The sequence below is a fragment of the Delphinus delphis genome, chromosome 3 (assembly GCF_949987515.2).
Source record: "Delphinus delphis chromosome 3, mDelDel1.2, whole genome shotgun sequence".
In the NCBI taxonomy this organism is placed as follows: Eukaryota; Metazoa; Chordata; class Mammalia; order Artiodactyla; family Delphinidae; genus Delphinus; species Delphinus delphis.
Window position 1 is genome coordinate 10996999 of NC_082685.1, and position 274520 is coordinate 11271518.

The 274520-nt window shown below is 55.2% G+C and overlaps 17 protein-coding genes and 1 long non-coding RNA gene across 39 annotated transcripts; 9 read left to right on the forward strand and 9 right to left on the reverse strand.

The window, feature by feature from the left end:
• Positions 1–9886: 9886 nt before the first annotated feature.
• On the reverse strand, positions 9887–13300 carry IER2 (immediate early response 2). The gene has a single exon (XM_060007884.1). It carries the CDS (start codon positions 11462–11464, stop codon positions 10793–10795), a length of 672 nt encoding a protein of 223 aa, XP_059863867.1. The 5' UTR covers positions 11465–13300; the 3' UTR covers positions 9887–10792.
• Positions 13301–14532: 1232 nt separating this feature from the next.
• Positions 14533–17360, forward strand: STX10 (syntaxin 10). 3 transcript variants are annotated; one of them, XM_060007881.1, is made up of 8 exons: positions 14533–14630; positions 14871–15040; positions 15216–15310; positions 15387–15449; positions 16389–16496; positions 16591–16697; positions 16795–16889; positions 16993–17360. In XM_060007881.1, exons 1-8 carry the CDS (start codon positions 14596–14598, stop codon positions 17067–17069), a joined length of 750 nt encoding a protein of 249 aa, XP_059863864.1. In that variant the 5' UTR covers positions 14533–14595; the 3' UTR covers positions 17070–17360. The 3 variants fall into 3 exon arrangements, with proteins under 3 accessions (XP_059863864.1, XP_059863866.1, XP_059863865.1); XM_060007883.1 differs by having other exon boundaries at positions 16591–16693; XM_060007882.1 differs by lacking the exon at positions 15387–15449.
• Positions 17361–19407: 2047 nt separating this feature from the next.
• NACC1 (nucleus accumbens associated 1) lies at positions 19408–39401 on the reverse strand. Of its 5 annotated transcripts, none has more exons than XM_060007890.1 (7): positions 30125–30166; positions 29654–29731; positions 24235–25191; positions 23975–24148; positions 23275–23380; positions 23070–23167; positions 19408–22460 (listed from the first exon to the last, which is right to left on the reverse strand). In XM_060007890.1, the coding sequence occupies exons 3-7, from the start codon at positions 25178–25180 to the stop codon at positions 22198–22200; spliced, it is 1587 nt and encodes a 528-aa protein (XP_059863873.1). In that variant the 5' UTR covers positions 25181–25191; positions 29654–29731; positions 30125–30166; the 3' UTR covers positions 19408–22197. The 5 variants fall into 5 exon arrangements, with proteins under 5 accessions (XP_059863873.1, XP_059863871.1, XP_059863872.1 ...); XM_060007888.1 differs by having other exon boundaries at positions 29654–29814; positions 30125–30164; XM_060007889.1 differs by lacking the exons at positions 29654–29731; positions 30125–30166 and adding an exon at positions 39290–39401.
• Positions 39402–39467: 66 nt separating this feature from the next.
• Positions 39468–48439, forward strand: TRMT1 (tRNA methyltransferase 1). Its single transcript, XM_060006632.1, has 17 exons — positions 39468–39544; positions 39767–40051; positions 40137–40192; positions 40444–40586; positions 40754–40941; positions 42948–43063; positions 43174–43286; positions 45269–45417; positions 45589–45675; positions 45760–45829; positions 45926–46060; positions 46153–46238; positions 46575–46683; positions 46770–46846; positions 47630–47749; positions 47840–47969; positions 48168–48439. The coding sequence occupies exons 2-17, from the start codon at positions 39792–39794 to the stop codon at positions 48315–48317; spliced, it is 1989 nt and encodes a 662-aa protein (XP_059862615.1). The 5' UTR covers positions 39468–39544; positions 39767–39791; the 3' UTR covers positions 48318–48439.
• A 1732-nt stretch (positions 48440–50171) lies between these two features.
• LYL1 (LYL1 basic helix-loop-helix family member) lies at positions 50172–54303 on the forward strand. Its single transcript, XM_060007905.1, has 4 exons — positions 50172–50530; positions 51445–51797; positions 51881–51972; positions 52820–54303. Exons 2-4 carry the CDS (start codon positions 51466–51468, stop codon positions 53233–53235), a joined length of 840 nt encoding a protein of 279 aa, XP_059863888.1. The 5' UTR covers positions 50172–50530; positions 51445–51465; the 3' UTR covers positions 53236–54303.
• A 1735-nt stretch (positions 54304–56038) lies between these two features.
• Positions 56039–152281, reverse strand: NFIX (nuclear factor I X). 5 transcript variants are annotated; one of them, XM_060007892.2, is made up of 11 exons: positions 151863–152281; positions 123513–124044; positions 78139–78201; positions 77712–77786; positions 77217–77337; positions 75917–76053; positions 72816–72938; positions 70679–70854; positions 64871–65018; positions 62652–62743; positions 56039–57996 (listed from the first exon to the last, which is right to left on the reverse strand). In XM_060007892.2, the coding sequence occupies exons 1-11, from the start codon at positions 151887–151889 to the stop codon at positions 57982–57984; spliced, it is 1509 nt and encodes a 502-aa protein (XP_059863875.1). In that variant the 5' UTR covers positions 151890–152281; the 3' UTR covers positions 56039–57981. The 5 variants fall into 5 exon arrangements, with proteins under 5 accessions (XP_059863875.1, XP_059863876.1, XP_059863878.1 ...); XM_060007893.1 differs by lacking the exon at positions 151863–152281 and adding an exon at positions 125048–125642; XM_060007895.2 differs by lacking the exon at positions 64871–65018 and having other exon boundaries at positions 151863–152260.
• An 11428-nt stretch (positions 152282–163709) lies between these two features.
• On the reverse strand, positions 163710–168453 carry DAND5 (DAN domain BMP antagonist family member 5). Its single transcript, XM_060007920.1, is given in 5 exon segments — positions 163710–163757; positions 163759–163861; positions 163863–163939; positions 168129–168198; positions 168200–168453. Coding segments are annotated over 5 exon segments (552 nt in total).
• Positions 168454–179734: 11281 nt separating this feature from the next.
• GADD45GIP1 (GADD45G interacting protein 1) lies at positions 179735–181824 on the forward strand. The gene is made up of 2 exons (XM_060007914.1): positions 179735–180101; positions 181464–181824. Exons 1-2 carry the CDS (start codon positions 179752–179754, stop codon positions 181780–181782), a joined length of 669 nt encoding a protein of 222 aa, XP_059863897.1. The 5' UTR covers positions 179735–179751; the 3' UTR covers positions 181783–181824.
• Positions 181825–182866: 1042 nt separating this feature from the next.
• RAD23A (RAD23 homolog A, nucleotide excision repair protein) lies at positions 182867–188163 on the reverse strand. 2 transcript variants are annotated; one of them, XM_060007904.1, is made up of 9 exons: positions 187939–188163; positions 186444–186605; positions 186094–186275; positions 185899–185954; positions 185638–185765; positions 185295–185373; positions 185041–185171; positions 183208–183372; positions 182867–183125 (listed from the first exon to the last, which is right to left on the reverse strand). In XM_060007904.1, exons 1-9 carry the CDS (start codon positions 188008–188010, stop codon positions 183012–183014), a joined length of 1089 nt encoding a protein of 362 aa, XP_059863887.1. In that variant the 5' UTR covers positions 188011–188163; the 3' UTR covers positions 182867–183011. The 2 variants fall into 2 exon arrangements, with proteins under 2 accessions (XP_059863887.1, XP_059863886.1); XM_060007903.1 differs by having other exon boundaries at positions 185041–185174.
• A 1660-nt stretch (positions 188164–189823) lies between these two features.
• CALR (calreticulin) lies at positions 189824–193951 on the reverse strand. The gene is made up of 9 exons (XM_060007899.1): positions 193784–193951; positions 193316–193417; positions 192927–193130; positions 192388–192482; positions 192089–192298; positions 191893–192006; positions 191666–191809; positions 190717–190809; positions 189824–190631 (listed from the first exon to the last, which is right to left on the reverse strand). Exons 1-9 carry the CDS (start codon positions 193872–193874, stop codon positions 190431–190433), a joined length of 1254 nt encoding a protein of 417 aa, XP_059863882.1. The 5' UTR covers positions 193875–193951; the 3' UTR covers positions 189824–190430.
• A 3403-nt stretch (positions 193952–197354) lies between these two features.
• FARSA (phenylalanyl-tRNA synthetase subunit alpha) lies at positions 197355–207788 on the forward strand. Its single transcript, XM_060007891.1, has 13 exons — positions 197355–197543; positions 199376–199513; positions 199600–199698; positions 199787–199905; positions 200963–201055; positions 201141–201269; positions 201346–201461; positions 204133–204217; positions 204329–204428; positions 204534–204702; positions 204833–204910; positions 205073–205187; positions 205860–207788. Exons 1-13 carry the CDS (start codon positions 197397–197399, stop codon positions 205996–205998), a joined length of 1527 nt encoding a protein of 508 aa, XP_059863874.1. The 5' UTR covers positions 197355–197396; the 3' UTR covers positions 205999–207788.
• Positions 207789–209897: 2109 nt separating this feature from the next.
• Positions 209898–224015, forward strand: SYCE2 (synaptonemal complex central element protein 2). Of its 4 annotated transcripts, XM_060007919.1 has the most exons (5): positions 209901–209934; positions 210537–210670; positions 220539–220749; positions 222071–222259; positions 223375–224015. In XM_060007919.1, exons 1-5 carry the CDS (start codon positions 209920–209922, stop codon positions 223420–223422), a joined length of 597 nt encoding a protein of 198 aa, XP_059863902.1. In that variant the 5' UTR covers positions 209901–209919; the 3' UTR covers positions 223423–224015. The 4 variants fall into 4 exon arrangements, with proteins under 4 accessions (XP_059863901.1, XP_059863902.1, XP_059863899.1 ...); XM_060007918.1 differs by lacking the exon at positions 223375–224015 and having other exon boundaries at positions 209898–209934; positions 210555–210670; positions 222071–222649; XM_060007916.1 differs by lacking the exon at positions 223375–224015 and having other exon boundaries at positions 222071–222649.
• Positions 222741–229020, reverse strand: GCDH (glutaryl-CoA dehydrogenase). 2 transcript variants are annotated; one of them, XM_060007898.1, is made up of 12 exons: positions 228944–229020; positions 228738–228867; positions 228613–228648; positions 228187–228330; positions 227956–228018; positions 227505–227675; positions 226659–226788; positions 226361–226577; positions 225716–225819; positions 225324–225449; positions 224874–225034; positions 222741–223290 (listed from the first exon to the last, which is right to left on the reverse strand). In XM_060007898.1, the coding sequence occupies exons 2-12, from the start codon at positions 228826–228828 to the stop codon at positions 223217–223219; spliced, it is 1317 nt and encodes a 438-aa protein (XP_059863881.1). In that variant the 5' UTR covers positions 228829–228867; positions 228944–229020; the 3' UTR covers positions 222741–223216. The 2 variants fall into 2 exon arrangements, with proteins under 2 accessions (XP_059863881.1, XP_059863880.1); XM_060007897.1 differs by lacking the exon at positions 222741–223290 and having other exon boundaries at positions 224679–225034.
• A 718-nt stretch (positions 229021–229738) lies between these two features.
• Positions 229739–238250, reverse strand: LOC132422845 (uncharacterized). The gene is made up of 3 exons (XR_009518892.1): positions 238199–238250; positions 233396–233518; positions 229739–230018 (listed from the first exon to the last, which is right to left on the reverse strand). It is a non-coding gene; the product is annotated as an uncharacterized lncRNA (long non-coding RNA).
• Positions 233974–237273, forward strand: KLF1 (KLF transcription factor 1). Its single transcript, XM_060007902.1, has 3 exons — positions 233974–234060; positions 234714–235554; positions 236742–237273. Exons 1-3 carry the CDS (start codon positions 233974–233976, stop codon positions 236915–236917), a joined length of 1104 nt encoding a protein of 367 aa, XP_059863885.1. The 3' UTR covers positions 236918–237273.
• Positions 238242–241004, forward strand: DNASE2 (deoxyribonuclease 2, lysosomal). The gene is made up of 6 exons (XM_060007901.2): positions 238242–238792; positions 238910–239090; positions 239182–239260; positions 239576–239740; positions 239832–240029; positions 240446–241004. The coding sequence occupies exons 1-6, from the start codon at positions 238698–238700 to the stop codon at positions 240784–240786; spliced, it is 1059 nt and encodes a 352-aa protein (XP_059863884.2). The 5' UTR covers positions 238242–238697; the 3' UTR covers positions 240787–241004.
• Positions 241005–241234: 230 nt separating this feature from the next.
• MAST1 (microtubule associated serine/threonine kinase 1) lies at positions 241235–263160 on the reverse strand. The gene is made up of 26 exons (XM_060007921.1): positions 263078–263160; positions 261326–261414; positions 260775–260850; positions 258723–258801; positions 256669–256829; positions 256474–256549; positions 256092–256301; positions 254294–254395; positions 254058–254190; positions 253911–253978; positions 251186–251265; positions 250888–251096; positions 248301–248439; positions 248053–248185; positions 247751–247916; positions 247545–247646; positions 247265–247387; positions 246631–246740; positions 245726–245904; positions 245386–245633; positions 244845–245051; positions 244421–244650; positions 243981–244103; positions 243719–243855; positions 242672–242859; positions 241235–242571 (listed from the first exon to the last, which is right to left on the reverse strand). The coding sequence occupies exons 1-26, from the start codon at positions 263158–263160 to the stop codon at positions 241334–241336; spliced, it is 4689 nt and encodes a 1562-aa protein (XP_059863904.1). The 3' UTR covers positions 241235–241333.
• A 3413-nt stretch (positions 263161–266573) lies between these two features.
• On the forward strand, positions 266574–273549 carry RTBDN (retbindin). 7 transcript variants are annotated; one of them, XM_060007910.1, is made up of 8 exons: positions 266574–266647; positions 268462–268620; positions 270284–270346; positions 270965–271155; positions 271691–271757; positions 271872–271982; positions 272519–272615; positions 273101–273549. In XM_060007910.1, exons 4-8 carry the CDS (start codon positions 270987–270989, stop codon positions 273326–273328), a joined length of 672 nt encoding a protein of 223 aa, XP_059863893.1. In that variant the 5' UTR covers positions 266574–266647; positions 268462–268620; positions 270284–270346; positions 270965–270986; the 3' UTR covers positions 273329–273549. The 7 variants fall into 7 exon arrangements, with proteins under 7 accessions (XP_059863893.1, XP_059863891.1, XP_059863896.1 ...); XM_060007908.1 differs by having other exon boundaries at positions 270981–271155; XM_060007913.1 differs by lacking the exon at positions 268462–268620.
• The last annotated feature ends 971 nt before the right edge of the window (positions 273550–274520 follow it).

A 274520-nucleotide genomic window follows, 5' to 3' on the forward strand; every position in this document is an offset into this window, starting at 1 on the left:
GGCCTCAGTTTCAACAATGTGAAATGAGGATAAGGTAATAAATCTTTGCAGTGAGGACTCCATAGGTAAAGTGCCTCACTAGGAAGCAACAGCTGCTATGATGATTGTCATTCTTAAGACCTTAGGCTCCAAGGCTCCCACAGACCCCAGTTCAAATCCGAAATTCAGACAAGTGCTATCACGGCCTGTCTCAGAGTCATGGGGGGAGACTACTGGGGCACACAGCCTCGGTGTGGTGGGGGGGATCTAGGGGTACAGAGTAAACTCTCACAGAGCTCAGAAGTGCCTGAGCCTGGAAGGGGCATTAGGGAACATAAGACCATCTGGCTTCTGGGTACCACAGATGCCATGGCAACGGGACAGGACGGGCTCTGTTGCGGTATGAATTGGAGAAGGTTTGGGGGAGGAATCATGCTGGCCTTGAGCACAGAGCAGGGAGCATGCCTGAGACCTGGCCCATCTGGTGGGTGGCTGGCAGGACGATGGTTCTGAGGATCCTTCCCTAGCTTTCTAGAACATATAGGGTAGCTGCAAGGAGGGAGATTCACCAAGAGCAGGGACAGGTACACTAGGGTAATCCAGGACAATCAGAGGGAACCTGGGCCATTCAGAGGGTGGGCAGAGAATTTCCCAGAGCCGAGAAGACCCAGACTGCCTGCCCACTCGCCCAGTCTGACCAGAAACCCAGGTCCAAGCTTGGGACATGTGGCCCTGGGGGTGCACCCTGGTTCCAGCCTCCAGGGACAGAGCTGGCTTTAGTCACAGTGGAATCACTGGGAGATTGGGCAACAAGTATGCACCGCCCACAGATGTCCAGAAAGTCGTGAGAAAAAGGGACAAGCCTGGGGATAAGGGAGGGGGGTCACGGGAGACAGAACGACGCCCAGGCTGCAGAGACAGACACATTAGTGCCCGCTGCCTGCAGTCCCCAGAGGCCCTCTCTTGCACATTCCCTCCTCCGTAGCCTCATCTCCGCAGCAGCAGCCAGAGACGCAAAGCCAGGAGAGGGGAAGCCCCCCTTCCTAAAAGGAAGGTTCTGGAGATCCTGGAGTAAGCCCCTTCTCACAGCCTCAGTTTCTCCCTCAGAGGGAATTCCCTGGCAGGCCAGTGGTTAGGACTCCGTGCTTCCACTGCAGGGGGCACGGGTTCGATCCCTGGTCGGGGAACTAGGATCCAGTAAGCCCCAGGGCATGGAAAAAAAAAAAGGAACTGGTTTCATACCCACCCCTCTCGGAAGGTAATGCCTTGTCCCAAACAACAGGAGAGTACTTTGAAAATCCGAGTATCTGTTTACAAGACAATATCCCTGGGTAGCCAGAAGCCAGCAGGGGACTACCTGGGGGTAGAAGCTGCAGACTTGAACCACCACTCCAGGCACACGGCCCGACGGGGAGGAGCTCCACCCCCGCCCCATGCTGAGCCTCCGAGCCACAGCCGGCAGGGCCCCGGCAGTAATTGCAGGCTTGCTTTGGCCTTCCTGGTGGCTCCAAGCCAGGACAAGTTTCATTCCGGAAGGGCGGGCCACAGCAGGGGAGCGGAGTGGCGGTGGAGGCGGGGTGGGGGGGGCGGTACTCAGGTGGAGGCTGGTTGGCAGTGGGCTGGCCTGGGGCCCATGGGCTGAGGCCCAGACTCCTGCGGCCTCTAACACACCCCTAACATGGCAGGTGGCCTCTGATGGCCCTCCCGGCCTTCCCTCGCCCCACCCCCGGGTCTAAAGGGTGAAGCAGTGAGCCATTTCTTGTTCCAGACACCTGCAAGGGGGCCCAGCAGCAGCCTTTCTAGTCTAGCAGTGTGGGCGGTTTGGATTTGCTCAGTTAATAATGATCACCCAAAACAAAAAGCAACAAAAACTAAAACCCAAACCCAACTTTGTCCTCATCAAGCCCCTGGGCTGAGCACGCACAGATTGGCCTCTGGGGATGTTTTCACCAGAGGAAACAGGAGAAAAGACAGTACAGAATCACCCAGCAAGTGGGTCTGCAAACGCTGAAGGAGGAAGCTGGTGGGCGAAGCTAGTGGGTGGCTAGCCCAGGATGCACGAGAGAAAAGGACGCCCGGTGGTGGCCAGAGGACCTGGACCATGGATCTCACCACCCTGAGCTCTCTTTCCTTATCTATGATAAGGTGCTGGGTATACACAAGCAAAAGTCCACTGGTCTGGAGAAAGATCGCTACCCACCCACCCCATCCTCTGCCCCCAAATCCAGGAGAGAAAGAAAAACAATGGACTTTGTTTTAGTAGACACGTCTTCTCTGTGCCTCAACTCCCTCATCCGTAAAATGGTGCTAGTGAAAGCGCCTACTTTAATTCTGACCCAGGCTTGGGGCGGGGTTAACTAAGTGAATATGTGGAACGAGCCCAGCAAAGCACCTGGCTGGCAGTAAGTATAAATACACTGTCTCTTCTAAGAACAGGGCATGTGATCTGGTCTCTAACCGGCAGCCCCTGGGGTTGAATGCTGAGTCTTCAGGGGCCCTTCAGAGTCTCACAGAATCTTCTGAGGGTGCTTCTCAGGTTAGCTCTGTAAACACACAGGACTTTGCACGAAGCCTCAATTAACACAGCGGCTAATTCCCCAACATGTCTTTCCAGGGCTCCAAGGAAGAGCAGAGCATTTCCAAGACTCCCCGCTCAGCTCACCCTGGCCCCCTAGGACCACCCTGTGCTCTGGTCAATCCCTTGGGAGAACTTCCCAAACTGAGGGAAACTGAGGCCCAGACTACCAAGGGAATGGCTCAGGGGGAGCGCAACCTCCAGCTCGCCCGGCAGGACAGTTAGATCAACCGTGCTTGGCAAACATAGCTGTACTTTGGACTCACCTGGGACACCTGAGTCCCCTGCCCGGCCCAGCCCAGCCCAGCCCCAGAGATCCCGGGATTTCTAGCCATGCCCCGTCCCCTGATGGTACAACCCTCAGCAACAGAGGGGAAAAGAAACAGGCCCTGTGACTCCATTGAGGAGGACAAGGTCTGCATTCATCTCACCATTTCCAGGTACTTTCACAAACAAGTCGTGGAACAAGAGAAAAAGCTGTGCATTTGCTGGTTTTGTCATTCCCCTTGCCTTGCTCCCCCCTCTGCAGCTGGGCCCCGAGTGAAGAGTTAACAGGAAGTGCCTGGCGTCCTGCAGCCACAGAAGCCCATTGTTCTCCAGCTGGCCCCCTCCCCCTCGTCCAGGAAGACCCTCCAGGGAGCTCCTTCAAAAGGGCCGGGCCGGTGTCGCCATACTGCAGGCCAGCCAGTCAGGAGAGCCAGCACAGGAAAAGGAAACCCGCCGGGCGCGGGCTGGGGCACAGCTGTCACCGCAGAGTCTCGGGGGGTTTCCGAGGAAGGGGGGCTCAGCCTCATCCGCCCCTGGCGGGGGGATGGTGCAGTCCTCCCCCACAGTCCCCATCTGGAAGCCGGAAGGCTTTGATCTCAATTCTTTAAGTACAACTTAAGCTTCTGCCTCCCTCCACCCATTTGCCCCCCACCCCTCCCACCCCCAGCATCTCTGGGTTAGAAAGCTAAGCTGACTTAACTAGGTAAATAGGGAAGAGAAAAGACTCTTAGCAGATAATAGCATATACAAAGGCCCTGTGGCTGGAAAGATTGTGGAAATATAAGGAACAAAAAGCAGATCAGTGTGGCCAGAGAATGATGCAAGATTAGCCAGAGATGGGCTGGGCACAGATCAAGCAGAGTCTAAACATAGAAGTTTCACACCGCACCCCTCCTCCTTCTGATTTCAGATCTCTCTTGCAGGCACTAACCGCCGGCTTTTTCTGATTAGTAGACTCGGATTGCGGGGGGCTGGGGAGTGGGCGCTGTGCTTTGGCGGGGTGGCCTGGATTTGGGGGGCCAAAGGAGGCAGAGAGCTGCGAGCAATTCCCTGGGAGACCCTGGGGGGCAAGCAGGGTGAGGGTGAGCAGCTGGCAACCAGATGTGAGTGGACAGGTTGAGGGAGAAATTAATTGGTGCCAGTGGGGGTGGGCGGAGAAGGCAGGACCCCAGGGGGCCCCCGGGTAGCTACCTAGGTACAGGAGGGAGGGTGGCGAGACTGAACGCTGAGATAACTTCTTAAGTGAGAGTCAACAATGTGCTGGGGAGGGGGCGCTGATCTGAAGCCGATTGGGCCAGGAGGCTGGAAGGCAGCGAGAACTAAAAGGGCAGGGAGGGGCGGCGAGGTAGGGACCCAGGGGAATTTCTGCTGAGAGGGGCTGCAAGAAAGGGGCAGGCAGGGAGCTGGCCTTGGAGAGGGTTCGGGCCTGGACATAAGGTGGAGGGCCTTAGGCCCTAGGCTCAGCTCTCCTGGACACAAATTTGGGGTGACCTTAGCTCCCCGGACACAGGTGGGCAAAACACCCCTCTAGGCTGAGCCTCAGAAAACAGATATGAAATACCCTAGTGAGAGCAGTCCCGGACACAGGTGGGGAAGGTCTGGGCTCCCCTGAACACAGGTGTGTGGATCTGAGCTCCACTACACACTGCTGTGGAGGTTCTGGGCTCCCCTAGACACCGGTGTGGGGTTCTGGGCTCCCCTAAACATACATGGGGGAGGGTTTCAGTAGCCCCCACGCCAAGGGCGGGTAGCGTGAGCCTCAAACTCTGGCAACCCCCATTTCCCTTCAGCTTTTCTATGCCATTTACCTGATTCCGAGCCGACGCCCAGCCCCAGGAACCCCCTGCTCGACCTCTGCCTTCCTGCTCGGCGCCTAAACCCCGCCCCGTACCTAAACCCCGCCCCTACAACCGCAGGGCGCGCTGGGGCGGGAGGGGGAGGCAAGCGCCGAAGGTCCGGGCGGAATCCGTAAGGGACCAGTTTGGGGGCGAGGGGGCGGAGCCGGGGTCACAGACCAACACCTGGAGCTCTAGGAAGTACTTAGCTCGGTGCAGTGCGCGGGGGCGGGGCCCGGAAAGGAGTGCAAAGCGGGTAAATTTGCATACCCCGCCCCCGTCTGTGATTGACACCCAGATAACCCCGCCCCGCGCCCTGGCTAAGTTACCCACCCAGAGGGCCCAGCCTCGGACTTAAATTTCCCAGCCTAGATCAAGTCCCCGCCCCGCGCCACTAGCAATCTGGACGAGGCCTGCGTTTTACCGCCGCGGGCGGGTGGACGTCTCTCAGGTTCCTGAAACCGGGTAAGCCGGTCTGGGAGCCGCTTCTGGGCTGGTCTCGACCTGTGGACCGGCCCTTTCCCAGCTCAGCGGAGTCCGAACTGGGGCATCTGTTCCTTGGGTCCCACACAGTGGAGGAGGCGGGGGTGGGGGTGGGCGTGGTGAGCGAATATCTTGATGGTGGGGGGGGGACACCACTAGACCTGTCCCGTATTTGCTCTCCTGCAGGACAATCTTCTCTGGACCTCGGTTTCCCAGTCTGTGAAAAGTGGACATTAAAAGGACCGACCTCAAAGGAAAGTAGCAAATACATCATTCACTCACAAAAAACACTTAGTAAGCATCTACTAGATTCATCTCTGCCCTGATGGAGGCCACAAGCTAGAAAAGGAGACAGACCCAGAAAGAAATGTAACATTGCAGTTGTGATAAATACTACTGCTACCACCACTACCACTACCACTACTATTACTACTACTACTACTACTACTACAAAGTAGTTCCTGATCAGAATAGCAATAAATATAGGGGTCTTAGGCTAAAACGGAGGGCAGAAAGGTAAGTTCCCTGATGATTTGCCCTTGAGCTAAGCTGACTTAACTAGGTAAATAGGGAAGAGAAAAGACTCTTAGCAGATAATAGCATATACAAAGGCCCTGTGGCTGGAAAGATTGTGGAAATATAAGGAACAAAAAGCAGATCAGTGTGGCCGGAGAATGATGCAAGATTAGCCAGAGATGGGCTGGGCACAGATCAAGCAGAGTCTTTCAGACAGTCGTAGGGGTTTTGTCCCTCTTCCAGAAGCAGAATTTTCCTAACTCTGGGACAGTGGGCAAAGTGATTCAATGTTATTTAAATAATGTAACGAATCCCTCAGAGTCTCTCCCTTTTCAGCTAGTCTAAGGATCGTCTTTGGCAATAATGTGTCTTTAACCTTTCTAATCTTCCTTTGTAACAAAGGAAGCTGTCTGGAACCTAACATTGGTTACTGTTTCAGCAGGGTCTTATGACAGTGTTTCATTTTCATTGTAACTTTTATACACTGTTACCTTCTAAGTATGGTGAGTGATTGACAAGTGGGTTAAGTTTAAAATATCTATTACTTAAATAATAGTACTGTTGTTAAGCAGATATGACAAAAATCCTGACCCTCAACTGCCTGAAGTTTGGGAAATTCAATTCTAAGAGCCATGGGAAGCCACTGATTAATGAGATAATAAATATTAAGCGTTTAGCACCTGCTTACCCCAGCCAACCTCATTCACTTACTCAGGACTGGGCTGGGCATTCATGGAATTGACATTTATATGGGGCCATGGATGCTAAATAGAACTTAAATACATCCTTTCAGGAGGTGAGCAGTGCTCTAAAGAAGGCTGAACAGGGTAAAGGAGTAGGTAGCAGAGTGGGGTGCTATTTTAGATCAGGTAGCCAAAGAAGGCCTCCCCAGGGAGGTGACATTTCAGCAGAAAGTGAGGATGGACTTGTGGATGTCTGGGAGAAGAGCATTGCAGGCAGAAGGAACAGCAGGCGCAAAGGTCCTGGGGTTGGAACACACCTGTCCTGTTCTCCAAGCAAAAAGGAGGCCAGTGTAGATGAAGCAGAGGAAAGCTGGGATAGTGAAATGATCCCGTTTGCATTTTTATAAGATCAGTGCAGCTGCTGCATAGAATAGACTGTGGGCATCAAGGGCAGGGAGGAAGCCACTGCCCTCACCCAGGTGAGAGGTGAAGGCAGCTCACAGCAAGGTGGGAGCCATGAGGATGGGGAAAAGCTTGGAGTGGGATGGATAGTCAAGTTGACAGCACCTGCGACTGGACGGGGTATGAAGGAAGGAGAAAAGGGAAGTCAAGGAAGATTCCTCCTCCGGTGAAAGGCTGGCAGGAAGCAGCAAGAATCCTCTTTAGGTCCTGCTAGGTTTGGAATACCTGAGAGCCTCAAGGGGAGACAGAGAGAGAGGACTTGCCAGACAAGTCTGGAGGTTAGGGGGAGGTCCAGGATGGAGAGCAAAATTTGGGAGTCAGCATAGAGGTAGCAGTTAGGGCCTTAAGACTGAATAAGCCTACCTAAGGGTGAGTATAGACAGAGATGGACCCAGGGCCTGAGGCAGGAATCACAGGTGAGGTGGGAGTGTGAGTGTGGGGGCCTGAAAGCAGGAAGAATCAACCCTGTCAAATCATTAGCATTAGACCAGACTCAAGCTGGGAGGGGAGCTCTCGTTCACATTGAGCTACTGGGTGAGGAACCATTCTTCCAGCTCTCTGGGCTTAGCACAGTGTCTGTACACACTTTCCCATACATATACATGTACTTGTATTGCTGTATGTGCTTTTATTATTTTTTTCAAAACAAACAACTTTTTTTTAAATTGAAGTATAGTTGATTTACCATGTTGTGTTTGTTTCAGGTGTACAGCAAAGTGATTCAGAGATATATATAGACATAGATGGACCTTTTTTTTTAAGTCTTTATTGAATTTGTTACAATATTTCTTCTGTTTTATGGGGTTTTTTTTGGCCCTGAGGCATGTGGGATCTTAGCTCCCCAACCAGGGATCGAACCCACATCCCCTGAATTGGAAGGCGAAGTCTTAACCACTGGACCTCCAGGGAAGTCCCTAGATATATATTCTTTTTCAAATTCTTTTCCATTATAGGTTATTACAAGATATGAATATAGTTTCCTGTGCCATACAGTAGGTCCTTGCTGTTTATTTTATATATAGTAGTGAATATCTGCTGTATGTGCTTTTTTATAAATTTATTTATTTATTTTTGGCTGTGTTGGTTCTTCATTGCTGCGAGCGGGCTTTCTCTAGTTGCAGTCAGCAGCCTTCTCATTGTGGTGCCTTCTCTTGTGGCAGAGCACGGGCTCTAGGCACGCAGGCTTCAGTAGTTGTGGCTCGCGGGCTCAGTAGTTGTGGCTCACAGGCTCTAGAGTGCAGGCTCAGTAGTTGTAGCACATGGGCTTAGTGGCTCCGCAGCATGTGGGATCTTTCTGGACCAGGGCTCGAACTCATGTCCCCTGCATTGGCAGGAGGATTCTTAACCACTGCGCCACCAAGGAAGTCCCCAATTTGTGCCAATTTTGGACAATGCTGTAGTGAATACCCTTCTGGAACCTCTTTTTCCAGGCCTGAGGTTCCGTGGGGATCCACGGGCTATGAGATCTGTGACAGTTTTAGTTTTCACAGCTATTGTCCAATCGATTATTCCCCAGAGGGCTTGTCCCAATAATCCAATGCCATGTAATGGCGTGGAAAGTCCATGGCTCATCAGTGTCGACTGTTGTGACAAATTTTCAATTTTGTCTCTTCTGATGGGTGAAATGGGGTCTTGGGGAAGGGTATACGTTAAGCGGATGTATGTGAGGGGCACTTGGCCTGTCTCCCACAGCATCACCTCCAGCCCTCAGCCCCCAGTGACCGAGTACCGGAAACCCCCAGGCGGCCCGGGCGGGGGCGGGGGTCGGCCAAGCAGCTTCCCGTGGAAGGAAGCGCCCGGCGGTTCCTGCGACAGGATGCGCAGTGATGCCCCTCCCCAGCCGCCGGGGACTTCCCGGGGCCGGGCCAGGTTCTCGAGGGAGTTGCCCCCACGCGGACGAATTGAGCTACCGCGAGGGGTGTGGGGCTCCAGTCCCCCAGCATCCCACTGCGGAGCTGTGGGTCGGTCCCCCGAGTGGGCGGCACTAAAGTCTTTCACATTTCCCGGGAGGGAAACGGGCTGCGGTGGAGGCGAGATTCCCCTGAGGGGCCCTGAGGGAGGCAGGGAGGAGGGAGTGCGATGAGTGAACGACGCAGGAGGGGAGCCAGGGGCGGGCATTCGGGGGCGGGGCCTCCCCTCCCCCGCGCCCTCCTCCCTCAACCCTCGGGGTCAGGTCCCCCGGGTCTCGGGAGGCCAGCCGTGGCGGAGCCTGCCGTCTGGAGGCGGGGCGGGAGCTTTCCCGGCGCCTCCCGCCGCCTTCACCGCCCGCACCTGCGGCTCCTTTGTCCTCCCAACAGCCCCCACCCCCCACCCCCCAGTCCCAGTGCAACATCTACAAACGCTCTCCTAAACCAGCACTGGGGAAATTGTGAGGGGTTCCTCCTCTCTGGGGGGCTAACCTGGGGATGGGGTGGGGCCAAAGCAAACAAGCGCTCCCACGGGAATTTCTAAACCCACAGCCTCGCAGGGAAGCTGTTGAGGCCCACTTTGCAGATGAGGAAACTGAGGCTCGGAGCACACCTCCTAGCCTGAACCACAGTTATACCGCCAGGGACTGGAACTGGGCATAAAGTGTGCTCCAAAGCTCACCTCAGTTCCACCCCAGTTGTGGGATCCCTGCTGATTCAGTTAATCAAGCGGGGGGGGGGGGGGAGGGAGGACTGTTGGGAGACATCCTTCAAGTCTCCAAAGGAGGTGTGGTCCCCCGACTCTGCTGCGGGCACAGTACCCAAAGTATCCCCCAAACGTCTGAACTCGGAAAGCACTCTGACCCAGCCAGAAATACAGGAGAATGTCCAAGGAACCCCCAAACGTGAGAGGGTTAAGGAAAGGTCAGAGCACCAGGCAATCAGCACTCAGTGCTCTGGCAAAGAAAAGGCGCCCGGCCCCTTCCCGCCCACTCTGCCCACGTGGTAGCCGGTCAGACCGGTTTCTGGGGCCCCAGCAAGCCGCCAGCCAGCTCCTGACCCCTTAACCCTGCCCCTCCCCCACCAGGGAAGAAAACCAGACGGGCTCCACAGACTTTTTCTTCAAATGGTCTTTATTTTCCTATCTGGCATTTCTAGCAAAAAGGCCAGACAGATGGAGTTAACAGAATCCACCACAGTAAAGGTAAACAGAACCCCCCTCCCCCAAAACTGGCCCAGTCTCACCAGCAACTGATCCCAGCTCAGCTTTACAGCGCTCTGAACAACCCCCTCCCCCCATTTCCGTGATTCATACCAGGAACGTCTGGGTTGATTGTGTCTGTAGGTCTGAGGGAGGCTCAAGCTTGAGACTGTCAACATATTCCCACCTCTCACACACCAGATGAGAAAAATTTTAACCTGAAATTTGATCTGCCCTCTGCCCCCGAAGGCGTAGGGGCTCGGGGCAATAACCCACACCACGCGGAGGCGAAGTGACTCAGGCCGCCCTCCTCCCATTCCCCTGGGCGTCCACACCCCAGATCCTCCTCCCAGGCCTCACACCCACGCAAGACAACAGGAAGCTCCCCACGTCTGCCCATGACGCAACGATGACCGCTTGCACAAGTATGTCACTGGAGGGGGAAGGGAAGTGCCTGGAATTCTCTGAGGTTGGAAACGCAAACACCAACTATTGAAAAACCTTGAAAGGGCAGCACAGCCCCCAGTAAAAAATAAAGTACGACCCTGAGGAGTTTAAAGAACCAAAGCTCCCTTCTCCAAGTCCCAGAAGGAGAGCGTAAGGTCCATATCCCAGTCCGTTAAGACAGCACCTGTGGGCGCGGCAGGTCTGGGGGAAGACGCCCGCGCCCCCGGCTCAGGTTTCTTGGTGTCGCCGCTGCACACAGGTGGCGACGGCACCCCGTGGGTAGAGTCCCTCTCAGGGCATCTCGGCAGCCAGGGCGGCTGCCCCTCTCCACGGTTTCCACGGGCGCTCCCCCGGGGGTGGGCCTCGCCTTGGGTCTGCTCACTCTGGCCGACGGTTCGGCCCGCGTTCTGGGCTCTGGTAGCGCCGCTCACGGACCCTCAGAAGGCCACCACGGCCCGCACCAGCACGTTCAGCATATTGTCCGCCGGGCGGCAAGCCGGCTTCGCCTCGCACGCCGGCGGCGCCGTCGGGGGCGCGGCGGGGCTGCAGTTCAGGAGGCCGGAGAAGCGCCTCTGCAGGACACGCGCCAGGTTGGGGAATGCGCCCTCCGCTTGCGCCGGAGGGGGCTGCAGGCGATCAAGGACGTCCGAAGAGGCCCTTTCCTCCTCCTCCTCTTCTTCTAGGCGGGCTTTCTTACTCGGGACCAGTGCAGCGTCCCCACCGTCGCTCAGGCTGCAGCTCCGCCGCTTGCGGCTGACTTTGGCGGGGCGCTGGGCACTGCGGGCAGGGGTCTCCTCCGCTCTCGGTGTCTCCTGCGTGTCCATGGGTTCCGGAGAGGGCTGCTCACCGTCGCAGGGCGCTACCTCTGCTGCGGCTTCCGCTTCCCGCGGCGGGTGCAGGCAAGGGTCAGGGGAGCGGGCGGGCGGCAAGGGCACCTCGGGCTCCTGGGCTTCCACCTTGGCCGAGAGGTAGAGCTCCCGGGCGCTGCGCATGACCAGCGACAGCTGCAGACTCCGGTGCAGCCGCAGGCCACCGCGCTGCATGCGCGAATGGTACATCTTCCACACCGACAGGGTCATGATGCGTTGCGCCTCCTTCTGCACTTCCATAGCTGCTTGACTGAGGGGCGAAGGCGGCGGGGACACGCGGCTGGGCAGGGCAGGTGGCAGGTGCACACTGGACAAGGCGCTCGTTCACGCCTCTCTGTACAAGCCAACCCACGCCGAGACGCTGCCAGGACGCTCTACCCCGGCGCCCGCCACCCGGGCCCTTTTGTACCTCAAGTGAAGTCACTGAGACGCCCCGCCCAATCAGAAAGTCGCATCCGGGCTTTCCACAGCTCTGAGGCGAAAGACTCCTTAAAGCGACAGGGTGGAATTTACCGAGCAAAGAAAAGGGACTCGAACTCGTGTGAGGAGGAGCGTTCCCCAGCCCAAGCTGAGCTCTCGGGGTGGTCTGCTTCTTCAGGGCCCCCCACTGCACCCGCGCGCGGGCCCAGGGGACAGGCGCCGTGGGTGGGGCTCAGGGTCCACCCACGGGTTGCATCTGGAGACCCCTGCGGGTCGTAGGCAGCACGTTTCCCTTCGCACCCGGGAAGACTTGGGTTCTAACTGATACATCCCCCGTGGGAACTGTGCCTAGCATCTACCAGGCGCCTAATTAATGTCTTGTTTGATCCCCCGTGGGAACTGTGCCTAGCATCTACCAGGCGCCTAATTAATGTCTTGTTTTTGTTTTTTTTAATCAATAACGATGCTTACACTTACTAAGCTCTTACTACGTGCCAGGCGCTAAAGGCTTTCCTTTCACAAACATCTCATTGATCTCTCACCTCCACTCCGCGGAGGGTAGTTATATCTTATTTCTTCAGGTGAGGAAACCGAGGCAGAATGACTCGTCCAATATTTGCTAAACGAATAAATGAGCCACGGCGGTGAAAGGGGACCACTGGAACCTGAAGCTCTCCTGTCTCTCCAGCGTCCGCCAGCCCCCGTCACTCCCCTCGTTTGGAAGCAGTTAAGAAAGCGGGACACGCTGGCTGGCTCTAGGGCAAAGTTGCCCACTACACGGGCGGCGGACGTCTGCAGACACAAGCGCAGCCCAGGCTGCCATCTCTGCGCTCCTCTTTGAGCATCCCCCCTCCGCCACCCCAGTTTCCGTTGGCACGAAATCCACGATGGGCGTGGAGCTCGTAAGGCGGAGGACCCGGCCGCAACACAGCCCGAGTGAACATGTGGCTGCGGTCCCCCAAACGACGCAGACGTTCTCCGCCTCTGCTTCCCGGGAGGCGGAGTTGGGATAGGACCTAGAAACTGAGCCACGCACTGATAGAGCAGATAGATAGAAAACATCGGCCCCACCTTCCGCTACGCACTACAGTTCCAAGAAAACCTAATTCCAGTTCCTCAGAAAATGCAGAATTGTTCGAACAGCTCCATTCACTCGTGGTGCGGGCCCTTTAAGGGGAGGCTTCCCCCGCCACACACACACACACACCCCCGCACTGGTGCGCGAACCTTCCCGCCACTAGATCTGCCAGGCTTCCACAACTATATTTGGAAGTAATGACGTAGGGCATGCGCGCTAGCCGCTTCCGGCTGCCCATATAAGGACTGGGGCCAGGATCTCTATACAAGACTTCAGCCGGCTTTTTCCGGGCCAGCGGGCGGGCGTGGGTGGTGCCTTACCCTACTGGCAGGCCCCCTCCGCTCTCCCTCTCCCAGCCGCTAGAGCTGGTTGGAGCCCCCGCTTTCAGGAGCGGCGTCCAGGGGGGGGCCCGCGGAGAGCGAGAAGAAACTTTCGCTTCCTTCCCTCCGGAGTCCAGGAAGGTGTGACGCCCCTCCGGAAAGCCCCCTGCCGGCAGGTAGGGGCCACCTCAGGGCTCACACTGACGCCATCTCCCAGAGACCTACACAAAGACCTTGCCTACACAAGCAGCTACTCCCTGAGGACCACTACATTCCTGTCCCCGTCCCTCCCCCCCATGGACACCCTGCCAGGCCCCCTCTCATGTATTCCTGCCCCTCCGCCAAAAAATTGCTCTTCTCGTTCACATTTGGAGCATGCTCATGTCCCCCACTCCCAATCCCGGCACATGAAAACAACAATTATTCTCTCTTCTAAAAGACTTCTCCCAAAACTGTCCCCATTCAACGATCCTGCCACATATTACGGCAACCTGCTGAGGACACCCCCATCCTCCCCCCCCACGAAACTCCACAATGACATCCCCAGCCCAGACGCTATCTCTGACACACAACGGGGGCGACCCTCCGAGGACTTCTTCAGACATCCCGCTCCAGAGATCAGGACCCCACTCAGCCGACAGCTGCCTCCCGCCCCCATAAAAAAAGTGCTTTCCCGGAGACCCTACACAGAAGGGCTCTGTCACACAGGTGGCGACCCTATGAGTCCCTCTCCAGACATTCCTGACCCCTCCTCACAAGCAGAGGATTTCCCTGCAGACCATCCTCAGAGCCACCACCACACCCACTCCCGCACCCCCAGGCTCGCACCCAGAAAGACCTCACCCCCCAGAAGCATCTCCGGGCCCCCACTCGCGGCCAACCCGCCCTAGGGCGATCTCGAGGCGTCCCTCCTCCGCAGGAAAAAAGAGGAGGAGAGAGTCCAGCAGAACTCCCCACACTTCACCCTGCCCCCGCGGGAAGGTGGGGATACCACCTCTCCCAATACTCCTTACCAAACCTGCCACTCCCGACCCTGGGCTGGGACCATCTCTCATCTCCCATCTCCTAGGACAGGATCTAGGTGCAGGCTCAGGGAGCCCATGAAGATGATCTACAAATTGAATGAGCCCCTTCCCCAGCCATAATCTCTCCTGATTTAAAGGAGACTATTATTATTTACATTGCCCGGAAGGGAAACAGGTTGCGCAGCAACAATCCGAGAGGTTGGGTCTCGAACCGAGGGATTTGGAGCTCTGAGTCGAACCCAGCCAGACGGAACTAGGACACCTCCGGGGACCAGGACGCGAAGGGGCGGTACGTGCAGACAGGAAGCCGTCTCTGCCCACAACCAAGATGGCGAAAGAGAGAGCGGATGTTTCCGCACTGCGGGCTGCCAAGGCCTCTCTTTCTCTCCTGGCGGCCCAGCTCTCAATGATGGCAGTGGTCACGTGACGGGGGCGGGGGTGACGGCTCGTTTTGCACCTCTTGGAGGGAACCAGCTTCCCAGGCCGAGAGGGGAGGGGGCTTGCCTTCGGGCGGGTGAGGGGCGTGACATGTCGCTCGAAGATCCGTTTTTTGTAGTCCGAGGGTGAGTGACAGCGATGGGGGAGGACAGAGGGTGTGCTGTCCCCCTGCCAGCCAGTGCCCGCGTGCCATACGGAGCATGTCAGGCATTCTGGGCACCGCCGTCGGGATCGCCCCGTGGCCGTGTGGGAGGGGTACGCAGTGGGATATGAGGGTCTCCTGAGTCCCCATCTCGTTTGGGGGCGCAGTGGTGGGAGGGAGGACCGCCTGCCCCCAGCCGCGCCCGCTGTGCCCCTGCCCGCAGCGAGGTGCAGAAGGCGGTGAACACGGCCCGCGGGCTTTACCAGCGGTGGTGCGAGCTTCTGCATGAGGGCGCGGCGGTCGGACGCGAGGAGCTGGACTGGACGACCAATGAGCTGAGGAATGGCCTGCGCAGCATCGAGTGGGACCTCGAGGACCTGGAGGAGACCATCGATATCCTGGGGGTGGGGGGGGGTTGGAGGGCGGCATGGGAGAACCCATTGAAGTGGCAGTGGGCCGTGGGAGCCAGCCCTCGGGGAGGCTGGACACCTAGGAGGTGTTTGAGGGCTTTGAGGCAGAGGAGGGCGTTCTGTCGGGCTCTGGCCTTGACTCTTGACTCGCGGCTTACGCATAGTGGAAGCCAACCCAGGCAAGTTCAAGCTCCCAGCTGGAGACCTGCAGGAGAGAAAGGTGTTTGTGGAGAGGATGCGGGAAGCAGTCCAGGTGAAGAGAGTTTCCAGTGGGGTGAGGGTGGGGAGGTTGGGGTATCATTACTCTCTGATGCTGTCCTTACCCCTAGGAAATGAAGGACCATATGGTCAGCCCCGCAGCCATAGCCTTCATGGAGAGGAATAATAGAGAGGTAAAGGCATCCCGACCCAGTATCCTCACCCCCTGTCTCTCGGGGTGACCCTCCCCTTGGAGTGCAAGCCACCCTCTGTGTCAGTGCTCATCTTCTCTGTGCACAGTTGTCTCCATGCTGTCTACCCGCTTGCTCTTTCTGGATGTGAGCTCCTTCTGTGTGTATAATCTCTTCTGCCTTCTCCTGTGGGTCTATACTGGTTTCCTGTCGGGGGGCGGGGGGTGGTGGCCTATCTCCTTTCTTTTTTTTTTTTTTAGCTCTCTGTGTTACTGTTTTCAGGATTTGATGCTTACCTTTTTAATCTGTGTATGCACTTGACCTCTCTGAACTTGACCTCTGAGTGGATCCCCACCTGCCTTGTGCATGCACACCATTTTCCTCTGTGGGTGTGCGTGCCCCACGTGTGTACCCACTCATGCCTTTTGTGCGCAGTCTCTCTGCTGCCTCTGTCTGTACACCTTTTTCCTCTGTGTTGTGTGTTCGTTCTTGCATGTTGTAAACAGCAGCCTCACCCATTAAACCCACATGGGGTCTGGGAGGGTGGAGGGCTGAGGTCTGCAGCAGCTTGGAGTCCTATAGCAGGGTCCACATGCCTTCCATGTGTGCTGCTTTGGGTATTAAAGTTCAATTCTTAAATACATGTGTTTATAGGATAATAAGTGTTCTCCCTGGATTAATTCATTAAATCCTTATTCCATTCTCAGGAAACAGGAATTATAGCTCTCCCCATTTTACAGATGAGGAAACTGAGGCACAGGGAAGTCAAGTGATATGGCCTCGGGGTCACCTTGCTAGTAAGTGGTGGCTCTGAGGAACCCAGGCCGTCCCACTCCAGAGACTGCCTTCCTGACAAACCACCATCTAAATTTGCCACAAACCTTGTCTGTCTCTGCCGTGAGTGGGCGACCCTCCCTGAGCCTGTGGTCTTGGCCTCCACAGATGCTGACAGGCAAGCCAGCCACCCTGAAGTCAACCAGCGACTTGCTGGACGCCAGTGTGGTCTCAACCACCTCTCGCTACATTGAAGAGCAGCAGGCCACACAGCAGGTGTGTGTGGGTGGCTGGAGGCCCCGGGCTGGAGGAGCCTTCAGGCAGCTCAGGGCTCCCTGCCGACCGCAGTTCCCACCCCTCCAACCTGCAGCTGATCATGGACCAGCAGGACCAACAACTGGAAATGGTGTCTGGGAGTATCCAGGTTCTGAAACACATGTCCGGCCGCATCGGGGAGGAGCTAAATGAGCAGGGCATGTGAGGCCAGGACCCCAGGGGTGGGCCAGGAACCCTTGGCTGGCTGCACTGGTGTGCACAGACCCCCCAGGGGCTGATTACCTCCTGATCTCGGCAGTATGCTGGACACCTTTGCTCATGAGATGGACCACACCCAGTCCCGGATGGATGGGGTCCTCAGGAAGATGGCCAAAGTATCCCACATGACCAGTGGTGAGTCCCGTGGAGGTGGGGGGAGGGGGAATTCGGCAGTGGGGGGAGGGGGTTGTGGGTGGTGCTGCCTCCCCTCTGTGAACTCTGACCCTCTTGCTCCCAGACCGCCGACAGTGGTGTGCCATTGTGGTGCTGCTGGGGGTGCTTCTCCTGGCCCTCATCCTGTTCTTCTCTCTCTGATCCTGGTCCTCCCCAGGAAGCTGGTCCCTCCAGCTGGGGGGCTCAGCAGAGCCTTGCCCCCTGGGAGGAGGGGGATCATGCCTGGGGAGCTGTCCCAAGGCTTCATCCAGAGCCAGTAGGACCCTCATGGCCCTGGGTGGGAGCCCCCACCACTGGTTCTGTCTCAAGTGCGCTTAGGGGGTGGTGGAGGTAGGGGGACCTCAGACACGCCCCTCCCCATCTCTCCTTCCCGTGCCCCAAAGCCATCGCTTTGCCCGTGTGCCTTCTACATGTGTCAACTTGGAAATAAAATCCCAGCCTTTGTTATATACATTTGTATCGTATGATGTGTCGATCTGAACTTGTGGCTGTCCCTGAATGGGAGCTCCTGTTCTAAGCCCCCTGCTTGCACACGCTGGGGCGAAGTGTGCATGTGTGTGTTAAGGATTTCAATGGTTGATATTTGGTGCAGAAAAGACTGTTCTGGTTTATTTCTTGGATTTCATGATGGATAATTTTATTACCATCGAAATTCCAAACACTGATTCTTCTTGAGCTTTTGAAGTTCAGCCTAAACGTCTTTTGCTTGTTCTTTGTCTAAGGTAGGTAGGTGAGTCCCTTAGCTGTGGAACTGAGCTGTCACTTCCGAGGGGCCTCTGAGTACCACTAGGCTCCCTCATACACCTGGTCACTCTAACAAGAAAGCATTTGTAAATTTAAGGGCTTTGCCATAGAGCCTTCCTGAGTAGGAGAAATGATTCCTATAAGCCAGGTAAACTTGTAAGTGCTGTGAATCTTAACTTACTGTCTTACATGTTTCCGTCTTGAGCATTATGTAATCAGGCATCAGGCCCACCCTTCTCAGTCACTCATTTATACATTGTAAAGTGCTCTGACAAGGATGTCTGTCATTCCATTAGGCTGATTTGTCAAAGAGAACCAAATATGTTCAGATTATTTTTTTTTGGTCGCACCATGTGGCTTTTGGGATCTTAATTCCCCGATCAGGGATCGAACCCAGGCCGCCTGCAGTGGAAGCGTAGAGCCCTAACCACTGGACCGCCAGGGAATTCTGCTCTCCCCCCCCCACACACACTTATTTTTTAAATGCAAAACCACTACCACTAATGCTGTGGTTCAGGTTGTCTTGATCCATTCTACACTTGGTTCTAAGTCTTCCTGGGGTTAAAAAGATGTGCTTCTGGGAGTCTGACAGTGTTTCCACCTACCTGGGCTTGCCTACATGTTAAGACAGGCAGACTTCCTGTTACTTGAAGTGACTCTGGACCAGAGTCACCTGAGGATTTTTGTTGATGCTGCTGTTGGCTCCCCCAAACCCCTGCTTTCTGTTGGTTGAAGCTGGGCTTCAGGACTCCAGAGGGGGCTGGTCTTACTGAAGCATGCCCAAGTCACCCTGTGAATTGAGTCACCCTCAATCATCTGCCCCAAGGAAGTCTGGAGCTCCCTCCAATCATCATGGGGTGGTGAGACCTGGACTGGGCGGAGATGAAACCCCTTGTCCACCTCCCCAGCAAAGATCTTTTGATTTGATGGAATCCCTAAGGTCTGTCAGTTGTCTTCCCACACTGCTTGAGATACCTCTGAATCAATGGGACCCTAGGGCACGTTGCATCTTTTCTGTTTCGGTTGTTAGAACATTTTCCCACTCATATCCTCAGGGCCCTACAGCTCTTCCAGTTTTTTTTGTTTTTTGGCCACCCTGCACAGCATGTGGGATCTTAGTTCCCTGACCAACCCGTGCCACCTGCAGTGGAAGTGCAGAGTCTTAACCACTGGACCACCAGGGAAGTCCCTCTTCCAGGTATTTTAAACAACCACCGGCTGATTTTAGGCTTGCCATCCCGACTTTAGTGTTCCTTCTGACTTTAGTGCTCCTTCCAGACGCAGTGGCTCGGGACGGGGCGAAGGGTGTGGGCTTACGTTCAGGACACGTTTCTGGGGCTGGGAGTGTCAAATACCATGGAAGGGCAGCAAGTGGATCTGTAATACAGATAATTCCATGGAGCAGCTGGCCTTCTAGCTTTGGAGGGGCTCCCGTGGGACGCCCATGCAGGATTTAGGGCCCACACGTGTGAAGGAAGAGCCTAGGGAGGGTGTTGTTTGTACATATTGGGGCAACCTGGAAGCTGCTGGAAGCTGTTTTCCCACCTAAAGAGGGCCCTCCCCTCAGGCCGACATTCTGAGGCATGACGTTTGGCATGGCCGTTCTGAGCACACCCCAAGCCGGGCCCCCACTGCATTTGTCAGTGTGAAGCCCTGGGGAATGGGGATGTCGCTCTGCGGAAGGAGGGGGGCCCACCACCCCGCGCCCCCAGTGAGCAGCTTGCAGCAGGGCTGTTACAAAGGCGTTTAGTTTATTCTCCTCATCAGTATCACTGATATTCTCATGGTTCACATTTCCCAGTGCGGCTCCTCTTCTTACAGTAGTTAATGTGCAATCTCACTTATGGGCCCGGGGAGGAGGGGCTCGGCCCAGGGCAGGGAGGGTGTTGGCACTCCACGCGGACAGGGCGGGTGGTCTGTCCTGCGTGAAAGAGACGTGGGTGAATGGGCGGCCGGGGGAGGTGGAGGGGGGCCCCCATAGTCTTTTTTGCGTTGGTCGGTGATCCTCCATTCATGTTCCTTCCTGGCTGCCCCGGGGGGTGGGGGGGTTGTGGGGTCCATGCAGCTCAGGGCAGGGCAGGGCCAGGGGAAGGGAAAGCAGGAAAAGCAGCAGGCCGCCCAAGAACGGGGAGGGCAGGGCGGGAGGGCGCAGGGGTGGCTCCTGGGGTAAGGCACAACCCTGTCTTTGGCTCTCCTGGTGAGGAGTTTCCTCCCCTGCGCCCCTGCCCAGCCCCTCTCCCCCGCCCCCTCCCCAGACCTATACACACAGTCCAGGGAGCCAGGGGCACCTCCTGGAGTCCCTGAAACAAGAGGGCTCTGCCACCCAACCCAGTGCTGCAGGGGCTCGGAGGAGGGACGGGGCAAGCCCCACCCGAGGACAAGGCGAGGAGGGGCTTGACAGGGGCCTGCCCAGGACAAGGGGGTGGGGAGGGAGAAGACCCCAGTCCCAGAGAGCTGGCCCCCGCTGAGGCCTGGAAGGAGGGGAGCGCCCGGGGACTCCTGCTTCCTTTGGGGTCTGGCTGGAGCCCCAGCCCACCCTCGGCCTTGGTCGGCCCGGCAGCTTGCCGAGTGACCAGGATGTTGTGCTTTGGGATCTACGCTGGGGTGGGGTGTCGAGGCCAGGATGAGGGGGCAGGGGAGGTGCGACTAAGGTGCTTGTGCTTTAGCTGGGGCTGTCGACTCCCCCCCCACGCACTCGGACCGGCTGAGGGCTAAGGTACTGGGGCTGGGCCAGGAAAGCAGAGCGCCAGGGCCCCGCTGGTCTGACCCCATCCCCACTCCCACCCCCACCCCCCGGCCCCTGGCAGCAAGCAGATGTCAGGAAGGACCCGCTCCCCGCAGGCTGGCAGGGGTGCCTGGGGGGGCGGGCAGGCCTCCAGGTCAGATCCCAGTGGTCCAGCTGGCCACCACCCCACCTCCTGTAATCCCCTTGCCTTTGGAAAGAGAGAGGCTGCTGGGAGCAACGGGCTAGTCAGACTGCGGGGGAGACAGAGGTGGTGAGAACCAGGGCTAGAGACAAAAATGTGAAATTGCAAAGAAACGGACACCCAGCCTGTGTGGGGAGGGGTGCGCGGGGGGGGGGAGAGTTAAAAAAACAAAAAGAACCCTCCGAGTTTACATGTAGAACTCAAAAAAAAAACACAAAACCACTCGTGGAGCTAGGCCAAGGATAGAAAGAGAGGAATGGTAAAAGAAGATTCTGCAAACAATCTTTAACCATGAAGCGGACCCGGCCCTGCCAGGAGCTGGACTCAGCCAACCGGACAAACCAGGGACACCCTTGCAATGTAGCCCTTGGGGGGGAGGCCCTGGGGTTAAGTGTGAGCCGGCCAGACCCACGGGAGCCCAGGCAGAGCGGGGCCTGGGGGGCCCCCCCCTCGGCAACGCGCGCCCCCACTCCACACACACGCGCACATTCAGCCTGCCCCTGGCTCCCCACTCCGTCCTGCCTTCCACAGCCCCGAGGACCGAAGGGGACATCAGACACGGTCCCGTTGGTTTGAAAAATAAAAGGAATCTTATACTTCAATATTTCATTAGCTAAAAAAATGTTTTAAAAAGTATGTACAGGGGGTGGGGGCTGGGAGCCCTGCCGTCGGGGGTGGGGGTGGGGGAAGGGAGGGAAAGGCAGCAGCACCCCCCAGCCTGCTCCCCTGGGTTCCACCCCTGGTCCTACTGCCTCTCACGTCTTCATCTGTTTAAAAGCAAAACTTCTACACACGCACGCGCACACACACACACGCACACCCATACGCTTCTGCGAGCCCCGGAAACCTCTCCTATTCTCAGAGACCCTCGGTCTGCCCCCAAGGGCCCCCTCTCAGGACTTGCCCCTCTCAGGCCCCAGGGGGCTGGTGGCGGCAAGAGAGGCTGAGCACAGGTGGGGGAAGAGAAGGGCGCTGGGCCTGCCACCGCCCGCCACCTTAGGTCGGTCATGGAGTTTCTCTGAGCCTCAGTTTCCTCAGCTGTAAAACGGGCAGTCCTCACGGCCTCGCCTACCCCAGCCCCCAGGCACAGGGACAGACAAGGGAGACAGGAAGGCGCTTTTGGAAACGTGGAAGCACTGGGAGGTGGTGGCGGGAGGGGTCCTGAGAACCCGGGGCCCCTGTGAGTCCCCAAGGGGCTGCAGTGGGGGGCGGAGGCTGAGGAATGCTCCGGCTAGGTGGCCCAGCGCCTGGGAAGGGGGTCTTCCCAAGCCCCCCAGGCCAGCCCCTCCCTGTGCCTGGCCTGGTGAGTGGGGAGACAGTTGCTAGGGGTTAGGAGAGGGGGAGCAAGAGCCCCCCGACTGTGCACGAGTGTGTGCTAGAGAAGGCAACGCAGACCTCGCACCACCTGCCGTCCTCTCCCAGCCCGGATCCCTGATCGGATTGGGGTCAGGGGGTGGGATGTGGAGGCAGAGGGGCCAGGAGCATGCAGTGCCCCCCGCGGGTCCTGGGGAAGGACAGACAGTAGCTCGTGACCAAGACGGTGGGCGGGTGTGACAGGAGGGGGAGTGTGACAGCCCCGCGGGAGGGTCCGGTGGGGGTTACTGGAGGGCCTCCTCGGCCGAGGGGCCGGCCTCGCCGTCATGGCTGGCCGTCTCGAAGCCGTGCTCCACACCCATCATGTCCGGCTCTATCTTGCCCGTGTAGCTGATGAAGGTGGTGTACGCGTCACCCTCGGCCATAAGCGGCTTGACCTTGGGGATCCAGCTCTTCCTCACAACGCGGCGGGCATTGGTGCACATGTCGGCTGCGATGGCGTTCATCTCGCTCTCCTTGAAGTTGGGAGCAAAGTTCTGGCAGTAGTCTGTGCGGGCAGAATGGGTAGCTCATGCTGAGCGTGGCCTGGGCCTCCCACCCTCCCAACAGGCACTCAGCCCCCACGCTGCTCCTGAACCCCCCCCCCCGGAACCATGGCACCCCTGAACGCCCCCCTTGGAGCTTGCGGACAGCACGCTACACCACATCAGTGGGCCCAGGACTGACAGAGCTTGGCCATGCGTATGGGATGTGTGGATTTGATGCGGGATGGCCCAGTGCTCTTGAAAAATGTGGGTCATTCGCCAGAATTCAGAAACTGGGAGATTCCACTTGAAAACCTAGACTTCCCTCCTGACAACTGGCTGAGGCCTGGCCACTTCATCACTCTGATGACCAGGATAAGTTTGAGACCCCCCCCTCCCATAGGCTTCTGGCTTTCCTTCAGTGTCCTACCCACCCCCTCAAGAAATCTCTAACCAAGAACTCTCTAACCAATCACAGCCCTCTTCCCAACAAGCCCAGACTGAACCTCAGAATCCTTCTTAATACCAAACCCTACCTACCCATCCATCAGGGCCAACACCAGAGAAAAGGACCACCTGCCCGCCCCAGACCTCCATCCCCCAATCCCGACTCCAGAAAGGTGGACACTTACACTTGACAGCGTGCAGGACGCGGCTATCCAGCGGTTTGCGGCTGGGGTTGTTACTGGAAGAGCGGATGCCGGTGCCACAGCTATTGGCCAGCGTGTTCCTGGGCGAGGGATATGGGGGAGGGGAGTCAGGCCCCCTGTGGTGGTGGTGGTGGGGGCATGGGGCACCCCGTCCTCCCCCACATCGGGGCTCTGGCATGGGCCTCACCGGTCAAAGAAGGAGGCCAGGAGGCGCCGCAGCAGGACCTTGTGCCGCGTGCCTGCGCTGACGTGGCAGTTCATGAGCTGCGCCCTGGTGATATACACGTTGGTGCCTGGGCGGGGGGGAGGCGAAGCCAGAGGATGATGGGTGTGGGGGGCAAACCGCCATGTTCCCCACTCGGCCAAGCCCCGTCCTGGGCCCAACCAAGACCCCCCCCCCGCCCCCCGCCCCAACCACTCAACTTAGAGCGTCCTCCTCAACACTCAGGAAAGGACCGAGACTGTGGCGCCACCGTCCACGGGGCTCCCAACGTGCCGGGGCCCTTGCCCACAAAACCACCAGCATCAGAAAGAACAGGCAGCAGATGCTCGCACCCTGACACCCTGAGTCCGAGGGCCAAATTCTTAACCACCGTGTTGATCAACCCTCAAACCACGCTATGAAGCCACTGATCTACTCCCATGTGGCCAACAATGCTGGCCCACACTTACACCAGCCTCCGGGGTGGAAAGCTACAAGCCAGTCTTTGATTTGTATCAATGCAAAGAGGTGTCAGCTGCCCCAGGACACAGCCAGTGGGCGGCAGGGCTGGGGTTGGACCTTGAGCCTGGCTCCTAAGCACTGTGCTGCAGGCTGCTGGCCCAGAGGGCATCGAGGCCCAAGGTGGGGGAGGGGGGAATTCAGGGAGCAAGTGAGGCCAGCCCACCTGTTACCAGCTCCAGCTTCTCAGAGGGGTCACCCTCATCGTAGAGCTTGGGGTGGCAGCGGTTGCCGATCTGGTTGATGAGCTCAGCAGGGAGAGACGCCAGGTCTTGCCGCACTCGGATGCGGTTCCGGGACTCGGGGGCCACCTGCTCAGGGAGGGCCTCCACCTTCTCGGCTGTCGGGGGCGAAATTGGTGTGTTGGGGGCGGGGCCGGGGGCGGGGGCGAGGGGCCAGGCTTGGGGTTGTGGTGGGGCACCTCACCGGTCTGGCCGACGTTCATCATGCTGTACATGGTGTACATATTGCAGATCTGCCGGTACTGCTCGTCTGTGCCCTCCTCGCCCGCGTCCTCCTCCTCATCTTCCTCGTGGTAAGAGCCGGGGCTGTCGCTGGTGTAAGCGCTTGAGGTGCCCGGGCTGGTCCGCTCCGACGTGCTGGGCCCACTCACCACTCCGCCTGCCGCTGCTGCCACGCCCCCCGCCGGCTGCCCGGCCCCGGGCCCCCCCGCCACTCCGGTGGGCTGTGCTGCCGCCACCACCGGGGCCTGCTGGGGCGGCCGGTTGGCGGCCAGGTCCGGCGTGGAGAACTTGGCCATCTTGCGGCTGCCGTTGCCACTGCTGCCACCGCCGGCCTCCTTCTGGCTGCTGTCCCACAGCCTCTTGGCCACGGGCGTGCACTGCACAGAGTCCGACTCCTGCTGCTCTGTCTTGACGCGAGACACGAGGGGCAGTGGGGTGCCGCAGGCCGGCCAGCTCGACGTCTGCGCCACAGGGCTCTGGGGCTCGGACGAGGGGGCCTCCTCGGCGTGCAGGCCCTGGGAGTCACAGCTGGGGGAGCTCACCTTGAGGAAGAACTCTGTGCCCTTCTCCATGATCTCCTGGATCTGCAGGAAGCCCGCTGTGTACATGAGCAGGAACTGGTCGCCCATGTTCATGCTCAGCCGGCCCGTGTAGCAGAAGCTGAGGATCTGCTGGAAGGACTGGGGCTGCACAGCCGCCGGCAGCTCCACCACCGCACTCCGGCTGCTGTTGAACAGGTCCCGGAAGTAGGAGCTGCTGGCGGCCAGCACGGCCCGGTGGGCCTTGAAGGCATGGCCCTTGACCACCACCGAAACATCACAGTACAGGCCCTGCAGCCGCTGCTCGTTGAGGCACTCCAGAATGCTGTTGCCGAAGTTCGGGATCTCCATCTGCAGGGTCTGGGCCATGGCGGCGGCGGCTGCACAGGGGACAGGGAGAGACGGAGGGACAGGGTCAGATGGCAGACTCAGCCCGCTGCAGGGAGACACACGGGAGCGTGGACATCCACGTGGTGGAATTTGCCACGACTGTAAGAATCACAGGTGCCGCCCACTCCTGTCCCAGCATGGCCTTTCCTCTGTGACAGACTGTCAAATCAGCTAAGTCAGCTATAGGCCGGGGTGGCCTATGCCGTCCCTTTGCAGAAAGGAAGGCAAAAGCATACTTACACGTCTGTGCTTGAATATTAAATGAGATAACACAGTGAGCCCCCCGTGAGCATTAACCACCACTAGCACTACACACATAGGGTAACAGGCATAGAGACACCAAGAAGGCAGAGTCATCCGATTTTTCACACTGTGTTTGCAGTGCTGAGCACGTGACCCTCAATCACCATTTGCTGAATGACTGAATGACCACTCGAGAAACCCTGAAACTGCATGAGAACATCACTAGTCATCAGGGTAATGCAAATCCAAACCACAATGAGACACCATTCCACACCCACTAGGCTGGCTAGAATAAGAAAGATAAGTATTGGTGAGGATGAGAAATGAACCGGAACCCTCCTACACTGCTGGTGGGAATGTGAAATGGTGCAGCTGCTATGGAAAACCGTTCCTCAAATGGTTAAACATGAAGTTGCCATATGACCCAGCAATTCCACTTCTAGGAATTATTCCTGAGAAATGAAAACATATATCCACACATACACCTGTACGTGAATGTTTACAGCAGCACTGTTCACAATAGGCAAAAGGTGGAAACAACCCAAATGTCCATCAACTGATGAATGGATAAACAAAATATGGTCAATCCACAATGGAATACTACTCAGTCATAAAGAGGAATGCACTACTGCTACATGCTACAACTTGGATAAACCCTGAAAACATTATGCTAAATGCAAGAAGCCAGACGAAAAGACCACATATTATACAATCCCATTTATATGAAACGTCCAGAACAGGCAAATCGATAAGAGACAGAAAGCAGATGAGTGGTTGCCTGGGCTGGGGGTGCTTGGAGGATTAGGGGAGTGTGAGCAACAGGTGCAGGGTTTCTTCTTGCCCTCGTGAAAAATGTTCAGAAATCGTGGTGATGGATGCACAACTCTGAATATACTAAAAACTCCTGAACCTGTACACTTTAAACGGGTGAACTGCTTGGTATATGCATCTCAGTAAAGCTGTAAAAGGAAGAAAGAAACCATAAGACTAATGTCCTCTGTGTAGAACTGGGGATGAGACTTACCATGTACATTCTTAGGGTCTTTTTTTTTTTGGCCACACTACACGGCTTGTGGGATCTTAGTTCCCTGACCAGGGATTGAACCCAGGCCCTTGGCAGTGAAAGCTCAGAGTCCTAACCGCTGGACTGCCAGGGAATTCCATCTTAGGGTCTTTTAAATTTTAAACCTGGTGAATGTATTGCCTATTTACAAAAGTAAATAATATTTAAAATAAAGTGTGTGGGACTTCCCTGGTAGCGCAGTGATTAAGAACCTGCCTGCCAGTGCAGGAGACACGGGCTCAAGCCCTGGTCCGTGAAGATCCCACATGCCACGGAGCAACTAAGCCCGTGCACCACAACTACTGAGGCCTGCGCGCCTAGAGCCCAGGCTCTGCAACAAGAGAAGCCACCGCTCGCCTCAACTAGAGAAAGCCTGTGCACAGCAACAAAGACCCAACGCAGCCAAAAATAGAATAAATAAATTTTAAAAAATAAAATAAAATAAAAAAATAAAGTGTGTGAAATCACACCACAAACAATTCACCCCAAAGTGCTTGAGGGGTGGGTGGAGAAAGAAATGTGAATTTAAGGAACTGCATGAGATCCTGCTCAGGGAGCCCACCCCCATCCTGACCTGTGAAGTACCACCTGGGGGGCCCTGGCACCTCTCAAATGTGTGACCTTCTGCATCAGAGCCTATTCCATCAGTGCATGTTCCAACCCAGGAGGAAGAACTGGTCGGGTGAGGACAGCATGTCTGATGCTCTGGGGGCAATCATAAAAGGGCTCTGAGGGAAGACATGGCTTTACAAGTGCCCCCATTGGTAAAACTGAGTCCCCTGCCATTCTGGAGTTGTGGAGGGCAGTCATCCCGAATGGGCAGGTATGGGTGAGAAGAGAGGCCTGAGCAGAGTGTCAGGCTGGTGAGAAGAAAGAGGAAAAAGGTGAAGAGTGTGTGCAAAGGCCCTGAGGCAGGAACTAACTAGAGCCCCCAGCTGTTCATCTCTCACTCCCACGTTAGCTCTCATGCATCTTTCAGTTTTTTTTCTTTAACCAGTCTATTCTAAGCTGCCTCGATGGGCTGAGGATTGGGGATGCAGTGAAGACTTGGGCCCTACCCAGGTTCATTCAGAAAGGGCTACCTGGAGGAACACAAGGGGCCATGCGCCCATGGGCTCAGAGGTGCACTTCAGGGCAAGGGTGAGTCCTGGCTCCCCCAGATCTGTCTGGGCACTGAAATCCATGATTCCCCTCTGCTGTACCCTCCTCTTCCTCATCAAAATCATTGTCGCCACCGCGAAAAACAAAAAGGCAATCAGGAGGGGGAGGCAGAGACAGGGAAATCCTAATTAGACGGCAGCATGCACATCCCAGGAGGTCAAACTAAGGGCCGGACAGGCTAGGAGCTGGTGCTTCAGTTTCCCCTACCGCCTCATTCAGAGCTGGGCCTCTGAATGAGGCGGTAGGGGAAACTGAGGCACCAAGAGGAGGCAAAGGATAGAGCCCAGAGAGCCTCCTCCAGGGCCCTGGTAGCCCTGACCCGCCTCCCCAGGCTGCCAAACAGAAGACCCCCCGGGTACTAGGGCCCAAGTGACCAGGGCCGAGGCAGCCAAGGAAGAGGCTGCCTGGCCTCTAGTCCCTGGAGGGGTGCTCTAGACCCCTGGCTTGGAAGGCTTACACCCCAAGGGGGAGGACCAAGGCAGGACATGCATGCGGTGGAGCTAGAGTCCCTCAGACCTGGGTTCTGCTGCTAGCCCCACTCTGAAGCTGCATGACCTCAGGCCAGCCGCTCACCTCTCTGTGCTTCAGTTTGTTTATGTGTAAAATGGGGAGGTATACATCCAACCCACCCGATGGACTGCAAGGTGCTGGGGACATAGCCCTGAAGAGGACTGGTTGTGCCCACATGTAGCTCACTGTCTAGTGAGGAGCCACAGGGCGTGATTTTAGTTGGGGTGAGTGTGTCACTGAGTGAGCGAGGTAAAGATGGGGAGATGGAGAGAGCAACCAACAGTCCTGGGCAGGAAGGAGCCAGTGTGGCTGGAAAGCGGCACAGGGTGTGGGACAGGTGGGCCCTGGCCTGGTGAGGATGAATGTCTGAGAGTGAGCAATGGGAAGCCCGGAGCAAGGGAGACTGGGCCCAGACCAGCTTTGGGAGAATTCCCAGCATCAGTGGCGGGGACAGAGAGAAGCGGGTGAGTGACTCAGGAATGAGCCTCTACAGGAGACGGTATTGTTTTAAAAGTTGTAGACAGGAGACTTCCCTAGCAGTCAAGTGGTTAAGACTCCATGCTTCTACTGCAGGGGGCACGGGTTCGATCCCTGGTTGGAGAACTAAGATCCTGCATGCTGCATAGCGCAGTCAAAAAAAAGTTGTGTAGATAGGTACTCCGCAAGGAGACTGTCAGCTCCAGAGGGGCAGGCATGCTGGCAGATTTGCTCATGATTAGCTCATCAGAACAGAGAGAGGCGGTCAATAAATATTTGTAAACGTGTCAGATAGTGTACCAAGGCAGGAATAGACTGCTCCTGTCTGGGAAATGGCAGCTGCGGGGTGGGGGTGGGGAAGCATGGGGGAACAGGGGGAGGGGGCTGAGGCAGTACACATACGGGTGTGGATGCTTCTGGGGCTACGGAGGGCGTTGCAAAGTGTCCTCCTAACTGTGCTCGGTGTGACGGACACTGTTGCACGCATTTCCGGAAGGCTACCAAAGTGCTCACAGCACTCCACAGTGAAGGCTAGCAGGGCCCCACTTTGTGGGTGGTGATCACAGCACCGCCCTGCCCCGTCCCAAGCAGTTGGACTTCAGGGTCTGACCCCTCACCGGGAATTGGTGCAGGATGGCTTTGTGGTGAGCGCTCAGCATGGGGGCGATAAGGTCCTCAACAGGAGGGAAAAGAGATGCAAGGAGGAGGGCTCCCGAGGGCGAGAGCCAACCTGACATTCAGTCTGGGGTCCCCAGGCCTCGTGAACCCCATGGGGCCTCAGAGCCCAGCACCCAGGGCTTTGAAGCCTTCAACTAGCAATGGCGGCGGGGGGCGGGGGCACAACTTGTGCAAAAGGCTGATGCAATCCGTGCACAGGCACGCACCCTCTGCAGTGACAGCGAGTGGGGTGCTAGGTCTGCCTCGCTGCCCCTGTAAGTAGGACAGGGTATGGGGTGGGGGGAGGTGGAGGAGGCCACTGGAGACCACTAGAGACCCACCTCTGGATCGTGGCACCAATCCAGGCTGCCAGACTCAGAAGAACAATGGCCGGTGGTCCTGCCCCTCACCTACACCAGCTGTGAGGGAGGAGCCATGGAGCCAGATCAGGCTTCCAGAGGAAACAGGTTGAAAGCAGCTGGCGCTCGGCCTGGGTCACCTGCTGGTTGGGAAGTGGTAGGATGGAGAGCCGGGGTGGGGGTGGGGGTGGGGGTGGGGGGCGGTGCGGTTCTCTAAACCAGCCAACAGTTCTGTCCTCACCAGCCCGAGCCCCTCGCCTGTACTGCACGGTTCCCCTCAGCCAGACCTTTACCCAAGCTGTGCACCCTGCCCGGAGCGCCCTTCTCCTCCCACTACCCGCATCTTCCTCATTCACCCTCAGCTGCCCCGTGCTCTGAGAACTCACCAGACTGGAGAAGATGCCCTCTTCGGCACTCCCCGCAACCCCCAAGCCACAGGGCCCTTATGCTTACCTCTGAGAACATTAAATCCCACTTGACTATAATCTCCCCAGGGGCAGAAAACCGTATTTGAATTCTCTCTCCTCACAACTTGGCACATGAGCCGGCACATCTTCTGGGGTGCCCAGATCCCCCTGGAGGGAAGGGGCGGCCCCCAGACCCACACAAGGCCAAGGGGACCCTTCCATCGCTACTCCTGGCCCCGGAAGAGAGTGGGTTTCCTGACGAGACGCAAGGGCACGACACAGGGTTTCCATGACCTCTCAACAGTCACTCAACAAATATTTGCCAAGCGCCTTGCCTGGGGCAGGAAGTGCCCAGAGCCTGAGGCAGGCCACCACTAAGACAAGGCCCTGCCTCCGGAGCTCATGGTCCAGGAAGAGACATGACCATTCATCCAGGGTCACACGGATCAACGAGCTGCAGGTCTGCGCCTCTGACCTCACCCGGAGGAGGGGACACTGGAGCTGAGATCTGGGGGGCACAAGGGGGTGGAGGTGGGGGGTGATCTAATGGGGCAGTGGTGGGCTGGGAGCGTGGCCCTCAAGGAACAAGGAAGGTGTGCAGAGCCCCAAGGGAGAAGCAGGCACGGCCCTTCCAGAAACTGGAGGAAGGCAAAGCTGGCTCTGGGCTCAGTCTTTAGTCTGCTTCTCTCCTTGGGGGATCACACCCAGTCTCAGGGCTCTGATGTGGACTAAATTGTGTCGCCCACCCCAATTTCTAAGTTGAAGTCCTAATCCCCCGTGTGGCTGTATTTGGAGACAGGGTCTTATTTGAAGGTAATTAAGGTTAAATGAGGTCATAAAGGTCGGGCCCTAATGCAACAGAACTCTTTGTCCTTATAAGAAGAGGAAGAGAGAGTTCTCTTTCTCTCTCCAAGCGCAGACACTAAGGGCCACATGAGCACACTAGAATCCAACCAGAACCTGACTGCGCTGGCATCTTAGACTTCCAGCCCCCAGAACTGTGAGAAAATGTCTGTTGTTTAAGCTGCCCAGTCTATGGTATTTTGTTATGGCGACCCAAGCGGACTAAGACAGGCTCAAAACACCATCTACTTGGACTTCCCTGGAGATCCAGGGAAGTTAAGACTTCATGCTCCCAATGCAGGGGGCACAGGTTTGATCCCTGGTCAGGGAAGATCCTGCATGCCGTGGCCAAAACCAAACAAACACCATCTACTCACCCCACAACTCCCTCATGGAGCCCCTGGCCTGGACCTCCCCTTGGACGGCAGACTTGCACATACCCCAGATGCCCACACAATGCGTCCTCAGCCGAGCCCTTCTCCCCTCAAGCCTGCTCTGGCTGCAGTGCACACAGGCTCTATCTAGCCCTCCTTGCTTGGGTGAAGAGCCTAGGATTCACACCTCCGATTTCTTCAAAACCAGTTCTCACCACCTGGGCCCCTACGATGTGTATGGGGGTCCTGCACAGTAAGGACTGCCTGCTCTCAGACCTCTTACAAGGCAGGCCCCAAGATGGTCACAGCCCTTCATCACCTATCAGGTCACACCCCTGATCACCTATCTCAGATTTCCAAAGACAGCCTTTGCCAACCCCAATTCCTCCGGCCACTTCTGCTTCATTTTCCCTCCTTGGCACTGCCCACCATCTACCAACTAGATGTGTCCTTGGCTTTGTGTCAGCTCCACCAGGGCAGGGCGACTGCCTGTCTGGTTCACACTACTATATCCCCTGCCCCCAACTAGACAGGCACACAGTGGACGCACAATCGTTGTTAGCGGAATGAATGAATGATTTGTTACTTCCAACTACACTCCCCTTTTAGTCGCACTGTGACTAGAACAGAGTGGGACTTGGAAGAGGTCTCTGAGGCTGGGCAGGGGTGCCACCCGCACCGCAGTGGGGGCCGCCGGGGCCAACGCAGAGGGTGCTGCTCAGACAGACATCCTCCTCTGGCAGCCACAGCAGGTGGGTAGCCTGCAGTCAGGGTCCCACTTGGGGCTCAATGTAACTGAACTTGGGATTCCCACTGACTGCTGTCCTACTGCCGGATCCCGCTAGGGTGCGGCAGGCTTGAAACGGAGGTGCTTGTGTTGCAGTGCAATTCCTAGGGGTGGAAACTGCCAGCTCTTTGAAGGAGCTCCGAGTACCCCAGCCAGCAGTGGCTGGGGGGCAGATCTATGTCTGCCTCACCAAGGACTGTCTTTTCTGGCTGACTTTCCAGGGAAGTGGTGAGCTGCCCATTGACATGTAAGCTGGTTAAGGGAACCCACTAACTCCAAGCGTAAGAAGGACAGAGGCCCCTGGAAAGTCCCACAATCCTTCACCCAGCTCAGCATGAGGTCAGAGTGACAACTGGGGGCAGGAAAGTGGCACACCCCCCAGGCTGCTCGGAGTGCATTCCTGGCCCAAAGCCATTCGGACCCTCTGCAGGAGCCGAACTGGAAGGTAGTTTAGGCAAACATTAGCTAGTGAAGAACAAGGCGATACCCGATTGTACAGATCTTTTTAAGGTACATGCACATTTAATTCATTTTCTTTTTCCCTGAAAAGCTCCTGTTAACTCCACAGTGGGTGACAGGATTAGCAATCGTTGGTGGCATGGAAGTTGCCCCTACTGTGCACCAGCACCCGACGAGGGCTCAGCTATTCCTCTCACCAGTTTCTGAGGAAGAAATGAGTCTTCCTGCCATTTTACAGATGAGGAGAGCAAGGCCCAGGATGGCATCCAGGCCACGTGGCTCCTGTCCAAGAATCAGGAGATAATGGCAGTTGGGGCTCCCTGACCATGGCTGGCCCAGGCTGCACTCATCCTCCGCATGGCCCTGCTGCTCCCTGTGGCAGGCGGCCACCACAGCTAGACCCATTTCATGACTGGGAAAACTGAGAAACCAGAGCTGAGAAGGGAAGCCGAGACCCGAGTTGGGGTCTGCTGCCCACCTGAGGCCCCAGCCCAAGGGTTCTAGGTGCTGCTATTCCCGCTCCCCCTGAAGCCGCCTTCTTTCCCCCAGCCTCCCCCAGCTACTCTCTACTCTTCCTCCCCTCACTGCCACCTCCGGGAAAGAGCAATCCAGCCTGCTGCCTCTCCTCCCTCCCCCCTCCCACTCTCTCCTCGAAGTCCTCAGCAATCTGGCTTCTGCCTGCAGCAGCTCCTAAGAGAACCCAGCCAGGCCCCACCCCCTTCCCACTCTGACCTCAAGCCCACCTTTGTGAGTTACCTCATACTCCCGGTGTGCCTCCAGACCCAAGGACAAGGGGGCAGGGCAGCAGCTGCACAAAGGGTGGAGGGAAGTGCAAAGGCCCTGAGGTGACCTTGGGGAGGCTAACACAAAGGAGGCTGGGCGTTACTGGGGATGGGTCGTGGAGATGTGCTTGGAGACCCTGCAGGGCCTTGGCAGGACAAAAGAATCAGAATCCTGTTTTACTAGGCTCAAATATCCCTTACAAAGCTTCCCCGCTTAGAATTACGCTTTCCTTCCTCTACGCTCCCAGAAAACATTTATCTGTACTAGTGCTTACCACCCCCCACGTCAGTCTTTCCCAACTATAAAACAAGCAGCCGCCTCACAAGGCTGTTTTGAGGATTAAACCACCTTAAGGTAACACAGGTAGGTAGGCTGGTGCTGACTTTGCAGTCAGTGCTCAGCTGCTATTATTAGTTATGTTCCCCCTTCTGTCTGTCCCCCTAGCCCCTCACAGGACTGCAAACTCCCTGACAGCAGCAGAGGCATCTTATACCGCTCACCATCTCCCAGAACCTTAGGCCATTTCATGAGCTACCAGGCCATACTTACTGAGGGCTCCCTGCACTGCCTTCCCAGCACCAGCTGATCACACCCCAGACACCAACGTCTCACATGACCCTCCCAATAACCACGCAGCAGGGAGCCCCAACTGAGGCCCTGTTGCCACTGGGGCCAGATCATCCGCTGTCGTGGAGGCTGCCCTGTACATTATGAGATACTGAGGGGCATTCCTGGCCTCTACTGTGACAGCTGTGACAACCAAAAATGTCTCCAGACATTTCCCAAGCATCCCTTGAGGGGGGCAGAATCACCCCTGGTTGAGAACCACTGCAGTGCAGGTATGCCTGCTTGTCCCCACTTATCAGATACTTAAACTGAGGCGCCAAGGCCACAGCGTTTGCCCAGGGTCTCCTGGCTGAGCAAGGTGGCACTAACAGTGGAATCTGACTCTCCACTACACCATGTTTGCTCACCTTTACCCACCCTCTGCTTAATTCAGTCACGGTCCTCACAGAGGGCCCTCGGATCTCTAAGGATGCTGAGACCTTCACATCCTGTCTATCCTGAGGAGACAGGGGCAATGATCACAACCAGATACTGGACACAACGAGACAGCCACCTGTTCAGTCCCACCTCACAGCCTCTGTGGCTCAGAAGGCTCTTCAGGAGGAGACAGAGGGATGACACTCTTGCCCAAGGGGACCCAGGAGCAGAGGCAGGGAGGCGGGCCTGCGTGCTCATGCTAGGCATAGGCTTAAGTGATTTACAAATGGGTGAAAGTGCTCAGAGCAGCGTGACACCCAGGAAAGGGATGGGAGTGATGAGAGGCAGGGAGGACCCAAGAGAAGGAGCAGAGGCTGGTGCAAACACCACCTCCGTGTCTTCAAGGCTGGCTCACCTTTGCCTCAAATGCTGCAAGCCCCACCTGAACCTGGCAGGCCCTCCTCCACCACAGTCTCTGGCAGTGACACTGATGAGCCGGGTCAGACTTTCCTGGACCAACCCGCAACCCTCTCCAAACCCCATGCCTCCAGGCTGACCTCCATGACGGGTCCTGCCAAACTGACCGAAACTCATTTCCTTGCAGCCCTGTGCAAGAACCTGCTGGGGCTCCCCACTGCTTGGCCGGGGCAACAGATTTTAGAAGGCCTTGGATGTAGGCCAAGGGGTCTGGACTTGCATCTGGGGGTGATGGGGGGATCCAGGACACCCTGAGATCAGACGCTTCTTTTCTGGGAACGGCACTAAGGGTCTCTTATCTCCACGCTAGGGTCACCCTTCAGTCCTTCCCTCATGAAGACAAAATGTTTAGAGCACTTAGCAGGAGCCTGGCACATGCTAAATAAAGGCTTTCAATGTGTTGTCCTGTCTGCCTAGAACATTCGCCCCTCCCTGCCGCAGCTCCCCCACCAGCAGGCTGATCTCTTATTATTCAGAGCTCAGCTCGCCTGGAAGCCTTCCCTGACCACCCAAATCTAATGCTTTCCACCCACCCCAGCACCATCACTTCACTTGGTTTTACTATATTCATGAACGCGGGGATATCAGAAATGAGCTTGATCATTTGTTTGTCTGAGGTCAGTCACCTTCAGACAAACCTTTGTCTAACCTTCACTAGAAGTTGCTGAGAGCAGTTCTAGGAGCTGCTTTTCAGGGCTGCTCCCCGGGCCCCAGCAGGGAGTTGGCACCCATGTGAAATCAAACTGTCCCAAGGGTCCCTTAACTTGTTGCTCTTGCCTGCCAGGCTATTTTGGCCTCCTCTGGCGCCCCAGGTCTGGGCACCCTAAATCCTCACAGAAAAGCAATTATTAAGAGTGCTTTCTCCAGCTCCAGGCACAGGCTCGGACTCACTGCCCCCTTCTCTGCCATCACACACAGCGGCCAACTCCTACCAGTCTCTGCCCCCGTTCCAGCTCTATGACTGGAGGCAGCTGTGCCCAATCCTAAGTACCCAGCCCGGAGCCCCGGCCGAGGCCCCAGGCTGCGCCACGGCAGCCAGCCTCAGCCCAACCAGGCAGGGGGAAGGCTTCTTTACATGGGGCTGCTGGCCCAGTTTCTACCCCTCCCAAAACCAGGAGGCCAGCCAAAGAGGGGAGGAGGGCCGAGCCCAGGTGGGGGCAGTTCCAGGAACTACAAGGAGATTGGGGGAAGGGAGGGAATGAGGTGACAAGCCATCATTAAACCCAGATCTAGCTGATACCACTCGACCCAGCAGTTTGTGGTTCCTGCCTCAGGTACTGAGGCTCCCAAGTCAATGTTCCCAGGACACATTGGTAACAGCTTTGCAGTTAGCCCAGAGAGAAGGAACAAAAGCAGGGGTGGTCTGACTGGGGACCAAACAGAGAAAAAGATAAACCAGGAAAAAAAGCAAAAATCCAGCTCCAGAGCCAGGTTCCATCCTCATAACCACCTCCCTCTGCCAGCCCACAGCTCTGTGACCCCTGACCTCTTGGCTCCCATTATAACAGGGATGACCTTGCCTCTGGGAAAAAAGCTTCCACTGATCTGGCTCCCTGGGACACCAGCAAAACTGTCCGCAAGGGATGGGCAAGAGAAAAGTCCTGGACAGAGAATTCCCACCAGGGAATCCAGAACAGTGGGCTCTTCCAGTCACGCCCCTAAAAGGCCAGCTCCAGGGGACTGCGGGCTGGGGCAGAGGATCAGTCAATCCCAGTCGGCCACTGTCTAGCTGTGGGACCTGGGACAAGTCATGGGGTCGCGGCTTCCTCCCCAGTACCATGAAGAAGGCCTAAGTTGACCTGGTGGTGGTGAGCAATCAATGAGCTCATCTAACCAGCAAGCTCAGCACAGGGCCTGCCCCAGGAAGAGCACCGCAGAGGCAGAGCCCTGGGACCCGGAGCACCAAAGGCCTGGGCCAGGGTGTAGGTGCCTGGTTTGATCCCTTTCTTGGTGACCTGCCTTCCCCCCATCAGGAGCCTTCAAGACACAATGAACAGAGCTTTATATGCTCACCTCCCAGTAACTCACCTGCGGAGAGCTGGTGCCTGGAAGGTAGTGAGGTCCCAACCCCTAGGCTTGAGCCTCAAGGCTCTGGTCACAAAAAGTGGAGAAAGAATCTTAGGACCCTAAGATACTCAGATAACAGGGGCTGGGCTGCCTCCCTACAGATATATGGGGTGGGGGTGGACAAAAGGGTGGTAAACAAGATGCCCGAGCTAGGTGTTCCAGACGATTTCCCAAGCTGCCCACACAAACGCCCAGGTGGGCGGGCTAGCACCTTGAAGCAGCCAGCAGAGGCTTGCCCAAAGGGTATGTCGGGACCCAGAGCCTGAGACAGGCAGGGATGAGGTGTGAGAAAGAAGAAACCCCTCAGATTTGGCCCCAAGCTAACGCCTGGACGGGGAAGGGGGGAGGGGGTGCACCTTGGCACTTGCCTTTTGATCACACTAGTTTCTCCGGACCTGCTCCCACATCCCCACTAGCCTACTTAGCGCAAAGGCTCTGCCTCCCCCGGACTCCCAAAGCTCCTACAGTAGTTCCTCAACCTACCTGATCGCCTCCGTATCAGGTCCTCGCCACCCCCTCCCCACTCTCCGAACTGAAACCTCATGTGACCCCTGCAAACATTTCAGGGATCTCCTAACCGCCCCCACTAGAACTAACTCCGCCCACACCCACCCTGCCCCACTTCCTGGGCTTCTCCTCAACCGCCCCCAGGCCTGTAACCTGACCCACCTCCTCCAGCGCCCCGACTGTACCTGCCAGCCCGGCCCCTCCCCGCCCCCCCCTCGGGGCCGTTTCCCTCCGGCCAAGCCACTCTCCCCTCCTCCCCCATTCGGCCGGCCCAAAGCCCGACTCCTCCTCCCCCTCCCCCTCCGGTCTCCCCGGCGCCTCCTCACTTTTCCTCCACCGGCCCTCCCTCCAACTTCCCGGCCCCCAGCCACCCCTGCACCTGCCCGGGCCTGGTCTCGCTCCCCTCTCGCGGGGGATGACAGGAGGAGGTCTGGGCCTGATCCCGACGCCCCCAAGCTCCGCGGCCCGGCCCGGGGCTGGACGCTCAAGGCCGCTCGCGGGGACCGGGACTCTCCGCACTCGGGCCGGGGCACAGTGCAAGCTGCTAACCAGGTTCCTCCCCGGTCGGAGGAGGCCCCCATGTCCTCCCCCCTCAACCCTTAGCCGGACCTCGGATGCCCTCCGGCCGTCCCGGCGAAAGGAGGCCGGAACCGGGCCTGGGGCGGGCCGCCTCACCTGCGCCGTGGCCGCGCTCCGGGGGCTCCCGGCGAGCTCCGCAGCGGCGGCTGGGGCCGGGCCTGGGCCCGGGGCGCGCCCCCCTGCGCCGGGGCCTCGGCGTCCGCCTCCGCGGCCTCCGCGGCCTCCGCTTCAGCAGCAGCGGCAGCCGCGGCGGCCATTCATTGTGGGCCAGGCCGCCCCAGCCGAGCGCCGAGCGAGCGCAAGGCGCGCCGCCGCCGCCGCCGCCGGGCCGGGGAGGAGCGGCCGTGGCCCCGCCCACGCACCGCCCCCGGTGCCCGCCCCCGAGGCTAGGCCAGCCGAGCGCCGAACGCGCCCCTTCTCTCAGTCTCTTCCCTCGGCCCCTCGGAATCCCCGTCTGGACCTTGGCTCTGCGGCAGAGTTCGAGTCCCGACCTCGCCACCATCTAGTCCCGCGACCTTAAACAAGTCGCTCTGCCTTTCGGAACTTTAGTTTCCTGTAAAAACGCAAACAATAATATCTGCTGTTTATTATGCCAGGAACTGTTTTAGGTTCTTTACGGGATTATCTCGTTTAAACTTCACAGTAGTATCTTTAGGTAGGAATTATTTTATAAACACACACACACACACACACACTTTATAGAAAATAAGAAAGGGAGGCACAGAGAGATGAAGAAACCTGCTCCAGGTCACACAGCAAGGAAGTGGTGGCGGGTGCCAGGATTCAAAACCGGGCCCAAGAAGAAACAATAAAAGTTAACACTTGTCCGATGCTTATGCGACGCCAGATTCCATTCTAAGCATTCTACCTGCACTAACTCGTTTAATTCTCATCACAACTCAATAACGAACGTTAAAAATTTCTGCCCATTTTGCAAATGGGGAAATATAAGCAGAGAGCATTAAGAACAAGTAGGAAGGCAAGCTGGGGCTGGAACCAGTCAGTACCGACACTACGGTCTCCTTTCCTACACCGGTTAGAACCTTCTGAGGGTTTGCTATGTGAGAGCGCCTACTTTGCACATTTTCCAGGCATTCTGTCGTTTAATCTCTGCTCTATCTTGGAAGCTAGGGCTCTTATTTAACAGGTAAGGAAAGTGAAGCCCAGAGAGTTTAAGTAACTTGTCAAGAGCATGTGGTAGGACTGGGATTCAAACGCAGGAAATCTGATTTCAGAGTCTGAGTTATTCCCGCAGGGTGCCCTGACATACTGTGTTTACAAAACCCAGCACACGGGAGGCGATCAAAAGGTGTTGGATTTCTCCGCTTACCGCCCCTTTTCTGAGTCTCACCTTCCTCATCCGTGAAATGGGGCTAGTGTGGTATCCCCTCCCAGGGGAGCCGCAGTGATTAAGGCCGTCACACAACACTTTCAGCGCTTTCCGCCGTGCATTTTGATCCCAGCTGCCCACTATAGGTAGCATCAATGATTGACTAAACTCTGTCACATGATCTGCCCTCCCACTGTGCCAACATGGCGGCGCCCAGGTCCTAATCTGGGGAAACGTGCACCGAGACCGATTTGGTTTTCGGTGCCGCAGGAGAAGGTGAGGGGGGCCTGGGCGACGCGGGGAGGGATCCGGAGCATGGGTGGGCCCGCTCGAGGGCTTCCGGCTTCTCAGGGACAGTCCTCCAAAGACGGGGGGTGGTGTCAATTTACTGAGGTCACAGGGTTTCCTTAGTCCCTACTTTACACTTGTGTAGGCCATCCGGCCAGGAAAGCAGCTCTCTGATGCTTTGGCTATTCTCTCCCCCGCCCTCCGAACTAGGCTTGGCGGGCAGAGGCGCCCGCGGATGTCCCGTGCGAGGATCGTTCTGTGGCTAAGCCTGAGTCTCCGCTCCGCCCGCAGCTTCTCTAGAGCCCGCTTTATGGAGGGGCAGCCCCAAGGGCCGCCAAATCCAGCGGCAATGGAGAATGGCACCGAGCCCTGCGGAGAAGAGCGCCCACCTGAGGTTCAGGAGACGACGGTCACTGAGGGGGCCGCCAAGATCGTCTTCCCCAGCGCAAACGAAGTTTTCTACAACCCAGTGCAGGAGTTCAACCGGGACCTGACGTGAGCAGAGTCCGGGGTCAGCTTGGCAGAGGGCAGTGGGTCTATGAGGATGAAGGGGTGTGAGCTGACTCTCCGTTTCCCGCAGATGTGCTGTGATTACCGAGTTTGCTCGCATTCAGCTTGGGGCCAAAGGAATCCAGAGTGAGTAGAGGTCCAGGCTCCTGGTGGGCAGGGGTGTCACGCAGAGCTCTCTCGTTGCCCCGCCCCTTCTCTCCCTTACCTTCCAGAAAGACTCCAGCCGTGTAGCAGGCCCTGGGCTCTGCTCCTCTGCCTTCCTCCAGGGACTTTGGGGAAGATTTTCTTCCCTGAATCTTCTGTATTCTGAAGAGTTGGGGGAGGTTTCTCAGATGGCGCTTTGATATCCCCTAACTCGTGCGTCTGGATGGCTGCAGTCAAGGTGCCAGGTGAGAAGGATTTGCAAAAGGTGGTCGTGGACTTGTCGGAGCAAGAGGAGGACAAGGCTGAAGTGAAAGAGGGTGCAAACCTGGCCCCGGGAGACCAACCTCGAACAGCTGCCGTGCGGGATATCTGCGAGGTGGGGCCTGAACGTGGGAGGTAGCAGCCCTGGAGTCCGGTGGGTGGTAAAAGAAGGAAGGCTCCTGGAGGGGGAGAGCGATAGGAGCTGGGAGGGGGGGGGCTCCTTGGCGCCCAGCAGAGGATGGAGGCATGGATGTGAGTGGGGCTCCCTGCTTACTCCAACAGGAAGGCCTGCGAGTGCTGGAAGGCCTGGCAGCCTCCGGCCTCCGTTCCATTCGCTTTGCGCTAGAGGTGCCTGGGCTCCGATCCGTGGTTGCCAATGATGCCTCTGCCCGAGCCGTGGATCTCATGCACCGTAATGTGCAGCTCAACGATGTGGCCCACCTTGTACAGCCCAGCCAGGCGGATGCCCGGTAGGTGCTGGGCAGTAGAGGCTAGCTGCTGGAAGGTGCTTTCTGGAACAGAGGTCCCTGGGGTCAAATCCTGGCTGTGTCATAATCTTGCTCTGTGACCTTGGGGGAGTGGCCTTAGCCTCTTAGAGCCTGAGTTTCCTTGTCTATAAAACAAGGACAGTAGTTTTATAGGGGTTGCTATATGTTATAGGGGTTACTGATTATACCTGTGTGGCTTGTGGTCCGAGGTGGAAATAAGTACCGTTATGGTCTCCATTTTAGACTCAACTTCTTGTACTTTTATTCAGTCAAGTGAACCAGTGTATATCCAGTGCCAGGCACCATTCTTTTTTTTAAAAAATAAATTTATTTATTTATTTTTGGCTGCGTTGGGTCTTTGTTGCTGCGCGTGGACTTTCTCTAGTTGCGGTGAGCGGGGGCTACTCTTGGTCATGGCGCACAGGCTTCTCATTGCGGTGGCTTCTTTTGTTGTGGAGCACGAGTTCTAGGCACGCAGGCTTCAGTAGTTGTGTCACGTGGGCCCAGGAGTTGTGGCTCGAGGGCTCTAGAGCACAGGCTTAGTAGTTGTGGCGCACGGGCTTGGTGGCTCCGCAGCATGTGGGATATTCCTGGACCAGGGCTCGAACCCATGTCCCCTGCATTGGCAGGTGGGTTCTTAACCACCGCACCACTAGGGAAGTCCCCAGGAGCCATTCTGCCTGTCAGGACTGCATCGGTAAACAATACAGACAAAATCCCTGACCTTGTGGAGTTCATAATGCAGGGGTCAGCAAACTGCAGCCTGCGAGGCCCACGCCTGTTTTTTTATGGCCTGCCATCTAAGAATGTTTTTCACATTTTTAAAGGTTTAGAAAAAGAAGAATATGTGATAGGGACCACATGTCTCGCAAAAAGCCTAAAATACTTACTACCTGACCCTTTACAGAAAATAAATGAATTAAAAATGTTTGCTTTCTTGACCATAGTAGAATCTAATAGGGGGACTTCCCTGGTGGTCCAGTGGCAAAGAATCCACCTTACAACGCAGGGGACGCGGGTTCGATCCCTGGTCAGGGAACTAAGATCCCGCATGCCGCGGGGCAACTAAGGCCACGCACCCCAACTACTGAGCTCTCGCGCCTCAACTAGAGCCCGCGTGCCACAAACTACAGAGCCCACACACTCTGCGACCCGCGTGCCACAAGTAGAGGAGAGAAAACACTCACACCACAACTAGAGAGAAGCCCGCGCGCCAACGAAGAGCCCGCGTGCCACAACAGAGACCCAACGCAGCCAAAAATAAATATAAATAAATAAATAAATAGTAAATAAATCTTTTTTTTTTTTAAAAAAAGAATCTAATAGGAAACACAGATGATAACCAATAATCATGACAAATAAACAAACTGTGTAGTAAACTAGAGGTGAGAAGTGCTGGAGGCAGGGGTGAAATAACAGGGTACAAGGGATGGACGAAGGAAGGGTTGCAGTTATAAATTACACGGTCAGGATCATTTGCATTTTCTCCCCTGCAAAGAACAACAATAGTTTCAAATCTGTGGAAGACTGTGTGATTAGATGAGTTAATACATTTATAAACGGCTTGAAACAGTGTCAGGTAAATATGTGCTGCATCAGTATTGGCTATTATCATTGCCATCTTGTTTTTCTGTTTTTTTGTTTTTGGGTTTTTTTTTTTTTTTTTTTTTTTTGGCCGCGCTGCGTGGCTTATGGGATCTTAGTTCCCCGACCAGGGAATGAACACAGGCCCTCGGCAGTGAAAACACGGAGTCCTAACCACTGGACCGCCAGGGAATTCCCTATTATTATTGCCGCTGTTAGATAGGTAGACAGACCCAAGGAGGAAAAGTTAATATAGCTAGCAGATGGATAAGCCAGGATCTGAAGCCGCGCAGCTGGCCCCCAAGTCCATGCCAAAACCATCACATTGTACGAGTGAACGTGTGTAGGGGACAGCACGGGTCCCTGGTGCAGGGGGCTGAGGACCTGGCCCTCTCGCCTCCTAGGATGCTGATGTACCAGCATCAGAAGGCGTCGGAGCGGTTTGATGTCATTGACCTGGACCCCTATGGCAGCCCCGCCCCCTTCCTGGATGCAGCTGTGCAGGCTGTGAGTGAAGGAGGTGAGGCCAGCCTGATGCAAGGGCGGGGTGGGGATGGGTTGGGGGGGGGTTATGTACTGAGCAGGGCTTGGGGTGTTGGAGGGTCCTCACTGCCGGGTCCCTCCCCACAGGGCTGCTGTGTGTGACCTGCACAGACATGGCAGTGCTGGCGGGGAACAGTGGGGAGACATGCTACAGCAAGTACGGGGCCATGGCCCTCAAGAGCCGGGCCTGCCACGAGATGGTGAGGGGCCTCCCAACTCTCCTCCCACCCCCAGACCTGCTTGGCCAGATCCATCCCAGGATTTCGATGACAAGCACGTTCTTTGTTTTTTTAAAAATATTTATCTATTTATTTATTTTTTTGGTTGTGCTGGGTCTTAGTTGCAGCAGGCGGGCTCCTTGGTTGTGGCATGCGAACTCTGAGTTGCGGCACGCATGTGGGATCTAGTTCCCTGACCAGGGATCGACCCCGGGCTTCCTGCATTGGGAGCACGGAGTCTCAGCCACTGTGCCACCAGAGAGGTCCCAACAAGCATGTTCTTTAACCCGCATAGTTCCTGAGAGCATGGCTGCCAAACATGGTCCTTTGGGGGTGGGGTGGGGCAGTAGTTTTGCCCAGGATGAGAGTGGGTGATTACATTATTCTTTCTAGTATTCTCTACTTCAACAACTTTGCAATTTTCTTTTCTTTGTTTTTCTTTTTGTTTGTTTGGGTTTTTTTTGCTGCACTGCATGACCTACAGGATCTCAGTTGCCCGACCTGGGATTAAACCCAGGCCATAGCAGTGAAAGCCTGGAATCCTAACCACTAGACCACCAGGGAACTCCCACAAAATTATTATTATTATTATTATCTCTAATTTTATGCTTCTTATTTATTTATTTATTGGCTGCTTTGGGTCTTCATTGCTGTGCGGGGGCTTTCCCTAGTTGCGGCGACCCGGGGCTACTCTTTGTTGTGGTGTGCGGCTTCTCATCATGGTGGCTTCTCTTGTTGTCAAGCACGGGCTCTAGGCGCATGGGCTTCAGTAGTTGCAGCACATGGGCTCAGTAGTTGTGGCACGCGGTCTCTAGAGTGCAGGCTCAGTAGTTGTGGTGCACGGGTTTAGTTGCTCCGCAGCATGTGGGATCCTCCTGGACCAGGGATCAAACCCTTGCCTCCTGCATTGGCAGGCAGATTCTTAACCATTGTGCCATCAGGGTTGTCCACAAAATTTTTTTTTTTTTTTTGCGGTACGCGGGCCTCTCACTGTTGTGGCCTCTCCCGTTGTGGAGCACAGGCTCCGGACGCGCAGGCTCAGCGGCCATGGCTCACGGGCCCAGCTGCTCCGCGGCATGTGGGATCTTCCCGGACCGGGGCACGAACCCGTGTGCCCTGCGTCGGCAGGCAGACGGACTCTCAACCATTGCGCCACCAGGGAAGCCCACAAAATTATTTTTTAAGGCAGTTTTTCCAGGTTTGCATTTGGCTCTGGGTTCAGGTCCTAGTTTTGCTGGCGGCTTTGGGCAAGTGACTTCACCTTTTCTGGGCCTCTGTTTTTGCATCTGTGAAATGGGTATGATGATGACCCAGACCCCACCAGGTTGCTATGGGGATTCAAGAAGGTCGGGTTGGCTATGTTGAGGGGCTGGGAAAGGAGGGCTCTTGTCCTTGTTCCTTAAGGACCTTGTTGTCAGGTCAGTCTGGAAAATGCTGCCTCCTTTCCCGTGTCAGAGTCTTACTGCAGCCTCTGGCAAGGAGAAGGCCCCAGTAGTTCGCAGCACCCAGTATCCTGCCCAGAGGAATGCAGGTCCTTGTGCCGCATCACACAGCATGGGGCATGCTGAGAATGCTAGTTGGAAGAGGTTTGGTTTACTGGGCCTGTGCTTTCCTTAATTATTTTGGGGGGGGGGGGCGGCGTGCTGCACGGCACGTGGGATCTTGGTTCCCCGACCAGGGATGGAACCCATGCCCACCGCACTGGGAGCGCGGAGTCTTAACCACTGGACCGCCAGGGAAGTCCCTTCCTTAATCATTTAGTGCCAGGGCCTTAAAGAGACAGACGGGTGTGATTTCATAGATGAGGGAACTGAGGCTCTCACTTGCCAAGGGTCACTCAGGGCTGGCCTGAGAACCCGGGGAGCCGGCCCTGACCCTGTACTTGCGAGCACCTTGTGTGGCTCCCTGTAGGGGAGGTGGCGGCGGGGGCAGGACTGATGGCTGGCACCCGCCCCCCACGCCAGGCCCTGAGGATTGTCCTGCACAGCCTGGACCTCCACGCCAACTGCTACCAGCGCTTCGTGGTGCCCCTGCTCAGCATCAGCGCCGACTTCTACGTGCGCATTTTCGTTCGCGTCTTCACCGGCCAGGCCAAGGTCAAGGCCTCGGCCAGGTTAGCCTGGGGCAGGGAAGGGTGATGGATGAGGGAGGTCACGGGGCCTTTCCCGGGGCGGGGGGAGGGAAGGCTGCCCTGGGGAGCCCAAAGGGGACCCAGTCAGCCTGAGGGAAGAGTTGGGGTGCGGTGGCAATTCCAGGAACTGGTGGCCACCCTGGTCTCCCACAGCAAGCAGGCGCTGGTGTTCCAGTGTGTGGGCTGCGGGGCGTTCCACCTCCAGCGCCTTGGGAAGGCATCGGGAGCCTCCGGTGGCCGGTGAGCAAGGGAGAGCTGGGGAGGAAGGCGAAGGGGGCATCCCAGCCAGGGTCACCACCCCCGACCTCACCCCTCTCTGTGCAGGGTCAAGTTCTCTGCAGCCTGCGGCCCCCCCGTGGCCCCAGAGTGTGAGCACTGTGGGCAGCGACACCAGGTGGGGCTGGGCGAGGGTGCGGGGGGGAAAGGCCAGGGGGAGGCGGGGGTCCTGGCTGTCCTGATCCCTGCTTATCTGGTCCCTGTGTGTCCATAGCTTGGTGGCCCCATGTGGGCGGAGCCCCTCCACGACCTAGACTTCGTGGGCCGTGTCCTAGAGGCTGTGAGCGCCAACCCTGGCCGCTTCCACACCGCCGAGCGGATCCGCGGGGTCCTGAGCGTCGTCGCCGAGGTGGGGACCGCGCCGTGACCGGGAGGAGGCCCCGCGGGTGCCCAGCCATCCTTCCTCGGTCTGCCCCACACCCATCCCGTCCTCTCTGGCAGGAGCTCCTGGATGTACCTCTCTACTACACGCTGGACCAGCTGAGCAGCACCATCCGCTGCAGCACGCCCAGGCTCCTGCAGCTGAGGTGAGGCTGGGCCCGGGGTGGAGCCTCGGCCTGACCCCTGGGTGCCCTTGGGCACGTCGGCTCCCTCTTGGACTGGAGTCCCCTATAAAATGGAGGTCAAACATAACCCCGGTCTAGGGCTTCTCATGCACAAGAGCTTAGAACAGCTCTTGGAAGCCATGAGCCCTGGCCACAGGGATAGTCTTACTGTGAAGGTGGTTGGCATTATGCAGGCAATGTAGTCACCAGGAGACGTGCAGCCATGCCAGTCTGTGAAACAAGGGTCACACTCACAGGTCAGCACCGACCTTGGGGTCCAGCCTTCCCCTCCCCCTCACAATCCCTCCCGGTCCCCAGGTCTGCCCTCCTCCATGCTGGCTTCCGGGTCTCCCTCTCCCATGCCTGTAAGAATGCCGTGAAGACGGACGCCCCCTCCTCGGTCCTCTGGGACATCATGCGCTGCTGGGTGAGGCCAGGCCTGACCAGATGGAATTGGGAAGGCAGGGGACGGTCAGTGCCAGCATCCTCTGACCTCTGACCTTTGCCTCCCAGGAGAAGGAGTGTCCGGTGAAACGGGAGCGCCTGTCGGAGACCAGTCCGGCATTCCGCATTCTCAGTGTGGAGCCCAGGTAGGGGCATGGCACGGATACGGCTGCCCGCAGGCACGGGAAGTAGACGACACAGACCCTCTCCTCACAGACACACGCTCATTCTTCAAGTGAGATCCAGAATCCATCCACTTCTCTCCCTCCCCTTCTGCCGTCACCCTATTCTGGCCCCAGTACTGCTCAGCTGGACCAGTGCAGTGGCCTTCACCCTGGTCCCCCAGCTCTCCTCCCCCCACATTCTGTTCCCCCCCGCAGTGGCCAGAGGGCACCTGTGAGCACAAGTCAGATCCCGTCCCTCCTCTGCTCAGAACCCTCCGTGGCTCCCACCTGACTCACTAGAAACAATTCTATCTGCAGGCCCTGCACCATCTCCCCCTCACCTCCCTGCCCTCATTCGTCCACCACCCACCCCCCCAACTCCACACTGGCCTCCTCACCCAAACTCACCAGGCACAGCCCCTCCTCAGGGCCTCTGCATGGCTCCCAGACTCCCCATTCCCTCTACCGTGCTCTTTTCCCCAAAACTCTTAATCTCATGCCCTCACATGTTATAATTTGCTGATTTCTGATTTGCCCCATTGCTTGCCTCTCTTGTGCATTAGAATGTCAGCTTTACTGGCAGCAGACTTTAGGCACACCGTAGGCACTTGATAAATGTTTATTAAATGAATGATAGAAACCTGACGTCTGCAGACACAGTTTTCCCAAAGTACGTTGAGCTGCACTGAGGTGGGCAGGTGGCCTGGGCGGTGTGTGCCCGCTTGCCTGGTAGATGCCCTTCAGCCCCCACCCTCATTTCCCTAGGCTGCAGGCCAACTTCACCATCCGGGACGATGCCAACCCCAGCTCCCGCCAGCGAGGACTCAAGCGCTTCCAGGCCAACCCCGAGGCCAACTGGGGTCCCCGGCCCCGCGCCCGGCCACGGTGAGTGAGAGTGGGATGGGGGCGGGGCTGGGCTGGGGGGAGTGGGCACAGAGGCCAGACGGAGCCTCCGCTACTCGTCTCCCTACGCAGAGGCAAGGCGGCAGGCGAAGCTGTGGAAGAGAGACGCAAGCTGCTCCAGAATAAGCGAAAGGAGCCGGAGGAGGACCTGGCCCAGCGGGCTGCCCAGCTCAAGACATTTCCCTGCAAGAGGTTCAAGGAGGTGAGGGGCCCCCCAGCCCCCACTGAAACACACATGGGTTGGCCTCCTGGCAACAGGGCTGGGCCAATGGGCAGGCAGGGCTGGGAGAACTGGGGCCAGGCAAGTGTGTGGGAGTGAGCTCCCCATCCAGGGAGGGAACCCAGCAGGGCTGCTGAGCTCCGGGCCAGGGTTCATTCACACCCATCATACTCCCACCAGGGCACCTGCCAGCGTGGGGAGCAGTGCTGCTACTCGCATAGCCCCCTGACACCCAAGGCCACTGCTGAAGCCACCCCCACTGACTGTCCAGAGGCCCCCGATCAGAACCCCCTTGGGCCTGGGGCTGCTGCTGGTCCAGGCGAAGACTGAGCCAATAAAGACTTTTCACCTTCCCCTGACTGTCATTTGTCTGAATGGGGAGGCTGCCTGTGGTGTGTCTGTCCATCTGCTGGAGGGGCTCTGTCCATCTCTTCAGCTGCTTGTCTGGGGTCTGTTCCTCTGTCCATCTGTTTTGACTCCCTTGGGGAGCTCTGTGCATCTGGGCTGTGTTTGTCCCTGCCCGAATGAAGTGTTGTCATTGTTTCTGACGGGAGTGTTCTGTCTGTATTGGAGAGGTGGGGAGCTGATCGTCTTCCTGCAAGGTGCTTAGCCACCCATTTGCTGGCGCCTGCCATTCCCGAGGTGGCCACGGGGCGGCAGCCGTGCGCTCACGCCCGCAGGGACCTTTACCCCCTTCCCCTTCCTCCCACCCTCCCAGCGTGGGCGCGCTCCCTGGACGCAGGCACGCGCGCAGGCTGGTGTTCTAGACCCCGCGCCCGCTTATGGACTCGCGCCCCCGCCGCCGCCACCTCGCCGCCTGGTTTCTCTGGCCCAGTTCCCGCCAGGGCCCCGGTGGCGGAAGCCGGACCGGAACCAGGCGCCTCATGCATCCGCTCCAGACCAGGTGCTTCCTGCCCTGCGGCCCCTCGGGCTCGCACACTGAGGCACCCGGCAGCCTGCTGCAACCCCTCCCCCCAGGGCAGGGGCGGGTGGCAGCGTTAACGAAGAGGCCTGGGGCAGAATCCCCACCCTGCCACGTGGTAGCTGTGGGACCCTGCAAGCACCCTTTACCTTGCTTCATCCCCCTCTGTAAAATGAACCTAATTCCAGAACCCACCTTGTAGGGATACCAGAGTTAACTCGTATGTTTAGAACTGTACTCTTGCTTCCCTGGGACAGTAGGAAGGTTGCTTGTGGGGTCCTGGGCTTCAACTGATTCCTGAGTGGGGGGGCGATAGTTCGGTGCTGGGGGGCAGCTGAGGGCCTGCCTGGGGCTCCTGCAGTCGCCCAGATATGCACTGGGCAAAGTACGACTGACCTGCTGGGAGGTTGCTGGGGATAAGGGACAGTGTTATGCTGACAGTGTCACTGCTTACGTTGTGGTACCCAGCACCCCTCCCTTTGTGAGGCCCAGCAGGAACTTGAGCTTTACCACCATTCCAAGATATTTACCCAATGCCTCTTTATCACTGTCCACCCTGAAGTGGACCCCACTGTGGGATGAGGGCCAAGGACCTCTGAGTTGGGGCTATGTGATCCTGTGACGTGGAGGCCCAGGATTGTGGGGACCTGCTGGGGAGGCACCTATTAGAAGGTTCTGCCACCTCTGGCATGGGAGGAAATCTCCCCCAGCTGCGGCACTTCCCCTCACCCTCCTGGGCCTGGAAAGGTGGTGTGGATAGTGCACGGGGAGGGGGGGGCGCCCAAGACACCTGCCTAGGCTGGACACCCAAGGCCAAACTGTCAGAACTGCCCTCCAGTCAGTGCCCCACTCCAGGGTGGGGTTGGCAGAAAGGCGGGGAAGCACTCTGTAGAAAGAGGAACCAGGCAGGGTGAGGAGAGAAGGGGGCCCCTGGGTCACGAGGCCCCAGCAGGGCCGGAAAGAGCTCTCCTCCACCCCCATCAGCACGGACACAGCAAGGGGTATTCAAAGCTGGAGGACAGACCCAAGTGACATAGGGACCACTGCATCCATCCCTGCCTCAGTGTCCCTTCTGCATGCAACTGGGCACCTCACTCCTAGGGGTGTGCACCCTGGCTGGGATCCTTCAGTGCCTGGGGGGATGGAAGGTGAGGCCTTGAGGGGTGACAGTCAGTCCTGCATGTGCCGGCTGGGGGCGGGGACTTGAGGCCCGCGCTAGGAGATCCCCGCCCGCTGGTTTCCTCCGGGGTCAGCCCGGCTCCTTATCAGGCGCGGCCAGGCAGCCAGGCCCTTATCTGCACTGGCCCAGCATCCTCCGGCCGCTGCGCCAGGGGTGAGAGGGAGGAAACCCGGCCGCCAGGGGCGGGGAGAGGGCAGGCGGCCCGGAGCTGCTCACTTTCCCTGGAGGGACCTACCCTGTTGCCACCGCCGCCGCGGTGGCCCTTGGGAGCCAAGGAAGCGGGGCGGCCTGATGCTGCGGCCCAAACAGGGCCTCCGGCCGCCAGCAGCACGCAGCGCAGAGGCCCGAGCGCGCGGCGGTGCCTTGCCTGAAGTCGGAACCACATCCTGGACCTGAAGGACAGAGTCACGGCCATCAGCAGGCATCCGGAGCAGTGCTGGGGTAAGAGTGGCGTGGGCCTGAAATTGGGGGATCCCGGACCCGCCTACATTCATTCATTCGTTCCTTCCCTCATTCATCTAGGGGGCCCACTAAGTGAGAGACTAGGCCTAGCTAGGGAAGACAGGGCAGAGGGGCCAGGAATCCCAGACATTGCTGGGACACGCCAGGCCATGAGGCCAAGAGTGAACAGGGATATGGAAGCAGGGTGCAAAGGGGTGGATACTGATGGGGGGTGGGGAGGACACAAGAGCCAGAGGGAGGATTGGGGCATGACTGTGCTGGGCAGTAGGGTTAGCATCTGGAGTCAATGTCAGCAGTGGGGTCACAGGGGACATTTTCAGCGGGTGGGGGCGTGGTCACTGGAGTGATTATGGAGGACTTTCAGAGTCTGACATGGAGACAATGGGAAGAGCCTCAGGGTTATAGCTGAGGGCCACATGGTCAGCCAGGGGGCAGTGATCAGTGAAGGGTCAGTCAATCGTGGAGGGATTCCAAGGTCCATGGTGTCCATGAAGGGTCTTGGGATCAGATCTGAGGGTTTAAGGGGCACCCTGTGGTCAAAGGGTCCATCATGGGCTCCCTGCCTTGCCCTTCCCTCCAGGCTCCAGGCGAGAGGGGATTCTGGAAGAAGGGAAATTTGCTCAGGGGCTCTACAACTAAGGCCTCATGGGTCACAGACAGCTCAGAAGCAGCATTGCTGAGCTCAGTGCTGCCCAGCACCTCAGTGGGCACCTCCTGTCCTTGTGTTGGACCCCCTCCCATGTCCTGGTAGTTTCTGGGCCCACCCTGCATCTGCCTTTGCCCACTGAACTGCCACCCCCTCCAGTCTTCCTCCCATTTGAGGGCTCTGTTGGGCTAAGGGTGGGGGGTGGCTTCTGATTCCCCCCTCCCCGCTGGCTTCCTTCCTCCCACAGGTGAGCACCCCCTCGGGGTCCATGTGCCCGCCCGAGGCCCAGGCAGAGGTGGGCCCCACCATGACCGAGAAGGCCAAGATGGTGTGTGCCCCCAGCCCAGTGCCTGCCCCGCCCCCAAAGCCTGCCTCGCCTGGGCCCCCAAAGGCGGAGGAGGTGGGCCACAGAGGCTCCTCGCCACCCAGGCTGCCCCCTGGCGTGCCAGTGATCAGCCTGGGCCACACCAGGCCCCCAGGGGCAGCCATGGCCACCACGGAACTAAGCACCCTCCGTCCCCCGCTGCTGCAACTCTCCACCCTGGGAACCGCCCCAGCGCCCCTGGCCCTGCATTACCACCCTCACCCCTTCCTCAACAGGTCAGTGGGAGCCTGGGGCCTGGGGGGAATCCGGGGTCAGGGTCCTTACCCACAAGGCATTAGTGACCCACGACCCCTTACAGCCTCTACATTGGGCCGGCAGGACCTTTCAGCATCTTCCCTAGCAGCCGGCTGAAGCGGAGACCAAGCCATTGTGAGCTGGAGCTGGCTGAGGGTGAGTATGGGTTTGTGTTCGCCCAGCCACCTCTGCTGGGGCCCACGTCTGTCACATAGCCTTCCGCAGGGAAAGGTTATGTGACATCGCACACAGACATACACAGGACAGCCCACACAGGGGCTCAGTACTCAGGCAGGTTACGCCCACGTGCAAAACCCCAGAAAAATGGCCAGTTCCACACAAGCACAGCCACCCAACGAGCCACAAAGGGTCGCGGCAAGACACAGCATGGCATGGGGGCTTCAAAATGACAGCCACGCACATGCGCAGGCACACAGGAAACAGCCACGGGACAGCAACCATCCAAGAGACAGCCACACAAGAGAGAGAGTCACAGGACCGCAACCACAGCCACTGAGGTCCATGGCCACACAGGAATTACCCACACAACCACACGGCAATGATCACACACCACAGCCATTTAGATATACCAGGAGTTCACAGGGCCACCTGAGACATGAACGGCACCACAATCACTGGGAGAGAAACTCTCAGAATGAGAATGAGGACCATAGGGACAGCTGCCCGGACCGGCAGCCACACTCCCTAGAGAATTTCAGCCCTTAACATCAAGGTGTAGACAGAGGTACAGAAGGCTTCAGTTGTCTGCAGCTTGGGCCTGTGACAGTCCTTGTCTAGGCAGCTTAGAGGTGGGGCTGCGGGGGCTGCTAACTGGCAGGAGGGCTACACGTGGATCCTACGTGTGTATCCCTTGGGTGGAGAAAGGCCCAGCTCCCCGCCGGGGATGAAGTCCCATGAGGGTGCTGGGAGTCTGGAGTAAGGGCAGGTAGGGGTGCCTGCCTCCCCCGGGCCATGGCGCCAACCCTGCCACTCCTGTCCTCAGGGCACCAGCCCCAGAAGGTGGCCCGGCGCGTGTTCACCAACAGTCGGGAGCGCTGGCGGCAGCAGAACGTGAACGGCGCCTTCGCCGAGCTCAGGAAACTGCTGCCAACGCACCCGCCCGACCGGAAGCTGAGCAAGAACGAGGTGCTCCGCCTGGCCATGAAATACATTGGCTTCCTGGTGCGGCTGCTGCGCGACCAGGCAGCGGCTCTGGCCGCAGGCTCCGCCCCTCCAGGGCCCCGCAAACGGCCGGCGCACCGAGCCCTGGACGACGGCGCCCGCCGCGGGCCTTGTCGCAAGGCCGAGGTGGTGGCGCGCCCGCAGCCCGCGCCCCCAGGCGGCCCCGATGGCAGCCCCGGTGGGGCGGGCCGACCCATCAAGACAGAAAAAGCGGCTGTGAGCCCGGAGGTGCGATGACCTCCACGGTGTCGCCTCTGAGCCGAAGGGCACTGGGAACTCAGCCCAGGGCCGTCCAGGAAGGGGCGGACGACGCTCAGCGCCTGCTGTGGAGATAACTCCCCCGAAGAAGGACCAGTGAAGAGTCCCCTACAGGGGAAAGGGCCCGGGGGTCTGGAAGGGCGACCGTCGCCCCCAGGGGCCCTGCAGACCCTTTTATCGCCCACCGCCCGCTGGAAGTGGCCTTGTCCGCGTACCCCTCCCGGGGGAGAGGCCCGGGAACCAACACATCATCGGAGCGGTCATCGGACCCAAGTGGTGCCGCATTTTTACGTGCTGGGGTCACCGAGGGAGGTGGGGAGGGACCGGAGAGCCTACTCCTTTCTCACCGGCGCCCCCTCCCGGAGACCAAGAGATACGCGCTCCTCGACGGTAGCGGCCGCCGGCCTGGCGGGAGGAGAGAGGCGCAGAATCCGTGCGGCGGCCCCCGCCCCCCCACCGATCCCGAAACTGTCCCGCACGATCGCGTTAGCGAAGGCTCAGACGCTCTTGCTTTTGTTTTTGTTTATTTCTTTATTTCACATACACATTAGCCATTCAATGGAGAAGCCGGAGAGAGTCAGGCAAAGATGGTATAACAGAAGCGCAGTGACGGGGGCGGGTTGGGGTGGGGCGGGGCGGAGAGGGAACGTACGGGCTGGCTGCCTACTTGCATTCCGCTAGGACACTGAAAACCCAGAAAACAAAACAGACAGTAAACTACCCTTGTTTCTTATGTATCTCAGTGCAGAGACGGGGGTGGAGGGCAGAGAGGGGGAGACCAGGCTGAAGGAAGAGGAGCGGAGGGACGGGGACGCTAAGGGGGAAGCACACCAAATCCATTAGTACTATATATAGAGATACTCGTATATACTGCGTTTCTTAGCCTAAGAAGAAACTTGTTTGACGGGACGGGCGGCCTTTGCGGTCCGCGATGCTGGTGCTGGTCGGGCGCACGGATCTCCCGGGGCCGAAGCGGGGCTGGCCCAGGCTGGCTTGCGGGGGGAGGGGGGCGCCCCAAGGGTGGGTGGGGGGGAGCAGAGGCGGGGCTGGGGTGCCCCTCGGGCTCTCGATTGGGGGACGAAAGTTCTCGTGACTTTATTGCTCCTTTATTTTCTCTCGTGTGTGTGTGTGTGTCGGGGGGGAGTGTCCGTTCAGCACGGTCGGGGTGGGGAAGTGGTGGGTCGTCTGAGCCACCCGGCCCCTCTGGGACCCAGAGCGCGGCGTCCGCTCCGCCAGCACGGGGGTGAGAACAAGGCACTAGGTCGGCCGGCCAGCGCGGGGGCGGGTGTGTAAGGCAGTCGACGGGGTTGGTTGCAGGGTAAGGATGGGGCTGTGTGCGGGGCCGTGTGCGTGCGTGCGTGCGTGCGCGGGCCTGGGCGAATCGACCTGTCAGCTTGGCTGGTCCTGTCCTGGAGCGTCGAGCCTTCCCCGTACTCCCCGGAGGGTGACCGGGGTGGGGGTGGGAGGGTGATGTTGAGTCGCGGGCGCCGGGGAAGCGGTGGGGGGCGGGGGAGGGGAGAAACTACCAACTTGCTGAGCGCGCTCCTGATAATGCTGGTGAGGGTCAAGTTGGCGTCTGGCTCAAAGAAGGACGCTCGGGTTGGAGAGGGAGGGAGGGGACGTTTGTTCGTTGGCATTGACCTCTGCGGGGGAGGGGCTGGGGACCCGCCGCCGCGCCCCCGGGCCCGGACGGGGATGGGGCGAGGAGGGGGCGCTGGGCCCCGGGGAGGGGGCGCCCGGGGAGACCCGCGGCCAGAGCAGCCCGCCGCCGGGCGCACGCCGCTGTCCCGTTCCGTTAAACTCAACAAAGAAGGGATATGCGTGTTCCTAACAAGTGCAGGATATTTAATTGATTCATAAACTTATGTATAATAGTTTGTGGGTTTTTTAAAACGTACTTTATAATGTAAGAAGCACCAGGGTTTTTATGTTGAATTATCTTTAAAATAATTTTCTCTCGTCCTTTTCCTTTTTGATCTTGTGTTGGTTTTTTAATGTCGAGGTGTTGTTTTTTTTATTTTTCAATTCTAAAATGTGAACGTTTCCTTCAGCCCTCCCACCGAAACCGAGAACGAACGACGAAACAAATAAAAACCCCAGATCATCCTCGTCAACGCAGGAAAACGACTTAAAAAAAAAAAAAAAAGAACAAAAAAAAAAAAAAAGGAAAAAACACTCAGCTTTCGTTACCCCCGCACAAGGCGGGGCAGGCCCGGTTCTTTTAGCGTCCCCAGAGCCGCGAGGACATTACAACAAAAATAGAATTTTTTTTCTTAATCTCTTAACATACAAAGATAGGAAAACTCTCTGATGCATTGCACTTGGTTCAATGAAAAAAAAAAAAAGTTCATTTCCCCCATATATATTTTTTGTGGGTTTTTTCTCTTCTAACACGTCCCCACATCTCCTGTCGCCCTCGTCGCCCCTCGCCTGCCCCTCACAACAACACTTAGGAAAGGAGCGGCCCCCAACCCCCGTGCCCACCCCGGCAGCCCTGCAGGGCGCGCTCCCGCCCCGGCCCAGCTGGCCTGCAGCTTCCGACCTCGCCTGGGCGGGCGCCCCGCAGACCCCCGCCCCCGAGGACCCACCGCGCCCGCGGCCCCGATTGTCTTCGAGGGAAGGGGCGTGTGCGGCCGGGCAGGGGGGCAGGGGTCCCTTCTGCTCCCCTCTCAGCTCTGACCCTGTTTAGCCAACCAAACTGAAAAATCATTGCACTTTGACCGCGCGTCACGCCCGGCCCACCCGGCCCCCCACCCCCCGCCCTACTCCCCACGACCCCCAGGCTCCCGCGGATTCCCCTATCCCCTGCTTCTCAGACCCGGTCCTCCTCGAGGGCTGCACGCGGATGGGGGAGGGGCTTCGCTCAACTTCCAACAAAAGCCACCCCTGGGGCCAGCCACCTTGTGGCTTCCAGCTGGGGAGGAGGCACCACTCAAGCAGGCCCCTTTTGCCCCAGGTAAGAGCTCTCCTCTCCTCTCCAGCCACCTCCCTCCCCTCCTTCCCTCCCTTTGCTTGGGGCCACAGCCTCACAAACTAGATTCACAATAAATAAAGCCCATAACCCACCCCTATGTGGTGCAACGTTGGGTTGATTGACTTTCAGAGGATCCTGACCTGTGCTTTGTGTTTTCATACAGTTAAGAAGGAGAGAGAAAGAGAGAGAGAGAGGCACAAGGACTCCAGAAGGGGGCCAAGATGCAGGGAGGAGGGAGTAAGGCACAGAAAGACAAGCCAGAGGGGCCAAGTCACACCCTGGAGGCGGGCTGGGCGTGCTCTTGCTCCCCTCCCTCCCAGGGGGGCTTCTGAAGACCCTCTGGACAGGCCCCCAACCATCCCTTGGGGGAGGAGGGGGCTGTGGTGGTGGTGGTGGGGGAGAGCTACTTCTTGTGGTGTGTTACCAAATTGTTCCCAAGTTGCTCAAATGGAGGAGTTCCCAATTGCAACAGCAAAAGACCGAAACAATGAATGCCCCACCCCTAAATAAAGAGTAAAGACATTACAGCTGAAATCCAGAGAGAAGTGGCCATGGGGGTGGCGTGGGGGAAAGGGGAGGCAGAGAAAGCTCCAAAACACTTTTGAAAAAGGACGACACCCAACACCCTCCAAAGGAACTGAAAGTCGGCAAGCAGGACGCCTACCTAGCGCGGGTGGCGGTTTAGCCAACGGCAGCGGCGGCTGCCTCGTCCTCCTCGCTCGACTCCCGGGTCCCCTTTCTGCTCCACTCTCCGGCCCGGCCACAGCAGGGCTGTCTGCGTAGGGGCAGGGGCAGGGACCGATGGGGCGGAGCGAGGGCACCTGCATGCGGGGCTGGGGTGTGGGGGCAACCTGGGGCCCACCTCCCCTCACGTGTAGCATGTCAGGACGGTGACCTTCCTGGCCTGCCTTGGGAGTGAGGGAAGAGGGGACCTGTCCCAGGCTGGGATGGGCTGTCTAGAGCATTCCGACCTTTTCCTATGGACTGTACAGAGGGGTTTGGGGCCCGGGGAACTGCCCCTGCAGCTCAGGGTCGGGTGGTAGAACACCCTCCATTCTGGGAGCACAAAACTAGCTCCGGGAGATGCCCCCTGCCCAGCCGGGGTTGGGGGGCTTCTAGCCCGAGGGTGGGGCAGAGGGACATCGCGAGGCTACCCTGCCTCACCCGGTCCAGAGCAGCTGGGGGAAGAAGCCAGAGGCAAAGGCAGTGAGGGAGGGAGGGGGTGGAGTCTGGAGGGGAGAGCCCTCTGGATCTGCACCCCATCATCTTTACAAGCTGGTCCTCTGAGCTCCCTAGTGAAGCTCCGGCCCTAGTCGAGGGTGGGGTTCCCCTAGGAAGGGTGAGGGTGGGGGACAGGCCCCTTCAGAATTGTGCTGGTTGCTTTGTTTGGGGATTTTGCTCCTTCCCCAGAAGGCCGGGACGGGATGTGGGGGGAGGAAGGCAGTTCTGCATCCTTTCTTTCTGTCCTCTACTTGACAGAGTCCGTTTTGCATGTTTCTTTCTGCTTGGCTGCTGGTGCACAGCTCCACCGAGACCTCTTCTGAGGCTCTCCGAGAACTGAGCTGCTTCTGGGGGCCTGCAGGGGTCCCCGGGCTGGAGGAGAGAAGGGCTGAGTGGCTGACGACGTCTAATTTTTGCTTTTCGGTGGGGCTGGGCTGGGCTGGGGGATTTTTTTCCACGTCTCAAAATTTCTTCTCCCCCCTTTTGAGGAACCTCTTCTTTTCATTTTGCCATTTCTTTTGTCGATCTTATCAGAGGAACCAGGACTGAAATGGGACGAAAAAAGAGGCGATATTGAGAATAGCAGGGGCAGGTCCCTTCTTGCTCCCACCTGGTCCTGTGACTCCAGGCCGGTTCCTGAGGCCCCTGGAGGGTCCAGCTCCAGCAGAGCCAAGGACACCAACACCTCGTGCAGAGGTACATCCCCACTCTGTCGGTCCCTTCTATGGGGATCCTGACCCCCCAGGAGACCCTGCCTCCGGTGCTAGAGTCCAGCTGGCCTTCTCGTGGGTACCGTGCCCAGCGGGTGAACCCCGTGGCTGGCACTGGCACAAGCACAGACCTGGGATCTGGCCATGTTTCCAATTGTTTAGGTTTTTGTGTGGGTCCTGGAGGGTGGGGGAGGATGCCAGGCTACAGCTTTTGTCCCCAGAGGGGTTTGGGGAGTGGCGTGGGGGGTAGCCCAGCTTCTTGCTGAGTTTTCTTTCTGTCTCTTTGGATTAAAAGCAGAAATTCCCATCTGCATAGCTCAGCTAAGGTCCCACAGCCTGAAAGTCTGGGGAGGGGTGGGTACCACATGGCTTCAGTCCCTAGCAGTACCAGGCCTGGGGGAAGGGATCAGTAGCCCAGTGGGCTTGATCTTCTACCCTCCTGGGCGCCACGCCCTGTGGAAGACCTGAGGCTCCCTCGGGTGGGCATCGCTTCCCTCAGGGTGCCAGCAGGGGGCGCCGCCTTCCCACAAACAGGATCTGGCAGCCACTCAGTACAAAACACACCTAGGGTGGACCCCTGGGAACTGGGCTGCCTGGCAGAACCCTCCACAAAAGGCTCTGGCCCCACCTCATGGCCAAGGGGCGGGGCAGGGGGGGTTCTACTCTATGGTCTACAGTGCCTGGGTATGTCTGGTTGTACCCTCGGGGCAAAATGGTGGTGGGTGGTCCCTGAAGATGCATCTTGGGGCCTCTCTCCGGCTCAGGGTCACAGACTCAGATCTGCAGAGGCCAAGCAGAGCTAACTACAGAGCATGCACCTGGTGCGGACTCATTCTATCCTCACTCCAACCCTGCACAGAAGCCAGGTGAAGAGAGGGTGGCTGAACTGCCCAAGGCCACACAGCCCACAGGGCCAAGCTGGGACTCAAATGCAGGGGGCAGCTCAAACTCAATGCTCCTAACTGCTATGTGTGGCGTGTTCACAGGGAGGCAGGGTCTGTGGTGACCAGGACACCAGCACCTTTCCAAGGCTGTGGCCAAGGCTGCCACATCAGGGTGAGGGCCTAGGGTGGCTAGATCAGCCAAATTTTCAAAAGAAGCTTGAGGGGCTTCCCTGGCCGTCCAGTGGTTAAGACTCTGAGCTTCCAATGCAGGGGGTGCGGGTTCGATCCCTGGTCGGGGAACTAAGATCCCACATGCCATGTGGTACGGCCAAAAATAAATTAATTTATTAATTTGAAAAAAAAAAAAGCAGCAGCAGCTTGAAAGTCCAGACAATTTCATGTGAAATTTTTCCAATATTTGAAACACTTGTCTTGGTCACACAGATTATGCCTACAGCCCTCAGGCTCTGGTTTGGAACCGCAGGCCACGGTCCACCATGAGATGGAGACATCCAGTTTTAGAGTTAGAAAGGGCCTTGGTTATATGAGATCATAGATGCTTACTAACCCTATCGTGGCAGTCATTTCGTGATGTATGTAAGTCAAGTCATGATGTTGTACACTTGAAACTTATACAATGCTATATGTCAATTATCTCTCAATGAAACTGGAAAAAAGAAGAAAGACAGGGCCTCGGAGATCATCTAGAACTTTCTGGGACAATGGAAATATTCTCTATTTGTGCTGTCCAGTGCAGTAGCCACTAACAATGCATGGCTTCTAGGCTCTTGAAATATGACTAGTGTGACCAAGGGACTAAATTTTTCTCTAGTTATTTACTTTAAACAGCCACATGTGGCCAGTGGCTACCACACTGGATATGGAGGAGGGCAGATGGAGGGCATTTGGAAACACGGGGGTTTGGGGTTGCCACAATGACTGGGGGCACTGCTAGCATTTACTGGGTGGGCAGAGATACTACACTTCCTGCCATGTACTGGACAACATGCAGAGAGGAGACCTGCCCTCCTTTGATGGAGCTCCTGGAGCACCTGCCCGAAGTTCAACCCCATCGACTGATTTTAGGCCAAATGGAGGCTCATGGGGGCCTAGCAAGGTGTGGGGGAAACCCGGGCCTGAGGCATTCTCAGAGTGGCTGGGGGAGGGCTGGTTCAGCCGCCAGCTCCCAGGCTTCGGTCCTGGCCGGAGGAACAGGGAAGCTGCCCGGGTGAGCCCCCTGTCCCTGCAGGCTCGGGTGTTAGTGTTCTCTGGGACACCCCCACACACACACACCTTCCCGAGGGGAGACTACACCAGAACCCTTACACCATCACCCTGGCTGCGAGCCTGCCCCTCCCCCTTCCTGTGAGGGAAAAGAGGCCGGGGACAACCAGCGTAGGGAGGACCTGCTTGGCCTCGATGCCCTTGGCAGGCCAAGCCAAGGCCCCAGACTGGCCCCGTTGGGGTCTCCTGAGCTGCACAGTGGCGGGGGGCGGGGGGACGTGCTCAGATTGAGGGGCCCTCCCCTCAGAGGAGGAAGACTCTGGTTTCAGGCCTGGAGTCAGGGACAAAGACAACTCCGACGGGACTCCCCGGTGCCTCCCCACGGGTCCCAGAGATGGGGGATCTGCTGGCAAGCACGGAGCGGCTTTTTCTGCTCACCCCTCCCTGTTTCCTGAGCCAGGTCCAAAATTGATTAAAACTAAGTAAAAAACGCTGCCCAGGGAATGACAAAATTGGTAAAATTCTCTTTTCTTCCCTCGTTCTATTGTTCTCTCTCCATCTGGTGCTCCAGAGATCAGCTAAAGTCACTGGTTACTGTGGAAACCGCCCCCCACTGGACCCCCTGCGCCCGCCGCAGCCGCCTGCCTGCCCCCAGGCCCGAGGGCTCCCCGCTCGCTCGGCTTGTCCGACTCCGGCCCCCCAACCCCCATCCCCAGACACACCTGCCTGCTCAGGGCCCCGGCCCAAGGCTCCTTGTAGGAACAAGGGGAAGAAAAACTGTTTCCCAAACTTGCCTCAGATTCTGAGTTGGCCCCAACATCCAAGCAAAGTGAGCAGAGAAAGTGAAGAAGGGAAAGCATGTGGAAGCGGAAATGGGGTGAATGGGGAGGGCTCATGGCAGTGGTCCCCGAGAGTGAGCAAGCGCATATACAGTCAGAGCTGCGGGGCGGACAGCGGGAGGGAGGGTGGGCAGGCAGGGGCACCAGAGCCCTGCCGCCTGGTGCCAGCCCAGAGCCAGGAGGGGAGGCCCTCCTGCTGTCCCTTCCTCTGGCACCCCCTCCTGCCCTCTACCAGCAGGGCTCTCTTGGCCTCCCTGGCACAGAGCGGAGGGGGCTGGCTCCAGCCCCTGCTCGGAGCCATTGTTTTTCTTCTCAACACCCCCAAGTTCAAGTTCATCTGGGTGTTACATCATGTCTGGTTGCTCCTGGAAACCAGACGGGTCAGACGTGACTCTGGGGAAAGGGGGTGGGAAGCTGGAGGGGGTTGAAGTTCTCCTCCCCTCCCCTCCTTGCCACTAGGGAGCTCTGAAGTTTGAAGTTTGACAAAGTTTTTTGGCTTTTTTTTTTTTTTTTTTTTTTTTTAGGGAGGGAAAGGAAAAGGGAAAAAAACAAAACCTTAAACCACACACACAAGACTTCCATCCACCAACTTTCTTTGGACTTGGGCCTCAGAGCAAAGAGGGAGCAGAAGCTGAAAGAGGTGTTCCCAGGGCTGAGGAAGCCTCCAAGGCCCTGGGCTCACAGGGTGTGTTTTTGTAAAATGTGCAAAAGAAAAAGATATTTGCATGCTCCCCTCCCCTCCATTCCCCAGAAGCCTCATACTGTAAAAGCTGCCTCTGCCCTGCTCCGGAGGCTGGTCCCTGTGCCCTGAGAGCCCTGGGCTCTACAGGCTATTCCCAGCCTCTTGGGGACAGGCACAGGGAGGAGAGGGCCTGCGTGCATGTGTGTGCAAAGATGCCTGTGCAAAACCAGGTCCAGGGGCCTCCAGCAGGAGGGCTGGAGGGGTGGCATTTCCTTGTGGGAACTGGGGGCAGATGGCAGCAGGACTGGGGGCTCCAGCAGCCTGGCCTCCCCTCTAACAGGATTCACAGGACGTGGGGGAGCCGCCCCTCCAGGGCGGCTTTGAGCCCTGCCTTACCCTCAGTGCCAGAGTCTCTGGGCACATGGCCCACCAGGCCGCTTCTGTCCCTCCTCCACCCCCAACCCAGCCCACCCAAAACCAAGGAAGAGGGGAGGGCCAGGGGCTAGGGCATCCAGCCGGAGCAAAAGGAGAGCAACAAGGCAGACCCTGTCCTCCTCCGGATGGAGCCTCCTGCTTCCATCTTTGCTTCCACCAGGCCTGGCCCAGAGCGCCTCTAGCCTTGGGTCCTTGGCTGCCTTCCCCAGGGCCAGGGCTGTCAGAGCTAATTATCCAATTAGCTGATTAGCCAGGGGGCCTGGGGGCTGCCTGGGGAGGCAGGCTCAGCTGGGCATGCAAAAGCCTGAGCCTTCCAGCCCTGCCCCAGCCTCTTCTCCCGGACTGCCCCAAGGATCCCTGCCTCCTCCCGGACACCAAGATGCCCCCACCCCTGCCTGCATCCACCTGGTGGGCAGGGCCTCCTACCTGAGACTGCTGTGGGATGTTCAGAAAGTTGCCGTCCCGGGGTCCGATGCTGACAAACCGGTTGGCAGAGGAGGCGCCTGTCGTTGCGAATGCTGTGGGGAGCAGGGGAGAGAGGGAGAGACCCCGTGAGGACTTGGAGCCTGCCCGGGCACTGCCCTTTGGGACTGCTGAGAGAGGGAGAGACTAGGTTAGACCACGTTGCCTGGGCTTAAGCTGGCAGTGGGAAGGACAGGCCCGAGGGGCCCCCTCCTCCTCTCACTGGACCAGGAGCACACAGTCCCCCACCCCTGGCACTCCGTTGCAGCCAGGCATCCTCTTTCACGGCCCTGGAGGCTATAGCTGAGGCCCCATGGGCCCACTTCTGTCCCCTAAACAGGCACTAGGCAGGGCCAGGGATACCCCTCATCCCAGAGCACCCGAAGCAAATACCCTCGCTTTCCTACCGGCCCTCTTGGGTCTGGAGAAGAGGGAGCCGGGGAGGGCGGGAGTTCTGGCAGACCGGCCCCATCCTGCTTGGAGAAGGCCATCTCAGCCAGGCCACCCCTCCAACTGGGGTGCCTAGTTGGGTGCTACACCACTTACCACTCTGGACCCAAGGACGGGGCCGGTGGTTTGGGAAACCTGAAGGGTCCCAACAGAGGGCTGAGCTGGGTGGGTCAGGGTCAGAGAGGGGTCTGGGTGCTGGCTGCTGGCTCAGGCACAGGGGTGGCAAGGCTCAGGCCCGGCACACATCCTCCTCCTTCGATGGATGAGCCAGGTCCTATGGTCCTGCTGTTCCCTGGGACCCGAGGTACAAGACGAGGAGGAGGCCAGAGGGCCTGGCAAAGGCCCAGGGCTTGGGCACCGGGGCAACGGTTCTAGGGTCTGGGGGGCAAATGGGCCAAATACCCAGGAGCTCTTCTTGGGTTGTCTGGCTGGAGCCCTATGGGAGGGGACTGGCGCTGCACCCCCAGGAGGAAGGATGCCCCCAGAGAGGACGAGGAGTGTCACAGCTAACTGGGAGCCCCCACCCCACCACCCCCTGCACCAGATACACCCCAGGGACCCCGTGCTCACCAGATTCTGTCCGTAAGTGGCCCCCAGCCACCCCGCAGCCTGGCTCCCCCTCTCCCACCCTGCCCACCTCCAATGACCATGACCATGACTTCGTGTCTTGTGGCGAATGCAGATGAGAAGATGGCATGAAGAGGATGGACAGGGGAAAAGAACTCAAACCAAGAAAAAAGAAGGTGAGACAGAGAGCGCGAGACGAAGAAAAGTGGTGAGATGGGCCACCCCTTCCGCCGCTGTCCCGAAGTCCTGGCCCACGGCCTGCCAGCCCCCAGAGCGCCCGAAGCGCTGCCCACCCCCCACCCACAGTCCCACAGACGGCACGCCGCCCACCCTCCGCCTCTCCTGTCCTTCAAGCGTCGTCGGGTCTAGCTTGGGCCTCTCAACTCAGATTTTTCTCTTCCCTTTGACAAAATTTGTCATCGGTTTAAAAAAAAAAAAAAAAAAAGAAAGAGAGAGAGAGAAAGAGATGAAGTAAGCCAAGGCCCAGAGCCCTTCCTTGTCCTTGGAACATCCAACCTGGGGAAGAAATTGAGGGAAGGGAGAGGGATGGGAAGGGGGGGAAAAAAAAAGAGGAACAACGAGAAACCAAATGTGAGACTGAAGGCTGAAGGGAGGGGGTCGGGGGCTGGCCTGCTGCACCTTTAGAGGCCTGAGGGACCCAGAATGGAGGTGAGGGGGGCAAAGGCAAAAAGGGGATGGTGGTGGCGTCGCCTTGTGGTCACATTTAATTTTCTTGGTGTGGGGGGGGCACAACGAAACAACAAAAAAATCAAAAAACGAAAAAACAAAAAATGAAAAAACAGCAATTAGGCATGAAGATGGCATGGCTGTGCCTCCCCTCCCCCCTCCCCCCCTGGCCAGCACCCCTGGCCTGTGTGCCCCACTGTGCTCCCTCTCCCGCCCCCCGGAAGGGGCCTGGGCCAGGGGCCCCAGCTGGGAGCAGCGGGCGGGCAGGGGGGCTAGTGGGGTGCTGGCTGGTGCAACTAAGGCCCAGGAGGCCGTGGTTGGGGGGCTCAGCTCTGCTCTTGTCTGGGTGGGAGGCTCCGTGGCACTCTGGGTTGGGGGGCTTTGGCAGTGAGGGAGGGGGCTTTTCTTTTTGCAGTGGAGACTGTTTGGATGGGCTGGGGACGCTGGGCGTTGTGGTTTCGGTTTCATCGTCCACTTACAAGGTGATGGAGGAGTCAAGGCGGCGCCGTCTGGGGCAGTGCTGGTGGATTTGGAATCAGGCATAGGAAGGGGCACAGGTCTGGCCACTGGAGGCGGCGGTGGTAGCAAAAATGACCCCGGGACTTTGCCCTGGCCGCTACCGTTGGGCTGCGAACAACATAAATAGAGTGACGCATGAAGGCACATCACACACAGACACACGCTCCCCTGCGCGGCCACGCCAGCTCGCTCCTGAGAGCGGGCGCTCCCGGCGGAAGATGATGCAGGACGGGATTCTCTCCTCCAGGGCACAGGGTTGGTGAGGGCGTAAGGCCTCTATTTGGTCTCTCAGGTGTTTCTCTCTTTTTTTTTTTTTTTTTTTAAGTTCTCTTTTGAAGTTGTGGGAGGGAGGAAGGGGGATGTCCGACGGGTGGTTTGTTATTTCTTAGGGAACAGGTTTTAGGTACCGAAACATGCCACCTAGCCGTACAAGCAGCTGCACTCAGAACTCTCACGCTCTTGAAGACCTTCTCCTATGGCAGGAAAGATGTACCAGCTTACCTCCTGTGCCCCCCTAAAACACACACATGCCTCCCCTCCGTGGGCCCCTGGGGTAGGACCAGCAGACCCCACCAAGGACCACAGGCCCACCAGCATCTGCCCCATGTCATGGCCTCGGGGGGATGCCAGGGAGCATGCCCTGGGCTCTGGTAGCCTGAGGACAGTGGGGTGCTGGCTTATCTGCTACAGAACAGCCCAAGAGGAAAATCCATTGCTGGCAGCTCTGGTTCCCACAAGGTTCTTTGAGTGGCTTTCCCTCAGAAGCTGGGGATGTCTGGTCACCAGATCCACTAATTGTCCTTTATTCCCTCTTGTGCCCTACACTTGAGTTTCCTCCTCCAGGCCCCATGTGTGGCCTTGTGTTCAATCAGCCTTTGGGCTTCAGGGGGTGTAGGAACCACAAGGGAGGGCAGAGGTCCCCAGCCTCTGGCAGACACAGCTCCCCTGGGCTCCACACCTCCTGCTGCTCTGGGCAGTGCCCTCGATGACCACCTGCAGCCTGGGCTCAAGGGGGCCAGGCCACAGCTTTTCATCCTAAACTGGTCCCTCTCCTGTGGGTCAAACCTCTGCCCTCCCAGCTACCCAGGTTTAGGACCTTGGGAGGTTCCTATGCTCCTCCTTCTGTTGGTGGGCAGACCCTGTGGGGCACACCCCTAGACGTGTCCAGCTGGGTCGTCCTTCTCTCCTAACTGGTTTCACCTGGACTGTGACAGTGAGACTCCCAAGGGGCCTCCCCTCTGCCGACAGTGTGCTCAGCAGCTCAGCACCCTTGGCACCTGGCTCTGTACTAGGCCCTTCACTCAGGTTGTGTCCGATCCTCCAACCACCCTGTAAGGCAGTGGTTCTTGCTTCGGGGCAGTTCTGGGTATTGACAGTGTCTGGAGACATTCCGCTTAGCACAGCTTGGGGATGGAGGCTGGGGATGCTGTTCAACACCCTACAACGCACGGGGCAGCCCCCAGGACAGAGGCTCATTGGCCCAAAGATTAACAGTGCTGTGGCTGAGAAACCTTGCTGCGAGGGAAGCTCTACTCTCGGCCTTTCACAACAGGGGATACTGAGGCTCTTCATGATTAAGTGGTCTAGCCAAAGTCACCCGGCTGTCATTGGAAAGGCCTGAGATTCAGAGTCATGTCTGTCTAACTCCTAGGATCCTACAGATTCTTTCCAACAGACTCATTAACCCTCTTCCCAAACCCAAAGGAGTTCAGACTTCTCCGATGCCCTAAAACCTTCCACAGCTACGACTACATCTGACATAAAACATAATCTCCCCGGCCAGGCACGCAAGGCCGCCGTGATAGAGCCCAGATGGGGTCTTCCACCACTCATGCCCCTACACTCCCTCCCCGCCGAGTACTTCCCATTGTAAACCTACTGGGGTTTCCAGAACACAGCCTAAGCAGTCGGGGCTGCACACTTGCCAACTGCAGAACCCACTGTTCTAGAATGCCCTTTCTCACACCCTTCAAAGCCTGCTCAGAAAACACCATCCCCAGCATGGGGACCAGCCAGGTGTCCTGAATCACCATCCATCTCTCTCTCTCTTGTTCTTCCAGGACACTGTTGACCTCCACTGGAGCCTCTGAAGCAGACTGCCTCCAAGGCTCCCCAACAAGCAGGTGGAATGTCACCTCTGTGTGGCCCAAGCATGTAGCACTCAAGTCCCACTGACTGAGTTGAATCAACTAGTCCATCCTGCTGCACTTTAAAACCACAGAGCCCCATGGCTGAACCGCGCAGGCCATGCCCTTCTGCGTTTCTGCTGTCCCACCCTCCATCCTTCACCTCTAGTGACCAGTCACCTAGGTCTGACGCTGTCCCTCCAAACGGTTCCCTCGACTTGATCTTTCCTGCCCACTTAGAGGCCCGTGACAAAAGCGAGCAGTGGCTGCTTCTAGTGCTTATTGGTGTCCTGGGCTGAAGACCCTTTGTGCTGGGTGTCATTTTGGAAATGGACCTTTCAGTTCCAAACAACAGCACCGGCCAGAGAGCAAGGGTTTCCGGCTCTCCAGGGTGGTTCTGACATCCACGTGGAAACTGCCTTCCCTCATTTTCACAGGCTATCTTGTTCCTATCTCATTCTTCCATCAGGGCAGGAAATGGAATGATCCCAACAGATTCACAGCCTCACTTCTTCTCTCCGGGCTGTCCTGAGCTTGGGCTCCAGGGGGGCTGGGACACGGGAGCTTTCCAGGCAGCCCTTGCTCCCATAGGGCAGCCTCTGGCTCCTCAGAGCCTGTCTCTGCCTAGGAGGATCTAAATCACTAATCCCATCCAATAAAGCAAATCCTAGCCCAATATGGCCAGACATCGAAACCTGCTGATTTACAACATTCAATTTCCGGAAGCAAGTCCCAGCCAGGCTAGGATGTCTCAGCTCTGGTTGGGGTACAAGTTGAGGTTTTAAAAATCTCAAGGTCTTGTGACTTTGCAGTGCCTTAAGACCTTGTGAGTTAAGATCTTAGAAGGAACCTAGGGGCTGGGATAGCTCCTCACATTCATCTGACAGATGAAGATGTGGGCCTGGCCATTCTGGCACTGGTGGTCAAGGCTGAGCTAGTAACCAGGCTTTCTGCCTCCCAGAGTCATACTCTCCCATCAGGCCCTGCAACTTCTTCATCGTGCTCACCTGGTGGCCTCTTCTCTATGACAGAAATACAGCTAACCAGGTATCCTCTTTCTGCCCTTTGCATGTCCTCTAAGTGGTGTCTCCATTTGACCTTGGCCTTTACCAATGTGGTTTTCTCAATCAGGGCCTTATGCTGAGGTCTAAGAGGTGCCTGGGAACCATTCTGCAAGTTGTCTGTAAAATTTTGTATGCGTATATTTTTCTGCAAAGATGATCCATAACTTCAGATTCTCAAGGAGATTAGGAATTTACTCCTCTAGTCTCTAGATCAGTGGTTCTAAAAGTGGGTCCGCGGACCAGAAGCAGCATCACCTGGGAACTTGGGGGCGAATGCAGATTCTCGGCCCCACACCAGAACTGCTGAATCAGAATTAGGTGAGGCCCAGCTACCTGTGTGTTAGTGAAGCCTCCAAGTGACTCTCATACATGCGAAGACTGAGAACTACTACCCTGGAGGTGGCTATGGAGCAAGCACAGCCCTGTACCGCCACCGTCTGCCACCAGGTCAGCTGCAGAGCCCAGGGCCTCTCTCTGGCTCGCCCCTCCTCCATAGCGTGATGCCATCTCTAGCCTCCTCTCAGAAACTGGGCCCAATGGAGCAGACTCACTGCAGAATTCAAGCCCCACCCCCCCAACTCTTGGGCACAACAGGCCACGAGAGGAAACCTGCAGAGACTGCTCTCCAGCCGAACTAGACTCTCTGTTTAACCAGAGGGGCTGTTTGCTCCCCTATCGGTAGTGTTTTGTCTGCGGTATACTCCAAGCAGGCACCTGCCTTGAGAAGAGAACCGTCTAGGCCAAGTGAGCCCTTGATCTTTTTTTAATTTATTTTTTGGCCACGCCACACAGCTTGTGGGATCTTAGTTCCCCGACCAGGCACTGAACCGGGGCCCTCGGCCGTGAAAGCACAGGGTCCTAACCACTGGACCTCCAGGGAATTCCTGAGCCCTTGATCAGGAACAGGCGCAAGACCTGGCCATCAGGATGCCCAGGGATGGACTGACCCCCACTCTTGAGGGTCCTGTGGGTCAGCTTAGGCTCTTTGGGCTAAGTCGGTCCCCCAGGTGGCTGTCATTTTGATCCCAAACCCCAGCTGCGGCCTTAGGAGAGAAGCAGGCACGGAAGGGTTCCTGGTCTCTCTGATCCATATTCCAGACCCCAGGCCCCTTGGGGGCTGGGACACATGCTGGCAGCTCCCGTAGACTCTGCCAGTATCTCTGAAGGAAGCACGGAAGCTGTTGGAGTCATGTCCACTTTTCCCTCCATGCCCCTAAGAGTGGACAGAGCTTGTCCAGAGAGGTGGCCGAAGCTCTGAGTGTGCTAACGAGCTGCAGAGCCAGCAAAAGAAACCCTTGCAGGGCAAAGGGGAGAGAAAGATGAGAAAAGTGGAAGAGGAAGAAGAGCGGGAGGTAGGGAAGGAGACTGGCTTCTGTCCTAGACAGCGAGAGCAAGGAGGCTGAGCCACGGCCCTGCCCCAGATCAATACACCAGCACCGTGCAGGGCGCCCCGAGGCCGCACCAGGCTGAGCGGAGGGCCGCTGCTCTCGCTGGGCTGCCTCTGGCGTGGGCTTCCCAATGTCTTTCCCTACCAAGGCACTTTGAGTGTCCTCCCCATCTGACCTCTCACAGTGGGGTTCCAGGCTGGACCAACTGTGGGGAAAGGAGCTGGGCCTTCTCATAGCACAGCATGCTGCTGGAGTTCCAGAACATTCCCAGAGGTCTAGAGACCACCATGCCCCAACCTGGAATGGTCTCCCAGGGACTAAACAAGGACCACTGTCCCACGGAAGGGTCACCTTTGGCCCACTGCCGTCTGGGATAATTCCTTTGCTGAGTGGCTCTGTGTTTCTGCTCATCAGTGACCAGGCCCCGGGGGCTTGCTGACGGAGAAGGACAGTGGGGCCACAGAGCTCCATGGGGAGCCAGTCTCTCTCCCAGGCTGAGGAGCAGAAGACTTCACTCCAGAACCATGACTGACCCGAGAACCCCCTTGTTAAGAGTCCTGCCAACAGGAGTCTCATGAAAGACCCTGTGGAACTAGGCCTGCCCTCTACTAAGGGCTTCTCACTGGGGGATGATGATGCCCCCAGGGCACACCGAAATCTGGAGACATTCATGATCAACACAGCTGGGGAGGGGGCGGTGTTGCTGGCATAGAGTGGGTGGGGGCCAGGGATGCCGCTCAGTACCCCACAGTGCACAGGACATCCCCACACAACAGAGAATGAAGAACCCCAAGTGTCAATAGTGGGAAACCTTGGTCTAGAACCTACCAAATCCCTGCAGCCCTGAGGTTTAAGAGGGGTGTTAGGAGCTAAGGGGCCTGGGCCCAGGTTGGACAGATCATGGGTACACTCCTGCTAGAGGAAAAGACCACAAGGAGGGCAAAAAGCCCAAGCAAGGTGGGCCCAGCCACTGCCCCCTCATCTCTGGACCGTGACAGACAGGCCCCGGCCTGATACGTGGACCCCTACTCCCAGACCCAGAAGATCGAGGTGTTCGGCACTACCGGCTCTCTGCTGCTGCAGCCCCAGGTGGGCTTCCAGCTTTTGGGCCCTCTCCCTGTGAGCCCTGAGACAGACAGACAGACGCAAAGATGAGCTGTAGAGGGGCTCGTGGGGTCCTCTGGACTCACCTGTCCGGTGGCCTGGCCCGAGCCATCCGAGCACACAAACTGCACAAACTCCTTCAGCGAGTCCTGCCCGTGGTGGTGGTGGTAGCGGATGGTCGGGTGCGTGAAGTATGGGCTCGACTGCTGGATGATGGATGTGGAGGGGAAGTGCAGCGCTGATGCTGTGGCCCGTGGGCTCCCTGCATGCACGTGGCAGGAAGAAAAGGGCATCGTCAGGGCCTAGGAGGCAGTGGGGTGGGGAGCACTGAAGACAAGGAGAACTGCTGGTCAGAGCACTTTAGATCCAGAGAACGGGCAGGAGCAGGGCAGGGACCAGAGTGAGGAGAGCGAGGCACTGGCCGCTAGTGTGAAAGTTAAGATGGTGCCAAATAACTCAGCAAATCAAGATAAATAACATTTTAATGCAATATTTTAAAAAGTCAGATTGGCAAACCGGGACCCACAGACCAGCTGCTTATCTTTGTAAATAAAGTTTGATTGGAACCAGGGCCAGAGTTAGGGTGAGGGAAGTGAGGGTCATGCAAGCGCAAGGTCGGTCCGATCTTTTATTTAAAATCTTGACATTTGCTCATCGTGTATCTCTGCAATCGGTTTAATTTTTAGAAATATTGCATTAAAATAAAATGTATCTTGATGACTGAGATTTCAGGGGCTCCCTGACATTTTGCGCCGAGGTGAGTGCCTCACTCGCCTCACCCCGGTCCGGGGCCCGGGTGGGGAGCCTCGATGAGGAGACAGACAGTTCTGTGGGGCTGCAGATAAACACACAGCCCTGCGCCAGTGCAAGAGGGGCCCCTGCAGTGCACACACACATCTCCTGCGTGCGGTGGGTGTGCACCTGGCTGCTGCCGCCCAGGCCACATTCTTCTGTGCTCAGCCCCATCGCTCGTACGCACGTCCCCGAACGCACAACTCCCACCCTGGAGCAGGCCCCAGCTCTTCCCTGGCCAAGTCCTCCCCCTCCTGTCTGTTTCCAATCAGCTCCCTCTTGCTCTCAGTTTCATTAGGGGCCTGAAGAAACTTGGCTTCTCTCTGGAGTTCATAAAAGCTGAGTCGAGCAGGGCCTGCTGCCCTCCCGCTGCCTGTGCAGAGGGCCTGGGCTCCCCGCCCCCACCTTGCGGCCACCACGCCCTGCCCCGCTGCTGGCTGCCTCTGGGCTCCCAGCCAGGAGGCCCTGAGGAAGAAGCCAGGAGGGTAAACCTCAGTGTTCTCCGTGGAAGGCCCAGGAGACAGAGGGTGGACACAGGACACAGGGCAGTGTTCAGAAAAAAATCCAGGCCTCTTTCTGCCAGACAGGTGCCAAGAGAGGGCAGAGGCAAGTGGCTGAGGACTCAGCTTCCACAGCTTCCTGCCTGATTCCATCCCCTCCAGAACATGGAGGAATCCTCCCCTCGAGCACTCTCTCCGTGAGACTGAAGCAAGAGAGCTCCCAAGGCAGCAGGGCCAGCTCCTTTCCCTGAAGAGCAGCCCAGGTACCACCTTCCCCCTTGGCCTAGCCCTTCACTTCTGGAAAACAGCAGGGAGGCCCCGAGAAGGGAGCCTGGGCTCCTAGGAGTACTGTTCTCAACCTGTGCTCACACCAACCTGGGCTGGTGCTGGGAAAACAGGCCCCGGGCTCTGTGAGGAGTTGAGAGACAAGAGCTGAAAGGAGGGCAGAGGGAGAAGCCTGGGCTATCCCACCCACAGCTGGAGGGAGGACAGGAGAACTGCGTAGGAATGGGCCTGAGGCTTCTGCAGTCAGGGGTAAGTGGGAGGAAGCCTCAGGACAGGCCTGTGCCACACACACGAGCACACACGCATCCGATGCACGTACACAGCACCTGCACACGCACACAAGCAAACACACACACTCATGTGCACGCACAGCGCACAAGCATGCATCATGCACAAGGGGTGTGAGAAGCAAGTGGGAGAGTGCTGAGGAACAAGGTGAGGAGGCCCAAGGGCTGGCCTGGGTCTGGAGGAGGCGCTGCTGCGGAGGGAGGGCCCGTTCCCATGCCCACCCACTGCCATACCATAGCCCATTCAGAGAGCTTGGGGCTGTCACTCAGGGTCGGCCCTGGCCCCTTTGCCTGGCCAGTTGCCCATGTGGGCTCCTCTGCCACCCCCACTGCCCCCCTCCGGGCCCTCCATTTCTCACCTGGTCTGACTCCAGCAAGCACAGGCAGCGGGTGGTGAGTGAAAGCCATGCGCGGGGAGCTGCCCTGAGAGGAGAGGGCACTGCAGAAGTCCAGCTTTCCTGACTTCTTTAGAGAAGCCGGGCCTGGGGGGAGGAATCAGCAACACAGGGCAGGTTTAGCTGGGCTGGGGAGGGAGCAGGGGAAGGTGGGAAGCCAGCAGCTCACTCCTTCTCTCCTCGGCCCCCTCCCGGCTGCCCCTTCCCCCACCAGGCTCCCTCCTGCCTCCTTTGCCTGACTGTGGCTCTGTTTCTCAGGCCGTGTGCAGACCATCCTGCCGTGGGTGCTGCCGACAGGAGAGGAAAATAAGGCCCTTCGGTGCACTGGGCAGGGAGTGAGCAAGGGGGCCCATCTTGCCCCCTGACAAGCAGATAAGGAGCTCAAGGGGCACAGAGTAAAAGGGGGGATGCAGGGCCAGAGGGCAGGGAAGGTGTGCAGGAGGAGCCCGGGAGAGCAGCTTCAGAGCGAGCCGGCCCAGGGACTTCCCTGGCGGTACAGGGGTTTAGGACTCCGGCGCTTCCATGCGGGGTGGGGTGGGGGTGAGGGCGCGGTTTTGGTCGCTGGTCAGGGAACTAAGCTCCCACGCAGCGCGGGCCCTGGGCTCTGGGAGGTTCCGATGGGAAGAAACCAGAGCTCCTTACGGGAAGGGAAAGCACAGCCATTGGCCCTTGGGAAGGACCACAGTGGAGAAACAGCATCTGACTGGAGAGCAGGGAGGAGGCTGGAGGGCTTGGGCGGATGCTGGGGTTACGGCTAGACAGGAAAGGACTTCCTCAGTCAGGGGACCCAAAGGCCGGACTGTCAGAGCATGGGTAATTGCAGGGCTTTGCTCGGCTCCCAGTACCAGAGATGGGGTGACGTTCAGCAGGAGACAGGCACACAGAGGATACCCCATTTGAGCTCTCCCTCTAAGAGCCTGATGTTGCCAATCAAGGTCATCTCTGTGCCCAGTGGGCATGACATCCAAGATGCTATACAAAGCAGGGCCCCCAGGCCAGGTCCCCCAGGGGAGCTTGTCTCCTGTCCTCAGCTGGGCCTTGAGGCTATGCCCAGGCTGGGAGGGATAAGGGGAAGTCAGGGCAGATATCCAGAGCTGCCATCATTGGGACACAAACTGAATCGGTTTGGGTGGGGTGTGTGTGTGCTGGGTGGCGGGGGGTTCGGGGGGAGGCTTCAGAACACAGAAATAAGAGCTGTCTTAACCACGGAGGGAAGAGGCGGGGAAAGGGTGAACTCGCAGCCGCCAGCAGAGGTGTTATCTGGCAGCAGCTGTGTGCCACCTGATAGCTGGCACGATGGGGGCAGCGCCTCCACCAGCTGTGCACAGCTGTCCCCATGGCCGCACAGTGCCTCCCCAGCTGTTCCCAGTCCTGCAGCTGGGCTGCTTAATTGGTGATTTGTCCCAGAACAGGAAAACAGCACAGGGTCGGTGGGAGGAGGGGAATGAGTACACAGGAAAAGGGGGGAAGGCGAGGGAGCTGGGGGTGCTGCAGGAGGATGCTGGGGCCGTGCGTGGCAGGACTGCTGGAAGGAGCAGAAGTGGCAAGCTCGACAGCAGGCAGCCAAGAAAAGGAGAGAGAGGGAACTGCGGAGGGGAGGGTTCCTCGGGAACCAGGTCTGCGCAGAGGGACCTGGGGGCCCATGCCTCAGGAGCCAGCAGTAGACATGGCCCTCAAGGCACACCAGTCCTTGAGGAAACACTTCACTGAGGCCCTAGCTGGGGAGTCTCCAGGGCCTTCTCAAGCCCTTCTTTCTGCACCTCCAGAGGTTCCCCCAGGGAAGCATCTGTGCTGTGCTGGCCACGACACCCTGGGAGGGGCACCCAGAGTCGTGCCGGAGCGCTGTCCGGCAGAGGTGAGCCTTGCTGCTGGTCTAACCCTCTCCCTCAGCCCAAGGCCCGGAGGTGAGTCCTCTCTTCCTCCCAGGTTGCTGAGAGCAGAAGCCAGAGGTTGCATCTGGGGCAGCAGGAAAGCAGAAGCACGCCCTTGCCCTTTAGTCTTGCTTCCCCCCCAGCCCTGGCCCCTGCCCATCCACTTGGCCCTTCCCGGTAGGGGAACATCTACAAAATACCAAGCAAAACACCATCAGGTAGACCCTCGTCTTCCTGCGTCAGAGAACAAGGCCCCTGTCCCCAGGCCTGAGCAACGCAGACACACCTCATGCGCATCCCGTACACAGAGGTCTGCACTACCTGGTCCCAAGACACCCATACTTTGAGGACACACACAGGCTGCACCAACAATGTGTCCGGCAGAAGCACCCTGCAGGCAGCCTCCTTATGCACACCACCTGTGCAATACACACACACACACAGCCCCCCTCTGTCCCGCCTGGGCTCTCCAGGTGTGCCCGTACCTCCTGTCAAGACTGGAGGTGAAGGTGGGTGTATTCACCAGCAAGGGTGCGGTTAGAGAGGATCGGGAGGCCTGAAAACAATGCTGCTCGCTCTTTACTAGGCTCTGCTCCTCTCTGTGAGGGTGGGCCCTTTAGACCAGTGGTCCTCAACTTAGGAAGGTCCTGTCCCCACCCAGGGGACATTCAGCAATGTCCGGAGACCTTTTCGGTCATCACACCTGGTGAGGAGGTTTGCTCCTGGCATCTAGTGGGTGGAGGTCAGGGCTCTGCTCAGCACCCTACAGGGCCAAATGGCCCCGCTCCAGAGAATACCGTGGCCCCAAACGTCAAGAGTGCCCAGTTTAAGAAATGGCTTTAAACCACGAAGACCGTAGAACCGGGGCAGCCTCTCTAAAGAAATACCAAGAGAAGGAGGATGAGGAGGCTCTGAGCGGGAGGCCACGGCCCCCACTGCAGGGCCCCGGAGGCTCAGGGTCGGGGCCTCTGCTTTCCTTCTGCCACATCTGTGGGCTCTACTGCCCACTCAGGGACAACCCAGCTGCCCGCCTCTGCTCTCCTGGTCTGCCCTCCTCTGGAAGCTCAGGGGGTGAAAAGACAGGCAGTGCCACCAACAGGAGGAGGAACGGTGGGAGGTTTGCCGGGTAAACTGAGGGGGAAGAGGAGGCTCCATGCTGCCCTTGCTCCAGGTCGGGCCTTGTGGCGCCCATACCTGCATCCACATCGTTGGGCCACCCGCTGGACTGGCTGCTGCCAGCTGCTGGGGAGCGGCCTGTGCCAGGATAGAAGACGTCATCGACAGGGCTCTCCATCTCGCTGTCATCAATGGACTTGGGGCGCTTGGTGGTGCTGGGGAAGGAGGAAAGGGGTCAGGTGGGCCAAGGATGAGCTGAGGTGCTGGTACGCAGGCCGAGGAAGCCTGCACTGACAGTCTTCCATGTGGGGAGTGGGTGCCCGCTGTCAGCAGCACTTCAGGGCACTCACTGTGTGCCCACCCCCCAAGGCCAGACCTACAGCCCCTTGGGCCCAGCCCACCCACTCCTCCTTGAGCCCCTTCTCAGTCACAATACCATCCATCATCTATGGAGCTGCCCAAGTCAAAGAAGTGGGCAAAACCCTCAACTGCTTCCTCAGCCCCACCTTCTATTTCCCATCAGCTCCCACGGCTAGGGTGAGGCGTGTGAGGCACTGGCCAGGGACAAAAATGCCAGGGGGTGACACAAAACTCAGTCATCGTGATATTATGTTATTTTATATTAAAGTATGATTAAATATGAAAACATCATAACATTTTAATGCAATATTCTAACATATCAAAATGAATGCCTAAACCTCACAATGAACCAAAATGTCCAAGGTTTTTTTAAAAAAGGACAGGATCCCACCTTGCCCTGCGTGACCAGGGCCTGACCAGGGCCTACTATATCTACCTCCCAAATATCTCTCAACTCCATCCCTCCCTCTCAGGCCAATCCCCCATCTGACTCAGGCCCTCCTCCCCTCCAACCTGCTGGGATAGCCTCTAACTTCTTCTAGAAGTACTTTCTAGAACATATATCCCCAGCATCTTCTACTTAAAAGCCGTCAGTGGATTTTAAGCCCTAAATACCCTCCTCTGGCCTCTGAAGTCCTCCGTGGGACAGTCCCGCCAGCCCGCCCAGCCTTGGCCAGGTTGAAGGCTGCTTCTCTCTACCTCGAGCATCCACCCCATGCCTGTACCAGACCCCTGGGCTCAAATGTCACATCCCCAAGAGAGAGGCCTTCTCCAATGCCCACAGGGAGCACCTTCTAGGCAAAGCCATGCCTTGTTTGAGTTTGTGTCCCCAAGGCCGAGTGCCTGTGTCAGCACAAAGCAGGAATCTCAGGGGTTGGGGAGCATAGTGAGCCCCAGCTCTGGAGCCAGTGCCCTCAACAAAGGATGACGTTCTGAAGCACCCAGGCCACAGTGGTATAGCTGCCCAAAGCGCCTGAGATGCCTGGGGGCTGGGGGAAGGCCGGGGTGCGGGGCTCACCTGGTGGAAGGAGGGGAGGTGATGGACCGCCGCCCCAGGGTCACCTGGTTTATATTGTAGTAGCTGGGACTCTCCAGGTCTGCCAGCGAGAAGTTGGGCCCTGATGCTGTCGCAACAGGAGCTGGGAAGAAGGGAGAGTGTGATGAGGTTTGGAAACTGTGGGTGCCTGTTTTGTTGCCATGAGCAGCTCCCCAGAAGCCCTGGGGTGAGTTCACTGTGAAGGCCGCTGAGGAAACCTCCTCCTGGCTGGAGGTTGTTGGGAAGAGTCCTTGGTTACGATTTTTTTCCTCCAAAGCAATGGAGGTTAGAGGTGGGGCTCTCTGGATGCCTCCATTCCACCCAGCCTCATGCCAGTGAGGCCGAGAGTGTCCCAGGAAACCTGTCTGCGCCCGCCCCAACCAAGACCCCATCAGTGGGGGGCTACTTGGGGTCCAAGTCCCACCGCTTCACCCCCATCCCTGCTGACTCAGCCCTGGCCCAGAAGGAAGGACTCACTCTGTGATACTCTCACCAGCTCCGTCACATTCCAGACCCCGGAAGTCACAAAACAGTCCTGGAAACTTAAGTGCCCTGAGGAGGGAAAAGGGCAAGTGAGTGAGTGGAGACAAGGCCAGGAGGGGATGTCTGCCTGTTTCCCCAAAGCTCTCCCCACCCTCCACTTGCTCCATCCCATGCCCCATGTCCCAGCCCCAGGCTGGCCCTCAGGGGTCTCAGATCTCCCTGGGAGTTAGGGTGTGCTACCGATGAGCGCCCTCCCCCTCTGCATAGCAGCCCAAGTTCAGTCGAGGGACAGCTGAGTGAAGGGGAATGGCAGGGGCAGGCCTGCCCTGGCCGGGGAGAGCAGAGAAGGGTGTGGGGAGGACGTGGTGGGCACAGCAGGCCAGGGAGGCTGGGTACAGGCAGGAGGGCAGGGGGCACTGACCGTTGGGCAGTGGTTTGATGTCCGCATCTCCTTGCTGGTTTGAACTATCTGATTGTCCGGATTCTGCAGGAGACACAAAGGGTGGGGATGGGTCAAAACCAAAGCGCTCCACAAACACCAGGCAAGCAGCTGCCCCTCGAGTCTTCTCAACACCTCCACTCTCCTTCCCTCCCTGAGCAGCCCGAGGAGACCAGGGAGAGAAGGAACCGCTGCCGCCGTGGTGGGGCTATCCTGGGCTCTGCAGGGTGTTTGGCAGCATCTCTAGCCTCCACCCCCCCACTAGATGCCAGTAGCACCCCAGTTGTGACAACCAAAAAACCGGTCTCCAAGCACTGCCTGATGTGCCCTGGGGGCAAGCTGCCCACGAGTGAACGCACTGGCTGAGAGTCAGGGCAAGGAGGCGCCCAGGAGAGAAGCCAGCGACTGTCTCTTTGCACAGCTGGGATGGACCCAAGGGCCCCCCATTCTCTACCCAGCTCAAGCTCCAGAGGAGCAGCCCCTTCCCTCCCTTCATTAATTAGAGCCGTTCCTGTCTGCCCACGCCACCCCCACCTCACCTTTATGCTTACGGGCAGTGCCTGGCAACACGGGGCTGGGGGGGGGGAGGTTTGCCTTGACGCTGTCGCCTGCTCTGTGCCAGCCTGTCTGGGCTGTCTCATGCCCCAGTGCCACAGCTGCTCGGAGGGAGCCCCGAGACAAGGGCCCATTGTGCGGTGGGAGCTCACAGAGGGCTGGGGGCAGGGTGGAGTGTGTGTGTGAATATTTTGCTGAGCTTGGGAAAGCCCCCCGCCCCTGCCCCCCAGGTCCTCAAAGCTTTGTGTACCAGGGGCACAACGGGGACCTCCAGAATGCTTGCCTGGGCACGACAGCTGGTGAGAGGGTGGCAGAGGGGGGCCAGGGCAGGTTGTGGGGCAGGGGAAAGGCGGGCATTGGGTAAAGAATCATCTTCTCACACGGGGATCGCATGGGGTGGCCTCAGAAAACCGGGCCCCGGTACTGGCCAGGGCTTTGCCCGACTCTTTGGAGTAACCCTGCCTCCACCACCCTCGCCCACCACCTCACAATCAGCCGGCTCACCAGGGTGTCCATCCTACACTGGCCTCACAGTCGAGCTGCTCACGTTGGGGAGTGACCAGCAAGGAGGTTCCCGAAGAGTGACATGGGCCCAAGAGATAGAAGTGGGGGGACCCTGCAGCCACTTGGGAAGGAAGGAAGAGCCCTGGGTGCTGGGGCTGGTGGGCAAAATAGTAGGCTTTTCAGAGCCCAGGACCTACTGCGGCTCGACCAAGTTCCTAGCTTCCTGCCTCACTGGGGCAGGTGGAAAAAAAACAGGCTGCCCCCAGGATGGTTACACTTTTTTTTTTTTTTTTTTTTTTTTTTTTGCGGTACGCGGGCCTCTCACTGTTGTGGCCTCTCCCGTTGCGAAGCACAGGCTCCGGACGCGCAGGCTCAGCGGCCATGGCTCACGGGCCCAGCCGCTCCGCGGCACGTGGGATCTTCCCGGACCGGGGCACGAACCTGTGTCCCCTGCATCGGCAGGCAGACTCTCAACCACTGCGCCACCAGGGAAGCCCACTTTTTTTTTTTTTAATTCTAAAAAAAAAAAAAAGTAATAAATCTAGTCACAAATCAAGAAAACGGAGCTTTATAAGTGCTAACAGGGCCCCTTACCCCCTTGTGTTTGGGGTGTGTCCTTCCACACCTCCCTGTGCACTCACCCCTGTGGTGTGTTTAGGGATGGCGAATCCCACCCCAGGCCACTTCTCTGCTAGTGGCACTCTGCTCTGGAGAGAGCCCACAAGACCTCCTTCCACGCTCCTGGGAGGGCAACCTCTCTGTGGATGTGAGTTTTCTTGTTGTTCTCTCACCTCAGCTCATTCCTGACTCTCTGGGTCTGATTCAAGCCCCAGCCGGTCCAGGAGAGAGCAGGCAAGGGGCTGAGGCAGTAGGCAGCCCACCTTAGGGCCTCCTTGGACCAGGGCCCTGAGCCTGATGTCTCTCAGGGCCGTCCTTTCCCAGATTCATACCTCAGGAAGAGCACAGCTGCAGCACCTGCATGTGGTGCCCAGCGAGGGGCACACAGTCAAGGCTTTGCTGCCGAGGGGGTCCCTGCTACCGACCCCACCTGTCCCAGGACCAACTCAGTCCCCACGGAGCCCTCCAGGCCAGAGACAGTGGAGTAGGAGGAAATGGAGGAGGCTACTCAATGAGACTGGTCCCAGCTCTTCCAAAATGGCCAGGTGGAGACAGAAAGCCGCACGCATGCGCACACCCAGCCCAGGGACAGAAAGACGAGAGAACCCGACAAAGAGATGGAGGTGGGCCAGCGACAGAGGCAGAGACAAATGGGGCTCCAGGAGAGCGCGACAGACAGGAAATCCTTCTAAACCAGGACACTGCCCTGAAACATTACTGCTGCTATTACTATTATCTCCACGTAAGGGAGAAAGCAGGAGTGAGGATCCAGCGCAGGCAAGGCCCGCTGCCACGCGCCTCCAGGCGCTGCTCCGGGCGCTGCTGGCAGCCATTTTAGCCCTTGGCAGCCATCTTACGGCTGGCGGCCCCAGCCAGCATCCCCGCAATGCCACCACCGCCGGCCCCGGCACGCTCAGCTCAGCTCCAGGACAAAAGGCAGAGACACTAGAAATCTGGACCCGGGCTCAGAGGCAGAAGAGCCAGCCCTGCGGCAGGGGCAGCTGTGGCCAGGGCCCCACCATCCTGCTCAGGCGGCACCCCCTTCACCCTCCTGGCCAATGCCAAGTGGAATGGGCAGGGAGGGCCGAGGCTAGGGCCCACTCAACGTGGCTGAGGCCCCCACGGGCCATCCCCAGGCCCAGGGCCCTCAAACAGTTTACAAGTAAACCCCTGCCCCGACGAGGTGACGGGGTGCTCAGGGAGTCAGGGGGCATGATGGGGGCAGGCCCTTGTCCACCCAGTTAGCTTGGGGGCACACCTTGGGCAGACAGGAGAAGGGGGCTGGCAGGGGCCCAGTCAGTGGCTGCAGGGCCCAGAGAGGCCACTAGGACTGTGGTGGGCAGGCTCCTGGGGAGGGCAAGGAGATGCCCTCCCCACCCAGAGGCGGGAGCCAGCCTGGCCAGCTTTCTTAAATGATGTGCCCTTTGGGGAGCTGTGCCCTCGGGTCAGGGCCTGCTCTGGACAGCCCCTGGGGATCCGGAGCTGCACCCCAGGCCGGCACATCAGGGAGCATGACACCCCAGCGCCTGACTCCTTTGCCTGTCTGGGCTCCCTAGGGAAGGGAGGGGATAACCCCAGGCCTTGGGACAGAAACAGGCAGGCCCCTTTATGACACCCCTCCCCAGGCCCCGCCTCATGGCTGCTTGGCTTTTATCTAGCAGAATGGGGCTTATCAGAGCCACCAGCTGAACAAACACACAAATCCACGGTTAGTGAGAGAAAACCCTCTGCCTGAACTCTTTATCTCCTGTTCGCAGGCCCCACGCACTGCCCCCTGCCAACGGCACAGGAGGAGCCCTGACTGCTGTGCAGTGAGGGATCCTCTCTCTGCCACCCCCCTTCTCGCCTTGCCCGACCCAGCACGGGTGGCTCTCCCCTGGCAGTCCCTACCAGGCGGCCTTGCATGAGTGAGCTCCTGCCACATGGGAGCCCCCCTCCAGTGTCTGATTTCTCACTGGGGACAATGGGCCAGCTGGTGGCCTGTGGGCCAGTGGAGGGGCAGGGAAAGTGTTGGCTGGCACAAGGCGGGCAGGTGCCCGACTCCATTTTTATCCTCTCCCGCCCAGCCCACGCCTCTGAGGCTGTCGCTCTGATTCCCCAGCCTTCTAGGGCCATGTCCCCTGGCAACTTTTCCAGCCTTGGCTTTCTCTCCAGCCTAGTTACCAGAGCAGTAGGGACCCTGACCACACACCCCCAGTTCAGGGCCACCCTGACTAAACCCCAACCCCCATGCCTGCACCCCTCTCCAGGGACCAAGGCTGCCTTCCCCTTCTGGAGAGACTGGAGATGGCACAGAGGGACCAAAGACACTGCTACCTCCCTCCAGTCCTGAGATAACATCTTCCTGCATCCTGGGGCTCAGAACCAGAGAGTGCCTTCCGTGCTCTAAGCTTCCTTCCACTCAGCCCATCAAATGCAGCCTCCTCAAAACCAAGTCCAGCCACTTTGTCTGATGATGGATGCCTGGGCGTGCAGGCATCAGGCCCTTGCCTGGTCCAGGTTTGGGGATGAAGAGAATTTTGGAAGCCACAACTCGTCCTTGATGCTGCCAGGGTGGAAGGGGTGTGTTCAGGCTGGCTCGTGTCATACATGAGAGCACGCTCTGCCGTTTTCCTCTCAGGACTGGGGCTACTCGTGCAATCCACACCTCTGAGGCAGAGGCCTCGCCTGCCAGTGGTGCCTCAGGGCTCAGACCACTGCAGAGGCTTCCAGAAGGGAGGACCGTGCAGGGGCAGGTGACGAATCTGGACTTGTTCTAGGTGTGGGCCCAAGCAGGCTCCGCAGAGCAAGGCTCTGAAATGGGATTTGGCTCACGGGTCCACGGCTGCTCTCCATTCATCCCCACACGTCATCAGTCACCCCCCGACCCCGGGTCAACGCTTGTGGACCGGAGGCCTTGTGCAGCACCCAGACCTGGGCCAGGCTCAGCCAGAGGATGGCAGCGTGGGGCCCTCTCTTCCTCGGGGTTCCTCCATCTCTCCTGGAACAGCCAAAAAGCCCCTGAAATACTGTTTTTCTCACCCCTCCACCGGCTCTACTCATTCTCTACCTCTTCTCAGTTCTCGAAGCCCCCCTACTTCATCCAGCTCTTCGCCTTTCCCTCTGGAATCCTATTTCTGGTCTCATTTCGCTCTGTCTTGGCTCCATGCCCCTCTCTCTGTCCTTCCTTCTCCTTCACTTTCCCTCTCTTGGGCCCCCTTTCCTCTCCCAATCCTGCCTGTTTGCACAAGTGTGTGTGTGTATGTGTGTGTGTGTGTGCGCGCGCGCGCGCACGCACACGTGTGTGCACACGTGCGTGTGTTTCCGAGAGGGCTCTGCCTCTTCATCAGAGCTCTAGAGGGGAAGCTCCAGCAGCCAGAAGGAGCCCAGAATCGCACATAAACCCCAACTGACAGCATGTTTTTAATATATATATATTTCCAGCCATAGACAGGGAGATATTTATGGCTCCTACTAGGTGAGGGAGGAATTCCTGCTCACTGCAGCAAATGCTCTCCCTCGTCTCCTACCCGAAAGAAATTCTCTCTGAGAAAGGGGCCACATGTAATTCACCGGCTGGCTGCCCCCACGCACATCAAAGATTGAGTGCGTTTTTCGGGGGCTGAGAGGGGCGCGCAGGCCCAGCTCAACCACACCCACACGTGCGTACCCAGGCACGTGTGTGCACTAGGGCGAACACTTGCTATGCATCCAGACACGCACATACACACACTTAGAGATGCCACCAGCCACTTCATGCTGTCCAGCAGGGATGGAGTGAGATGGTGTGTCCAGAGCTGTGGTTAGCATGCTCAACGCTAAGAGGAACCCCCTTCGGCTCTGTTCAGACCATTGGCCTTTGAGGGCTGGGGAGACCAGCCCTTGGGGTGTGCCTGCCTTTCCCCTCCCCTGGCCCTCCCCAAGTCTGAAGTTCGAGAAGCAGGTGAGGGTGTGCTCTGTTCTGGGGGTCCCATACTCTGAACGGCCAATTCGGGAGCTGATCCCTGGCCCTACTCAGTGTGGTATGCCCCCCCCACCCCCCACACACCTTCTCTGCAATTCAGGAGCATCCAGGGCATGAGAAACCCAATCTCAAGGGGAGCCAAAGGCCTGGCCTGCAGCAATCAGAGCTGGAGAATGTAACTATTGTGCCTCTTGAAACCCAAGTCCGAGAATCTGAGACACCCTGAGGAGGGGAGCGGCAGACGGATGGGGGGCTAGGGGAACGGGTCACAGAGGGGTTCTCCCTGTCTCTGCAAACAGGAGACTCAAGACCGAGGAAGTTCTTGAGAATGCAGGGCAGCCAGAGGACAGAAGGGGGCTGGGCTTGGCCTGGACCAGGCCCAGGGGGCTTCTAGATCTTCCCCTCCTTCTCTCCACTCTCTACACCACCTCCATGAGCCAGCATGTATGCGCACAGGACATGGGGCCATCCTGAGGTTTTTCCCTCCTCTGTCATCCCTAGACCCCCACATGGCTGGAGACAGAAGCCTGACCAGGAAGCACAGCTCTGAAGCTGTGGGTGGGGTGTGGGCAGGGGCAAGGTGGGGAGACATGTCACTCCCCCCCCATCACCCTCCTCTCTTCTCTCATTTCCCCTCCCCTCATGGATGCAAAGGGGCTCAAGCCCTTGACTTGAGTCACCTGCTGGGGGGAAGAGGAGATGAGTGACAGGGAAGAGAAAGAGACCAAGTTACAACCTCAACACACATGTGGTCTAGATCTGCTCTGGCTGTCCCTGGGGCCTAGGTTCAAGGAAGGCCATTGGGGGTGGGGTGGGGGATGGGGACAGCAGATCAGGCCACGGGGATCTGCAGCCGCCTCAAGATGGGACATTCCACTCTTGGTCCCTGACTCCGACCGTACTGCCTTTTCCACCTCAACACACCTTGCCTCCATGGTGGCTATTTGGGGTCTCCTGGGAAGCAAGGGCCAAGTCTGGCTACAGCAGGGCTCATGGCCTGGCAGTGAAGCTGTGGGATGGGAAGAGAAGGCAAGTCCACGGGCTTATCTGGTGCCCAGAGGACGAGCAGAACGGGATCTGAAGGCTGGGCTCGGGCAAACAGCTCCAAGCCCCCCAGCCCGCTCCCTGGTGTGAGCTGCTCAGTGTTCTCTGCCCTGCACCTGCCAGAAGAACCTTTGTTAGCACTGCCCCCAGGCCAGGGAGAACTAGAGATGGGGCCTGGGCACTGAAGCCTGGGGGAACTTGGTGCCCAGGTGCTCATCCCCAAGGCATGACAGATAATGGCCAGCAAAGGAGAGAGGAAGGACATACCCCGGTGCAGAGCAAAGCACCCAGCAGGTTGATGGAGGGAAAGAGCCCAGGCCCATCAGCCTGTCAGCTGCCTCTCCAAGCCCAGCCCAGTAGTTAACGAATGAGACCCCCACCTACAGCAGTACTAGGAGTTGCAGGTGGGCCTGCAGGCTCCTCCTGGGTCTGCCCTTTGCAGGGGACCCAACACTGTCCCCAGCACCTCTGATATCAGTGCTCCGTGGCTGTCTGCAGACTGAACGGGCAGACCCAGGGCCGGGCAGTAACACCATCCTGGATGTTCCAGAGATGCCCAGGGGCTAGGAGGTCGAATTCACACCAGCGAGGGAATGAAGGTGAGACAGTCGCTAATGCAAAGGGAGGGACCTGTGGTGAGACAAAGGGAGGCAGGTGCCCTTGGCCCCAGGCCTGCCTCTGCCTCCACCCTGAGCCTGCCCTTGGCCCACCCAGGGAGGTACACTTCGTTTGGACCCTGTGCCCACTAAGGGCCCCGGCACGGAGGGGAAAGAGGGGGCACACCAAGGGCAAGGGGAAGGAGGAGGTGGGCAGCCAGCAACAGTGGAAAGGGGCTACCCTGAGTTCACATCCATGCTCTAGAACCTACCGGCCCAGTGACTTTGGCCAAGCTCTGAACTGTTTCCTCGTCTGTAAAATGGAGATACCGCCTGCACCCTAGGGTTCCTGGGCGAGGAATAAATGAAAAAACAGGGATACGGTGCTTAGTCCAGGGCCCAGCTCATAGTAGGGCTTCCATAAACGTCAGCTGTCCTTCCACTGGGATCACCAATTCCCTTCACCCCTCCTCAGCTAAAACTCCACCCCTCCTCCTGGGCTCAGCTCAAATGCCACCTCAGTGGGGAAGCTGTGGCTAACCCTCAGCTCCCCTCCCATAGGAGTTCATATTCTTTATGATACATCAAGTACACCCTAGATGATAGTTTTTGGTGTCTCACCCCAGAGACCACCACCAGCGAGCAGAGGGGTTCCCTCAAGACCTGGCCCATTACCATCAGCAAAGAGGGGCAGAGAGGTTTCTCTGGAAATAAAAGGCAAAACAGAACGCCTTCTACAGGTGCATCCCTCCCTCCCCAAATTCAGCAGCCACAGTAAATGGTCTCAGGACAGTCAGGATGTTGGAAACAGTAGGGGAGAGGCAGGGAAAGGAAAGGCCTGAAGATGGGCAAGCTAACAGGAGAGGGGAGAGAGGCTCGTGCCCCTGGATTCTGAGGGTGCTGAGCACAAGGCCCTGCCCATCCTAGCTCAGCGCCAGGCACGCAGAGAGCTGAGAGCACCAGGAGCACAGGTACTGCCACACAAGAGGCTGGGTGACTCTCCTGGCAACACAGGCTAGTGCCACGACTCAGCCGGCAGCTGGAGCCAACATTTCCAAGAAGGCCTGGGGCCACAAGTCATGTGATGGTGGGGCCCAGAAAAGTGGCCCCCAGGCCCTGAAGGTTCTGTTCCCTCCCAAGCTGATGGATAGAAACTGATAGTGGAGAATGCCCTCCACACTCCACAAACCAAGACAAGACAGGGACCCGGCAGAGAGGGCATATTCAGATAAGGGGCCTGCAGAGCTGCTCCCCTACCCCTGTCCACTCTATTTCCAGTGCTGCCCTTTCTGGCCCTTAGAGCCGTCCAGGCCAGGCCTGGCCAGACAACTGCCCCCACCCCAGCTGCTCTTAGGACTATTAATAGTGTCCCTACCTCCCAGGGCCAGGCGTCACCTTCCCCCCAACCCCTAAATACACTTGCCCTTGGTCTAATTATTTGTAAAGGGACAGAGTCCTCTGGGTGCTAATGCCAACTTGGGATGAGAAAGGGGAGGCAAAGGCTCTGGAGGCCACTTGAGGGACATTCCTGAGACAAGCAGGAATTTAAGGGAAGGAGGGAAGAAGGCAGTGAACCCACGAGCAAAAGAATGACAAAAACACAAAATTATAACGAAAAGAGAGGGAGGGGCCAAGACAGAAAATCAGAGTCAAAGCCAAGTGGTTCAAAGAAAGAATAAAGAACCTGAGGGACTTCCCCGGGGGTCCAGCGGTTAAGACTCCGCACTTCCACTGGGGAACTAAGATACCGCGTGCCGTGAGGTGCGGCCAAAAAAAAAAGAAAAGAAAAAGAAAGAATCAGAGAAGTGAAGTAGAACATTATAGGAGAGACAGGGAAAGGGGAGCAAGCAGAGAGAGAAAGAAAAAGCAAAGGAGGAAATGATGCATTAAAAAACAAAAACAGAAAGGGAGAAAACTTTCCTAAAAATACTCACGAGTGGCTTCATGAGCACAACTTTCTGGTCTGCATCTAGCTGCCGGCATCCCTCTGTAGGGTGCTCGGCAAAGCGAGGGACTGGGCAGACTCCATGCCAAGGAACCCCTACCCACCCACTCTCACAGTGTTCTTGGTAAGGGAGGAGATGCAGGGAAGGAATAACTGACCAGGAAACGAAGGTGGGAAAATCGAATCCCCAGGATTAGGAAATTCACTCTCAGTCCCGGGAAGGGGAAGGCCCCCACAGGAGCCTCCTCACCTATTGCAAAGGGAGCCAGGCAGGACAGAGGACGGTGGAAATGGGGAAGCATCAGGGCCCCCTGGCCTCCCTGCGCTCCATGTTCCGTCTCTCCTTCTGACTGTGAGCAGAGGTCTGCCCCCACCTGCCTCCCACTGTCCCCTTTCCTTGGGAGAATCCATCCAGGAACCCCTGGGGCCTGGAGAAGAAGAACCCACCTACCTCCATTCTCCTCTGGGGAAGCAGAAGCGGACAGAGGCCATGTGCCTCTCATCCTCAGGTGCTCTAACTTCCTCAGCCTCCTAAGAGCACCTGGTACCCAGGCTGGTAACCCTAAAGGAGGCTCCTCTACCAGGCACTTGCCTTGTGGAGGGAGTCAGACTTGGGCTCATGGAAGAGCAACAAACACAAATGCATGCCATAAGCAAATGCCTAAGTGGAGAGCTTCTGCTTGGAGGATAGAAGCTGAGCAGCCCTTCTTTCAAATCCCACCCATACTGGGAACCTCTGGCTGGCCAGGGCTGGGGATAGGAGACTCTGGCTCTGGACAGCTTGAGGGACCTAAGGACCTGGCCAGCAGATCTCCTAGGCTGGTGGTTCCTGGCCAGGAGTGCCCCACCAGACCATCAGTCCCTTGGGGTCAAGGCTTATCAGCGTTTTGTTCATTACTCTCTCCTCCACACCTGCAAGTGCAGTTTGAGTGGATAAAAAGACTCTGAAGAAAGCCTTCTAGATCCTTCTTCCAACCGTGGCTACAAAGACCACCCAGGAGACAGAAATGTCAGCTAGCTGGCTCCTTCCCACTCCTGAGAGAACATCTTTCCTGAAGACCCAAACCTCGACACTCATACCCAAGGAATTGATTTGGAAAGCCCAGAACCACTAATACTCCTGCAAAGCCCAGTTGGGCCTGGATGCCAGGATTGGACACATTGGCCTTCATGCCCGATGACTGGACTGACCAAAGGAAGGAACAAGAGTCTCCCCATGAAGGTAAGGGCAGGGGAGCACTCTTGCAGGCCTGCTGCACTCCCCATCGTGGAGGCCTTAAGGCAGCCACTGTCCAGAGCTGCCCAGACGAAACATGAGGAATTTGGGACTTTGATTGCAAATCTCCAACTCGGAGGCCTGAGAGCCCAGGCTGGGCCGAATGGGTGGGCAGGCAGGTGACCTCCCTGGGGGCTGAGATGGCTCTCTGGCTGCTGGAAGGAGCCCTGGGCTTGGAATCAGGAGCCTGGGGTCCAAATCCTAGACCTGCTGCTATTCGGCACCCAGCATGTCTCCCGGGCCTCCTCTCCCTCTCTGTGCAACACAACCCCAGGCTTACCTCAGAAGGCACGGGGACACGCGAGCAGGAATTTTGACAGTGAATGAAACGGGAAGATTTTATACACTATAAAGTGCCAAGCATACATAAGGAGCTATTGATAGGGTAAAGGGGGCAGCTTCTGGGACTGTATTTCAGGGTCTTGAGGAGCAGCAGAAGGGCATCTTCCAGAAGCCCAAATTTGCACAGAGTTCAGAGGCTGGCGTAGGAGGCAGCTACCCAGACTCAGGGCTGGGACAATTCAAGCCGCTAAAGGGACAAAATGACATCGGTCCTACAGAATGGCAGGTGCCAAATTCCCCACTCACGCTGCTCTGAAGTACCGAAAGGGTCTTCCCAGGGCGGTGGGGCTCAGGGGCCCGCACCCCCGAGAGCGGTGTGCTGCACTCCCTGACTCGGCAGCTAGGTGGCACAGCGAGTTAACACTAGCTGCCCTCCGCAGGCTGCGGCGGGGGCGGAGGCGGCGAACTTGCGCACAGTCCGCCCTGGGCTCCGGGGGCCTGGGTTCCCCTTGCACAGCCACAAGGTCCGACCTGGAACGAGGAGGACGCGGCCAGGCTCCGGCCACTCGGACCCAGGGTTGTGCTGCCTGAGGCAGCAGCTCTGGTTGCTGCCGCTGCCAAGCACATCCCGTGATGTGATATGAGGGCCGAGCTTCCCGTTCTCATTGATTAGGAACAGCTTGCGGTGCGGGGGCCGGATGCAAGGGGGCCGGGGAATGGGCGAGTGAGGAGAAGCGGTGGGGGGCGGGGGGAGGACTGCCAGGTGCATGGCTGGGAGAGGTAATCCAATGAGCTCAGGCCCACCCTGCGCAGCCGCCACGCCACCGCAGCTGAGTCCCGGCCTGCCTCCCCCAGAGCGGGGCTGCCCTGCATGTGGGCAGGTCTGCGGCCGCGTGACCCCCAACACGCCCACGACGCCCCCACCTTTCGGCAGCACAGACGTGCCTCTGCGCCCGATAAACGCCTGAAGAGGAAGATTCCTTTCTTTCTCTTTTTTCACCCCTCTCAAAAAGTGAAAAATGGAGACTAAAAGTCAGAGATCGGGAACCAAAAAGAGGGATAGAAATGGGAGAAAAGTCAAGAAGAAAAAAAAAAAAAAAAAACCCACAGGCCAGTGCTCTCTGCAGCGGTGGCAGCAGTCGGGCAGGCACACCCTCCCAGGGCAGGCGTGGAGAAAGGCTCCTTTGTTCCGCAGGGAGGTTAGCCGAGGTGAGGCCCGCCCCGCCCCCTCCCCCCTGACCCTAGGCTGCGCAGATCGCTTCTCAGGGCCCCCGGACTGGGCCCAGCTGCTTCTCCGGCCCCCCGACCCTTCTCCCAGCCCTCCTGCCAGCCAGTGGAACAGCCCAGCAGCCGGGGAAGGGCTGCTCCCTACCCTCTGCCTTGCCCAAGCACCAGGAGTCACACATGTGGGGCTGGGCTCCTCCAGTGGGCCCCCTGGATACCCTTGCTGCCAGCCACTAACAGCTCGCCCAGGCTGCTCTTGAACTGTGGGGCTTGGGGGGCAGATTCTGCACACAGCAGGACCCCTGCCAAGGCATGGGGAAAGATGGTGACACTTCCTAGGAAACGGTGCCCCAGGCTGACTGACCATGCCCCTCTTGCCCACAGTGAGGCTCCAGGGCATCTCCTGTACCATTCCAGATATGGGCCCCTTCCAACACCCTCAGGCTCTGGAAAAGGGGTGGCTCGTGCAGGGCTTCCTCAGAGCGAGGTCTGGGCTGTGGTGCTGGGATTGCCCTCAGCTGAGAGGCAGGGCCTGAGTTCACTCCATCTGTTCCCTAAGGAGGTGCCAGAGTGGGGTCATAAAGGGGGGCTGAGAACAGGCCCACCCCCCAGAGCCTGCCAAAGGAGAGACTGCAGAGGGGGTGGGCAGGGGTGGGAAGGGAGAGGTATTGAAAAGCATCCCTTTTGCTCTGCAGCACATCCCAACCCCCGAACCCCCTAATGGCTCACGTTGCACAGGGGACCCGAGGGATGGTAGTACTGTGTGCCACACACTGTGTGCCCTCCACCGGCACCCCCACCCTGTCGATTAAGGCTCCTAGCCACTCCAGCAGGGATGCAGGCTCCCCAGAGCCCTCGGACCTTTCAAGCAGAGCTTGATGGCTTTACACTTGGCCAAGACGTTTCCAGCCAGCGGCACTCTCCAGCTCCCACCCCATCCACAGCAGCAGAAAACCTGGAATGAAGGACTGGCAGGATCGTTCTGCTCCAGTCCCCTGGCTTCAGGTTGAGGGGTACCTGCTCCACAGGAGGCCCTGGCCTCCTACCAGCAGTATTGGAAGGCAAGGTGGTGAGAGAAGGGAGGAGGAGTGAGCTGTTGCTGACCTTGCCCTCCCCAGGTGGGGAAGTGGGCGAAGGAGAGAGGGGAGAGGAGCAGCAGCTGGAATCGCAGGGAGCCTGAACCGTCCTCTGTCCTCTACGGCACTGAAACTGCTGGAAGAAGCTGCAGCTCAGATACACAATGTCCTGCCAAACGCCAGTCCTTTAATTCAATTAAGCACGGGGACAGACTCCCCAGATTTTTCTGTGTGTTCGAGAGCATGTGAAAAACCTAATGTGTTGAATCCTGGGAGCTATAAGCTTGTGTGCATGTGCGCACACATGTGGATGTGTGAATCCTGATGGTGGGGGAGGAAGATGAGAGGATGCAAATGTTGAGGGGCGGGACAGGGGTGGGGCAGAATGGCTCAGGGGAAGAGTGAGTACCTAAATCTTTTTGGAGGGCCAAACTCCAGACCAGGGTTCTCAACCCCCACCCGATGGACCGTTCTCTGTGGTGGAGCCATCCTGTGCCAACAGTAGGATGCGAGCATCTCTGGCCTCTGCCCACTAGATGCCAGTAGCATCATGCCCCCTCATTTGGGACAACCCAAAATGCCTCCACCATTGCCAACCCCCTCCCCCCGCAGGGCAGAATCAGCCCTGGTGGAACCCGCTGCTCTTGGGCACCAGATGAAAACCATGGTTTGTGTATTTACTACCGGCACTTTGCCTCACCTCTCTCCCTTTGGGCTTAAGTCCCAGGGTGCTTGGCTTCCCAAGTGTCTCGGGTATGGCTGTCTTTTCCGGAGCCATTCTCCCTACCTTACCCATCTGGCCAGAGGAGGTCTAGAGCTACTCAGGCTCAGCGATGGTTTTATAAAGCTCCGAGTGCTAGGAAGTGTGGCGGTGGAGGAGGCCCTTGGACAGGGAAAGTGAAAGCTCAGAGCATTTAAAAGTCACGAGCCTGAGGTCATGCTTGGGTCCAGAAAGAAGCCTGAGCTCTACATCGCTGGGAGCAAAGCCCACAGGAGAGATGAGGACTTGCTTGAGTACAGACCCCTGGAAAGGTACCCTGCTCAGCCCCTGGAGGTCAGTGAAAGTAGTGCACAACTCTAGCCATCAGACTACCCTCCTGCTTGGGGGCTCCAGAGAAACAGGAGTTTAGGTGTCCCCAGCTAAACCCCAACCCAGGCCAACCCCCTCCCCTGTTCCTGGGGTCACCTGTAGCTGTCCTGGTGGGGGTGGGGGGACCCAGTTCCAGCAGCCCTTCTCCCCTCAGGGCCAGGGAGCTTGCCTCTTTCCCTGGCCCTCCAGGAGCCCTGAACAGCCCCCTTCTGGGAGCAGAGCCAAAAAGATGGAAGAAGGATGTTTATAAGCTGCTAAAAGGGAAAAGGAAAAAAGTGGGAGGCGGGGCAGAGAGGCCTAGGCTTCCAGGTAGTGTGGACTGGGGCCTCGGCGGGGAGGGAGTGATGCCACCTTCCCCAGGGATCATGACATGGGGCTAACCGGCTAACTGGTGAGGTGGCGCCCCCTGCCCTGCCTCACTGGGCCACAACAGGGCCTAACAGTGTGCACACGCAGGGGTCTCTCACCCCACAGTGGCCTGCCAAATGATGGTTTCTTGACACTCTTATCCTGACGCACAGGACTCTGAGACACTACTGGTTTTAGCTTGTCCCCCTGCTCAGCCTGGGAAGGGCAGAACTAGGGAAAGGGGCAGGGCCCTGGGGATCCCTGGCTGGGGGTGTGGTGACAGGAGCCCGGCTTGGTGGGAGCGAAAGCCAAGTCCCCAGCTCCTAGGGCTCGGCACACAGCTAATGGGAGGCTGGCAGTGGCAAACTGTTGTTTACTTTTAATTAAGTAAACAATGTCAGCTTTCCACCTCCACCCCTGCCATCCCAGCCAGTAATTTGGGGGATGACAATGGGGTTGTTTCCTTCCTCATGCCTCTTCTCTCCCTCCAAGCACTCCTGCTCGTCCTGCCCTGCTCCGCACAGCACAACCACTGCAGCTTGCTAGTGCCGGGTGAGGCCCCACGGGATGGGGGTAGGGTGTAAGAAGGTCCAGGCTGACCCGCTGCCTGCTGGGCCCAGTGGGCGGCAGTTTCTACCTCATGGGGCATGTTTCCACCGTCAGGCTCTCTGGAGGGCGGCAAGAGGAGCCCTGTCCTTAGACTCTCTAAGCATGTAAGCTGTAGCCCATTCTCTCTCTGCTCCCTCCCCACACAGCCCTCCTCCCTAACCACCATCTCTAAAATCCAGAAAATGGGTGATCCAGAGTCTCTGATGGAAGCAGCAGCAGAGACCAAAATGAGGTGAGGAAGAGACTTTCCCAGAAATTGGATAGGTCTCCCTCACGAGTAACCACCAGGTGGAACCTTCTGGTCTACTCAGGCAGAGCAGGGTCAGGCCCGAGGTTGGTCAACCTCTGGGGCCAGATCTCACTTAGCCCACTGGCTGCCGGGCAGTGGGTACCAGCTTTTCTCGAAGCAAGGCCATGGCTTCACGGCCCTGGTTTCTGCTCTTCCCGTTGTGAAGTTCTTAACTTTCGAACAAGAGGCCTTGCGTTTGTTCTCATTCTGCACTGGGCCTTACAAATTCTATGGGTGGTTCTGCTGAAAGGCCTAAGTGAGTGAGGAAAGGGAAGGAAAAAGAAAGCTAAGCCAGCCTTGGCCTTTCACTGACTGGGTCCCCTGGCCTGGGGTGCAGGCACTGGGCTCCCCTGAGTGAACAGGCAGGCCAGAGGGGCCGAACCCTGCGTCTCTGGCGGAGGCTGGATTTCAAATGACTCCACTTGGGTAGACAGGCACAGAGCATTTATGTGGAAACAAAATGCCCCTCACATCCTTTCTCAGGAAGACTGTAAATGGGCCCACCTCTTCAAGGGCGCTCCGCAGATGCAATGGCAGAACTGAGCAGGAAGCAGAGGATGGGAATCTCTTAGTCCCCTCTCCCGCCCCTGCCTCCTAAGGATCAAGCATTCAGGTCCTGAGCCAAGCCGGGCCTTGGAGCTCACTCTCGTCCCCTCCTCCCTGAGAGGCAGAAGACTCTCTCCGAGGTGTTGGGGGCTGGGGGGCTGAGTCGTGTGCAAGCCCTGCTCCTCCCCCTGCCCCGGACTGCTCCCCCACCTCCTTCCGAAGGGTGGGACTGCGGCGGTGGAGTTGGCTGGGGCTGGATGCAATTTCAGCCACAGAGCTGGGCTCCCTGGCTGGAAGCAATTTTCTCATTAGGACCCCAGGCCTGCCTGCACGTTGGTTCTCAGCCCTCACTCCCCTCCTGCGAAACCACACCCCACAGGCCTCCCCACAGACCACTCACACGCACAGAGAACCACCACACGTGTGCAAGTCAGAGGGACGATAGTGGGGTCAGCGCAGTAGGGGTGCAGGAGAGAGGTACTGGCACGAAGCCCCTGCAGGGGAGGCCCACGGAGAGGTCAGGGCTCCTCCCGAGGCTCCTAGCCACCCGCTGCCTGCCGCCTGGTTCAGGCTCCCACACACAGACAGCCGGCCCCTCCTCGCCTGCTTCAGGGAGTGAGGATCCCAGACCCTAGGACCGAGAGAGAGGAGGCTGGGGGTCCTCGAGCCTGCGGGCTGGCCTCACACAACACTCCCGACTGCTCAGCCATCTTGCCAGCCCATCCCCTTCTTTGCTCATCTGGCTGGGGGCAAGCAGATGGGCTGTTGGGAAGCAGACCCCCTCCCCCAGCCCCAAGGCTGCGCAGAGTAAAGGGTGGTCTTTACGAGAAGGAGGGGGGAACTGAGGCCCCGTGAGGGGCGGCTCCACGCTCTTGCTCCGCAGACACATGTGGTTGGACTTAAAAAGCTATTAGGGAGCGAGGCGCTGGCGGGAGTGTGGCCGGCCCTCGCACCAGAGGCGGGGAGGGGAGGGCAGATGCCGAGGTGGTGAGCTCAGCACCTCCCACTCCCTCCCCGGCAGGGCCCCCGGACTCCAGGAGAACTCAGGGGACCCTCACTCAGCAGGAGAGTGGGGGCGAGCCCTGGGGGTGGGGGCGGTGCGGGAGAGCAGGCAGGCTGCCGGGCCTGGGTCCGGGCAGAGATTCCAGGAAGTGCTGCTATCTGAGGGCTCGAGGCCTTGGAGGGCAACCTCCGGGGGCAGGGGGAAGGCAGGGGTTGTGCCAGGGCTTGCCTGGGGCCCAGGAGGGCACAGACAGGTTCTCGGCCTTACTTCAGCTTTCTTGGGGTGACAGCTGGCTGGAGGTCTCCTATGTGTTTGGCAGGGCTGGGGAGGGGCGATTATTAGGGGAGCAGGAGAGAGAGGGAAGGGAAAAGTGAGCCCCACCCATCACGAGGCCAGAAAGAACCGACGGAAAGTTCCCTAGAGCTGCCAGCTTGTAAAAAGCTTCTTTTCTTTCCAAATTATGAACATTTTTTAACGACGGGGGTTGGGGGGGGGAGAAAACTCAGAGCAGCAATCTAGGACTTCATTAGGACCGTGTGTGTGACCACGAGTGACTGGTGACTGAAGGTGACGGGTGTGTATTTGCTCAGTTTCCAAAGAGTTCTACTCCAAAAGCCCAGCCAACACTACCTGGGGCTCCCAGCCCCACCCCGCTCCTCGGTCCCCTTATTTTCAGAGATCTAAATCCCCCTGCCCCACGCCTAACTCAAAGAGGGCTGCTGTTACAGGTGGTTGCCAGGACGGGCAAGGGGCACAGGGAGCGGAACCAGGCCTGGGATTGGTGAGTCACTTGTTAAAGACCCAGCTCCGTCCTTTAGAAGGAGAACTGCCTGGGGTGCTGGCGTTAGCACCCCCAGGAGTAGGCTTTAGGCTCCGGGTCTGCCGTAGGACTGTAGAGAAATGCCCCCACCTCAGGCTCTTGAGATCCTTGGAGCTCTTCAGCCACCCACTGAGGTCACTGACAGCCCCCCAGCCCCCCAGGGTGCAGTGCAGAAGTGGGGAGCTCAAGTTACACAGTGCCTCCGCTGTGTGGCAGGCAGGACCTGGGTGTTTCGGAGACATTTAATCTGCCTGACAGCCCCATGGGGTGGCTGTTCTTTTCCCCAGTTTTAAAGATGAGAGTATCAAGGTTCAGTGGAACCAAACCGAGATCAGCCAGAGCCTGGATGGATGGAATCTCCACAGGCCTGGTGGCAGAGCTCCCAGGGCTCTTCCTTCTCGGCCCAGATCTGTTGATGGGAGGCATGGGAGCTGTGAGGGGACCCCAGGCAGGGCAGAAGACCGGAGACTGCTCTGAGCCCCCGAGGAGTTGGGCTGGTGGGGGAGGAGCTGACCACGGAGCTGGTGCCGGGATCTTGCTCAGGAAACACGCAAAGAATGCAGCTGGCATCAGGCCAGTGGGCCAGGACCACAAAGAGGCCTTTGTTTTAGGAGGTGTCCAGGGAGTGGATGGACAGAACAGCAGAGGTGGGGGCAGCACCCCCTTGGGGGTTTGACTGGGGAAGGGCAGCCATGCCTGCACTGTCCCCACACACCGCCCCCTCCTGTCTTCCCCTACTCCTGGCCCCAGCAGTGGTGGGATCTCATATCAGGCCCCAGACTCCAGGGGAGGGAGCCCCTGGGGCCAGGTTCCCCCATTCTCAGCTCCCACTTCCCTTGGCTTGGGGAGTGCTCTATGCTGTATCCCAAATCCACCCTTCTGAACCCCAGAAGTCACTTCCCTTGTAATTTGATGCTGCAGTTCTCCTCTGACTCTGCCTCACAAACGCTGGCTGCGGGGTTTCTGAGTGAGGATGAGGGGGTTGGGGATGGTGAAGGGGCTCCCTGACCTCCAGGTGGGCTGTATGAAGTACCAGAGTCACCCCACTCCCCTAGCTGTCCCTCTTTTCCACCACGGGAGAGTGGGGAAAGGCCTTGGAACATGTTCCCTCCTCCTTCCCCCTCTGCAGTTGCAGGGTTTCTCCAGCCCCTTCTTGGCATCTGGAAAAGTTTGGGAAACTTAAAAAATTTTTTTTGAAGAGTTTGTCTATTGCTCCCCAGCCTTGGGGAGGCACAGCCAAGAAGAAGGGAAGGGGGAGTAGGGGACGAGTAGAAACTCAGAAGAGAAGCAGAGCAAGCACGGAAGGCGGGGAGACCCAGAGGTGCCCCACCAGCCAGGCTGACCCCTGGCCAGCCTGACCCCTTGGCCTACCAGCCTCTCCACAGCCAGAAAGATGGATCCCCGCAAAGCGCTCTCAAGCCCACCCAAGCACACCAAGCCTGTGATGGCCGCTCGCTGCTGGAGTCCCACCCAGTGCACTGCTCAGCATCTTCCTCGGGCCACCCCCTGCCAGACACATGTGCACCCAGTTGGAGGGGCAACCTGTGACTGTGACCCCCAGGAAAGGAGAGGATGTCTTAAGATGGGCAGCTCCGAAGGCGGACTGAAGAGAAGGCAGGTGGCCTCCAGGCCTGTGGGGTTTCTATCTAGGTTTTCAACTCCCTGTGAGCAGGACGAGGGCAACATGGGAACTCACAGACCCCCACGGGCTAGGCAGAACAGGAACGGGGATCAATGTCCCTGTGCCCAGCATTCTCCCTCCTCTGGTAAGTGTGTGAACGGGGGTAGGGGCTGCCCCCAGCAGCACAGAGCAGCCAGGTAGGGCTGAGACGGCCTATGGTTCACTCAGAGGGTAGGGTTAAGGGCATGTTATAAGCAGAACTCTAGGTTCATCCCAAGAAAGGGAACACATGTGTGACACATGACTGTTTCTCTAAGAGGACCCAGATCATCATGTCAGGAGGGTGCCCCCTCACCCTGACATGGTCGCCATCAGAATCATGACCAGGGAAGGCGGGAAGCTCCCTTTCATGACCCCAGTGTTACACCATGGGTCCCTCCTGGCAGCCCCTGTGTTGTCACCAGGCCATCCTCAGGTGACCCACCCCGTGCTCTCAGAATGCAGTGATCATTCAGGGGGGTTCTTGCCCCACCAGGACAGCTCCCATTTGAACGCCCTTCCCGGGTGGCCAACAGTGTGCCTCCTCAGCCTCCAGGTGAGTGTTGGGGGGGTGCAGCCTGGAGGAGGGGTAGCAGCTGGGAACTAGCTGGAAATGCAGATGCCTTCTGGGGCAGGCCCAGGAATCTGTGTTGTAACAAGCCCTCCGGGGGAATCTGATGCAGGCTCTGGCATGAGGATCACTGGCCAAGGGGGAGGATCCTGAGCGGGACTGCAAATGCGAGGAGGAGAGAAAGAGAGGGAAGGAGCGCAGTGGGGGAGGATGGGGCACACAGGCAGTGCCACCTGGATGCAAGGGGGCATTTGGTCCTAAGTCCTACAGGCAAAGTGGAGAGCAAAGACAAGACAGAAGGGAGTGGTGGCAGAGGGGGTGGGGGGCAGTGGGCAGCAGGGGATCTGCTGAGGAAGAGCAGGAAAGGGGGAGCAGGAGGGCGGGCACAGTGGGCAGGGAGCAATGCTGCGGAAGCTCCTTCCCACCGCAGCCAGAGCTCCCAGGAGCCACCCCGCCCCCTCCAGGCACCTGCTAAGGCGGCAGCAGCGGGTTGTGTTTCTTTAACCCCTGGGGCCTGTTGACACAGATTAGTATCGCTGGTCAGGGGTCAATAGGGAAGGCTCTTGAGGTCAAGACCTGAACAACTGGAGTTGTAATGAGCCACGTGGGGAAGAGGCCCAGGGAGAGGAGAGGGCTGAGGAGGGAGGAGGAGGAGGAGGGCTGGGCTGTGCCTAGGAAGGCAGCGTCTCCAGGAGGGGGGCCACTGGGCTTCCAGCTTGCCTGGAGCCTACCTGCACTTGGGGCTTGGAGAAAATCAGGCTCACTGATTCAGGTACAGGAGCGATGCATTGCTGGCTGACCAGAGCTGGATCACCAGCCAGGGAAGGACAGGGATCCAGTGAGAGGGAAAGACAAGAGATGAAGTGTGGCCTCACCTGACCGCTGACTGCTGCGGACCCCCTCAGGTGCAGACAGCATTCTTCCCCCCTTCCCCATCTTCTGTACCCTGAGTGAGCATGCCCCTGCTCCTCCCTGAGCCTGCGGTGGGTTGGCTGGGATGGCGCTGCTCCCACCTGAGCTACCCGCCCATCCTGGGCCACCTGGCAGAGCCTGAGCATAGTGACTCATTTGGAGACCGAGCGAGGCTGGTGCGTGGGCCAGGCCGTGTCCCAAACACCTGGTGGGACCACTTCTGCCCCACCTTCTGCGACAGGATCTGGGATCCAAGATCCAAGGCACCCGCCCAAACCTGGGGCAGCTACTACCCTGCTCCTCTGCTCACCTGCTGCCCTGGCCTCAGGAAGGTCCCAGAGGTTCACAGGTGCTCGAGCCCAGCCTATGCTAATGGCCAACAACATTGGGCCCTGGAGGCCACTCGGAGGCCACCTCCAGAGAGGCTGGCCTGGATGGGAGGAGTGGACAACATGGGGCCGTGGAGGTGGAGGAGTGAATGGGAAGACACTGACACCCCAGGGTCCAGAGGGGATTGGAGACAAAATGTAAGTGTATGTTCATTTGTATGTCTGCAGGGGCACTGGGGTGGGTCACACACAGATCTGTGACATGCAGGAAAAGCAATACAGTGCCTTAAGGTTAATTTGACAAGTTTGTTACGCACCTATTACCTGCTAGATGCTCTCGAATACAGAACCAGAGAAGCTGCCCTGGGCAACTCCCCCTGCAATTGGAAACTGGGTGCATAATGGACAAAATACAGCCCCACCCTGACCCTGCAGAAGAAGAGATAAGCTCTGGGGGTGGGAAGTGATGTGGGAAAAGGCTGAACACAGCTGAGCTGGGGTGTGAAAGATAGAGGCACTTGGACAAAGGGGAAAAGAGAAAGGCAGACTGAGAGAAACTTGAGCAGAAGCCCAGGGAGGAGGAATAGCACAGCAAAACAGCAGGGCCTGCAGACAGCTCCATTTGCTGCAACCCACAATGCCTGGGAAGTGATGGGAGACGATGCTGGAATGGTCAGTAAAGGCCTGTCAGAGATCCTGTGTGCCCGCCCAAGAAGATGGCGCCCCTGGGAGACAGTGTGACCAGATACCAATTTGAAGGTGGTTACAAAACTCCAGGAGACAGCAATTCCCCTACTAGGTGTATACTCAAGAGAATCAGAAACATATGTCCACATAAATACTTGTATACAAATGCACATAGCACCACTATTCACAATCACCAAAAAGTGGAATTAATCTACGTGTCCGTCAACAGGAGAATGGATAAGCAAACTGTGGTATAGCCATATACAATGGAATATTATTTAGCTATAAAAAGGAATGAAGTTCTGACACAGGTTACATTGTGGATGAACCTTGAAAACCTTATGCTCAGTGAAAGAAGTCAATCACAAAAGGCCATATAGTGTATGATTCCACTGATACGAAATGTCCAGAACAGGCAAATTCATAGAGACAGAAGTCAAACTAGTAGTTTCCAGAAGCTGGTAGGAAGGAGGAATTGGGACAAATTGTTAATAGGTATGGGAGTCTTTTGTTGGGGCAGAGCGTGATGGAACGGTTCAGGAATTAGATAGTGGTGATAGTTGCACACCATTATGAATGCGGCAAATGCCACTGACTGGTACACTTTAAAATAGTGAATTTTATTATGTGAATTATAACCCAACAAAAAACAAGTCCAAAAGAGAGGAGAAGAAGCTGAATTCGGAAAATGACAGTGGTAAAGAGGCAGAGACACTCTGGAGCTGCCACAGGGCCACAATTGTGAGGGCTCATGAGCTTGGATAGCTGGTGACACCCCCAACCAAGACTAGGCAGGGAACAGAGAGAAAAAAGGGGAGCTGGGAGTGTGGTGAGGTCACTTATGGACACAGCGTGGGGTATCAACTGGATGTCGGCCTAGGAGCTGGAAAGAAGAGTTTGGAGAAATCAGATCTCAGATATGCCAGGGGTATCAGCAGTGAGGGACAGGTGTGCACAGAGGGAATGGGCGCCAAGCTGCCACTCCCTAGTGCAAAGCCTACAGAAACATTCTTCTGTGCATTGGGCTTCCAGGCATAACTCAAGGATTATAACAGCATCTAGTGTATCAGACTGTCGTGGACTTAAATGAGATGGGGCTCAGTGACGCTGACAAGTAGCATCACCGATTACAGGTGAGAGTGCAGGAGGAGAAGAGAATGAGCAGACCCAGGAAAACCAACCTTTCCAGGGCAGGCAGAGCAAGAGGACCCAGGCGAGGTGCATGGAAACAAAGGGGCCAGGATGCCTCAGGGTAGAGAGAAGGGCCTCTCTTCTGTGGGCTGAGGGACCAACCAGACCACAGGCAATTGCATATGGAAAGCCAGGCCTGGGAGAGGAGGCCAAGTGGCAACTTATCAGGTCCTTGAACAAGTCATGTGGGATGTGTGGGAAGTAAGCCACTCATCCCCAGAGCCTCCTGATCCCATGCTTCCACCCTCCTCACCCTGAGCGACAGCCCTGCCCACGGTGCTGGGCCCTGGAGCTCAACACATGGCACCACTCAATGGTTTCTGGCACCAGGGAGGAATTTATTTCCTGGACGAAGCAGCCAAAATCGTTCTGCACCTTTGTTCACGAGCATGGTACAGTCGGAGCCGACATTTTCTAGCGGGGCTGGGGAAGAACAACTCAAAATGGATTCAGGGAGGGTGTCGGCTGAGGAACAGCTGAAATGCAGAGCATTCCGTGGTCTGGAAGGCTGATGGCGGGGAAAAGGATGTGGTCAAGTTTATAAAGTCAAGTAAACCAGGGTTTTTAGTGAGTTTGCTCTAAGTCAACTCCTGGGATAGGTAAGCCACCTGAAGCTTAAAAAGGGACTGATCTAATAAGGCAACAAGAATTTTTACTTTAAAAAAAAAAAAAGTAGAACAGGAGTGGCCTTGCAGACTGTACTACCTAAGAGACAGCCTCATGTCCAGGGAACAACGGGCTCCCCATTCATGGGTGGCAGAATGACATTGCTCCCAAGAATCTAAAGTGATCAGTTGATGCTGAAAATAGTTCCCTCCAGGACCCACCTCTCAGGGCCTAAGAGTCCTGGATACCTGAACTTCAAGGTCAGGTTCCAGACCTATGGCCTTAGAAAGGAGGATGGGCCCCCATCCCATCCCAGCTCTCTGAACAGTTGGCCCAGGGCCACTGTGGCAGGCAGTGGCTTTTTCTGAGGGCCCTCTCCTGATAAGGGCCTGTGATTTGGACCAAGACCATATCCCAGAAGGAAGAGAGCCATCCCAGGGCCCCCGGAAGCCATCCCTCTCCTCTCTCCTCCCTTCTTCCTCTCCTTCTCTTCCCTTTCTCTCTGCTCCTGACACTCACACGTGGAGATGTGCACAGACACAAAAAGGCACTCTGGTGCACAGGGATCCGTGTAGAGTCATCGCCTCACAGCCTATTTACAGACATTTTACGAAACAAAACATCAACCCCCAATGTTTGACAGGAAGCCCCTCCCCTCTTGTCAGAAGCGATCCCTCCTAAAGGGGGTTCCCAGCGATGAGCAGCAAAAACCCCAGGAAGGCGAGAGGGAAAAAAAGGAACACACAGGGCGGGAGAAGGTAAAATTACAAGGTTGGAGCTGTCAAGGCAAAAAACGGGGGAAAGAGGCTAAGCGACTCCACCATTAGGGACTCGGTGTGAAACACGGAACTCACAACAGCCGAAAATCTCTGTGCTTTGTCTGCGGAAAACAGAGACACAGCAGCCTAAGGGCTGGGAGGGCAACAGGAGCCACACCGCACAGCCTGCTCGCAAGCAGTGCACATACCCTAAGATACAGGACCCGCAAGCCACTCCCCACTGTGCCTCCTATTCGAGCATCCTGTCCTCTCTCCCAAGGGGCACCTTGGAAGGGGCCCAAGTTGGAAACAAAAGTGGGAAAGGGGCAGTACTGCCCTTTCTGTGGACAGGAATAAATGGTGGAGAAGCCTACCCAGAAAAGAACAAACTCCACTTTACTGATGAGGGGCCTCTGTCCTGCTCTGCTCCATGCCTCAGAGGGGAAGCTGGGCCAGATGTCCTTTCTGGAGAAGCCAGGATGTGGCCAGTGTCCTTGCAGGATGGGAACCAGAGGGTTCAAGCCTTTCCCATCCTTGCACACCTTCCTCTCGCCTCCTCCCACTCAGAGAGGCCTATGAGGCTCAAACTGAGGGAGAGGGTCTGAGCCCTTCACTCCCAGGTGCCTTGGTGGGCAATGAGGACATGAAAGGGGGGAGCAAGGGCAAGTGTCCCGATCTGAGTCCAGCTCTTGCTGCTGGAAGAGGAACAGGCCTGCCAGAAAAGGGAGAGGAATGGACACGAGGGCCCATGGCCTCCAGTCCTCTGACACCCACCACCGGGTAAACACACTGGGGTTGTCAGCCTGGGATTCGCCCTCTCCTACCTCCCCAGGGACAGACCTGCTAAGCACCCTGGGCTGAGGTCTCCAGATGCAGCACCAGGCAGTCCTTGGGTCCCTCCTTTGTCCTGACTTGCCCGTTGCCATCACTTTCCGCTGTGGTGGTCAGGGTTTCCCGGCTGTGACACCCCTGACATTGGGGCAGGATCATTCTCTGCTGCGGGACCTTCCCATTCATTGTAAGACAGTTGGCAGCATTCCTGGCCCTAACCCACTAAATGTCAGTAGTGACCACCCCCCACCCCCATGCAGTGTCAACCAAATAGGTCTGCAGACATCGCAGAAGTGCCCCCACTGAGAAGCCCCATGCTTTACGATCGTCCGCGTTCTGTCCTGCCAGGATCATGTCACATACAGCTTTGGACCCATGCCAGCACAGACCAGGTACTTAGGTGTCCGTAACAATCAACAGGAGCTGGTGGCTGTAGAGCCCCCTAAGAAGAGAGCTATCATCCCACCCTAACTGCCACCACGTCTCCTGCATTCTGTGCCTGCAAAGGCCCATCCCTTTAGCATGGGGCCCGTGAGGGCAGGTGCCTGAGGGCCTCCTCTGCCCTCCCTGTCCTCAGCCCTGATGACCTCCTTATGTCATGCCAGAGCCTTAGTGGGACCCCAGCCCACCTGCCCATCCCCTCAGGAAGGGCTGTTATCCCTGCACCATATCAAAACATGGGGCTTTTAATAGCAGCTTCTTGTGGGGCTGGTCTCCCCCCACCCTTCGCCTCTCACTCAGCTCTGCTCCTGCTGGTGCAGGCGCAGCGCCCTGTAATTACAGCAATTGTAATCTCTTTTACTAACAGGTAGATTAATAGTGAGGCAGGTTCACAAAGAGCCCCAGATAGGAGATGCTTAGCTGCTGAGAGGGCTGGAAAGGCATGATACTTCGCAGCAAGTAAGCACACCACTGACTCAGATGCTCACTCCAGGCCCAAGGGGCTCAGAGCCTGGAGTCTGGGCTGGCCACGCCCCTGGGTGACCTGGGTACTCACTGGGTGACTGGGGGCAGGTAACTGCACTCTCCCTAGGCTTCTGTGTCCTCGTGGGAGCAATGCGAGTTTGAACCTCATGACCCTCAGAGTTTACTCGTACGTCCCTGGGGTGTGACTCGCACTGACATTTACACACACACCCCAACCCACACTAGTACACAGATACCCACCTCCTGACACTCGGCTACACATGCACAGACACTCACAGGGTAACACATGCTGAACACCCCCAGAGTTAAAAAACGAACCAAGCTCCATAAACACAGGAGTCCCTGCCACGATGGTGTGACCACGGGCCCTCTAGGCACTGGACGCCTGGCACTGCCACCGCAAGAAGAGGGAGAAAGGCTTCTACTGCCTCTCCCTGTCCTGCACGACCCCTCCGCTGCTGCACCTCACAGGCTTCCCGCTGCGCCTCAGGGGTCATATGGAAGTTCCTACTACACAGGGCCCGAGGATAGTTAAGTTCTGGGCAAGATGGAGCATCAAGTAGAAGGGGCCCAAGACACTGCAGCCTTGATGTAGAAGGGTTCGAAGTGAATGAATACACATGTGTACATGCAGACGCAAAGGCATGTGACTAGAGCCAGTGGGAACTGAGCCCGACAAGAGCACGCTCACATACCTATGCCTAGGGACTTTAGGGAAGGAGATGGCCCTGGCCCTGACCCTGGCCCTGGGGCAGGACGCAAGGAGCTGTGTGTCCCAGATATGTGATGATACCCCTGGGGGATGCCATCTTTGGGGCACAGGGTGTGAAAGTGTGTGTGTGTGTGTGGGTGTGTGTGTGTGTGTGTGAGTGAAGGCAGAATCTACAGCTTGGAAGGAAGAACTCGCCCTCCCTTAGCCTCCCCTCCACTCATAGGAGGACACGCACTTCACCAGACAGGCCCAGGGTCCTGGTGGCAGACAGTGGGGCTGGCCCCAGGGATGGGGAACAGCTGCTTCCTTGGGAACTCTTGGGGCACTTGCTGGTGGCCACCATGGGCAGCGGCGCTGGGGGGCTGCTGCCATTAAGATGCCATGGCCAGCACCTGCTCACTGCCAGGCAGTCCCCAGGCTACCCTGCCAGCTCCTGGCCCAAGAGAACCGACACTGCCATGCCTGAGGCCCTCAGAAACCTTCCCCTTCTAGCAGTGCTAACAGAGAGAGGCCTGGGAGAGGGGACCTCAGACTCACAAAAAAATGCAGGTTGGAGGATGTGAGTGTGTGGGGTGATGTCCAAGATTAGCTCTTTCATTGGACGATAGCACGTGTCCATCAGGGGACATGTGAGCTGATGCAGTGGACACACACCTATGACAGGGATGGGATGTGGGTTCAGAAAAAGCACATCCTCATGTGATATGTACATGATACGTGCGTGATGTGTGCAAATGATGGTAGTGTCTTTCTGAGGCGCTGGGTAGCACCAACAGGGTACAGCTGGGGATGTGGTGAGATGGACCCTCACGTGCCATCTGTGGGCATGAAATTTCCAGACAGCAATTTAACAACATATGTGACAAGTCTTTGTAAGAGTCTATACCCTATGCCTGATAATTCAACTGTTAGGAAGCCTTGTCTGAAGTTGATAAACAGAGCTACAAAGCTTAATGCACCCGGATGTCCATACCAGCAGAATTTACAACTTAAAGGCCTGCACACATGAGGAATTATATCAACTCTGGAACACTGAAGTGTCATGAGCTGTTCAAAAAGCATGTTTGTATTTTTTAAAAATAATCATATATTACATTTATAATAAAAGGTAATTTCTTATTTCCCAAATGAAAAGAGGATAGAAGTCACTAGAAATGTTGAGAATTAGGGACAATGCAGCTAATAATAAGACGCTAAACCACCACAAAGTATTTTTTGAAAAATTGTGACATGGTAGAATGCACAAATTTTTTTATAAGTAGCACCCTAAAGTATTTCTATCATAAACTCCAATTTTTAAAAAATAAAATATGTGCATGAATAGGTATAAAAAATACAACAAAAGGCTATTAGTGGTTAAGTGGTAGAATTTTGATCATTTTCATTTATCTAGACTTTGTGCTTATTTGGTATTTTTATGATGGAATGGGCACTAGTCTTATAACCAGAAAAATGCCTTTCTTAAAACAGTAGATGGATGAGAGACCGTACGTACGTGATTCTCTCCCCAAATCGTAGCAGAGCATAATGAGGTGATGGCAAACCACAGCCCTGCGGGTCCAGCCACATTCGTGTTCGCTTGAGCCAGGCAGGCCTCCGCCTCAGGAACTTTCATGCTCAGGCGGACTCCAGGTCAAAGGACACAGAGCAGGAAAGAGGGCAACACCCCCAAACCCCTGTCACACTGCAACACTCCTGCACACCACACTCCTAAGACTACTGGGGCACCAGGCCACCCTTCCACTGACAAGTAGAACTTTGGAAGGGAAAGCAGATCTTCAAGAAAGTCAAGGACAGGCACAGGGGGCCAGAGGAAAGAGGTTCAGGACCAGGGAGGAGGTGCCTGACTGGAGATTCTTAAGGTGGAGGGAGGAGAGCTGGGAATTCACTCCAAAACTAATGGAACCGACTCTAAAGTCTGAGGCAAGTGAAAGGGCAGCAGCGGTAGAATCGACCATAGAATCGGCTCAGAGAAGTGGCTGTGCGTGTGCGAGTATATGAGAAACGCACTGTTCGTGTTCCTTTAATAATTCATTGCTAAGAACCAAATCTAGCCACCAGAGCTGGGAGCATATACACCAGCTAGGGAACGGCAGCCATCTTCAGCCCAGGAGGCCTGGGCCACAGGGGTCCCCAGGAGAGAGAGGGAAGGAAGAGCCAGCCACGTGTCTGCATCCGCAGCCACATGAGGAGCCTGCAGGCCAGGGCTTCTGGGGAAAGGGGAGGGGATGAGGGGGAACCCCTGAGCAAAAGGCAAACAATCTCCATGCCCCGGGGCTGCTCCCTGCCAACCTGTGCTACAGGGCATCTGATAGGCTAGCAGGGTGGGGAGGATCTGGCATGGGAGGAGTTCCCTTCACGGGTGGGCTGGGGGCTGGCGGAGGTGGGGGTTTGGGGGGTCACGTATGTTTTGCCCCTTCTGTCTATTAGGACTAGCCAAGGAGACAGAGGGAAGGCCTGGGCGAAGGTGGGACCGGCTAAGCTGGAGCCTATGACCCGCCCAGCAGCGGCCCGTCTAACAAGGGGACCAGGGAGAGGGCTGCTCTTTCCCCATTCTCCTGACACCTCATTCCCATTCTCAAAAAGGGGAAAAAAGAAATTTGAGAAACCAAGTCCCTTTCAATCAATTAACCTACGGCTTCCCACTTGCCTGCCACATTCCTTCCAGCCTTCCAGAAGCTTCCATCACTCATCTGTCCGTACTCTCTCCTCATGATGCCCACTCAGAAGGCACACCAGCCACTCTTCTCCGCTCCACCCCTTTCGTTTAGCAGCCCCATTTCTGATTTTTATGCCATTTCATGCCTTTGCATCATCTCAAGGATGTGATGGGCCGTCGGCTGCCTCCCATCTGAAGGTAATTCAATATTCAAAATGGGTTTATGGGGTTGTATAAAACTATACACTGGGCGAGAGCCAGATGCCAAGGCAGATAAAACATAGTCCCAGTTCCAAGATTCCAGCCTAGCAAAAGAAACCTACAAAATTAAGTGCAAAGTGTCATAGGGGAGCAAAATTACCCGGCCCTCAGCCAAGCCTGGGTCCAGCTTGCATTCAAAGGGGGCCTTGCCCAGCTGACTGCTCACTTCTACTGAAGACTCTGCAGAGGTGCCCGTCTCATGACAAGATGCATAAAGGCAGGACCTGGCACCGTGGGAATTCCCCGCCTCTCCCAGGGAGGGTGCACTGAGGAAGCCAACACATGCCTTCAACCACCATCCATAAACCAGGGAGTAGGGCTCTGGCTCACCAGGGGCGTCCCTGCAGCCAGAGTGCTTTGTTGGAGAGGAACACAATTCAAGAGGCCTTGCCAAGCCAGGCTGGCATTTGAGTAATTATATTAATGAATCTCTGAGTTTCAAAATCTAATATTAGACGGTGGCTTCAGGACCATCATCCTCCGTTACTGTCCCATGTCCCAGGAACACTCCTAGGTAGCAGCACGGCTAGAACCAACCGTGTGTGTGTGTGTGTGTGTGTGTGTGTGTGTGTGTGTGTGTGTGTGTGTGTGTGTGTGTGTGTGTGTGTGTGTGTGTGTGTGTTGTTTAATTTTTTTAAAAATGCATGTATTTGAAACTATGCCCAGAGATCTGTATTCTGGGCCCACTTTATAAACCACAATACCATGAATAAGTGAGAGAAATCTGGCCTATCCTTGGGGCAGGGGCCTCTCATTTGGCCATATCTCTCGGGTTGGCAATACCCTGAGGATTACTATTCCATGCAGCAATGGCCTTTGTGTTTGAAGCCAGCACTGTTCCCCACAGAGTTCCCCTTGGCACAGCAGGCAGGACTTGCCTGCAAACCCATGGGCCCTGCTTTCCCACCCGTGCTCATTAGCTGTCTCAATCCTAAGTCCAAACTCAAAAGTTGGGCTCGACACACACAAGAGGCAGCTGATCCTCTTGCTCTGGCTAACTCCCTGGTGCAGACCAGACCACTGCACCACCATCCTGGCCATCATCTGTGGGCCCTGTCCCAGGCCAGCAGTAACGATGACCCAGTTGGCCACACTATGCATGGTGTCGGGGCCAGAGGGGACCAAGTAAACTGCAGCCAGGTAGTAAACGAAACAGGCACTAAACAAAGGTGAGAAAGAAAGAGTTTGCTATACTCTTGTGATTATATTTCACGTATGCCGTGCAAAATGTAATCTGCTATAAATGATATCAGGTAGATAGAATCCAGATTTCTGTAAACTCCACATGCCAGAATAGAATTCAGCTCCCTCATCTGTTCCATTTGTGAAGTCTCATTGGGTGGCAGAGACTGGCCCTGGTTGCTGAGTCTGGGAAATGGGCTTTTGTGGAAACAAATTCTCATCCTGGGACTGGTACACTCAGGGGGCGCCATGACCCAGAGGCTGCCGTGGCCTGCTCAGGTCTATGTGGGAAGAGCTGGCCTGAAAGACGGGGGGGGGGGTGGGGGGCGGGGAGCAAGCACGTCTTGCCTCTCGGAAACTCTTTGGTAGGCAATAAGGGATCGCTCTTTCATGATTCTTTCATTACTATTAGTTTTTTAGTAACAGGCAAAGGATCCACTCAGTGCCACACTGCCAGGTGGGGCTCACTCTCAGCACCGTCTTAACTGCAAAGGGACTCTGAGCTTTGAGAGGGCAAAAGACCCTCTCAGAAGCCCCAGGATTCCCTAAAAAAGGTCTCCCAGCCCCAGAACCCTACTCACAACCGATCAAAACATGGAAAATAGAGCTGCAACAAATTCAGAGGGGAGGCCCGGCAGGGGTTGGGGGCCTCCGCTAGCAGAGGCAAAGGATGGCCGTCGTAAGGAGAGACACACAGGTTCTGCTCACCCACCTCCAAGGCAGGGCTTCTCAGTCTCACCACTACAGACAATCCATGACTTTTGATGGTCTGACTCACAATTTTTGACTTTACGTGGTGCAAAGCAACACGCGTTCACTAGAAACCATACTTCAAATTTTAAATTATAATCTTTTCCTGGGCTAGCGATATGCAGTACGATACTCTGATACTCCCTTGTGATTCTGGGCAGCAGCAGCGATCCACAGCTCCCAGTCAGACAGGCAATCAGGAGGGTAAACAGCCGATGCACTTATAACCATTCTGCACCCATACAGTCACTCTGTTTTTCACTTTCAGTAAAATATTCCGTAAATTACGTGAGCTATTCAGCACTTTATTATAAAATAGGCTTTGTTAGATGGTTTTGCCCAACCGTAGGCTAATGGAAGTGTTCTGAGGACGTTTAAGGTAGGCTAGGCTGAGCTATGACGTGGGTTAGTATATTAAATGCATTTCTGACTTAACAGTGTTTTCAATTTATGACGGGTTTATCGGGATGTAACCCCACTGTAGGTTGAGGAAGATCTATAGTGACATTAGGGGCCAGGTGATTCCTTCTTGAGAGAATGTCCTGTGCACTGGCCTTGACTCACTAGATGCCAACAGCACCCTCCCCTGGTTGTGACAACCAAAAGCGTCTATGGACATTGCCAAATGTTCCCTGAGAGGCAAAACTGCCCCTGGTTAAAAACTGCTGTTCTAGGATGACCAACCATCCTGGTTTTCAGGGGACAAAGGGCTTTCTTTGGGAAGAGGGACTTTCAGTGCTGAAACTAGGAGACTCTTGGGCAAACTGGGACAAGTAGGTCACCCACCCTCCCTCCCAACTAACTTTAATCCCTCTACCTACCATCAAAACACATTTCCGGGACTTCCCTGGTGGCGCAGAGGTTAAGAATCCGCCTGCCAATGCGGGGGACACGGGTTCGAGCCCTGGTCTGGGAAGATCCCACGTGCCATGGAGCAACTAAGCTCGTGTGCCACAACTACTGAGCCTGCGCTCTAGAGCCCGCGAGCCACAACTGCTGAGCCCGCGTGCCACAACTACTGAAGCCCGAGCACCTAGAGCCCATGCTCTGCAACAAGAGAAGCCACCACAATGAGAAGCCCGCGCACCACAACGAAGAGTAGCCCCGCGCGCCGCAGCTAGAGAGAAAGCCCGTGCGCAGCAACGAAGAGCCAACGCAGCCAAAAAATAAATAAATAAATTTATTTTTTAAAAGAAACAAAAAAACCCACACATTTCCTCGGGACTTCCCTGGCAGTCCAGTGGTTAAGACTCCGTGCTTCCAAAGCAGGGGGTGCAGGTTCGATCCCTGGTTGGGGACCTAAGATCCCACATGCCACGTGGCCAAAAAACAAAAAAACATTTCCTCCTCTACCCTAGGGATGTGAACAGTAGCTCTTCACCGCCCTATATGAAACTACCGCTCACACACCTAAAAAGATTACATCCTACCCTATAGCTTCTTCTGGGACCAAAATCTTATCCTTGTCTCCTCTTTCTTCCCGGGCAGCATCTCCCACAGCCATGACTTCCACGAGGCTCTCTGAGCCATGAGCCGAATTGCTCACATATTTCTTATATTACTAAGGCCAAAATTGACCTAAAACGTCTGCTAGGAGAAATGGCCCCACCCTGGGGAGGACATTACTGGGGTGCAGAGCTCCGGTGTGCACACATTCAACTCCCCTTCAGCAAGTGGCCCCAGAGCCAAGGAGAGATCACCTGGGAGATGGAAGGATGGGGAGACACCATTTGACTCCCCTTTTGTCCCTGACACTCGGCTGAGTCTCACATGACCTGCTGGACACAGGGACAGGACCTGAGACCCTCTAAAGACGACATGAAAGGAAATGGCATTTTCTGCCCTGGTACTGGCTGAACACCTGGGAGTCCTCTGCACAGGGGACCCCACTCGGTCAGCCCCAGGTTTGGCAAACCTCCCCCCCCCCCACCAAAGCTTTCTATCCATTTGCCTCCTCCCTTTAAAGGCCTCCTTTCATTTGGTCCCCCAGGGAGCCATCTCGTTACTACAGAAACAATGACGTCATGTGGCTGGGTGGGGCTGCGGGTCCCTCCTACCACTCCCTAACTAGGTATCGCGCGCCTGCCTACATCACGGCTCAGAAATTTATAGCCCAGCGCTGGGTATTTATAAGGTGGCTCTGGTGTGACCACAGATTCAGTGCAGGGCTGGTAACTATTTATAGCCAAAGGATATATACTTATTACATGCCCCCCCTCCGTCTTCTGGGCCGCGTGTTATATAACTGCCATTATGCAATAACGCCCATTACATAATAATTATGCACTAATAGGGATATAATCTGCAGGCACAATAAGGACACACTCCCCAAGGCCTGCCTCCAGGGGTCTCCTGATGTCTCTGCACACTCCACCCAGTCGAGAAGAGTCACCAGGTGTCACCCTACTCCCACTGTCATCTGCAGCCTCCCCTAGACCATCAGACCCAGCTGCAAAGCTCTCTCCAGATTCCTTCCTCCTGTCTTGTCCCTCACCCTGGCCTGAAGAGAACACCTCTGCCTATCTTTAAGCCCGACACAAAGAATTGTGAAGGGATAAATCCTGGAAGGTTAAGGGACACTCTCCATTTCAAGAAAGGAAAAGAGCAGCAGCAGTCACCCCTGGAAGGAGCCTGCAGGGTCTAGAAAAGCCTCCAGGACGCCAGGCCAGTTGGCAGAGGGTTGGCCGCACACAGAGGAGCACCGTGGCCCTCCAGGAAAGAGCTGGAAGGAGGCAAGGACTGGGGCCAAGCCAGCACAGTCAAGCAGGCCACTTCTCAGTGGCTCCTCCTTCCCTCATCACGCTGTGGTAGCTGCGCCTTTGGTAGGGCCCTTTGTGTCGGGCTTAAAGATATGGCAGACAGAAGTGTTCTCTTTAGGCCAGGGGCAGGGACAAGACAGGAAGAAGCAATCTGGAGATTTGGTGGAGCCCTGACTTCTGCCATCGGGGTTACGCTGCCAGCAGGAATGCCCTAGAGCAGGATCCTGGCTGCTCAGACAGCAGCACATGCTCTGCTGGTCACCCTGCTCCCAGAAAGGACAAAGAGAAACTGTCACCTCAGGGGAAAAGAGTACAGGGACATGGGCTCTGCACCTGGGGTGATGGGGGACACAGGTGGAATGGGCAGGGGACAGGAAAACTTAAGACCACAATGGCACTCAATGGAGCCAGTTCAATTAGCCCAAACATATCATCTGCTCTTAAAATAGATATCTCTGTATTTAAAAGTTGTTTGATGCAAAGTTAATTGATGAAAAAACTAGAAGAACCTATATGGATCTGGGAAGTAAGTTTCTCTCTGGTGCAGGAGGGTGATTTGGGGAGCCTGTCTCTTACATTTCTCTATTGTTTGAATTTTTAATAAAGAGTGCGTTTTACCACCGTAATAAGGAAAATCAAATAACTTCCTTTAAAAAGACTAGTGCTGAGGCTCAGGAGACACTTCTGATCTCTGCTTCCCATGCTGCCGAAACAAATGTCTGCTGTTCTTTGGGGTCTGGGGTGGGCCTGATGCGGTCAATGGCTCACTACATAGGCCTGGGTCAGCTGAGTAGTAAATCCCCTGTTCCAGTCCCCAGAACAGCATCCCTGGCACACAGAGAGACCATCATGCAAGACATCAAGAGGGATGTTCAGTGCGAGACTCAGAGGGGGACTCACGATTCCCAAGGGGAGAGGAGCCCCCAGATGGTTTCAGCCCAGGGTCCTTCTGCCCAGAAAGGGGAAAATGGAACAGGACATGCGGGGGAACAGCCAGGGCTCTGAGGTTCTGTTGCCATGTGAGAAAACGTAAATAAGTTCCTAAACTGGAAGAGAGGCAAGAGGTGAATCTGGGGTACATTCTGTCTGAATTGCTCTGTTTCTTACAGGCCAGAGGGTCTCAGCTGGGGCAGCTCTGTCCTCAGGGACACTTGGAAATGTATGGAAATATTTTGGTTGTCACACATGGGGCGGGGGGGGGGGGGTTGCAACTAGTGGGTCAAGGCCAGAGATGTTGCTAACCACCCTATAATGCACAGGGCAGTCTCCATGACACAGAAGGATCTGGCCCAAAAGTCAATAGCGCCATGGTTGGGAAACCCTGCTCTATGGGACCTGATTCCAATGGTTAAGAGGTCAAGTCCCTATCTTCTTAGCCACGGAAACAGGAAAATCTCCAGCAGTAAGCTAGCCTCTCTCACAACCCAGCCACCCTCAGCATATTGGAAGAGTTTTTATATACACAGCCCCAAAGTTTTCAAACTTTAAGAAAGGGGTAAGAATGAGAGTCTATGAGAATTCAGGAGCATAAAAGGCAATGAAGAGCAGATTACTGCAAAACTTCCAGCGATCATCTGGTTAATTAGGATAATTACATTCATTTTTATTTCAAACTGTAATTCCAAGCAGACTCCCAGGAAAAAGGCGTGACAGAGCAAGGATCAGGGATCCCAAGATCCAGCCGAGCCCGCCTGACCGCACACCTGGACTTCCTGCACACTCTACCTGCCCTCCCCACGCTCCAGGATGGGGTGCCAAGAAGCTGAGCTGGCCACAGCAGGGTGGGGGCATCCAGCCGAGCTTCCCCGGTCTACGCTAGCATGCTGCCTCTCAGGTCAGAGGCAGGGGGCTGGCCGGCGGGAAGGGAGACCAGTGTCAAGGACAGGCCAGGCTCCCGCCTGCTGTTTCCACCCCACATGCTCAGCAGCTGGGGGAGCCCTTGAGCTGAATCACAGGCTAGGCTCCAGCCACTCTGTCTCAGCTCCTAGAGAGCAAGGGAGACCACGGGGACCTGCTCGGCTTTCTCCTCTGAGACTCCACCAGGGCCAGCAATCCCCATGAAGTTCAAGGAATGGCAAGGCCCACGAAGGGAAGCCAAGGTGCTCAGTGACCTGAAACCTGGGGTCCGGAAACTGATTGTGTGACCCAAGCGCCCTGACATCTCTGTACCGGGTTCCCTTCTCTGTACGGTGGGGATAATGATACCTGCCCTGCCTATATCACTCAACCATTGTGAGGAGGGAATCAGCTCAAGGCAAGCTGAAAAGGCTCAGCCAGCTGACAAAAACCAACTAATTCCTCACTGTCTTTCAAAGTGCAATTCAAGCAGGTCATCTTCCAGGAAGCCTCCCAGGTCCTCGAGTCTGGTTCACCAATTCCTCACTACACACAAACACCCCTGTGTGTGTCACCCAAGTGCACAGGCTCACAGCCGGGAATGTGGGTTTAAAACTAGAATCAATGTGAGAATTTGGGTGGTTAACACACGAACAGGACTTAACACGGTGCCTCGGCCATATTGGGCCTTCAATGGAAAAATGGAATTAAAGCGAGGGATGGAGACCACGGGTGTGCCCTCTCCTCCACCGACCGGGAACAGAAAATTGTTTGGAACCTGGACAAAGGAGTGTCTCTTAAGTTATTGGATGTCCCCCAAATTTAAAACAAGTGAGGCACAGGGAACTCTACTCGATACTCTGTAATGAACTATATGGGAAAAAAATCTAAAAAAGAGTGGACATATGTCTATGCATAGCTGATTCACTTTGCTGTACACCTGAAACTAACACAACATTGTAAATCAACTATAATCCAATAAAAATGAAAAAAATAAAAAATAATGTCCCTGACCCTGGGGCAGTGGCATGCCGTGTCATCATTAAGACATCAAAAGTGAGGAGGAGAGCCGGAACACCCCCACCACCAACAGGCCACGGTGGCTGGTGGGGGGACAAGTCACTTGGGAGACAGGCCCACAAAGGGCAACCCCAAAATATTTTTTTAAATCCCCAAAGGGCCAGAAAATCAAATATTAGATATCCATACAGACAAAGTAAGGAACCCAGGTACCCAGGGCGGTAAGGCCCAGTCCAGCCAAACCCCCCTGCTGCAGCCCCTCCACCTGCTGGGACCCTTTTCTAATGCCAACACCTCTTCTGCTCAAACATGCTTAAAATGGCGACGGCGGCCTGCAGGGCCAGGCGTTTGTCGTACTGTTTGCCACGGTGCCCTCAGTGCCAAGAAAAACCTATCATGAGAAATGCCATCAGCTATATTTATCTATCTCTCAGCCCCCCAGCCTCCTCCTTCCGTCTGCCAACCAGGCCCTGCGGAGCCCCCCTCACCCAGTGGGCACACTTCCCTGTTGCTGACGCCCGTGACCACCTGCCCAAGCCTCGCTTTCCGGCGCTCTCTTCCCCAGCCCCTGCAGTCAGACCTCCACACAGGCGCACCCCTTCTTACTGGTATATCAGGGCATGCCCACATGTGCTTAAAGTTTGCACCCACACAGGCGTTGGTCGCCGTGTCTCTAGTCCCAAACCACAGGCACCGGTGGTCCTCCATCTCCTTTCAGCCTCAGCTCCCTGCTCCTCAGGCAGGACCGGCCTGCCCTCAAAGTCCTCCGTGAGCCATGGGCTGGGTCCTCTGGGAGCGGTACCTATGCTGCAGCCTCTCACAAGCCAGACATCACGGGGAGACAAGAGGCGCGGGGTGAGAGAGCAAGCCCTGGGAGGACAGGGTCTCCTCCCGGGCCTGTGTACCACTGCCGGCAGGACGCCCGGCTGCGGGGTAGACCTCTCACCCTTCCACTTCCCTGACTGAGAGTGGGGAGCCACAGCCTGTATTTCAAGGTGCTAAGAATTTCCAAGGAGTGTGCATGTTAAAAGGACCCCCACCCTCTTCCCCTCCAACCAAGAGGGAAACGGCAGAATCTGGGATGATAAAGGGAAAACGGCAAAGTCAAGGTTCAGGACTGCTCAAATCCTACAGCTGTGACCAGGCCGTTGCTAGGGATGCGGCTAACAGGACAATGTCCTTTGGTGTCAGGCACTTCAGACCTTTCTCTACACAAGCAGCAGGGCTCCAACCTGACCCTTCTTACCCTCAGGCCTAGCACAGAACATCTGAAGGTGAATCAATGACTGTATCCTAATCCCCCAAACCTCCTCCTCTTGCTTCAGGAGGCAGTGCCCACACCCCATCCCAGCCTTCTCTCCCCAGAAGGCTACCTCCCGCCTCTGAGCCCCTAACTCAGAAAAGAGTTCCAGGGAGCCAACTCCTCTGAGAATGAAGCAACCCAAATAAAAATTTTAAAACCCAGAAGCTCTTTCTCTCCTGCCCCCTCCCCCTCTGCTGGCAAATGAAAACAAACAAGAAATCAAAGAGGCCTTTTGTGCGAGCACTGCGCTGACACTGCTGGGGCCTTTGAAAGGACTTCTGAATCGGACACTGAAGGATAAAATAACTGAAGCGTGGCAGCTCCTGAGACAGGGGGGTGGGGTGGGGGTGGGACCGACGGGGCAAAGAGAAAAAGGGGTGGGGAGGGAGACACCTTCTTCCCAGGGCAGAAAGGGAGATGTTTAGCTGTACCCTCTCTGCCCAGCTGCTGCAGGACGCAAGAACGGAGAGAGACCATGGCACAGCCTTCTACCCCCCTGGCCTACCCTTCCTCAGCACCCTGGGCCCCTGCAGCTCTAGAAGGTGGCTGAGATGGGCCCTGCCTCCTTCTTCACAGCCCACCTGGAGCTGCGCCTGATGAAGCTCTGCTGGGTCTTCCCTCGCCTCCTGCATGGATCACTGTTCGTTCACATCTATAGGACGGTGTCTTCTAGAATTTATCAGGAGGCCTTCACCCAAACCCTGCAGGCCACATGTAGGAGTCTCTGATTCTTAGAAGGGCCTTGCTCCCAGTAGGTTCACCAAATGCATACGTATTTCATGAATAAAGGAAATTCAACCATCCTCTGGCAGTGCCAAAAAGTAAACTGAATCCTCAGGAAGTCCTTCTGTACATCTGGACCCCAGCTCTCCTGCTACAGAGTGGCCCTGTTTCCTCTGGGTGGGCAGTGGAGCACAGCTGGTCACCATGCTTGGGCTCCTAGGTCCCCTCATGGGGACCTATTCATGGGCAGAACTCTGCCAGCTCAAAGCTCAGACAAAGGTAGTTCTTTTTTTCCTTGAGCTACAGCTTCCAACTCAACCATGAGAGTGAGCACTCCACCAAGATGCCCTGCACATCACAGCCAGTGCGGACCCCTGACTGGCTGGACAGACAAGCTACAGACAAAGGGGATGAGAGCAGATGGTCAAGGGAGTCCCAGAATGAGACCAGCCCAAGGAGTGGGTCTGAGTATTTCTGAGCTCCTCTTTTGGGTCATGCCCCCTCCAGAGCCAGCCTGAGCCACATCACCCTTTTACACCACCCAGAACCAGGCACCCCACGTCACATTAACAGAGCAAATGTAGCCTGGACAGACCTCTCGGATATGTGACCTGGGCAGTCACACAGACCCTGTGCTTGGTTTAATGATCCAACTGTTGTCTCGCTGTAATTCCTCATCATTTTGAACTAGGAACCCCTCATTTTCGTTTTGCACTGGGCCCTGAAAATTATGTAGCTGGAAGGCCCAGCAAATCGTGTAGCTACCATGGGATCAGATCAAACTTGGACTTTCCTTGTTCAATACAGAACGCTCCGGTTTAAGAGGGCCTCCAGAGGGTGATGACCAAAATGGCAAGTGCGCAAGGAGCCGTATCAAATGTGGGAGGCGTGAGAGCCTGGCAGCGTTTGGCCTGGAGAACGGACAGCTTCCTGGGAAGAGGGGTGGAAAGGAACCATGAGCCCTGTCTTCAGCACTTGAAACGCTGCTATGTTACAGAAAAATTAACTGTCACTTAGTTCATCCCTTAAGGCAGAAATAGTACCAACAGGTAAAGGTGACAGGGAGACATCCTTGGGCTCACGGAATCATAACAATTGGAATTGCAGCAGCTGCCGTCCACTGCTTTTCTGCTGTGTGCCAGTATCTTCACATATTAGCTGGTTTAATCCCTTTAACCAACTTCTGAATTAGTTGAACAGAAGACTCTTACAACGACCAAAGCTCACCCTCGAACAACAGTGGCACCTCTTCTGGGTTGCTCTGAAAGGCATCTAACCCTACATTGGTATATCTTGCTAATTTTAGGAATCTGGTAACTAGGCCCTGCAGTCTTCAACAGCCCTGGCACCAGATGGCGCTGCCTCAAAAACGCAGACCAGTGGCATTTCTGGGCCTAGAAAAAAGAGGCACGGGTGAAGTGGTACAGGGGCCTCAGGAGGAGTTAGGCCTCCGGAGATGGTGGCTGGTATGCCTGTGGCCACCCCCGTGCACTCACCCAGAGCCACCAGATGGGCCAGGCATCCAGCAAAGGCTTGGGGGACCTCACTGGCATCAGCCACATCCTGGCAGGACTGACGTGGCGAAGCAATGCCTTCCACTGCTGAGGAAGGACGCAGACGTGGAGCCCTCCCTTGGACCAGAAAACCAGTGCTCACCGCAAAGCCCCAAGTCCTGAAGCAGACAGAGAAAACCGTGAAGCTCTTATACTGAGAAGGGCAACCTTGCACTTGAAAAAGTTCACTTAGACAGATCCTGAGGTGCTAATCCATTTCCTGCGACAGGTGAAGGCCCAGCTATCCCCGGACCTGGAGGTGAGGAGGGAGGCGGAATCTCCTTTCAGAGCGGCACACTGAAGAACGCAGGGGAACACAGCCTGCAGAGTCCAAACAGGGAAACCCTACCGGATAAACCATCAGGTTCCTTCCACAACAACAACCCAGAAACTGCCAGGAAAGAAACCAAGATGAAAGAGGAGGAGGAGGACCACCTAGAGATTATAAGACTTCAAAGATAGAGCAACCCACTGCAATGCATGGACCCGAGTGGGATCCTGATCTAGACAAACAAAATTAGGAGATAATTAGGGAAATGTGAACACTGACCAGCTATCCGACCATAGTAAAGAAATCATTTTAGGTGTGACAGTGATATTGCGGTTACGTTTTTCAAGAGTCCTTATCATTAGAGACATGTACAGAAATATTTACAAATGAAAAGCTATGATGCCTGGGTTTTCTCCTAGACAGCCCAGTGTAAAGCTGGGCAGCAGGGGGCTGTGGATGAATTGAGACTGGCCATAAGTCGGCCCTGGTGATGGGGGTTCCTTCTATGTGTAAATTTCTCTGGAATGAAAAAGCGGAGATAAAGAAAAGAATACCTGGACTTCATGGACCTCCACGGTGGGCCTGTTGGAGGGATCTGATGGGGAGAAGCTGACATTTCCATCCAGTAGAGCATCTTATTACTTTCAGATTGTTTTTCTTTCCTAGGACCGAGGCCTAGGTTAAGGAAGGTCTGAAGATGCCAGTTTACCTTCAGACTCCCGCAGAAGCACTGGAGATAGTCTAGTTGTGCTTCCAGGCCAGTTCAGCCATCCTTCCTCACACAAGCATCCTTCCTCCTGGCCCCAGGCTCCCCTCTGTCTCCAGCCACTGCCCTGGGACACCCCCTTTGGATGGAAGGACATCGGCAGGAATGTACTACCTTCTCCCCGTGGCAGTGCTCTCTGATCCTGCTCTGCCTCAACATCCCCTCCTAAATGGAACAGACACACAGCGACATTCCTTCCCAGCAAGAAGGCCACCCTCGTGAAGGGTGCAAAACACTCTGGGTGGCCTTTTAGGGCCGCGTATTCTGGGAGTGGAGCTCCTGACGTCACACACACACACACACACACACACACACACACACACACACGTCCTTTAGTCCCTCTCAACCATGCCACCTCCTAAAGCTTCATGTGGGACAAAAAAAAAGCATCCACAAGGGCCATGGATGACAGATGACAATGGTGCCTGGAGGCGAAGCCATGCCCCCATGCTTACCATCATGTCAAGTTTGCTTGTCATCAAACCTGGCACCACCAGCTCAGCCCAGATCAGGTTCTTCAGCCCAGTTTGAAAGGAAGGAAAGCATTTCTTTTAGAATTCAACCTACCTCTTGTCTGAGCCCTTGCCAGCCCAGCTCCCAACCCCAGTTTATACTGGAAGGAAGGAACAAGTGGCACCCTACTGAGTATGTCTTTGCGTGGACATGGAGAAGGAACGTCGTGCTATTGGACTGACACTGTTTGGGGGCTCAGCCAGAAGAAGACATTTTCTAGCAAACTGGAGTGGCTTAGAGAGAAAGCCATGCCCACTCCACGCCATCTCGAGGCCACTTACCCAAGGGCCACTGGTAGCCCATGCCTCACCAACTCACCCCCACTCCTTCAGTAAGGCACCCTTGAATTAAAGCAATTTCAGCAACAAAAATCCTACCTTCCCTGAAACTATCTGGAGTCCAGGGACTTGAATTATAGACAAATTATAAGAAAACATCCTCAGTTCTCCACTCAGCTTTTGTCAAGGAACTCGGCCTCAGCTGGGACAGAGGTGGCCATGGCTGCATGCAATGGGGCATGAATTTACTCATATTCCTGGGCAAATCATCTCATTATGGCTAGGGGGCAAGTGGGGGCGCCTCCCTTCTCCTGACACCTGCCTGGTCAGTCCAGGACCCAGGTGGCTGGTCAGGAAATGGTCTCCATCACACATACTTCATCCTACCTCAGCCCCATGCTGGCAGCAGTCAAAACTTTGGCCTAAAATAAGAGAAGCCAGGGAAACAGCTCAGCTACAGGGATCCAGCTACAGAGCAAGGTAGGAGGAAGCCGGCTCAAAAGGAAGATGAGTATTAATTTCATCTTAGAGGCCCTAGTTCCAAAATCGGAAGGTGCGGAATCCCCTCTCGGAGGAGCTGACAGACACAAGCTCAAGGGTCCAAGTCTGCCCCAAGCCACTTCCAATACCACCAGGCACACACCCTCCCCACTCTGATTTGCCGAGTAGACAGAGAATCAGGGAATAACTTTTAATTTTTTCTTTGGTCTCTTTTCCAGAAAGAAAAAGGATGAACGAGGAAGAGGACCGGCAGTTGGTCATTCTTCGTGAGTGGGCCATGACAGTCACACAGGGCCAGGTACAGGCCTAGAAAGATCCATGGAGGGAGGGACAACAGGAGTTGGGGGGGGGGGTATCCACTGCCTCCAACCAACTACCAAAGCCACCTCTCAGAATGAGAGAATGAGCTAGAAGAGAGGCCTCAAATACCACCTTTTCCTCCCCAGAGTTCTCCAACAGATAAACTCTCAGTGCTAATCCCAGTCGAGGTTCCACTGCTGATGCAATGCTGAAAGTGCCCAAAATTTCCTTTCTGGATTAAGTCATACCTCTCCTCCCAACATCCCAAACAGGCAAGGGGGTAACCACAGCAGAAAAGTGAGTTGCTTTTCTTTTTTGTGAATGAACAGGAAGGAAGATACACACACACACACACACACACACACACACACACACACACACATATTTGCGGGAAAGAACATTCACTAGAGTTGAAGTTAAGCCACATTCTCTTACATTCGCATGAAGAGAGAAAGAAAGGGGGAAAAAAGGGGGGGAAATACTGGAATGGTGGAAAGGAAAAAAAAAAAAAACACAGAGAGAGAGAAAGGTTTGGTAGCCCTCTCATTACAAGTTGGTTGGGCATAATGTAAACACACTTCTGCCTTGCTTAATCACAGAGTGCCGCCCGTTTAGGTTTCAAAGGCGGCAGTAAATTGGGCGTAGCTGAGTGGAGGCTAAAAATTAACCAGCCATCTCTGTTTCAATTTGTAAGAAAACAAAAGCGGAAAGAAATTATAAAAAGGGAAAGGGTAGGGGGGAAAAAAAAAGGAACAGAGGAGGAGAACTGAACCACACAACCCAAAATGCAGGGTGAAATTGGAAAAGCAAAGAGGAGAGCTGGAACTACTTGGAACACAAAAGGAAAAGGAGATTTTACAGAGTTTTGATTGCTTGTTTGTTTCTTTAAGACCTTCCACAGCAATGCCCACTCCCTGGCGTGCCTATGCTGGGGAGAGCCTCTCTGCCCCCCAGCAGAGGTATGGGGGCTGCGGGCATCCATCCGGGGGTCTCGCCACTTCAGCTGAAAAGCGAAGGGGAAGGGACAGTGAAGGGCAAGAGCTCGAGGAATCTCGTGCTCATTTTCACTCTCTGTGAAATTGAATGACTTTTCTCCTCTCCGTCAGCCAAATCCCAGGCGAAACAGCTCCCGCCTGGGCATCTGGGCCTCAGAAGCTGCCCGCCTCTGCCTTCTTTCCTCTTTTCTATTCATTCTGTCTCATATCCGGGGGTTTTACACGCCCCTCTCTCCACCGAACTGCTGCCCACCCTGCTTGTGCCAAATCTGGCGTTTCCCCAGGACTTGAGGGGACGCTGCAGGAAAACCAGTACCTGCCCCCCAATACTTCTTCTCATTTTAAATCAGAGCAAGGAGTGATTTTTTTTTTGTTTTTTTTTTGGTGGTAGTGGTGTTCATCACAAACTCTCACCATCCTGGATAATTCTGGGGCATCCTGGCCCCAGTCCTAGGACCTGCAGCATCTTTTGGGTAAGATGAGTCCTCCAAAGACGGAGGGGCACGACAATCAGTAACACACGGCAAATGAGCAAAGGAGGAAGAATGGAGAGAGTGGAGGGAAACAGAAGGGAAAAGGGAACATCAAACGTGCTTCAGGCCTCAGCAGGACGGACGCACCAGTTAGGCCCATCGCGTCTATGCATGTATCGTTTGGAAAGAAGAATCAACAGAACAAATGCCAACCAGTAAAATAAAATGGGGTGGGCAAAAGGGGGATTGAGAGCAACCTACCCGGAGTGTGGACAAAGTAAGCCAGATAAAGATCCAGTTCTTTGATTGTGACTCCAATGTGATGTGGCTGCACGCACAGGCCGGGGTTCGAGCACTGGGGCGACTTGTAGAGCCGCTCCCCGTCAGTACTTTCCAGGGGGATCCCCTTAAACAAAATCACCATGACCAGGTCCAGCCGCCACACCTTGTCGGCCTGGCGAAGGCAGTCAATCCGCCGGATCTTGCCCTTCTGGTCGGGGTTGGAGAGCACACAGCAGGGGGGCTTCTTGCCCGTGATGGTCAGCACAAAGTCCTCTCGGAACTCGGGCCGGATGTCTTTGCGCAGCTTGGCCAGCAGCCGGGATGCCCACTTCTGCTTGATCTCGGGCTTCTCGCCCAGCAACTCGTCCTTCACCGCCCGCTCCTCGTCCTTCGACATCCGCTTCTCGTGCTTCTTGAAGTACTTGCGCTTCCGCGCCTGCAGGTTGAACCAGGTGTAGGAGAAGGCGCGGACGTGAGGCAGCAGCGCCTCGATGAACGGGTGGAACTCATCCTGCAGGCGGCAAGCCGGGAGCATGCGGGGCGAGGGAAGACAGGAGGAGGGGAAGACGGGGTGAGGGGGAAAGAGAAAAGGAGAAAAGAAGCGTTAGAAGGGGGGCACAAGAAAAATCGCCTTCTCCTCCTCCGCCCCCCGCACAATTTTCTCTTGCGATTGTTCTAGGAAAGTGTGGTCTGGAGCTGCCACCAGCCTAGCCAGCCGCTTGCTCCCATCTCAGCCTCAGCAGCCAGACAGAGACACCCAGAGCCTGAGCACACACCTATTCTCTCTCTCTCTCTCTCTCTCTCTCTCACTCACTCACACACACGCGCGCACAGACAACGTTGCCGTCCACACACACACGCTGCTGGTATCCCCGCCAGGCTCTGTCGCGCCCATGACATCTCCATGTTCTATCGCAGCCTCGAACTCGTCTCAGCTCGCCCCAGCACAGTGTCCAGTCTGCACAAATGCCCGTGGACGCACACGCAGGGCATGCGGGGGCCACCTCACGCCCGGACACCGGTAGGTTTTTGGCCACCCCCAAGAAGAGAGAACATGACATCCACGAGCCAGCGAGCGAGGAAACGGCTTTGGCTTCCCCCTCCCCAGGCTGTTTTCATTCTCTTTTCTCCTGCTCCGATTGGAACATCCACCCCAGCATTTTAAAAATCAGATCTAAACCCTAAATATGTGATTTCAGCTTTGTTATCAACACCAATACTAATGTTAATCTCAGTAATAAGGAAGAAAACGCTCCTTGTTAACACAAATAAGGTGGTGGTATCAATCAACCACATTAGGGTTAAAAGCTACACGGGGCATCCTGCGCCCCATCCCCACTGACCCCTTCACCCTCCTTCCCACTCAGTCAGGTGACAGAGGGCCGGGCTCTCGGTTTTTGGTTTTTTTTCTTTCTTCTTCTTTTTTTTTTTTTTTGCTTGTTTGCTTGTTTGAAGTTTAAATAATAATTGATTTCTGTTTACAAAAATAAAACTGGAAAAAATTAAATAATTACCATTGATCTGAAGCACCCGGCAAAGCCCAACGCCCGATTCTGAGCTTCTGGACTCAACAGAGTTGTGAGTTGGGGGCGGGTGGGGGGAGGGGGGAGGGGGAGGAGCAGGGGAGGAAGGTAAATGTTTTAAAGGGGGTTATTATTGGTGTTCTGGGGAATAGGGGCCGGGCTTGGGTGGATTCTCAAACCCTTCCCCCTCCTCCCCCCCACCCATGCTCCACTGCACAGAAGGGGGAAATTAATATTTTTTTTAAAGGAGCAAAAAGAAAGAAAGGTCAGGGATAGCAAGCAGAGAGAGGGAGCGAGTTGGTTACCACACACGCCAGGTAAACAAAAGCCAACAAAAAAATTTTTTTCAGTTTCACCCCCTGTGCATCACCTTCCAGTTAAAAATAAATAAATAAATAAATAAATAAAATAAAAATATGCAAAATTTAAAAGTCAAAACCTACCTCCCACCCGCCCCCCCAACACACAACACGCCCTACCCCACCCCTGTGCAAAACAAAAACAAAAACAAAAACCAGGAGGGGGAAAAGCGGCAGCTGAAGAAAAAGGCTTTCGGCTTTGGCAGCGGCACAGGGGTATAAACTTCGAGCTGCCTCCCTCCGCCTCTGAGCCTGATCGCAGGCAAAGGGGGAGCTCGCAGATTCCCGGGGAAGAGGACGAGTTCGGACCGGCTGCAGATCGTCGCTGGCAGAAGCGTGCAAAAGAGGGAGGGAGCAAGGGAGGGAGGGAGGGAAGGAGAGAGAGGGAGAGAGAGAGAGAGGACGTGGATGGGATGGGGCTGTGTGTGTGTGTGTTGTGTGTGTGTTTGTGTGTGTATGTATGTGCGCTGGTTGGGTTTTGGATTTTTTTTTTTTTTTTGCTTCTTTTCTCTCTCTCAAACTCCCTCTCTCTCTCCCCTTTCATGCTCAATCCCCATCCATTTGCTTGTGCCAAAGCCAGTAAAAAAAAAGGGGGGGGAGGAAGGGGGGAGGGAGAGAGAGAAGGATCCACCTATTTGGCAATGAGACATCCTCGAGCAGCCAATGGCTGCGTCCAAGGGGAGGAGGGAACCGGGCAAGCCGAGAGGGTGGGGAGAGCCCCCGGCAGTTGGAGACCAAAAACAATTTGCCCAATCGACAAGTTCACGTCTAATGAACAAGCAAAGTCCAGCAGTTATGAATTTTTCATTCCAGGCTCCCACTCGGGTCCATTTGGCAGCGGCCACCCAGCAAATCTGAAGGGGGTGAGGGGGACTGGGGCTGAGGAAGACACAGAATTTTTTTTTTTTTAAGCCAGAAAAATAAATAAATAAAGGCCTGACTCCGGGCAGGCTGTCGGGCGGGAGGGAGCCCCAGAAGGCCTTGGGGAAAGCAGCTGCGCCTTCTTCTCTGTGTTTTGGTTTCAGTCTCTTTCTCTAAGGCCCGCACACTCTTTTTCTGGTTCTATTTCTTTTTTTGTTTATGGGACGCACAGGGGCGAGTGGAAGTTTTCCTCCCTGGCCATACACACAAGCCTGCCTGCCGTGCTATGAATAGAAAGAGAAGAAGAAAGAGAGCTCGGAAAGTGTCGATGCCAGCAGCACTTCCAGGGCAGGGACCTGGCGCCCAGGGTGTAGCCACCCTTTCCCCCGGTCTGGCTGCTGCTCACAGGAGCACTCCCAGACGAGGGAGGCAGGCCCCCCCAGCACCTCACAGCCTCCCTCTCCCCAGCCCCCAGCGAGCTCAGTGCCTCCCTCGGCGGCGGCCCACACCCAGCCACGCACGCTCCATTAGCAGTGAAGAGGGATGCCAACGCAATGCAGCTCTGCTCGAGAAACTGCAACAGTTTATTAAAATAGCCTCCTGTCACAGCACTCCACTGACAAGCACTACACGCAGCCACAAACACAACAGCCAACCCCGGGAGGAAGTGACAAAGGCACGGAGATGGACACTACTTCCAAACACAGGGTCCTGCCTGTGCACGACCACCACCACCACCACCACCACCACCACCACCTCCTCCTGAACTCTTGATTCTTTGCTTTCTCCAGCTCTGCCCTCTCCACTTGGTCTGTGTTTAGTGTTTCTTGGTTGGAGGAGAGGGAACACTCACCTACCTGTGCCCCGTTCAATTCAGACTAAAGGGCCCAAACCATATGGAGGAAGGTGCAAGAGCGTGAAATAAGAGCCCTAAAGGAAAGGAAGAGAGCTAATAAAGGAAACAGAAAGCAGGAAAGAGCTCTATCAGGAAACGTGAGACAACCTTGGGGAAACCGAGTCACCAGGAAGAGCTCCCCAGGGGAACCCCTGCTCTGGACCTTCCACCCAGACAGGAAAGGTGAACATGGGGGAGAGAAGCCAGGAGTGTGGAAGCCTCCACTGGGTCCTCTCCGGTAGGGGCCCTTGAGCAGCCATGCTTTAGGCCTTTGAGAAGCAGTAAGGAGGGGACAGTTATTAAAGAAATGGAAGAGCAGAGGAGGACATGAACACAGACAGGGAGAGACTGGTCCTACTCAGAACCCAGTCCCTACAGCTGCCCTCTCCCCAGGTGGGGCTCAGCCCTCAGCTGGCAACAGAAAGGTCACTGCTCACTCTCGCCCCTTTCTTCCCCATCTGAAACCCTGTGCTCGGTGGCCTTTACGCTCAGCGGAAAGGTTCGAGGAAGAGGGCCCCGGGTGTGACCAAACAAAACATGCAGCCCTGGGCTGGCGCTGGACCCAGACAACAGGAACAGTGCCGCTCAGCACCTGGGACCCCAGTCCAGGCCCTGACTGGCCTGACTGGCCGAGAGAAACAGTTAGAGGCGAGAGAGCAAGAGGCAGGTGTCACTGCAAGACAGGCCTCTTAGGGTGGTGTTCAATAATTAACATCACGTTAATAACCAGCTTGGGTCCAATTAGTCAAGGATATTAGCTGAGTAACATAAGGTACCAAACGCTGTCTCTCTCCACCTTGAGAGAAGCAATGTTACTTTCTAAAGATGAGACGAAACAAACAAAAAAATGTAATAAAGATGAGATGGTAGAAACTACAAGTGAGTTTATATTTGGCACGGGGGTGTGTTTTTCTGGTATTTTGATTCATACTAAATATTAGACACCAAACAGAAAACAGCCAGCGTGAGCCTCCTAGAGAAGTCTACCATGTTCCATCTCACAGACCACCATGCCGGGTGCTAAACATGGGTCGATTCTGAATCCGGTGGTGCAACTGGGTAGGTGGCAAGGGAGATGGTGGATGCAAGGATCCACTTGTAAGTTAGGGAAACAGGACAAGATCCATGATTCACTCCTGGATGAAGGGAGAGGTCAAAGGTCGATGGAGTGGTGGAGAGACTGCACATAAAAGTGGCCCAGGAGGACCAATGGAGTGTCTCCATGGAGCCGCAGGGACCCACTGCACCCCCTCAATTCTCCCTTAACAGGAAGAGCAACAGGCACTTCCCAGGGGAGGAACAGGGAAGGAGAACAATCATCAATTGTCCTTCACCTGCCAGTGGCCTGTAACCTTGAAGGTGGGCTGAGAGGATTCCCAGGCAGCGCTCTCCCCTCACCCTGCTCCCGCAGAGGCATCTGGCTCTGGGGGGGGGGGGGTGGGGGAGGCCTGCCTGGGTGAGCAGCCAGGGTATTTCTAATGACTGGGTCTCTCTCCCTCCTGTGGGGCACACAGAGAAGAATCGCTCAGGTTCCAATAGAAACACTTGGCGAACCCGACCCCTACAGCCCCCTCCTCCTGAATGCCACTGATGGCGGCTTTCGGTCCTGGACACGCCCCTCAGAAACCCCAGACAAAAGGGGACTGTCCCCCTTTTGTTAAGAGAGTAGAGGCTCCTGTTGGAAGATTACCTGTCCCAGTCTCGGTCTTGGCTAGGAACTCAGATACTCTGCACCCTGCACCCCGATCAGAGCCAAGGCAAAAAAAAAAAAACCTCTGAGGATTCAAGGCTTCTCCAGGGCTGAGCCACCTGAAAATGTAAGGGCTCAGGGGATGGAGGGAGCAAGGGGACAGGCAAGCCTTGGAGGAGAAGGAGAGGGGAGGGGAGAAAGGGAATGAGAGAAAAAACGGAGGGGTAAGGAAGCCAGTGATGCTGGTGACAGTAGTGAGCAAAAAAGAAAAAGACAACAAAGAGGAAAAATTAAGGAAAAGCAGGGAAATTTGAGGGGAAAGGTATTTTCCCTCATTTAACAGAAAAATCCCAGAAGCCAGAGATTTGACTTTTAAAATTCACATGGGCTTGTAGTTTGTGGAGAGGAATTTTTCTGCCTTTGTGAGAGAAAGACCTCTCTCATTACTGTCACGTATATAGAATTTGATTTTTTTTTAAAACAACAACAGTTTTCACTGAAACATTTCTGAAATACCCATGCTGGTTTCAGCCATCACTAGGAAAAATGTGCCTCCAAAAGAAAAAGAATGAGCAGGCCGTAGGAAGAGGAGGAACAGGGGGAGGGGGAAAGAAGGAGAGAAGGAAGCCCAATCCTGAGAGAGCAAGACAAGCTGGGCCCAAAACTGCAAAGAGAGAGAAGGACAGAGATGGAGGGAAAGAAGACGCAGCTGAAAAGGGAAAATGAGCAAGGAGAAAAGATAAGGACTCTAGGACAGGGGGAAGAAGAAGAAGAATGAGAAAGAGAAGCAGAAGGGGAAGAAAAGAAAAGAAAAACTAGCTAAAGTGACTGCTTCTAGCTTGAGAAAGTTAAATGTGTCGTTTTCCAAAAATCCACAAAAGAAATGAGGCCTTCTGGATTATTTAAGGGAAAACAGGGAAATGTGTACAGAATCTCACTCATATACACAGTATTCAAAAATATTCAAGGAAACAAAATAATTTTCCCAGCCTGAGACGGGTTTTGCAACTGGCCTATACCTGCCAATAGTAAAACATCTAGAAGCACAAGAAGTTGTATCTTTAAAAACAGGGCCACTATTTGGAGGTCACTTTATCTTTAAAAAAAAAAAAATCCTATTTGTCCACATCCTGCTTGCTTTAAGGCTCAGATTTATTCTTTCAGACCCTGGACACATGCTAGTTTTATATATGTCCGTGTTAATTTGGATAACTGTACACAGTGCAAATAACTGACAAAAACCTACATAGGAATTACCAGATATATCAGGATCCATTTTACTACTGCATATCTGCAGCCTGGGTGAAAAAAGATGCAGGAAATTTTAAAAGGCCACAAATAGAGCCCTGATTAGCCTGTCCAATTCCCGGGATTTTATAATTGAGCGTTGGCCTGAACCGAAAAGAAGCCAACTTCGTACCCCTGAGATCTTCCATCTTGTCCCAAAGAAGAAGGGATACAAGAAAGCAGTGGCCCGACTCCCGGACAGAAATGGAAAGAGAACCCGTAGGCAGCAAAAGGAAGGGGCCGGCTGCTTATCTGAGAGGTGGGTGGGGCCTCCCCTCCCTGGGTGGTGGGGGGGGCGGGCAGGCAGGAAGGGGCTCTGCAGCCACAGTAAAATCATCCAAGAGTCTGGAACCGCCAAGCATGGAAACCAGAATATGCACATTGCGAGGAGGCTCGGAGAATTTGGACAAAGCGGGTTTTTGGCTGACTTGGGCCTGTTTTTCTCTGCCCAGGAATGGCGGACCGGACGGGGGTTTTCTAGCATCCTCAGCTTGCTGAATGGATTTGCCCTGCACCCCTTGCTGGGTCTAGGATGAGGCCTGCCTCAGAACCAGGCTGCACACTCCTATAAACCAACACCCACCCCCTTCCCTTCCTTTTCTCCTCCTGACTACAAACCGGGAGCGGTGGCCTGGGATCGGGCCAACAGGCAGCCTCATTCTGGCTCCGAACACTACCCTGCTCCAGGCACATCTCCCCTCTCCCTCCTGGCACTGAATAAAATCGGGCAGGAATAGAGGTATTGGGGGAAGACGATCTATTCTCTCTAGTGCAACTGGAAATTGTTTACTTTCATCCTCTACAGAGTATGGGAAACAAAACCCTAGTCTTTAATTCACTATTTTGCTTGAAACTTTCTTGTGTCACCAAATAAAAGTAAAAGCCGGGAAAGTCAGAGCCCGGTCGTCCATTCAGGGAGCTCTGTGAGGACGGGACCCTCCGAAGGTCAGAATGAACCAACGCACAGGACAGATGACAGTCAAGGGCTTCAAGGGGCAAGGGCAGTGCGAAGCCTGAGCCTCACCCACCAGGTCGGTCTGGAAAGTGTCACTCCATCGTGGTCAAGGGTCCGGGAAGAAGGAAGAACCCCACAAGCCAACTTCACAACTTTCTCTAAAGAAAAACTGACAAAACGCATGGTAAGGGGAGACTAGCAGGTGAAGATGAGGTCTGTGCCCAGCGCATTGAGAAAATATCTGGAGGGCAAGAGAGGAGGCCAGAGCAAACAACAAAATGTTGAAAACTCTCGCCCAAGGCCCGGCTGCCAACTACTGACCCCAGAAAATGCTTGGGGATCCTCCAGGGAAGATGGTCCTCTCCCCTCTCCCCACCACTCGCCCTGCACTTTGGAGACAATTCCTGTGGCCTTCCCAAGTCCTCTTCATGAGCTCCAAGAGTTCCGTCAGGATGTTTTGACACCCCCTTGCTTTGCCAGGTCTATTCCCCCTGCCACAGGAGAGAAGGGCCAGGGCAAGAGGAGAGTTTCTCTGAGCTCCGGGTGCCCTCTGCCTGGTCTGCACTCCCCTAGACCCAGAGAGAACCTCTTTCTTGCAGTTGCTGTGGCAACAGGCAGTGCCCAGAGCCTGGGGCAGAGAGCCGGTGGCCAGGATGGGAAGAGCCCGAGGTTTTCACTGCTCGAGGGCTCAGGGGAGCTGGATGGGCCCTGTCCAAGCAAGCGGCTTCCCCCAAATGTACAGTTTTAGGAGTTGGAAGGAAGACATTTTTCAATCCCTCAAAATGTATTGTTCTCCCCAACTATTTTATTATCAGGATCATTGCCAAGGAAACCCGAGAATCCTTATCCCCCCGGTGTCTAGCCCCTTCAGAGGCTGGCACCAGGGTGCCCAGAGCTTAGGACCATGCCCACCCCTCGGCCACAATCCGTCCCTCACTGGCTCCCTTTCTTTCTTACCCTCTCTCCCCCTCTGTGTCCTCCAGCTCCAACACAAACTGTTTGCATGGGAAGTCTCCCTCTATGACCCGATTCAGCACACACAAGAGAAAACTGTGGGCGACAGACCCAACGTCCTAACGAACTTGAGTTAATTAATGCTAAGGAAGAAAAGAGGCGCCCTCGCTCTGTTGAATCACGGTTCACTAGCCCTTTCAGTTTGCTGTGGGTGGAGGAAAAAAAAAAAGAGGCTTTTTGGTTCAAATATTTTTGGGGGGCGAAGGGAAAACAAAAACACCGCAGAAGGGCCGTGGAGGGCGAAGCTGTCAGTACCTGCCCAAAGGAGCAGAGGCAAGAGCGGCCAAGCGTTCTCCCTCAAGCTTCTGGCCTGAATGGTGCTGGAAAGGCCAAGAAGGGGAAAGAAAAGGAAGGGGATTATCAACTGATTGCGGGCCTGTTCAAATAAATCGCTCCAAAAAATTATACTGTCAGACTGTAAGATACATACATATACATACACTTTTTTTTTAAAAGCCCAAACCCAACAATTTGATTTCGTCAGAGCCGTGAAAATGTTTTAACAGTGCAGAAAACCGAAGTACGAATGGCACAAGTACAAAAAATTTAAGTGTGCAGAAAAAAAAGAAGAGGTGGTAATGGGGAGGGGGAGAACAGCTGCAATTTTGCTTTCCAGATGTTGAGAGCAAAATGTAATTGGCATGTAACTTCTTCCTTACCAATTTCTATCCTTTGGTCCTGAGATGTTAAAATCCTACAGCTAAACCTAAGTCTGCAGGTGGTTTCCAGGCACTCCGCACATGTGGAGGAAGGAAGCCTCATGGGCCACATGCCTGAGAGGTTTTTTATCAGCCCACTAATTTTTACAAGCCCTCCCACCATTCCTTAGTGGAGAGGCCTGAGCAAAGCAGGCTGGAGAACTTTCTTATTTAAATAATAATAATGATTATTATTATTTTGTAACCCTCGGCCTTTACTTTTGAGGCTGTGCCTTCCTTTTTAAAAAATAAACTTTTTAACTGAAGTGTGGCACACAGAAAGAAGGCACACAGTTCTAAGTCTTCCACTCGATACATTGTCACAAAGTGAACACACCTGTGTACCTCCACCCAGATTAAGAAATAGAACATTTTCAGCACTGCTCAAGGCGCCTTGAGTGTTTCAACTACAGAGTCCTCATAATTCATATGCCTTAGAAATAGCTCCTGCCCGCACCAGCAGCCTCAAAATTGAGCACCTATGTATACACGCACGTTACAGAGCCAAGTGCACTACTCATGTGACCACAAAAATTCATAGTGAAAAGAAGCCGCTTGAATCCTCACTGCTGCAGACGGGTTTCTGCGCCTCTGTCTGTCTGTCCGTCTCTCTCTGTGCTTGCCCAACTCTGATCCCATCAACAGGGCAACCAACTATGCAGCGGGGTTAGTGGACAAGCAGGGCAAGTGTGGGAGACAAACTGGGCCCACCGAGCTGAAAGCTGACGGACGGGAGTAAGCAGGCAGGGACTGGGGGGCCCTGATATTAGGTGGTCATGAGGGAAAAGTGGCTCTGCAGAGGCAGGGGTTCCTGAAGAGTGAATGAGCACGCAACAGGACAGGCTCCCCTCGTCCCTGTCCAAAAGAGCCTTGCAGGGAGAGGAAGGGAGTAGCAGTGGCAGAAGGGGGCCTAGAGAGTGAGGGGGTCCTGGGGTGGAGCTGCCGCGGGAAGGGAGGCCCAACTCTGCTGCATCTGCCTCCCTCTTTCCCTGGCTCCAGCCCCAGCTGGCTCCCCCCTCACTTTCACTCGCACTAAATTTACTTTAAAATTTTAAAATTAAATTTTAAAAAAAGCAGGAAAGAGAAAGCACTGAAGGCAAAATACCTCCCACAATATCTTTCCAAGGGGAGAAAAAAGTTTCTGCTTATGTAAAAAAAAAAAAAAAAAAAATGCAAGGGATCGCTGAAAAGTCTAAGCACCGAATAACAAGGTAAATAAAACAGGAACCCTTTTAATTAAAAACACCTGAAGCAAATAAATAACTCCCTTTGCAATGCGAAGCCACTGCTCAGCCACTGGTGCCTGGGGCACAAGCCCCTACCCCCAATTTCTTGCCCTCTTTCCCCTTTCTTTTCTCACAGGAGCTGCGTCTTCCCCAAGCACCACCAAAGCCTCTTTTTCCTTCAAGCCCGTCCACCCCACACCTGGGGGAATGACCAGGACAGTGGCTCGGCCTCCCACCAGCCTGAAGCAAACCTCTGCAGCCCTGATGAAATGTTTCTTCTTCTGTTCCTACATCTCCCTAGGCTGTGCCCACCACTGGCCCTGGACCCTGCTCTCCTGCCCCAAATCTAGGCCCTGTGGGTAGTGGCACCATCCTGGGGCTGGATGCCAGCCCCAGCCCAAGTAGACAGCTCTCTCCCCTACCAAGGGCACGGGGCTGCCAGGGCAGGCTCTCGAGGACCGAATTTTCTCTTCCTATTGCATATGAGGCTGGGAAGAAAGAACTGTTCGGCTTAATTTAAAATATGACAAGGGATCTGAGCTCTCTGAGGCTTCAATCTTTAGAAATACTGGATTACTTGATCCTTTTTTTTGGCGGGGGGGGGGCGTGCAGGGTAGGCGGCGAGACTGTGCATCTGAGACCCCACACCCGCCAGCCACCGGGTTTGACTCTCCCACCAGCCGGCCGCCAGGGAAACGCGCCCTCGGCTGGCACGGGGGTACCAGAGCCCGGCTCCTTTCTTCCTTCCTTTCTTTCTTTCTTTTTTAAATCGCTCTAGCGAAAACCAGGCAGTGGGTCAGGGCCCAGAGGCAGGGGAGGGAAGAAGAGAGGGTTGTCTCTGAAAGAGGGGGGAAAAAAGGAAAGCGAGCCTCCAACTCCGGGAGAAGAACGGCCGCCGCGGCAAGTTTCCCGGCTTGTGCCAGTTTGGGGATTTGCGAATCAAACCGGAGCGGAGGGAAGGCGATTGAGAAATAAAGCCCGCATTAAAACTAACTAGCTTTGCCTAAAAGTGCGCTTTCCACCCTTAAATAAGACAATACCGAGGGGAGAGGAGAGACGAATTATTTCTCACTCTTTAATTATTCCAATGCTTAGCATTATTAAAAAAAAAACCGCACACATTAGCCAATGATATATTCTAACCCTCAACAAAGCTGGTATTTTTCTCTGATTACAGACTTTGCGGTGGCAAACCCGGGCTCCGACGACAGAGGCAGTGCAGAAGCGCGCTCCTAAATGAGACACAATTTTATTAAAATCATAATAATTCCTCGTATTTCTATAGCGCCTTTTCACGGGCAGAGATCCCAGGTGCCCCATGCCGGTTCTACCAGGGAACCGGCGACCAAAAGCTCAGTCGCCAAGCAGGCGAGGCTCGAGCTCCACGGACAGCCGACATGTATTTCTTCCTTTCTCTTTTTTTAAATGCCTGTTTCCATTAAACAGCCTCTGTCTCACGTTAAAAAAAAAAAAAAAAGTACAAAAACTCCTTACAATTTTTAAAATAATTTTTTTAAAGAAGAGGGAAAAGATGACCCGAAAAATAAAAGGGGGGGAAAAAGGGGAGCTAAGTGTGGTCTGGGAGCCTGAGGGGAGTGGATGCGACTGGGATGGGGCGCCTCCCATCCCATCGAGGGTGCCGAGCGCCGTGTCAACCGCTGCCCCGGGTCACCTCCCCAGTCGCAGCTGGAGCGGGCTGAGTCATCCGCACGTGGAAAAGGAAAAGGACCTAACACCATCAAAGCGCCCTTAAGTAATTCGGGCGATGAGAAGTCGGGTTTATGACTGGCTTCCGAGGGGCAGATCGGGAGGCCCCTGAGTGCTTTCTCTGAACGCCCGGGGGCTGCTCGAGCTCCGGGGGTAGACTGGGGGGGACGCCTTCCGGACACTAGCTTCCCTCTCGAACAGGTTAAGTCGGATCCACTCGGCGCACACGTTCTTTTTCCACTTTTCCATCCTCTCCCCCGGCCTGCCCAGAAGTGCTGCAAAATGGCTGGAAGCAATGGGTGGAGAGGCCTTAGCGCCCCAAATTCAAGAAGTCAGCGCCGAGGGAAGGCGGTGTCGATCAGAGGATATCTGAGGGGGAAATTTTTTATAAAGGTTCTTAGAAGCTGCGCAACTCCCGCGGCCTGAGGGCGGAAAAGAGGGAAAGGGAAAGCGCATTTTCTAACACTTAGTCACATTTCTTCCCTGTGCTCGCTGGAGGCCAAACGCCCCCAAACCCAGCCAACCCTTGAAACAAACAAAATGCTCCCCTGGTAAATTTCCCCGCCCTTATTCACACACAAAAAAAGAGGCGACTTGGGGAGAAATGGGGAGGCTCTTCCGAGGCTAGGGGTCTGGAGGCTGAGACGCGTACGAGGGATTCTCTCCGTAAGGACGCCCCAAAGTTGCCCTCAAGATTCTGGGGCAGTTAAGCTCAAAAAGTCCCTCAAGCAACCAAAGAACAGGAATCATTAACATCGCATTCTCCCCAAAGCCCTCTCGTTATCCCCTGTCGGGTATCAAGATGGCACAGGAGGAGGGACAATGAGGAAACGGCGGCCCGGAACCTCACGTCGCGCGCCTGGTGAAGGGACCGAACCCGCCTCGAGGCCAAAACGCCGCCATTTGAGCCCCTTCTGGCGCAGGCCTCTGGTGCTGCAAATGGCGAATGTCCCAGAACGCGAACCAGGCCGGCCCTCGACGCCCGCACCGGGTTACTTTCTGCGGGGTCGCGGGGAGGGGTTGGGCCGCAACGGGGCTAGAGGGAGCCGCGCCTGCGCAGTGCGGGGTCCGAAAGGCCGCCACAGACCCCCTCGGGGTCTAGTTGGCATCATTCTGGTGCTTCTGGCTGCGAACGCAAACGGCCTCGCCTGTCGCCGCTGCTCCTTCACACCCATTCCCGGTTTCCCCTCACCTGCCCACGGGGGCAGTGGTCCTCACTCCTCATTCAACGCCTGGAGCCGTTCCGCCTGCCGAGCGACACAACCTTGTGCCACAGGCGCTTTCCACATCCGGGGCTTCAACGCACCACTTCCCGCCTTTTCGCCTCGGCGCACGCGCACGCCCGACTTTAAGCGCTGGCCCTCAAACGCCCTCGGGTCCCGGCCGTCCGCACCTTGGAGGGCTATGCTGTCCCCTTCTACCCTGTGGTGCGCGTTGCAGGTGACAACGACAGTCAGCACCCAAGTTCCGCGCGTGGAAAACACCCAGCCCTCCCCTTGCCTGAGCCCAGGGGAGGCCTCGCCACGACCCTCACCCACCTATGTTGCCCCCCAAGCCAAGCGTGAGCCAATTGCAGCGGGTCGGGGAAATGTCACGCACTTAAAGAATACCCCGGAGGTGACAATGAAAGGAGTCGCAGGAGGCGGGAGCCTGGCGAGGGGCATACGCTGGGGCTAGCACACGGGCACCGGGCACCCGCTGCACGGCTCTGCCGGAATTTCCACAAACACACGCGGACTGGGGGGCTTCAGGGCGACGTGGGGGACGGTCTGGATCCTCCCCTCGGGGCGCTCTGGAGAAGGCACGGAAGTTGATCTTTCTTCGGCGGGCGGGGGCATCCGGAGCGCTTTAGTTGGGCAGTGGGGCCGTCTAGGGAGTCGTGGGACGCCCTCCCCCCACCTCCGTTCAGCGAGGCGCTTCTATTTTAAGACATCTCCCATCCCTCCAAAACCCACCCACACTCGCTCCTGAGGTCCACGGTGCTCACAGGGAACCCGCCTCCAAGCCCCGGGCGCACCTGAGGGAAAGTCCAGGAGGGCTGGTAGCGCGCGGCCTGAGCTGCCAAGCTGGACTCAGGGGGACAAATGGAAGTTTCGCCCGAGAAGTGGGGGGGGGGGCATTAAATGGCCTCTTTGTGGAGAGGAATTGCAGGCCGTCACTCAGGATTAATTTAAGCAGCAACAGCAAACACACCAAAAAGCAATGTCTGGCCACCAGCACCCACCCCCGCGATTGTGTTTCGGGGAGGGCTTGGGGATTCGGTGATGTAGCTCGGCCTTTCGTGGGAAGGGGGTCCCTAGCCTTTAAGAACGAGAGGCGTCCACAGTGGGAAGGGGGGAGGCTGCTCCTGCCTCGCCCCACGTCCCTGCTTGGAGAAATGGGGTTTTTTGCAGGTTTGGGAAGAAGCCGAATAGGGATGGTAAAACCCAAGTATAAACGTGGAGCGGGAATGGGGGGAGGTTCTTACATATAAGAAATGTATATAAAGGTACACATTTCCAATATAAATATAGCACATGCAGGGGCGCCACTGGGCAACAGTTCTGGGGCGTCTCACCTGCGCCCCAGGGACATTTGGGGAGGCGGGTGTTCTAAGACAGATGGGGGCGGTGGGAATTAGGCCTCCGATTCCCAGTCCCCTCCCCCAAAACCTGAATGCGGTTTTGCAGCCAGGTGCCCTGGGCGGCCTGGCAGGTGTGCAGCTCACGTGAAATACACGCGTGTGCAGACTGGGGAGGTGTGTGCCCGCGTGGGCCTGGAGCCACGTGCGTGGGCACCGGCAGTTCCTGCAGGCTCACCTAAGCCCGGGACCCCCGTGGGGACGCAGGGCAGTACCAGCGCTCAGAACCTCGGTGAGGATGCAAGCAAGAGCGCATGGGTGTGTGTGTTGTGTGTGTGTGTGTGTGTATGTGTGTGCGCGCGCCCGCGCGCCGCGACCCCATCTGAGGTTGGGAAAGGGTATTATTTATGGGGGGGGTGTGCTCCCAGCAGTCCCATTGGGGCGTGAGGCCCGTGTATGCGTATAAGCTGGCGGTGCCTGGGATCCCGGTCGGGGGCGCCTGGCTAGGGCACACTGGCGACCGGGGTCTGAGCCCCTGTGCAGGAGCGTGCTTACGTGCAGTGCGTGCGCGCGGCCGAGTGTCCGCTGGGGCTTTGGACCTGGGATTGCGCCCGCCCGGGTGCCCCGTCGGGGCCGATGCGCCGGGGTGTGCGCATGTGCTTGCCCTAAGGGTAGCCACGTGCGCCGGGGCCGCCGTCGCCGCCACGCCGAGCCAGGATTTGGCCCCTGAGCGGGCCAGGGGGCAGGGCCCGCCGCCGCCCGGCGGGTCTCAGCGGGATGTCGTTGGAGCGGTGTTGGTTTTGGCCGTGGCAGCGCTAATGGGGGAAGCCCCGGGGAGCGGGGCGGGGGTGGGGTGGGGGTGGTGGAACAAAGAAGGGGAAAGCGAGCTGCAGAGGAGGAGGAAGCGCCCTGGAATGCGGAGGGCCCTGGGGAGTAGGGGTACAGGGCAGCCCGAGTCTCCCGGGCATGGCTTGGGCCGAGGGACTTGCCTGGCAGCCTACGGCTTGCCACTCCCACCCCCAACTGTGGATGGAGACAGAGGTTTTGAAGACCCAGGACTTCTCTGCCTTCCAGAACCCTGGCCCCAGCCAAAGGCTCCGACATATGGAATCCAGCAGAACCGCAGGCTGCAGCCACCGCGGTCCAAAAGGAGCAAAGTAACATTTGGGCTGGAGGGCATGGCTCACACTTCCTCAGGTGAAGGCAGACAGCGTGAGCCCTCTTACGCAAGGGGCCAGGAGGCCCCTTCCCCTGTTTCCTGGCTGGGCTGCTTAGAACCTCAGTTTTTCCCATCTGGGGAATGGGAAGGGAACTCCCATGGTGGGGGGTTAGAAGGGGGAGTCTCAGATGGATAGGAGTGGGTTGAAAAGCAGTGAGATCTGTTTAAATGTCGCTTGCCCCTGGGGGCCTGGCTGAGTAATTCCTGCCACCCCACTTCTAGCCTCATGACCTTGGCACGTGACCTTCCGGCCTGTTTCCTCATCTGTAAAACAGGTTACTCATACCTGCCTTATGCTGAGAGGGTTACAGGAGGTCACGTGCACCCGCCCACCCACTGCCCAGGCATAATTGCTCGGGAGTTGGTAGCTGTTATTTTTATTGTGAGGAGTCTATGGCTGTGACAAGCTGTGACGCTTGGTGTGATCGCGTGAGGCTGGCTGTGTGTGTGACTGTGCCGCTGTGTGTGTGTGCGTGTGTGTGACAGGTTGTGTGTGAGACTGTGCGTGGACGACAGATTGTGCCGGTGTGCGGCGGTGCCTGTGACAGGCTGTCACTGCGCGACAGACTGCGGGTGGCGGGGTGTTGCGGGTACCGACTGTGAGTGGAGATGAAGCGGTGTGTGGGGCTGGGACCAGGGGACCCCCATAAACCTATCTCAGTGAGGGTCTGGCTGACAGTGAGATGGGGAGGCTCTCAGGGCCTGGGGGCGGGTCAGTCCGGTGTCCTGTCCAGCCTTGGGCTTTCTATTGTCCAGCGGGATCCCATCTGCTTACAAACCTCAGGAGGGGATGGTTCAGAGGGACCCTGTGAAGGATCTTCCCCCTCCCACATTGTGTCAGCTCAGATGCCCACCCCCCAGCTTCTTGCCTGAGTTTGGGGAACTCCAGGAGGCTCATCAGGGACCTCAGGGCATGGAGGACCCCAGGCCTGTCTGGCTTCGGTGAGGAAAAACACACCCCAAGCCTGTTTCCCACGATTTCCCTGAGCTCCAGGCCTGGGCAGGGCTGGTGGAGACCCAGAGAAGGAGGGATTTAGGGAAAGATCAAGAAAAGCCAGGAGAGAAATGGAGGGAGCGGGGAGAAAAACAGAGACCTCCCTGGGAACTGGCAAACCTAGAGTTGCTGGAGGTCGGGGTCTCCAGTCAGGGTGGACACCCATCAGGTTTGCAGAAATGCCAGATGACACCTATGAGCACTGCTCGTAGCCCACGCCTCACGCTCAGACCCTGCTATTAGGGACTCACTCCTCCCTTCAATGATTCCAACCCAGGCACTCTTCTCATCAGTGTGGGATTCTGCTTCTCACACCCTCTGGGCCCAGCGCCTCCTTCTACAGTTGGAGAAACTGAGGCTGAGAAAGGGGAAGGGACCCATCTGAGCACCCACTCACGCCCACGAGACCTGAGAATGCAGGACTCCAGGCTTCGTGGCCATGCACTCTCCCAGTGTGGAAAAACCTCACCAGCTGGAAAAACCCCAGGGCCTGTGGGCTGGGGGCAGCACACTCCAAACCCTCCCCTCCCCTCTGGGTGTGTCAGTATGTGTGTGTTGCGTGTGTTATCAGTGAGCGCTATGGTCCTTGCCTGTCATGTGTCTGGTGTCGCAAGCTACGGCATGATGTGTGTGTCCCTCTGCCGGTGCGGGCCTCTGTGTGTCTATGTGTCCGTTCAGGGCCAGCCCCTGCCAGAGAGAGGGGAGAAGCGTCGAAGCACCCCCCCACCCCCACCCCACCCCCCCGAAAGTGTGTCTTTGATACTTGCAGCCTCGGCAGCGAAAAACAAGTTTCCACAGGGCCGCCTTGGGCTGAGGCCAGGCCGTCCTCAAATAACATTTGAAGTTACTTAGCAAACTTTGTTTAGTGCCGAGAGAGGCGGGCAGCGAGCTGGGGTTGGGGGGGGCAGTAAACCGGTTCCTCCGAAGTCCCTTGTCCCTCTGGGGGCACGAGTGCCCAACGTGGGGCTTGATTCCCCCACCCCTGGCTCTGGACAGGGGGAACAGAAAACTTGAAGTCCCGAGGACGGGGGTGACTTGGGGGAGGAAGGGTTGGAGCACCCTACAAACGAAGCCTTGCTTTTCCCAGTCCAGACCCCCGGCTTGCACAGAAATGCCCACTTGGTCTCCCAGTGGCCCAGAGGCTGACACGAAGCCCCGGGGCCGGTCAGAAATGGGAGAGTCTGCACTTCTCCGCCACCCCCTTCCTGCAGCCCAGCTCTGCCAACCTCAAGGCTGGTTGCACGAGCTGGCTCGAAGCATGTTTCCCCCTCCAGACACACACTCACACAAGCACCCAGAAAGCCCCCCTCATGCCCATATGCTCGGCCCCCCAAACTCTCTCTTCCAGGGTCCCAGCCCCAGGCAGCAGAGGCCAGAGAGCCAGCAATGGCGGGTTTGGAAGTGAGGTTGGCGCCTATGGGAGGGGGAGGGGGAGGAGATGCCAAAAATGGTGAGCCATTACAGGGAAGCAGGCGAGAGAGCGAGGAAGCGAGCAGGGAAGATGGAAGCCAGGCGGGCATCCTCGCCGGGCTCCAGGATGCAAAGGGGCAGCGGGAAAAGCAGCCCGGGCCCTTCCAAGGAGTAGGCATGGGGGACAAGTCCCAGGTGGCACGGGGCGGGCAGGGGGCCGGGAGGTGCCCAGCGTTCCCCCACCCCCACTCCAAGCTTCAAGATGGAGACTGGCAGCAGCAGCCGCTCGGCTCTGCCCAGGCATGGGGTGGGGGTGGGGGGCAGGCAGGGTGCCAAACCAAATGCCACCAGGCTGGGCATGATGGTTGCCAGCCAGCAGTGCCTACCCCACTAGCCCCAGCCCAGAGCCCTCACACCTGGAGTTCTGGGGGTGGAGGGAGATGGGGACCTAGTTGGGAATCGGGGGTCCGGCAGACAAAGCCAGGTCCCCTCAAGCCCTGGGCAGGTCCCCAAGACCCTACAAAGATGGCACGGCCTGGCACTGCCAGGGTGACAGGCTGGGGTAAAAATAAACTGGACCCGCCCCAAGGGAGCTAAATTGAGGGGCCCAGGTGGAAGTGCCACTCCGGGCCACCAGCTGCCCCAGCCCCACCCCCCAGCTCAGAGCGGCACAGTCGAGAGTGCCCGGTGCCCATTGACGCCCAGTTTCTGTAGAGAAGAGGCGCCGGCCATCTTGTCCCCAGGTCTTAGGCGGGCAGCCTACGGTGTATCCACAAGTACGGATAATGGATGACCTCAGACAGCAGCGACAGCAGGCTGTGCGTTCCGGGCAGACGGTGGGGGCAACCATGCTAAGTCACGTACCCCTGACCTCTGCACCGCCCCCTTGCAGAGGGCAAAGGGCCTGGGAGGCCGCACTTGAGCTGTGGCAGAGCAACAGAGTTGAAAGTCAACACCGAACACCGAGCCACGAGGCCTCCCAGACCACCTCTGCTAAAACCACAGCTGTCCAGCACTTCCGAGGACCCTACTGTTGTTCTCTTTTCCCCATAACACCTATCGCTGTCTCAAGCGCTGGACCCTCCCTTGTTTATCGGGTTCACGGTCTACCCTCTCACCGGGGCTGGCACCCCCACTGATTTTGCTCCTCGCCGAGCCCCCAGGGCCTAGAACAGGGCCTGGCACCCAGGAGGTGCTTAACAAATATTTGTGGAAGGAATGCACAGGTCCCTGGCTGCACCCCCAGCACGAGGGCTTCGGCTAGGTGCCCAGCAATGTGTGGGAGAGGGTGTTGGGCCCTGCCAGGAAGGTGAGGGCAAGCCTGGCCAGTGGGTGTGCAGAGGGGATGAGATACCCATCCACTCTCATTCTGAGTCCTGGACAGAAAAAGATCTGAAGGTCAGAGCAGTAAGGATGGTTCAAGGGCCAACAGCAGGGACATACTTCAAATGGGGGTATGGAGGCCTAGAGGCCCACTCCGAAATTTGGTAAAGGCCAGAGAATAAGCTGCATTTTTGTCCCATCAGTAGGATTTAGGATGGTGGCAATCAGAGAAGAGGCTCAGGCTCCACCACTTTTCTAGCCCTTGCCCTTGTCCCAGGGTGCTTCTTCTCTGAGTCTCAGTTTTTCATCCATAAAATCAAGCACTTACTTCACATCAAGCACTGTTTTAAAGGACTCTGGATAAGCCAACTCCTTTCTGATCCTTACCACAACCCTGTGAGAGGACACGGAGGCCCAGAGAAGTTGAGCGACTTGCCCAGGTCACACAGCTAGTGAGTAGCAGAGCCAGGATTCAAACCCAGGAAGTTGGCTCAGAGGCCCCATTCCCCTAATAATGTCCAAATGTCCCAAATGCCAACAGTGCCAAAGTGGAGAAACCCTGCCCTAATATACTGTCAGACACACACATGGGCACAGCTAACCCTTGCCACACCCGCCTCACGTGGAAGGATTCAGGGAGACAAGCTAGGGAGGCACTTAGCACAGGTCGAGACACAGCGAGCACACAGCACACTTTAGCCATTGCTGTGATTTTTAGGACAAACGCTCATTCACTCATTATCCCACAAAACGCTTTCTTCCTGTATGATTCCCCCAGTCGTATTTCTCCAGAGTCAGAAACGAGGAGTCAACGGCCAGAGGATTAATGAGACAACCACACGGCGGACAAGAGTCTCAGAGGCCAGCCTCGCCTCCATCCTGGACGGTCTCCATGGCTGCCAGAAGCAAGACTGTGAGACGGGGGCCCCTAGCCGCTAGGCCCAGAGGGCCAGGGTCTCCTGGGCATGGGTGGGCATGTGGCCTCCCAGCAGTATCCCCCAGGCCTCTACAAACCAGCACAGGGACTCAGAGCTCCCAGTTCCCTCAGGAGAGGCTGGGGTGGTTGGATCTGCAGCTCAAAGACAGCCAGCAGGGCCAGCAAGTAGAGGGGAGGTACAAGGAGGGCAGGTCTCGCCTCTCAGGTGCCATTTCCAAGGAGGGCCAGGTGTGGCCCAGGTGTGAATGGGTGTGTGGGTGTGACCCTCGTCCCTGTGTGCTGGAGCAACATGGGATTGTGTACATGCCAGACCATCTGCACCTGGGCTTGTGTGTGTGTGTGTGTGAGAGGTGCGGGGCCCTGCATTTGTGACAAAACCTGGGTCGTAGTAAGCAAGACACTGTGAGATACTGTGTCAGCTGGACTCTTGTCCGTGTGTGTGTGCGCGCGCGCGCGCAGTGGGTGTCAGGGGTTAGCTGGGCCCGTGTGCGTAACTGCTGACATTGGGGGCTGGATCATTATGTGCGGTTGGGGCCGTCCTGTGCACTGTGCGGTATTGGGCAGCTTCCCTGGCTTCCACCCACTAGGTGCCAGTGGCAAACCCCCCTCCAAGTGTGACAACCAAATGCTTCCAGACATCGCCAGGTGTGTGTGTATCACCATGTGTCTGACAATGTCACCGTGTGCGTGTGCCGTGGGCTTCTCACCACGTGTCTGTGGGGCCGTGAGCTCCTGTGTGTTGGGCGGTGGCAGTGCCTGTGTCTGTGCTGTGTGTCTCACGGTGTGTTACCGTGTGACCATGTGTGCCCCAGGGTCTGCACCCACATGTGTGTCCCTGCGTGTGTAGCACGAGCCTCTGTTCAGTGTGGCGGGCATCCCTAGGTGTCTGGGTGCGAAGGCGAGCCTCTGTGTGGGAACGCCTGTGTCTGTGTGCTGTGCCAGGGTGTGCCGTGCCTGTGTGACAGCGTGATTCTTTGTGCCTGTGTGTGCCAATGAGAGTGTGCGACTTTGTGTGAGATGGACCCGGAATAAACCCCCGAGATGATTCTACTGAAGCCGATATTTGGACGGACCCTCCTGGATGATTCGGCCCCCACCCCCAGCTCCTGGCTGCCCCGGACTGAAAGCCGCTTCCTGGGGCCGAGGGGGTGGGGTGCGCCTCTGAGCTGCCCCTTACTCCAGCTAGGCTCCTGAAGATTCAGGTGGGCACAGACCCCCCCCCCCGCCCTTGCCCGATCTGTGCCAGGAAGGCTGGCCCCGAGCTTTCAACCAAGGGGGCAGGGTCCTCGGCGGCGGTGGTGGCATTGCCCCCTACCCACTGCTGGACACCAACCCCAGCTTCCCTCAGGGTGGGGCCCAGTGGGGGGAGAGCTCCCCAGTGCAACCCCGGCTTCCGATTGGCTATGGAGCGCCGCAGTGCCCGCCACCCGCCTCCCCCTCCCCGCTGGCGCAGCCACATCGGTAGTGATGGCAAACGCAGCTTGGCGTTCTGGGCACAGCTGCGCCTCACAGAGGCCTGCCAGCCCCACCAGAAGCCAGACACCCCAGCTCCGTGCCCCCGACCCCTCCCCACCCGGCCGCCCGCCCAGCCGGGCAGCATGGTCACCCCGGCCACCACTCTCTCGGGCTGCCAGGCCCAGTCCACCCAGCCCCCTCGCCCACCAGGCCTGTGCCCCCTTGGCCAACCCTGCTTGGGGGCCCAGGCCCCTGCACGCGGCCACTCCCGCCCTCAGAGGGGCTCCTCCAGAGGGGGGGGAGGCAGCAAGGAAGGGGGGCGGGGAAGGGGGGAGCTAGCCCTTCTTTTAGTGAACGCGCCCAGAGCTGGAGCCAAAAATCGAGGAGGAGAGATATTCAGACGGAGCCAAGATGCGTTTGGCAGGAGGAGAGAGAGAGAGGGAGCGAGGGAGCGGGAGGGGGGAGAGAGAGGGAGGAAGGAGAGGGGGCGGGGGAGCAGGCAGGGGGCCTCAGTTTCCAAATCCGCGCTCTCAGGGCCTCGGAGGGACAGCGGGCGGCACGGAGGTGTGGGACCTGGGGCAGGCTTGGCCGCTGGGGACGGTAGGGGGCGGTGGGCTCTGGCCCACAGAGACAGCCGGACACCCCAGCTGGCCAGGCCAGGACGGACACAGGCAGAAGCCAAGATCAATGTGCGCCGGGCAGACAGAGGGAGGCCTGTGGGCGGCCCAAACACACACCCGCACCTCGCCACACAACGGGCTTCTGTCCATGCCGGGCCAGGGGCACGGGTGGGGCCCACAGCAGGGCCACCATGGCCGCCCCACCTCATGGGAAGCCTCGAAGAAGCCAGCCTGCTCCCAGACACTAGCTTGGCCGCCATGGTGGGCACTTCACAAGGTGCCAAGAGGCCAAGGGAGGCCAGGGAGAGGGGCCCATGCGGTGAAACACACATTGATGGTCACAGGGACAAGCCCGGGACGCACAATGCCATGGGGGCGATACCTATAGGCGCACGCATTGACACAGGTATGTCAACACAACAGGCCGCCACGCACGGTAAGGCACACGGATACAACGCTTGTCACGACGATCAGACACCCAGAGGATTCGATGATTTGTTTAGTGACATACCACAGCGGCACCGTGACACAAAGACCACATCAGGTATCCCGACACACACGGTGACACACACCACCAACCCCACTGTCACCCGAATACACAGAGACGGAGCTTGGAATGGCCCTCAGAGACACCAGGCAGCACCCAGTGACATACCGTCCGGAGACACAGGGACATTTGGAAAGGGACCCACACACACACGCACAGCCACACTGCCGTCCTCGGGAAAATGGTGGCTCTAAGGCTCACCACGCCGACGGACGCACATGCGAATCGGGGAGAAGCCGGGGAGCTGCTCAGGGATGTCTCCCCTGGCCCCTTCGCCTCCACATCCAGGGTTTTGGGGGTAGGAAAGTGCAGACGCCCCCTCCTTTCTCCCACCTCAGCTAGGAGGGACAGGAGCCCCATCCTCAGCGCCGCGTTGGAGGGAAGCACGGTTGTCCAGGCCTCCTCATCCTCCGTCGGTTCAGCTGGAGGAAAGTGTGAGACCCCACACTTGCACTTCAAGAGCAGAGGACAGGAACCAAGCAGACCAAAAAGGCCAGGCTCCCAGCGGGTTGGAAGTGGAAGCAGGTGGTCAGTGCGGGGGGGATTTCACTGTCAGCCACAGCCGCATGCCCACCCCCTGCACATACCTGAAACGCCCGCTTGACCCTGCCAAGTGCCCACGTAGGGTCCCGCACATTCATCCTGTCCCCGTGGTGGTCCCAGGTGACAATGCCCTGATGCAGAAATGATTCTGGAGCCATGCAGACATCCCTAAGGTCACCACTGGGACCCACCCAGGTCTCTAGGCTCTTTGCCCCACTCACATTTGGGCACTCATGTGCACACACACTCCTGCACATTCTGGCACAAGGCCTCAGAGCCCAGCCCCAAAGCGGGCCTGGTCGAGGTCAAGAAAAGGGGCCAGGGCAGCCAGAGCCCCCAAGAATGGCATCTGGTCCCCACGGGGCAGCCCAGGCCTTGGCATTCTCCCTGCCCCCTCCCCTACCCCCATCATCACCTCTCCCTGCCTTGCACCCCTGCCGTCCCCTCCTTGGCCTACAGGACCCCACCTAAAGGAAAACCGCTGGGCCGTGAGCTGGCCTCTTTCCTCCCGAACTCTTCTCTTGCTTCCTCCTCCAGACAGTCCATCTGGATTTCTATGGTTGGGAGGTGCCTGACCCTGGCTTCCATCCCTCTGAAGCAGCCTACCCTCAGCTGGGAGGGCCTGGGGCTGGCCTAATGATGAAAACCAAAATGACACGTCACTCCTTTTCTTGAGCACATGCCATGTGCGCCAGGCCTGACACTGAACCTAATCACAGCATGAGAGGTAGACACTATTATTGACCATTTTGTTTTTTAATTTTTATTTATTTTTTTTATTGCCCATGTTACAGACCAAGAAAGTCCTGTGTTTCGGGTCACAGGATTTAAGATGCAGAGCTGGAGCTCAAACCCTGTGCTGTCTTATTTGCAAAGTCTAACCCTCAACCTCTGCTCCCACAGCTCCACCTGGGAGCCCTTGAGGCCACACAAGACATTCTTGGCTGGGCCAGGACCCCTGGCTCCAGCCCCCAGAGAGAGGGGAGCCTCTTGCCCCCGTGTTAACTCAGCAGAGCCCTCGGCTCTGAGCTCAGTCTGTCCAAGCTCAACCTAACCCCAGGCATGGCCTACCCTGTCCCAGCTCGTGGCCACACACACCTCCCACCCCAGCAGTGGACGTGAAGCATGCAGGGCCAGAGCCAGAGAGAAAATGCGCCATAAAAAGGAGGCCCCTGCTGGTGCCGGGACAGGGAGCAACAGCTACACAGGGACAGAGGGGAGAGAGACCCAGGGAGAGAGCTGGGGGGGCATCAGGGAGGCCCCAGTCCATTCCCCTCCCCTGAAGGAGTGTGTATGTGGCTGCGTGGAAACAAGGGTACGTGAACGTTCCGCTGCTCCCGTGGGGCCATGTGGCAGGTAATGTCGGCGAACATGCGTGTCCGTATACACACCCAGGTGAGCCAACAGCCTTGTGTCCTGTGTAAAGGTATGTGCCCTTGGGTCTGTGTAAGTGTGGGGGTGAACACACACTTGAGTCAGCCTGTATTTGAATGTGTCTGGACGGTATCGCCGTGTCTCCGTGCGTTTATGTCGGTATACACATCCCATCTCAAGGGGTTTGTGTGTGTGTGCCAGTGGGGAGAGAACACAGGTCCACCGTTTCCTGTGTCCGTAAGTTCGTCTGTCCATGGCCGAACTTGCTGTGTCTGGACATCAGCATAAACATGTCGTTCATGTCCTCATCTTGGCGGCAGCGGTGGTGTATGTGTGTGTCCACATCCTGTGTGCCGCTGTCTGTTAAGGGTGCGGGGCCATCCATCCACCCCTTTCCCCTCCACCGAGGACTCAGGCCCGTGGCTGCAGTGGGCTCAAGCAGCTCCAGTAAGCACCCCGCCCAGCCGCCCTGGATTTCGATGCTTTTTCCAGAAGGAGATTTCCCCCCACACCCGCCCTTCCCCCTCGCCCACAGTGCCTTTCCCCACCAGGGCCCCGCTGCTCCAAGCTCGTTCCTGCTCAATCATTTATTGACTTTAAAATCGAAGCCAATTCTGGTTTGAAAAAAAGAAGAGAGAGAGAAAGAGAGACACACACCACACACACACACACACACACACATACACACACACACAGGCCAGAGAAGAGACAGAGTCCGAGACTCAGGGGGAGGGGGGGAGCAGAGATGGGGCCAGAACCAGAATCAGAGAGAGACAGGGAAAGACAGGGACAGTCAAAGATATAGGACAGAGAGACGGATGGAAAAGGGGCAGACAGAGATAGAGGAAAAGACAGAAACTGGCAGAGCAAACTATGGAAGCAGAAAGATTTATAAAAACAGACTAGCTCCCAGAAATGTGGCCGTCAGGAGGGGAAGGCTGGACCCTGCTGACCAGCCAACAGCAGCCTCCTACCCAGAGCTGAGGGGCTCAATCTAGCGAGTCCGTGCCCCCTTCTCTCCCCCAACGCCCTGGCATACTCAGGCCTGTGACACAGAGCTGAGCCCTCGCTCCCTTCGAAGGTGTCAGAGAGCCAAGCACTGGCCATCACCCTGAGTCTGGGGGCTGCCCCAGCCCCTCCCTAGTCTTGTCACCAGTGGATCAGCTGGTACTTTCTTTCCCAAGGTCTGTGACATCTGAAGAACCAAGTTCTCACCCAGGCTGAGGAGGAGGGTAGGCCAGGGAGCCGAGGTGGCGGCTGGTGGGCCAGGGGCCGCTCACGCATGAGGTCTTGGTCCCACTAGGCCCCGAATATCAGCCACATCGGCCAGCCAAATGCGGCACCAAAGGCAGCCACAGCTCAGACCCAGCTAGGTGGGTAGGGTCGTCATGCGGGGGCCCAAGATGGGTGGCCGGCCAGTCAGAGGCACAGATATGGGGGTCCCCCACACTGCCATAGTGGCCAGAGTGCCTGCTCACACCTGCATGCACACCGTGATACATACGTGCGCATGTGTACCTCACCAACACATACTCACATCCTATACAGGAAGACCCTCACCCTGGGCCATACGCGTGTCCATACACACAGGGCTGCCCACGGCTGATCACAGGGCCACAAGCAGACCCCCGAGATTGACTCACACACACACTTGCATCTGTGGATACGGGAGTGTGGTGTGGGCATTCTGTTTGTTACGCGGGGGGCTGACACACACCCCTGACATACCCTCTAGCCCCTCGCCAATACCACACCCACAGAGCAGCCATATTCACAGGGACTCCCACTCCCAGCCTGGGCACACTTGGCACACAGCTGGCAAGGCTCAGACTGGCAGAGGGGACAATTAGGACCCAGGCCTTGCCTAGAGACTCCCCCCACAAACGCAGGCCCTGCTGGCAGGCAGGGTTAGGAAGCCCCCAGGTGTCGCCTCTGCGGAGTCTGGGATACCAGCTATAGCGTGGCCCAGCAGACAGTGCTACCAGGGCTGCTGTGGGGCTCTGGGCAGCTTCTGTGCCCTCTCAGAGGCAGGAGCCACCACCGGAGAGGGTGGGGTGGCAAGGCAGGCATCCCCCGGGCCTTTGCCGCCTGCCGAGCGCGGTGCAGAGAACTTCGCTGGAGGCGGGACGCGCTTTCGCAGCGCGCCAAGGTCGGCATAGCGCCCGCGGCTGACCCGGCGGCGTGGCCCCAGCCCCGTCGGCAGTGTCCGCGGCTCCCGCCAGCCCCTCCCGCCTCCGGGCAGCGGGATGGGATTCCCCAGACCCGCCTGGTCCACCGAGCGGCAGCCGGGGTGGCTGGGGCCGGAAAGTTTAAGCCGAGGAAAGTTTTTTTTTTTTTTTTTGTGGGGGGGTCGCCGCGGCTGCGGCGTCCAGGGTCGGCGAAGAGGCGCGGCCAGGGCTGGCAGCCCGCCCGCCCCTCCCTCCCCTCCCCTGCCCCACAGAAATTTGGGAGCCCCGCCATTTTCTTAGCCCCGCTCCCATGTGAGGCCTGAACAAAGACTTTGGGGAGACGCCCGGGCTGCTCGGCCCGCCCGGGGCACCCCGGCGGCACGCAGGGGCCACCACCACGCACGCCGGCCGCTGCCACCCTCGGGAACCGCTGCGCCCGCCCCAGGGAGCGCCGCCAGACACAGTCCCCGCACTGCGCCCTCGGGACCACCCCCTGCCACTCTGTCATCCCGCAAACACTGCCAGCGGCCACGCTGTCCGGGTGCACGCCACAGCCGCCCACAGGTCGGCGGGAGTCCCGCTGCCCACTGCACCCCAGTCGAGCGCGCGCGCGCGCGCGCACACACACATACACACACACACACACACACACACACACACACACACACACACACACACACACACAAACACGCACTCCCGCTCCGCGCTACAGGGGCAGCGCCACGCACGCAGCCGGCAGCCCCCGGAACCCCCAACAGGAGTCTGCCTCCTGGCCAGGGTCGCACGCGCACGGGGGCGCCCGCACGCGTGGCCGGACTCCCCACCGTACGGCTTGCACCCCTCGGCCGCCCGTGGACTCACTCCCCCCAGCCGCCGCGCGCCCCCTCCGCCCTCCCGCCCGCGCCGCCGGCCGGCCTCCTGCGCCCGCTCCCCTCCCGGGTCGCGCGGGGGCGGCGGCCGGTACCTGGGTGAGGCAGTACGGGGAGTACATAGCTGGGCGCCCGGGCGGGAGCGCGGCGGCCGGCCGCGGCGAGGGGAGGCCCGGCAGGCGGCGGCCGCGCTCGGGCTCCGGCTCTGGCTCGGTTCCTCCGGCCTCCGCCGCGCTGCGCCCGCCCGGCCCGCGGCCCCGCGCTCGGCCCGGCGCCGCTCCGCGCTCGCCGCTCGCAGGCTCGGCCCCGCCGGCTCCGGGGCCGCCGCCGCCGCCGCGCTCGCCGCTGCCTCTCGCGTCCGCCGCCGCAGCCGCCGCCGCGCGTCTACTCCATGCCGCCGCCGCTCGGCCGGTCACCCTCGCCCGCCGCCGCCGCCGCCGCCGCCGCCGCCGCCGCCGCGCTGTGAAAGTGAAAGTTTAGACAAAGTTTGGAAGCGGCGCACTCCGGGGAGAGGGAGCGGGCGGGCGGCGCGGGCGGGAGGAGGGGCGCGGGGAGGGGCGGGCAGGGCGGGGGAGCGACGGCCGGCGCGCACACACACACACACATATGCACGCACACATGCACACACACACACACACACACACACACACTCAGACACGCGCGCGCGGGGGCGCACGCCAACACGGCCACCCCGACACGTGCTGGCCCGCGTTCCAAAGCAGACACACGCTGACACGCAGTGAGGTTCGGAGCCCTCCATACATGTCACGTACAGAACGCATTGCCACACGTTCCACATTCCAACAAAGCACTCGCAGTCACCTACGCGCACACAGCATAGGCACACAACCCACACACATGCACCGACACCCCCCCAAGACTAGGAAAGCAACCCACAACCCACACACTGACATGCACACAGGGCCCACCATCACAGGATACCCACACATATGCATTTCAACAACAAACCATGTTTAGACTCCCAGATACAGGTGGACACACTCCAATATGGGCCTCACACAGACACACACTGATACACACCAAGACGCACACACCAGTGCATGCTGACATCTACAGATTCATGCTGACACACTGACACTGGCATGATCACACAACCACATCCTCACACACTCCAGGCACACAACTCCTATACATAGACACCCGAATGCACACACAACACACGCACAAAGCGGCACCAAAACAGATGCACTAATGCACTGTCACACAAACACAAACCACCAGACACCGGGACGTACATGCCAGACACAGGGAAAGCTCTGACCCTGACACAAAGTGACACTGGCAGAGACAACAGCACACAGGAACACACATCACACACCTGATGCCCAGATGTACACAGGTATCACATGCATACACCCAGGCCCCTTCCACGCCCCACTCCCAACACACACACACGCACACACACACACACACTTGTACTTGGCCCTGATCATGGACACACACACAAATCTAACAAGGACCACACAGCCCAACCATCAGGGACAGAAATGGACATTGAGGCCTCAGGGACATGTATTCACACCCCCGGCGAGGCTCCATTCCTCTCATGCAGGCCCCTGGTCCCCCATTTCCAGAGCAAAGAGGAATGGGGGGAAAGGTTTGTGCTGAGGACCCTGGCATGGGGGCAAGAGGAGCCCTTAAGTGACCCCCCAGGGTGGGCGGGGAGGTGGTGTCTGCAGCCCCCAGGCAGCTCCTGCCGAGGCAAAGCTTCCTCCTGCTGCCAGGTGCAGCCGGCACTTTCTCACCCTCCTGGGGCAAGAAGCCGTGGCAGTTCTCAGCTATGCATTGTCTGTTGGAGGGGTGTCGATGCCCAGGTGTGTGTGTATGTCCATGTGAAAATATGCCTGAGGGTATGTGTTCCTGGTCACATTGCGTCTTTGAGGCAGGGTGGCCAGAGTTGTGTTCTTGGGAGTCTGGGTGGGTCCGGGTGTCCTCTGGGGGAAAGGAGGTGCAGGTCAGTGTATGTCCGTCTAGGAGTCTCTTTGAATGGGCCAGTGTGGTGTAGCAGTGATGCGGGTCTGGCTGTGTACCTGGGGTGTCTGTGAGTCAGAGGGTGAGTGTCTGCCAGGCTCTGTGCCTAGCACTGGGGACATAGTAGGGAACGAGACAAAAGACCCTGTGCTGGGGGGCGCTGACATTCTCGTGGGAGTTAGGTGTAGAGGTCACCTTGGCAGTGTCTGGTCTTTGACAGGAAGTGCTGGTGATGTGGGTGCCTAGGTGAATATGCGTGTGTGTATTGAGCTGACCACAGTGTGTGCATCAGCTGTGAGGCTCTCTCTGTCAGAAAGTGTCAGTGTACATAACAAGCTTGTGTGTGTGTGGCAGGGACGCGGGTCTCTCTACGCGTCCCGGAGTGTGTGTGACCCAGGGGGTCTGTCTGTAATCAGGGTCTGTGTGGCTGAAAGTGTTAATGGGTGTCACTAGGAATGTTTCTCTCTGTTGGGTCCCTGTGAGTCTGGGGCAGTGATGAAGATCTGTGTGTACCAGAGTATGTGTACACAGGTGACTGTGTGTGTCAGGGAGCGGGGTTCTGTGTCTTTTCAGAGATGTGGGTCTGTGTATCAGGCTGTGTTGGTGTGTGTGACTAGGTGTGTGTGTGCGCATGTGTGTCAGGGAGGGAGGTCTCTGTGTGCCTGAGGATGTGCCTGGGTACATGTGTGTCTGTCATTGCCGTACTTGGGGGGCTCTATCCTGGGATCCCGCCGATCCGACCCAGCCTTCCCCCTCTGCATCGCAGCCGCTGCCGATGCAAGGCCGTGGCAGAGGGAATCGATACGTCCTTAAAAATTCAAGGGCTTCTCGTAAACAGAAACTTTTAACACCGTTTAAAGTTTCAGGGCCGCCGCTGCTGCCTCCCGGCCACAGCCTCCACCGCTGCAGTCGTAGGGCGTGCGGGAGGAGGCACCGGAGGGGGGGGGGCGGGTGCCGAGGAGAAGGGGCGGGGCTACATGGGGGGGGTTGGAGGAGGGGCTGCAGGAGGGCACTGGAGGATATGTGGGACTGAGGGGAGGGACAGGAAGGGGATTTGGGGATCAAGGGGCTGGGGGCTTGGATGGCTCAGGAAAGGGATGTGAGGGATAGGTCAAGGGGGAGGGAGATAGGGAGGAGAGGGGAGCAGGAAGTTGGGGGGGGACAGGGATGGGTCTGGGGGCCTTTGAGGAGGCCCAAGAGAGGCTGGAATGTCTGGGAGAAGGAACTGGGGATATGTAAGCCCAGGAGAGGTTTGGGGTGCCAAGGTGGGGCTTGGATGGCTGAGGGAAGGAGCAGAGGATAAATCTGGGGGGTTACGGGGCCTGGGTGAAGGGGACATTGGAGCAGTGTGGGCCTGTGGGGGGCTGGAGGGGAAGGCAATAGGAAAGGTTTGGGGAGGGGGGAGGAATGGTTGAAGGGTTTGGGGTGTCTGGGATCTTTCATGTAACTGGGGAATTGGGGAGACCTCGAGAGACAGGTGGACCCTCCTTGCCCCTCTGCAAACAGCCATGAAGGGGTCACCCCTCAGAAGCCCCATCAGCTTTGGCCCAGTCCTCTCCCCACCTGCCGACCTGTCCTCCCAGCCCTGTTCCACCATCCGTGCCAGGCCCTAGGGCTGGGGTCTGCCCACTCCCCCCTCACCCTCCCGGTCCGCCTCTGGCGCCAAGCCTGGGTTCTGCTTGAACCAGCATCCCATACCCACTTCACACACGCATTCCATTCATCCACACACACACAACACCCATCCTTCCATTCACACACCCTCACGCCACAACACCCTCCCTGTGTGCACACACACACCCTCTCTCTTCCTTACACACTCGCACATCCATCCATGTTCCCACAAACAAAACATTTCCCCCATATTCATGAGCATATCTGCACTCAGAATTCTCTCCACGTTGCTCAGACCACCCCCATACCCACAACAAACACCCCCCCACGCCATGCACACACATCCACATCCACTCTGCTCCCCCCTCCACAGCTGCCAGCTGGGAGGATTTTTACAGAGAGGCTGAGGGGTTGCTGTGGAGGACACCTGGGCCCCCCCTCCCCCCACCAGCCCAGGTCTTAGGACCACACCTGGCCTTCAAGAAATCACAGGGGAGGAGGGTGTTGCCGGGGGGCTGTGTACAGCTGGGATGCCACAGCTGGAATCTCCCACATTCCTCCCTGCCGGGGCTGCCCACCTGGCTGCGGCTGGCAGCAGGTGTGTTCTTACAATGCAGGCGTGCCAGGGGAGGAGGAGGGAGGAGTGGGCACCAGGCCCATGGCATTACCCAGCCGGGATGCTGGGGGCAGTGGGAGGTGGTACCAAAACATCTGGGCTCCAGCAGCCAAGTCCTGGGCCACCAAAGGTGGGGCCAGGCAGTGCTGGGCTCCGGGGCAGGTGGGCAGGCCTCTCTGCAGAGGAGGACGAACATCTGGTACACGAGATAAGTCAAGAGCCAGGCTGAGGGTGCTGCCAGGGTCGGGGAGGGGTGCTCCAGGCCCTCGTGGCAGGACTGGGGATCGCTACTCCCCAAGAGGGCCTTATGCCTCTCCTGCCCAGCCTGGAGGACATGGTCTGTGCCCAGGCTGGGGTCCTAGCCTTGCGCTCGCTGCCCCCTCCCTGGGCTGGGAACCTGTAGTGGGGAGTGAAGAGTTACAGCCCCACTGTCAAGGCACCTGCGTCCATGCCACACACACACACACACACACACCCCAGACTCCTACAGTCACGTGCACACAGAATCACAAAGACACACACAGGCATGCTCAGACACACAAAGATACAGACCCTCCTCCTCCTCTGGGCGGTCATGTAAAATGCCATAATCACACACAGACACAGGATCACCCAGAAATGCTGTCGCATACCCTTAGTGCACGGACACACAAGCACACAGCTGCAGAGAGAATCCCACACAGATCTCCCCCACAGAGTAACACCAATAACACTCCAGTCACACACAAAGACCTTCGCCATCACATAGACCTCCCCCACAGAGACCCAGATTGACACTGACTCACAAAGACAAACCCAGTTACACAGACTCCCAGACTCATACGCTGAGTCCAGTTACACAGGTATACACAAAGTCACACAATTACACAAAGTGTTACAGACCTTTTGAGTCACGTACACAGATGTTCTCAAAATCGTCCGTAGACGTGGCACACGCAGGATGCCACAAAGATACACAGATCACATATACACAGACACACAGGATCGTCCATGGTCACAACTGATCACACACTGACACCCAGACACACACACAGGCATCCCCAGATCACAAATGGGGATACTCAGGCCAGCCCGCAGCTGTGCACAAGGTGGCACAGACGCGCACTCACACGTGCCCCAGCAGCACAGCGTGGCTAGCGCCAAGGACAGGCAGGCGGCAGGGCTTCCTGTGGCTAACGCTCATCTGGAGGCAAGGGAAGGAGCTGGGGAAACATTTCATTTGCAGCCCGCTGGAGACCCACCCCACCCGTCCTGGAAACCTGGCCCTGGCTCCTGAATGGGGCCTCTGTGTGCTGCCACCACCCAGCCGACCAGGGTGTGGGGATCAAGGGGGGTGAGGCCGGCCGCACTGTGTCCCTGGCTGAGCACCAGGGGCCACCCAGCCACATACCAGGGCCCAAGCTGGAGTCCCCCAGACCAGAGGAGCCCCCCTCGCCCCCATCCCCACCGCATCTGGAGGCCACTCCCCAGCCCAGCCTGCAGGGGGAAGACACAGCAGCAAGGCAGAGCCCCAGCTGGCACTGGGTCTCCAGGTATCCCCCGTCTCAGGCCCGCGTGTGTCCGCAGGCTGAGCGGCTGCCAGTCCCATGTCACAAGGCCCCTCGATCCAGCACAAAGGTAAGACACCACGGCTGGATGTGACAGCATTGCTGACGATGTGACAGTGTAGCTGTGTGTGGCGGTGTAGCCGGGCTCCCTGTGCAGCCTTGGGGTGGGGGTGGGGCAGTCAAAGCCCCTTGGCTCATGTCATCACACACTCACTGTCACACACATAGTGTCACCATCACACCTTCAATCACACAGCCACACACAGCCACACTGTCTCATCTTCAGTCACACTGTCACACACCACCACACTGTCACATATGCTGTCACACCTTCAACCACACACAGAGTCACATTGTCACACCTTCAACCAGAAACCCTGCCTGTCACACCCCCAGCCACTCTGTGACACACAGAAGTACCATCACAGCCTCAAGGATTCTGGTCACACATGCCTTCAACCACACTGTCTCACACATCCTCACACTGACCCTGACACGCTGACCCTCACACTGTATTCAGTGTCTGACCAGCAGGGGCACACTCACATACCCGGTCCGGGTGGCCCTTCGGCTGTGTTAGCCACGTGGCCACACGGAGTCACTGCCCCACTAGGTCACAAGGAGGGGAAGCAGCTCTGAGCACTTCATTCCCAGGGTGTGGTGCACAGCTGCCCCTCGAGCAATGTTTGAACCCAGCCAGTGGCTCCAATAACGCGACAACACACCCTGATGGTCACAGAGCAGGTAGCCAGCAGGTACAGGCCACTGCAGAACTGCTCACAGACATTCTGATGACGTGCACTCAGCATCTCACTGTTGCAGGTGACAGGTACACATCTCGCACTGCCCAGAGTCCCCGGACAGAGCTACAAAGAAACAGTGGGGGACAGCCACACCACGGTGACAAGGACATCCTGTCACACAACAGTCATTCTCCCCAATGCCTGTCACAACGTTGAGACAGTCCCGTAGCCATCCCAACAAGCAGCGAGGCACACTGACATGACCCCCGCAGTAGTCACTAGGAAGCCCTCCAGCCCCCCAAGTCATGGAGACGGGGAGAGGCCCACGCTGCTACCCCCTCTCCCCACTGCAGTTGGTGCCTGGAGAGCAGGGGGGCTAATAGACGCGCAGCTGTAGGCGGTGGGTGCCAGCCCCTCTGCCGGATGAATATTCATCAGCTGGGGCTCTCCTGAACCTGTGGGGAGTGGGAGGTCCCAGGCAGCTGGGCACCCCCTTCTGCGCCAGGAGGCCCTCAGGTGAGGGGGCGCTTAGCCAAGCCCTGGCAGTCCTTGGAACCTATACCCAGTACACGCATAGGCACATATGAGTTTGTGAACACGGACCCCCAGACCCACAAACAACCGTCACACAAACTCGCAACCACACCCAACGACGGGGCCAGCCACCATCACACACACACACACACACACACACACACACACACACACACGGCATGCAAACACAGGCACACACACTATCACACGAACCCATAATCACAAACACAGAATCACACCCAAACCACAGACACCCACCATCTCTCTCTGTCTCTCTCACATCCACCCCTCAGGCATGCAAACACGGACACACACACTGTCACATGAATTCACAAGCACATAATCACACCCAAACCACCGACACACACACACACACACACACACACACACACACCCCAGGCATACAAACACAAGGGCACACCGTCAAAAGACCACAAACACACAGATACACCATCACACCCAAACTACACACTCACCAACACACACAGGCATGAAAACACACACACACACAGAAGTACACAGAATCTCACTCTACCCATCCCCGATGTTTTACAGAAGGGGACACTGAGGCAATGAGTGGCTGAAGGCCCCTTGAAGGAGCCCTGACTCCAGGCAGCGGGTACCGCCGAGCGCCCCCTGCTGGCCCGGCCCCTTCACGAGCGCGCGGGGCGGGCACGCGCCTGACGTAACCATGGCATCCTCTTGGCACGAGCGGCCCGCACGCGGGGCGGGCGGGGCGGGCGCGTTGCCATGGCGCTGGCTGGCCGCGTGAATGGGGCATTGTTCGCAGCGGCGCCCGGGCCGGGCTGTCCCGGACCCGCCCGGACCCACTCGAGCCGGCAGAGACTGGGAGAGATAGAGACGGGGAGAGACAAGAGATGGAGAGAGACAGAGCTGTAGATGGGCAAAGACACTTAGAAGCCGAGAGAGAGACAGAGATGGAGAAAGAGAGATGGGAGAGACCTGCAAGAGATACGCACAAATAAGGAAGGACAGAGGGAAAGGGCCAAAGGGAGGCAGAGTCGGAGATCGAGATGGAAGATGAAGGGCTGGAGTGGGAGACAGGACCAGCCAGCCAATACCCACAGAGCACACTGTGCCTGGCAACAGGATGAGGCAGAGGACCAGGACCCACAGACAAAGTCAGAGATGCTGAGAGGTGGGAAGAGACGCTGCCGTAGAGAAACCCAGTGAGAACGAGGGTCAGACATACCTAGGGAAGAAATGAAGGAAATGCTCTGAGCGCCTCTGGTCCCACCCACCTCGGTCCCTTCTCGACCCCCAGTGCCTTCCCTGGTTCGACACTCTCAGAAGGCACACCTCTTTCCTACACATCTTCACACCCCAACTGACAAGACATCATTGACACAGGGTCCCAGTCTTCGGGAACCCTCCCCCAGACACTCCAAGACACCCTCACGAGCACAGTGACACCCACAAATACACCCACAGCCACCCAGTGACCCAGTCATGGTCATAGCCAGACACACCCATATGACAGGGATTAGTGCCCCACACCAGATTGGCACTCACAGTTATAGATACGGCCCCTAGATGTGCCGTCACATGAGGATCCTGCCAGACACCTAGTCCCCGTAACACATGGCCACACACCACCACACAGGCTCACGCTCCATGGGAACGCTGTTATATGTGGCCACTCCAGACACACAGTGCGCTCTCACACATGCACAGATGTTTCCCTACATTCATTGACACCTTCACAGACACACACGTGCTTCTGCCCAATCTGCCCCACTGACTGGGCACCCTGTCCCTTGATCCAGATTGGTATCTATGGGGATGCTGGGTCCAGTTCTCCATGTTTGACAGACATCAGTCACCGGCCGACACTGGGAGGGGTGGGGAGGGAAGTGAAGTCCTGTCCCCGTCCCCCCTCAAAGAGCCGTGTCAATCCGGGCTAGGGTGGTCCCTTAACTCCTCCGTGTCTAGGTCAGCTTGGCCCAAATCTGAACCAAGGGTGTCCCCTGGTGGCCATGCATGTTATCTGCACCCATCAGGTTAGGGGGTGGGGTGTGTGTGCAGGGGATGGTGGGCAGCCCAGTGGCCCTGTCTGAATAGAAGGGCAGAGAGGACAGGCCAAAGTCAACACACAGAACCCAGAGACGGGAAGCCAAGGTCCCGCAGCAAGGACCCAGACCCAGAATTCAGAGCCTGGAATCCAAATCCCGGAATCCAAAACCAGATCTCAGAATCCAGAATCGGAATCTAGATCCCAGATACCAAGGTCTAGAATCCGAATCTAGATCCCAGATACCAAGATCTAGAATCCGAACCCGGAATCTAAAATCCAGGTCCAAGCGTCCGCCATCCACAATCCAAACATCTAGATCCCATCCTCCAGAATCTAGAATCAAGGACCCAGCGGGAATTCCTCGGCAGTCCAGTGGTTAGGACTCGGCGCTGGCACTGCCAGGGCCCGGGTTCGATCCCTGGTCAGGGAACTAAAAAAAAAATCCCACAGGCCACGTGACGTGGCCAAAAAAAAAAAAAAAGAAGTAGAATCAAGAACCCAGAGCCCTCCTCAGAGCCAGCTCCCTGCCTTCCCCAAGTCCCCGACATCAGAGCCCTGCCGGCAGGGGTTGCTGAGGACAGGAACAAACTAAAGGGGCAGGAGAGGAGCCCTGCAGTGACCACACAGAGCCTCTCCCAGCTGCTGCCCCTGTGCATTCACACACACACACACACACACACACTTCGACGGGATCTTATACACAGACCCACACACCCAAACATACAGCCTGTGACCATCAGGTGTACAGCACCACACACCCTCAGATACACATGCACAGTCACACAGACACACACACACCCCATCATGCATTCACCCAGACACACCATCACCCAAAGACACCTGGAACTGCCATACGCTCCTCTCCCAGCACATGAACACATGCCCATCTGTGTACCCACATGATCTCAGAGCTGCCCCCCAGCCCTGGCCATCCCCAAGCTCAGACACACAACCACCACGCCCAGAGACACACAAAAACCCATGACTCCCAGCCCTGCACGCAGATACGCTCACTCACAGAATTGTGGAGGCTGGCGCGCACACACACACACACACACACACACACACACACGAACTCTCCCAGGCACAGAGAAGCCCCGTGCCTTGGCAGCCACGCAGCCCCTGGGAACGGGACCCCCGGGACGGGGCTCACCGCACACCCTCATGCCCACCCCAGCCCCCCCACCCCGCCTGGCCGGCTGGCGGGCTTTAATACAGATGCCAAACTCGTAATTGTAACTGAGGGTGACAGGGTCACCTTGAGCCCCAGATGCTCGCGCGGTGACAGATGGCGTTGGCAAACCTGATTATCGGCCCCTGTGCCAGCGCCTGTGGCACCTGCATTCCCCGCCCCTCCCCCGCTCCCCCAGCACTCATTACCCACCCATTACTGGGCCTGGGGGGCGGGGGTGGGGGCCGGCTGGCATTGCCCGGGAGGGGGCAGGGACTCTGGGGGCCCCCCTGTCACCAAGGTTCCCAGCTGGCTCCCCGGCTGGCAGGAGGTGGGCACAGCTGAAGGGGGGGAAAGCAGGCGCCTCATGCCTGCCAGAGAGAGGGGTGCTCGCGGTGCCAGGGCTGAGCTGCCCACTCGGACACTGCTCGGGGTTGGCACAGAACCCTGGAGGGAGGAGGGAGAGTATGCCCCCGACTCTGTGGGCCCCTGGTGATCACCCCCCACTTCAGGGCCCTTGGAGCAGGGGCTTGGGAGCTGCCTGCCTGGCCTGTTCCCACCCCTCCGTGCAGGCCTGTGGGGTCAGAGGTCACAGGCTCCCACGCCCCGCTGGCCCATCTGTTTCCTCGGGTCCCCGCCTCCTGCTCCCCTCACCTGGGGCCTTCCTTCCTGAGGCAGGAAGAAGGCTGAGGGGGGCCTGGCCAGCCCCCGCCCTGCGCTCCGGGGGGCATTTGGAGGCAACCCTGACAGCGCCACATGTCCCCGCGTCTGTGCCAGACGGGCCCATCTGCTAGGGCCCTGGTTCCAGCCGCCCAAAGCCAGGCTGCCCTCGTCCACTGCAGACCCTGAGCCCAGCTGAGGAAGGAGCACCCCTGATGCCCACGCTCCAGCACAGGGCCACCCACTCCCAGGAAACCCCAATTGGAGAAACACACACACACACACACACACACACACATACACACACACACACACAACTAGACTTGGCCAACCTTTATGGTTCCTGTAAATGCCACACTGGGCATGGTGCTGTGTGGAGACTCGGGGGAGGTGGAGGGACAGGAGGGGCAGCTGGGGGCACGTGTGTCCTGCCTCTGACTCGGGGAGCCCAGGTTTCCCCCAGCAGCTCCGTCTGCCTCCCGATCCGCTAAGACCATGTCATCACTGTGTCTCCTAGTCTGGGTGGGGCCATCTATCTTCCTTGCAGCTGGGAGAGTCTTTGACTCATTCTGGGAGAAGAGGTCCAGCTTGGTGGTTAAAAACAGAAACCACCATGCCTTGGGTTCAAATGCCACCTCTACCATGCACTGCTGTGTGACTCTGAGTGAGTGACTTTGCCTCTTGGGACTTAGGTTTCCTTTTCCATAAAATGTGATGCTACTAACCCCTATGTCATGGGGCTGCTCTGAGGCTGACATGAGTTAGTACTTATCAAAGACTTAGAGCAGGGCGTGGCAAACAGTGAGTACTCAATAAATATGCACTTTGACTATGAGTGGTCCACCCCCATGGGTGGGGCTGTGCCTGGTGTCCCTAGGAGCAGGGTGAGGACTCTGGAGACCTGTCTGTCTGTCCTGCGTCCCTGGTTGCTGGACCCAGTGTGCATGGTCCAGGTTGGCGTCTTTCTCAGCCTGTCTTCCCCCGTCTCTCCAAGGTGCATGCATCTGTGTGTCCATTCGTGATGCTCAGCTCATGCCTTTGGTCCGCACTGACACCCCTCAACCCGCACAGTGGACATCCTTCACCTGGCGACGGGAGGCTGGGCTGCCCGCCCAACACCAGAGCACCACAGGTGCCCAGCGTGTGCGAGCGGGCACACAGCTGTTGCAGAGGATGAACGGGGATGTAGAAAGAGGAGCAGTGGCCAAAGCAGAGGTGATTGAGGAAGTAGACAGCCATGCAGCCCAGCCGGGAGAGCACCTGGGACCAGAGGCAGGGAGATGAGTCAAGGGCAGTGGAATCTGGAGCCAGAGACTTCATCCTACCTAGAAAGGCATGGATGCCTGGGTTCAAATTCTGACTCTGCCATCTGCTGGCTGTGTGCCTTGGGGCAACTTACTCAACCTCTCTGGGCGTCAGTTTTCTCACCTGTAAAATGATCAAAGTTCAACCAGAAAAAAAAGAAAACCACTCTAGGGTGAGGGACAATAGGAAGGGTGGTATTCCAGGATCCCTGGGGGGGATTAAAGAAAACCCTTAGCTCATTGCCTGGCACACAGTTGGCACTCAGTAAATGCTAGTTCTTCCTATGATCCCCTGCACCTAAGTGGATCTATCAACTTGCTCCCAGATCATGGCCCTTCTCTGTTTAAACCCTGCACCGCCCTCCCGCCTCCACATCTCCCTGCCCTTCCCCCCATCACTGCCCCAGCCACCCTGGTCTCCTCGATGTTATTTCTCTCTTTCTTTCTATTTATTTATTTTTTGATGTGGACTTTTTTTTTTAACATCTTTATTGGAGTATAATTGCTTTACAATGGTGTGTTAGTTTCTGCTTTACAACAAAGTGAATCAGCTATACGTATACATATATCCCCACATCTCCTCCCTCTTGCATCTCGCTCCCACCCTCCCTATCCCACCCCTCTAGGTGGTCACAGAGCACCGAGCTGATCTCCCTGTGCTATGCGGCTGCTTCCCACTAGCTATCTATTTTACATTTGGTAGTGTATATATGTCCATGCCACTCTCTCACTTCGTCCCCTCCCTGTGTCCTCAAGTCCATTCTCTACGTCTGTGTCTTTATTCCTGGATGTGGACCATTTTTAAAGTCTTTATTGAATTTGTTACAATATTACTTCTGTTTTATGTTTTGGTTTTTTGGCCCCGAGGCATGTGGGATCTTAGCTCCTTGACCAGGGATCATACCCGCACCCCCTGCATTGGAAAGAGAAGTCTTAACCACAGGACTGCCGGGGAAGTCCCCCTTTTTTAATTATTTGGCCGCACCATGCAGCATGTGGGATCTTAATTCCCCAACTAGGGATCAAACCCGAGCCCCCTGCATTGGAAGCACGGAGTCTTAAGCACTGGACCGCCAGGGAAGTCCCTATTCTTTCTTTTTTTTTTAATTGAAGTATAATTGATTACAATGTTGTACTAATTTCTGCTGTATGGCAAAGTGACTCAGTTACACACACATATATATATATATATTCTTTTTTTATATTCTTCTCCGTTATGGTTTATCCCAGGAGATTGGGTATAGTTCTCTGTGCTATACAGTAGGACCTTGTTGTTTACCCATTCTAAATGTACTAGTTTGCATCTACCAACCCCAAATTCCCACTCCATCCTTCCCCCACCCCCGTCCCCCTCAGCAGCCACAAGTCTGTTCTCTATGTCTGTGAGTCTGTCTCTGTTTTGTAGATAGGTTCATCTGTGCCATATTTTAGATTCCACATATAAGTGATATCATATGGTATTTGTCTTTCTCTTTCTGACTGTACTTAGCGTGATAATCTCTAGTTGCATCCTTGTGGCTGTAAATGGTATTATTTCATTCTTTTATGGCTGAGTAGTATTCCATTGTATATATGTACACATCTTCTTTATCCATTCATCTGTTGATGGACATTTATTTTGTTTCCATGTCTTGGCTATTGTGAATAGTGCTGCTATGAACATAGGGGTGCATGTATCTTTTTTTTTTTAAATAAATTTATTTATTTATTTATGGCTGTGTTGGGTCTTGGTTTCTGTGTGAGGGCTTTCTCTAGTTGTGGCAAGCGGGGACCTCTTCATCGCGGTGCGCGGGCCTCTCACTGTCGCAGCCTCACTTGCTGCAGAGCACAGGCTCCAGACGCGCAGGCTCAGTAGTTGTGGCTCATGGGCCCAGCTGCTCCGCGGCATGTGGGATCTTCCCGGACCGGGGCACGAACTCGTGTCCCCTGCATCGGCAGGCGGATTCTCAACCACTGCGCCACCAGGGAAGCCCGCATGTATCTTTTTGAATACTAGTTTTTTCCAGGTATATGCCCTGGACATGTGGGATTGCTGGATCATACGGTAGTTCTATTCCTCGCTGTTCTTTCAATGCACCAAACTTGTGCCTCTGCCTCCAGGACGTTGTCCCTGCTGCGCCCTCCACCTGGACTTCTCTTCCATCCACCTTTCCCAGAGCTCATTCCAACTCATCCTTCCTTCCTCAAAAGCACCCCCAAGGCAAATTTTACCCTCCTGGTAGTCTTTCTCCTAGCATCCTCATCTCTTTCTCCAGGGTCTCATAGCAATTTATTGTTATGTCTCTTTGGGGGATTGTCAATGTTCCTCTCTCTCCCAGAATATTCACTACCTGAAGGCAGGGACTCTTTCCGTCTTGTTTATGGCTACAGCCCCAAGAATCACAACAAAAGCTAACACTTGCCGAATCCTAACACCCTGCCGGGCCCATGCTGCTCACCTTTGAGGAACTCCCTCCTCCCCACAATGCTGCAAGTCTGGAACCATTAATATCCCCATTTACAGATGAGGAGACTGAGGCTCAAAGAAGTCCCTTGCTTGCCTAAGACTACGCAGCGGCTGAGGGGTCTGCTAGCCTTTAGAGCATCCTTGTGCCCCCCCGGGACAGTTGCAGCTCTGGGAGAGGGTACACAGCTGGATCCCAGGTCAGGGGTCCCCTCTGCTGTGTGCAGTGTGCACGGCTGTATGGGGCAACTGAGGCAGCTGGTCCAGGGCTGTGCAATACCACCGAGTGGTCTGGATTCAATGAAGGTTTGCTGAATGGATAACAAACCAAGGGGTCTTGGGAACTGACACCCTGGTAAGCACGATGCCGAACACTTTGCATGAGTTCTCAACTATTATTGACTCCCTTTTGCAAAGGTGGGACTTGAGGCATAAAGAAGGAAAGCCACTTGCCTTGTGTCACATAGAAATCAGCAGCTGAGGCAGAAGTTGAACTTAGGTACGCCTCGCTCCAAAACCTGGGCCATAAACAACACATGGTATGAATTTTCAAAACCTTTATGGAGCGCCAACTGAATGTAGCTGTACGAGTGCTTCCCTTACCCCTCTCATTCAGGCTGCCCAATAGCCCTTAGGAGGCAAGTACTACTATTATTCATTCATTCATTCATTTAACAAATACTTAGTGCCCACTGTGTCTGGCTCTGCTCTAGAGCAGGGATGGGGCTACAGAAGCGAACAAGACATAAAAATCTCTTCCCCGGGCTTCCCTGGTGGTGCAGTGGTTGAGAGTCTGCCTGCCAATGCAGGGGACACGCGTTCCTGCCCTGGTCCGGGAAGATCCCACATGCCGCAGAGCTGCTGGGCCCGTGAGCCATGGCCGCTGAGCCTGTGCGTCCGGAGCCTGTGCTCCGCAACGGGAGAGGCCACAACAGTGAGAGGCCCGCATAACGCAAAAAAAAAAAAAAAAAAAATCTCTGCCCTGGTGGAGCAAACATTCTAGTGAGGGAGATAGATGGTAAATGCAACTACAAAATCAATTTTGTTTGTTAGGTGATGATGTGAACTACAGCGAGAAATAAAACAGAAAGGGGGAACATTTTAAAACAAGATCTGAGTAAAAACCTGGAGGAGGTGAGAGAAGGAACCATAGAATGTTGGGGGTGGGGAGTGCTAGAGGCAAAGGGAACAGCCAATGCAAAGGACCTGAGGTCCACATAATATTGGTGTGTCTGGAGAAAAGCAAGGTGGCTGGTGCGGCGGGAGGAAAGTGGGTGAGGGTGAGAGTGGGAGGAGGGAGAGTGGGAGAGTGGGAGGAGGTAAGGGCAGGAGATGACAGGCATTGTGTGCAGGGCCTTGTGGGCCACAGGAAGGACTTGGACGTTCACTCTGAGTGAAGTGGGAGCCATGGAGGGTTCTGAACAGAGGAGGGATGTGATCAGACTCAGGTGTTCCCAGATGCCCTCTGGCCACTAGATGGAAAACTAGACTCAGGAGACAGGGTGGCCATAGCAGAAGCTGGGAGACCAAGATGGCAGCACTTGCATTGGCCCAGGTGGGAGATGCTTATGCCCCATCTTACGAGGGAGAAAATGGAAGATCAGAGACATTTAGGTGAAGGATGCAGGGTTGACCCCAAATCTGTCTGGTGCCACAGCTGGTGCTCTATCAACGCTGAAACCCAGCCCTCTCCTTCCCCTGCTTGAGTGAAGGGCACGGCTTTGCACATCTCCTGGGCCACTTCCTGTGGGTCCAGCGGCAGAGACAGTGATGGCCACATCCTGCCCGTGCTGCATCCTGCCGGTCCCCAGCTGCCCAGTTTTCTGCAGGCCCAGGAAGGCCTTCCAGCTGCCAAGGGCAGAGGACGGCACTGGGAAAGCTGGGGCCCCTTGACCCAGAGACTGGGTCTCATTGGCAGCAGCCTGGGGCTGAGCCGGGAGGCCTCGGGGTCCAGGCCTCCCTGAGTCTGTGGGCGGCCAGGCCCCACTGAGCAGGCTCAAGAGAGTGGTCAGCTGGCTGAGGATCATCTGTTTGTCCGTCTTTCCGTGTGTTGGTCAGTCTGGGACTGGGCTCAGGGTCCTGGGCAGCCAACCCTGCTGTCTGGTAGGTGGACTCTGTGCTCTTTAGATCCGCCCCCCCCCCCGTTTTTTTTTTTTTTTTTTTGGCTGAGCTACGTGGCTTGCAGGGTCTTAGTTCCCTGACCAGAGATTGAACCGGGTCCTAGGCAGTGAAGGCGCTGAGTCCTAGCCACTAAGGGCACCAGGGAACTCCCCCCAGATCCACCTTGTTTGTTGTTGTTTGCTTTGTTTTGTTCTTAATGTTTATTTATTTATATATTTGGCTGTGCCGGGTCTTAGTTGCAGCATTCAAGATCTTAGTTGTGACATGGATCTAGTTCCCTGACCGGGGATCAAACCCTGGCCCCTGCGTTGGGAGCGTGGAATCTTAACCACTGGCCCACCAGGGAAGTCCCCAGATCCACCTTTAATGGCTTGCCCCCAACCTGGGTAGCCTGGGAGGCACCTCTGCAAACCCACAATGGGGAGGAGAGTAAAACCCTTACCTGCTGGGTTCCCCCACCACCACCCTGGCACGGGATCTGGGGGCTGGGCTTGCGAGTGTGTCGGCTGTGGAGACCAGAAAGGAAAGGTGGAGAGGCAGGGGCTTAGGGGCACAATGCTGAATGCCCTAAGGGGCTCCTTTCCCATCAGGGCCCCATTCTTCCATTTAGCAAACTCAGACTTTGCAGTTATGCTTCTCAGGCTTCAAACTCAACACTGAAACTCCCTGGTTATGCAACCTCAAGTCCCTAAACCTCTCTGGGCCTCAGTTTCCTCTTCTGTAATATGGGGATAACAACAGTCCCTGCTTGGGGGAATTCCCTGGTGGTCCAGTGGTTAGGACTCAGTGCTTTCACTGCCAGGGCTAGGTTCTATCCCTGGTTAGGGAACCTATCCTGCAAGCCAAGAGGCACCACCAAAAAAAAAAACAAAAAATAAAACAGAAAAGCCAGTCTCTGCTTGGTAGGGTTGTTCTGAAGACTGGAGATGATTTATGTAAGGAGCTTCAAATAGAGGTTGGTACACAGTAGCACCATGAATAAGCTATGATTAACACTATTGCTGTTGTTTTTTTCTTTGGCATGCATTAGAGGCCAGGAATAATTCAGAGCCCTGGGGATACAGGAGGCCAACACAGAAAATGGGTCCTCGCTGCCACAATGTTTTATACATTGTAGAAAACAGACAACACAAGATAAGATGATTTCAGAGTCTTAAGTGTTATGAAGATACTAAAATGGGATGTGCCTGGGCTTCCCTGGTGGCGCAGTGGTTGAGAGTCCGCCTGCCGATGCAGGGGACACGGGTTCGTGCCCCGGTCTGGGAAGATCCCACATGCCGCGGAGCGGCTGGGTGCGTGAGCCATGGCCGCTGAGCCTCCGCGTCCGGAGCCTGTGCCCTGCAGCGGGAGAGGCCACAGCAGTGAGAGGCCTGCGTACCGCAAAAAATAAATAAAATAAAATGGGATGTGCCTTAGAGGAATCGGGGTGGGGGTTTCTGACCCCAGGGTGGTCGGGGAAGGTCTTTCTGTGGAAGTGACATTTTTGCAGAGAGCCTAGGTGCTGTGGGAACAGCCCCGTGGGGAGTGCTGGTTGGAGTGCTGGAAGCACATAAACAGCCCCGTCCCAGGATTTGGGGCCCTGGAGGCGCCTGGGGGTTCCAGTCCTGGCCCTGGCACCTGCGCGGCCCCCACCTCACACCCAGCTGTAGGCCCCGGGGCCCTGAGATGCTGCAGAGCCGGTCCTTCCCGTCCCCCCCGGAGCTGCGAGTGCGATGGGGTGCGCTTGCCCTCTGGCGGCAACTCTCGGGATTGCACGGCGACCGTGCCCTGGACAACTGCCTCCCGGACGTCTCACCTGGAGGTGCGCGGGCAACTCCCACTGACCCCACTACATCCGAGCCCCTGAGCGTCCCCCAACCTGCCCTTCCGCTGTCCTCTAGACCCAGCTAATGGCAGCGCTGTCCTGCCAGGTACTGAGGCTCCAAACTTGGCAGCATCTTTAAGCCCCCTCTTTCTCTGACTCCCCCACCCCCAATTTGATATGACTGCAAGTCCCTTCCACTTCAGAATCTACCCAGAATCCGCCCATTTCTCACTCCCTCTTCGGTCACCAACCTGCACATAATCCTCATTATCTCCCACCTGAACCAGTGCAGTCCCTCCACCCTGGTACCCCAGCTCCCGCCTCCTCCCTCCCTCAAAGTCTATTCCTCCGACAGTACCCAGAGGGCTACGCCGGGAACCACCTTACTGAGATTAACAGCCAAAATTCTCCCTGAAGCCCAGCAGGCCCCACCCTGTTTGCTCCCATCACCACCCCACCCTCGTCTCTCCGCACTCTCTCCCCCGTTTTCTCACTCCCTCCAGCCACGCGGACTTCTCTCTTCCGTAGACTCACCCAGGCATAATCCCATAATCCCACACAGTTGTTCGGGGCTGCGACACTCTTGAAGTTTCAACATGGAAAATATAAATAAGAAAAATGAAGTTAAAAAAATTGCACAAGAAGGTGCTGACGTTTTGGGGAAGAGGGATAAGAATTTACAGGTACAATTTTTTAAAATTTATTTTTGGTTGCATTGGGTCTTCGTACGTGCTTTTTTCTCTAGTTGCAGTGCGAGGGCTTCTCATTGTGGTGGATTCTTTTGTTGGGAGCACGGACTCTAGGCGGGCGGGCTTCAGTAGTTGTGGCTCACGGGCTCTAGAGCGCAGGCTCAGTAGCTGTGGCGCACGGGCTTAGTTGCTCTGCAGCATGTGGGATCTTCCCGGACCAGAGCTCGAACCCGTGTCTCCTGCGTTGGCAGGTGGGTTCTTAACCACTGCGCCACCAGGGAAGCCCCTACAATTAAATACAAATTTAATTGTATTTGCACACTGAAAAGAGCAGCAGGATTCTCCTGTTGGGGAGGGACATTTAAATAGGCAGATGAGATTGGGGGGGGGGCGGAGGGGGGAGGGGGCGGTGTCCCTTTAGAATTTAAAAATTCAATGCAAAAAAAAAAAAAAACCTTAAGGAAAAAGCACAAATGAAAGCAATCAATACCGTTGTTCTGCCCCTTGTTTTTTAAGTGATTTGGGGCATTCAAGTAAGTATAGATAAAAATAGATAAAATATATAATAGGTATAGATAAGTATATAGTAATATATATATAAGTAATATATAATATAGAGAGATAAAAATATAACAAACACCTCTGTACTCATTACCACAATTAAGAAATAAAAGATCACAGATATGAGAGAAACTGACTCTATACTTGTCCCTAATCCCTGAATTTGCCAATTATAATCCTCAGGCCTGTATTCATAGTTTTACCGTATATATGTCCATTCAGAAAAGATACATAAAATTGTTTTGTTTAAAACAATATACACGGTATCTGAATGTATATATCCTTTTAACTTTCATCTGTCCTGCCCTTCAGTATTTCACTGCACATATATACACCCCAATTCTTTTCTCCATTATCCAATTTTTTTTTTTTTTTTTTTTTTTGTGGTATGCGGACCTCTCACTGCTGCGGCCTCTCCCGCCGCGGAGCACAGGCTCCGAACGCGCAGGCCCAGTGGCCACGGCTCACGGGCCCAGCTGCTCCGCAGCATGCGGGATCCTCCCGGACCGGGGCACGAATCCGCGTCCCCCGCATCGGCAGGCGGACTCTCAACCACTGCTCCACCAGGGAAGCCCCATTATCCAATTTTTTAACCATCACAAACAATCCTGCAGAGAATATTCTGGAACGTAGCTTTTTTTCACCTAGGTTTATGCACTTACTCTATCTGCGAGAGTTTGCTCCTTATCAGTGGTTCACATTCCTGGCTGCACATTAGAGTCACTTGTAAATGAGGAATCGATGCCCAGAATCTGCTGCAAATCAATTATTACACTGGAATCTCTGGGGATGGGACCCAGGCAGTGGTTTTAAAAAAGCACCTCAGGGCTGCTGTGAACCCATGGGCTGCATCGTTCTATACAGCAGTAGATCTCAAGCTTGAGCCCCGCATCAGCATCACCTGGAAGGCTCTCGCACAGATCTGATTCTGGGATGGAGCCTGAGAACCTGCATTTCTAATAAGTTCCCAGGTGATGCTGCCACTGGCCTGAGGACCACACTTTGAGAACCATGACACAGAGAACGCCTTTATTCTTTTTTAACATCTGCATAGTATCTCACTGTACGGAGAGTCAGTAATTTCTTTGACAAGTCCTGTATTCTTAGACATTTGGGTATTTTTCATCTTTCATTACTACAAAAAAAATTGCCCATTGTAAGTCAACTATATTTCAATTAAAAAAATTTAATGGTCTACAACAGAATATCATTCAGCTATAAAAAGGAATGAAGTATTATATTAATATGCTAGGGCTGCCATAACAAAGTACCACAGACTGGGGGTCTTAACCAACAGAAATTTACTTTCTTACAGTTCTGGAGGCTAGAAGTCTGAGATCAAGTCGTCACCACACTTGGTTTCTTCTGAGGCCTCTCTCCTTAGCTTGTAGATGGCCATCTTCTCCCTGTGTCTTTACACGGTCTTTCCTGTGTGTGTGTCTGTGTCCAAATTTCCTCTTTTATAAAAATACCAGTCATACTGGATTGGGGCCCACCCTAATGACCTCATTTTAACTTGACACTTTTTCTACATATGGTCATGTACTGAATGTTAGCACTTTAACATATGAATCTGGGGGGGACACAACTCAGTCCATAACAAGTACTGATACATGTTACAGTATTGGATGAACCTCAAAAACATGCTAAGAGAGACTTCCCTGGTGGTCCAGTTGTTAAGACTCTGCGCTCCCAGTGCAGGGGGAATGGGTTCGATCCCTGGTCAGGGAACTAAGATTCACACTTAGATTTATTTGGCACAGCCAAATAAATAAATACATAAATAAATAAATAAAACCAACTAAGGAAAAGAATCCATACACAAGTAGTCACATCGTGTATGATTCCATTTACATGAAATGTCCAGAATGGGCAAATCCACAGAGACAGAAAGTAAACTAGTGGTTGCTAGGGGCTGGGTGGGGAGGGGGACTAGAGAGTGACTGCTTAATGGGTACAGGTGATAGAAATGTACAAGAAGTTAAAGAGAGATGGTGGTTGCGTAACATTGTGAGTAGACGAAATGCCACTGAATCGTTCACTTTACAACGATTAATTTCATGTCATGTGACTGTTACCTCAGTTTAAGGCCTGCCCTCAGAAGCCACTTCCCCATGGCCATTTGGTACCTGCTGGGTGCAGAGAACTCCAGCCAGCAGCTTAAATTCAACCCAAGCTGGTTTGACATCAGAGTGCCTACTTTTAACCTCTAAGCTCTGGTTCCCAGCTTAAAACTCAGAGTGGTTCCCACATTTCCTGGTCTGGTAGGAAACTGTAGCTCAGATGTCCCACACCTGGCTGCCTACTCCTTTGCCTCCACTATAATGGTTTGTTTTTCTCACCCACAAGACTGTGAGCTGTTTGAGGTCAGGGACTGTCTCTACTTCATTTCCTATCTCTTCAAAGGTCCAAGGAGCCAGGGAGGTGTCCACTGAGTTAAACCTGAATGATAAGAAAGAGCCCACCGTGTCTAGATCCTGGAGACAGTTCTAGGCATGATAACAGCAAAAGTAATGAAAAGGCTCTGAGGTTGGTGCAGGTCAGGGACCATGTGGCCCCTTCTGCCTCTTAATGGGTCTTCCTGCTTCTACATGTTGCCCCACTCAATATCTTTTCTGCTCAGCACCCAGAAAAGAATTGTAAGTCATATCCATTACTGCTCTGCTCAGAAACCTCCCATGGCTCCCCATTGCCCTTGGAATAAAACCAGAACCCCTCACCATGCCCTATAATTCTTGCATGGTTGGCCCCTGCCTAACACTATCATTTTACCTCCCCCTTCAATTCTCTTCATTCACTGGACCTCAACCACGCTGGCTATCTGTCCCTCAGCAAACCCTGGGGACAGACTTGTTGAGCACCTCAGGGAAATTTCCCCGTGGGCACATGGGGACACAGACAGGGAGGCTTACTGCAGCATCATTTCTGCAAACAAGAAAAATTGGAGGGACTTCCCTGGTGGTGCAGTGGTTAAGAATGTGCCTGCCAATGCAGGGGACACAGGTTCGATCCCTGGTCCGGGAAGATCCCACACGCCACGGAGCAACTAAACCCGTGCGCCACAACTACTGAGCCCGGGTGCCTAGAGCCTGTGCTCCGCAACAAAAAGAGAAGCCACCGCGATAAAAAGCCCACACACCGCAACAAAGAGTAGCCCCCGCTTGCCGCAACTAGAGAAAGCCCGCGCACAGCAACGAAGACCCAACGGAGCCAAAACATTAATCAATTTTTTTAAAGAAAGAAAAATTGGAAACAAACATCCATCAAAACAGCCTGACAGAATAATTATAGTTTATTCATACTACAGATAATACTGAGCAGATATTTTCTCCAACTTTTTTTTTAACCGCTAAATGCAGTAAGAAATACATTTTACACTGTAAACCAGAGGTAGCGGATTGTACTTTCCAAAGAGGCCTCGACAATATGTCCTATCCTATATGCTCTACGTACAATCCTTTGTATGCGACTGTGACAATGTGACTTTGACAATCCTTTGATTTAGTGACAAGGTCTCTGACCCCTCCCCTTGAACCTAGACAACCTTTGTGACTGGCTTGACCAATCGAATACAGCAGAAGTGAGTCCTGTGACTTCTGAGACTCAGTCATAAAAATGCCATGCACTTCAGTCTTGTTCACTTGGGATCCAGCTGCCACGTTGTGAGAAAGCTCCAACTGGCCCACGCAGAGAGACCACTGTGTAGCTGTTCCAGCCAATAGCCCAGCTGAGTATCCAGCCAGAATGAACCATAAACCATGAATAAATAAAGATGCTTTCTGATGATTCTAGCCACAGGGTATAAACTCACTCAACTTTCAATTCTTCCCACTGGGGCTGCAGATAGCAATGGAGCAGAGACAAGCCACGCCCACCGTGCCCTGTCCAAATTCCTGATCTACACAATGAGCGTAATAAAATGGTTGTTTGGGGAAGGTTTGTTAGGTCAATCACAATTGTACCACCCGTATATACATACACGTATCTGTGACAGAAATAAAAGCTTTACCAAACAATACTTACCCTTACTACACGTGATACAACCTGACATTTTAATTTTATTCTATTTTTTTCATTAATAATAACTGCTATACACCTATGTTCACAGGAGCATTATTCACAGTAGCCAAAAGGTGGATGCAGCCCAAATGTCCATCAGTGGTTGAATGGATAAACAAAATGTGGTAAATACTTATGATGGAATATTATTCAGCCTTAAAAAGGAAGTAAATTCTGACCCATGCTACAATGTGGATGAACTTTGAGGACATTATGCTAAGTGAAATAAGCCAATCACAAAAGGACAAATACTGTGTGATTCGACTTGTACGAGGTCCCAAGAGTAGTCAAATTCACAGAGACAGAAATTAGAATTGATTACCAGGGGCTGGGGGAGGGGAGAATGGGGAGTTAGGGTTTAATGGGGACAAATGTCCCCTTCTGTTTGTTTGTTTTTAAGAGTACACACCTTTATTTCTTTATTTTGGCTGCATTGGGTCTTTGTTGCTGTGCACGGGCTTTCTCTAGTTGCAGTGCGCGGGCTTCTCATTGTGGTGGCTTCTCTTGTTGTGGAGCACAGGCTCTACGAGCAGACTTCAGTAGTTGTGGTGCACAGACTTAGCTGCTCTGCGGCATGTGGGATCTTCCCGGACCAGAGATCGAACCTGTGTCCCCTGCATTGGCAGGTGGATTCTTAACCGCTGCGCCACCAGGGAAGCCCTAAAAGTAAATAATTTTTAAATTAAAAAAAATGATTTCTATGAATCATCCTTCCCTTAATTGTAAACCTGGAAATAAATAAATAAATGCTGGTTGGAACCCACTTCACTGACTTCCTGAATCAATAACGGCCCTGTCACCCACACTGTGAAAAACACAGCTACACAGTATGTGCAATAAATCTACATAGATCCAGGACTTCCCTGGTGGTTCAGGGCTTAAGAGTCCGCCTGCCGATGCAGGGGACATGGGTTTGAGCCCTGGTCTGGGAGGATCGCACATGCTGCTGGAGCAGCTAAGCCCGTGCACCACAACTACTGAGCCTGCACTCTAGAGCCTGCAAGCCACAACTACTGAGCCCGCGTGCCACAACTACTGAAGCCCACCCACCTAGAGCCTGTGCTCTGCAACAGGAGAGGCCCCCATAGTGAGAAGCCCGTGCACTGCAACGAAGAGTGGCCCCTGCTCGCCGCAGCTAGAGAGGGCCCACGCACAGCAATGAAGACCCAACGTAGCCAAAAATAAGTAAATAAATAAATTTATTTAAAAGAAAAAAATCTACATGGATCCACCTGGAGATATCTGGAAACCAACAAGCGGAGGGAGAAAAGTTGCAAACTAATACATTCAGGATACCATTTATGTAAACTGTTTAAAATATATATTGATATTGTTTCCACAGACTCCAGATAAGTGGCAAAGGCATAAAGACTGGTCCTGGAAGAATATGCTAATTTCAAAGTAACTGTTACTCCTGAGAAATGGGAGGGGGGGTGGGGGTGGAGGGGGGAGCATCTGTAGGCGGAGGCCTTACTGTCATTGGAATTTTTAAAAAAATATCTGAAGCAATCGAGCCAAAGTGAATATTTGTTAAACCTGGGTGATGACACAATGACTGTACCCTTCTGTCCCTGTGAAATAATCCATTAACACTGTTAATAAGAATGTATAAGCAACTCTAGGATACATAAGAAACTAACACAAGTGGGGGTGGAGGGGCTCAGACACAGAGGCAGAGGATGGGAGATGGGTGGGGATAAGACTTCTCACTGAAACCCTTTATGTTGCTTGTATTTTCATTTTTTAAATTGTGAAATGTAATAAAGCTACAAGAAAGTGTGCAGCCCACACATATAGTTATATACAACTGAAAGAATAATTATAACTCAGGCATCACTGAAGCCCAGATCAAGAAATAACATTGAATAAAGTCCACTTAGAGAAAAGCAAACAGAATTGGAATGCCCAGCTCAATGACCTGTTACAAAGCAAACCCCGCCCACCTGCTGCCACGTGACCACCACCCAGCTGCCTCCACAGCCCGGCGACCCATCCTGACTTCCAGAATGATCACTGCTTGGCTTTTCTTTATCTTTTACCCCTTAAGGTGTGCATCCACAATAACACTAGGATTGTTCAACTTTATAAAAAAAGGACAATTTGTGTAAACTTTCCACAATGAAAAATATTCCTTTATGAAAAGGAATCATTTGGGTCCTGCTTCCTTTGTTGCATAAAATGTCGGTGAGAATCATCCACATTGCTGTGAGCAGCTGTGAATGCTCCTGCATTCCGGTGCAGTATTCTGTTGGCTAAAACATCACAATTTAGGTATCCAGTCTACTGCAGATGGACTCAGGTGTGGATTGTTTCCGCTTGAGACGGATATATATGAGATATATGTTACTGCTATGAACCATGAACACTCTTGTCCAGGCTTCTTTGCTCACTGAGCAAACTGAATTTTTTTTTTTTTTTTTTGGCTGCGTAGGGTCTTCGTTGCTTTGAAGACCTAGTTGCGGTGAGCAGGAGCTACTCTTCCTTGCGGTGCGCGGGCTTCTCATTGCGGTGGCTTCTCTTGTTGCAGAGCACAGGCTCTGCACATGCAGGCTTCAGTAGTTGTGGCACGCGGGCTTAGTAGTTGTGGCTTGCGGGCTCTAGAGCGCAGGCTCAGTAGTTGTGGCGCACAGGCTTAGTTGCTCCGCGGCATGTGGAATCTTACTAGACCAGGTATTGAACCCGTGTCCCCTGCATTAGCAGGCAGATTCTTAACCACTGCGTCACCAGGGAGGTCCCTTTTTTAATCATTTTTAAGTGTACTGTTCAGTGGCATTAAGCACATTCACAGTGTTGTGCAACCATCATCACCGTCCATCTCCAGAACTTTTTCATCATCCTAAACAGAAACTCTATACCTATTAAGCAATAACTCCCATTCCCAATCTCCCTGCCCCTCCCAACCACCATTCTACTTTCTGTCTCTATGAATTCCACTACTCTATGCACCTCATGTAAGTGGAATTATACAATCTATGTCCTTTTCTGACTGCTTTATTTCTCTCCGTATCATGTCTTTCAAGTTCATCCATGCTGTAGCATGGGTCAGAATTTCCTTCCTGAATTTTCAAGGTGGAAATCCTTTTTTAAAAATAGTATTTAGGGCTTCCCTGGTGGCGCAGTGGTTGAGAGTCCACCTGCCAATGCAGGGAACACGGGTTCGTGGCCCGGTCCGGCAAGATCCCACATGCCGCGGAGCGGCTGGGCCCGTGAGCCGTGGCCGCTAAGCCTGCGCGTCTGGAGCCTGTGCTCCGCAACAGGAGAGGCCACAACAGCGAGAGGCCCACGTACCGCAAAAAAAAAAAAAAAAGTATTTAATTTCTACACCACGATCAAAAGTTTTAAACGTTTTAAAATATAAAAAAATTTAATTAAAAGGCATAAAGTAACTATTTTCAATAGAATTTAAAATAAAATTTCTACATAAATATCTTAAATAGCTACATTCAAATTTAAATGTTTTAAACAGAAATGTAAATATTTAAAATAAATGTTAAGTAAAGCTTTAAATAATTATTGAAAATTAAAATTTTAATAAAGATACTAAGATCAAATTAAAAAGCATAAAATAAATGTTATGAACAATATTTAAATAAGTGTTTATAAAATTCAAATATTTCGAATAGATTTAAAATATTTAAATTAAAATATAAAGTACCACGTAGATTGAACTTAAAATTGAAATGACATTTGAATGTTTAAATATTGAAATGATTTTAAATGTTAAACATTTAAATTTTAACATAGAAAGTAATTGTTTTTTTTTGCTGGGATCTTCCCGGACCGGGTCACGAACCCGTGTTCCCTACATCGGCAGGCGGACTCTCCACCACTACGCCACCAGGGAAGCCCATAAGTGCTATTTTTAAAATATATAATTAAATTTTAAATACGATTTTAATAAAGTAACTGCTACAATAATATTTAAAATTACACTTTAAGATGTGTAAAAAAATATATTACTCCCCTCTTCTCCCTGCCCAGAACTGAGGCAGTAGGGAAGCTACTGGCCTCCTCCGGGACTTCAGCAAACCTCACGCGCAGGCAGCGCCTTGGCCAGCCCGGCCAGCTCGCGAGGACCCCGTACGGCCAATATGGCTGCGCCCGTACGGCAGGCACGCAGCCTGCTCGGGTTGGTGACGACCCTAGGCCCGGGCTCCCGCGGCTACCGAGCGCCTCCGCCCCCGCGCCGCTCAAGGGGGCCCTGGTGGCCCGACCCGGATGACCCACTGACCCCGCCCTGGCAGCTGGGGCCGCGCTACGCAGCTAAGCAGTTCGGGCGGCATGGCGCCGCCTCCGGGGTGGCCGCCGGTTCTCTGTGGCCTTCGCGGAAACAGCTGCACGAGCTGGAGGCTGAGGAGCGCGAATGGTACCCGAGCCTGGCGGCCATGCAGGAGTCGCTGCGGGTCCAGCAGCTGGCCGAGGAGCAGAAGCTACAAGCCAGGTGCGTGCGTGCGGTCGGGCAGGCGCGGGGCTGCGGGCCGTGGGTGAACTGTGTCCCAACAGCAGTACTTAGTCCATTGGGCAGTTTATCGCGGGGTTTGTATGCTGTATTTACGTGAATCCTCACCTAGATACAAAACAGACTTCTGAATAACAGTTCATTTAGTCATTCATCAACAGATCTTTACTGAGCGCCTACTGTGCGCAAGGCCTTGCCCCCACTACTGAGGACACAGCAGGGAACAAAACAAAGATAATTTCAGGTGTCGACAGAGAGCCATTAGGAAAATAAAATTGCGTGGAGAATGCATGCCTGAGGGGGACTTCGGTTTGGTAGGCCTCAGGCCTGAGAATTTGACGTTTAAATGTTTAAGCAGAAACCTGAATGATCAGTGGTAGTCATGGGAAGATCGTAGGCAGAGCGTTCTCGGTAGCGGGAACAGCTGGTGCAAAGGCCCTGAGGTAGGAATGTGCTTTAAGGAACAGCCTGGACATTAGTGTAGCTGGGAAAGAGTGGGAGGTGATGGGGCATGGAATCAAGGGCAGAGGTCAGCCTTAGAGGCAGGTCTGAAGGATTTGAAGTAGAATGGAAGCAAGACCAGGGACATTGATTGTGCCACTTAACCGAAGGGAGGGGGCAGCCAAAGGCAGGCAGGTGTGTTCCTGGTGTTTATTGTTCTTGTCCTCACAGCAGCTCTAAGAGGAAGAGGGAACCACCCTTATTTCAGAGATAGGACACTGAGGCCTAGGAAGGTGAAGTCACTTGTCCAGTCACTTAGGCAGTGAACGGTGGAGTTAGGATGTGAACACCTCTCTGATAACCCCAGTTATCCCAGCTGGTTGACCCTGCCATGGGGCTTTCAGCTTCATGTTTCTAATTCTTAAAATGGGACAGTGACTCACACCTACAAACACACAGGATTGGAGGGAAAGGTCCAATCCATTTCTTGCCTTCACTTCAGTGCCTCGAAGTAGGCCTGGCATACAGTGGTTGCTCAGTGATGTCTGTAGGACGGAGGAGTGAGCTGTGGGAATAGCTGGCGTAACACGCAGCATAACATGCGACATTCAGTAGACAGCTCAGGGAAACGTTGCGTTGACTTGGGGTCTGCTCCTAGGAATTACTGGGGCTTGGTTCTCTCATGCTCAAGGCTACACATGTTGGTTTCTCTTCCCCGCCTCTCTTCACTTGTCAAGAATTTTTCTTCACAGTTTTAATGGCCACCATAAGTCTTCCCGGTCTTTCATCTGGAGATGTGGGGGCGTTGGGAGAGGCAGGATGTGGGCAAAGGCTTGGGGGTGGGTGGTGGGTGGATGGGTGCTGCTCTGGCTGCCCTCACTGACCACTCTCTTTCCCCTGCAGGGAGCAGCTCATTGAAGAGCGCATGGCCAAGATGCCACAGATGATTGAGAACTGGCAGCGGCAGCAGCAGGAGCGCAGGGAGAAGGAGCAAGCAGACAAGGAGCGGAGGGCTCGGCTGCAGGCTGAGGCCCAGGAGCGCCTGGGATACCACGTGGACCCGAGGAGTGCCCGCTTCCAGGAGCTGCTGCAGGACTTGGAGAAGCAGCATCGCAAGCGCCTCAAAGAGGAGAAACAAAGAAAGAAGAAGGAGGCACGAGCTGCTGCGATGGCCGCTGCTGCAGCCCAAGACGCAGCAGACTCTGCAACACCCAGCTCCTGAGTTGTGTTCTTTCCCAATAAAACCTGCTGCCTGATAGCCCCACCCCTGAAGAGCTCTGCATCCTCTCTTATCACACCCCTCCCCGGGCACCCTGGTTCTTTCCCCAGCACCTAGAGCCAGGGAATCCCCACCCTTCCCTGACTCTGCTCACTTAGGGACTCTAGGCCATGCCGACTAACTCTGGGGCTTCAGGGGGAGTGAAAGGGGGATGCAATGGGGAAATAATGGAGGAGCAGATGGCAGAGGAGAAGAGGGCTTCTGTTTACCAACATTAATCTCCAGTAATTAGCCAATTACCAGGGGGGAAGTGTAGCCAAAACAGACTGTGGTGATGATGGTGGGGGGCAGGGAGAAGCAGCCCTTCCAAGGCTGAGCCAGGGCTGGGGCTCATTGCCTGGGAGTGAGACAGCTTGGGGGAGGGGGAGTGAAGACACTGGGAGCCCCAGTCTGCAGAGGTTGACAGACCCCTCTGCCCTTTCATGGCATTCCCGCATCTCCTGTGTCCAACTAGCCCCAGACCCATACAAGCTGGAGTGGGAAGCCCCAGCAGGCACAAACCACAGGACTGGCTTTTAAAACTTTATTCACTTCAAAATCTTTTATCAGAGACACGGTTCTGTTCTGGGGTGGGGGGTGGCCTTGACCTCCAGAATGACTCTGATGTTTCCCCTTCCCCAGGCAAGACAAACCAGACCTCCTCCTCCCCAGCAAAAGGATGCAGGATGAAGGCCAAGGCCAGACCATGGAGGGGTCTTGGGCCTCTGAGTGCTCACCCCAGATGGAAAGATTTGGGCCACTCCAATGGAGAATCAAAGTTTGGAGCTCCAGCTACCCCTCGCCCTGCAGGAGGGCGGGGGAGCTCTCAGGGGCTCTTTGGGGGATGGGGAAGCAAACAGCCGCCTCTCCATCTGGCTGCAGGGAGCTGGGACAGAGGCCAAGAGGGGCCCATCTGTCACCTCCAGTCCTGCCAGCTCCTTGGAGCAGGCTGGGCTCGGGTGGGGGATGGGAGGACAGCTGTCTGGCCCAGGTCTTCTCAGGCCAAGATGGGAACGCGGGGCCACTTTAGGAGAGTGGGAAGTTGGGGTGGAGTGTTTTGGTTTTTATTAGTTTTTGATTTTTTTTCCACTTCTTAAATAAACATGAATATATATATATTTTTTTCTTTTATAAAACTTTTGTGGAGTTGGGGGTGGGGAGGAGGGAGCGGTGGGCGGCCTGGCCTCCCGGCATCACTCGTCATCAAAGTTCTGACTCAGGAGGAAGTTGGCAGCCAAGTTCTCGTTTTTTTCACAAGCGAAGTAGGCCTGGATCACCAGGCTCTCTGGGAAGCCCAGGGCCTTCAACTGCGGGAAGATGGGCAGGTATGAGCAAGAGGTAGGGGCCCTGCCCACCCATGAGGTCACCCCTCTCAGCCAGATCTCTTACCCTCTCTATAGCCTCTTTTTCCTGTGGTGTCACCTGGATGTAGTTCATCTGTGGGGCCTCCTCGCCTATCGCGCCCACCTCACCCTCCACGTCCGAGATGTCTGCCAGCTCCCCAGGGGGCTCGTTCAACATCTGGATGAATTGCTCCTGGTGCCGGCTGATTTGCTGTGGGAGACGGAGAAAGTGGTGGTGACCCACAGCCCTTGTCCCCCGCTTCCCCAGGTCCCTGTCACAGCGCTTGCTTTTTCTTTCATTCACTCAGCAAATATTTAGAGGGTGTCTATTCTGGCCATACAGCCACACGGTGGTCATGGGCCCTGTCCTAGAAGGAGCTGATGTTCCAGGGTGGCGAGGCAGGCCGTAAACAAGCAAGTTGACAGCAACTTACAATGTAAATACTGGGCGTAACATACATTAGGGTAGATCTTGGGCTGGGAAAGACACTTTAGGCCAGGAGCGAGGGCCCTGTGAACTACTGGATGGGGAAGGAAGTTTCCCTCCACGTAGAGCAAAAATCAAGTGCAAAGGCCCAGGGATGGGGTCCATTTGGAAAATTCCAAAAGCAAAAGATCCATGTGGCAAAACAGTAAACAAGGAAGGGAAGGAGGAAGCAGAAGATCAGATCAGAGAGGCAGGGACCAGGTATGCTTTCTTCTAGTGTGATGGGACACCACAGTGGTGAGGATTAAACAGGGAAAGACATCTGTGTACCTTTTAAAAAGATTAACTCATCTGGGTGTTGCGTATCTGGGGGTTCTAATATGCGCCTCTCTATTTTTATGTACATCTGAAAATTTACACATCAAAGGAAAAAGTGCTTTTTCAGGAATCTGGCTCCTAGTGGAGAATGGACCGTGGGGGCTGAGCAGATGCAGAGAACTGGGTGGTGGCTGCCAGGGGACCTGGGAGAAGATGAGGTGGCAGCCACAGAGGTGGAGTGCAGGGCTGGGCTGAGTGAGATGTTCTGGAAGTAGAGCAAAGAGGACAGGTGAGAGACAACCCCAGCAGGCCCCCAGTGCCTGGGGCTCAAGCAACCCCAGGTCCTTGCGGGGTTACGGAGGGCTGGGAGGATCTGTTCTGGTCTTGGATATCTAAAAAGCATTTTCATGGAGGTATCAAGTCAGTCACGGGAGAGCATGGCATCCAGAGGGTCCAGACTGGTCATATGGATTTAAGGGTCGCCACAGACTGAAAGCCCCAGGATTGATTGCAAATAAATGGAGATGCGCAGCCCTGGCCCTCCAACATCTGGAGGTGAGCGGAGTCAGCACAGGAGACTGAAAAGTCGGCGGTAGAAGCAGCAGACGCCTGAACCAAGAGAGGCAGGTTTTCACAGAGGACCCAGGAGACCCTGTCACACCCAGGGGCCACTGCCCCTCCGCCCAGGAACCTTCAAGGACAGGATGGAGCCTTGCTGAGCACGGTGGTCCCAAAACCAACTAGGGCACAGCAGTCCTGGGTGCTGCCATACAACCCTATGGACATTCAGAAAGCAACAGCTAAACGCGGAGTGGAGCCAGAGCACAGGATCCAGAGACTGGAGGCAGACACACACTCCACCAGTTGCCAGGCTGCTCCAAGCCTCTGACATCTTCCTCCACGGAGTGGAGATGACAGTAGCACCCACACCTTACAGAGTGGTTGAGAGCATTACGTGAAACCACGTAGGTCATTAGGTCGCACGGAACAGCAGAAGGCTGTCGTTAGTCCTGCTTTCCAAGCATAGAGATGCCTACATACCACGCTGGGCCAGGCTCACTCTCTGGGGCTGTGGTACCCACAGGAGAAGGGAGATGGTACCTGCACTGACTCCCTCTGTCCCCAGGCCTGTACCTGTAAAAGCTGGGGGTTCTCCTGGCCCAGCTGCTGAAGCAGGGCTGGCAGCAGCGCCGGATTCTGCTGAATCACCTGCCGCATGTTCTGGAACTGGGGCTGATCCCGCAGGAATTCCAAGGGGTTCTCTCCTGCTGCCAGGAGGAAAGGGTGCGGTCAGATACCACCCTGGGCTCCCTGAAGTATGGGGGGTTGGGATGAGTCAGGTGCCTTGACAGCAGACACCCCACATGCACACCTCCCAATCCACTCACCTGCTTCTGTGGCTGGCTGCTCGGGTACTTGGCTCTCCTGGACAGAACCGTGTTCCGGCTCGGGGCTCCCAGGAATTCCCTGTCAGGGGTCCTATTTAGTTCAAAGCACAGACTGCCCACTGCCTCCTTCCTGCATACTCAGCCCTGGCGGGAGACACGTGAAGCCTCTGCTCTGCCCTCCACAGGTCCACCCCATCGCTCATGTCCAGGCTCCTGCAGGAGGTCTTTCCTGGCTAGAACCATAACCCAAAGGCTTTTGGGGGCAGATTTTGACCAGCCATCAGGGCACCGAAGCCTGCATGCTCCCTTGAGGACTCCCCAGGCAGCAGCAGCCCCACCTCACCGTGAGTAGATACTCCACGGCCCGGTGGGGATTGTTATAGCTGGCCCTCAGGGCAGCCACGACCCGCTCCCGCTCGTAGCCCATGGACATGATCTCCGTCAGCATCGTCTCATACTCAGAGCCAGTCACTGTGGAGGGAGTGGCAAAAGGTGGGTCACCAAGGAGAGGGAAGGACAGCTCCCAGGCCCTCCCACACCCCCACAAGGCCCAGCTGATGACTGGGGCACCCAGTCATTTTCGCTCTGGGGACCACCCACCCACCTAGCGTGGAGGCCGCGTCTTCCTCTCGCCCGCTGCTACCTGAAGAGGGAACAGAGCTGCAAATTCAAGAGAGAGAAATCGGACCCTGGCTTCTGGTGGCTTTCCCTCCCCCAAGGTGTGTGGAACCACAAACGTGGGCGCTGAAATGTGCCGGAAAGACAGGGCCCAATCTGGGGCTGCTGCTCCCTGCCTTACCCGGACACAGACTCCGGGGAGGTCGTGGGGGCTGATTCCTCCGATGGGCTCTTGTCCTCTCTGGCGGTAGGTGGGGGATTGGACATGCCTGAGGCAGGGGCCGATGGGAAAGATGTGGAAGACTCCGGGGCAGCAGTGGGTGAAGCCTCTGGGGGTACTGAGGTGCCTGGGCTAGTTTTGGCCTGTGACACCCAGAAAAAGGGAGCAGGCATCAGTAACTCTATCTAGCCCCAACATCCTTCCACATCTCAGCCCCACCCTGTTCATGGCTAATCTCTCTTGGGCACACATGCTCTTTGCCAGCTCCCCAGCTAATCCACCCGTCCTCCCAACCAGCATACATCACCCACCTTGGTCACCATGACGACCACGAAGTTCTTCTCATCGATGTGATAGTCCTTGATGGGGACATCATCGCTCAGGATCTTGCCAGCATAGATGAGTTTCTGTCCAGCCACAGGGAAAGCATCACGACCCTTCTCAGCTTCTATCTTCTCCTTCAGCACCTTCACCTGGAGGAAGGGGTAGACAGTCACTGCAAACCCCGAGATTCTCTCTTCCCTTCTAGTTTGGGGGCAGGGGGGAGGCTGCATGCCCTGATGGCTGAGAAGCTAAGCTTCATAATCAAGCATACTAGACCATTCCACCATTAAATAGAATATTTGCTGAACACCTGATATGTGCCAGGTGCAGTTTTAGACACTGACGATACAGCAGAGAACAAAACTCAATACAAGTCCCTGTTCTCATAGAGACATTTATTTGAGAGAAGAAAAAACACATATTTCAGGTGATGTAAACATGATGAAACGCAAATCAAAATAAACGGGAGATAGGACCATTCCTCACTCCATGCTGCTGAGAGTGACCTTTACTAAGAGAATCCTAAGTTGACACCTCTATTGTAAACGTACACGGGTCACAAGTTTAAAGCCTCATATTAACTGAGTGAAACAGTTACCATTAGCCTCATTTTATATTTGAGAAAAACAGAAGTACAGACAGATTAACCAACTTGCCCCAAATCAAAAAGTTAGGCTGGTCAAAAAATCTGAGTCTGTTTCCTTTTCTACAAAAAGTGAACTTCAATGTCTCCCTCGTGGGGGAAATTGTGCAAAAAGGGCCAAGTACATATTTTTGTTAGGTCCTAAATCTCTTTTCAGCTAAAAGGACAGCATCATGTTTAGACCGTGGGCTCTCACTTGAGGCAATTCCGAATTGAAACCGCTCTGCCATGACTTGCTGTGTGCATATGCAACTATACCGAAGTTCTTTAATCCAAGTTCCCGCATCTGTGAAGTGGGGAGACTCAGAGTCCCCAAATGACAAGCCTACTTCGCAGATTTAGTAAGATAACATAAAAACGCTCAGCGACTGGTGAAGAACAAACACGGACCACTGAAACTCAAGACCGTTTATTATTATCGTCGTTGCTGTCATCACCCGGCATCTCCTGGTCACTACTCCCAGATTCGGCCACCAATGTCCCGAGGAGAAGCCTACAAAGCTGGGAGCTCGGAGCACTCATCCCAGAGCAGGCCGGCCGGGAATCCGAGCCCGCGGCTCCCGCGCCCCGCGAAGACACTGACATTGGACCCGGGGCCTGGCGGGCGCCCCGGGGGTGGAGCCTCGCCTGGAGAGAGATCCAAGAGCTCCGCCCGAGCCACCAGGGGCTGAGCCGGGGACCATCAGGGTATCTGGGAAAGTCAGGCCCGTTGGGAGAATGGGCACTGCCCGGCGCCGCGCCGTCTTCCCCGCCTCTCTTGTCAGGATCCCGGCCTCCCCGCCCCCACCCCATCCCCGGCACCCGTCGCTCCCGCTCCCGGGCTCCGGCCTGGCTCGCACCGTCTCATCAGGCTCCATGCGGATCTTGAAGGTCTGCTGCTGCAGCGTTTTGAGCGTGATCGTGACGGCCATGGTGGGGCCCGAGCGACGCGGCGGCCCCGGGATCCTCACACAACATGCAACTCACGCCGCCGCCATCTTAGCGCCCAGCCGCGCCGTAAGCCGACCGCTTCCGGGGCAGGCGGTGCGCGCGCCGACCACCGCAGCACGTGTCCTGAGCGCGCCCCCTTTGCCTTCGTGAGCATGCACAAGAGAGCGGCCTCGAGCCAGGCATGCGCAGACTAAACTCTGCTCCGGGGGTGGGGGGGCTTCTCGCTCAACTGTCACGTGGCTTCCTGCGAGTGACGCCATGCCCGTTAGCGGTGACGTCATGCGGCCACAAAATGGCTCCGACGTCCCCAGTGTCAAGCCTACGAGTTTCATTGATTTGTTGACGTTGAACTCTTCGTGTACTTGTTATACTTTTATTTCTTCCATAAAATGTTCGTGTTTTTTTGCTCGTTCCAAATGAGTTTTATTCTGGTCTGGCTACCCTGACAGGATGCCTGTCAAGCCCTGAAAGAACTAAAGGATACTTGAAAGGTCACCAACAATTAAACGAAAACTCTGTAAACACGTTTGGCCAAGGAACTGGGGACACGAGGCCATTTTGTGGTCCCATCCATTCCTGAGGGAAGAGCTGGATTTTTGGAATGAATCTGTTCTAGCTCCTGGGTCTCCCCACGTCTCTGCTGCTCCTTCCCTGATCACTTTGTTCACCCACCTACCCCCAGTCTGACCCCAAAGTTTTTAAGGAAGATGTAACTTTCAAGGCTTCCCTACACCGAATACAAAATTCTCTCCTTAAACTTTCCCTGGATATGCCAATCCTGGAGGCTTTCCAGAAGGGTGGCGCTAGGCCACAGGACACAGGAAGCTCAAAGGAGGCCTATCCAAGGAACAAGGAATCGAAGAGCTGGTTGGCCGAAGCTGAAGAGGGTGCTTTGGCAGACAGGATGGAGGTGATGGTCTCATCTTCCAGTTAATGGGTGGACTCTCCCCCGCAATCCTGAACTGACCATTACCTGCCTCCTAAACTGCTCAACATTCCCATCCAAGTAGGACACCAGGCAGTCGCCTGCCACCTGACTCATTACCCAACTGTTACCAGGTCCTACTGCTTCTCCCTTCACTGCATGCCCTAAGCTAAGAAGCTTCCATAAGAATAGGCCAGACTTGGCTGAGGGATTCTTAACCTCTGGCAACAAGGGACATCAGTTCCCAACCACCCACTGGCCATTAAGTGGCAGCCTTCAGGACCCCAACAGAGGTGGGCCTAGGCCAACCTTAGGGGCCCACACTCTCCTCTGCCACTTTTACACCAGCACTTGGTGCCACCTCCTTCCCTTCAAGAGGTTCAAATCCTGACTTGGCCACTGAAGACCACTGGACAAGCTAGATACCATTTCTGAACCTATTTCTCCTTGACTATGAAGAGAATTAATAGCTTTTGACACTAGCTAATATTAAGAAAATGTGTTTAAAACTGTCCAATAGCTCTGTGTAGTCTTGCTCCTTAATAGGTAAGACGTACATATGCGGCGCAGTGTAAAACGGTTGGTGGCTAAGGTGTGGGTTCAAACCCCACCTCCTACTAAATCTCAGTCTCCTCATCAAACACAACTGGTACTAGAACCAAAACTCACCAGTTTGATGCAACGACTCAATGAGTTAATAAGTGGAGTATTTGTAATGGCACTTAGAATAGTTACTCTTTCCCACCTGTTTGGGGTTCTCCGGATAAACAAGGGCCCCTGTAACCTTATGGGACGTTCAACCAACACTTGTAGTGGCTGCAAAATGAGCCTCACTTAAGAGTCACCTACCCCAAAAGGAAACACAGGAGGAAGACACAAAACTTAATTTAATAGAAATTTCATTTGTAGTTCTTACATTCTCAGTATGAGCCGAGCTAGAACCCGCTGCCCCACTCGGAACTGGCCCAGTCCTGGGGACAGGGGAGAAAGGAGAGAGGGAGGTCAGAGCTCAGGGCTTAGGAGCCCCATTCTTCCTCAGTGCTGGGGGGCTGGTGATGCCACCCTCTTCTCCTACCACCCCCCTGTGGGATCCAGGAAGGAGAGCAGATGGAATCTTGGGCCTGGGGCTTCTCCTCCACGCCACACCCCACCCTGAGTCCCCAAGTTGGAGGGGAGCTAAGGGATCTGGGGAGATAAGGGGACAGCAGAAAGCAAAGATGTCAAATCAAGAAAGATGAAGGCCAGGGGTGAGGGGTGAAGGAGGATCAGAGACGAAACACCAGTTAAAAAAAAAAAACTTAAAAAAAAAAAAAAAAGGGAGGGGGAGAACAAAAACAAAATCCACCCCAAATTGGAACCCGCCTGGAAAAAAATGAAAGTTCTCCAGTCTCACAGAGACATTATTTGGCGCGGCCGGCTCTGCGGCAGGAGCACTCAGGCCTCAGTCCAGCCCTGGAGGCGGCGGCGGCGTGGCCCCTACAGCTCATCCTTGGCCTGGCCAGCGGCAGCGTCTTCCTCGTCCTCTTCCTCTTTCTCGTCCTCATCCTCCTCATCCTCATCCTTGTCCTCCTCCTCTTCCTTGTCTGCCTCCTCCTCTTCCTTGCGCTTCTTCTCCTCCTCCTCCTCCTTTAGCCTCTGCTCTTCGTCTTGCTTGTCCTTCATTTGTTTTTCTGCTGCCTGTGTGCAAACCACACACCTCAGGGCCCGGACTCCCTTGGCAGCCCTGCCCACCCCCAAGCCCAAGACTGGACCCTGGTCCCACCTTCGTAACACCCCATGTCTCGTTGCCGAACTCCTCAGCGTATGCTTCGTCGTTGGTGATGAGGAAGTTGTCAAAGATGGTGCCAGACTTGACCTGTAATGGGGCCAGGGAGTAGAGGGGTGGTCGGAAGGGTGGTCAGAGGGGATATACCTGTTGGCCTTGGCCTCGAAAAGGTCTCCCGCCCATATTCCCATAACTACTACAGTGTTGCAGTTAAAAAACAGGTTGCCTGGGCTTCCCTGGTGGCGCATTGGTTGAGAGTCCGCTTGCCGATGCAGGGGACGCGGGTTCGTGCCCCGGTCCGGGAAGATCCCACATGCCGCGGAGCAGCTGGGCCCGTGAGCCATGGCCGCTGAGCCTGCACGTCCAGAGCCTGTGCTCCGCGATAGAAGAGGCCACAGCGGTGAGGGGCCCGCATACCGCAAAAACAAAAAACAAAAAACAAAAAACACAAAGAAACACAGGCTGCCTGGGTTCCAACACCAGCTCTGCCATTTCCTGCCTACATGACCTCAGGCTGGTGACTTCAGCTCTCTGCACCTCATTTTCTTCATCTGTAAAAAGGGGTCTCACTCCCTTCTTTAAATATTTCTCTAGTACCTACTACGTGCCAGGCACCATTCTAGGTGCAGAAGGTACATCACTGCACAGAACAGACAAAAATTCAGTCCCTGTGAACCTAATTTTCTAATGGTACTATCTAACCACCTTCTAGGTTGTTGGGGGCAATAAAATGAGTTGGTTCCCGTAGGTACTTGAAAAAGTACCAAGAAGTTAGTAAGTACAACTTCAGAGTGGGTGCTGTAAGAATGCCATAAGGACAAACCAGGAATTTCTTTAAGAAAAGAAAAAGCACCATTTTGGAGTCAGACCTCCTTTGTCCCTTTCCTCCTGGGTTGACCCTGTGCACTTGAGGTCCTGGGATCCTTCTCTTCCCTCCGTGTCTCACCTGCCATAGATCCAAGCCCAGTACAGCAAAGTTTTCATAGGCGTAGATGTTGCTATCAGGGGAATACTCAGGGTTGTCGATCTCTGGGTGGATCCAAATGCCCTTGTAATCTGGGTTGTCAATCTGTCGGGGCTTCCACTCACCCTGCAGAAGAAGTGAACTGGTGGGTGAGTGGAGATCAGTGCGTTCCCCACTGTGTACCGCCCTGCTCAGAGCCCCAGGCTCACCTTGTACTCTGGGTTCTGAATCACTGGTGGTTCCCACTCTCCGTCCATCTCTTCATCCCAGTCCTCGGGCTTCTTAGCATCCGGGTCAGGAATGTGCTCAGGCTTGTCCCAGTCCTGCAGGTACATTAGGAGGTCAGAGTTGGCCCAGTTGTCCTCCACACCCTCCATGGTGGGGAGCCCCTGCCCAAGAACGAACCTCAGGCTTGGAGTCCGTAGGGTCATCAACCTTGGCTCGCTCGTCCCAGTCTTCAGGCTTTGCAGCATCAGGATCCTTTATCTTCTTGGGAGGCAAGAAATCCCAATCGTCCTCCAGGGAGCCTGACTCCACCTGGCTGTTGTCAATCTTTACCTCATAGGTATTATCAGGCCGCACAATCAGTGTATACAGGTGTGTGAATTCATCGTCCTGAAGAGAGTGGGAGATCAGTGCCCCGCCCACCAGGCTGGCCTCTGAGCCTTCCCTTACAGCCATTTGTCACCACCCCCAGAGCACACCTTGCAACGGATATCCTTGTTGATCAGCACGTTCTTGCCCTTGTAGTTGAAGATGACATGAACCTTCTTGGTGCCAGGACCACAGATGTCCGGGCCTTGATGAGAAGCAGATCCAGTCAGAACTAGAGATTGTCTACCATTATGAACCCCTCCCCACCCATTTATAAAAAGAAAACTTGGTTCTTAAACTCAGGTCTGTCAAGGTGAAAAGACAAAATTCAGATATCTCTAAGGGACCGTGATTAGGGATTTAAAGAAAAAAAAAATCAGTGCTCTAGAAGTCAGTATCTTTACTTGCAGAATTAGTAAATGCCTACCTTATAAAACCGTGCAAATTAGCAGTCTTAAATCAACGATAACAATATAGAAAGTTGCTACTAACTGTAACTATTTTCTCAGCTTCTCCTCCAAAGAAATGTTTAACCATTTAAGTGTTTTCTATGATCCTAAGACCACTTTTCATGGGCTATAAAGAACTCATGGGGTTTCAAACTCCCTCTAACTAATCAGAGGTCAGCATCAGGGTGGGGCCCGCTCACCAAACATGATGTTGTATTCAGAGTCTCCATGCATGTCTGTCTGGTCCAGACCATCTGGAAATAGCTTCACGTAGCCGCCCCCACAGTCGATATTCTGTTCGTGTTTCACGGTGAACTGTACCACCAGTGTTTGACCCTTATTGGAGAAGGGCTCGAATCTGGCCGACAGAGCATAAAACCGGGCATCCTGGCTTGTCTGCAGCCCTAGCAAGGAAGGGTAGTCAGATCACGGCTCAGCAACAACACCCGGGAGACCCTTAAGATGGGAAATACAGACGACTCTCCCTTTCTCCACCTCTTCTACTTCTAGGGATACCCAAACTGTGTGGTGACTAGGGCTTCCTCCAGGAAGTCCTCCTGGATCGGAGCACCCACCCCTAGGCTCTTACCTTTATCTTTCTCCTGGTCACCGTAGAACTTGCCGGAACTGAGAACGAATTTGCCAAAATCTGGTTTGTGTTTGGATTCGATCCAGCGCTCGGTCCATCCGTCTAGGGGACCAAAGGGGCAGGTCAGAGTAGCGGTGCTGAGCACCCCCCACCAAACATCTACCAGGAGCTACAAGCTGCTGGGGGCAAGGAAGGAGATTCCCCCTCCCCCCGACTGTCCCCACCCCAACCTCTAGCTTGACAGCTCTGGTGGTTTAAAAGATCCTCGGGCGAACCCTAACTCCCGCCGCGGAAGACCGCCGCGCCCTCCCCGCTCCCCAGGGACGCAGAAGGAAAGATCGCCTGCGGCTCTAGCCCCTGAAGGCCACTGTGTTGGTCCTCTGAGCAGTAATTACAGGCGACACGCAGATATGGGCTGGGGGGCCAGCCGCGTCGTTAGGACGGCCTCAAGGCGGGACTAGCCGTTACCTCCGTCCAGAAACTGCTCCTTGAAGTAAACGGCGGGTTCAGCGGCGCCCAGGCCAAGAAGGCCGAGCAGCACCAGCACGGGTAGCAGCATGGCGGGCCGAGGGGGCGGCGGCGCGCGGGCCCTTTAAGTCACTCTACCAGCAATAGCTCTGCAGTAGGGACGGACGGTGCCGCCGGCCGTGCGATTTTATAACCGGCCGCCTCTCAAACCAACCTGGTCCGGCCTCTTGGCCCTCCTCTCCCACTTTATCATTGGTCTGTGGCCACAGCTCTGCCTTTCCATTGGACCCTTGTGGGTTCAGCAAGTTAGGCTGTGCCTCGGAACGCTGGGTTCCCAGATGGCCGATTTCTATTGGCCGCACCGCTGGCCAATGAAGGTCGACCACGCGTTGTGGGGGACGCCCACCGGTGTAGTGGGGGCCTCGAGCCCCTCAGGCCAGGTCATGTGACCAGACCTCGGCCCAACCCCGCCCTCGCCCGCTAGCAGCGCTAGAGGTCTAGGCGTTTAAAGAATCCGCGCGAGAGCAGGTGCAGCTGCTTAGAGCTAGGGCCCTGCTCCAGCATCGACTCCACTTATCCCCTCTACAGGGATGGGTAGGCAAGGTTTTCCTAACCTTGTCTACCCTGAATTTGGGGAACCCCACCACTCCGACCCTCTCTCTCTCCATCTCTCTCTCTCTCTCTTAACCCCCGCCCCCCGCCCCGCCAGGATGGGGCAGAGGGCATCGAGCCCTAGGGCTTCACTTCACCCCAGCGCCTGAGCCGTGCAGGCCTGCGGGGGGAGTGCCGGCTCTCTCCTCCGTACGGCCCCTAGTTCCCTGGCAGCCTGTCAGACTGCTGCTGTGTGAGCTGGGGCAAGGCATTTAGCCTCTTTGAAGGCACAGGAGCTCGTGAAAGGCCAAGAGGAGCGACCCCGGCCAGCTGCTGGCCGGCAGAAATGCTTTCAAAGCTTTTAGGGATGTCTGGGACAGAGGGAAGGAAGCCCTGAACGGCTCGAAGTTGCGACTATAGGCTGGGTCTCCTACGGTTGTTCACCTTATTGCAGCCTGTCCTTTACCCCTCATCCCCTCCTCAGCCGGTAAATGAAAGGGGTCACAGTCTTGTGGTCTCCCACAAACGGCCTGCTTTTGCAATTAAACGGCTAAAGATGAGAGGGCAGGGGGTTCCGTTGGGGAGGGACAAAATGGGACAGATGGTGGGGAAGATAAGGTCTAAGGGAGGTGGCCAGGACCCCTGAGACTAGAGCCTTCTTAGGAAGGCAGAGTCACATGACTCCAAGTAACACACCAGCTCCCTGCCCCTAGGCTGCAGGAAGGAGGCAGGAGAGGTGGGGCTTTCCCAAACTCTGACCAAATTGGCTCTGGACCTGGGAAGTGGAAGTAAACTGCTGAAGGGGGTGGATCTTGGCAAAAGGGTGGGGAGGGGGTGCTTCCCCTCTAGTGGTGGGGACTCGGAAAAGAGAGGAATTAGGAGTCTTGGAGAAGTTGGGGTTCTGCCCCTTCCCCAAGACAGTATCCAGTATTGCCCAACCTGGTCCTCCCCAACGAGGACCCCCCAAGTCTGGGATGACCACTCTAGACCTTCCACTGACCTTCCCCCCGCCTTCCCGCCCTTCCACCATGTGTCAGGGACACATGCGCTAGGTGCTGCCTGCCAGAGGGTAGACACTATGCCTGTCTTGTTCACCTCACCATTCCCCCCCGCACCCCACCGTGTCTCCTGCAGCACCAGGCACAGAACAGGCTTAAAACCTACTTGACGTGGGACAGAAGCAAGGAAAGAAGGACTCTTGCTGGAATTAAATAAGCAAAAATGGGGAAAGTGCTTTGAAGCTAAGAAGAGACTTTGAGGGATGCATTCTGAATTTTTATCAGGATCTCACTGTAGGTCCAGCATTGGGGGATATTAGTAACCGCATTTACCACGCTCAAATAACAGTTGTGATGGCTAAATGAGTAGGTGCTTAGAACACCTAACACAGAGTCCACACTCAATTTAGTACCAGCAAGTATTGCATGTGTGTGTGGGTACTATTTCACTTAATTCTCACAGTAACCTGGGCTCATATCATTTCCATCCAAGCGAGGAAACTGAGGCACAGAAAGATTAAGTGATTTGGCTGAGGGACAAAAATGGCAGATCTGGGATTAGAACCTACTTGTGCTGTCTAATGTAGTCTCCACTGGCCACATGTGATTATTGCCTTTTGAAATGCAGCGGCTGTGAAGTAAGCTGTAAGTGGAAAATATACATCAGAATTTGAAGACTTAGTGTGAATAAATAAGGTAAAATATTTCACTAGTAGTTTTATATTAAGTGTTGAAATGATAATGTGGACATTTTAGGTTCTATAAATTCTTCAAATTAATTTCACCCCTTTTGTTTTTAACGTTGCTACTAAAATGTGTAAAATTACATTTCTATCTCGAAATATATTTCTTGTTTTGTCTTGGCCAAGCTGCGGCATGCTGACCAGGGATCAAACCCGTGTCCCCTGCAGTGGAATAGTGGAGTCCTAACCACTGGACCACCAGGGAATTCCCAGTATCTTGAATTATATTTCTATAGGACAGCACTGATCTATACTACAAATTATTTTCCTGACATTGGTCTTCTCAGAGCAGGGGTATGGGGAGGAGGGGGCAGGTTCTGGAGTGTTTATAATTTCTGACACTGTCCACCAGCTCCTTGCAGAACCTTGGGCAAGGCATACCACCCTCCAAGCCTCAGTTTTCGCATCTGTGAAATGTATATTATATCAGTATCTACATCATACAGTTTTGGGGAAAATGAAGTAAGACACCTGAAGCACTTAGCACTGGGCTGGGCACAGGGGAGAACGTCCATACAGGTTAGCTGCAACCTTGAATATATTATTCAATAATATACTATTATTGAGTCCTTCTCCCCTCTATAAATAGGGTTGGTCCCTACCCAGACTCCCTTTTAAAATTTAAAAGTAGTTGACATCAGGGACTTCCCTGGTGGTGCAATGGTTAGGACTCCGTGCTCCCAATGCAGGGGGCCTGGGTTCGATCCCTGGCCAGGGAACTAGATCCCACATGCATGCCGCAACTAAGGAGCCCTGGAGCCACAACTAAGGAGCCCATGTGCTGCAACCAAGGAGCTGGAGAGCTGCAACTTAAAACCCAGTGCAACCAAATAAATAGATTTTTAAAATAATAATAGAAAAAATAAAAGTAGTTGACATCAGCAGGATGACTATATCTGGAGTCCACCACCCACAGCCCTCCTGTGGGGGTAAGAAAGAATCCCCAAGGGAGGACTGGTCTGAGGCCCAGAGAGGGGGAAGTCCAAGGTCACACAGCCCCTGCTGGTGAGGCTGGGTGAAGCTTAAAACAATGCTGTGAGTCTGTCTTTGATGGTATTAATTTGACCTCTCTGGTCAACAAGAAACCACCAGTCCAGCCAGTACTGGGTCCCTAACCCCCTCTTAAGTTCAAGTGACACGCTCAAGATGGCGGCACCCGAGCCCTGCAGGATAGTCTGCCACACTCAAGATGACGGTGTACGCCCCCCGGCGCCGGTTCCGGTTCCGGTTCCGGTTGTTCTGGCCGCCGGCAAGCGCACGCCGAGCGCCCTGGGAGCAGTCATGGCAGACGGTCCGGTGGCGGAGGTGCTGCTGCAGCGGCTGGAGGCGGCCGATGGCGGCTTGGACAGCGCTGAACTGGCGGCCGAGCTGGGCGTAGAGCATCAGACCGTGGTGGGCGCCGTGAAGAGCCTGCAGGCGCTGGGTGAGGTGAGCTGGGCCGGTGATGCCGGGCCTCCTCGCTTTTGCACCTGCGGTTCCCTTGCCAGGAGGGCTCTGCCTCCAGGCCAGATTATCTCAGGCCTGGTTAGGAGTAATTGTATGTGTCCCGCCCAGGGTGCGCAGGGGGGGAGTCAGGACCGAGTGAGGGCCCCGGGGTACGGATGTTCCTCATGCAGTAAACGTCCATTGAGGCATGATCAGTGTTGAGGGGGTGGAGAGGAGAATGGTGGACCAGAAAGACGCAGTCGCCGCCTTCACGCAGGCTGCGGTATAATGGATATACTCAAGTGACCGGAGTGATGGAGGAAGCACGGGGCACTCAGAGGTGTTAGCAGAACCAGGCTTGAGGATCAGGGAGAGTATCCCAAAGGAGACGACAGCTGAGTCGGCTTTCTGCATTGAGTAGAAAAGCCATGGCACTTTAAGGAACAGTGGGGTAGGGAGGTGGCACAAGTGGTGAGAGAGACCCAGCAGAGCCAGATTTTGCGAGGCCTTGTAGGTCTTTATCTCACAGGGGTACTGGGGGGCCATGGCAGGAGCTAGAGCCAATGAGATGTGTGTACTGCCTACATCACTCTTGGAAAGGATCGGTGCGGGCAGGACTGGAGGCAAGGGGGCAGTGGCAGAGGCTGGCACATCCCCAAACTACAGGGTATGGTCCCTGGCTGTAGGGAGGCAGCTGGAATAGAGAAGGGATTCAGGTGAAAGAATGAAATAAGGTTCATGGAAATGTAGGGGTAGCTCGGATGAAGCCCAGCCTTCTGACTTGGACAAGGGAAGGGTGATGGAGCCAGAGGGGGAGGATGCTGACCAACCCGTGGGTCACCCAGCAGGCTGGATCCATGAGGCTAGGACTCAAAAAACATAGCTGAAAACATCAAACTTACATGATGTGCCCTGCTCTGGCCTCAGATTTATTCCTCATCCAATCTTTGATGTGACCTTCAGTTGATGGCACTGTTATTATCCCCATATTGCAGATGTGACAACTTCTAAGCACTGGTCAGAATCTTGATCAGTGTCACTAGAAGGAACAGGCAAACCTGGATTTGAAGCCTGAGGTCGTCAGTGCAGAAAGGGATTGAAGCTATGGTGTATGGGATGACAGTACCTTGATGGATGTGAAAGTGACATTTGTGTAGGCTACTGAGGGTTAAGTGTTGGCAGTTTAATGGGGTTCATTGTAAGGATGATGACGATGATATTAATGTAGTAGTAGTTATATTTATGCAGCATTTGCTGCATACTAAGCGCTCTGCATCCTTTCTGTGTATTAATTTAGTTACTCAAAACAACTCTCTGAGGTAGAACCCACCACACCCTTCTCTCATGGATAAGAAAATTTGCTCAGGGACGTTAAGCAACTTTCCCAAGGTCACACAGCAAGAGAGGAGCAGAGCTAGGAATTAAAACGAAAGGGGAGCCTAGGGTTCCTGTGTGTAATGTGGGCAGCCTGGGTTCTTCTCTGACGTCTGGCTACACTGAGATGCATGTAAGTGTGGAAATAAATCATTTCACCCAAGACTTTAAAAAAATCTTTCCCAGGTTCAAAAGTGATAGGATTTGTTCTTTGCCAGGCAGGTAATACCCTCAGTACTTTACCTCACCCTGGGAGGTGTGAATCATTTTTGTCATTTTTCCCATGTCACAAAAGATCTACTGAGGCTCAATGAGGCTAGATCACTCCGCTGGGAAGTGGTACAGCTGAGAGGCAAAGCTGGCATCACAGGCTGTTCTTTGACCCGCGTCCCCAGTGCTGCGGCAAGGGGGTGCCTGGACCTGAACCCTGTCCCTGCCCGTGTCCCCCTGTTTTCCTACAGATAATCGAGGCTGAGCTGCGTTCCACCAAGCGCTGGGAGCTTACCGCTGAGGGCGAGGAGATTGCCCGGGAAGGCAGCCATGAGGCCCGGGTGTTTCGCAGCGTCCCCCCAGAGGGCCTGCCCCAGAGCGAGCTCATGGTAGGAGTCTGAGTGGGCAGGGCCTAGGGAGGTGTTGGGATGAGGGCGACCCTTGTGTCCCCCTCACTGCAGCCTTGCTCCCACAGCGACTGCCCAGTGGCAAGGTGGGCTTCAGCAAGGCCATGTCCAACAAGTGGATCCGAGTGGACAAGAGTGCTGCCGACGGGCCCCGGGTGTTCAGAGTGGTGAGTCCCTGCCGGGCGGTAGTTGGACAGGTAGTCGGACAGTTGGGCCCCCTGCCCTCACGGCCCCTCACGCCCATCACTGTGGCAGGTGGATAGCGTGGAGGATGAGGTGCAGCGGCGGCTCCAGCTGGTCCAGGGTGGACAGGCCGAGAAGCTGGGAGAGAAGGAGAGGAGCGAGCTCAGGAAGAGGAAGCTGCTGACTGAAGTGTGAGTGGGTGCCGCCCCCCCGGCTCACACCTGTGTCACCTGCATGGCCCTGGAGCAGAAGGGGAGCCGTTCTGCCCACACTGGGCCAGGGTGCTATCAGTCTCCTCCCAGCCTCCCTTCACACTGCGGTTGTCGAGCACGCACGCCAGGCTCATGCCGTGTCAGGGCCTTTGCCTCTGTTGTGCCTTCTGCTGAGAAAGAGCTTCCTGCTCTTCTTCAAAGCAAGTTCTGACATCAAACCTCTGCTCATGTGTCACCTTAGAGAGGCCACCCTGACACCCTTTCCTCCCTTCAAATTCCATAAAAGTTCCTCACTCCTGGCCTCCATCCCTTGTGCCCTGTTGACTTCCTTTACAGTCCTAAGCACCGTCTGAATGTTTATGACTGCTGGGACCTGGACGGGCTGGGGGCTCTGCCCTCACAGAGCTGACGACTCCTTTGAGCAGACGTAGCAGTGGCCTAGCAGTTATAAGAACGCAAACTGGGAATTCCCTGGTGGTCCAGTGGTTAGGACTCTGAGCTTCCACCGCAGGAGGCCTGGGTTCGATCCCTGGTTAGGGAACTAATATCCCATGTGCTGCATGGTGTGGCCAAAAAAAAAAAAAAAAAGACTGGAATGGGGCTGCCTGATTCAAGTCCCAGCTCTGTCATATGCTAGCTGTGTGACCTTGACCAAGTCACCTGATCTGTCCAAGCTTCTGTTTATGCATGTGTAAAATGGCTCCTTTTCACACAGGATTATGGGGTGATTTTATGGAGCAGAGCCTAGTGTGGAGTAAACTCTCTAAACTTGACCTATTATTATCACTCCCAGCTATATGCCTAGTGCCTTGAATAGACCCTGGTACACATTAGGTTCTCAGTAAATGTTTGTTGAATGAGTAACTGCATGAACATAGGGATGTAGGTCGGGGCCAGCTAAGAGGATTCTGGAGATGGTAAGTGTCAGGAAGGAAATACAGCAGAATGACTTGGTGGGTGACTTTGGGGTCAGCATCAGATGGGAGGTCAAGGGAAACCACTTGGAGGAGGTAACAGCGTTGTCCTCTGGCCTCAGGAACCTGAAGACCTACTGGGTGAGCAAAGGCAGTGCCTTTAGCACCAGCATCTCCAAGCAGGAAACAGAGCTGAGCCCAGAGATGATCTCCAGGTAGGGGGTAGCCCCAGAGCTGGGGGCCGATGGGGGTGTGGTAGGCAGCCCCCACCAGACCCATGTACCCTGCATCTCCCCATAGTGGCTCCTGGCGGGATCGGCCCTTCAAGCCCTACAATTTCTCGGCCCATGGCGTCCTCCCTGACAGCGGCCACCTGCACCCCCTGCTCAAGGTCCGCACCCAGTTCCGGCAGATCTTCCTGGAGATGGGGTAAGCATGGGGCCAGGGGTGGGGCTAGCCCACCTGCTTGGCACAGGCAGGGCAGTCAGGCTGTGTCTCCCACCAGGTTCACCGAGATGCCGACCGACAATTACATTGAGAGCTCCTTCTGGAACTTTGACGCACTCTTCCAGCCCCAGCAGCACCCAGCACGGGACCAGCATGACACCTTCTTCCTGCGAGGTGGGTGGGCCCCGCTGCGCCATCAGAGGTGCCAGGACTGGACAGAACCTTTTGGGGTGGCATACCGTTTTACAGGATAAACTCCATCCTCCTCAGTGTGGCCGACAAACCTGTGTGAGCTGCTATCATCAACTTCTGTTATCTTCTTCCACCTCCCCTCCTGCCCACCTCAGGGCCTTTGCCCGTGCTGTGGCTTCTGCCGAGAACTGTCTTCTCCCAGGTCTTCATGGCAGGCTCTGGCATGAAGCTTCTGTTCACATATCACCTCAGAGAGGCCACCCTGACATGCCCTTGTCCCCCCAAGTTCTAAAAGCTCCTCACTGCTAGTCTTCAACATTGCTTCCCAGTTCTTTCTTTCTTCCACAGTCCTTAGTACTCTCTGAAATTGAATGACTTTCCAAAATGGTTGTTGTTTCCCCCACCAGCAGGGCAGATGAGGCTGTTGGGTGCCTGTTACCTGGCCAGGAGCAGCAGCGCCATTGTCATCATTTCAGCATCCAAAACTTGCTGAGCCATGGGACTTCCCTGGTGGCCCAGTGGTTAGGGCTCTCCGCTTCCGCTGCAGGGGGGCGCAGGTTTGATCCCTTGTCAGGGAAGTTCCACATGCCATGTAGTGTGGCCAAAAAAAAGAAAAAAGAAAAAAAATATATATATAAAACTTACTGAGCTGTCACTGTCCTAATCTTTCCACCAACTATAGGAAGTAGACTGTTAGCCCTGTTTTGCAAATGAGGAAATTAGGTCTCAGAGAGGGGACATCACTTGCCCAGGGTCGCAGCTTATAGGCGGTGGGGCTGGGATTTGATGTCAGGCTTTTCAGGTGCACTAAAATTGTGTCTCTGGAAGGGACTCATAAGAACTTGCACATTCGTACAGCATAGAGTCTGCACCTATGACTGAGCTCCTGTGTGCCAAAGTCTCTGTGAAACACCTGGGTCACAGCCAGGAATGAGACAGAAATCCTTGCCCTGATGAGGCCCGCATATCCTGGTTGGGTGAGATATGCATTTAATTCTAAGTAAGCTGTAAACCCGGCAATGAAAGATGGCAGTAAATGTGATGGGGGAATTGACGTTATGTTGGTGGGGGAGCACGCTGTCAATTTAAGTTAAAGGCCGCGGGCTTCCCTGGTGGCGCAGTGGTTAAGAATCCGCCTGCCAATGCAGGGGACACGGGTTCGAGCCCTGGTGCGGGAAGATCCCACATGCCTCGGAGCTACTAAGCCCGTGTGCCACGACTACTAAACCTGTGCTCTAGAGCCCACGAGCCACACCTACTGAAGCCCACGTGCCCAGAGCCCGTGCTCCACAACAAGAGAAGCCCGCACACTACAACGAAGAGTAGCCCCCGCTCGCCGCAACTAGAGAAAGCCTGCGCACAGCAATAAGACCCAATGCAGCCAAAAATAAATAAAATAAATAAATTTATTTTAAATTAATTAAATGAAGGCTGCTTGGGACTTCCCTGGTGGCGCAGTGGTTAAGATTCCGCCTGCCAACGCAGGGGACACAGGTTCAATGCCTGGTCTGGGAAGATCCCACATGCCGCTGAGCAACTAAGCCCGTGCGCCACAACTACTGAGCCTGCACTCTAGAGCTTGCAAGCCACAACTACTGAGCCTGCATGCCACAACTACTGAAGCCCGTGCTCTGCAACAAGAGAAGCCACCGCAATGAGAAGCCCGTGCACCGCAACGAAGAGTAGCCCCCGCTCGCCGCAGCTAGAGAAAGCCCGCCACAGCAATGAAGACGCAACGCAGCCAAAAATAAATTAATTAAAAAAAAAAGTCTCCGTGCTCCCAATGCAGCGGGCCCGGGTTCGGTCCCTGGTGAGGGAACTAGATCCCACGTGCATGCCGCAACTAAGAGTTCGCATGCTGCAACTAAGGAGCTGGTGAGCCACAACTAAGGAGCATGTCTGCTGCAACCAAGACCCGATGCAAAAAAATAAGATAAATAAATTTTTTTTTTTTTTTTTTGCGGTACGCGGGCCTCTCACTGTCGTGGCCTCTCCCGTTGTGGAGCACAGGCTCCGGACGCGCAGGGTCAGCGGCCATGGCTCATGGGCCCAGCCGCTCCGCGGCATGTGGGATCTTCCCAGACCGGGGCACGAACCCATGTCCCCTGCATCGGCAGGCGGACTCTCAACCACTGCGCCACCAGGGAAGCCCCAATAAAATATTTTTAAAAATAAAATGAAGGCTGCTTAAGCAAAGATGGAAGGAGGTCAGGGAGGGAGCTATGCCTGGGGAAGGAAAGTTCTAGGCAAAGGGAATGGCCAGTGCAAAGGCCCTGAGGCTGGCACATGCCTGGTATGCTCACAGATCAGCAGGGAAGCCCTGTGGCTGGAGGAACTGATCAGTTAGGAGTGGGAGGAGAGAATTCCCCAGCAGTCCAGTGGTTAGGACTCTGCGCTTCACTGCCTAGGGCACAGGTTCGATCCCTGGTTGGGGAACTAAGTCCTGTGCAGGATGGCCAAAAAAAAAAGAGGAAATGGGACCACGGAAAGTTCTGGGCAGAGGAGAGTTGTGACTGACTCAGGTGTTCCCAGGTACCCTCTGGCAGCTGTGGAGGGCGGGGGAGGGAGCTGCCTGTGTCACTATCTGTTTTCAGTGCGGTGACTATTTGAGAAATGCTCCTTGACTGACCAGATGTTGCTCTGTCCTGCCCAGATCCAGCCCAGGCCCAGCAGCTCCCAATGGACTACGTCCATCGCGTCAAGCGGACCCACTCTCAAGGCGGCTACGGCTCACAGGGGTAAGGCAGGACCCAGGACTTTGGCTCCTGGGCAGGACACCCAGGGGTGTCGGGGGAAAGAGGTTGGGGGCCGTGAGCTGCATCATGGACTTCCTGTATGTCCCTCTGAAGGTACAAATACAACTGGAAACTGGACGAGGCTCGGAAAAACCTACTGCGCACCCACACCACGTCGGCCAGCGCCCGCGCCCTCTACCGCCTGGCCCAGAAGGTGTGGCAGGGCTTGGGCAGGGCTTGGGCAGCGTTGGGCAGCGGCCAGGGCTGACATGCTGACCTTCTCACCCATGCCCGGGCTTGGCCTGCCTCTCATCTCCAGAAGCCCTTCACAGCGGCCAAATACTTCTCCATTGATCGTGTGTTCCGGAATGAGACCCTAGATGCCACGCACCTGGCCGAGTTCCACCAGATCGAGGGCGTCGTGGCTGACCACGGCCTCACGCTAGGCCACCTCATGGGCGTCCTGCGGGAGTTCTTCACCAAGCTGGGTGAGCAGGCGGGCTGGGGTGGGCAAGCAGGAGGATGCCTTGGTCGTCAGCCTGACCCTCCCCCTTTGCCCCTCTCCTCCCCCTTTGCCCCACCCCCACCCCCACTCTGTTTGGCTGCCTCCCCACCCAGGTATCACCCAGCTGCGTTTCAAGCCGACCTACAACCCTTACACCGAGCCCAGCATGGAAGTGTTCAGCTACCACCAAGGTCAGGTTGGAACCCAGTACTGGGACAGGGAGGGAGGTCTCAGGCTGCCCATGGCTCAGCCCAGGTCCCCGTCACTGCCAAGCCCACACCCCACCTCCCAAGCTAACTGCCAGGCCCAGTATCACCCACACAAGCCGCCCCATCGTTCTCCTGCCTTCACAGGCCTGAAGAAGTGGGTGGAGGTTGGAAACTCTGGGATCTTCCGCCCCGAGATGCTGCTGCCCATGGGGCTCCCTGAGAATGTGTCAGTCATTGCCTGGGGCCTCTCCCTTGAGCGGTGAGTACCCAAACCACTTAGGGTATTGGCTGCCTTACTCAGGTGGCTTGCCAGGCGTGGGGGCCTGCAGACTTTCAGCCCCATTCATTCGTTCATTCATTTGAGAAACCCTTAGTGAGCACCTGCTGTGTACTGAGTCCTGTGCTGTGATTATGACATACACATCTCTACTTCCATGAAGCCAGGGGTGCTAGTGGAACACAGAGGATGATAATCAGCGAGATAAATAACAAGTAAAGCTTAAAGTATGTCCAAAAGCAGTGTTATAGAGAAAACACAGCAGGGAGGGCTAAGGAGATGTCAGGGAAGGCCTCTCAGAGGAGGAGGCATCTGAGCAAAGACTGAACGTGGGTGAATTGGTAAGCCGTGAGGATATCTGGGGAATGGCGTTCCAGGCAGAGGGAATAGACAGTGCAAAGGCCCTGAGGCTGGAGTGGGCCTGCTGTGTTTGGAGAACACTAAGAAGGCCAGTGTGGTTGGAGGGAATGAGTGAGTGAAGGTGGAGAATGGGAGGAGATGAGGGTGGGGAGGTGACAGGACAGGTTGAGCAGGGCCTTTTGAGCCCCAGGAAGGACTTGGGCTTTTACTCAAGGAAGGTGATAAGAGAGGTTCTGATCAGAAGAGAGCATGACCTGACCTCATGTTAAACCATGTCATGTCCCCCCTCCCAAGCCCGACAATGATCAAATACGGCATCAACAATATCCGGGAGCTGGTGGGCCACAAGGTGAACCTGCAGATGGTGTACGACAGTCCCCTGTGCCGCCTAGATGCCGAACGGGGGCCCCCGTCGACACAGGAGGCCGCATGACACGAACCGCCCTGGATAGGCCGCCTTCCCCAAGACCCTGCTGCCCTTTGCATCCCTGCCAGTGACCCCCTTGTACTTACGAGGCCTCTGTGAGGCCAGTCCCCCTGCCCCTGGTATCTCCTCTTCCCCACTGGCCCCAGGGTCCCAGGGACAGGGGAGCGGGTAGCAGGTTCTTTCTGTTGTCCACCTGTGAGGGTGGGCCTTGGGGAGCCCTGCAGACCAGCTGCTGGCTAATAAAGTGGGCACTTGCCCTCATCTGGTGCCTTTCCTTAGGGGTGGAGGGGTGCTGGAGCCCCGGGTGTGAGGCGTGGTGGGTTGGAGGTCTTGGATCTTCAGGAACCCCTGGCCAGCCTGAGCCAGATCCCTCCAGGGAAGACTAGCTCCATCAGGCATTTACTGATTTACCTCCTGGTGCCAGGTTCTTCTAGGTGAAGGGAACAGAACCCCCTACCCCTGTGGAAGGGGCATTTGGGAAGGGGAGGCCAAGGCGGGCGTCGGGGCCCCTGGAGTCAGCATTCCCACCAACTGGGAGCCAGCATTGGTGGGGTGGGGCGTATAGCAAGCTAAGCCTTTAAAGCTGCCCTTTTTGTTTTTTTAAGAGCAGTTTTAGGTTCATAGCAAAATTGAGTGGAAGGTAAAGGGATTTCCTATAAACCCCCTGCCTTGACACATCATAATGACCCAAAGTCCATAGTGTACATTACAGTTGATTCCCTGTGTTGTATGTAGGTTTGGACAAACGTATGATGACGTGTATTCATTCACTATTATGGTATCATAGAGAGTATTTTCACTGCTCTGAAAGTCCTCTGTGCTCCACACATTCACCCCTTTCTCGTCCCCCTAAAATTACTACTCTTAAAAAAAAAAACTCAAGGATTTCAAATGAGCCCAGAATAGAGATGAATGAGTAGGATAAAGCTCCATGAACCCACCACTCACACTGAACAGTGAGCAGCATCTCACACCTGTTTCTATGGGAATATTTCAAAGCCAATCCAAGTCACCACGTCGCTCAGCCCAGATCTTCAGGGGCAGCACGCTTTTGGAAACAGACAATTTTTTATGTAACCATGAGGCCACTTTTATACCCAGGGCAGTTGGCAGTCAGCTGAGACCATGGGTTTTGCTGGTCCCAGGGCCTGGGGGCACCAATCTTCCAAGGGCTCCTCACTCAAATCTTTTGTTTATTTATAATTAAATAATCCAGGAATACAGAAAAATATTCCTTCATTCAATAAATGTACACCTTTATTTTTTTAGTTTTTTTATTGAGGTATGGTTGATTTGCAATGCTGTGCCAATCTCTGCTGTACAGTGAAGTGACCCAGTTATACACATATAGACATTCTTTTTTAGTATTTTTTTTCTTTCTTTTTTTTTTTTTTTTTTTTTTGCGGTACGTGGGCCTCTCACTGTTGCGGCCCCTCCCGTTGCGGAGCACAGGCTCTGGACGCGCAGGCTCAGTGGCCATGGCTCACGGGCCCAGCCGCTTCGCGGCATGTGGGATCTTCCCGGACCGGGGCACGAACCTGCGTCCCCTGCATCGGCAGGCGGACTCTCAACCACTGCGCCACCAGGGAATCCCTCTTTTTTAATATTCTTTTCCAGTATGGTTTATCATAGGATATTCAATATAGCTTCCTGTGCTATACATTAGGACCTTGTTGTCCATTTGTTCTAAATGTAATAGTTTGAAACGTGCATCTCTTAAGTGCCAGCAGTGTTCATGAGCTGAAGACCCAGCAGTGGGCAAAGCTGGCTCAGGTCCCTGCCTTCAGGAGCTGACGTGGGGTGGGGGTGGGGAGGGACCTGGGGAGGCATGAGAGACAGGATGAACAGATAAAGAAATGGGGGAGGGGTAGAAGCCATGTAAAAAGTAAAGGCTGGTGAGGGTGAAGCATGTATAATATGAAGCATAATACAGTAAACACCCAAGAATCCACCCCTAGTTCATTCGAATCTGAGCATAGATTATATTTGCTTTGGATCTTTCATTTTTTAGATCTGTGCGACTAATGGTTTGAAGACCCTATGAGCTTGTCCTAGTTTCTTTTGCCCCCAGCCCACTAAGGTTGCCGCCTCCTGAATTTGGTATTTATTATTCTCATGTGCTTTTAAACTGTTGCTACTTATATGTGTCACTTTAACAGGACACGGTTTCAATTTGCATGTTTTCAAATGTTACACAGACTGTGCACCATAAAAGTCATCCTGCATCTTCTGTGTTGCCTTTGTTTTGGTTTGGTGCCAGTGTGTTTGTGTATGCATGCTTAAAAGTAAGTCTGAGGGGCTTCCCTGGTGGCTCAGTGGTTGAGAGTCCGCCTGCCGATGCAGGGGACACGGGTTCATGCCCCGGTCCGGGAAGATCCCACATGCTGCGGAGCGGCTGGGCCCGTGAGCCGTGGCCGCTGAGCCTGCGCGTCCGGAGCCTGTGCTCCGCGACGCGAAAGGCCACAGCAGTGAGAGGCCCGCGTACCGCAAAAAAAAAAAAAAAGTGAGATTTTTCCCAGTAGATAATCCTCAACTCTTCAAATCTGATGCTGCAGGAAGATGCATCTCGCATAACTTGTAGCTTTGCCACAAGATACTGTTAGCCACTGTTTATTAAACTCTTAATGTGTTCCAAATGTTTATCCTTGAAACTCTTATAATAGTCTCATGTTTTAGATTTTATCACCTTGCTATTAGACAAAGATGGGTTTTGAGAGTGAGTGGCAGTTTAATGATCACCCCCATTGGGAAGAGCCCAGATTGAAACCCAGTTCTCCAGAACGTAGGTGTTAAGGTGTGTGCTCTAGTGTGTGGCCAGGGACAGAGCCCTGCACAGAAGGGCTGAGCGATGTGAGCAGATTCCCACTGTCTCCCTTTCGTGAGCAATGTGACAGGTGTCCCGAAGCGGAGCTCCATCTCCTTCTCAGTCAGTTGGGACAAAGTCCCAACCCTTCATCCTTCACCCACTGCTTCCCCCAAGCCCTGCTCGCGCCACCAGGCCTGGCTACTCCTCAAAGGCACTGAGCTTGCTCAGACCTCAGGGCCTTTGGCCAACCATTTCAAATCCTTTGCCTTTTTTTTTTTTTTTTTTGCGGTACGCTGGCCTCTCACTGTTGGTGGCCTCTCCCGTTGCGGAGCACAGGCTCCGGATGCGCAGGCTCAGCGGCCATGGCTCACGGACCCAGCTGCTCCGCGGCATGTGGGATCTTCCCGGACCGGGACACGAACCCATATCCCCTGCCTCGGCAGGCGGACTCTCAACCACTGCGCCACCACGGAAGACCCCTTTGCCCATTTTTTAACCGGGGTTTTTCTGTCTCACTGAGTTGCAAGAGATCTTTGTAGATACTGGATACAAGTTAAATATTTTCTCCCAGTCTGTGGCTCCTTGTGTGCCAGTTACTATTATTGTTGTCACTATTAATTCATTACTGTTATTACTACTCTTATTATTAAGGGGTATGGGCCCAACCCTTAAGGGCCAGGCCCCCATGCTTTCAAGGAGCTTCTGGTTTTGGAGTGCAGGTAACTGATTCAAGGTGGTAACTGCATAAACTTTTTCACTGAGGGCAATAGGTCGCAATCAAGGGACAGCAAAGGTCAGAATTTTTTATTGGAAAGACCTCCGGGCAGAGCAGATGAACGGTTGTCCCCATTCCCCTACTGACCTTGGGCCCTGGAACCTCACACATGCGCACACGCGCGCTCAGAGACCACAGGCTCCTCCCGGCGGTGCCGGCTGCGCGCGCAGCCCCTAGACAGCCCAACCGCCACTTAACGGCCGTCCCCGCCCCGCTGCGCGCTCAAGTTCCCAGAAAGAGGCGGGGCCAGGAGTGCGCACCGCTGCCCATCTTCGGAGCGGGCCATTCCGGGGGCGGGGGAGGCGCGTGCGCAGAGGGCGCAAACAAGAAGGCGGGAAAAGACGGAATGGAGCGGCAGGGAGTACGCTGCGCTTGTTTCCATCGCGCGGACGGCGGGAGGCGGGCTGACGGGCAGGGAATGGCAGCGATCTTGGGCTTCCCCGATGAACCAGAGCCCTGCCGTTTGTCTCCTGCCATCGCGGCCCCTCCTCGCCCGACTGGGCTCCGATTTCCTGACTGACCTACCGGGCCCTGACTAACCGACTGATTGTGTGACTGACGCACTGACAGCCCAGGCAGGACCGACTTCCACGCATGGCGAGTGGCAGGAGTAGGGTAGAGAGAGACTCAGACATCCACGCGCCTCACCCGTTTTTCTTCTTCTTTTCTCCTACCTCTTTTCCCTCCTTGAAGGCCTTGAGCCGACTCGCACACCAGTTAGCCCAGGCCCCCAGCACCCCATCCGGAGCACCTGTCCTCACCCCGGCCCCTTCAGGTCTCCCCACCTCAGTCCTCCTGTGCTCCAGGCACAGGATCCCCGCGGTCCTCGTGGTGCCCGTCCCAGCACCCCCCGTCTCTTCTGCGGGTCCCCAACATGCCGCATCGGCAGACAGAGGTGCCCAGGGTTGACGGGGCGGGAGCAGGGGGATCTGACTGCTTCTCGCCCTCCTTCGACCTCTCAAGCGCTGGCCGTGCTCACAGGTGGACATGCCCCAGACAGAGTGCAAGGACCAGGAGCCACAGCTGTTGGGAGAGAGCCAGGAGCAGCAGCAAGGCGAGGAGAGCCGCGAAGAGGAGGCTGGTCGAGGGCCAGCTAGGTGAGGAAGAACCCGGCCCATCGAGTCCAAACAGACCCCTGAGTCCCTCTCATTCACCCTTTTCTTCCACAAGACCCTTCCAGTGTCTGCTCTTGTCGCATTTGTTGCACATACTCGTCCAGCATCTCCCGTGTGCCTGGGATGGAAGTGCTGGGGACACAGCAGTGAGGTGACGTTCTAGGAGAATGTCTATAAACTTGGGAATATGCAGTAGTCAGGGGATGCTAAGTGCTCTGAGGAAAAAAATAGGGAGGGAGTGACAGGTGACCCGTTTATTTATTTATTTTTAAGTTGATAAAATACATTTTGTTTATTCTGATGCAAAGCCAGTCTAAATCAGCTAAGTCTAAATTATAAAATAAGCTTTTAACAACTAGGAAACAACTTTTATATATATATGCATTAGCCAGTCTAAATTAATCCAGCCAAGTATTGCTTTGAAGAGGCCCTTAGATACCTGGAGTTAATTTGAAAATGAAGAAAAAATTGCTTAAGAACATCATATAGCAGTTCCTGTTCAAGAGAGCTGTGTATTGGGGTGGCCAAAAAATTTGTTCGAGTGTTCCATAAAATGGTCAGAAAAAACCCGAACGAACTTTTGGGCCAACCCAGTATGATGCCTGTGAACTCCCCTCCTCCCAAGAGGCTACAGCTACATATGGAAAAATTTCCTCTTATAAAAACCTAAAGGCTGGGTTTCCCTGGTGGCGCAGTGGTTGGGAGTCCGCCTGCCGATACAGGGGACACGGATTCGTGCCCCGGTCCGGGAAGATCCCACATGCCGCGGAGCGGCTGGGCCCGTGAGCCATGGCCGCTGAGCCTGCGCGTCCGGAGCCTGTGCTCCGCAACGGGAGAAGCCACAACAGTGAGAGGCCCGCGTACCGCAAAAAAACAAACAAACAAACAAAAAACCTAAAGGCTGGCTGAGTAATAACTACACATTAGACAAATGAGAAGAAAATCACATCAAAGTGGGTAGGAAAGGCTAGGAAACAATCTCACCATATACCCTACCCCCAGTGCGGTGTCCCACAAGCAGGAGGGAACTCAGACCCTGGAGCTTCTCCCTGAGGACTGAAGGGTTCAAACCCACTCCTCAGGCATTTCAACTTTTTTTGAAGAGGTGAATTGTTGCACCTGAGACCATATGGCCTGCAAAGCAGAAGACTTCCTATCTGGCCCTTTATAGAAGTTTGTAGCCCTCTGGACTAAAAGGCTCCCTCTAGCTGCTGTGTAGAGAATAGATTATTGAGGGCGGGATTGGAAGCAGGGAGGCCAGTGATTAGGCAATTGGAATAATTGATGTGCAAGATGACCCTAACTTGACTCAGGGTGGATCCATGTAGGTGACGAGAAGTGGTCAGATTCTGGATAGATTTAAGAAGATAGAACTAACATAAACTGCTAGGGGATTCGATGTTGGAGTGAGAGAAAGAGTAGTGTCATGGATGACTTTAAAAAGACGTTGTCTTGCACATTTATTCACCAAGTATTTATCAAGGGTCTTCTTTACCCAAACACTGTTTTAGATGCTAGGGATACAATAGTGAACAAATCAGAATTCCTGCTCTCTTGGAGCTGACTTTCTTTCACTTAGTAATACACACTTAGTAATTTACACAATGTACCCCAGTTTATTTATCTACTCGCCTATTGAAGGACATCTTGGTTGCTTCCAAGTTTTAGAATTATGAATAAAGTTGCTATAAACATTCATATGCAGGTTTTGTGTGGATGTAAATTTTCAGCTCCTTTGGGTAAATACCAAGGAGCACAATTGTTAGATCATATGGTAAGAGTATTTTTAGTTTCGTAAGAAACTACCAAAATGTCTTCCGAAGTGGCTGAACCATTTTACGTCCCTGTCTTCAACGAATGAGAGCTCCTGTTTCTCCACATCCTCACCAGCATTTTGTGTTGTCAGTGTCTTGGATTTTCCCCATTCTAACAGGCAGTAGTGGTATCGTTGTGTTGATTTGCAGCTTCTTTACGAAGTATGAAGTTGAACATCTTTTCATATGCTTGTTTGACATCTGTATATCTTTTTTGGTGAGGTATCTGTTCAGACCTTTTGCTTATTTTTAAATTGGATTTTTTGTTTTCTTATTGCTGAGTTTCAAGAGTTTTTTATATATTTTGGGTGTCAGTCCTTTATCTGATTTGTGTTTTGTAAAGATTTGCCCCCAATCTGAGACCTGTCTTTTCATTCTCTTAATGGTGTCTTTTGCAGAGTAGAAGTTTTAAATTTTAATAAAGTCCAACTAACCATTTTTTTCTTTTGATATTGTATCTAAGAAGTCACCACCAAACCCAAAGCCATCTAGATTTTCTCCTATGATATCTTCTAGGAGTTTTATAGTTTTGTATTTTAATTTAGGGATATCTATTTTGAGAAAAATTTTGTGAAACGTACAAGGTCTGTGTCCAACTTTACTTTTTTTGTATGTGGATGTCCAGTTGTTCCAACACCATTTGTTGAAAAGACTCTCCTTTCTCCACTGAATTTTCTTTGTTCCTTTGTCAAAGATAAGTTGACTATATATGTGTGGGTCTATTTCTGGGCTCTCTATTCTGTTCCATTGACCTATTTTCTATTCTTTCACCGGTACCACACTATCTGGATCGCTGCAGCTTTATAGTAAGTCTTGAAATCAAGTAGCATCAGTCTTCCAACTTCATTCTTCTTTAATATTGTGTTGGCTATCCTGGGTCTATTGCCAAGCTGCCTTTCTAAAAGGTAGATAATTTTTTTAAAAATGTGATTTCACTTGGTGGCAAGTGCTGTGAAGAAACAAAACAGAGAAGGAGCAACTAGAGTGACAGGGAGTTTAGAGTAGCTGGAGATCGCTAAGGAGGTCACATGAGGAGGAGCCAGCCAGGAGGTGCCCAGGACTCCAAACATTCCAGGCAGAGGGAGCTGCAAGTAGCAAGTCCCTGAGGCAGGAGCAGGCCTGGTGTGTTCACAAAACAGTGGGAAGGCCAGCATGTCAGTCATTGTGATTGGCAGCAGTGACACCCAGGGTACACTGACAGACATGCTCATACACTCCCAGTGCTTCCATCTGACAGGAAAGGCATATACTGAACAAGTACTGACACGGAGGAGCTCAGGTAGCTAGGAAAATGTTTCCCTTGTGGGCAGGGGAGTGAGTGCCAGAGGGGGACTCAGCACAGGCTAGGTTGCAGGGCATTTTGTCGGCTGTGGACTTGATCCTAAGGATTTTTTTTTTTTTTGGTAACAGCTTTATTGAGATATAATTCATATACCATACACTTCACTTACTTAAAATGTACAATTCAATTGTTTTTAGTACATTCACAGAGCTCTGCAACCATTACCACAGTCAACTTTTTAACATTTTCATTGCCCTGAAATAATCCTTTGACCCCTTAGCCATCACCTCCCAGTCCCTGCGTCCTTCCCAGCCCCTGGCAACCACAACTCTACTTTCTGTCTCTACAGATTTGCCTCTGCTGGATATTTCATATAAGTAGAATCATACAATTATGTGGTCCTTTGTGACTGGCTTCTTTCACTGAGCATAATGTGTTCAGGGTTCATCCATGTTGTTGTAACATGTATCAGAACTTCATTCCTCTGTGTGGCTGAATAATATTCTATATTATGGATGTACCACGTTTTATTTATCCATTCGTCAGCTGATGGAAATTTGGGTTGTTTCTGCTCTTTGGCTCTTGTGAGTAATGCTGCTATGAACACCCGTGTACAAGTTTTCATTTCTCTTGGGTAGATACCTAGGTGGGGAATGGCTGGGTCATAGAAGTAACATGCTCAGGTTCCTGTTAAAAAAAGACACCAGCTGCTCTGTGAAGAATAGGTGGGAGGGGGCATGAGTGGAGCTGGGAGATAGGTGGGAGGCTTCTTCAGGGGTGGCATCTAGCAGGGCAAATGGAGAGAAGATGAGGGGGGTCATTTAGTGAGGCATGAGGAAGGTGATGAGCTGAGGATGTCTCCCAGCTGCAGTGTGCTGGAGCCAGCTCCTGCCCGCAAGAGCCAGTTCTACACATCACTTCCCAACCTGGCATTTAGCAACTTCATGTTAGTAGCTTGAAATTGGCTATAGTGGGAGTCTCCGCACCATGAAAACTGGCAGACACTACAAATCAAGGCTTCCCCTGCCACTCCTGCTCCCCGCTTTCTGGCTTGGGGCAGTTTCCAGCTGGCAGAAGCACAAGTTGTATTTTGCCCTTGTTGAGTCTGAGGTGACCAGAGAAATACACATGAATGCGTCCAAGATAGGGGTTGGACTTTCTGATGCAGAATTTGGGGCGGGGGGGGGGCAGGGGCTGGAGATGGTGCTGCTTCAGTGAAGGAGCTCACCTGGGGATAGAATGAGGCTCAGGACAGGGCGCCTGAGGACTGCACCACGCACGAAGCCAGCTTCCTCTTGCCTCCCAGATTCCTCAGTTGTAAACCAGACCGCAGGGCGGAATGGTTTCCAGGTGTGTGCAGTCAATTGGAGACCAGAAAAAAAAAGAATAATTGAAGTAGTTTGATAACACCTTCCTGCAAATAGTATGTTTAGACTGGGATCTAAGTGGTGAGGAGACACAGACAATTGCGAATCATTGAGAGACTTCGAGGAGTTCCAAAAGAGCTTTGGGCTGAGAAGCAGATGGATTAGGACCAGTGCAAGGACCAGTTAATAGATCCAGCAGCAGACTCTCAGTGACGTGATTAAAATGTGAGCACATTTCAGGCGAGAGGAGCAGAGGGTGAAAGGAATGGGCTCCGCAGCTTCGATTCAAACCTTCCCCCTTCCTGGCTGTACTTCAGCAAAACATCGTTTTGCCCAAGCGCCAAAGATTCTGTTGTGTTCCTCCTTGAATGTTTGATGAGCTCTCCTCCCCTCCTGGGACTGCCGCCTGCGGTGGTCATAAGTGGCTGGCGGATTGTTTACTTGTGTATCTGTTAGAGGCCATGGAGGGAGGGCCCCACCAGCGGGTGGCTCTGGCTCACACGCCTGCCAATCACAGCTTTACCTGGAGCGAACAGATGGTCTCTTCGCTTAAACCCATTTCCTCCGCAGTTCCCGGGCCCCCTGCCAGCCTGAGCTCTTCTCGGGAACTAGGTCCTAATCCTCAAAGCCGAATTAGGTACTCCTTAGAAGGACAGACTGTCATAGATGAGCGGAGGGATGTGTTCACAGCCCCCATCCCGACCCCCTACTGCCCTACCCCGTGCACACGCGGCCTACTGTGTTGAGCTGACTTCCATTCCCTGGCTTCCATCCAGGGTTGGGCAACAGAGGCAGGCCCGGGAATGGGGGGAAGCCGGTGGAGAGGACATGGTGCATTTTGTTTATTAAAGTTAATTGGTGAATGCAGGCCCAGGGAAGCCTATGATTCATTAGCATCCTGATTATATGCAGCTGCTGAGTATTAGAAAAATGAAATGGAAAGGAATAAATCCCCAAAGGAGAGGTTGGGGAAAATCAAGAAGCTCTCTGCAGACATCTGATGCAGGCCTTTGTCCCATAACGAAATGTGAGCGAGCTGAATTCCACTGATTTTTCACCATTTGTGTAGCTGCCACGAAGACCAGTTCCAGCTTTATCCCTTGAACTTGAAAAAGGAGCAACTCTGAACAGTTAGCAGCTCAAGCAGGTTGTGAGCAATTACACAAAAAGAAGCACCTGGTTCTATCATTGATTTTAATTTCAGAATCCTATACTTTTGGGACAACAAAGCAACTTTGGGTGCAAAGTGGCTTAAGAGCAAGAATGTTACATCTGGCTCTGGCTCCAGCAGCAGTTCATTCATTTAGGTATTCGGCAAATAGTTGTGATGCCTTTGGAGTGAAGGCAATGCAGCCCCTGCCCAGAGTGTGCATGGCGCCTGGGGGGAATCTAGTGTACAAACTGGCAGTGTTGTGATTAGAAAGCAAAGGTGAGGTAAGGATGCTCCAAACGTTGCCTCGTGAAGTTGACAGAAAGGAAAGATCATTTTGGGCAAAGGCTGATGAGTTTGGTGAAATTGTGGAAAGTTTCGAGTTGCTGGGAGTGGAGTCTGAAAAGAGAAGGTGGAGGCCAGGGCCCTGGAAAGCCTTGTGTGCTGTGCTAGGGAATTTACTTGCTTCTGCAGCTGATAGGGGCTCTTGTAGGCTGTGGAGCAGAAGTGGGACATCAGATTGCGGTTATAAGGTCACTAGGGCCCAGGTGAGAATGATAGGCGCGGGGTTGTGAATGGTTGGGTGGCGAGGAGAGGATAGATTTGAGAGAAATTAAGGAGGTGGAAATGAAAGGATTCTGTGACAGGATTTGGAAGGACAGAGAGAAGCCAGGCTCCAGGCTGACTGCTAAGTTTCTGGCTTGGGAACCAGGTGGCTTTTGGTGTCATTCAATGAAATGAGGAGGGAGGACAACATTGGGCTGGTGTGCAGTTTTTTTTGCTGTTGTTTTTTTTGGCTGCACTGCCCTGCATGTGGGATCTTAGTTCCTCGACCAGGGATCCCCTGCATTGGAAGCGTGGAGTCTTTTTTTTTTTTTAATATATTTATTTATTTATGGCTGCATTGGGCTTTCTCTAGTTGCGGCGAGCAGGAGCTACTCTTCGTTGCGGTGCGTGGGCTTCTCACTGTGGTGGCTTCTCTTGTTGCGGAGCACGGGCTCTAGGTGCGTGGGCTTCAGTAGTTGTGGCGCATGATCTTAGTTGCTCCATGGCATGTGGGATCTTCCCAGACCAGGGCTCGAACCCGTGTCCCCTGCATTGGCAGGCGGATTCTTAACCGCTGCACCACCAGGGAAGTCCTGGAAGCATGAAGTCTTAACCACTGGACCGCCAGGGAAGTCCCTGGTGTGCAAATTTAGAGGAGTTTGAAATGCCTCTGGGACAGCCAAGTGGAATGGGCCTGGGGATAGTCAGGTACCTTGTTGGGAGCTCAGAAGTTTGGGAGAAGGCTTCCCTGGTGGCGCAGTGGTTAAGAATCCGCCTGCTGGGGCTTCCCTGGTGGCGCAGTGGTTGAGAATCCGCCTGCCGATGCAGGGGACACGGGTTTGTGCCCTGGACCAGGAAGATCCCACGTGCCGCGGAGCAGCTGGGCCCGTGAGCCATGCCCGCTGGGCCTGAGCGTCTGGAGCCTGTGCTCCTTAATGGAAGAGGCCACAGCAGTGAGAGGCCCGTGTACCACAAAAAAAAAAAAAAAAAAAAAAAAAAGAATCCGCCTGCCAATGCAGGGGACATGGGTTCGAGCCCTGGTCCGGAAGATCCCACATGCCGCAGAGCAATTAAGCCTGTGTGCCACAACTACTGAGCCTGCGCTCTACAGCCCGCGAGCCACAACTACTGAAGCCGGCATGCCAGAACTACTGAAGCCCATGCATCTAGAGCCTGTGCTCCGCAACAAGAGAAGCCACCACAGCGAGAAGCCTGAGCAATGCAACGAAGATTAGCCCCCGCTCACCGCAATTAGAGAAAGCCCACGTGCAGCAAAGAAGACCCAACACAGCCAAAAATAAAATAAATAAATTTATTTAAAAAAAAAGAAGAAGTTTGGGAGACATGAAAGCATGGATGGTAATGAAAACCCTTGCTAGTCATTCATTCTTTTATATGATGCACTTTTATTATTCTTCCCATGAGAGGTAGGTACCGGGGACAGCAAAACATTTTTAACAAGAATGCCCAGGGAGACTTTAGTTGGTCTGTTGTTTTCTAGCTGATATGAGGCTTTGCTATAAAACGTCTGCCTTAATCAGAGGCACGCTTTCTCATCTTGACAAATGCACTGAACACAAGTGTCTGGCTTTGGAGGCAGATGAACTTGCATGCTTTGTGTGAAGCCAGAGGAGGGAGGACTAGATCAGTATCCTTCAGTCATTCAGCAAACAGTGGAGGACTTACTATGTGCTGGATGCTGGGAATGCAGAGATAAATGGGGAGATAAGGGTGTGAACAGTGACAAGCATAGGTCATAGGCGGCTCTGAGATGCCGTGGTCTGGGCTAGGTCTCGCAGTCAGAGAGCAAATGCAAAGGCCCAGGGGCAAGGAAACTTCTGGTAAGGAATACACGAGGACAAGGACACAGCCAGCGTCTCAGGCCTGAGGACTTTTGTGTGAGTGAGAGCCTGGCTCTCATGCACCCAGGTTTCATTGTGCTTGCATCCTGGGCCAAAATGAAGAGCTCAGGCAGTCGGGGAGAAGTCAAAAAAATAGTTGTATGGAGGAAGCATCCAGAAATCAAGACGTGTTTTTCTAAGTAGCTGTGCCTGCCTTGCAGTCATGGCTGACTTTATGGTTGTGTGTGAACTGGTGTGTTGAGGAACTGCTGTGTTGGCACCTCTGAGTCAGCCATTCAGAGCTGGAAGCACCTCGGGGGGCGAGGAGGAAACAGAACTTTGGGGGAAGCAGGACACAGGCTGGGGGTCAGGCCAACTGGGCGCCACACCCAGCTCTGCACGGACTGGCTGGTGATCCTGAGAAAGTGACACAACCACGCTGAGCCTGTGTCCTCAGATATGAGGTAAAGATGATGGGGATAGACCCCAAAGCGTGGTTGTGAGGATGCAGCAAGATGAGGCATGTAGTTTAGCATGGTGCATGGCAGATAAAGCAAAGAAATGGCCAAAAAAAAAAAAAAAAGCAACTTACCTTAAACATTTTAGCTTAATTTAAAACACCAATGGGTCTGCTGATCAGATTGCAACATTTTTCTTTTTTTTGCATAAACCTCATTCATAATGCATTACCCACAATTTCCACTTTTGTGTTTTTATAGCGGAGCAAAAACTTACAGGCCTTGACAAAGAGATCTGTATGCAGAATCCTAGATTTTTACGTTCTTGGTCCCAATATATAGCTGTCTCCCCCACACTTGATTTAATAGTTATGTTTTATTAGGGTCACCTTTATTCATTCCATTTAGCTTTATTAGACACCTGTCCCTTTTTCACATGTCACTAGCTAACACGATATTTAATGAATTGCATAATTATAGCCCTGTACAGTGTGGGACAAACATAACTAACTCTTTTGAGGGGTATTTTTTAAATTTTTATTTTTTAACATAACTACCTCTTTTTTTTAAATTTTATTTATTTATTTTTGGCTGTGTTGGGTCTTCGCTACTGCGCGCAGGCTTTCTCTAGTTGCGGTGAGTGGGGGCTACTCTTCGTTGCAGTGCACGGGCTTCTCATTGAGGTGGCTTCTCATTGCGGAGCAGGGGCTCTAGGCGTGCGGGCTTCAGTAGTTGTGGCACGCAGGCTCAGTAGTTGTGGCTCACGCACAGGCTCAGTAATTGTGGCACACGGGCTTAGTTGCTCCACGGCATGTGGGATCTTCCCCCACCAGGGCTCGAACCCGTGTCCCCTGCATTGGCAGGCGGATTCTTAACCACTGCGCCACCAGGGAAGCCCCCCATAACTACCTCTTGACAGGCCACCTTACCTGATGGGAGCAGAGACACGCAGGTACACTAGCCCCAGGTGGTCTGCTATGTCTCCTATGAGCATCACTAAATAGGTTTAGAAAGGGATGGAAAGGGATTCAGCAGGCTGGTGACAGGAAGATCATCTAAGAAAGCATCTAAACTATTTTTAATATTATTGATGCTCATTTCAAAGCAGCAAGTTGGTGTAATAAAACGACTGTGGGCTTTGCAGTCAGGCAGATCTTCTTGTTCGGGAACCTTGGGCAGATTTTGTTTGTGCTCCTGGGTCTGTTTTCACAGTTATAAGATGGGATGCCATCCCTGCCTCTCAGGGGTGGGGTGGGGGTGTATGTGTGAATGAAATAAAAAGTGTCACCCACGAGAGACACACAACACAGGTTCTCCTCCCACCACAGAGCTAATTCAGATCAGCCACTGTCAACAGAGTTTGGCACTGATCTCAGTTTCCTATACTTTCAGAAGTCAGGTTTCTAGCCCCTCTAGTGCCACCTCCAGTGCCAACCGCCAGCTGATGATGCTGGAAGGGAAGTCAGGACCCTACTTCTCCTCTCTGGACTCGAGCATCGACATCCTGAAGAAGAGGGCCCAGGAGTTGATCGAAAATATCAACGAGAGCAGGCAGAAGGACCATGCCCTCATGACCAACTTCAGAGACAGCCTCAGGATCAAGGTGACGGATTTCCTCCTACATACTGCCAAGCCCCAGTGAAAGGGGAGGGGGTTCTTTATGTAAAAAGTGAAAGGGGAGGGAATGAACCACAGTTATGTTCCCAGCATGGTGCTAGGCAATTTGCATGCAGTACCTCATTTCACCCTTACAACAATCCTGCAAAGAGATTGGACCCATTTTGTAGATGGGAAAAGTAAGGTTTGGAAATAATTTGCCTAAGTGAGAGAACCAGGATAAGAAGCCAAGGTTCATCTGCACCCACAGCCCAGGCCCTTACTTCATGCCAGGACTAATGGCTGTGGCAGGAGGGCATTGAGGCATAACCTGCATTGTTACACCCATTTGTCCTCCAGAAGTTGAATGATTTGTGACAGGAGAGTGGAGGTCCCTGGACATGGCTGGGGCTTATGTCTAACAAAGCCTGATGTTATGTTCAGGTCTGGTGTTAATGGTTGTCCCCGCCGATGCTTCTTCAGAACGCGTAATGGGTCCTGTGAGCTGGACAGCTTGTGGATTCCACGTCATCTCTCAATGACAGGCTGACTTTTTTCCCTGCCCCCCACCATCCCTACCTACCTTGTACATAGAAAATTTAGAGAGTAGAGAAAAATATAACATAGCAGAAAAAATATAAAAACACCCTGATACCACCACCCAGAAGCCACTTTGTTGCACGTTTTCTTCCAGGCTCTGTTCTATGTACTTTCCTCCTAACCTGGTTGAGCTTATACTATATACATACTTTTGCAACTTGTTTTTTTTTAATATTTATTTTATTTTATTTATTTATTTTCCTTTTTTTTTTTTTGGCTGCTTTGGGTCTTAGTCACGGCACACGGGATCTTTGCTGAGGCACGCGGGATCTTTTTCCTTACGGCACGCGGTCTGCTCAGGTTTCTCTCTAGTTGCGGCGCGCAGTCTTCTCTCTAGCTGTGGTGTGAGGGTTTTCCTCTCTCTAGTTGTGGTGTGTGGGCTCTGCGGCACACAGGCTCTCTAGTTGAGGTGTGGGAGCTCAATAGTTGTGGCACGCGGGCTTAGTTGCCGCACGGCATGTGGGATCTTAGTTCCCCGCCCGACCAGGGATTGGGTCCGCGTCCCCTGCACTGGAAGGCGGATTCTTTACCACTGGACCACCGGGAAATTCTCGCACCTTGCTTTTTAAAAAGAAAAACTTAACATATAGGCAATTTCACCTCCAGTCACAGGAGTTGTTTTTACCACTTTTATAAGATAAATTGCAGAAATCTTAAAGAGCCAGCTAGAACAAATGTCTTGTGATGCCTCTTGTTTGACTTTCCAAGAACATCTTATTCTTTCAAAGGTTTCAGACCTGACAGAGAAGCTAGAGGAGAGGATGTATCAGATTTATAATCACCACAACAAGATCATTCAGGAAAAGCTCCAAGAGTTCACCCAAAAAATGGCAAAAATCAGTCACCTGGAAACAGAGCTCAAAGAAGTGTGCCACAGCGTGGAGACCATGTACAAAGACCTGTGCGGCCAGCCTGAGGTAGGACTGAACTCACGCATGCACATGGGTGCCGCCAGAGGAACGAGAGTTGTAGCAGCTAAGGTGAAAGTAAATGTCAACAGAGAACAAGGACATTAGCACCACCGGGCCCTAAACCCCACAGGGGCCACTATTACTGCAAAAGCCCTGGGGCTCTTGCCATTCCACTTGTGGCACCGTGCTCCCCTGTAATGTGGGGAGTCCGAACTGAGAAGCTGGACCGTTATTTCCCACACTGTGCGTCAGCTCTGTGGTGACAGAAAGGACAAAGTCCCCTCTGCCCTCAGCCCTGAGCCCTGGCAGTGCCTAACCGGGTTTATTTATTACAGCCAAGCCCAAAACTCAGGCATGGGTCACTCTGGGGCGGGGGAAATCCCCACCAGGTCCCAGCGCGCTTCACAGCCCCGACACATGTTCCTTTCTCCTGTGACTGAAATAACTTCTCGGTGGTTACAAGTAACTGTGGTCCAACACTGTGGGCTCAGACACGCAGACTCTTTATTATTCTCTCTTTCCCCCTCATTCTGCTCCAACGTCCAGCATAAGGCACTTACCCTAAGATGGGAGGGTCAGAGGGCGCAGAGTAAACTCTTGCTGTGTGGAGGGGGTAGTTTGCGTAGTCAGACACCAGGTGGGTCTCACAAGTTGCTTCCATGTCACTCTCCTTCCCTCTCCCTGCTCCCCTGTCAAAGGGAGCTTCTGTTCCAAGGTGAGTGGATTCTGTTCCCATCCACAGTTAAAACTGGATTGAGAAACTCAGTACAGACAGTCCCATCTTCTTTTTTAAGGAACACATTTGAATGACTTCAAAAGGGAAATTTTGATATTTAAAAATCAGCGTCTCTCACTTCCCACCAGAAGAAATGGCTCCATCTGCCACCTCCCTGACTAAGCTCAGAGCGCAGTATCTCCCTGGGAAGGGGTTTGGTACCATCCGGGCTCGCAGGTGAAGTGGGTTCACTTGCTGGCTGTGAACGCCTGGATCCCTGTGATTGCCCTTCCGAGGATCAGAGCATGGATGTCATGAGTGCCTGGGCGAGATAAATGCAGAGTTGGTTTGGAGTCTTAACAGCTTACAACTTCCCTTTAAAGTCAATCTTCATGTCTCCCCCCAGGCTACTACTTTGGAAGAAGAACAGACCCACAAAGACAGCGAATGCTGACAGCTGCCAGGAGAGCCCCCTTAGTGGCAGCCACCAAGGGAAGGCTCAGAGGCCACCATTCTGGCCATGCCGAGAAAATTGTTTTTCAGAGTTCTGTAATGCATCTTGGCAAAAACCGACTGACCAACCAACCCAAAGCTCCTTGTGCCAGGCCCAAAACTGCAGCGAGTCCAGCCCCCACCATGGGCCAAGCTTTGGTGCTCCCCGATTCACCCGACCCCAACCCCAAACAGTTGATTAAACATTTCATTTTCAACCCAGCCATGCTTTCTTCCCACAGAGGTGGAAAGAGCTGATGAGCTCTGCAGAAATGGATCAGGCCCTTTCTCACTCACAGGAGGAATGGGAAAGCAAACATCAGACAGTTAGTTGCCTGTCCCAGATGATCCCCCATCCTAGAGCCACCACCCCACGCCCCACATTCCACATCCCATCCCACATCCACATGTCTAAGTAATACTTTACAGCCCGCAGTGTTCTCATTTGCTCTTCCTCAGCTTCCAGAGGTGGAAGGCAGAGATTATGGCCTCCCTTTTATGGAGCAAAATAATTCTATTTTCTTCCTAAAGTGCAAATCTGACCCTGTCCCTCCCCTGCGTAAAACTATCTGAAGGTGCCCTCTGCTTGTCGTCTGGGTCATTGTCATGCCTGTAGAAACCCCCCACCCCCAGCCCTCCTTCTTGCTGTTTCTGGAATGTCCCATCCAGAATACCACATGGATACTATTTCACCATCTCTGCCCAGGGAGCTCCTACACCTCCCTCAAGGCTTAACATGGTCCCACTTTCTCCCTAAGAGATTGAGTGCCTGTTACAGCTCCCTCTAGTTCTGTGTGGCTCACACTGGAATTGTACACCTCTTTTCTTTTTTTTTGGCCGCACCACGGCTTGTGGGGTTTTAGTTCCCCAACCAGGGATTGAACCCAGGCCACCGCAGTGAAAAGGCCAAGTCCTAACCACTGGACCGCCAGGGAATTCCCCACATCTCTTTTTAATTATCTTTTTCTATGTCTGTCTTCCCATGAGGCAAGGGGTTCTGGGCCCCATGTGAGTCACAACTAGTTGTCAGGTGCAAACACCACAGCCTGCAAATGATTTACCTTTTCTCTTTTTTTCTCACATAAAATGGAGTGGTGATTCCTGTGTGTAGCTGCATTCTCACTCCCTTGCATCCACCAGCTCCCTGGGCATTAATGCCCCACTCTGGGAATGCCTGTGGAAGCCATAAGCAGGCTTGGGAACATCCCTCCCCTGGAGCATAATGGAGGAAAGGACTGGGAGGGTTTACTTCCACGGTCCCAGTATGGGCCACTCCAGATGAGGGACACAGGGTGGGACTTGCCCCAGGTCATGCTGCCGACTGGTGACAGCTGGGAGTAGGACTTGGGTCTGCTGTCCTCTTCCCCAGACGTGAGGCCACTGTGAACCCCACCCCAGGGATCCGGCCCCCACCTTCATAGGTGTTCACGGCCTCCAGGTTCATGGCATGCCGGATCACGTGATACTCATCAGAAATCCCATTCCCTCCCAGCATGTCTCGGGCTTGGCGGGCAATGTCCAGGGCCTTCCCACAGTTATTCCTCTTCAGCAGGGATATCATTTCCGGGGTGGCCCTGGGAACAGCACAGACGTGTAACAAGCATTGGATTATAAAGAACTGACCCTGCTTTGGGCATCCAGGCATCCCTACACCCTGGACAAACCCAGCTGGGGAGGAGGGTTACCGTCACAGCAACAGACACAGCTCCTAATGAGGGAGAGGCAGGAAGGGATGGGTCCCAAGGGGCCACCAGGCAGGAAGGACCTCTCTCTCCAGGGCCAGCTGCCACCATGCCCAGAAGGGGCACTGGGTCCTCCCACCACAGCTGCCTCCCGCTTCCTCCCCAAACACACAGCCCCTACTTGTCTTGATCCTTCAAGCGGCCGAGCTGCAGGCAGGCATGAAGGCCCAGCGTGATCTCGGTGAGCATGTCCGCCAGCTTCTTCTGAATCAGTTGGTTCTTGGCCAGTGGGACACCAAACTGGATCCTATGTGGTCAGGGTCAGGGTAAGTACAAGGAGGGCCCACTCCCCAGTCCTGTCCCAGGGCTTTCCCATGCTGCCTCAGCCCCCATGCAGCTCACTCTGGCCCTATTGTTGACTGAGCCCCTCACTGCTCAGAAGGACTTCCTCGGCCATTTCACAGAGCAAGGAACTTAGGTCTTGTGGGTGGGGGCCAGGGGTGGGGGGGGTAAGAGATGGAACCCAAGCCCCCACGCACCCCCCCAGGAGTTCTCATGGCAGCCCCTACACACCTGTCCAGGGTGTACTGCCGGGCCGTGTGCAAACAGAACTCAGCAGCTCCAAGCACACCCCAGGCGATGCCATAGCGGGCATTGTTTAGGCAGCCGAAGGGACCCTGCAGGGTTCAGAGGGGGCCTCAGCCCCACCAAGAGGAGATGAGAGGCCTGCGCAGAACTAACTTTTAAGTAGTGGGGGGGAGGCCCCCTCCCCAGATACCCAAGACATGCAGTCAGTGTAAACAAGGGGGACTCAGGGCAACTGTTTAAGTCACACGTGGCCCTGACACCAAAGCTCATGCACATAAGGTCTTGCTCACTGCCGGCTCACTCTTGGTTTGCATACAGTTCTACCCAGCCCAGGGTCTGGATTGGATACTCAGACCCGGGGTTGATGTAAGGAGACAGGAAGATGCACATGCATCAAAGGATTAAGCTCGTTCAGGCCTATAAGTACTGGGCAGAGCCAGCATAAGTGAGATGGTCACCAAAACGGGGCAGCTTCTGCACATCAGTGAGCCAGGCAGAGCCCCTCCAAATCACTACTGTGTGAACTCCATGTGTGTCTGTTCCCCAGCTGGGTCTCTAGCGTGGTACCTGCCCAAGAAAAGAGAACCAGCAGGTGACCTGATGCCAGTTCCCAAGGTGGCTGCTGCTTACCGCCAGACCAGACGCCTTGGGCAGCACATTCTCCTCTGGCACTTCCACGTCGTCCATGATAATCATACCCGTGGCCGAGGCCCGCAGAGAAAACTTTCCCTCAATCTTGGGGGCCGAGAGGCCCCGCATCCCCTTCTCCAACAGGAAGCCCCGAATGCAACTATCTTCGCACCGAGCCCACACTACAAACAGGTCGGCCACAGGTGAGTTGGTGATCCTGGAGGCAGGACAGGCAGTGAGGCGTCTGGCCGTCACCCACTGCCCTTGCCCACCTGCCTGAGGCGCCCAGGCCCCTCACCAGGTCTTGGCCCCATTGAGGGTGTAGCTCCTGCCGGACGGGTTCTGGCGGGCTCTGGTCTCCATGCTGCCGGGGTCACTCCCATGGTTAGGCTCTGTGAGCCCAAAGCAGCCCAGGAGCTCCCCCTTGGCTGCAGGCATGAGACAGGGTCACGAGGCTGCCTCTCCCCCATTCATTTCCTCTACTGAAAATTGTCAGCCTCTCCGCTGAGCCAGGCCAAGGCAGGTCCAGCCCTGCCCTCACAGCACTCCCAGGTGGTGGGGGGACAGGTCTCACCCAGGCCATAGTCACAATGCCATGATGGGGTGAGGCCCAATAAAAGTCAGGAAAGGGTGGGCTAAACTTTCTTGAAGGGCAGTGAAAAGGAGTTAAGCAGGAAAAGGTGTGAAGAGCAGTCCTGGTAGAGGGACCAGGATGTGCAAAGGCCTAGTGGTACAACTGAGAATTCCAAGTAGTTGAGTGTGGCTGGGAAGGAGCAATCAAGGGAGTGGCCAGAGATGAGGTGGAAAGATCAGCAGAGGCCTGCTCACGTGGGGTTTTGTGGACCCGGTTAGGAAGTTAAGACTTTAAACTTTGGACTGGAATGGGGAGTACAGAAAGCAAATCACGGGGGCTATGATGGTGGTGAGGAAGGGGCAGAGTTAAGAGAGACCTAGGAAAAAAAAAAAAAAGACTTAGGAGAATCAGATGTGGGGGTGAAGCCCAGGGTCTGGCAGGGGGCCTGAGTGGCCACTGGTAATATCCTTGGGGTGAGGACAGAAGGCAGGCCTGGGGATAGCCCTGCCCCTGAGTTTCAGACCATTGGGACTGCCCTCCTTCCACCAAGCTCCACAGGCAGCTGCTCACCCAGCCGGGGCAGGTACTTCTGTTGCTGCTCCTCGCTGCCGTATGCGTAGATGGGGTGCATGACAAGAGAGGACTGGACACTCATCGCTGACCTGTAGCCGCTGTCCACTCGCTCCAGCTCTCGGGCCAGGAGCCCATAGGCCACAGATGAGACTCCAGCACAGCCATACCCTGGTGGGTGGGGGGGGAGGGGAGAAATAGGGCAATGGGGGACAAAGCCCTGCCCAGATGAGATCAGTGACTCCTGGGGCCCAAGAGACACAGCTACATAGGGGCACCGAAGGAGAGGGTACCAAGCTGGCCCTTACTTGAGAGTTTCATCCCCACAGCCACTTCAGACAGAGGGATTAACAGCCTCTCTTTACAGACTGGGAAACTGGGCTCAAGGAAAGGAAGGGGCTTTTCAGGACACAGTGGGGGCTGCAGAGTGTGGAGAGAAATTTGTCCCTACCTTTGATGGTGGGGCCCAGCACACCCAGCTCCCCCATCTCTGAGATGATCTCCCGGTGAAAAACTGCAAAGGGACAGATGCCCAACTTCAGCCTTGGCCCACTGGAGCCCCAACCCAGGGCCAGAGGTGCCCTAAGGCCCAGCTAGAGCAGGCAGAGCTGGTGTGAATGGTGGAGAGTGTGGTTCAGGTGGCAGCGGGAGCTCCAGGGTGCCCACCCGCCTGCCTGGGCACCTTCGTTGCGATTGGCCAGCAGGATGCGGGGCATGAGGCGCTCCTGGCAGTAGGTGCGGAAGGTGTCCCTGATGAGGACCTCATCTGCTGTCAGCTGCTCCTCCAGCAATAGTGGGTCCCTCCAGTCAAACTCGGGCCGCGAGGCTGGGCAGAGTTGGAGGAGGTGGGGCTCATCCCTGCCCACCCGATCACCACACCCTCCCCTCCCCAAGAATCATCAGCCCCATCCCTCAACCCCCATTTCGCTCCCAACAAATGTGGGCTGCAAACAGGACTGACAAAGTGGCCTTTCTCGGGGAAACTCACTGCCTCAGCGGCCCTGCCTCCCCGCCTGGGCAGCCCTCGGATTCCGGGACAGAGCCCATCCGGGACAGACAGACAGTTGGACAAGGGCCGCAGACGCACGGCGCGACAAGGGGTCCTTACACTTGGCTGATCGGCTCTGGGTCTTCCCGTCTTTTTCTGCAAACACAGGACGGGAAAATCACCCCGGGAAAGTCCCCAAGCCTCAAGTTTCTCCCTCCCCATCCCACCCCAGGTCCGGCACTGACCGCTCTGCGTCGCCGCCGAGCTCCATGAACGGAGGACTCGCAGGCTGGACTCGCGGCTCAGTAGCCACCCATAGACGCCTCTCAGGGCCATGTGGGCAGCGAGCTGGCGAGCGGAACAACCAAGGCCGACCTGGAGGAATGGAGGCGTCTGAGCGGACTGGCTCCCCTGGCCCTTTGCGCCCTTGGCCCCTATAGCCAGTCCTTACCTGGAGACCCCGGGCTCACCGCACAGGCCACAGGGCTACTGACCAAGGCTTTTGACCTCCGGAGGGGGCGGGCTGGGAAGAGGCCAAATGGGGCTTGTCATTGGTTCGTCCTAGGACTCCGCTCTTTCAAGGCTCTGCCTTTTAAAGGGGCCACGGCAGCCTTGCAGGCGTAAGCAGGCGCGCCCAAGCCAAGGCACCTTAACCCCTTTAAGGGGCGGAAGAGGAAAGGGGCGGAAGGCGAGTGCGCCAACTCGATTGGCCAGCTGTATTCCTGCTCTGATTGGCCCTGGGAGGGAGCTCGGCCCACTCCTGGTAGTAGGGGGCGAGGGCAGAGTCTGGAGTTAAAGTAGGCAACTGAGGCACGAGAAAAATGAGTCCTAGTACCCAGGAGACCAGACCTCAAGGTCTCCTTTAATGGGGTACTCTGTGTGGGAGGAGGAGGTGGGCTCTGGTGGGAGATCTCAGCCCAAGCTGTCTGCCAGTCTGTCCCAGGAAGCTTGCTAGCCACATGTGACTGTGACTTGGTGTGATTCCCTATGCTTTGTGATTCTGTGCGGTTGATTGAGTGACTGTGTATCTATATGTGAATGGGGCTGACTGTTTCTGTGACGTTGTGGGGCTGTTGATTATGGGTGGTTGTGTGCCTGTGTAACTGTGACTGTGTGGCTGAATGTCTTTGTGGTTTCTTGTCTAATTGTAAGCTCGTGTAATGGTATTCTATGTGATCGTGTGTTTTTGTGGTACTGTGTGCATGACTCTTTTTTTAAATAATTTTTTCAGGGCTACTGATTTTTTTAAAATTTTTTGTTTTATTTTATTTTACTTATTTATTTATTTTTGGCTGTGTTGGGTCTTCATTCCTGCGTGAGGGCTTTTCTCTGGTTGCAGCGAGCGGGGGATACTCTTCGTTGTGGTACGCGGTTCTCTCACTGCGGTGGCTTCTCTTGTTGCAGAGTGCAGGCTCTAGGCGCGTGGGCTTCGGTAGTTGTGGCACGCAGGCTCCGTAGTTGTGGCGCACGGGCTTAGTTACTCCGCATGTGGGATCTTCCCGGACCAGGGCTCGAAGCCGTGTCCCCTGCATTGGCAGGCAGATTCTTAACCACTGTGCCACCAGAGAAGCCCCATGACTCTGTTTTGATGGCTTTCTCTGTAGATGCGGCTGTTATCTTTGTGAGAATATGACTAGATATTTTTGTGTATGTCTGGGCGATTGTATATAACTATATGTGTCCGTGTGATTTGGTCTATGTGTTGTGTGTGGTTGTGAGCTTGAGTATATAGCTGAGTGAGTGGCTATGCTCACCTAGATCACTTTTGCGAGCACTTGTGTGGTGTGCTTTCGAATCTGGATGCATCATGCTTGACCATCTCTGTATCTGAAAGTCACTCATCTACCATGACCGTGTCCATTTCCCAGTTGGGGAAAGGAAGGCTCAGAAAGCAGATTGGTCTTGCTCAAGGTCACAATGGACCAGGCCTCCTGCTTCCCAGGACAGACCCCTCCCTGCTCACCCAGGAACACCTCTTCCCACATAGACAGTCTGGGTAGTTGTGTGTGTAGAATGCTCTGTCTCACACATTGTGGCTAAGTATGATGGGAGTAACTGTGAGATTGTGTCTGAAGGTGATCACTAGCCTGCATGTCCCCAAGTGCCTGGGGCCTGGGTGTGTCCAGACTCTTCCACTTTCTGGGCCCTTCTTGCCCTTAATATCCAAATAAAATGATTTGAACTCTCTTCACTCAGTAGGGAGTCCATCACCACCCTGAATTGTCTGGGATTCTACATAACTCTTATTCTTCTGGACACCTCCCTCCGCCAGGAACCAATGGCCTCCCTCCTTCCATCCCTTCCTTTCACCAAAGCTCCCTGCCCTGGAGTTGTTGTGGATATTGGAGTTCTCTGTAGGGGGGTGTAGAGGGTGCTGACAGCATACACATTAGGAAACCCAAATTAAGGCTCAGGCCTTGCCACCCAGGGAAGTCTGTCATCCGTACTGGCTACCTGCTCCCAGAGGCCTTATCTCCCAGCCAGATGCCCACCCCTCCCCCCCGACCCTCAACCTCTTGCCTCACCTTTCAGAGCCAAACATGCCTGTTAGTGCTTTATCCTAAATCAAGGAGATGTCTCCCCAAGAGACACTCTGCTTTCTTCTCCAGGAAACCACTCTAATTTCAAACATTTTGTTTGATTGAAGTGAAATTCACATAACATAAAATGAACTTTTATTTTTTGGCTGTGCCGTGTGGCTTGCAGGATCTTGGTTCCCCGACCAGGGACTGAACCCCAGCCACAGCAGTGAAAGTGCTGAGTCCTAACCACTGGACCGCCAGGAAATTCCCTAAAATGAACCATTTAAAGTGTACAGTTCAGTGGCTTTTAGTATATTCACAATGTTGTGCAACCACCACCTCTATCTAGTTCCAGAACACTTCCATCACCCCTGAAAGGAGACCTTATACCCATTTAGCAGTCACTCCCCCATTTCCGCCTTCCCCCCCAGCCCCTGGCAACCACTAATCTTTCTGTCTCTGTGGATTTGCCTATCCTGGATATTTCATATAAGTGGAATCATATAATATGTGACATTTTGTAACTGGATTCTTTTATGTAGCATGTTTTTGAGGTTCATCCATGTTGTAACATGTATTAGAACTTCATTACTTTTTATAGCTGAATAATATTCCTTTCTATAGATGGACCACATTTTGTTTCCATCCGTTAATGGACATTTGGGTTGTTTCCACCTTTTAGCAACTGAAACTAATGCTACCGTGAACATTAGTATACACATACTTGATCCAGTACATGTTTTCAGTTCCCTTAGGTGTATACCTAGGAGTGAAATTGCTGGGTCATATGGTAACTCTGTGTTTAACTAATTGAAGAATCATCAAACTGTTTTCCACAGTAGCTGCACCACTTTGCATCCCCACCAGCAGTGTACGATGGTTCCAATTTCTCGGCATCCTCACCAACACTTGTTATTTTCCTTTTTTGTTGTTGTTAATAGCCATCCTAGTAGGTTTGTCGAGCTGATTTTTCTGATTTTTTTTTTTTTTTTTGCGGTACGCGGGCCTCTCACTGCTGTGGCCTCTCCCGTTGCGGAGCACAGGCTCCGGACGTGCAGGCTCAGTGGCCATGGCTCACGGGCCCAGCCGCTCCGCGGCATGTGGGATCTTCCCGGACCGGGGCACGAACCCATGTCCCCTGCAACGGCAGGCGGACTCTCAACCACTGTGCCACCAGGGAAGCCCTGTCGAGCTGATTTTTACATGACTCTTTTGCTCCCCCCACCCTTGTTGCACATGATAATTTTTTGTCTTTTTGTGTGATGCATTTATGCTGCACCAGCTCTGGTGATGTACCTCCATCTGGGTGAGGTTGTATGCCTTTCACTACCAGGGTGTCTGATTTCATGTTAGTGTGGTTGTGTTTGGGTGCGCCCCCTGTGGTTGTGCATTAGTAGTTCAGTTGTGTGACTAAATAATTATACACAGTATCAGAGACAGGTGGCTGTGACTATGTAAGGTTGTAGCGTGTGATCATGTCTGTGCCTGATGTATAACTGTGTGCCTGACTACATCAAAAGTGTGTTTGTGAATGGTTGTGTGGATGTGTTTTACACTTTTGTGTCTCAGGCTTCGTCTGTGTTTGATGGGATTGTGTGACTGCATCTTCTATAGTTCTGTGACGATATATCCAGGACTCTCCATGTGCCTGTTTGGTTGTGACTAAATCGTGTGCGTGACTGTGTGTGATTTGGGTAACTGTGTATGACTGTCAGCGCCTGATTATGAATTCTATGTCTGAGGGATTGTGTGACTGTAACATCATGTAACCAACGTAGTGGATGGTTGTTTTTGTGCCTGAGAATTGTACGTCTGTGCATGGTCTACGTGACACACAGACACACAAGTATTTGTGCAGGGACTATATGGGGTGTGTGACTTAGGGACCAGGGGATTTGTGTCATTATGTAATTGCATAGTGAGTGTGTGTGTGTGTGTGTGTGTGTGTGTGTGTGTGTGACTATGAACTATGTGTCTGTGATGTGTGTCTGTGTCACCCACCTGGACTCCCTTGGTACCACGGTCTCTGGTGCGGAACCTCAGATTCCCTCCCCCATGTGGGGTAGAAATCAAGAAGCAGCCAGGTCTCCTGCAGGTCAGGTATTTCCTATGGCCCGATCCAACCTTCCCATGCCACGCAGGAGAGGGAGTCACCTCCTCCTTCCCAGCCCCCATCACGCTGGAGCAGCTCTAGTTGCGCCAGCCTCAGCCTCCATGCAGCTACACTCCCTGCAATGCCGCCTGGGTTGGGGGGGTGTCCACGGTAGACAGTGACGGCTGATTGGCAGGGGCCTCTCCTGCCACTGGGCTCAGACCTGGGAGCTCACTACCCAGGAAATTTAAAACCGAGTTAATTCCCAGCCCCCAGCCCTCGCACTCACCAGGGACAGAGCCTTGGCTCTTCTGGGTCCCCACCTGATAGCAGCCTCCAACATCTGGGGAGTCTGATAATGCTTGGCCTGGCAGGGAGCTCATGCCAAGTCCCGCCATCAGCACAGCTGCTCCTGTTTATGGGGAAGGGGAGAGCTGCAAGGTCCTGGTCAGGGGCAAGGGGGTCTTGAAGCTCCTTCCCAGAATCCCCATTCTGCCTGTCATCCCTTCTCCAGGAAGGTAACTGAGAACAGACTCCAAGTTTCTCCTTCTTTGGGAACCCAGTGCCTCACTTTGCCCAACCCTTGAACCCCCAGCCCCTGAACCCCCAGCCCCTGAACCCCCAGCCCCTGAACATCTGATTGGCTTTGGATACAGGATCAGTCTTTAAGGCTCAGCCCCAAACAGGCCTAGGCGAAGTCTGTTCCCCCAGAAACAGTGACCCCCGCCTTTGCCTGCCCCTTATCAGGGGCTGCAGCCAATCAGCTGAGGGCAGAGAGGAGCCCTCCAAGGGGCCATCAGAGCCTCAGAGCCCACGAGGCCGCCAAAGGAGAGGAGGCCTGAGCCCCAGGGTGGGCACCAGCCAGCCATGGCTGCAGCGGAGACCGCCTTGCCCTCCATCAGCACGCTGACCACCCTGGGCCCCTTCTTGGACACACAGGAAGACTTCCTCAAGGTGGGGCCAGTGGGGTCTAGATGGGCTGCCAGGGGCTCCGGGCCCAGGCCGCAGAGCTGGGGGATCAGGTCTGAATATTGCCTTGGAATTCAGAGACCTGGTCGGCACTGGGTGTCCTCAGTGCCGGCCAGGGGTCTGAACTCGTTCTAAGGGCCGATTTCTGTCATAGAAAACTGAGGCTGGGAACTGAACAACTCAGGGATCTAGGCTCAGTGAGACACCCCCAGATATCAGAGGGAAATGGCAGATGTGTCTAGGGGACATCCAGGAATTAATCTTGGAATTAATCTTGCTGGGGGACAGGGAAGAAGAGGAAGATTCTTGGGGGAAACTGAGGCAAGGCTGAGCCTCCCCCAGCCTTCCATTCTTGACTCTGCCACCCCTTCCCCCTTGCCTGAGTGTGGCTCCAGATAATGTAAGCCTTATCTCCTGTCTCCAGCCTGACCGACAGACCTCTGTCTCTGGAGCTGAGGTGGTGGGGGGAGGGGGGAAGGACAATGTGAGGGACAGACTGACATGACAGACAAGCAAACAAGACCCCTTTACTGAGCCTCTAGCCAGTCTGCCCCCATCAGGGCATCCGGCCCCCACCGTCTCCGGGCAGGATATCCTGGTGTCCACTGAAACTTCGTGCTACCGGCTCCCTCCCACAGTGGTGGCGCTCTGAAGAGGTGCAGGACTTGGGCCCAGGCCCCCCCGACCCCACAGGGCCACCCCTTCACGTGAGGCCTGAGTTGGAGGACACGCCCGGGGAGGACGAAGACGATGAGAGGGACGCGGCTACCCCCTGGGACCTGGATCTCCTCCTCACCAACTTTCCGTGCCCAGAGCCGGGCACCGCGCCCCAGACCTGCGTCCCCCAGACTTGCGCTCTGGCGCCTGGCGAAGGTTCCGGGGTGCAATTCCCACTGCCGCCCGAGACTCTGGGCGCGTACGCGGGCGGCCCGGGGCTGGTGGCTGGGCTCTTGGGTCCCGAGGAGCACCCGGGCTGGGCGCGCGCGACCCCACGAACCCCGGCTCCCGATGCCTTCGTGGGCCCAGCCCTGATTCCAGCCCCCGAGCCCAAGGCGCTGCCGCTGCAGCCGATGTACCCGGGACCGGGTGCGGGTTCCTCCAGCAGCTATTTCCCCCGGACGGGGCTTTCAGTGCCTGCAGCGCCGGGAGCCCCCTACGGGCTGCTGTCCGGGTACCCTGCGCTGTACCCGATGCCGCAGTACCAAGGGCACTTCCAGCTCTTCCGAGGGCTCCAGGCTCCGGCGCCCGGTCCCGCCACGCCCCACTCCTTCCTGAGTTGTCTAGGGCCCGGGACGACGGGTGCAGGACTCGGGGGGACCACAGGAGACCCAGGAGGGACCGCGGAGGCCGCGCCACCCAAGCGCAGCAGGCGATCGTGGGCGCGCAAGAGGCAGGCTGCGCACACGTGCACGCACCCGGGCTGCGGCAAGAGCTACACCAAGAGCTCTCACCTGAAGGCGCATCTACGCACGCACACAGGTGAGGGGGCAGGGCCCGGTGCAGGGGCGGGGCTGGGTGGGACCTTGGGAGCCTAGAGCTGCAGAGGAGCTGGAAACTGGGAGCAAGGGGCGGGGCTAAAGCAAAGTCTCGGAGCAAAAGGCTGGGCAGAAGGAGCTGGGGACGAGTCTGGAACATCAGGAGCCGGATGGGAAGTAGTGCGGAAGGCATGTGGGGACGGAGAGAGGACATGGAGAACCTGGGAAGCATTTCAAGGAACCGAGGGCTAAGACCTGGGCCAGGGACGGGCCGAAGAGCAGAAAGCCAGGCGAGATGTGTAGGGGCCGGGGCTAGAGGAGGGACTGCGGGGAGAGGACAGCTCGAAATACCAGGGGCGGGGCCAAAGACCCAGGGTTCAGTTTTGGGGCAAGCGGGAACGGAGTTAGGTGTTCTGGGGTGGTAGCCAGGAGTATACAGAGTGGGTTGCTTGGTTAGACTGTAGGGGGCGTGCTGGAGCTCAGGAGAGTTAGTTTCAGGGGCCCGACGCAGAGGCAGATCCTGGAGAGCAAAGGGAAATGGCTGGGAAATACAGGAGGGTAGGCATAGGAGAAGCCGGGTCCCGAGGAGCCAAAGACAGGGGAGGGGACGTGGAACAGAGGCGGGGAGGAGGAGGAATGAGGCCTATGCATAGGGGTCCGCTCAGAGGATGGGGCCACGTGTACAGACCCCTCCAGGAACGCAGGGAGGAGGGGCCACGTCTAGCAGGGGGAGAGCATGATCACTGGGGACAGGGCCTGGAACACCAGGTGGATTTCGGGGCTCAAGGGCCAAGGCCAGGGACAGGATTGGGCAGCAGCTTGAGGGTCCCCTGGTGCAAAGGAGGGGCTGGGACATAGGGGCAGTGCCAAAGGACGAAGATTGTGGCAGCATTAGGACGCAGGGGCAGGGTACCGGGCACAGGAAGTAGGGCTAGTAGTGTAGAGGGCGCGACTTGTGACCAGGAAGTGAAGAGGGGCCTGGCGCCAGCAGGCACAGAAGAAGAAGGGTCGGGGTAGCAGAGGCCGGTCCTGGGTACAGATTCAGACCCTCCCCGAGAGTGAGTGCCTCCTTAAACGTCACGACCTAGGCGCCTCACTTGCCTCACCCTAGTCTCGGCCAAGGCTAGGAGGGAGGACTCTGGGACCAGGTGTGGGGGACAGTGGCTCTCAAGGCTTCCTCGTCCCCCCCAGGGGAGAAGCCATACGCCTGCACGTGGGATGGCTGTGGCTGGAGGTTCGCGCGCTCCGACGAGCTGACCCGTCACTACCGAAAGCACACCGGTCAGCGTCCCTTCCGCTGCCAGCTCTGTTCGCGTGCTTTTTCGCGCTCGGATCATCTGGCCTTGCACATGAAGCGTCATCTCTGAGCCCCGCCCAGGCACTTGGACCTTTTCTGGGGACTGGGGTGAGAACAAGAACGGATCCAGGCACGGTGGTTTTCCCTCGGATGAACCCTCGTCTGGACTCTTGGGCCCACAGATCCACCAAGGACTGGCCCATAGACAGACCTGGGGGAGCCTCCAGCAGAAGTTCCCACATGTCCTTGACCAAAGGGAGCCGCAGTCACACACGGTCATGCAGACCGAGCGAGATAGACCGCCAAATAAACGGACTCAGGTGGATACTTAGATACTTCTGACAAAGAGACAGACCCTCAGAGAGCTGGACCATCAGGCCAGCTCACAGGTGGCCCTAGACAACGGAGGTGTTGTGCGGTGAGGCTTCCCAGAGACCCTGGTTCTAGAAGAAGGCTTCACGCTGTGACTCCTGAAGCTCCAGATAGCGGCTGGCATTGCTGTGAATGGTTACGGGTCTCGTAAAAATGCTCCTCCCAGATAAAGCTTCAGTGTTGGTCTGAATTTGTGGGTTTTGGGTGTGGAAGTTGGGAAGAAGCTTAACCCCAGAGGTGATATTGGGGAGCCATACACACACTACACCCTCCTCTCCTAAAACTGGGCAACCCTCCTCAGGCACTTGCAGCCGGTCCTTCCCCCACCCCAAGGTCAGGCTACATTGTCCCTGTCTCCTGCCTCGAAACCCAGACACATTCACAGGGACCATCTTCCTCCACTTAAGAATCCTCAGCCCCGGGGGCTTCCCTAGTGGTACAGTGATTAAGAATCCACCTGCCAATGCAGGGGACACGGGTTGGAGCCCTGGTGGGGGAAGATCCCACATGCCGCGGAGCAACTAAGCCCAAGGGCCACAACTACTGAGCCCGCGCTTTAGAGCCCGCGAGCCACAACTACCGAGACTGCGTGCTGCAACTATTGAAGCCCGCACGCCTAGAGCAGGTGCCCCGCAACGAAAAGCCATCGCAATGAGAAGCCCGCGCTCGGCAAAGAAGAGTAGCTCCCGCTCACCGCAACTAGAGTAAAGCTCACGCGCAGCAACGAAAACCCAACGCAGCCAAAAAAAAAAAAAAAAAAAAAAATCCTCAGCCGGGTCCCAGAGCCCCGTCATCCTTCACCCTGTCATCATCCGAAGTGACCCCTTGGCTAGCTCAGCGACGGTGGCAGGGGCTGGGGGGAACGTGCAGAATGAAAAGGGGGAGGACCAGGAGGGCAAGCGCCCTTTAAGGGAGCAAAAATCACAAGAGTTGGACCTCAGGCTATAAGGCAGGAAAGGAAAAAAAAATCCAAATTTACCTCTGACGGAGAAGCCAGGGGAGGAGCGAGGTTCAGCGGAAGAGTGTTGATTGGGATTAGCCAGAATTGAAAGAGACGGAGGCGGGGCCTGCTGGAGGGGCGTGGGCTGTGATTGGCCAGGAGTAGAGCCGGAGGCCGGACACTGGAAACCACCTGGCCATGAGAGGCCGTGTCTGGGCCGAGCCAGAGCGTGGAGCCTATCAGGGACTAGTCTGCCGGAAGCAGGAGGAGGCCCCAGGCTGGCCGGGTCGGGGGCGGAGCCTGCAGGGAGTGACTGTATGGAAGAAAGCCGAGCCCTCTAGAGGATTCTTGACTACCTGTTCAAACCTCTGCTTCTCACCTCGTGGGCGGAGTCTCCATCCTTGTGATGCCTGGGCCTGGGTTCCCAGGCGGGTTTGGGGAAGTGAAAGTCACCAGAGGCCGGGTCTGGCCCAGCTCGTGACCCTGCGCCTTGCGGTCCCGACACAGATTTCTAGATCCCAGCTAGAGCTCTGAGCTCATGGACGCCCTGAGTTTGCTGCTGTCGGCCGCGCTGCTCTGGGTCCCTGTAGGGACCCTGACCTGCTACGGGGACTCGGGGCAGCCTGTGGACTGGTGAGTGCGCGGGAGCCGACCATCCCTCCAGGGCCGCATTGGGGATTGCTGCGTTCCTAGGTGAAGACTGGGGTTCCTTCTCTTCTCCCGCTATTCTGTCCATTTCCTAACCTCCAGGTTCGTCGTCTACAAGCTGCCGGCCCACACAGGGCCCGGAGATGCGGCGCAGAGGGGGCTGCGGTACAAGTACTTAGACGAAGACTCAGGGGGCTGGCGCGACGGTGCGGGGCTCATCAGCAGCTCCACGGGGGCCGTGGGCCGCAGCCTGCTGCCGCTGTACCGAAACACCACCAGCCAGGTGAAGACGCCCCCGGCGGAACCAGGGGTGGGACTCTAGGGTGGGCCCAACTTGGGGGAACCTTCACGTTGCCCCTGTCCATCATCCCCAGCTCGCCTTTCTACTCTACAATGACCAACCGCCTCGATCCAGCGGGTCTCAGGACTCTTCCAGCCGTGGGCACACGAAGGGTGAGGCCAGACTGGGGACTGGGGAAGAGTTCTGGTTTCCCTGTGCATTTCCCTGAGCTAACCCATGAGTTGCCAGGGGGGTGAGGGTGGGCTGTTCTGTCAGGCCCTAGCCATCTGTTTCCTTATTTTAAATCAACACTGTCCTTCTTCTGGACTATGAGAATCGATGGCTGTGGAAACTGAGCTCAGCGGTGGTTCTGACACTGCCCACTGGTCCTGTGGTCCAGGCCCCCTACAGACTGAGTGTTCCTGGGTTGCACATGTGCTCGCTGGGATGCCTCAAGCAGTCCCCCTGATCTCCAGTTTCTGGTTCAGGTGTGCTGCTCCTGGACCAAGAAGGGGGCTTCTGGTTGATCCACAGCGTTCCGAACTTCCCTCCACCTGCCTCCTCTGCTGCGTACAGCTGGCCTCCTAGTGCCCGGAACTATGGGCAGACCCTGATCTGTGTATCTTTTCCTCTCACCCAGTTCCTGGATATCAGTGAGTGGAGACGGGGAGGCAGGGTGAGTCCCTGATTCCCAGGCTAGAATCTTGGAACAGTCCCTCGTTTTCTTCTCCCCTTGCCCTCCAGGCAGACAGCTGACCTACACCTATCCCCTCGTGTATGACCATAGGCTGGAAGGGGACTTCGCCCAGAAATTCCCCCACCTGGAGGAGGTAGTCAAGGGCCATCATGTTCGCCAGGGACCATGGAACAGCAGTGTAACACTCACATCAAACAAAGGACACGTGTTCCAGAGCTTTGCCAAATTTGGAAACTTTGGAGATGGTGAGCCTTGAGGTTGACAGTTGGAGAACTTTTTCTGCAGAGGGGGGGTCTGGTGTGTCCATGGCTGAGGGCAGGTCATGGTTAGGGACTAGAACACCTTGGAGTCATAATCACATGAGAGGTAAACAACCAATATACCTGTGTTCAAATGTTGGTTTCTGACTGTGTGATACACGATTTAACCAGGGCCTCAACTTACCTTTTTGAAAAATGGGAATAATGGTATCAACTTTAAAGGGCTGTTGAGTGGCATGATGCATATAAAGCATTTAGTAAGGGCTGTTAGTCTTAATGTTATAATCCCCCAGATTGCCAGGGATTGATAACTGAGGAAACAGCTCAGAGATGGGAAGTGGCCTAGGGAATCCCTAGCAGTGATCCTGACCCTGTCCATGTCCTCTCTCCATCTTCTGCAGACCTGTACTCTGGCTGGTTGGTGGAAGCCCTTGGCAGTGACCTACAGGTCCAGTTCTGGCAAAGATCTTCTGGCATCCTGCCCTCCAACTGCTCTGGGGTCCAGCACGTACTGGATGTGACCCAGACAGCCTTCCCTGGGCTAGCTGGGCCAGCCTTCAATGCCACAGAAGACCATTCCAAGTGGTGTGTAGCCCCAGAAAGGCCCTGGGCCTGTGTGGGTGACATGAATCGGAACAAAAGAGAGGAGCACCGGGGTGGGGGCACACTGTGTGCCCAGCTGCCCGCCCTCTGGAAGGCCTTCCAGCCTCTGGTGAAGGCATGGGAGCCCTGTGGAAAGTAGAGCAGGGCCTTCTCTCTAGGAAGCCCAGCAGAGCATATAAGAGCTAAGGCTCAGGGGCCAGTTTGGACTTCAGTTTGAATCTATTTAGTCTCTTCCTATCTGTTTGGCCTTAATCATGTGCCTTAACCTCTCTGTGACTCAGTCTACTCATCTGCAAAATGGGAATCATAACACCTCACTCAGGATTGTTGAGGAATAAAAAGAAATGGGTAAATGAGGCTGTTAGTCTTTTCTTCAGGTGGGCACTGGGACTCAGAACAGCACTGCAGTTTGCTGAGGGTCTGGGGGCAGCTGGCACATAGGTGAGACACAAAGTGGGACCACAAGGAAGGGCCAACCAAGACTCACCTCCCCTCTTTACGGTAACCAGGACTGGAGTTCCACCCCTCAACAAGCACACAGGCAAGGGGGAGGAAACATGATGTCCTGCCTTGCTAGGGGAGGAGGGGCGAGCTCTAGGAAGCTCACGCAGCACGGACGCACTTTATTTATATGTGTACATATGTATACAGGCGGCTGTACAGCGCGGGGCCAGTAGCTCCCTTTGCTATGGGCCCGGAGGCATGGGGCAGGGCGCCCCTTTTTTGGTCGGGGCTGCTGGGGGCACAGCTTCAGCAGGGCACCGGGAAGTCAGCGCCACCTCAGGCTTGGTGGTGGGGACCAGGAGGGAAGCAGGTGGGGCTGGGGGCCCTGCACTGCTGGGTACATTCTTTGTTAGGGCTTGGGAGGGGGTCTGGGGCTCTGGGGAGAGCTTGGGAGAGGCAGGTTTGGAACGAGGCCCGCTCAGCGTGGTCCGCTCCTCCACCACCTCCAGCACCCAGCGCTCCCGGCCCCGCGGGGCCTCAGGTGCGGGAGGTGCCAGGGGTGCAGATTCCTGCAACCCCTTGGAGTCCACACTTGGGAGTTGTGGCACCTCAGCCTTGGCCCCAGACCGCACAGGCTCTACGACAATGGGCACCGGGGGCGTGCCTGCTTCGCCGGAGCTGCTGCGCCGGCCCGTCTCGTGTTCCTGCACCGGGCTCAGCGCCGCCTTGGCCACGGCCCTGGCCGCCCCGCCCGCGCCGTCCTCTGTCTGCACGCTCTGGTGTCGCGTGCCGCTGGCGTCCCGCTCCAGGGTCCGGCCCCCGGGGGTCGTCGCGCGGGGCGGAGTGCAGGCCTCGGCGCCACCCGGGGACTCTTTCTCCTTACTCGAAGCCGGCAGCAGCGGGTCCGCGCCCAGGCTCAGGGGCGACTCCTGGCGGCCCAGGCGGCGGACGGCGACCTGCCGGGTCGCGCCGGGACCCTCGACAGGGGGCGTCTCGCCGTCCGACTCGGCGAGGCTATGCAGCGCTAGCTCGCCGTGGAAGTCCTTGCGGAAATCCGGGTGGCCCACCTCGAGGCTGTGTTTGCGCAGCGCGCCCTTCTTGTCGGCGCCCAGCGAGGCTCCCAGTTTCTCTGCTGATTGCACGCGTTTGAGGAGTGGCGAGCGCGGGGGCTCGGCACTCTTAGGGCGCGGGCGCACCACTGGCGGCGACGAGTGCAGCTTGGCCGGAAAGCTCTGCGTCGTGTGAGAGCTGCCCACCGTGTGGCCCGGCAGCGGCGGCGGCGACGCCTGTGTCGGGGACGGCGTGTGCGCTAGCGGCGACAGCGGGATGTTGCCGGCCGACTTGCAGCGCGCAGAGCGGTACTGGCGGTGCAGCTTCGGCGACAGGCCGTGCAGCGTGCTGGGCCGGATGTGGTGCGAGGCCGACGATGCTGGCGAGTTGGGCGTGCTCGAGGCCGGCGAGCTGCTCTGGGACGAGGCGCCTGTGGACGGGCGAGAGAGGACGATGAGCGCCGCGGGCGCCGCCAGGGCACCCACCCGCCACCGCGCGCAGCTCGGCCCCCGCGCAGGCTCAGGGCCTACCTAGGTAGGCGGAGTCAGGCGTGGAGCGGTAGCTGTGGGTGGGCGAGCGCGCCGGCAGTCCGTGCGTGGGCGAGCCCGGGAGGCTGTCACTGGACGACAGCGAACGGTTCAACGACGACAGAGAGCGGCTAGTGTGCAGCAGGTTCGACTGCTTCGTTATCTTGCGGAAGAGGGAGCTACGCTTCTTGCTGGAGGACAAAGAGGGGACCACCTTCCCTAGACCAGACTCCAGAGCTCCCGGCTCCTCCCACTTCAGGACTTCAAGGTACCTCCTGGAACCACCCACCCTTTCTGACCCCTCCCTCTTCAGCTACCACACAGTTCCAGACCGAAGAACTTCCTTTAGCTCCGTCCCACTTGGCTCCTCCCACCTCAGGTCTACCCATTCCTTTCTGACCACTCACAGTCCAAGCTGGAAACACCCATCAAAACAGAACCAACCTTTTTTGGCCGCGTCCACCTGTCTAGCCCCTCCCTCTCCAACTAAACCCACCTGTCAGATTGGGAAAAAATTCACTGGACTCAGCCAGGCTTATCTCAAATCCCCACTCACTCCTTGTCCAGGTCAAACCCACTGATCAAAACAGAAAACTCTCCTGGCTCCACCCACCTCTCCTAGTTCCTCCTACATATAAGGGAAGAAATTATTTCTACTGGCCTGGCATACTCATCCCAGATAGAAATCTCTTCTCCCGGCCCCTCTCAGTCGCCTAAATATAATACATCCAGCAAGGCAGAATCACCTCCTGGACGGCACCCTCTTGGTCCACATCTGCTGGCTCAGCTCTGCTCCCACAGTGCCTTTCCTTCAGCCTAGGAGCTTGGTACATCCTCCTTTCCTGACTCCTCCCGCTTTCCCAGCCCCTCCTTCTCTGTTGTCTTGGTTTTGCTCTTCACTTGGTGGCCCCGGCCACCTTCCCTGTGAATGTCCCTTCTCCTGTCCTCACCTATGCCCCTCCCACGTAAGCCCTGGCCATCGCTCATAAACTGGAGTGTTCCAGGGGCCTGCTGTTTATAGCCCCTCCCACTGCACTTGGCCCCACCCACCTCTCCTGGCCCTCCTTGGCAGAGGGCCGCTTGTTCCTCCGAGCCATTTTGGCCTTGTAGCTGCTGCGCCGCGCAGGGCCGATGCGGATGGAGGTATTTTCGAAGGGCGTGGTGGTCACGGCTACTTTGTTGCCACTCTGGGGGAAGAAAGGGGGAAAGTTCTCTGCTGGAAGCTGCTCTGGCAACTCCAACTCCCCGGGATCTCCCCCACCCTTCGCCCCACCCTCACCCCAAGACAGTTGGCGCTCTCCCATGGACTCACCTTAAGGATCAGCTCGACGACCTCAGGATGCACCATGCCATGCACAGGCTCCCCATTCACGTGGGTGATGAGGTCCCCGGCACAGAGCCCTGCCTCCTGGGCTGGGCCCCCCTCCTCCACGTGCTGGGGATAGGGAACCCCACAGGAGCAGAATTAACAGGCTTGGTAACAAGGAAAGCTCCCTAAGCTTATGTGCCAGACACCTAGCTCTGCAGGCACGGTCATCTTCATAACAGTTTATGAAATAACAGTTATTCTCCCCAGTTTACAAATGAAGAAACTGAGAGTCAGAAAGGAAAAGTTACAGAGGAGGGTCACAGAGGAGTCTCATGCAGGTTGCCTGGTTCCAGAGTTTGAGCTGTCCCTCACCCCTGGGGAAGGGGCGGTGTCTCTCTCCCCACTCCCACCGTGGAACACAGGCTCCGCCCATTAGTGCTCACCCAGACAATGTGGTGTACACTGTAGACATCTGAGTCACCCATGTAGACGCGGATAGCACGCAGTGTGAAGCCATACTTCTTGCCCGAGCGTTGGATGGTGATGGGGGAGCGAAGCCCACTGACAGCTGGCGAGTAGTCCCGACTCGGTGAGGAGTCCCGTGAGGACGGGTTGGAGGAGAGAGATCGTGGGGACATGGGGCTGGCCAAGGGTGAGCTTCCATGGGGGTCCACTGCAGACACAGACCCATGGTCAGAGGTCAAAGCCAACAGACACAGGTCTCCCTGTGTCCGCTCCTCCCTCCTCCCAAGTCAAAGTCCCAGAGCTCTCACTGGCCCATCCCAGAGCCAGTCACTGTGGACAAGGAAAATGCACCTGGCACCAATGGGGGCAGCCCCTCCCCTGCCAGGCGGGGCCCAGTGTCACCTGCAGGGATCATGACAGACAAGGCAGTGGCCGAGGCTGACTTGATGACTTTGCCCCCGGTTCGAGAAGGCCGCTTCTCTACCACCGGGTCTCCTGACAGCTGCTGGTGCCGCGCCCGGCGCAGAACCAGGTCATTGGTGGCTCTCAGGCCTGATGGGTCCCCATCCTTCGAGGATGGGCAGAGGTCGCCTGGGCGTGGGCGGTCGGCTGCAACAGGGCAGGTGGGTTAGGGGTCACTCCAAGGTTATAAACTTCTCGCACGCTGTTCCCTCTGCCTGGAATGCGCTTCCCACTTCTCTCCCTTGCTGGATTGTGAATTTCATGGGAGCAGGTAACATGCGTCACGAACAGCTCCTGACTCAGAGGAGTGCTCAGATACGTTTGTTGACTGACCATGGAAAACGGGTCTTCCTCATATTGATGAGAATCCCAGATTGGAGTGTGAAGAGTACACGAGAACTTGCATAAACAGTACAGGCTCATTGAACGCTCATATATGACCCCTGAGGAATTGGGGAAGGCGGCAGGAAGGGGCACTCACTGGCCTCCGGGTCCCCGGCGCTGGGGGTGCCATCCCCTTGAGCTGCCTCCTTGGGGGCCCGCGCATCCAGCGAGCCTGGGGGGTCGGAGCTGGGCCGAGCAGACCTGCGCAGCCGGGCGTCATCCTCGTCCTCTTGGGGGGCGCTGAAGCGGCTGGGCTCCAGCAGCGCCGAGAAACGGCGGCGCGCGCCCAACGGAGGACTGGCCTCCCCCTCCAGGAAGCTGGCCTCGGACGCCGAGAAGCGCTTGCTGCGCAAAGGGGGCGTGGTCAGAGGAGTTACTCCCCTTCAGATCCAAAAGGACCCAAAAGGACCCAAACCCCAAATCCTGCCCCTGCTCACATCTCCGGGGAGCCCCCTCTCCAGGTCTTCTCGCGCAGGGTCAGGCCACCTAGGCCTTCCCGCTTGCCGGCCACCTTCTCCTCTGGGCCCTTGGCGCTCGGCTCCCGCTTGTTGGTCCCCGCTGCTGCCACGGGGGTCTTGGGCTCGTGCTGCGCCAGCTGCTCCATACTGCTATACACCTTCAAGGACGGATGAGTGGTGATGGAGGCAAGTCCAGCCCCCAGGTCCCGCCTTCCCTCCCGAACCAATCGAATTCCCGCTACTGGACCCGGCCAAACTACGCTCCGCCCCAGTAAAGCCGGGGTCCCAGCCCCCCAATTCTGGGCCGATCCCGACCACCTACAGTTCTTCAGTTCTGGCCCCACCCCACAAAATTAGGCTCCGACCTATTCTAGACCCTGCCCTGCCCAAGCCCTAAAGAATCTGCTCTCCTTCCTGCCCCGCCTCTCCAGGCCCCGCCCAGTTATGTGTGCCTTCGCCCTAGGCAGGTCCTGCACCCCCGCTACGTGCTGTTCCTAAAAGCGAGACGTTGCCCAGCCTCGCCAAGGCCTGGCCCAGCCCCCTCCATCCCCAGGCCCTGACCCCGCCCCTTCCAGATCTAGCCCCGTCCCACTGTGGGTCCTCATTTCCACAACTCTCCAGGCTCCCGTTAGATTCCACTCGATGCCAAAGGTCGGTTCCAAGACATCCAGCGAGGATGTTCCCCCGCCGCCCCCGCCCAAGCCTCATCACTCCCCGATTCTCACCGCCTCAGTAACTTCTCTAGTCTGAGACCTTGGGCCTGGACCCTGCTCCCCATAGCCTCCTCAGCCCCTGGCCACTTCAGGCCCACCTCCATCCCGTACTTAAACACAGGTCCCCCCTCCCGACGGTCTCACCCCACCTCTGTCTCCGCCTGGCCTCACCTTGCTGAAGCGCGGGGAGCAGGAGGAGAACTGGCGGATCTCCACGGGCTCCTCCTCCGTCGTGTCATCCTCGTCATACGAGTTCACATGGTGATACCTGTCTGAGCGGGCTGGAGTGGAGGTGTGGGTCGTGACCGCGGGCATGGGTCCACTCCTCAAATCACACCCCCACCGGAGCCAGGTTCGGGTCCTGCAGGCCCGGCCACGCCCCTGCCCCTTTCTCGGATCAGATTTAGGTCCTGCCCCCTCGCTGGGTCCCCGTCCCACTCTCTGAGGCTTCGTCTAGCCCCGCCTCCACAGAGGCCACATCCCCAGATTGCAACGAAGGCGCTCTCCACCCTGGCTCCGCCTCTGCCAGCCCAGGCTCTTGCCTCGTGCCGCGTCCTAGCACCGCCTCGTAACCTAGGTCCAGTCCCAGTTTTAGAACTTACTCCTGTCCAGGCCCCACCCCTACCCCAGCTTCCTTTCTTACCTTCTTCTCAGACTGAGCCCCGCCCCTATTCCAAGCCCCGCTCCCGACACAACTTCAGCCCTCTCCTCTCGTCTAAGGGGCTAGTCTCCTACCCAGCTGCGTCCCAGCCCAGGCCATATGCAAGTGCCCCCTCAAAGGATCCCACACCCCGTCCCCGCTCACTGTCAAAGTAGCTGGTGTCATCCTCGGACTCCAGGTGGGGGATGAACTCGGCCTTCTGCCTCAGGAGCCCTGTCCAATCCAGGTCTCGAAAGAAACTGTGCTGCTTCACCTCAAAGGCACCGCCTGGGGAGGAAGGGGTGGAGGGTGTAGGGGAGGGAATTCTTGCGACAGCTATGGCCAGCCAAGCAGCCCAGCTCCCCACCCATTTTCTGGCCCAGGGACACGGCACTTGGAGCCCTGCTCCCGGACAACAGACCCCCCCAGCTCTGTGACCCCTTACCTGCCCCTAGCCGGCCCAAGGGGTTAGTCTGCAGGAGGCTGGATATCAGGTGCTGGGCATCCGTGGGCAGGGCCTCGTCTCCCTCGGGCCACAGGATGTCATCTGCAGAGCAAGGTGTAGGGCTGGGGTTCGCTTTTGGAGTCCATGAGGCCCCGGGCCAGCCCATGTTTCCGTGCCCCCTGCCTGCCCACCGCGGAGGCACGCACCACTGATGACCTGTCCAAAGAGCTCTTCAGGTGTGTCTCCAAAGAAGGGCACGCAGCCCACCAGGAACTCGTAGAGAATGATGCCCATGGCCCACCAGTCCACCGGTTTGCCATAGCCCTGGCGCAGGATGACCTCGGGTGCGATGTACTCTGGGGTCCCACACACCTGGGGGCAGGACGTCAGCCCACGCCCTGGCCACAGGAGGGGCCTCCCGGGGGAGCAGTGCCCCCCGCCAGGCCCTGGGCCCCACAGTCCTGCCGGGTCACTCCACCCGAAGTGACCCCCACTCCCGCACACACACCTGTTTGTCCAGGAACTCCCGGGCGTCCTTCTCAATGTGGCCCTCATATAGGTTGGTGGTTAGGCTCATAAGCCCCATCTTGGAAAGGCCAAAATCCGTAAGCTTGATGTGCCCCATGGAGGTGATAAGGAGGCTGCAGAAACAAGCTGAGGTCTCAGCGGCGAGGACCATCCACTTCACTCCTGGCCCTTCCATGCCAGGGCCTCCCGAGGGGCAGGGAAGGAGTGATGGGAAAGGTCAAGGCTCACTTGTCAGGCTTAAGGTCGCGGTGCACGATGCCATAGTTGTGCAAGTACTCGAGCGCCAGCACTGTCTCAGCGAAGTACATGCGGGCCATCTCCACAGGTAGCGCCCCAATGTTCTTCAGCAGGGTGGCGCAGTCCCCCCCTGGGGGTGAAGGAATAGGCCCACGTGAAGAGGGAGGTACCCCTGGCTCAGAGCTGAGCACTCAACATGCACCGTAGTACCGGGTCCCCATCTCACATTGCCCCAATTTTATAGCTAAGGAAAACTGAGGCTTCGATAGGGGTCTCCCTCTCCCCAGCTTGCACAGGGACTGCCCTCTACCAGGCTTCTCTTGTCCTCTTAGCCATCCTCCAATGTCAGTATAATCAGCTGATTTTACCCAGGAGGGGACTGAGACTCAGAGATGTTGGGTCATGCAGGGAGTTGATGGTGGAGGTAAGGTTTGGTTTGGGCCAAGGCTGCCTGCTTATCTACTGAGTTTAGGCCCTTGATCTGGAGTCTGAAACTTGAGGGTCCGGGGCCTTAATATATAAATTACTTGCCCCCACCAGATTTACTGCAAGCAGCATTCATATTTTAGTCTCCTTCGGTGTCCATTTCTCCTTTTTCTTACAAGGGCCAGATTTCCTTCCAGGTTTAACAGCTGGGTCAGCATGTAACCCAAGTTGCGCCAATGACTTTTCCCTATTTTTTCACAAAGATTACTAAGCCCATAGAATGTAAACTGGAATCTGTTGGATAGTAACCTCACTATATCAGGGCCTGTTTAAAGGGAAGTCCACAGAGCCAAAATATGGAGCGATTACTAATGACATAATTTGAGCACCTAGATACAGCCATTCCTGAAGGTGACATGGATTTTTTCTATCACAAGTCAATAAATTTCTTTCTTTCCTTTTTTTTCTCTTGAGCCAGATTTATCTATGTCAGAAACTGATGAATCAGACTTGAAGCCGTGGCCTCTGCAGTGGCAGCACGGAGTCCTAACCACTGGACTGCCAGGGAATCTGAATTTGGGCACCAGATAATCCTGACACACACTTATGCAGAGAATAAAGTGCCCATGTGGCCATGGTCTTCCTGAGCCTTATATCCCTTGTTGCCAAACTCACTACATGAAACAACCTTGTCTCTTTTGGCTTATTTTTCTTGTTTATTGTATGTTTATACAGACTTGAATGTTACCTACATGAGGGAAAAGTGTGTCTGTCTGGGTAACCACCAGCGCCCAGCACAGCATGTGGCATGAGGGAGATGATGAGGGGACACCTGTTGAGTGACTGAATGCTCAATTAAGGCTCGGAAGTGGCACAGTTGTATCCCTGTGAGATCATGTGTGTGTCCTAATAACCATAATACATGTCTGTTTGGATGATAGATGGATTAATGTTGGGGATGGATAAACAGATGAAAAACCTATACAGTGGTGGTTGGATGATTGGATGGATGGCAAATGGACAGATAAATTGATGGATGAATTGTGGATGAATAGATGGATTTAAATAGCTTGCTAGAGAAAATGAGATAGCTGCTAGAATGGAGGTTTGGAAGAATGAATAAAACTAAGAACAGTAAATGGATGGATGGAAAGAGGGATGGACAGCCGATGGATTAATAAATAGGTAAATAGGTATTGGTGGAGAGATGGATGGTAAGTAGTTAGGTGAATAAATAGATAGATGAATGAATGTCTAGATATAGAAAAAGATGGATTGATGGAAAACAGATGTACAATACAAGCAATGAACCCTAATATAAATTACGGACTTTAGTTAATAATTATGTATCAATATTTGTTCATCAATTGTAACCAATGTATCATACTAATACAAGATGTAAATAACACGGGAAACTGGGGGAAGGGGAAGCGAGTATGTGGGAACTCTCAGTACTTTCCAATCAATTTTTCTATAAACCTAAAACTGCTCTAAAAAGTGAAGTCTATTAATTTTAAAAAATAGATGTAGGGCTTCCCTGGTGGCGCGGTGGTTGGGAGTCCGCCTGCCAATGCAGGGGACACGGGTTCGTGCCCCGGTCTGGGAGGATCCCACATGCCGCGGAGCGGCTAGGCCCGTGAGCCATGGCTGCTGGGCCTGCGCGTCCGGGGCCTGTGCTCCGCAAGGGAAGAGGCCACAACAGTGAGAGGCCCGCATACCACACACACAAAAAAAAGATGTAATATAATATTGTAAATCAACTATACTTGAATAAAATAAATAACAATGTAATGGATAAACAGAAATATGGATGGACAAACAGATGGATAATCAAATGGATGGATGGATGGAGAGATGGCACATAGATACATGGATAGAAAAACAGATGGATTAGCAAATGAATAGATGAAATGAAGGAAGGGTGGATAATTGGATGGATGTATCTATATTGAGAGAAATGAAGATAAATCAATAGATGGCTGGATATAAATAAACAGATGGAATGGATGATCAGTGACTGAATGGATAAATGGTTGGATAAACATACAGGTGGGTAGTTAATTTGGTGACTGGGACTCAGGCAGGCCACCCCCAGCAGCCCTGACTAGCGAGCATCCCCTCATCTTCCCTGCAGCCCTGCAGGCAGCCACACCTTCCACATATTCCATGACCATGCAGAGGTGGCGCCGGGTCTCAAAGGAGCAGAACATGCCGACCACAAAGGGGTTCTCAGCGAAGGTGAGGATGTCGCGCTCCACGAAGGCCTGCTGGATCTGGTTGCGCAGGATCAGGTTCTGCTTGTTGATCTTCTTCATCGCGAAGCGCTGCCTCGTTTCCCGGTGCCGCACCAGGTAGACGGCGCTGCAGGGGGAGAGAGCGAGGACCGGCCATCACCTCCGAGACACCCGGCCTCCGCCACCCTCCCCCCGCCAGAGCCCCGGGTGGCTCACCCGTAGGCACCATTGCTTATGAGCTTGATGGTCTCGAAGTCATTCTCTCCAGGTGGTTTCTTAGCCTTGCTGCTTCGGCCCTGCAGGGGAAAGAGGGAGACCACTCCATCATCATCATGAGACTGGCACTCTTGTTATTCCACCTAACACATGGGGAAACTGAGGCACAGAGGGGGTGGGTGTGTCCTTCATCCAAGTGCCACAGTGAGGGAGTAACAGAGTCAAGACGTGAACCCAAGACTGGCTGACCCTGAAGCCATATACTGATACCTAACTTCTCTCCATTAGGAAAGAAACCTACAAAATGGCTAATCACTCTAATATATAAAGAGCTCTCAGACATCAACAAATAAACTAACAATTGAAGAGAAAAAATAGGCAAGATATGTGAATTAGAGTTAGAGCTCTTAACCATGTGAAAAAATGTTAAACCTCACATATAACGACAAAAAGGCAAACTAAAACTACCTCAAGATACCATTTTGCACTCAGAAGATTGGAAAAAAAAAAAAAAAATCCAAAAAGCTGACACTCTGTAGGTAAAGCTGTGGGGAAACAGATACTTTTATACCTTGCTGTTGGGAGTATAAATTGGTACAGCCTCCATGAAAGGTACTTGGGTGTATATCAGAATTACAAATGCATGTTCCCTTTAATCCAGCAATTTCACTTTTGAATTCATGCTACAAATATGCTTGCACATGTGAAAAATGACCTATGTACTATCCTGCTCATTGCAAGACTGGAAACAATCCATACACAGGAAATTGGTTAAATAAACACATGAGGGGATATAATCTAAAGGAATATTGTACCGTTGTTTTGTTTTGTTTTGTTTTGTTTTTGGCTGCATTGCGCCGCATGCAGGATCTTAGTTCCCTGACCAGGGATCGAACCCGTGCCCCCTGCAGTAGAAGCATGGAGTCTTAACCACTGGACCGGCAGGGAAGTCCTGTACATTTTAAAAATGAGGAATATCTCTGTACACTTATTAGAAAGTTCTCCAAAGTATTTTGTTAAATGGGGAGGGGGGTAAGGAACAATATTACTGTATGCTTTTGTGTAAAAAAGGGGACAAAATATAATCATATTTGAGGTAATAGGGATATGGGGGACAAGAATGGGTATAAGATTTTTCACTGTATGTCTTTTTAAAAAATAATATTTATTTTTCTTAGGGACAAGAGATTTATTACATAAATATTTCACAAAAAGATCTATGAGATATAAAAATATTGAACTCTACACTCCTAAAAATGTAGGCCAAAAGAGTCTGACACAAACATTGACAGAATTACAAAGAGAAATTACTCAGAACAAGAATTTAACACATGGCTCTCAGAAACTATCAGATCAATCCGGCAAAAAAAAAAAGATGAATAGGAAGATGGAAGATTTGAATCACTCAATTCACAAGTTCGATTGAATGGAATTACATAGGATCCTACAAACAACAATTAAAGATAAATACCTTTTTAAAGTTTTAGACTTTTGAGTGATGTCATTCCATTACCTATTCAAAAAATTAAACAAATGGCATGTATAATGAGATTCAAAAAAAATATATATATATATATATATGACAGATGTGTGTGTATGTATGTGTGAATTCATAGACACAATTTGAAACAAAAGTCACAAATCCAAATGCCTTCATGGGCCAGGCATACCAGGTGAGAGCCATGGGTGGCTGGGGTGTGGATACCCCATATCATAGGCCAGCCCCCACTCAGTGTCAGCTGGTTCCATCACAGTATTGTCAGAACTTCTAATTTTTCAAAAAGGCACAAACCCAGATTCTAATTTTAATCTTCTGATTTCTATAGTTTGTTTCACATTTTTGAAAACACTAGGCAGCTCAGAGAAAACACATGCATGACCATTATGGTGGGCAATCTCCACCAGATACGTGGAACATCTACCAAGTGTGGTTGGCCTGGGGGGTGGAATTATAGTAATTTTTACTATGCTGAGCTGTTAACACACAGAGACACTCAACCCACTCAAAACTCCATGCAGTGTTCCTCAAGAAATTAAAAATAGAATTACCATGTGACCCAGCAATTCCACTCCTAGGTATGTACCTAAAAGAACTGAAACATTCGTTCCAACAAATACTTGTACACAAATGTTCACAGCAGCACTGTTCACACAATAGCTAAAAGATGGAAACAACCTAAATGTCCATTGATGAACGATGGATAAACCAAATGTGGCCTATTTTATTCAGCCATGAAAAGGAATGAAGTACTGATTTATGCTACAGCAGGGATAAGCCTTGAAAACATTATGCCAGACACCAAAGGCCACAGAGTGAATGATTCCATTTATATGAAATATCCAGATTCAGCAAATTCATAGAGACAGAAAGATCTAGAAAGCAGATCAGTGGTTGCCAGGGGCTGTGGGGGAGGGAGGATGGGGAGGAACTGCATAATGGGCACAAGGTTTCTTTTTGGGATGATGAAAATGTTCAGGAACTATACAGAGGTAATGGCCACACAACATTGTGAATGTAGTAAATAACAATGTTATGTGTATTTTACCAGGAAAAGAAAAAAGCCTATGAAGGAAGAGCTATTATTAACCCATTTTAGAGTTGGGGAAACTGAGGCTCAGAGTGGGGACCAAGAGGTCCACCCAGCCTGAGGACAAAGAGCCAGGAGGTGAGCCCCGACCAGTCGGGCCAGACCAGAGTGTTGCCTGCTGGGCCACCTGGCCTTACCTCAGAGAGGTCGTCCTGCTCAGGTGTGTTAGAGCCGCCACTGTCCTGTTCCTCCAGGTGTACCACATCTAGGAAGGGAATGAGAGTGAGTGGAGACTGGGGTCCCAGCTGGTTCACCCACAGTCCCCTGCAGCCAGCAGCCAGCACCTGGAAAGGGGTCACGGGTGAGGCCCAGCTGGCGGATGATGTAGCGGGGGATGTCCGTCTTGACAAGGTGGCCCTCCTTCGCATGGCCCTCGGCTGCCTCCAGCAAGTGGTAGAACTCCTCGGGGTTGAATTCCTGAGGCAAGGCAGGGTGCGCTCAGGGTGAACTCCAAGGTGTCCCAGCCAACCCCTCCCCAGTCCCCCACCAACTGCCCCCCGCCCATGCCCAGCCCCCTTACCAGGCACTCCAGCAGCCTCGCTGGGCGTGAAATGATAATGAGCAGCTTCTTCACCAGCTGAGTGACAAAGGCCACCTCCAAGCTCTCGGAACGTTCATAGGCCTGGGGTGCAGGGCATAGTGGGGGTGTGGTTCACAGGTGCCTTTCCTGAGCCAGGCTTCTCTCCCATCCCCACAGGAACGGACAATACTGCTGCTGTTGTCCCATTTTACAGATGAGTAAACTGAGGCCCAGGCCACATGGTAAAAATAATCATTATTGTTACAGCAAACATGGTCCTAAAACCTTCACTCACTCAATTCATCTTCAAAACAGCTCTATAATCCAGGCCGAGTTAAAAATCCCTCTGCCTGGCATGCTCTCTTCTCAGATCCTTGCATGGCTTCCTAATTCTCCTCCTTTAGGTCTTTGCCCAGTTGTCAACTCCTCATGGAGGCCTGCCTTGAACCCTCCAATCCAAAATCACACTCCACTACCTGGTAGGACTCTCAATCGCCGTTACTCTACTCTCCTGTTCCTGTTTTCTATCAAACAGGCCACGTATTAATTTATCTATCATGCCTATCAAAGTCAGGACTATGGTGAGGCAAATGAGGCAGTCACCTTGGACACCAAAACCCTCAGTCTTCAAGATAACTAATATTTTAATGCACTATTTGAAAAATCAAAATTAACGCAGAAAAAAATGATAAGCAAAACTTATTTATTTTTTGGCCGCAAGGCTTGTGGGATCTTAGTTCTCTGACCAGGGATTGACCAGGGATTGAACCTGGGCCCTGGAAGTGAAAGCACCGAGTCCTAACCACTGGACCGCCAGGGAATTCCCAGAAAAATTTAAATAAGGACAGGATCCCAGAGAGCTGGGCCAAACCATACTGGAGCTTGAATCAAAAGGAAACGTGTGGGACCGTCTCTACATGTTTTTCAAATGATTAATGATTTTAATGAAAACAGTATTACTGATTAGTTCGTTTCCCTTAAAACCAGGAAAGTTAAATTATAACAAATTTTGGTTTAATTATAAATAAAACATTTAAACTTAATGTCAAGTTTTAACATACTTTTTTTCCCCAACTTTTTCAATAATTAATGTTCTGAAGGGGGAAAAAAATCACCTGCCTCATCCTAGTCTCAGTTCTGATGCCATCTGAAGAGGTAGCATTTGAGTAAAGACCTGAAGGAGGTGAAGGATGTTAAATTCCTGCTTCCTGTTTGGGGGGTTGGGAGGGATAAATTGGGAGATTGGGATTGACATATACACACTATTGTATATATAAAATAGATAACTAATAAGAACCTACTGTATAGCACAGGGAACTCTACTCAATACTCTGTAATGACGTATATGGGAATAGAATCTAAAAACGGAGTGGATATACGTATATGTATAACCGATCCGCTGTGCTGTACAGCAGAAACTAGCACAACGTTGAAAATCAACTATACTCCAATAAAATTAATTAAAACAGTGAAAAAAATAAAAGAAACTTTTACATTATTACTGTCAATATCACCAAATTATGTGAAAATCTTGGTTATAACAATATAGTGATTTTGATGAAATAAAGGCAAAAGGTGCATTTTGTGAAATAGATACGTGTATATATAAATTCCTGCTTCCTCCATCAGACCTAGAGCGGGGCTTTAGTCTTTCTCCTCCACCCTTCAATCCACACTAGCCCCTTGGCACGTGGCAGGCGCCCCCTGAGTGGATGTGGGATGAAGGAAACTATGGGGCCATTGAGCCTGATTTGGGGGTTCAGAGCCTGAGGTGTGGCCGGCCTCCTGGTGCACTCACGTCCTGCAGCAGCTTCTCCAGGTTTTCCTGCAATTCGTAGAAGTATACGGTGGTGATGAGGCCGTCGCGGGACTTGGTCAGGCAGTCCCGGGCCAGCTCGATGATCTGGTGGTGAATGAAGCTGAGCACGCCGTCGGCCAGCGGCAGCACGCTGTCAGGTTCGTAGGCGCGGGCGAAGTCGCGCAGCTTCTCTTCCATCTGCGCGGTGGCCTGTGGGAGGGACGGAGGCAGGGCCGGGATGCCGGCGCGGGGCTCAGCCCAGAGGCAGTGGTTGCCAAAGCCTGCACGGCGCGGCGCCGGCCGCCAGGGGGCGCGCGGAGCTAAAGCGAGCGAGGGCTCCGGCCGCCCCGCTTCCCTGCAGCCGCCCCCTGCCCCGCCTCACCTTCGGGAACCTCTCCTTGTAGACATGGTTCATCATCACGATCTCGTTGTCGTAGGAGGAGGGGGAGCGCCCGGGGCTGCGGAGAGAGAAGCCCATCGCGTCCAGCCACTTTCCTCCAAAACTGCAGACAGGCGTCTCGCAGGGCATGAGCCCCCAGACCCACCAGCTTGGACGGGGAGGGGGATTCAGGCCCACCTGAGGCTCCGCGAGCGAGGCCGCACCGCAGGGGAGCGGCGGCCACCATCCTCATCCGTGATGCTCTCGGTGCTGCCGAAGTGTTTGGAGAGGAAGTGGAGCTCGTCCACGGTGGGCTGGTAGGGCAGCTGGTGCAGGCGCTCCTGGGAGGAGCAGGAAGACTGGGGGGAGGGGCGGGGCCGGGGTCAGAGCCACCACGTTCCCCCACAGCTCGGGACCCTGGTCTGGGACCCCCGCGGCTGGCGGGCCACTGAGTAAGGCCAGAATCTGGACCTGGCTTATGATTCTTGGATCCCAAGGCCCAGCTTGGGATTCCTGGCAACAGAGGGGGGCGGGGGGGGGGCAAGGACAGACACAGATGAGAACAGTGACACAGACATGAATGTGGCCCGAGGGAGCCTGTGAAAACCTGAGTCAAGTCTCATGCCTCCTCTGTTCAGAAGTCTCCATGGCTCCCACGGTACTCATGGTGAATGCCTAAGTCCTCCCCACAGCCCACAAGGTCTTGCAAGATCTGATCCTGTCTCCTTTCCATCACCTCCTCCCACTCTCCCCCTCACCTGCTTCAGCTGCACAGGCCTCCTTGATGGTCCTTGAACAAACCAGGCACACTAGTGCCTCAGGGCCTTTGCACTGACTGTTCTCTCTGTCTGTGACACATCTACTATGGATCACTTCTCCTTCAAGTCTTTGCTTTAAAGTCACCCTTCGGGAGGCCTCCTCTGACCACACGCATCATTCCCTCTCCTTGCCCCAACTCGTTTCTTCTTGCTGACTTCTTATCTCATTACTTACTACTGTACATCTTTATGACTTATTTGTTACTGCTGTCTGCTCCTCCAGGGCAGGGATTTGGTTCTGTTTGGCCCCAGTCAGGGCCTGGCATGCAGTTGGGGCAAACACAGACCCACAGACATCAGTGGAGAAACACAAGGACAGCCACCTGATTCTGCAGGCAGGATGATCTTTTTCAACATGATATCACTCACTTTCTTGCTTAAAACTCCCCAACCCATCATTATCTATTAATGTTTTCAGTGCACACAATCTATGACCTACAGAATCAGTAGGTCAGACTGAATTTTTAATTTAATTTAATATAAAGCAAAACAGCCTTTCTACGGCTTCCCACTGCATTTAGAATAAAATCCACCTCACGATCCTGGCCAAGAAGTCCCAGCATGAGGAGGGTTGCTGCCTGCCTCACCTCCATCCCTTCACTTCCAACCCAAAGCTCCAGCCACACAAGGCTATTTTCACCTTTCTAAATGTGAAAAGTTCTCTGTTGCCTCTGGGAGTTTGCACATGCTGCTCCCCTTTGCTGAAACACCCTTCCCTCCCTTCTTCCACCTGCCAACCCCCTGCTGATCCTTTGTCTTGGCTTCAAGGCCACCTCTTCCAGGAAACCTTCTTTGACCCTCCTTCCAGCTCAGTCAGGTGCCTCCCCTCTGCTATCATCCCCTTGCCTTATGCTACCCCCATCACAGCTCCGACCACCCCAGCACCCCAAGTTATAAATGCCTTCTAACTGATCTGTCTCCTCCCATGAGGGCTTTGTGAATCCTTGGGCCCAGACCCAGCTTGTAGAGCCCCACACACATGACAGTCATGTGATAAAAGTCTGCTGAACATCACACCAATGTATGGATGAGTGAACCAGAGAGACATGTAGAAAAGAGGGCAGATGGAGAGAGAGACTTTGGGTACTGCAGTGGGGGAGCAAATGGGCTCTGGGTGAAAGGGGTGTGTCCTGGCCCTGGCCAGCTGCAGACACTTGGGCAGTTGTCTTAACACATGAGCCTTAATGTCATTATCCGAGGTAAGTAAAATAAGTAAGTTAAATAAGTAAAGTAATTAAAATAAGTCCGAGGTAAGTAGGACCCCCAAGAAGATATGTTGAAGATGGAGAACAGGACCTTGGAGGGGACTTGGAACTCACTAAGGGATGGACAGATGACACCCTTGGAGAACAAGAGAAACCCAAAGCTCTCATTTAGGCCAGTCCAGCCGGCCCCCCGCGGCTCCCACCCACCGGCCCCGCCTGCCACACTCACCGAGACGGTGGAGCTGGGCGTGTTGGTGCCATAGCCAGACGAAGGGAGTGAAGCCAGAGACCAACGGCGTCCGTCCGCCCTGGAACCCAGCCGACATGCTCAGAGGCCGCCAGGCCCCACCAGACAGCCCCATTCCTCAGGGTGTGAGAGAAACCACTGGCCGTGGCCAGAGCAGGAGGTGGGGGAATATATCTGCACTCTGAGATTCCTGAAGTCCCCCAGAGTCAAGGAGGTAAAGAGGAAGTCTTCCAGCCAGGTACCCGGGACCTGGAGCAAAGATCAGTCTTCTCTGCTCCTTCCCATTTATACTCCTCTCCTGTCAACCTCATGCCAAACAAGCCCCCAAAGTGAAAAAAGCCCACTCAAGGAAGTCATCCCAGAGGGACCCCAAAAGATGACCGCTAGAGGACCCCCATGAGAAAATTCTCAGAGGAAGATCACTTGGGTCTTTTCAGAGAAGAAATATTCCTTCCTCATAGACACACACACACGCATGCTCCCATAGACACAATCACTCTCATGGCTACATCCATTAGTATTACTGTTACTAGTACGGTTGAGTTCACACACTGAAAGTCACACACATTCACACCACGTGACTCTTCAACACAGACACTTACATGCATTCACTGTTCCATACATGGACCCAAATATCACATGTTTCCAGGCTAACACACAATCATACATGAAAAAAGAGATGTACAGTCACATATAGACATATATACTTACAGAGACCTGGTACTCACACACTCTGACATACACACACACTCCCCCACACACTCTAGACTTTCACATTCACGTGACACACATTGAAGACACCCTCACGCAGTCAGTCACACATTCAAACTCTCAGCCACACACTCATTCACACTCCCACACAAATTACATATTCACATGGAGACACACATGGAGGTACATGTTTCCTCAGCTATTCACACACACATTTACAACCCTAGAAGTACACAGTCACACACGTTCACTCTCACACGCTGATACACACCCATGGATACAAAAACAGGCATGGGCTGCCTCCCATATTCACAGCCTCACAAACTCACACACATCCCCATCAGCACACAGATTGCACACTCACGTGTACACACACTCCCATGCACTGGAATCCTCTCTCCAGGCAGTGACCTCGCTCAGCTCACCTGCTTCCCAGCTCACCCTCCATGTAGGTAACCACATCCGGCCCAATCTTGGAGCCCTTTTCTGGCTCCCTATTGCCCTCAGCTGAATTCCACGGTCGCAGGGAATCCCCACTCTTCCAAGGGAGCCGTCCTCTGTCCCCACAGTCTCCTGTGACTCGCACCCCACAGCTTTCACCAGCCTTTGCGGTGACCTGCGTTGCCTCCCCAACTCAACTCCAAGGATAGAGAAGGGATGTGGTTCACCCCATATCCCAGGTCCCAGAACACAGCAGTTGTTCAGACGTTTTTAGAATGAATAAAGTTCAAAAAAAAAAGAGACCCACCCAAACACCCTGGTGACTCCTCAAAGATTCCCCCTCAAAATTCAAAGAATCTCTCTTTCTCCCCCAATCTCGACAAAGCCCCCCAGAAAATTCATCTTAGGGACACTCCAGAAACCCACAGAGACCCCCGGAGGGAAACCTGAGATTTCTCCTCTTGGGCCCTCGAGAAATAGCCCTAGGGGCCCTCCCCCACGTCAAGGACCAAGTCTTTCGATGGGCATCAAGCAGTCTGCGCTTGCGCACTTCCTCCCTGCTTCCCTGTCCTGTTGCTATGGAAACGCCTGGCCTGGAGAGCGAGGCTTGGGAGACTAAGACCCAGGCCCCTTAGCGCAAGCGCTTTCACTCCGCGGCAAAGGAAGCTCCGCCCCTTCCCTGGTTCTGAACTGGTGGTTGGCCCCGCCTTCTTATAGGTCCCGTCCCTAAGACTGGGTGCCTGTTCCCGCCAGGACGTTGGGGCACTCTGCGGGTCCCTCAGGCCTGACTCGGGTGCAATTAGAAGGGGAACAGATGGTGGCCCAGACAGTGGGTAGGGAGGGTATGGCCAGGGTTCTGGGGCCCTGGGGAGAGGGACTCACCTTCGGGAGGAGGCGAAGGAGAAATGGGCGGGGGTGTTGGGGGAGAAGTTACGGGGACTGTCCAGGGGACTGCTACCTGTGGCGGAAAGAGAGGGATCTTCAGGCTTGGGATAGAAGGCAATCCCATCAAACCTCCTGATCCTCAAAGCGGGTTCCAAACAGCAGCTTGTCCCCTCTTTAGTCTAATCCCACCCACGTATGGGTGGACCGCTCCCCTTAGCTGTGGCCCTGCCTCTCAAAATGTTTTGGCTACCGAGTCAGCCCAGCCCCTCTCCAGGCCGATTCCGTCTTTTTCGAGGTGGCCCCGCCCCTTAGGTATGGCTCCTCCTTTCTGCTCCATCCCCTTTCCAATCAAGCTCCTCCTGGGCCTCCGCCCACAAATGCCCGTCCCCCTGCGGACCGGCCAAGCCAACACAAGATGGCTCCGCCCCTTGTCCAATCCCGGTCCTCTCCGTCTAGACTCTGGACCACCACTCCTGTGGCATGGACACACCCCTCGCCTGTGACCACGCCTCCTCTAGTCTGGCCCACAAACCCACCACCTGTCTCACCCAGGTGTCCAGGCAGTGGGGAGTGGGGTCGCGGCAGCGTGGGCGAAGTGCTGGTCAGGATGAGACTTTTCCGGTTACTGGTGCGGCAGCTGCGGGGAAGGCGAGGCAAGGGACCGGACCCGGCCGTAGCCCAGTGAGTTTGTGCACCCAACCCGTGGTCCTCCCATCTCAGATCCCGACCTGTCTCCCAACTGTGTGTGCTTGGATGTGCTCCCAAAGGATTGCTCAGAGGAGGAGGCAGTGGAGGCTTCGGTAGGACTGTGTATGGGAGGTGATGCGTATGTGTTGTGTATGTGCAAGACTCCTGGTGTGGATCATGTGTGCCCATGCATGGCACAGTGTATCAGTCAGGGGTGATAGTCATGTCCACGTGATACTAATGGAGATACTGAGTGTCTGTGTGTCTTTGGGTCCTTGCGTGACATTCGCTGTGTGTATCCAGGTGTGGCACCCGTGTGTGAATTCAGCACTGGGAGCATCCTAGTGTGACATCATGTGTGACAGTCCTTGGGTTTATCTTGTGTGACATGACCTGTGGCTTTGTGTGTCTATATGACACAGTGTAACGCCACTTGTCCATGGCTAGATGTGCCACTGTGTGCTGTAAAGTGTGCGTGATGCATGATTTCTGCTACGTGTCTGTCTTCGTGTAGCAATCTGAGTCTGTATGAGACACTGTCCTTGTGTCTGAGTGTGACATTCACCATGTGTGTTCCCGTGTGGCATCTACTGTGTGTGAGTTTAACACCCTGTGACACTGGGCACGTCTGAGCATACCACTGTGTGTGACATGGATGAAAATGAGTGAAAACCTGTGATATTGTGTGTGTCTCCGACTCTGCAAGATTCTGTGTCTGTTATTCTATCATCCGTGTGGCACAACATATGACATGCTTAGGTGATATCGTATATTGTGACATTGCACGGATGTCATTGCCACACATGTGTCTGTGTGCATTTCAGATGGCACAATTGTGTGTGTGGATCACCAGGCATGTGACATCTTACTGAGTGTACACTACACTGTGCCTGTGGGCTTACTTGTCTGTGTGATGCTGCGAGTGTCCTTGTGTGTCTGTGTGTGCCTCTGACCTATGGCCACCATATGGCTGGGTACGCGTGGCGGCTCCCGGGTGTATCTGGGACACTAGGGCTGTTGTGTGTGTATGTGTGTGTGACATCATGTCCTGAGTGACGCTATGTGTCACTATTTTTCGTATGAGGCTGTGTTCTTTGGGGGGCGGTTGTGCTATGATAAAAGCCCCCCCTTTCATTCTGCCCCTCAGGATCCCAGCTTCCAAAGAGGGACCCTCCAGCCCCTCCATTCTCTTCGCACACACCCCCCTCCCCGGCTCAGTGACTGAGCATATTCGCGCGGCCAGAGCACGCGGCATGGGGGTGGGGGGAGGCCAGGCTGCGGCTATTGTTCTGAGGGTGCTAAGCCCCCCACCCTCCCCTTCTTCCCCTACCCTCACCGGGCTGCCGGAGCCCGCAGCGCCATCAGACAAAGGCGCCTCAATCCCCCACCAGGCGCAGCCCCCTCCCCCCGCGGCGGTCCTTTCTAGCGTGCAGTCCCCCCAGCCTCAGCCCACACTGCCCCCCATTCAGCCCCATCCTTGGCAGGAAGGCGCGAGCGAGCACCTCTGGCGCAGCTGGACCGGGTGCAGCATCCCGGGCCCCGCCCTGCAGCAGCAGCCGGAGGGCGGTTTTGGGGGAAGGGCCAGGTCAGGGTCTGAGGGATCGGGGGTCTACCTCTTGGTGCGACGGAACATACTGCCGCCAGGGAAGGAGGGCATCGAGAAATTGGAAAGCGCGGTCCAGAGAGAGTCAGACATGACCCGGCGGCGGCGACATGGTGGCAGGTGCGGCAGCGGCGGCGGCGCGGGGAGCAAACGCGCGGGGCGGAGGCTGGAGCCGCAGCGGGCAGGGTAGGGCGGGGGAGGGGAAGGCCTGCGGCTGCCGCTAGCCAGAAGGGGGCGCTGCAGTGCACCAGCGCGTCTGGCCCCGCCCGCGCGCCCGCCTGGCGCCCCCACCCGGGCCGGAGAAGGGGCGGCCAGCCCCGCGCGTTTCTCCCCAGGGCTCACCTGCTGCTTTTCCGGGGCAGGGGCAAATCTTTCTGGAAGGCAAAGGAGCAAAAGGATAGAGGTCAGCGGGGACCAGCAGCCACTGCCCAAAAGCCCTGTCAGCCCCCTGGAGGGGTAGAGGTGGGATGGGACAGGTCCTTCATCAGCATGGTCACCTGCGCCCTTGGCCATGAGGTGAGGGCTGGGCTCCTAGGGGAAAAGGGTACCAGGGTGATTCCTCTCCCGACCCCCAGAGGCCAGCAGAGGGCCCCCTATAGGACTCCCGAGCTGGCGTCTCAGTATGTGTTTGTGCAAATGAAAACATCCAGGAGTCGTTATTTGAAAAATATTTCTTGAGCACCTACTGTATGACAGGCCCCGTGCTAGGCACTGGGGACACAGCCGTGAATGAGACAAAAATCCTGCCCTTTGGGGACTAGCATTGAAAGGAAGGAAGCAGACAACCAAGATTAACATAGAAGTGAATGAAATAATTTTAGACAGAAATAAATGTTATGAATAAAATTAAGCAAGGTGATGTGATGGAAAATGGCTAGGAGGGGGACATGATAGTTACAGAGGTCTGCTCTGTGGAGATGATTTTTAAGTTTGTTGCTGAAAAATAAAAGTCAGCCCTGGGAGGCTCTGTGGCGAGAGCATTCCGGGTAGAGGGAATTGCAAAGGCCTGGAGGTAGGAATAAACTTGGCATGCTCAAGCATGAAAGGGTGAATGACTGGATGGATGAATGAATGATTCCTCCACACCTCAATGGTTCTACCCCACTCTCAATCAGATTCACAGAGTTGGGGTGGGGAGAGTTAGGGTGGCTCAAACTGAGATTTGACATGGGAATCAGGTGATGGCTGGGTGGTCTTTTTCAGTAATGGCAGTGATAATAATTGGTAGGTATTGGGACTTCCCTGGTGGTCCAGTGGTTAAGACTCCGTGCTTCCAATGGAGGGGGCGAAGTTCAATCCCTGGTCACGGAAGCCACATGCCACGCGGTGTGGCAACAAAAAAAAAAAGTTAGGTATTAACTCTGTCCACATCACAAGAAGGTTGCATTCTGTTTGTCAAGCACACAGGAAACCACTACAGGGACCAGAAATTACAGAGGTCTGGACGCTTTTCTGAGAGCACTGGGGAGAAGGGTCATCACCTTGCACCCAGTTCTGTGTCCACAGGCTAAGGTGAATAAAAGGGATTGGGCAGGGCTGCAGGCAGAAAGATTCAGGTTAGGGTTCCAAAAGCCCTTTGGTGGGGACTCCAACAAGGGAGAAACGAGGGGTGTTCTAGGATTTTTCTAGAATCTCTGATAGCAGAAAGCCTCGGGTTCAAATCCCAGTTTTGCCACTTATAACCTTGGCAAATGACCTTCCGATAGTCCATTCCTTCTAGAGGATTCTGTCAGATGATGCAGGTGCCTAGCACCTTAGTATGGTGTCTAGCATATAGTAAGTGCTCAATAAATGTTAGGTCATAGGAACAGGAGTTATTGTGGATGGACATGCTGCATGGCAGAAGATGGGCCAGAGGGACCTCACACTCCCATGTACAGAGGACAGATGGATGGTCGGCGTCAAAAGGAACACTGTCCAGATTGGCAGCCCTGCCATCCTGAGCCAGGGGTGACCGGAAATCTATACCAGGTTTTCCCTCTGTCTTTGCAGGATCAGCTTGAATGAGCGGCCCCTTGGACAAGCCCCTTGGACCAGCCGGCCTGCCAGGGCCAGGCGGCTGCAATGGCACAATCAAAATCAAGACCTGGATTTTCCCCGCCACGGAGACCGGTACTCCAGACTCGGGTACAATGGGCCTAGGAGGGTGAGCCCCAGGGGGACCTTTAAGTGCTACCTAGAAAAGTCCTCGACTCTAGCCCCATCTGCTAGCATCCCTAAACATTTTAGGGTCGAAGAAAGGGGCAAGGTGGAGAGGTAGAGGATCTGGATCCTTGGCGTCCGTGTAAACAGACGTCACTTCCATCCCCAGCTGCAGAGCTGCTCTGCCCAGCGGATTCTGCATCTCTTCGTGATTAACGGACGGCCCTGTGGCCGGGGCATTCGAACTTAGGTTGCTGTACGATCCCAACTGCACACAGGGGACCTTGGGAGCTCCGTGGTTGTGAGACAGCTCCTAAGGGGTTGCACCAGTGTGTGAGAGTGTATTCAGGCTGCGAAGTGGTTAACCCTGCCAGAAGGGAAGAGGTTCGGGCAGGACTTCGGTGGAGTAGCTCCCTCGGCCTAGAAGCCTGGGGAAGGATGGGTGGATGAGTGGGAGGATCCCGGGTTGGGGGCGTGGTCTTGCGCTGGAGAGCTAAGTCCCGCGTGGCACTGAGCCAATAGGAGTCGGCGCCGGCCCAGGGGGCGGGGACACACCCCATGCAGGCTCCGCCCGTTTCAGCCCTTTTCTGGGGACCCGACGGCGCGGACCCAGTCTAACTGCTTCAGCACTTGCTCTGGTTTTGCAGCAGCTCCTCCCTTTTATCAGAACCCGTTCTCCTAACCCAGCCCAGGGAAAGGAAGGAAATCCGAGGAAGACCTGAAGAGCCCATCTGGGCTCTGGTTAAAACTCAGGTCTGGCTCCAGCATCATCCAGACGCCAGGGAAGTCCTTCCTGCCCTCTGAAATGGCCCCATCCAAAGATGGACGAGGCCCCTGGGTGATGGTTTGAATCCTCTCCTTCTCTTTCCAAGCTCCAGGCTAGGGATGTAGCCTGAGACTGGGCCCATTCTAGGCTTTATATAAACTTCTCCGGACTACCTAGCTCGGGGCTGCTTCAAGGAGGCTCAGAAAGACTAGATGCCAGGCAAACCTTAGGGTGAAGCTTTGACCGATTTCCTCTCTGGGGTTAGTTTGGGGCCAACACCGAACCCCCGTATTAACCCTTAGGAGTGCATGCTGCAGACCGAAGAGAACCCTTCTCAGCTTCAGAATCCCCACCCATCTAGGATGTGGGAGTTCCTGACGCCTGGATTTGTCCCCGCCTTCCCCACACTCCACAGCAAACCTCAGTGTCCCACTCCGCGCAGTGGACCCACGTCTCCTGCGCCTGCGCAGCCTAGAGACCAACATCGTCTAAGGCTGCAAGGAGCTAAAAATCGCTCCCGCCCACCCACAAGCTGGGCTGGACTTGAGGATCGCGGAGTGGGGGTGGGGGGGTAGTGTTGTAGTGGAGCGGGGTGGAATGAAGAGTGAGGAGGGAGGCTGTCTAGATGCCTGTCCAATTAGGGCAGTAGGAAGAATCCTGGTGGCCGAGCAGGTGCGTGGAGGTCGCAGGGGGTCGGCATGCCTCAGGAAGGGACTCCTGGGGTGGTGAGGGGCGAGGCTGCAGCACAAATATGTTTACCACTGCTGCGGCGCCGGCAGCCCCGAGGGGCGCGGGCCCTGGGGCAATAACTTTGTTCTGCGCCCCCTCACCCCCAGCCTGGCTGGGCACCAGGGCAAAGACCTCGATCCCAGCCCCTTCCCCCTCTGACGGGCCGGGAGCCCCTCGGGTTATCCTCGAGGGGAGCGCAAGGCTGCATCCCCCTCTGTCAGATCCCTGGATCCCCGGGCGGCCCCTGAGGGGCGGGGTCCCCAGCGCGGCGGGACGCGCGGCCACCGCGTTCCCCTTAGGTAGAGTCCCGAGGCCATGGGAGAGGGCGCCTGGGCCAACCCTGGCGTAAGTTCTCCCGCCTCCTGCCGGGCCCCGCCCCAGGGCGCCGACCCCTTCCCCTCCACCCGGGGCCAGGGCTGCCGAGTACCTGCAGCCTCCGGCGACGAATCAGGCCCGAATCGTCCATGGCGGCGGCGGCGGCAGAGGCTTCGGCCCCGGGGAGGGAGGTGGGAGGCGGCGGCAGGGGCGGCGGCGGGAGGAGGGAGGCGGGAGGCGGGAGGCGGAAGGCGGGAGGGAGTGAGAAGCCGCGGGGACCGCGGCGGCGGCGGCGGCGGCGGCTGGGGGGGGGGGGGGGAGGGGGCAGGGAGGTGGCGGGGGCGGAGCAAAGTGGGGCGGACCCGGCGTCGTCACTGCGTCTGGGCGCCCGAGCCCGGCCTCGGCCAAGGCTGCCCGCGCTGGGGGCGGGGGGGGGCGGGGGCGGCGGACAAGAGGGGGAAGGAGCCTCCAGATGTCCCCAGGGAAGTCAAGCTACCGAGAGACCCCTGTAGAGACACGCCAGGGGAGAGACATGCCCATGGGTAGACTCCCAACCCAAGAAACACCCCAAAGGAGACAGTCTCACTAAGATATATTCCTTATGCAGACAACCTCCTCCCCGCGGTGACCCCCTCAGAGAGACACATTCCCACGGGGAGGTAGTCTCCATAGGGAGGCCCTCTCCAATCAGAAACTCCTCTCACCCTGAAAATCATTTCTAAAACAGATGGTCTCTGAGGGGTGACGCTTCCTCTCAAAAGCCCACCCTCCAAAGAGGAGACATTTTCGTAGAGAAAGATCCCCGCGGGTGATATTTCACTTGGGGAGCTTGGTGAGGTTACCCTCAGTGAAAGACCCCACGAAAGCCATATTCTCTATGGGAAATTGTCCCCACCCACGAGACCTCACATCCCAAGGAGATACACTCTTACAGAGTGTGTATTTGCACTGAGGAGACCCGTCCTTACGGGAGAAGCCCCCTCCGAAAATCATTTACATGCTTATACCAACCCGCTTCCCTAGCGATCCCCTCCCTCATCGTCAGGATTAAGAAGCCAGGCCAGGCTGGGCCGTATTTATAGGAACGATTAGCTGGTGGTTGGGGAGGAGGGCAGCCGAAGCGATTTTCACCACTCCCCCGCAGTGTTCCTGCAGCTGAGGCCAAGCCAACCATGCTTCCCCTAGTTGTAGTGAAAAGCGTCGGAGACCTCCCCACGTCAGTCTTGGCATTGGAGGGCATGGTGGGGTGGGGGCTTCCCAAGGGTCTCAGTCCATAACTGTCCCGAAGACCCTGGAGGGCGCGGTCACTGGGCGGGAGCGACCCCTGCCTGTCAAAGGGGGCTACAGCGAGGTCTAGGTCCCGGTGTTCCCCAGGCGCTTGTCTGCTCGTCTCTGCGCCTTTGCCTGAGTTGTCTCGGTCTGTTTCTCTCTGTCTCTGTCAGCATGTTCGTGTTGCCATCTCGCTGAGTCTGTTCCTCGCACTTCTCTGTCCAAGGCCGGGAAACCGCTCTTGACGCGCCTTCTCCCGCCGGCTGCCGCGGGAGCTCTCCGTGGTGCTGATTTCTAGCGCTCCAGTCCGTAGTGCTGAAATATGAGCTCAGGTTGGGGGCGGAGGTTAGGGAAGGGGAAGGGTTGTCGGGAGGCACAGCCTAGAGGCTGGACAGATAAGACCCACGAGCACCCTGGACTACCCCAGGATGAACCGGAGGAAGGCTAGGTCCACTGAGTACTGGTTGCTGAAGCTTCCAGGACATCAGTGGGTGTCCTTAGAGGGGCCAGGAGACAGTGCCTCCTGATTAATTTACTCAACAGGTATTGAGCACCTACTGTGTGCAAAGCAGTGTTTTGGATTCTGGGAGTACATCAGTAAAAGAGACAGACAAAAACTCTGCACTATCCGAGAAAAGAGGGAGAGAGATTTGTGGTAGTACTCATTGCTCACAAAAACACATATGCAAACTCTACAAGCACAGGCACGCACACACACTGTGCAAATACACACACAAACACGAAAGTACCAACACATGCTCAACAAACAGACTCGCATATACCCATTCACACACCCTGCAAACACATACTCCACAAAAACACATATTCTGCAAATACACACACATACAAACACATACTCAGAAAACACAAACACATGTAATCATTTGCAAACATGGAGTTAGCACATAGACACAGAGAGTCTTATGCAAACACATAAACACAGAATACAAACACACACTCAGCAAACACAGAAACACATATTCACATAAACTCACATTCTGGAAACACACGTGCAAACACATACTTAGAAAACACAGACATACACACACTCGGCAATGCAGGCATACACAAACAACACATAAAAACACTCAACAACACAAGCACACACTCATCGTCCCCAAACCAAAGGAAGCTCAGCTGCACACAAACTCTTGTCCAAAATACAGACTCATTATCCTCCCAATGCAAAACATGGACACATATACACACACTCACATACCCACTGGAGGGCTGTTTTTCTTTTCTTTTCTATTTTATTTTATTTTAGAGGGCTGTTTTTTCTTACTGGACTCCCCCACTAAACTATCAGCTCTATGAGGGTTGAGATTTTCATGTCTTAGTCACTACACTGCATCCCCAGAATCTGGCACACACTAGGTGCTCAATAAATGTTTGTTGAATGAATTGAGGGAATGTTTGCAGGGACACAAATTCACAGAAACTGCAAAGGGGCACACACACATACACACACACACACACATGTCAGATGGAGTCCTACACCCTCTCCACACGTGACAACACCTTCTTGTTCACTCATTGTCAACATTCATGGTCAATAACCTTTGTCCAGTGACCTATTCACAATAATTTGCACAACATCTATCCTCATCCTTCATCCCCCTCCCCTTCACTTATTATCTGACTCTTACTCAACTGGACACACTTGGCTCTTGGAACACTTACAGACCTCCTTACCCAGATTTTGAGCACACACACACACCACACACTAAAGAGACACACATAAACATATCGTCACACAACAAACACACATACCCACTCAATACATACACAAACACAAAACACACCCTCATCCCACACACACACACCCTCATCCATCTCCTCACACGTATACAGAGTTTAAGTCACAAGCTCAACATAAAGACAAACACAAGGATATATACACACCAGCCTCAGATCCTCTGGTCTTTGGTCAGCTGGAGCAGAGGGCGGGGCGGTGGGAAATCCCTCCCCTGCATCAAACCACGCCCCTTTCAGCTGTTTCCTGGATTTGACCCTGAGGTGTCTCAGCAGTGCCCTAGACTCCAGTCCGGCTAACAGGTGAGGGGTGGCCGGAGGGGGCAGAGAGGGGGAGGGAATTGCCGTGTCTTCACAGATCCCTAGTTCCCCCTGCCCTGGGGCCTTTGGATCCCACTGGCAGAATCCGAGTCCTGCCACAGCCAAGCTTGGGTCCAGAGGTCCAGTCCTGGGTGTCAGCCCCTAAGCTGATTGTGGGCCGAGAGAAGGTGACCATGAAAGGGGCCAGCGGGGATCAAGAGGGAGGGAGGAGACTGGGCAGAAGAGAAGGAAGAATTACTGGACAAGAGGGGGGATTGGAAGATCTGGGGAGGTCCCTTTAGAGGACGGAGGAGGTTGCCTGAGGGCCCATAGGGTGGGAGATCCCACTTTGGGTCGGGGTGGGGGGGAAGGGAACCAATGTCAAACAGGGGTGGGGACACTTGCACCTGAAGGGATGGAGGGGACATGAGTCTGACAGGGGGGGCTCCTTGGTCAGAGACAGACCTTGGTGGCCCCCGGGGATTTGAGGGTCCTTGGCTATTGCTTCCTCATCAGCTGCCCTTTCTCTGCTCTGCCTGGCACTGTCTCCTGGCTGCGTATCAGGACAGTGCCACCCTGAGCTACCAGAAAGGGACAGCTGAACCTCACCCCGTATCCCAGCTGACTCTTATCTCAGGTGGACATGGCCTGCAGGGGTTGCACTCGACCCAGGGGCCTGGCCTGGGCCCTGCAACTGACCCTGGCATGGATCCTGCTGGGGGCTTGTGGAGGGAGCCACCCACTCCCAGCTAGATCCCAGAGACACCGTAGGCTGGTGACCAATTTGGGCCCAAGCCAGCTGCACCTGGCAGGTAAGCATTCCAGACTTTGCCTAAACTCGAACAACCAGAAACCCCAACTCAACCATAACAATGCCAGAATTTCCTTTGGAGAGGGGTTTAGGGTGACCGGAGGAGGCACCTGGGTCTAGTGGTGGTTAAACAGCACAAACTGCCTAGGTTCAAATCCCAACTCTGCCACTTCATAGCTGTGTGACCCTGGGCAAATCACTTAACCTCTCTGAGCCTCAGGTGGGCCATTAAGAAAGGAGGAGAAATAATAGACCTACCTCATAAGGATGTTGTAAAAGTGTATATGTAAGTATATGAGAATTTATATCACCACCAGGTTGTCATAAATGATAAGCTGATTATGATTAGTGATTATTTCTTGAAGCTCCATTTGCATCGCAAGCGAAGTGTCTTTAACTTTTATGTTTGAGAGAACATATAAAATTGGGGTCTCCCCGTTCAGAGGAACCCCAAGCCTTGGTTCCCCAACCCTACCTGAGGATCCAAGATGGCAACTCACTGGAGTCCCCTTCTCCATGACACTCTTGTCCCTCAGAGATGAACACACCAGAGGCATCGGACCCTGGGATCGTCTCAGGGAGCTGTGGGGAGCTGAGCCCCGGGCAAGTACAGCAACCTCCAGTGTTTCCTTGTGTTCTTTGCTCCAGCTGTCCCGACCAGGGGACAGAGCCCTTGCGCACCTTGACCTATCTGGGCCTGTCTCTCCCGATATCCAGGTGTGAATCCTTCCTGGGAAACCTCCAGGTTGCCCTCCGCAGTCGTTTCCACCTGCTGCTATTGGGGGTACGCCAGACACAGCCTCTCTGCTCGGAGCTCTGCGATGCCTGGTAGGAGAGGCGGGGCGTGAGGGGTGTGGTCTATGGCTTGGGCGGGGCCGAACGGGGGATCTGCAGCTTGATCCTCCGGGTGCCTGAAGGGGCGTGGCCTGCGTCCAAAGCCACCAAGGTGTACAGGACGAGGCCTGGTGTTTAGAGGCTAGGTAGAAAGGGACGGGGCCTGTGGAGGACCCGCTGCTAAGACTGGCACTACGGAGGACTGGCCTTCCATGGAGCTGGATTTTTTTTTTTTTTAAGGGGAGGGCCTCTTGATTGAAAAGAGAAGCTAAAAGGGTGGGGCTGGCCTGGAATAGATGGTCTGAGGTCGGCAGGTGTGAGGCCTGAAGTGACAGAGCCCCGGTAAGTTTAGAGAATATGGGGCAGGCTGAAATCTGGGGGATGGCTTTTGTAGGAGCGTGGTTCTAAGAGGCGGTGCCTGGATCTGGGGAAGGGACATACCCGGGGCAAAGCCTTGGAGAGCAGGAATCCCACTAGGACGTGGCTGCGGAGTCTTCACCCGCCTTCTTTTCTCCACACACCATCCCCAGGTTTGCCACCTGCGAAAGTGATATCATCTGCAGCCCGACTTGGCTCCCACTCCTAGAAAAGAGGGGCTGCGAGCCTGGCTGCACCACCTATGGGCAGGTGAGCATGGGACAGAGGAAGCCAGGAAGAGACTGATACTTCCCCTCACTATGTCCTGGGTTAGCCCGTCTAGGTCCCAGAGTCCGGACTGGCACTCCCAAGGCGCCCACTCCCATCCTTCCCGCTTCCACAGCCCAATCTCCATAGTAGGATATGCCTGTAGCCTCCCTAAGGCCCACTGAGTCTGGATTTGCCCTCCCCAAAGGACGGTCTCTGCTCTAGGCCCGTCCACAGTCCCCCTGGAAGGCCCAGAAACCCGAGTCTCCTTCTCCAAGGCCCCAGCCTTCATCTGGTTCTCTGCCACCCGAGCCCCCTGGGACCCAGTAAAACCTCGCACTCCCCAAGGCCCCACCCCCACTATGGCCCTGCCCCCAGACTCCCGGGATGACCTAGAGGTGAGAATTTCCTGCCCTAAGATCGCGCCGCTGCCCCCAGGGTAGCTGGACTCCACCAACTCGGACCCAAACTTCACCCCTTCCCGCCAGACTTTTGCTGACGGAGCGGAACTTTGCCGCTCGTTTCTGGGCTACGCGGTACCAGTGGCGGATCCTGGCTCTGGTCACTGCCTCAACATTTCCACCTCGGTGCTGCCGCGTCCCAGACACGCACGGAGGGCCCGGGAAACCACTTTCCGGCGCTCCCGACGCCCTCGCACCTGGATCCTGGACGCTGCAAGCAGCGGAAGTGGCAGTGGAAGTGGCAGCGGCCCCTAGGGGGCGCCTGGCCTTGAATGGAAGATGCACCCCCTCTCCCCACCTCCGGCCCCGCCGCTCAAGACACCCAGAGTCCCACCCCTGTCCCTCTCTGCATTCTAGTTTCCAGAGTCCCATCCTTCCTCTCTGGGGCCCCAGAGACTCGCGCCTCTTCAGATTATTTGAGAAATAACCCAATTGTAGTTCATTGTTTTCCTCACCCCCCTGAATAAAGTCGCCAGTTAGAGCACGTGATGTGGCTGCTTCTTGGGGGAAGTAAGTGGAAAGGAGAGTTGCCAGAAAGTGATAGTTGTCTCTCAAATCTTCAGGTCCTAAAGTTAGCCACTGATTCACAGGAGCGTGTAAATGAGGGCTTGTCTACAACCTGGAGCATCTGTCACAACTTGGAATATCCAGGTGTCAGAAATGGGGAGGAGGACTTCCTGGTGGCCAGTGGTTAAGAATCCACCTGTCGGGCCTCCCTGGTGGCGCAGTGGTTGAGAGTCCTCCTGCCGATGCAGGGGACACGGGTTCGCAGGGGACACGGGTTCGTGCCCTGGTCCAGGAAGATCCCACATGCCGCGGAGCGGCTGGGCCCGTGAGCCATGGCCGCTGAGCCTGCGCGTCCAGAGCCTGTGCTCCACAACGGGAGAGGCCACAACAGTGAGAGGCCCGCATACCACAAAAAAAAAAAAAAAAAAAAAGAATCCACCTGTCAATGCAGGGGACCCAGGTTCTATCCCTGGTCCAGGAAGATCCCACATGCAGTGGAGCAACTAAGCCCGTGCACCACAACTACTGAGCCTGCGCGCCTAGAGCCCATGCTCCACAATAAGAGAAGCCACAGCAATGAGAAGTCCGCGCACCACAACAAAGAGTAGCCCCTGCTCTCCACAACTCGAGAGAAAGCTCACACGCAGCAACGAAGACCCAACACAGCCAAAAATTAATTTAAAAAAACAAAAACAAAAACAAAAAGACACCGCTGGGCCTGTTTAATCAGAGGCGAAGGCCATAAAGGGTTTCTGGAGGTCTGTACAAGTCAGGAAGCTTCTTGGTGGGACTGGTGGCACACAGTGGGAGAGCACACCTCCTCTCCTTGTCAGTCCCTCTTCTGGACCCCTCCCCATTTTTTAAAATTTATTTATTTTTGGCTGCGTTGGGTCTTTGTTGCTGTGCACAGGCTTTCTCTCTAGTTGCAGTGAGCGGGGAT

Coding starts and splice junctions, on each gene's coding strand:
- STX10 (XM_060007881.1), top strand. CDS start 14,596: ATGTCGCTCGAAGATCCGTTTTTTGTAGTCCGAGG. Junction 15,311..15,386: donor GGATGCGGGAAGCAGTCCAG/GTGAAGAGAGTT, acceptor CCTTACCCCTAG/GAAATGAAGGACCATATGGT. Junction 16,497..16,590: donor AGCAGCAGGCCACACAGCAG/GTGTGTGTGGGT, acceptor TCCAACCTGCAG/CTGATCATGGACCAGCAGGA.
- NACC1 (XM_060007885.1), bottom strand. CDS start 30,224: ATGTGCCGGCTCATGTGCCAAGTTGTGAGGAGAGAGAATTCAAATACG. Junction 25,192..30,124: donor GGGATTTAATGTTCTCAGAG/GTAAGCATAAGG, acceptor TCCCCTGTGCAG/CCGCCGCCGCCATGGCCCAG. Junction 23,381..23,974: donor GAAGCTGGAGCTGGTAACAG/GTGGGCTGGCCT, acceptor CCCCCCGCCCAG/GCACCAACGTGTATATCACC.
- CALR (XM_060007899.1), bottom strand. CDS start 193,874: ATGCTGCTACCCGTGCTGGTGCTGCTCGGCCTTCTTGGCCTGGGCGCC. Junction 193,418..193,783: donor GGAGCAGTTTCTGGACGGAG/GTAACGGCTAGT, acceptor TTGGTCCCCTAG/ACGGATGGACCGAGCGCTGG. Junction 192,007..192,088: donor CTACGGACTCCAAGCCTGAG/GTTCGTTCTTGG, acceptor ATGTACCTGCAG/GACTGGGACAAGCCTGAGCA.
- RAD23A (XM_060007903.1), bottom strand. CDS start 188,010: ATGGCCGTCACGATCACGCTCAAAACGCTGCAGCAGCAGACCTTCAAG. Junction 185,374..185,637: donor CCGTGGAGTATCTACTCACG/GTGAGGTGGGGC, acceptor GACCCCTGACAG/GGAATTCCTGGGAGCCCCGA. Junction 185,175..185,294: donor GCAGCCAGCCACAGAAGCAG/GTGAGTGGATTG, acceptor TCCTCCTGGCAG/CAGGAGAGAACCCCTTGGAA.
- KLF1 (XM_060007902.1), top strand. CDS start 233,974: ATGGCTGCAGCGGAGACCGCCTTGCCCTCCATCAGCACGCTGACCACC. Junction 234,061..234,713: donor CACAGGAAGACTTCCTCAAG/GTGGGGCCAGTG, acceptor TCCCTCCCACAG/TGGTGGCGCTCTGAAGAGGT. Junction 235,555..236,741: donor GCATCTACGCACGCACACAG/GTGAGGGGGCAG, acceptor CGTCCCCCCCAG/GGGAGAAGCCATACGCCTGC.
- GADD45GIP1 (XM_060007914.1), top strand. CDS start 179,752: ATGGCTGCGCCCGTACGGCAGGCACGCAGCCTGCTCGGGTTGGTGACG. Junction 180,102..181,463: donor GAGCAGAAGCTACAAGCCAG/GTGCGTGCGTGC, acceptor TTTCCCCTGCAG/GGAGCAGCTCATTGAAGAGC.
- NFIX (XM_060007892.2), bottom strand. CDS start 151,889: ATGTACTCCCCGTACTGCCTCACCCAG. Junction 78,202..123,512: donor TTACTTTGTCCACACTCCGG/GTAGGTTGCTCT, acceptor TGTCTCCTGCAG/AATCCGGACAATCAGATAGT. Junction 76,054..77,216: donor ACCTCCCCTCCTTCCACCAG/GTGAGCCCCGCA, acceptor CTCCTTCCCCAG/CACCACCAAGCGCCCCAAGT.
- MAST1 (XM_060007921.1), bottom strand. CDS start 263,160: ATGTCTGACTCTCTCTGGACCGCGCTTTCCAATTTCTCGATGCCCTCC. Junction 261,415..263,077: donor ATGTTCCGTCGCACCAAGAG/GTAGACCCCCGA, acceptor CCTTCCCCGCAG/CTGCCGCACCAGTAACCGGA. Junction 256,550..256,668: donor CCTCGCTCGCGGAGCCTCAG/GTGGGCCTGAAT, acceptor CTCTCTCCGCAG/CCCCGGGCGCTCCCCCTCCT.
- RTBDN (XM_060007910.1), top strand. CDS start 270,987: ATGGCCTGCAGGGGTTGCACTCGACCCAGGGGCCTGGCCTGGGCCCTG. Junction 271,156..271,690: donor AAGCCAGCTGCACCTGGCAG/GTAAGCATTCCA, acceptor CTTGTCCCTCAG/AGATGAACACACCAGAGGCA. Junction 271,983..272,518: donor TCGGAGCTCTGCGATGCCTG/GTAGGAGAGGCG, acceptor CACCATCCCCAG/GTTTGCCACCTGCGAAAGTG.
- FARSA (XM_060007891.1), top strand. CDS start 197,397: ATGGCAGACGGTCCGGTGGCGGAGGTGCTGCTGCAGCGGCTGGAGGCG. Junction 197,544..199,375: donor GCCTGCAGGCGCTGGGTGAG/GTGAGCTGGGCC, acceptor GTTTTCCTACAG/ATAATCGAGGCTGAGCTGCG. Junction 199,514..199,599: donor TGCCCCAGAGCGAGCTCATG/GTAGGAGTCTGA, acceptor TTGCTCCCACAG/CGACTGCCCAGTGGCAAGGT.
- LYL1 (XM_060007905.1), top strand. CDS start 51,466: ATGTGCCCGCCCGAGGCCCAGGCAGAGGTGGGCCCCACCATGACCGAG. Junction 51,798..51,880: donor CCTCACCCCTTCCTCAACAG/GTCAGTGGGAGC, acceptor GACCCCTTACAG/CCTCTACATTGGGCCGGCAG. Junction 51,973..52,819: donor TGAGCTGGAGCTGGCTGAGG/GTGAGTATGGGT, acceptor TCCTGTCCTCAG/GGCACCAGCCCCAGAAGGTG.
- TRMT1 (XM_060006632.1), top strand. CDS start 39,792: ATGTCCCGTGCGAGGATCGTTCTGTGGCTAAGCCTGAGTCTCCGCTCC. Junction 43,064..43,173: donor GCAGGCTGTGAGTGAAGGAG/GTGAGGCCAGCC, acceptor CCCTCCCCACAG/GGCTGCTGTGTGTGACCTGC. Junction 45,418..45,588: donor AAGGTCAAGGCCTCGGCCAG/GTTAGCCTGGGG, acceptor GGTCTCCCACAG/CAAGCAGGCGCTGGTGTTCC.
- DNASE2 (XM_060007901.2), top strand. CDS start 238,698: ATGGACGCCCTGAGTTTGCTGCTGTCGGCCGCGCTGCTCTGGGTCCCT. Junction 239,091..239,181: donor ACCGAAACACCACCAGCCAG/GTGAAGACGCCC, acceptor CATCATCCCCAG/CTCGCCTTTCTACTCTACAA. Junction 239,741..239,831: donor CACCCAGTTCCTGGATATCA/GTGAGTGGAGAC, acceptor CTTGCCCTCCAG/GCAGACAGCTGACCTACACC.
- IER2 (XM_060007884.1), bottom strand. CDS start 11,464: ATGGAAGTGCAGAAGGAGGCGCAACGCATCATGACCCTGTCGGTGTGG.
- SYCE2 (XM_060007916.1), top strand. Junction 210,671..220,538: donor GCTGGTCGAGGGCCAGCTAG/GTGAGGAAGAAC, acceptor CTATACTTTCAG/AAGTCAGGTTTCTAGCCCCT. Junction 220,750..222,070: donor GAGACAGCCTCAGGATCAAG/GTGACGGATTTC, acceptor ATTCTTTCAAAG/GTTTCAGACCTGACAGAGAA.
- GCDH (XM_060007897.1), bottom strand. CDS start 228,828: ATGGCCCTGAGAGGCGTCTATGGGTGGCTACTGAGCCGCGAGTCCAGC. Junction 225,820..226,360: donor CCAAGGCGTCTGGTCTGGCG/GTAAGCAGCAGC, acceptor TGAACCCTGCAG/GGTCCCTTCGGCTGCCTAAA. Junction 225,035..225,323: donor CGCTTGAAGGATCAAGACAA/GTAGGGGCTGTG, acceptor TGCTGTTCCCAG/GGCCACCCCGGAAATGATAT.